Genomic DNA, 264,790 nt, shown 5'->3' with positions numbered 1-264,790 from the left:
TGTTTTAAAATTCTTTCCTATTTTAGATAAAATAAAAAACCTCTTATGTGTTCTTTACCAGATAATACTCCTATAAAAGTGTTAACAGCTTTGCCCTGTTTATAAACTGCCTACAGTTTTCCTTTCAAAAGCCTGTTTTTTAGGGTCAGTGCCCCTTATGCTGCCATGAATGGTTCCACTTGCCTTTTGAAAGTCATTTTCACATATCCTAACATTCTTGACAGCAAGGTGCACCTCATCTCTAATCTAAACTTAATTTTCCTGACCTGTTCTTCTTCAGAACCTCTCTCACTCACTCTCATTCCATCACAACTGCAGTCCTCACACTTTATACATACCTACAAACAATTTTCCAAATCCACATCTCATTCTTTAATACACAACAGTGAGTTCTTATTCCAGAGGGGCCACAGGTCAGGCTCAGCTTAGGAGACACACACACACTAGTTCTTTTATTATACAGGATAGGTGAACCACCAGAGGTGTCAGTAATAAGCTGGAAATTAGCCCAGTTGGACTTGTAGTCCCTTAGGCTCTGGAACAGCGATCCCACAGTGGTTGTGCTATAATGGAGAGAACTGATATAGTAAGTAGCAGCACTAGTATATGCAGAGTTCAGGATTAGAGCCTCGTTGGTAATGTACTCACGCAGCGGTCTCTCAAGATGGAGCACAGGAGCTAGAGTAATGTCAGGCCCTCGAGGAGCGAGTACCTGGTTCCGGGGAATAGCTCTGAGAGATAAAGATGGTAACTCACAGATGTTATAGGCAGCGATGTCTTCCGTGCAGAAGTGAAGTCCAAGTAGCAAGTCCGGAACATGGGCACTCGAGGAGCGAGTACCGGTTCCAGACAGCGACCTGAAAGATAAGAAAGAGAGCGAGGCCCCCCGAGGAGCGGGTACCCCAAATAGAGTAGGTCCAAAGGAGGCAGAGTTGCAAGGTATGGAGAGCGAATCCCATCTGTTAGGAAACCTTTGCTAACTCGACGGCTAGCAATCGCGTATGCCTTTTGTATCCTGGATGCGTGACGTCATCACAGGGAGACACCCCTGAGGTTCACGCCACTGAAGGTACTTGAAGCAGGGCCGCGCGGTGCGTGCGCCCTAAGGCAGCTGAACAGCATGGCAGGAGGCAGCACCCAAGCTGGTCTGGGGATGCCGGAGAGGACGGCAGGCAGACGCCGCGGCAGCCAAACATCCGTCAACCGCAGGAGGAGTCGCCAAAGAGGTAAGGAGGGCGGAGTGAAGACGTCGGGCAGCGTCAGTTGTAACACTGACTACAACCTTTATCATTCACAGTCTTTCTCATTCCCAACTGTTCTATGGTTCTGCTTCAACTGTTATGTAAGTATCTCATCTTTGTTTTCAGTAACTTATCAAGTCCTTCATGCTCATGGTCTCACTTCTTTTTTTTTCTTGTATTTAGGACTTTTTCAGATCACCTACCCCTCAGCAGCTAGTTCTACACACATTACCATGTGTACAAATGGTAAGTATGCTTTCTGGTTTCTCCTTTGTCTGAATCATACCCTGGAGGAAAGGAGGAGCAGGGGTGATATGATACAGACTTTCAGATACTTGAAAGGTTTTAATGATCCAAAGTCAACGACAAACCTTTTCCATCAGAAAAAAATCAGCAGAACCAGGGGTCACGATTTAAAACACCAGGGAGGAAGACTCAGAACCAATGTCAGGAAGTATTTCTTCACGGAGAGGGTGGTAGACGCCTGGAACGCCCTTCCGGAGGAAGTGGTGAACACCAAAACTGTGAAGGATTTCAAAGGGGCGTGGGATAAACAGTGTGGATCCATAAAATCTAGTGGATATGAATGAGGAGAAGAGGCATGGGGGTGGCTTGCGGGAATAACGGCTACTACCTGGTGATTTTATTCAATAAACACACACACAGTTAATGCAACTCCAACATTACTCTATGCTTCAACGGCAAGAGAAAATGTGGAAAAAAGGATTAGCATTCACAAATAAGAGGGGGAGTAGCTTGCTTGTTGCGGCGGTTACTACCCCAAACCAAATAAGCCTGATACTTCACTTGGAATACATATCCAGTGCAGCTCACTGCTTCAACGGCAGGGGGGAATGAAGAAAAGAGGATTTATATTCAGACAACAAGCAACAAGGACTGAATTGCACAAGCTGGGTAAACAAATAAGAATGGGAGTAGCTTGCTTATTGTGGCAATTACTACCTATAACCAATTAAGTTTGATATTTTACTTTGATGCGGCTCCAGCACTGATCTCTGCATCAATGACAGGGGGGAAGGAAATTGGAACCAAAAATTACCAATAAGGGCCAAGAGTAACAGATAAGTATGAGAAAAATAAGTGTGAATGCTTGCTGGGCAGACTGGATGGGTCATTTGGTCTTCTGCCGTCATTTCTATGTTTCTATGTTTCAAAAGCTATGACATGTCTTGCTCTAATTTGTTTTTATTCTACACTATTTCGCCCCCTATAGCCTCCTATTGGAATGTTTTGATGTACATGGTATAATCACAATTGGCATCTATTTTTGGTATGTATTTAATTTTCCTCTGCTTTTTGCCATTTTGGATGGTCATATATATATATATATATATACATACACATTCATTGCCATGGTTTGCTTTTTAGAATTCCTATTCAACAACCATTTATATGGACTTCTCATCATATGTATGCTGTCCCTTCTGATGCAGCCCGTGGGAAACACAGTTCTGAGTCGGGGGACTTATTATTCAATAAATATTGCTATGTACACATTTTGAAGGCATATATTGCTTATTTAAAACATTCTCTTTGTGGCTTTTGTACCATCTGTATATATTTGTTTGCAACACACCCTTCTCTTTGCCATTCAGTATTTTGTACTCACCATGTCAACTTGGAGGCCAACTCTGAGATGGTCTGAGTCTGTCTAGCATCATTGTGGTTGCAATCCTCTGCCCATTGTGGCTCTGGTATAATAAGCTTACCCTTAATGTCAAAAAAACTGAGGTAATGATATTAAACAGAACTCCCTTTTTGAATTTTCCTTTAATATTTATTTTTGAGGGATGTAAAATACAGATTGTGGTGCAGAGTTACATTGGCTACCAATTGAACACAGAATTAAATACAAAACCCTATGTATCATTCACAAACTAATTTATGATGAGAAAGCAGATTGGCTAAACACAGCATTACGGGTACACACTCCACACAGGAACCTCCGATCAGCAAATAAAGCACTCCTAACTAGGGATGTGAATCGTTTTTTGACGATTTAAAATATCGTCCGATATATTTTAAATCGTCAAAAATCGTTAGGGCCACGATACAATACCAATTCCCCCGATTTATCGTCAAAAAATCGTAAATCGGGGGAAGGGGGAGGGCAGGAAAACCGGCACACTAAAACCCCCTAAAACCCACCCCCGACCCTTTAAATTAAATCCCCCACCCTCCTGAACCCCCCCCCCAAATGCCTTAAATTACCTGGGGGTCCAGCGGCGGTCCAGAACGGCAGCGGTCCGGAACGGCCTCCTGCAATTGAATCGTGTTGTCTTCAGCCGGCGCCATTTTCAAAATGGCGGCGCAAAATGGCGGCGGCCATAGACCAACACGATTCGACTGCAGGAGGTCGTTCCGGACCCCCGCTGGACTTTTGGCAAGTCTTGTGGGGGTCAGGAGGCCCCCCCAAGCTGGCCAAAAGTCCCTGGGGGTCCAGCGGGGGTCCGGAAAACGATCTCCTGCCGCGAATCGTTTTCCGTACGGAAAATGGCGCCGGCAGGAGATCAACTGCAGGAGGTCGTTCAGCGGGGGTTCCGGACCGCCGCTGAACGACCTCCTGCAGTCGATCTCCTGCCGGCGCCATTTTCCGTACGGAAAACGATTCGCGGCAGGAGATCGTTTTCCAGTGCAAGGGAGAATAAGGTATAAAGTAGCAATGCTCATTTATAAGCTCCTGAGCAGCAAAGTTTACCAACCCCTCCGTTCATTGCATTTAGCCCAACATAGCTTATTGGAGATACCAGCACCTCATTTGTCAGCACCTAGACACTCCAGCACTTCACCCTAAACTCCCAAAAGTTCAATTATACCTTCCACCCAAACATTACAGAGCCATCCCTTTCCTCTCTCAGCCTTCCACAGCACTACCATCACTTTCCTCTGTTTCTTACCCTCTCCCCAGTCATCCAAGCCATTCACACCATCTCTCAACCTCTCCCCAACCATCAGCCTCCTTTTCTTTCCCCATCTCACACCCATACCCACTAATTTCCAAGTCTCTGACACCCCCCAGTCCCCGTTCGGTCTCTACCTTCCCATTCTCCTCAATCCCAGTTCTCTGTAGTCCCCACCCCCATCAGATTCTCTCCAGAATCCCTCCCCCCACAAACACACTAATCTTTGAATCCCTAAATACTTTCTCTCCCCCAATCTCAGTCCCTCCTCTCTTTCCTCACCCTGCCTCCAATCCTCCATTCTTCCTCTGCTCTTCCTCCAAAACCCAAAAGCTTTATTCTTCCTCTGCTGTTTCCCCCATTCCTGGAGTCCCCATTCTTTCTGCACTCAGGTTTTGAGTCTCTGCTTTCTGTAGTTCCTACTCTCCTCTAAATTCCCAATTCCCGAGTCTACCCACTCCATTTCCCTCTCCCTAAGGAGCTTTAGACCTGTTTACAGTTTGCAGATCCTGCCTCATTCTCTCTTTGTGCACTGACCTGGCACCTCTACCCCAGTGGGACAGGGCATGAAGAGGGAGGGCTACAGGGCAGGAGTGAGGAGGGATGAGCGGTGGCTTGGTGATTAGGCTTTGTATGCCTGGCCTAGCCACATCCCTCCCTTTCAGCCCGCGTGAGATGATTCTGATGCGCTATAGCTTCCTTTTCCTTTGGACCCTGGGAGTGACTTTAATTGGTTTGGCAAAGAGGGGGCAAGCCATTTTGGGGGGGGGGGGGTGGCACTTTCCACCTCTTGCTCCGTGTAGCAATGCCACTGCTAATATTCATGCAATTGTAGGGGAAATAGTGCAAACTTTGGTTCAAGTTTTAACATACGAGTCTGAAGGCAAGTGTTCTTGAAAACTGGATAGAACAATAGCCCTCATAAGGGTATTGTCCAAGAGTCTCCTTTTTAAAAATGCTAAAAAGCTTCAAGCATGGAAAACTACAGTTTTTAAAAATTATCCACATATGTTGTAGATATTATTCACCCACTGCAGAGATAGACATTAAGTAATCAAACTATTCCATTTGTACATGCAAAGTTTAACTTTTTTTTAATATTCTGTACTTACTGCCTGTGCCGTAATATTTGCCTTCAAGGTTTCCAAGGTGTTGTCCATTATGCGCCCAGCCACCACAATTTCTGATCCCTTGTAATAGTGTCTAAAGTGATTTTGTGTTAAATCAAAAACAGAGTTGTCCAAGTACTGTAGTTCAGTCTCTAAAAGTATAGGGTTGGCAACTTCATTATAGAAACCCTGTGAGAGATCCACAATATGATAAATTTATAGAAGTTATTCAAAGATAGGCATGAAGAACCTCATTAATAAAAGAGAATATTCAATTTATCTTGTTGTTCTCAAGTTTTAAATGACTATCTCTTGCCCCATTGATATTAAAGCTAACATAGAGTAATAGATTTTGGAAACACAGTAATGACTTTTCTGTACTTATTTCTAGCTATTTCCTACCACTCTTTTGGGACATGCCAGGTGATCATGATAATTTTGCAAAAGTAAATAATAGTCATTCTAAGATTAAAATTAAGAGCTACTACTATATAAATAAACTGCCATATAACTGTTCCATTTATAAATCACATACTGTATAAAAAGCCACATAGTAATATCAACAGTTTGCTATGATTTAATCTCAACAATTAGACACTCTAAGTATTAGATTGGTTATCTATGCTAGAGATCACCATAATTCAGTGCTGATGTAGAAGTTAGCTTCTTAGAGACAGAGTAGGAACGCTGTTATCATTTCCCTTTTCATGTATCACAACAAGATTGTGTACATAATATAGAAAAATAGGACTGACAAAAGGATATTTGTGCATTGGATTCAACCCTCCTTGCCAGTTGTAGATTCTACATGTTCTTCTTGTTTCCCTATCACCGTTCTGTTGGTTAATGGTTATAAGTGAAAGAAGAAGCATTTTGGCACTAAACATCTTCTGAATATCAGGCTCCTTGTGTCTACAAGGGCACACACAAAGAAATCATGCTGAAAGAGAAAAAAAAAGAGAAATTGTTTTCCTTTCCTTTCTCCTTTTCTTGGGACCTAGCTGCAGCAACAGCTGAAAGTTTAATTTTCGGCAGGCTAATGAAGATAGCTCTACCTGGAGTCAAAGTCAAACAGGCAAGTTTAAAAAAAATAAATTTGTGCAAGGAGAAGGAAAGTTTGTTGAGACGGGGGCCTCGAGAGGCCTTGCATTCTGTTGAGAAGGGGGTGTTTAGTGTGCCCTTGGGCCTCAGCCTGAATCCAGACAGATCCAGGACCGAACCGAGGGTTGGCAATGTGTCCCAGGATGGCAGAGACATGGTCTTATCCTCTGCTGGGCCTGCAAGCTCTCAGCACCAACAATATGATGATGTTGGTAGGAGAACGGTCCTCCGACCGTTCCGAGCCCTTTCGGACCTGCCGCTTGGATCGGCATGGAGCAGCAGGCCGGCCTGAGGATGAGGGCAGACGGAGGCCTTGAAACGAAGACATGACACCAAGGTTGATGCGACGGCATCACAGACGAGGGTTGAAGCGAAGACATGACACCAGGGTTGTTGAAGACATGACACCAAGGCTGTTGAAGACATGACACCAAGGTTGATGTGACGGCATCAGAGACAAGACGAAGAACTTGACGAAGTCCAGATGAGACGAGAAGCTGGGCAGGTGGACATTGGCACTGTCTCTCAGGGCGCCCTACTCAGCCCACCTTCACGGGCGGACCCAATGGGCTGGTTGCGGACCACCCTGTCCCACTACGCGCCCTACACAGCCCAAGGAGACTGGTCATGGACCACGAGAAGAGCAGGACAAGCGCAGGGAAGAATCCAGCCGAGGCAGAACTTCTTTTCCTGACTCTCTAAAATGCACCTCTATTCTTTCAATTCCAAAGAAATCCAACAAAGATGCATCTGACCTAAACAACCTGCCTCCTATTGCATCCCTTCCCTCTCTGGCAAAAATCATCAAATCCATGTTTTATACCAACTTTCCGATTATATCACTGATAACACCATTCTTCATTTGAATCAACATGGTTTTAGAAAGCGACATAGCACCGAAACCCTTCTATTCTCTACTTTTGATACCATTATCCATGGCTTTGATACAAATACTGATTATATCCTGGTTCTGCTTGACATTTCAGCAGCTTTCGACACTTTAGATCACCAGATTCTTATTAATGGATTAAAATCAATTGGCATATCTGATACAGTTCTTGATTGGTTCACCTCATTCATTTCTAATTATTCTCAAAGAATTGATATCTCTCAGTTTCATTCTGACTGGTTCACTGTCAATTCAGGCATCCCTCAAGGTTCTGCCTTATCTGCCATTCTTTTCAATATTTATCTGTTACCTTTTTGCCGTCTTTTGGACGGATTAGGTCTTTCAAAATTTATGCAGATGATATTCAGTTTTTTGTTTCTTACAACAACTCTTGGTCTACAACTCTTTCCTTTTGTATCTCTTTGTATCCTGACCATCAAAATTGATGCCGCCATGTCGCTCCATCCCAGCCTTCTCATGAGTGTGCAAGCATGCATATGTGCACATAATATACGTGGAGTGGCGGGAATCCCTGAGTGTTGCCTCCAGATGACATAAGCCTCTTGGACTATTTAAGCCAAAACCCCACAGCAGTTCCTCAAATCAGCAACAGGTCTCCTGCTTTGCAATGCATGTTGCCAGTATTCCCAAGTTTCTGTGTCTTCAGCTTGCCTTCCCCTGCCTTGCCTTATGTTCTCCAGCCTTGCCTTGCCTCTTCCAGCATCTTTCTTGCCATATTCTGCTCTCCTTCTCTTCTCCTGCTTCCTTCATCCAGCCTGTCTCAGCTAGCTTTGTCTCGTCCAGTGTCTTCAGTGTGCCTTCATCCTCCCTTAGCTTGACTTTTCAGATCTTGACCTTTTGCCTAGACCTGACCACGTTTTACTTGCCATCTGGACCTGAACGTCTGCCTGTACCTGACCACATCTGTTTACAGCCTGCTCCGACTTTGGCCTGTCTCTTCCATCTGTCCACTGCTTCTTCTGATCCTGATGTGCTATTGGACTCTTGTTCTTGTCTCTGCCCTAGGGACCTGCCTAAGATCTGCTGGCCATCAGAACCCAAGGGCTCAACTTGCGGGGGAGGCAGCTGGTACAGGTAAAGTTCCAGTCTGTCACACTATAGGGCGCATTCGCCAGCTGCCAGTGTAGATCTCATAGGTTTGCCTACGAGGCTGCGTCAACTACGCCGCAGCACCAAGGGCTCACACCAAACTTTACACTAATATCCTAACCTAGGGCTTAAGCTAGGGGCAAAGGCTTAGTGGAAACCTAGGGATCTCTTCATAACCAACATAAGAAAAAATGAGTAACTTTTTTGAAATCTCTCCAGAACTGTAAGAAGATGATATTTCATGTGTGACATTTTGGACTGTATGCTGATTTTTGGGGGGATTTAAAGTTTTATATTCTTTAATAATTTTTTTTTTCTTGTTTGGAACACCACAAGAATGTTTAATGTGGACTAAGTTTCTGTGATAATCTTAGGCCCCACAGGTATCTTGCTTCCCATGGCATGAATCTGTGCCTACTTTTCCCAAGGCTGCACTAAGTGGATCAGTGCCTCACAGCCTCTGACGTGTGACCCCCTTGCCAAAGGGGCGGGAGGAGGGATGAGTTTACACAAACATTTTCATTCTTTATGGAAACATTGGAACAAACCAAAAATCATTTTTTTCATTCCAAAAACTGCATTCATTTCAAATGAATGCATATCCCTACTAAACTCAATAGAGTACAAAGTGTCTGCAGACTTTAGCAAGAATTTTCAAGGTGAATTTATGCACAGAAGTCTGATTTGAAAATTCCTGGGTTGTGCCAGTAAGTGCATGAACATACAAACATGAGGTTACACCTGCTCCTGCGCAGGTAAATGCTTTTCCCATCCCAATGCCACCCTCAGAACTTCTACTATGAATGTGAAAAAAAGTACATGCAAAATTGTGTTTTACATGTGCTTCTTCATGCAAAGCCCCCCATGGCACAGCGAGTGGTCTTGGGGTAACCAGGGAACAGACTCAGGCTGAACTCTGTCAAATCTCTCATTAACATTTTTTTATTAATGACAAGAAACGAAACAAAAGCAGCTCTGCTGTTCTTTGCAGTTCATAAAACAAAGGCAGAAAAGCTAATTATAATTTAGAAGTATTCTCTTTCTCCAGATGGCCTTCACAACACTCCCAGTATCAGGGGTAGGGCACTGCATGCAGGAAGATCACAACACTCCCGGTATCAGGGATAGGGCACTGCATGCAGGAAGATCACAACACTCCCGGTATCAGGGATAGGGCACTGAGTGCAGGAAGATCACAACACCCCCGGTATCAGGGATAGGGCACTGCATGCAGGAAGATCACAACACTCCCGGTATCAGGGATAGGGCACTGCGTGCAGGAAGATCACAATACTCCCGGGATCAGGGATATGGCACTGAGTGCAGAAAGATCACAACACCCCCGGTATCAGGGATAGGGCACTGCGTGCAGGAGGATCACAACACTCCTGGTATCAGGGATACGGCACTGCAAGCAGGAAGATCACAACACTCCTGGTATCAGGGATAGGGCACAAGTTCTTGTCACATTGACTGATCACATTTCTTTTTTTTCAAGCTACCAACCATTTCCATTTGCCATCTCCCATATATTGTCAGTGGGAACCTTGGTAACATCAATAAATAAGAGGGCAGCCAATAGGAATACATATTCATTCCTAAACTGACCTTAACTGCCCTGAAAAGTGTCAAATTGTATAATTTTCTGTTAGTGCGCATAACTTCCTGTTAGTGCGCACTAACTCCCGTTAGTGCGCACTAATCGGAAAAACCGATTTTTTTTTTTTACTAAAAAATCATGCCAAACACGATTTTCTTCTCCTGCCAGACGATTTCCATCGTTAAGACGATCGAGCACACGATTCACATCCCTAGTTGTTTTGGTTGGTCAGTTGTTGGCCTCATTATGATATGTTTTTTGTTTTGTACCTTTGGAATTGCACATATTCACAATAAAGATGATTTTGCAAAAAAAGAAAAAAAAAAAAGATAACAGATGGTCCTGTAAAGTGGTATACAAACTCCAGGTTAGTTTAGAGAAGGTTGCAGTTTCCTGCATTTCAAATAAGGGAGCATAATGAAACATAAACCTGTATATTTGGGGCAGATATATGTAACATTTTATAAACTGTGTGGTTACTGCTATGTGGTTTATAAAGTATTGCTATGACTTTAGATGTAACAATTTATGCACACTATTGAAAACTACTCTTACTGGGCTTAGGATACTTTATCTTACCTTTTATTTACAGTATATTCTACTTTTTGGCAATTCAATGTGGATTACATTCAGGTACTGTTTTTGGTGTTTTTCTGTCCCCAGGGGGCTCATAATCTAAGTTTGTACCTGAGGTACTCAAGGATAAAGTGACTTGCCCAAGGTTGCAAGAAGTGGCAGTGGGATTTGAATCCTGACAGATTATAATTATTTTTAAGATTTGTAATAGCATTTTTTCAGTTTATCTCAAAGGACAGTAGTAGATAAGAACATAAGACAATGAGTTTTCCATGCTGGGTCAGACCAAAGGTCCATCAAGCCCACCATCCTGTTTCCAGTAGTGGCCTATCACCTAATAACTTCATTGTATATCCCCTAGTCGTTGTACTTTTTGAAAGCGTAAACAATTGATTTGCATTTACCCATTCCAATGCCCTAACCTCTTTGGCCTCTCTTCGTAGGGAAATCATTCCATCCCCTTTAACAATTTGGTTGCTCTTCTCTGTACTTTTTCTATTTCTGTTATATCTTTTTAAGATGCGGCAACCAGAATTACACACAATGGGGGTCGATTTTAAAACCCACCCGCATGTGTCCATGTGTGTGCGGTTCCCGGCACGCACATGGATGCGCCAATTTTATAACATGCGCGCATCACCACATGCATGCTATAAAATATGATATCTGCATGCATATGCATGCCCAATTTTATAATCGACGCGTGCATGTGCAGGTGGGTTGCAATTCGTGCGCACAGGAGGGGAATTTTGTAAAGTGTGTGCAGCGACGCGATCGGGTCTTTGTCCAGTTCCCTCCCAGTCCGCTCCAATTAAGGAGAGGACTGGGAGGGAACTTGGCTATACCCCTCCCTACCCTCCCTCCCTTTTCCCCTCTCCTCCATGACCCCATAAACTAGCCCTATCTACCCTATTTTATTTTTGTTTCAGTACTTCTTCTTTGGAGGAGAAGTAAGTACTGTGTGCCAGCCGGCTGCCAGTGTGCACTTATCTGGGACAGGGCCTAATGGCTGTTGTCCCAGTCAGCCCTCACCCTGCCCCTCCCCACCCAGACCCCAGGCCGCCCCTTTTTGTTGGCCTGGCACTTCTGCACGTACCAGGAGATATGCGCGTGTCTGGGTCTTTTCTAAAATGCACTCGGCGCGTGCAGGGCCCGGCCACATGCGTATCTCCTGGTATTTGCATGAGCAGGCCATTGAAAATTCGGGCAAGTATTCAAGGTACGGTCAAACCATGGAGTGATACAGAGGCATTATGATATCTTCTTTTTTATTCTCTATTCCTTTCCTAATAATTCCTAGCATTAAGGTTTAGGTTTAAGGTTTATTTGTGCTTATATACCGTTGTCTCGGCATGGCCTTCACAGCGGTTAACATAGCAATAAAATACAATAAAAGAAAATTACAAACAAGAATAATAATAGAAGATAAAATTTAACAAGTTAGAATAAAAGATATCTTAATAAAATAATGTCTGAAGCCATAAATATTAAACCAATAAATACTAAAAAACATAAACATGCTTTAAGTATTGAGGTTAATAAAAGTCAGAGCCACCTGTGATTGTGCAGTTACATTGATGCCTATTTCTTATCTTCATTATATGCCGCATAGAATAGCCAAGTTTTAAGTTCTGCTTTAAACTTATTTTTTTCTTGCTGCATTCTTAGTTGTGTTGGTAGTGAATTCCATAGCTTTGATCCCGCGATAGACAGTGCCCTTTCTCGAATCTGGCTAAGGTGTGCTGTTTTAATGGAAGGAATAGACAATAGACCTTTGTTAGCGGATCTGAGGTCTCTTTGTGGTACATGTAGTCGTAACGTGGCGTTAAGCCATTCTGTTCTCTCTCCATAAATAATGGTATGTATTATGCATGCTGCCTTATATTGTATTCTGAAATGCACAGGTATTTGCTTTCTTGGTTGCTGCTGCACAATGGGCAGAGGATTGCAACCACAATGATGCCTAGATCTTTTTCCTAGGTGGTGAGAGCCAGTGTGGAATCTTGCATTGTGTAACCATAATTTGGGTTCCTCTTCCCTAGGTGCATCACTTTGCACTTGTCCACATTAAATGCCATCTGACATTTGGATACCCAGTCTCCCAGTCTTGCAAGGTCCTCTTGCAATTTCTCATAGACCTCTTGTGATTTACCAACTTGGAATATTTGTGTTTCATCAGTAAATATGATCAGCTCATTCTTTATTCCCATCTAGAGATCATTTACAAATATGTAAAATAGTAGCAGTCCCAGCATAAATCTCAGAAGCACTCTGTTAGTTACCATTCTCCAATGAGAAAATTGACCATTTAGCCCTACTCTCTGTTTTCTATTAACCAGTTCTCAATGCACAATAGAATATTGCCTCCTATCCAATGACTTTTTAATTTCAAGAGTCCTCATGAGGTACTTCCTAATGCTTTCTGAAAGTCCAGATACACTATATCAACTGGATCACCTTTATCTACATGTTTATTCACACCTTAAAAAAAAAGTGGTATATTAGTGAGGCAAAACTTCCCTTGGCTAAACCCACATTGTGCTTGTACCATTAAACTATGACAATCCATATGCTCAGCAATTTTGTTCTTTATAATAATTTCAATCATTTTTTCTGGCACTGACATCAAGCTCACCAGTCTGTAGTTTCCTGGATCATTTCTGGAACCCTTTTTGAAAACTGGCGTTATATTGTCCTCCCACCAATCTTCAACTACCATAGCAGATTTTAATGATAGATTACAGATTAACAATATTTGATCTGCAATTTTATTTTTCAGTTCTTTCAGTTCTCTGGGATGTATATCATTCAGCCCAGGTGATTTGCTACTCTTTAATTTATCAATTTGCCATATTATATTTTTCAGGTTTATTAGGATTTGTTTCATTTCCTCTGAATCATCATCTTTAAATATCACTTCTGGCATGGGTATCTCCCTTACAACCTCCTCAGTAACAACTACAGCAAAGAAATCATTTAATCTCTCTGCTATGGCTTTGTCCTATGTTAGTGCACCTTTTATCTTTCAATCATCTAATGGTCCAATTGATTCCCTCACAGACTTTTCGCTTCAAATGCACCTGAAAATGTTTTTATTTTTCATTTTTGCCTCTTCAGCATGCTTCTTTTCAAATTATGTCTTAGCCTTCCTTATGAATGGTTTGCATCTAACTTGCTAATGGTTCATGCTGTTTCCTATTTTCTTCATTTGGATTCCTTTTTCATTTTTTGAAAGATGTTGTTTTTGATATAATAGCCTCTCTCACATCACCTTTAAACCATGCTGCCTGCAGTCATTTGGCCTTCCTTTTACCTTTTCTATGCATGGAATGCATCTGGTCTGGCTTCCAAGATGGTATTTTTGAACGGCATCCATGCCTGATGTAAAGTCTTAACCTTTGCAGTTGCTCCTTTTAGTTTTTTCCTAACCATTTTTCTCATTTTCTCATAATTTTCCTTTTCAAAATTAAATGCTATTGCAATAGATTTCCTTAATGTCCTTCCTCCAGTTATCAAGTCAAATTTGACCATGTTATGGTCACTATTGCCAACGTTATTACATCTTGCACCAAATAATGTGTTCCACTAAGGATTAGATCTAAAATAGCTCCATAAAGCAGTCTTTTATTTCATCTAGAAACATTACGTCCTTGGCATGTCCTGATGTGACATCTACCCAGTCTTTGCCAGAGTAATTGAAATCACCTATTATTACTGTGTTGCTAATTTTGTTAGCTTCCCTAATTTCTGTTAGCATTTCATTGTCTGTCTATTCATTCTGCTCAAGTAGACGATATTTGTAAAGTATTTCTCTTGCAATAGCATTAACATTGTAACAGGGCTGAGTTCTAAGTACTGCTTTGAGAATAAAATTCTGAAATATTTACCTTTGTTAAGCATTAACTTTTAGCAGGGGTTTGTTGTGTGTTATCATGTTCCTTCCATTATACAAACATTTGAAACTGAAATGCTGACAGAATTAGATAGCAAACTATTATATATATTTTTTTGTTTTTCTCTGTGATCAATAAATATTATTTCAGCACAGAGTACTTGGTGTGTAGAATATCATACTCTCTCTACTGGGAACTTAGCATCATAAGGAATAGCTTAATATTGGCCCACTGCTGAATTCCTCTTTCTCTCTGTGTAACACTCAACTAAGTCTCTGACATAATAGGCTCATATGGAGCAAATCAGGGTGAAGATGAACTCTCGATGTGACATTATTCAGAAACCGGTCAGTACTAACTGGGGAGTGAATGCATCAACTGTGCTGACTGATAGTTAGTAATAGAGTATGTAAGTATGTTCTGGATGGGAGAGCTCCAACCATGCAAAAAAGACTGAGACATTGTTTTCCTGTAGATCACCAGTTCCTTAATCCAGTCCATCAATTTCCAGCAGTTCATTTTGGGGAGTTTCCAAGGAAACCAAAATACTGAAATTAACCAAGACCTTCAACCAAATGTTTGAAAATATATTTCCTAAGCATTGATGGCAGATATTTGGAAAAACAGATGTGCTGGTCAGTCTCAAGGGCAGGATTTTGGTATTCATTGCTTCAGGCAGAACTTGTCCAGAAAAGTCGGATAGGAAGAAAGTTCTATTATTGGAATCTGTAGATTCTTAAAGTGGTAAGTCACTGCAAGGGAGTGCAGAGCTCAGAAGCAGATGTGAGACCACCCACTTAAGAACTATTCCTATAAACTGTGCTCAATGATATATTTTATGTATTTGTATTGTAATCTGCTGAGAATGACTATTTGTGGATTGGTGGAATATAAGTGATTTTAAATATGCAGTAACTATAAATTTCAGTTATATAAACATGGCAATAAATCGGGGAAACTAATGGCCAACTTGATTCGGACTTCCCATAGATCCCATCATATAGCAGCTATTAAAAATCCTGTGGGTCAGGTGATCACAGATACAGCAGGCATATTAACTAATTTTAGGAAATACTTTCAGACCCTTTACACGACTGAGGGGTGGCAACCCGACGCTTGCGAGCGATTTTGTGCCTCAGTGGCATTGCCACAGTTATCGCCAGACCAACGGGAATGTTTAAATAGACCACTGACAGAGGAGGAAGTTTGAGGGGCCATTCATCAAGCCAAAAGTTTTAAAGCTCCCGGACCCGACGGCTTTACGTCTGACTTTTATAAATATTTGGTGGACCAGTTGGGACCGGTGCTGGCCCGAACTTTTTCCTCTTTGATTGGGGCGGGGGAATACCCGGTACATGCTAATATGGCCCACATCACATTAATTCCCAAGCCGGGTAAAGACCCAAGTTCCCTGGAAGCCTACCGCCCGATTTCACTGCTTAACGCAGATCAAAAGCTGTTAGCGCGGATTATGGCTGAGCGATTGGCGCTTGTGCTTCCTCATTTAATTGGACACGGACAGGTGGGCTTTGTTCGGGGCAGACATGCTATTTCCAATGTTCGGAAACTAGTGGCGGCCATGACCATGGGGCAACATATGGAATTTCCCTACCTAATGGTTAGTTTTGACGCTGAAAAAGCGTTCGATAGGGTGGAGTGGGACTATCTATTTCACGTTTTAAATACCATGGGATTTACTGGTTTTTTCTTAGACACTCTACACCTACTGTATCGGAATCCCATGGCCTTGATACTTGGGAATGGTTCCCAGTCCGAGCCCTTTTCGGTTTCGAGGGGCACGAGGCAGGGCTGTCCGCTCTCCCCATTATTGTTTCTGTTACAGTTGGAACCTTTGTTATTAGCCATTCAGAGCACACCTGAAATTAGGGCATCCGGATGCAAACGGACATATTTAAATATGTTGCATTTGCTGATGACATAGCGGTGTTCCTGACTTCCCCTACTCGTTCCCTTCCCGCTCTTCTACGCTTGGTAGAGACTTTTGGAACATTTGCTGGGCTGCGGCTCAATGGCGGGAAGTCGATGGCTGTGGCTTTCCCAGACCAGACTAGAGTGTCCTGGGAGGGCGTTTTTCCATTGTAATGGGCGACGGGACCGATACGATATCTGGGGGTGTACCTGCCATTGACCCCTACCCGGCTTTATGAGGTTAATATACCGCCCTTACTGTCCTCCACTTTGGAGAGGTTGCGGGTCTGGCAGGGACTTCCCTTGACTTTAAGTGGACGCATTAATTTGTTCAAAATGGTCCTGCTACCCAGGTGGCTATACGTGCTTTCTACTTTACCAGTATGTCTCAAACACAAAGATTTGGCCTCTTTGGATAAAGGGATGCGGAAATTTATTTGGAAGGGGGGTAAATCCCGAATCTCATTGATTACCCTAAGGGCGCCTTGGGGGAGGGGGGGACTTGGAGTTCCCGATATTGGGCTTTATAATCTGGCGGGGAATCTACGTCTGGTCAGGGACTGGCTCTTAGATCGGCCCGCCTTTGTTCCTGCAGCGGCTGAGCAAGCCTTGGTAGCCCCCTTAGCTTTAAATTATGTTTTACAGGCCCCTGCTTCTTCCCTGCCTTCATTGATAACTAATTCTCCTTCCCTGAGGCCGATTCGCCAAGCTTGGTTGAGGGTAACCACATTACTTGGGATTTCGCGGGTGTGTGCCTATCTTTTACCTTTACAGGGTAATTTAGAGTTTGCCCCTGGCTCTCAAACCCCAGGGTTTCAGGCCTGGAGAGGTCGGGGGATAACGCGTCTCGGGCACTTATTTGATATGGAGGGGAACTTCTTAACGTTTCAGGAATTGCAGGGAATGTATCATCTAGGTGGTGCGCATGTCTTCCCCTACTTGCAGGCAAAGCATTGTATTCGGTCTTTCGCGCCTGATATGATTAGCGTGCCTGCCCTACACTCCTTAGTAGATCTATTTCAGTTAGACGGTGATAAGATACCGTCGTTATCCAGCTATTATAAAGCCTTGGTCCAACGCTCACGGGTTGCTGACCTTCAGAGTTTGCTGGGGCGTTGGAATAAGGATGGACTGGTTGTGTTGACACTGAGTACACTTAGAACTTGCTTCCGGAGTATATCTAATGTTATACAGAGCATGTATTATAGGGAGATGCAGTATAAGTTTCTCTATAGAGCATATGTGACTGAACAAGTTGCCTATCATTCCCGGATTGCTATCTCAGACCTTTGTGTGCGCTGTGGGGGTGCGGTGGGCACGCTCTCCCATGCGTTCTGGGCCTGTCCCCCAGTGAGGAGGTTCTGGGGTCGTATTGCGCAGTATCTCATGTATTTACTGGATTATAAATTGCCTATAACACCTTTGATCTTTTTGTTTGGTTGTTTGCCCAAACTTCCTGTAAAGAGACGTGGGATGGGACTGTTTATTTTAAAGTCTTGCTTGGTGGGGAAGAAGGTAATCTTATTGCAATGGCGCAGTGCGGAACCCCCTCTGTTCTGGTCATGGCGGAATCATTTACACCAGCTGATGCGTATGGAAGATCTGGACTCTCGCACCACACCTCAGAAGCGTCGGCGCTTTTTGGAAATCTGGGATGCTTATTTGCAGATGTTGCCACATCGCTCCAGGAGTTTAATTCTAAATGATTGACTGGGACCTACATATAGGGGTAGATTTTAAAAGAAGCGCGATCAGCCTACTTTTGCTTGCGCATCAGACTCAAGCAAAAGTACGCTGGATTTTAGTAGATACGCGCGGAGCCGCACGTATCCACTAAAATCCTGGATCGGCGCGCGCAAGGCTATCGATTTTGTATAGCCTGCGCGCGCCGAGCCGCGCTGCCTCCCCCCGTTCCCTCCAAGGCCGCTCCGAAATCGGAGCGGCCTTGGAGGGAACTTTCCTTTGCCCTCCCCTCACCTTCCCCTCCCTTCCCCTACCTAACCCACCCGCCCGGCCCTGTCTACACCCCCCCCTTACCTTTGTCGGGGGATTTACGCCTCCCGGAGGGAGACGTAAATCCCCGCGCGCCAGCGGGCCTGCTGCGCGCCGGGCCGCGACCTGGGGGCGGGTACGGAGGGCGCGGCCACGCCCCGGGCCGTAGCCACGCCCCGTACCCGCCCCCAAAACGCTGCCGACACGCCCCCGGAACGCCGCGACGACCGGGCCCGCCCCCCGACACGCCCCCGACACGCCCCCCTCCGAGAACCCCGGGACTTACGCGAGTCCCGGGGCTCTGCGCGCGCCGGGAGGCCTATGTAAAATAGGCTTCCCGGCGCGCAGGGCCCTGCTCGCCTAAATCCGCCCGGTTTTGGGCGGATTTAGGCGAGCAGGGCTCTGAAAATCTACCCCATAACTGATGGACATTGTGACCTGTACCGCCAGGGCCACTGGCTTGTTACTGGGGGAAGAGGGGGGGGTGGGAATTTATAAGACCCAGTGTGCGATATTGTACTGTTGTTGAGGCAGTGCGGGTGCAGAAAACAACTTTCACTGCCGTACTTGTTGTATTTTTTCTTGAAAAATAAAAAATTTTCTACATTAAATATGCAGTAACTAAATGGATGTCTGTGGAGGGTGATAGGAATTATATGCAATAAATTAAGTTGAATTCACTTAGAAATGGTAAAATAGACACAAAGGGGTAGATTTTTAAAAAATATGCGCGCGCCTCCATGTATGCATGCTACCCGGCGTGCACACATGGATGCGCGATTTTATAACAAGCGTGCGCCTGCACACGCAGAGGGGGTAGATTTGCCCAGTTTATGTGCAGTGACAAGATCAGGCCTCCCCCAGTTCCCTCCCAGTCCGCTCCAATTAAGGAGCGGACTGGGAGGGAATTTTCCTTCCCCTCTACCTACCCTCCCTCCCTCTTCCCCTCTCTTCCCCAACCCCTTTGAAGGCCCTACCTTTATGGTTTTTGGCGTAAGTTGCCAGCGCGTGATCCCCCGGAACAGCAGCAAATGGCCGCTGTACCGGCGGCCTCCAGCTCCATCCCGCCCCCACCCCTTGGAAGAGGCCTGGCTCTTGTACGCGTAATGGGGGTTACGCGCGTGACTGGGCCTTTTCTAAAATGCGCGCAGTGGGGTAGATTTTCAGAGCCCTGCTCGCCTAAATCCGCCCAAAACCGGGCGGATTTAGGCGAGCAGGGCCCTGCGCGCCGGGAAGCCTATTTTACATAGGCCTCCCGGCGCGCGCAGAGCCCCGGGACTCGCGTAAGTCCCGGGGTTCTCGGAGGGGGGCGTGTCGGGGGCGTGTCGGGGGGGCGGGCCCGGTCGTCGCGGCGTTCCGGGGGCGTGTCGGCAGCGTTTTGGGGGCGGGTACGGGGCGTGGCTACGGCCCGGGGGCGTGGCCGCACCCTCCGTACCCGCCCCCAGGTCGCGGCCCGGCGCGCAGCAGGCCCGCTGGCGCGCGGGGATTTACGTCTCCCTCCGGGAGGCGTAAATCCCCCGACAAAGGTAAGGGGGGGATGTAGACAGGGCCGGGCGGGTGGGTTAGGTAGGGGAAGGGAGGGGAAGGTGAGGGGAGGGCAAAGGAAAGTTCCCTCCAAGGCCGCTCCGATTTCGGAGCGGCCTTGGAGGGAACGGGGGGAGGTAGCGCGGCTCGGCGCGCGCAGGCTATACAAAATCGATAGCCTTGCGCGCGCCGATCCAGGATTTTAGTGGATACGCGCGGCTCCGCGCGTATCTACTAAAATCCAGCGTACTTTTGTTTGCGCCTGGAGCGCAAACAAAAGTAGGCTGTTCGCGCTCGTCTGAAAATCTACCCCAGTGCGCACAAGGCCCAGTCACACACGTAACCCCCGTTTTCTCAGCGCACAGGGGATTAAAAATCAGGCCTAAAAAGACTAAGTTGTATGCATCATGTATTGACCGTAGTTTTACTGATGTATTATATTACAATGTTTTTATTATATTATTGTTTTTTTTGCTTTGAGCAAACTTTGTTCAAGGAAAGCGGTCTATAAGTATAACACAGCACAAGATAAGTGAGTGCTGTAGAAATATTAGTGGATGTCTTACACCAATTAATAAACACATACTTTGTATGGGAGTTTTCCACTGTGCTTACAGGTCCACGGATGCTCTATAAACTGCACGAAGAGATGTAAAATTGCCCCCATTATCACCCAGTTTGCCTGCAGTGAGAACTAATGACCTAGTATCAAATATTCTTTTTCCCCTTGGGAATCATTAGGGAACCAATGGCATTCCGTTCAGCAGCAGCAGCCCAAGACAGCACCAGTAGTCAACATGTACCAGAAACACCATAAAGTGAAGATACCACTGAATCTAGGGATGGCCATATGCATTTCTAGAAAAGATACCACTGCTTCCTGTTTCAGACAACAGATCCTCCCTCCTCTACCTTTGTCCAGTCGTGCTGATTTTGTAGAGGAGGCTGGAGCCAGTCTTTATAACTTAGCAGGTGCCATGGCAATGAGATGAAGGTGAAAGAACCTGAGAATGAAGCAGCAAAATCCTATGGCACTGTAAAAGCAAGTGCAGCTGGATTAAAGGCCATGAAGTAAAACATTGGGAGAAACTATATTTCTTGTGCTATGACTGCACATGGTATTGTTAGGATGGCTTACCTCTGAGCAGGTGCTGATCTGACAAGTTGGAGTGACTGATCTGGAAATAATTTACAGAAGGTGCCTGGCATAGGGTGATAAGTCTCTACAGATTTGGTCCCAAGTGTTTGTTTGGCACAGTAACGAGCTAGACTGTAGAAATACTCAAAACTTGAAAACCTGCTGTGACCTGTCGGATATAACGTTGGACGTTGGATATAACGTTGGACTGTGTCCAGAAGCACATTTTTTTCCCAAAGATGGCACAACTTTCTGATCTGTAAATATGCACAGCATCACATTATTTCCACTATTACATTTTGTAGGGATATGCAGCATTTGTTTTTGCTTTTTTGAAGGGCTTTTTTCATTTTTTTTTTTTTTAATTTTGTTGACTGCCAGCCTTGCTAACTAAACACACTGGGAGAGTAAAAAAAACAAAGCTCCCTGGTCTTTACAAAATATATTTCATTCCGGGCTCACTTGGAGCACTCTCTAACTCTTGACTTACCCATATGAGGCATTCATATGGATCAGGAACAATTCCCAGTTGCTCCTGCCCTGCCAGTGCCATAGTTTAAAGTAGCACCAACTGACCCGAGGCTGTAGATATTTTGGAATATGGCTGTACTTCCAAAATAGATTAGGGTTCACTCTTACCCCATGTAGATGTCTCGGAAGCGATAAGTTAAGGGATGGGGGGACTGAAGGGGTCCAGCAGGGTCTGGGGGTGGGGCTTTTAAAAAAATTATTATTATTTGCTATTTCAGCATGGCGCAGAGTTTTTGTAAACAAACAAAATTTTGTTCCTTTTTCCTTTCGTTTACATAATGAAACAAGAAATGTCATTAAGCACATCCTTAATATTCTGTGAGGGCATTTTACTGACATGTATTTTCCTTTGAGCAACAATGCTACAGTATGCCAGTGATTTTTAAAAAATAAGTTTTCCAGTTTTTCTGAGCACAATCTTTAATTGGTTGATTTCATCCAACAATATTTTCATGACATAGTATTGAAAGTTATTGGAATACTGACTCACTGTCTTCCCTATGGTAAGGAAGGATGGGCAGGCAGTTCTCAATGGGATTAGAATTGTACAGAGTAGAATGCAAAGCTTAGATATATCTTCCATTTACTATACCATACAAGCATGCGAGCGGTGATGTTCCTTCTAGATGGAACATGACTCAATATGTCATTTTTTGAATAAACAATGCACGTTGTCCGTTGTTTAAAAATAGCCAGTTATATTGTTTTCTTGGAGTGTGACACACCAAACCATGGTGAGTCATACTCGGGGAAAGTGAATGCTACTACCATTGTACAGACCAATCTGACCCTGAGTTCCTGCAGAAGTGTCCCTGTTCACAATGAGCCTTAGGCATCATGTTGTCTTGCATGGAGAGATGGGATCCAGTTTGAGTTGTGACTTAAGTTTGATTCCACAGCCTTCTGGTCATTCTTAGTTTCAACTTCCTTTTCAGTTCACTTGTAAGCTGACTGACCAACAGGAAATCTTAGCACCCAGGATTGTTGCTTGACTTAGATTTCTGGAAGAGACCAACAGAATAGAAGACAAGGTACATATTTTGGTATAGTGGTAACAGAGGGTGCACTGACTCCTCCTTAACACAAATGGATAGGATGTCACAGAACAATGGGTAGTATGTCAGATTAGCTTTCAGATTCACACACATCTCTGCCAGCAAGCATCATCTAGCAGTACTTTGCTGAGTCATAACAGCCTGCGAGCATTAGTGCCATGATGCTGACCATGAGGCAAAACATTATGGAGTGGATTTTCAAAAACCTACAGGGCAGGTAAAATAACCAGGTACGGTAATTAGTTGTTTTCTTTAGCTGGATTTTCAGATGAATCTGATTAGGTTTGTGACAGAAAAGCAGCCTAGATTTAGCTGGACATATTTTACCTGGCTAGATTTAGACCTACTGCGGTATGGCTGGGTTTAGTCACTTAAACTTATCAGGTCAATGCTATAAATCAGAACTAACCAGAACCAGTTAAATTTAATTTTAAAGCACTCTCCCAATGTTTCATTAAAAAAGTGTCCCACCTAGCCTTGGTGTTGCTCCCTGTGTTTCATTAGGAAATCTCGCTTTCTACCACTACTGGCATCCTCCAACCCACCCCCTCCCCACTCCTCGGAGCCCCCTAAATGCTTCCAAAGCCAGGCCAGAAGGAGGACACAGACAATGATGGATTTAGGGTTTTGCTGCTGTTATGTGCTGTCAAACCTCCTTCCACCATAAGGTTGAATAATAGGGAGCAAATGTTCTAAGCTAAGCTACAGCCCTCCCCCCCCCCAGTTTCCTGCAGCACCTCAGGGGAAGATTATGTGGCAAAAATTAGAAAATTCTGTAACACATCGACAACCATTTCCATTTTCTATTTTACATTATGTAGAGATCTCTGGGATCCCTACTAGGAACCAGTGTAGGATTCAACCACTTTTTGTTTTGGAGAAAACATAATAACCATAGTGTGGGTGTAGAGCTCCCCCATGTAGAACAGAGAATTTGGTAAGTTGCTCTTATATAAATACTCAGACCACCATCCTAGGGTGTGGAATTTTCTGTTTCCCTTCTTAGGGGCAGCATGTTTGGGGCTGTCCGCTGTTTTCTAATTGATTTAAATTGTTGAACCTCCATGGAGATTTTCAGTTACTTTTAGATATGGGAATTTTTTCCCACCCTCCTTATTTAATCAACTTCTTAAATTCTTGAACATTAAAGGGTAGAGGTTGCTTCAGTCAGAAGGAACATGGAAGATCATCAGTATTCAGAGGAGGGATGACTTACATCCATTCAACAAAGAAGAAGGAGAGAAGGGAGAAAGGAGTTGGGATGGACCCCCTATAGGGCCCATGAATATCTGCTGGAGTTTTGGAGATGAGGAATAACAAGTGTATCATTCTGATACTGGAAGGGAGAAGAGAGGTATACTTGGTGCCATTCAGGTACTATGAGCAAACTAAGGGTTCAGAGGAGAAAACTACATGGAGAAGTAGGAGATAAATGTCTGTAAAATGGGTTTCACCTTTAATACTTCAACAACACTGGAAGGGAAGCAATAATTTGCCCTATGCCAAAAGGACGGGAGAAACATCAGATTAAAGACTGAATCAATTGGCTTTAACATCTTAACCCATTATGTCCCAAATTTTTTAAGAAACTATCCTCTAAATAGGACATTGGGACATAACACTGGGCAACACATTTTCACAAAAGTCATGTTACGGAAATGAAATTAGTCAATTCTTATACATTTCCATGTGCTAAACATGAATGTGACTGTGAAAATGCAAAATTGGCTCTAGTTTTTTTGTAATATGCAATAATATAATTACATCTTGAACTGTATGCCAATAGCTCACTGGGCAACAAATTTTCACAAAAGTCATGTTACTGAAATGAAATTAGTCAATTCTTATAAATTTCCATTTGCTAAACATGAATGTGACTGTGAAAATGCAAAATTGGCTCTAGTTTTTTTGTAATATGCAATAATATAATTACATCTTGAATTGTATGCCAATAGTAGGAGACCTACGGTTAATACCATTTGAAAAATGAAGTCATAGACTACGTCTTAGATTTCTTTGCTTGTCTCTTGTACACCTGTTCGGGAGCATCTCTGCGGAGTGTCCAGCAGTAGTCAGCCAGCATGAATATTTCAAATGCTTGCCCTTTCTGACTGGGCTTCATATAGTACACTGCTGATGTCAGCTTACTCAGCAGCAGCATGGCAGTAGAACTGCATTGCATCAGAAAATGATGTAATAAACTCTGGATGATGTGTGCATGATGGTATTATGCAATATGATGCAATATTACATCATTCTAGGCTTATTTACAGTCCTACTGGATAAATTTACATGACTAAACATAGAAAGTGAACTATATTAAATATCTTCAAAACGAGAGCCAATAAAAACTTTTCATGGTCATATTCGTGTTCAGCACGTCAAGATACTACAGAGTAGGACCTTTTTAGGTCAGTAACAGGCGAAGAGGCAAGGATTCCTACTATGCTTGGGTTCTGCTTTCCCTTGCATCCCCTCTCTAACCTCCCACCCAATCTGCCTTAGACACACATACATAAACACACAAACCGCCAATGCCTTCTCCCTCACACACAGTCACAGATGCAGTTTATTAAGTTAGTCCAATAAATAGGCATCGCTTATAACTTGCTTGTTGACTTTTATGTTAGATTTTGTAGGTTTCGTGGACCCTTGGCCCGAGGTGGAGGTTGATGCTACCTGAGGGGCAGGACCCCACAGGTCCCCACTGTCGGGAGGCGAGGCCAGCTGGAACAGGGGCAGCAGGGACATGACTGCAGTTCAGATGAGAGGGATACATCCTGCGTCACTACCACATGATCGCAGGTGCCTGTGCTGAAGTTATACTGCAAGGCGCCCTGAGGAGCGGGGATGGAGTGACACAGTTCAGAGGAGTTGCAGTACTTAGCAAGCCTGGAGATAGAATATACCAGAGGAAGGATCTCCAATGTAGAGGTGCGCCGGGCAGGCCCCGAGGAACGGGGAGCGTGGAGACAGAATCTCAGGCACAGTAATGCAGAGACTACCCCGAGGATCAGGGAAGGCGTAGCCACTGAGTCTCTGGTAGTGACGTAGAGACTGCCCCGAGGAGCGGGAAAGCGTAGGAACAGAGTCTCTGGTATAGTAGCGTAGTGGCTGCCGCGAGGACCGGGGAAGCGCAGAATCAGAGTCTCTAGCGCAGTGACATAGAGACTGCTCCGAGGAGCGGGGAAACGCAGAGTCAGGATCTCTAGTGCAGTGACGTAGAGGCTGCCCTGAGGAGCGGGGAAGCGTAGAAACAGGATCTCTGATGAAGTAATGCTGAGGCTGTCTCGAGGAGCGGGGAAGCGAGTAGGCAGGATCTCTGGTAAGGAGCACAGGGGCTACCCTGAGGAGTGGGGAAGCGTGGAGACGGGGTCTCAGGGAAGTGCAAGCAGGTCCCCGAGGAGCGGGTACCCGAGCCAGAGTCCAAAGTAGAGAGTAGAGATCCAAGGCAGGAACCGCGGGTCTGGAGAAAAGGAACAAGCACCAGAAAGCTCAAGGAACTCGTTGCCAAGTCAGTTTGCGTAGGCCAAAAGAGGTGCTTAAATATCTCAGAGTAATGATGTCATCAGTCTGGGACGGCCCAGGAGTTCCTTGGTCCTTTAAAAGGAGAACCGATGGCGCGTGCGCACGCCTAGGGAGGTCCGGCGTTGGAGCGTGGGTCGGCAGCATCCCAGCCACCACGTGGAGCAAGGAGGACCAGGGACAACACGGCGACAGTGGCTGGCCAGGGACGCGAGCTCACCCGGAGTAGAAGGTCAGGCATGGCACGTGAGTTGGGTCGAAATGGACCAACAGGCAACCACAATTCTTTGGTCTCTCACACACAAACACTGCCTCTTCCAAACCCGGACAGCAGCTTACCTCCTTTGGCCTCAGCATCCAACATTGCGCTGGTTATGCTTAGTGTCAGAGCAAGTAGCATGCTGAGGCAGGAGGAAGTAAATGTAAACTCATTAGGATTTCACCTTAGGTTTAACTCCCTTGAGGAATGGAGAGGCAGAAAAGAGACTGCTCTCTGGAGAGCTTTCTCCAGCTTCTCACTCTTCCAGGGGGAAGGAAGGCCACTTGTCTTTCCACAGAGCCAGAGTGGGCATCTTTCCTATATTTACTTCTATTTTGTAGGAGTGGACGCATTTTCCACCAAGGCAGGAAAGCTCAGCCCTCTGCAAATCTTTTTGTGTCCAATGTTCTCTAGTGAGGTTCTATATTCTATTTTGTACAAGAGAATGAGACGGGATTTAAGGAAGCTGGAAGAGTGGTCGAAGATATGGCAGCTGAGATTCAATGCCAAGAAGTGCAGAGTCATGCATATGGGGAGTGGAAATCCGAATGAACTGTATTCAACGGGGGGAGAAGGGCTGATGTGCACGGAGCAGGAGAGAGACTTTGGGGTGATAGTGTCTAATGATCTGAAGTCGGTGAAACAATGTGACAAGGTGATAGCTAAAGCCAGAAGAATGCTGGGCTGCATAGAGAGAGGAATATCAAGAAAGAAAAGAGAAGTGATTATCCCCTTGTACAGGTCCTTGGTGAGACCTCACCTGGAGTACTGTGTTCAGTTCTGGAGACCATATCTCCGAAGAGACAGAGACAAGATGGAGGCGGTCCAGAGAAGGGCGACCAAAAAGGTGGATGGTCTTCATCGAATGACTTATGAGGAGAGATTGAAGAATCTAAATATGTACACCCTGGAGGAAAGGAGGAGCAGAGGTTTAATGATCCAAAGACAACGACAAACCTTTTCTGTTGGAAAAAAATCAGCAGAACCAGGGGGTCACGATTTGAAGCTCCAGGGAGGAAGACTCAGAACCAATGTCAGGAAGTATTTCTTCACGGAGAGGGTGGTGGATGCCTAGAACACCCTTCCGGAGGAAATGGTGAAGACCAAAACTGTGAAGGATTTCAAAGGGGCGTGGGATAAACACTGTGGATCCATAAAGTCTAGAGGATGTGAATGAAGAGAAGAGGCATGGGGGTGGCTTGCAGGAATGACAGCTACTACCTGGAGATTAATATCCTTATTCAATAAACATACACACGGTTAATGCGACACCAACATTGCTCTATGCTTCAACAGCAAGAGGAAATGTGGAAAAAAGGATTTGCATCCACAAAAAAGCAGAGGAGTAGCTTGCTTGTTACAGCGGTTACTACCCCAAACCAAATAAGCCTGATACTTCACTTTCAGTGCATATCAAGTATAGCTCTCTGCTTCAACGGCAGGGGGAATGAAGAAAAGATTTATATTCAGACAACAACCAAGGACTGAATTACATAATCTGGGTAAATAAATAAGCATGGGTGTAGATTGCTTGTTACGGCGGTTACTACCCAGAATCAATTAAGCCTGATACTTCACTTGGAATACATATCCAGCACAGCTCACTGCTTCAACGGCAGGGGGGAATGAAGAAAAGAGGATTTATATTCAGACAACAACCAACAAGGACTGAATTGCACAGGCTGGGTAAACAAGTGTGGGAGTAGCTTGCTTATTACGGTGGTTACTACCCCTAAACAATTAGCTAGATACTTCACTTAGATGCAGCACCAGCACTGCTATCTATATCGATGGCGGGGGTGAAAGGGAAATAGAACCAAAAAGTTACTTATAAGGGCCAAGAGTAACAGCTAAATATGAAAAACATAAGTGTGAAAGCTTGCTGGGCAGACTGGATGGGCCGTTTGGTCTTCTTCTGCCGTCATTTCTATGTTTCTATAGAAGCTGGCGAGGATTCTGAGGGTGCAACTTCTGGAGGGCATCCAGCTCAAAGGATTGAGAATGGTGCCATTGCTGAAGGACTGCCACACTTACTTTTACAATTGTTGCAGGTACCTGTAACAGTGGACCCAACACCGGTTCTTGGTAAAGGTACAAGGAAAAGTCATAAAGAGCTTCTGGAATCTGTTTTCTGTGCTCTGTATTTTTACAATTTCTTGTTTGGACTGTGAACAGTAACTATTAAGAGAATACAAAGTCTGACCTGGATTCTTTTTGTATTTTTCTGCCCTTTTATTCTTCTTCAGTAAACTATTTCCAGGGGTGGCTCAAGGCAATCTGCTGCCTGAGGCAAGGGATGAATTCCCCTACCCCACAAGACCCAGCACAGGTCAAATTTTGGAGAGGGCCAAAGGGATGGGAGTCCTCTTGGAGTTTGGCTCTTTCAGTGATTTGAAATGCTGAAGAAGGGAGATGCAGAGTCCGAGGTCCCAGAGAAGTGGCAGATATAGTGTCAAGGATAATATTTCTAGTAAGCTTGCAACAGGGGCAGTTCTATAATGAGGCAGGGTGAGGTGGCCGCTTCAGGTGGCAGAATTTTGAGGCGGCTGCCTCAGCTCAGCTGTGGCATCCGCCTCACCCTGCCTGCCCCTGGCACGGCTGCCTCAGCTCAGGATGGCAGCGGCTGAAGAGCAGGGAGAGGCTTGGGGCTACCACCGGAGCTCAGGCCGGTGGCAGTGAAAGAATGGAGAGAGGCTGGGCTCAGGGCCGCTGCTGGAGCTCAGGCTGGTGGCAGCCAAAGACTGGAGAGAGGCCCCATGTGAGAGAGAGGCAGCTTGTGTGAATGTGCACGTGTGTGTGCTTCTGCATATGTGTGCGAGGGTGTGCTTGTGTGTGTGTGAGTTTGAGATGAAGCTTGTGTGAGTTTGAGAGGCAACTTGTGTGTTTGTGCGCATGTGTGAGGCAGCTTGCTTGTGTGTTTGAGTGGCAGCTTATATGTGAATGTATGTGTGTGTGAGAGAGAGAGGGAGAGAGAGAGATTGCGAGCCTGGGGGTGGGAGTGAGAGAGCATGTGTGAGGGTGCTTTCGTGTGGGTGCCAGGGAGAGGGAACCTATGGGGCAATAGAGGGGGGAAAGGGTGGCAGGTTGGCGGGTGGGGGCACAATCTCATCCTTCGCCTCAGGCAGCAGATTGCCTTGAGCCACCCCTGGCTGGCAACCCTGCCATACTCTCAAAAACCCTACTACTTGCCTTCCATGTTTCCCTAGCATTTGGCCCCATGGAGAAGACAGAGATCGGTGAATGGTGAAAGTCTGTGTATGGGGTATGGTGCACTCTCTCCAGGTCGGTGCAAGGGTATTAACAATCTAGGCAAACTTTATAGATTTGTCACCTTCTTTTTCCCAGCCCTCACCACACACAATTAAGAATTATGCATTTAAAATAACAGATTTAATATAAAAAAAGGACATTCATAGTCTTTTGAGGTAAAAATATTACAAAATGTATATTGTTTTTACATGCACTGCTGTGAAGCAAACCAGAAAGCCTTGTAAAAAGACACTGGGAACCCATATGCTATTAGACATATTTAAGGACCTTTGTTTTCAGTTTTTATTTTCTTTTGCCTGGGAATTTCATTGTGATAAAAAAAAATTTGTGGAAAAATTACTTTGATATAGCACTTAGAAAAAAACATCACCGATGTATCACATTGAAAGCCCCAGGAAAAATAAAATACAAACTGAAAAGGAAGGTACCTAGGCATATTGTAAAGTTCATTTGATGTGGGCATGGCCTCAGAAAGCAATGCGTAAACTGAATTACAATTACAATATAGTAAACCAACCATACCAAAACAGCACTAACTGTCAGCACTCAAACAGTAACTACCCTACCTAAAAAAGGAAACACTACAAATATTACACCAGGCCTTAAAACACCAATACACCTCCTATTAGAAAACAGAACCAGCAAGACTGCTATAGACCCCCTAGGAGAAACTACATGCCAGCAGAATACCTCACCTCGGTGACACAAGCAGAACACAAACGGATTCTCACCAAATGCAGAATAAAGTGACCATAAAGTCTAATCAGAAATGTGCAGACAAAAACTGAACTGGAAACTGCAACAAGCCAGACTCTGCATGCAGTGCAATAAAAGAAAAAAAATAATAAAATCAAGAAATATTAAACATAAATCATAATAGAAAAACTATTATAATAGAAAGAACAAATATTTCAAAACAGCAAACAGAATATCATTCAATAATTAAACTCAGGAACATTTTTAAATAGTTCTCAAAAACCAATAAAATATTTCAAAACAATTAACACATCAAATAACACCCAACAATTAAACTAATAAGAATAAAAAAAAATTCTGTGCTCTCTGTACCTGGGATCTTTTGATGTCCAGTCACCCTGAGACTGGTGTAGATTGGGAAAAGGGCACCGCCCAAACTTTATCTTCTCTTTTACACACACACAAACTTACACACACACACTCTCTCTCTCTCTCTGTAACGTTTGGCAGCTTATGGGGTGGTCCTGCAAGCAGCCTCTCTTACCCGGACCCCAGTACACCACATGGTTTCCTCTGGCAGTGTGGACACTGCCTTGCTGGGCCCCCTGACTCTGGTCTCCTTAGGCACACATGCACACCGCTCACCAGATTAAGAAAGCTCTGTGGCAGGAACGCACAAGCCAGCGCCTCCTGTTGATGTCAGCACGGCTGGGCATTTAAACCCCAATCATGTTTCAGTCTGGTGCCTCCACAACTGGTTTCCTGCCTTGCAGTGCATGTTGCTTCTTCAGATCCTGTTGTGCTCCTGTCCGGTTCCTGTTCCAGCCTGCCTTGCCTCATCCAGACTGCCTTGCCTTGCTTTTGCCTCCTACCTTACCTCCCTTCGGTCCCACGTTCACCTGCTCTCCTGTTATTGGCCTCTGCTTCAGACCTGAACCTCTCTCTTGCTTGCCACCTGCCACTGACCTCTGTTATGGACCTGGACTTCTCTCTTGCCTGCCGCCTACCACGGAACACAGCTATGGACACCGGCTATGCCTTGATCTCTGCCTACCCTGATCCTCAGCCTGTACCTGGTAACTGTCTGATCACTGCCTGTCCTGATCCGACCCTGGACTCCCTCATTCCAACTGCATCTTGGGACATTCACCTAAGTCCTGCTGGCCCATGGAACCCATGCTGGCCCATGGAACCCAAGAGCTCAATCTGCGGGGAACGGGGCTGGTATAGGTGAAGATCCAGCTTGGTTGCAGCCTAGGGCTTGTGTGACAGCATGGGCCTAGTGGGTTCGCCCAGCTAGTCTGTGTCAACCATGCCACAGCACAAGGGATCACAACCACGGCACTCTGATACACCCCCCCATGCTCTCATACACACTCCCTCTCTCACACAGGCTTTCTGACTCTCATACATACACACTCACATAAGCTATTTCTCACACACACATTCACATGCAGGCTCTCTCAAACATCCTCTCTCTCTCTCTCTCTCTCTCACACACACACACACACACACACACACATATACATGCATTAATGCAGGTACATACCCTCATCCTCTCTCTCAAACACACACACATGGGCACAGGCTCTTACACCCTTTCTCTCTCTTACACACAAACACATATAGGCTCTTTCATGCACTCTTTCTTTCACAGATGCATACAGGCTCTCTGACACACATACACACACTCACACACATGTATACAGGTTATCTCATAACACTCACACACATACATACAGGCTCTCTCACAGCACACACACTCACACCTATCTCACATGCATAAGGTCTATTCACAACACACACACACACTCCCTCTCTTTTTGGGCTGTGGCAGGATGGGATCCACTGTGGTCCCACTGGGCCTCACCCTTTGGGCCACAGTGAGATGTGGTTTGCATAGCTCCACTGACCCTTACTCTTCAGGCCACGATAGGATGGACTCCGCCATGGCTCCGCTGGGTCTTGATATTCGGGACGCAGCAGGATTGGCTCCACTACAGCCCCACTGGGCTGCACTCCTTGGGCCACGGCAGGATGGGGTCCACTACAATCCCACTGGGTCTTGCTCTTTGGGCCGCGGCAGGATGGGGGTCTACCCTGGCCCTTCTCTTTGGGCTGTGCTATTCAGGCCATGGTGGGATGGGATCCGCCACAGCCCCATTCTTCAGGCCACATGCTTCGAGCTGTAGCAGGATGGGTTCTGACACGGCCCTGCTCTTCAGGCTGTGGTGGGATGGGGGTTTGCTGCGGCCCTGCTGGACCTTGACCTTCGGCAAGGTGTGGCAGATGCCACAGGAGTGTTTTGGGTGAGGGGGGAGACACTTTTTGCTGCTTCCAAAATTTTGCTGCCTGAGGCAACTGCCTCACCTTTCTCATGATACCACCACCTCTGACTGTTTTGTTTTGGATCAAAACATTGTTGTGAAGAGTCTTCCTTTATTCACTATATGATCCTCTTGGATCTTACATCATTGAGCTGCCTCTCACTAGAAGAATCCTGATCTGGGCCTGTAGTTTTTCTCTGTAGTACTCAAAGGTTTCCCCTTGTCTTCTACAGGGAGTGCCCAAAGAAAACCTCTCTCTTCCTTGCTTGAACTGGAAGCATTTGGGAATTTTGGGAGGAGAGGCATCAAAGGATGCCACCCTGGATGGGGACCTTTTTTTTTTTTTTTTTTTTTAAATGAAGTATTAGGCAAGAGGGAGTGAGGGTCACCGGGACTGTGCAGGAAATTTTTTGAAAATGGAGTAGTAGATGGGCAGATTGGGACAGGAGGATGGGAGTGATATGAAACATCTAGGGGGGGGAGGGAGGCAGTTCTGAGGGAAGGAAGAGTTTTAATCTATCAGCTAAATTCAGTTGCGCAATTCATGCGACTAGTGTTAAGCAGCTAAACTTAGCTGGTTACCTCTGAAAATCAAAGCTAACAGGAATCGTCCCTTTTTTTAGATTAGTTATTGTTTGCCTTGTGATTTTAGGGGGGGACAAATTTAGCCAATCAGGAGTGGGAAAAATTTTTAACTGATTAGATTTCACTGGCCTCAGACCAAAGTTAGCTGTTTTAATCTTTTTAAAACCCCACCCTTATGAGGGCAATTTTCATTCTGCTGGCACATCACAGGTACTTTTTACCTATGAACTTTGAATCAATCCTCAAAGTAAAAGCACACACGTAGTTTTAATTTGATCACTGCCCTAAGGAAAAGAGTCTCAAATTCACTTGCACCTCCTTTCTGTGCAGGTTCTTTTTTCACTTAAAATAAGGCACGCATTTTTTAAAATACATAGGGACTTTTGTTTTCAGTTTTGATTGCATTTTCCCCAGGAGTGTATCGGGATTTATTTCAACAAAAACAGAAACGGGAAAAATCAGTGGAAAAAAAAAGTGACTCATCATTTTTCTAGGCAAATATCCTTGTTCTTATAATAAACACTGATAAATTCATTGGAAAATAAAAATAAAAACTGAACACAAAAATCTCTAAAAATACATAAATATGCATACTGTTTTAATTCCTCTCTCAACTTCACCCCTGGGAATGACTCCCAGAAACGCAGATCAAAGTATGCGCAAACCGGACCTAAGCATATACTTTACCTGCATACAAGGAGAGCATTTCTACGGGTAAAGCACCGTTTTACCACCAGTGAGATGGATTTGAAAATTGCCCTCTGTGTCCTAATACACTAACAGGCTGATGCAATACCATGCGCTACGAACAGCGCATGGCTCAACATGCAATTGGACGCATGTCCATAAATACCAATGCAAAACAGGGGTTAGCGCATCCAAACTGCGGGTCCAATTGAGTGTGTGGCTACAGTGCTCATCAAATATAAAGTACATGTAGATGAGGCTATTAGCTAATCCTTGCCATGAAAAAAGTTTCCCACACGCTTAGTGCGCCCTTGCAATGCGGCAAATTTTACTCCAGCCTGGGACTGGTATAAAGGTCTGCTGCACTCAAAGGCGCATTGTAAAAACTCCAAATTCCTGCATTCTGTGATCTCTCCTATTAGTCTCGTTGTAATACTAAATAGGAGGGACCACAGAAAGTGGAATCATTTAAAAAAAAACAAAAAAAAACAAACCGGTTTGTGAAAAAAAAAATATTTCTGGGCGCCCAATATAACCCACAATATACACGGTCCAGGCCCAGTATATTGTGGTTGTATATTGTGCCGATAGCGGGAGAAAATGGACACTCGTAATGAGCACCTCCTTTTTACAGTGGCACCTAATTTTAATATAAAATTGGGCACCCAAGAGAGGTGGATCGGTGGGCACTCAATCATAAGTGCCCGTTTTACGCGCGCCAATATTACATCAGCCTGTATTAGCATTAAAATATTGTTCTTGCAGCAAGGGTGCATCATACTAGCTTTTAACACAGGCCTTACCTGGTAACTGTAAGGTGTTGTCCTTGCACACTAAGAACAGCTTCTTGCACACTTGGATCTGGTTGTTGGTTAGATTCAAACTGTGTGTCAGAGTAGAACTGGCCTTAAAAAGAGACAAACAAAACAATTGTTAAAAAACCATCAATATTTTGTCACAAAGATTATTTGGTGCTGTACTCTGGGAGGTAAAAGAAATGTATACCTGGGAAAGAGAAAGGACTGGCAATTTATATGAATAATGCATCGCCTGGATTATTTGGGTAGGGCTGGGACATGGGACTCTACAGGTAAGGATGGGTGATTCTGGAGTTGGAACCTATAGTTAGCATAGAACAGAGACTGGCAGGTTGAAGAGTGTTCTGCCTTGTTGTAGGTGAACTCTCTATGGTATAGTTCAACCCAATTGTCCTGTTGGCAACTCAAGAAGAAACAAAGGTACTGTTCTGCTACGTGATTCACTGGTTCTATCTGTCCATCTGTCTGGCGGTGATGGGCGGTCAAGGTACAAGGCTTGATTTCCAATAATTGACACATGGTTCTCCAGAATTTTGAGATAAACTGCGTTCCTGATCACAGATAATATGGTCTGGGAATCCATATTGCTTGAATACCTGGTGAAAAATGGTCTCGCCTGTTTCGTCTCCCAAGAATAAAGTTGGATGGGTATTAAAATGGGCCACTTTTGTAAACTGGCCAAAAACCACCATGATCACTGTATTTCCCTATGAAAGGGGTAGGTTAGTAATGAAGTCCAAGTTGATCACTATCCAGGGATTAGAGGAGATTTCTGCAACTTGGTGTAGGACTTTGTCATAAGAATATAAGAACATAAGAAATTGCCATACTGGGTCAGACCAAGGGTCCATCAAGCCCAGCATCCTGTTTCCAACAGTGGCCAATCCAGGCTTCAAGTACTTGGTAAGAATCCAAACACTAAGTAGATCCAATGCTACTGATGCCAATAATAGCAGTGGCTATTCTGTAAGTCAACTTGATTAATGACAGTTAATGGACTTCTCCAAGAACTTATCCAAACCTTTTTTAAACCCATCTATACTAACTGCACTAACCATATCCTCTGGCAACAAATTCCAGAGATTAATTGTGCGTTGAGTGAAAAAGAATTTTCTCTGATTAGTTTTAAATGTGCTACTTGCTAACTTCATGGAGTGCCCCCTAGTCCTTCTATATTATCTGAAAGAGTAAATAACCAATTCACATTTACCCATTCTACACCTCTCATGATTTTAAAGACCTCTATTATATCCTCCCTCAGCCGTCTCTTCTGCAAGCTGAACAGCCTTAACCTCTTTAGCCTTTCCTCATAGGGGAGCTGTTCCACACCCTTTATCATTTTGGTTGCCCTTCTCTGTATCTTCGCCATTGCAACTAAATCTTTTTTGAGATGCGATGACCAGAATTGTACACAGTACTCAAGGTGCGGTCTCACCATGGAATGATACAGAGGCATTATGACATTTTCCATTTTATTCACCATTTCCTTCCTAATAATTCCTAACATTCTGTTTGTTTTTTTGACTGCTCAGAACACTGAGCTGATGATTTCATTATGATGCCTAGATCTTTTTCCTGGGGTGGTAGCTCCTAATATGTCCAAGTACATAGCTCACAGGATCAAAGATACTGCACTATATACATGAGGCTAGTTTGGACCAACAAACTTTTCAAGCCAACAGGCAGATGATCTTAGTCTGGCCTGAGAGCCCAACCAAATGGAAGTAATGGTAGTGACAATGGCTCTCCAATGTAGTAGGATCAATGGGCACATATACATATTGCTAAAAGTAGAATTATTCTTCATGAAGATCTTGGCAATGATTGGTATTCTTTCAGCTCAGTTTGGACCATGAGATCTTTGCTTCCTGTGACATGAATTAGGGCCAGAAAATTGTGATATTATGTAGCTTTGACAATTTGGCTGAAATCAATGATACCTGTAGAGAGGGCTTCCTTTGCTGCAAGGAATCCCAGGTAGTGCTTTCCTTTCTGGGGCAGTGCATTGGTCTTCCATACTGAGCTCTGAGGTGATAGGAGAGATGGAAGTCAAATCATGAGAAGAAGGCCCAGTGCTTTTGCTGAGGGTTCAAGATCTTTGCTAATCACAGGTATTCTACACGGCACTGGTCAGTTAACATGTACAGGTTGCAGTGTTCCCTCCAGATAATGCCTCCATTCCTGGAAGGCTAATTTTATGACCAGGAATTCCCTATCCAGAGTGGCATAGTTTGGTTTGGCAGGTGAAAATTTATGGGAGAAGAATGTACAAGAGTGTAATTCTTGGCAAGGCCCTTGCTGCCAGGACAGTACTGACTAGGGCCATCTCAGAGGTATCAGTTTCCAAGACAAACTGCAGGGTCAGATTAACCAAACTGCAGGGTCAGATTAACCAAAAGGGGAGCAGAAGTGAAAGCTAGCTTTAAGTGGTCAAAAACATGTTGAGCTTCTGGGGGTCCACTAGAACAGGATAGTTTTCTTCAATAGGCACACTGGTGGTGGGAGGATGGCACAATTTTGGAGAAATCCCAAATAAATATGTGAGAAAAGTTTGCAAATCCAAAAAAAAAAAACATATCACAGATACTCCTCAGAGTTTCCCAGTACTAATCTGCCTGCATTTTTCCTAGGTTCATTTGCACTCCCTTTGCTGAAAGCATATAGCACAAGAATTCCATGGATGCCAAGTAATACAAGCATTTTTCTGCTTTTGCATAGATCCCATGTTCCTGCAACTGCTTCAAAACTGAGGTCACATGATCATGAATTTCCATTTTTTTCTGAATACACTAGGACAGGGGTGGCCAACTCTGGTACTCAAAACAAACAGGCCAGATTTTCAGAATATTCACAATGAAGATGCATGAAATAGATCTGCATACAATATAGGCAATTCATGCAAATCTACCTCATGCATATTCATTGTGGATATCTTGAAAATGTGGCCTGTTTGTGGCTCTCAAGGACCGGAGTTGGTCACCCCTGCACTAGAATGCCATCCAGATAGACCATAACATAGAGATTTGACACATCATGGAAGATGACATTTATCAGCATCTGGAATGTGGTTGGTGAATTGGTGAGTCCAAAAGATATCAACATGTTCATAATAAGTTTAAAATTTGGTCTTCAACTCATTCCCAGCCCCGAATCAAACTAGTTGTAAGTACTTCTCAGAAAAAAACTTGGAAAAGAAATAGGCTCCCTGAACAATGAGCACTGAATTTGAAGCAAAGGGTATCAGTTGTGGACTGTTATTCAATTCAAGATCCAGTAATCTACACACAGATGGAGAATACCATCTTTCTTATTCACAAACAGACTGGGGCTCCCACCAGTGAAGTAGATCAATGGATAAAATCCTTCTGGAGATTTCTTGAAGGTAAAATCATGAGTGAGGTGGAACGGGTAAATAAAGGACAGTTATTTACCCTTTCAAATAATACTAAAACAAGGGGATACTCCACGACATTAACAACCAGCAAACTGTGGATCCTGTTGCCAGAGGACTAGCCTAGCTGAGGGTAAAAGAGGTTTGGTCAAGTTCCTAGAGGAAAAGTTCATAAAACATTCTTAACCAGGTAGACTAAAGAAAGCTATTGCTATCCCGGAGAACTAGTAACAGGAAGTAAGTTTACTTCATGGGATCTGCCAGTACTTGTGACCTGGACTGGCCACTATTGGAAACAGGATGCTGGGCTTGATGGTCTGACCCAGCATGGCATTTCTTATGTTTTTATGGTAGTTAGTCGGTGATTTAGTTATTGGAATGGATAATACATACCAATGAGTCCACTGACTTTGCTGGAGAAATGATGACCATCTATTATGGATAATTTAAGAAGGCGCTTAGGAAGCTTTATATATGAAATAATTATTGTTGCTCTGTCTTCAGCAGTGATTGTGAGACTTCCTTCCTCTTCAACCGAAACCTTCAGGCTAAGAAGGAAAATAATTTCTTAAATACTTTACAAATCCCATTGACATTGATGACATGATGGCTGGTAAGATTTGTGTCTATTTGGTTCTTTTTTTTAAAGAGGAGTTGTGAGTTGATCATCAGTTCTTTATAATCTTTCTCTTATACTCTGCAGCAGTCATGAACTGTGGGTACACATGCTCATGAATATAATTGACATCAGTAGCTTTAAACTAGAAGTTACATCATAGTACTTCCTGTCCCTGCTCTGCCTCCCATTGCAGTGGTCCTTCCCTCTCAGTATAAGTATTCAAGATCTATAGTATACGACCAATAGTTTCTGTACATGAAAACAGCAGTTAGTGAGCTTGCTAAGGCCATTTAGCATGCATGTGGAATAGCTTACTATGCACTACAACCCTAGTATGCATGCTAAACTGGTGCAGGAAAGCATTAGTGTGTATGCACTAAAATTAGCACATACAGGCATGTAAATTAAAGAATATAAGATGCAAATTAGGCTTTAGTGTGTGCCCACTAAATAGTATGGTATGCTCTCCTCCATTTGTAATGTAGTGTGGGCTAGGTGAGGTCTAAAATTTAACACCTGCTCCAAGATTAAATGTTAGTTTGTCTGTAGGGTCAGCAGATTAATATTTAAAATTGGGGGGAGACCCTGCCCTTGGAGCCTCCCTCAACTCACTGGTTCACTGATCACATACACTCATCATATCATGATGCAATGACCAAGGGGCCTCAGTGGCCTAAACACCCCCTCCCATTCCCCAACACAAGTAGCAGGCGGTCTTGGTGGACCATGGTACCCCTGGATATAAGCAATAAAGAGACTCACTGACTTGATTTCTCTCTGGTCCCCCTCCTTTCTCCTTCTATATTCCCCTTGCCTACCCCTTCAATGAAAGCATCTAGAAGATGGAGCAGCAAGACTACCACTCCATTGGCACAAGCCGACCTCTCACACTCATGGATAGAGCAAAGGAGAATATGAGAGGTCATCCAGCACCATTTTGGAGTCAGAGGCAACAGGACAGGAAGGAGTCTTGTTCTCGCCTCTCCTCATCTTCTAAATGCCCTCATCGGAAGGGGTAGGAAGGAGGAGGAGCAGGTGAGGGAAGGAGAGAGCCAGGATGAGGGATCAGACTAATGAGGGCCCTTGCTACTTGTGTCTAGGAAGGGGAGGCAGGACTTATCTTGGGCTACTGAGATCTAGGAACACCACCACAGAGTGTGCAAGCTGTACATTCTGCTGGGACAGTAAGAATCTCATGCTGATTGACTTCAGCAGGCAGAGCAGGTTTCTACTTATCAATTGAATGGTTTCATTCTGCTCATCAAAACCAATCAGATAGAAAGGCAGTAAGGAAGAAGAAAAGGTGAGATCCAGGTGTCAGTGGATACAGAGAGTGGTGATGTAAGAGAGATTTAAAGGCAAAGAAGAGAGAAATTGTAAAAAAGATAAAAGGAAAAGATCAATATCGGAGACAGATGTAGGAGAAGAAGTGATCATGATAAAAGAAATAGAAGAAATGTAAAATGGAAAGTAGACGCTGGTAAAGTAGTTAGGAAAAGACAGACAAGAAGAAAGCAGAAAAATGCAGTGGCCTGATCTGTGTCTGAGACAGAAACAGCTATGGTCTGCACAGAAGGCAGTAGAGGCCCTTAATATAGAATAGAAAAAAGTACAGGAGCATTTGGAGGGACACAAGATTAAGAAAGATGGGAGAAAAGTGGTGAGGAGGGAAAGAAAATGAAAGGTGTGGGGAAAATGTGGTGAGGGGGTAAGAAGATTTCAATACCTTTTATTTTCTCACTGAAGTAGGGTCTTAAAAATTATTTCGAACAGGGGAATGGTTGGCCAACCCTGACTCTTGGACTTTTCCCTCCTATTGTTCCCCCTGTAGACCACCATCAACCCCACTACTCCTCTCTCCATGCCTGGAAAGAACGATAGGGTCAATGCAGGGGATCTGTGAGCCAGCGCCCATTCACAGATCCTTCGGTGGTCCCCCGCCCTCTTTAAATACAGGTCCTTCGATCCATGAGTGGAACACAATTGTCTATGGGTGCCATGCTAGTGGAAGTAAATTCCAGTGGTGATACTGCATCATAGCAGGGGGGTCCCTTCCCGGGGCCAGCCATGAATTTGAAGGGGATCCCTGTCCCCTCCAGTCCAGGGTGGAGTGAGTTGTCCGCTGTTTATGGCTACAGGCAGCCAAGAGGGTAAATTCACTATTGTGGATTGGCCAGGTATTATAAAGCATTTCATTGAGCTGTCTCTGCTTACTAGGGTCATAGGATAGATTGGTAGTTCAGTTTTCTATCAATTATAATCTCAATCTTCTATGTGAACATTTCAACAATGGTGGATTTCTTACCTGTTCAGTTCAACTGAGTCAGTGCGGCTCCAAAAGAGGAGGACTGCATTAGTCTGATTCTGCAAGATGATTTCATCCCTTGTTACTGACAAATTCATCTCTGGATTCTTGTATGTAATTCCAAATGATTTAAAGCGTTTGCCAGTTCTTTCAAGCTTACCAGTCACCCAGATTCCTGAAAAAAATCAAACTATATGCAGTAACATAAGCAGCAAATGAGACTGAAGGATATAGACCCCAGAGGAGAAGAAAGATGGAGGGATAGTGAAGACATGGTTAAAAACATTCAAGTATTTCAAAAGTATACACAATGCATAAGAAGCAAGCACTTTTCAGTAGAAAAGAAAGCATACAAGAAGAGGAGGTAGACTCAGGAGGAATATTAGGAAAGATTTCCCCACAGAAAGGGCAGTGGATAGGGTTGAACCATTGTCTCAGGGCCAATTCTGTGTGCTGTTATGCAGAAGACCTGGGTTTGATTCCCGGGTCAGATCTTCCACTCCCTAAGCCGTAGAAGGGTAGAGATGCTGTGGGAGTTCACAGCTCCTGGGGTTAGGCAGTCCTGGGCATCATCTACATTTAGGACTGAGAATTTCAGATGTAGCCCTGGGGCATGGCCCCAGCTCAAGACTGTAGCTGCGATATGACTGGGCTGAGATTGACATGGGGGTGGGGATAGAATACAGGAGAATAATGACCCCCACGTCCTTGTGAATGAAGATTCATGTGCTGGAATTCAACCCCGGTTCCGATTGAGTGGGAATTCCAAAGGAGTTAAGAGGAAGCTGGGCTCAAAAAAAGAAAAGGGTGGATGGTGGATGCATGGACAAATACCCAGTGGAGGTGATGGGAGGCAAAAACAATAGAATTCAAGAAAGCCTGGGGGAAGCACAGAGTATCTGCAAAGGAGTAAAAGCAACACCAGAGATTAAGTGAGGCCTACAGTATTACAACAAGAAGGAAATGGAGTAGATTATGTGGGCCTTATCTGTCAACATATTCTCTGTTTTTGTGCTTCCTTAGGTTCATTTAGCAGTTCTGCTTTATAGCTAAACAGGGATTTTTGTCATCGTCTGAATCAATGTTTCTCAAGCCAGTCCTGGTTTGATTTTTAGATATCCACGATGCACATGCATGACAGCCTCCACTGAATGCAAATCTCTCTCATCCATATTCATTGTGGATATTCTGAAAATCAGACTGGCTTGAGAAACACTGCTCTGAATCATAGCTACAAAATTCCCCAGACTTGGTTTATGGGAAGAAGACCTATATCGATGGACATCTTATATAGATGCCAAATCAACCAGTATGGGATCAAGGTGAACCAATGGCTTCATTCAAGCTGTAAGAAAGATTTTCAAAGAGCCAGTGAGCAATGAAGTTAACCGGTTAATTTTTATCTGAATATTCAGTTGATACTAAATGGCTAAATTTGCCACTGAATATCTGCACAGTTTTTGCATGCATAAATCTTATTTTTCCCGTGATAGCAGGACTGAATTAGCCATGGGATCTGCCAATCAGATCCGGGAGGTGGAGCTTTGTTAAGCAGAGGTTTAGCCTTTTGTCTCTGTGGCTGCTCGTGTTCCCGCGCAGGAAAATAATAGATTCTCTTTAGTCTGTGATTAAGCTGTAGTTGATTCGAAGAAGCGGTGACTGCCAGGGAGGAGGGCGGGTCAGCATGGCTAATTCATTCTGCTATCTACGGAAACAGCATTTACGGTAAGCAAACTTGCTTTTTCCCGTTGATAGCAGGGCTGAATTAGCCATGCTGTCATGGGAGTCCCAAGCTCCCGATAACATTAATTGTGATACATATAGATGGACTTGATCTGAAGAAGTGTGGTAATCACCTTGGACAGGAGGATAGAGATTGCAGGATTGCTTGCCCTATCTTCACATCTGTGGTCGCTTGCTGATCAAGGCAGTAGTGCGATGTGAAGGTATGGACTGATGACCATGTAGCTGCCTTACAAATGTCTATGGGTTGTACATTTCGATGGTGTGCCCATGAAGTTGCTAGTGCTCTCACTTGGTGAGCTTTGGGTATAGAAGACAGATGTAACTTCTGCTTGTCATAGCAAAATTGAATGCATTGTACTATCCAGCTGGAAATGGTATGTTTTGACACTGGTAGTCCCGGTGCTTTTGAATCAAATGATACAAATAGTTGAGAAGCTCGGGATTCCAATTTTGTTCTCTCTTTGTAGTAAGCTAACACTCTTTTACAATTCAGCATATGGAGTAACTTTTCCCTTTCATTGGCTTGAGGTTTAGGAAAAAAGATTGGTAGTTCTATGCTTTGGTTAAGATGGAACTGCGAAACTACTTTTGGTAAGAAGGATGGGTGAGTTCTGAGAACCACTTTTTGGTGAAAAAACTGCAAGTATGGTGAATAATGGACTAGTGCTTGTAGCTCGCTGGCTCGACTTGCCAAAGTTACTGCTATTAGAAACACTACCTTCCAAGTAAGGTACTTTATATGTGCTGATTCCATAGGTTCAAAGGGGGAAAGCATGAGTTGTTCCAGGACTGTGTTGATATTGTAATCACAGGTCAGATTAGACAACTCTGAACATATAGCCATTATTGTGAAACTATGTTACCGAGCTTATCAGGCACCTCCATTACTAATAATAAGAACAGATGCATGTACAATTTACTATATGTGCCTCTATGTAAACCGCTGTGTTGGTAATATACTGAACGATGGTATAGAAAAGATTTTAAATAAATACATAAATAAATACATAAATACATAAATAAATTCCATGGAACTGGAGGTTTTGAAACTGGAGGACGAAGATGAGAGAGTCCTCTAATGAAACAGGATAGTAATGGATGATTGGATATCGGTGTATCATTTAATGGTCTATGGTATGCGCCTATGGCACTGAGATGAACTCTAATGGAAGATGTGGCTAGTCCAGTGTCGTACAATGTATGAAGGTAATCCATGAGTTTTTCTGGTGGACAGTCTATTGGTGATACGTTATTGGATATGCACCAAGTTGAGTAACGTTTCCATTTGTAGTTGTAGTTCTTCCTTGTTGAGAGTTTCCTGGATTCTAATAAAATGAATTGTGCAGACCGAGAGACTCCCTGTTCTGTTAACAGGAGCTGTTCAACCTCCATGCTGTCAAGTGGAGAGATGCGTGTAACGGGTGTAGAAGAGTCCCCTGATCCTGAAGCAGGAGATCTGGACGATTCGGTAGACATATTGGTTCTTCTAGAGATAGTCGAAGAACGAAACTGTACCATGGTTGTCGCGGCCAGGCTGGGGCAATGAGTATCAATTGAGCCCTGTCCGCTATGCACTTTTGAATCGTTCTTGCTATCAGAGGTATGGGAGGAAAGGCGTATAGGAGGCCTGTCGTCCAAGGGATGAGGAAAGCATCTTGAGCTATCCAGAGTTTGCTGGGTCTTATCGAGCAGAATTTGGGACCTTGAGCATTGATCTCCATTGCGAAGAGATCTATCGAAGATGTTCCCCATTGCTTGAAGACGGTTTGGGCTATGTCTGTATTGAGTGTCCATTCGTGAGGATGAAAGATTCGACTTAACCTGTCCGCTCATGTATTCACCACTCCTGGAAGGTAAGTGGCTTGCAGATGTATGCAATGCTGATGAGCATGTTGGAAGATAATCAATGTCTCTTTGCAGAGGAACCATGAACCGGACCCTCCTTATTTGTTGATGTAAAACATTGCTACTTGATTGTCCTTGTAGATCATGACTCTACGGCCCTTTAGGTAGTCTTGAAAAACTTGTAGAGCCCTTCGGATCACTCTGAGTTCCAACAAATTTATATGTAGGGTTTGTTCTGCGCTCCCCAACCCTTCCGCAATACATGAGGGGTTGTTATAAATTTGCCCTCTTAAGAATTACAGTGTGGTGTTAGCCAGTATTAATTCCCAGACTCAGTATTCTGTTTTTATCTCTGTGCTTCTTTCTGTGCCACTAAATTTATTGTTGCTGACTTTTGGATACAGATTGGAGAGTCCAGGAAGTTTATTCCTACCAAATTATTGTTGTCTTCACTCGGAGAGTCAATGGAAAAAGCTGAGCGCTAAAATTGTGCACTGAAATTCAAAGCACAGTTTCTTAATGCACAAGTTAATTTTATTTTAACTCCTGATGCAGGAAGCTAATGTTATGCTAATGCATCGAGAGTTGAAAAATGTGTCAAACCAGATAATATATGCACAGAAAAGTCTTAGCACACAGAAAAGCAAGGTAATGCACAGAAAACATGGTTTATGTGGAGAAAACATGTTTTCCATGCATAAAAGCAAGTTTGCTTACCATAAACGGTGTTTCCGTAGATAGCAGGATGAATTAGCCATGCACAGTGCGGCGCCAAAAATGATGGAGCGTAGCGCGACGCCGACAGCGTCGAAGATAATTATGGCACCAAGGAAGTCAGCGCATACCACGGCCCCGACAATGGCAGCACAGACAATCATGGTGCCGAAGAGGTTGAAGCATACGGCGCCGGGGACATCGGCGCAGACTACGACGCTGAAAACATCGACACAGACTATGGCGCCGGAAACATTGACACAGACTACGGCGCTGGAAACATTGACGCAGACTACGGCGCTGGAAACATCGATGCCCCATCCTGGACCTTCGGGAACTCAACAAATTGCTGGCCAAAGAGAAATTCAAAATGGTATCCTTAAAGTCAATTCTTCCTCTAATGCAACCCAATGACTGGATGTGCTCCATCTACCTGAAGGATGCATACACTCACATTCCAATCCATCCATCCTCTTGGCGTTACCTATGTTTTCGGTACAAACATCAGCACTACCAATACAAGGTACTCCCCTTTGGATAATCGGCTGCACCCACGGTGCTCACCAAATGCATGGTAGTGGTGGGGGCTCATCTCAGACAACAGGGTATGACAATCTTTCCATATCTGGATGATTGGCTCATAATAGCCTTGACTCGGGAAATATTGATCAATCATCTCCAAAGAATAATACAATGCTTACAAGCATTAGGAACAGTGATCAATTTTCAGAAATTACATCTGCAACCAGTACAGCAGCTGCAGTTTATAGGAGCATATCTGGACACCACTCGGAGCAGATCATACCTCCCATCGGAAAGAAAGGTACAACTACGTCAGCTTCTGCATCACTTGAACAACACTCAAAAACCTTCAGACAGACAAGTGTTAGTAGTCTTAGGTCACTTGGCGGCAGCCAATTTCACAGTTCCCAATACCAGACTACATATGAGACATCTGCAGTGGGGACTGAAACGTCAGTGGAGACAACACACATAACCATTAACACAGAAAATAAGATTAATGTCCGAGATGAGGAAGGACATAGCATGGTGGCTTTTCCACCCTCTCCAAGGGAGCACTGTTCCGTCTTCCCACGCACAATGCAGCCCTAACCACAGATGCATTGCGGAAGGGTTGGGGAGCGTAGAACAAACCCTACAGATAAATTTGTTGGAACTTAGAGTGATCCGAAGGGCTCTACAAGTTTTTCAAGACTACCTAAAGGGCCGTAGAGTCATGATCTACAAGGACAATCAAGTAGCAATGTTTTACATCAACAAACAAGGAGGGTCCGGTTCATGTCAGTTGTATGCAAATCTATGTCATGCATATTCATTAGGATATCCTAAAACCTCGACAGGTTTGTGGCCCTCGAGGATTGGAATTGCTCACCCCTGCCATAGACCATTAAATGATACACCGATATCCAATCATCCGTGACTATCCCGTTTCATTAGAGAACTCTCTCATCTTCGTCCTCCAGTTTCAAAACCTCCAATTCCATGGAATTTAATTATTTATTTATTTAAAATCTTTTCTATACCATCGTTCAGTATATTACCGTCACAACGGTTTACATAGAGGCACGTATAGTAAATTGTACATGCATCTGTTCTTATTATTAGTAATGGAGGTGCCTGATAAGCTCGGTAACATAGTTTCACAATAATGGCTATATGTTCAGTGTTGTCTAATCTGACCTGTGATTACAATATCAACACAGTCCTGGAACAACTCATGCTTTCCCCCTTTGAACCTATGGAATCAGCACATATAAAGTACCTTACTTGGAAGATAGTGTTTCTAATAGCAGTAACTTTGGCAAGTCGAGTCAGCGAGCTACAAGCACTAGTCCATTATTCACCATACTTGCAGTTTTTTCACCAAAAAGAGGTTCTCAGAACTCACCCATCCTTCTTACCAAAAGTAGTTTCGCAGTTCCATCTTAACCAAAGCATAGAACTACCAATCTTTTTTCCTAAACCTCATGCCAATGAAAGGGAAAAGTTACTCCATAAGCTGAATTGTGAAAGAGCGTTAGCTTACTACAAAAAGAGAATAAAATTGGAATCCCGAGCTTCTCAACTATTTGTATCATTTGATTCAAAAGCACCGGGACTACCAGTGTCAAAACATACCATTTCCAGCTGGATAGTACAATGCATTCAATTTTGCTATGACAAGCAGAAGTTACATCTGTCTTCTATACCCAAAGCTCACCAAGTGAGAGCACTAGCAACTTCATGGGCACACCATCGAAATGTACAACCCATAGACATTTGTAAGGCAGCTACATGGTCATCACTCCATACCTTCACATCGCACTACTGCCTTGATCAGCAAGCGACCAGGGATGCGAAGATAGGGCAAGCAATCCTGCAATCTCTATCCTCCTGTCCAAGGTGACTACCACACTTCTTCAGATCACGTCCAGCTATATGTATCACAATGTGATCGGGAGCTTGGGACTCCCATGACAGCATGGCTAATTCAGCCCTGCTATCAACGGGAAAAAGCAAGTTTGCTTACCGTAAACGGTGTTTCTGTAGATAGCAGAATGAATTAGCCAAGCTGACCCGCCCTCCTACCTGGCAGTCACCGCTTCTTCGAATCAACTACAGCTTAATCACAGACTAAGGAGAATCTATTACTTTCCTGTGCGGGAACACACGCACAGCTGCAAAGACAAAAAGCTAAACCTCTGCTTAACAAAGCTCCACCTCCCGGACCTGATTGGCAGATCCCATGACAGCATGGCTAATTCATCCTGCTATCTACGGAAACACCGTTTATGGTAAGCAAACTTGCTTTTATGCATGGAAAACATGTTTTCTCCACATAAACCATGTTTTCCCTGCATTACCTTGCTTTTCTGTGTGCTAAGACTTTTTTCTGTGCCTATATTACCTGGTTTGACACATTTTTCAACTCTCGATGCATTAACATAACATTAGCTTCCTGCATCAGGAGTTAAAATAAAATGAACTTGTGCATTAAGAAACTGTGCTTTGAATTTCAGTGCACAATTTTAGCGCTCAGCTTTTTCCATTGACTCTCCGAGTGAAGACAACAATAATTTGGTAGGAATAAACTTCCTGGACTCTCCAATCTGTATCCAAAAGTCAGCAACAATAAATTTAGTGGCACAGAAAGAAGCACAGAGATAAAAACAGAATACTGAGTCTGGGAATTAATACTGGCTAACACCACACTGTAATTCTTAAGAGGGTAATATTATAACAACCCTCATAGGGCTGAATCCCACGTGTATAAAATACATACAGACCTCTGCTCCAATTTTCAAAGAGGACCTCTGCGCATAAGTCCGCTATGATAATTGGTGTGGGATACTCCTGCTTGGGAGCCGGTGTAAATGTGTACATGTAGACTTATGCACATATTTCCTATAATCAAAAATATACACTTAAATGGTTTTCCCATCTCACCTCTACATATGTTTAAAATACGCAGAGAAGTACACATAAAATCACTTCCATGTGTACTTCTACACATACAATCGCCAGGATAATTTTCAAAAAGCCCATGTATGCGCATGAAACCATGTTTTACATGGGTAAATGCTTTTGAAAATTACCCTTGAAATGTATAGAAAGTAGGGATGTGAATCGTTTTTTGACGATTTAAAACAATCGTCAGATATATTTTAAATCGTCAAAAATCGTTAGAGCCGTGATACAGTAGCAATTCCCCCGATTTATCGTCAAAAAATCATAAATCGTAAATCGGGGGAGGGTGGGAAAACCGGCACACCAAAACAACCCTAAAACCCACCCCGACCCTTTAAAACAAATCCCCCACCCTCCCAAACCCCCCAAAATGTTTTAAATTACCTGGGGTCCAGTGGGGGGGGGGTCCCGACGCGATCTCCCACTCTCGAGCCACGGCTGCGTTGAGAAATGGCGCCGGTGGCCCTTTGCCCTTATCATGTGACAGGGCAAAGGTAGCGCCGGCGCCATTTTGGTTCCTGTCACCCGACGTCACGAGTGCAGGAGATCGCTCCAGGACCCCCGCTGGACCCCCAGGGACTTTTGGCCAGCTTGGGGGGGGGCCTCCTGACCCCCACAAGACTTGCCAAAAGTCCAGCGGGTGTCCGGGAGCGACCTCCTGCACTCGGGCCATATTGCCAATATTCAAAATGGCGCCGGCGCTACCTTTGCCCTGACTATCGATTTTTAACGATTTTTTAACAAAAAAAACCATGACGATCAGATTTCCCTCCCCGCCCAGCCAAAATCGATCGTTAAGACGATCGATCACACGATTCACATCCCTGATAGAAAGTAAGATTGCAGATAACACCATATCATGAGAGACAGGCTGAGCCAGTCCTGGTTTTATTCTATTGCGCGCATGAAGATGTGTTTCTGATTTCCATAATAGAAGCAGAATTATCTCTCTCTGCATGCCAACAGATTAACGCCAGGACTGGCGCTGCCTGTCCCTTATCACATACAGCTATCTGGACTCCTTGGTTGCATATGCAACTGGATTCTCCAATTTAACAAGCAGAGCTGCACAGAAGGTCATACTTGCTAACCTTTAAAATTTGTGTAAGGTAAGGCAATCTGGTACCTTTCCCAATTAATTTACAACAGGTAATAGAATTAGAATATGAAATGTGTAACCCCTACCTCCAGGAATGGGCTATGCTCCAGTGGGGCCATAAAAGAATTTGTATTCTTTCTTTGGGGCAAGAACCCTGGCTAGCTGGACACAGTCTCTTTCCTTCCCCACGGAGTGGGTTCTTTATTGGGCGGGGGGAGAGTTTCCTTTCAGGGCCCTGAGTGCTAGGAGTGTTTTGCAGATCTGAGTATCCCTGGGAGAGGAGTACACAGTAGTAGAGTTCTACTGCAGGCTATCTACACCAAAACAAACCACTCTAGACTCTGTGGTGGTGTAAAAAATAAAGTTTACTGGCAGATAAGCAGTTGGATATGGCACAAATGATTCAGTTCTCAGCCTCACAGTTAAGCATTTCAAGTTTCAGTTCTTTCTCTCAATCTGTGCAGAAGTGTCCCTCACAGGGTTCCAGGGTACATCCACTTTTGAGGGAGTGGAGGAGTGAAGGCCCCGGGTGGGAAACATGCCTGCTTTTGATATGTGGCAGGGATTCCCCTCCAACCCTGGATAAAAATGGACTAACCAATATTGGCACACAGAGTTTACAAGTCCCTCTCTCCCCAGGGGCGAAGACTCCGGGTGGGTTTCCCTGATGATGTCAGAAAAATTCTTACTCACAGCTTGGTTAAGTCCCTAGGTTTTGTTTCCTTGTACCTGGTTTCCCGATGGGAGGAATCCTTCTAGAAAAGCAGCTCCTGATGTTCCCTTCAGGTAAGAAGGGGCAGCTAAACACTTCCTCCTGAGCCTCAAAACAAAGACTCTTTCCTTGTAAATCAAATTACCACCGGAGGGTCCTGGCACCAGGTCACCACCACCTCCATCCTCAACAAGGGGCAGCTCCAAACCTGAGCAGCCCCCAAAACAGGGTTCCCAAATCCCTAAGTCCAGGTAGTGCACAGGGTCTCACCAGGCCTCCTACCAAGAAAATTGTAAAAACCCCAAAAATATACCCAGAGGGATAGCCCAACCAGCTAAAGAGTAGACTGGAAGGAAACCCTCTCGAACATCATCAGATTCCACAGGCTGGGTTAGTCATATTCCCCTGACTGGGCCTGAAAAATACAACTCAGATTAAGCTCAACTACCTCTTACCTTCATAAAACCCATAAAGGACAGCCCACAGACTTCCTCTATGCAGGACTGGCGGAAGCACTAGGCGAACTAGGCATGGGCTTAGGATGCCGAACATTAGGGGACACGAGCCACGTGGATCCGCGAGCAGCGATCTCCACTCCTCTTTGCCGCTGCGGTGCCGTCGCTTGCGGCCCCACATAGCCCACACCCCTTAATGCGGGGTGGCGGTGCGACGGGGGGGGGGGTTGACACTCCTTTTTGCCGCTGCGGTGCCACCGCTCGTGGCCCCATATGGCTCATGCCCCCTAATGGGGATGGCGGCATGACTGGGGGGGGGGGGGGTGGCATGACCGGGGGGGGGCAGTGAGATAAGGGGGGGGGGGCGCAAGGCAGAAGGTGCTTAGGGTGCCTAACCCCCTTGCACCAGCCCTGCCTCTATGGTACTGCTTAAAAAAACCCTCAGGGGGATGGCCATTCCAGACCCCACAAAGGGAGGGGCTGTATTTGATTGGGATCCTCCCCCTTACCCACTTGCACTGCTCTAGCTAGAAAATAGGTCTTAACCTGGGCTTACTGTAGTACAATCGTGGGATCCGCTGCACTATACTGACAGCCCTTATTATTTGAATTTTGGCCCTTTATTTCTTTATAGAAGAAAAATTTGTGGCAGACTTGTCCTTCTGAATCAGACTAGGCAAGGTGTGGATTCCACTATCTTCGTGGTTCTCTGCTCCATTCTGGTGAACAACTCACAAACCTTTCAACTGAATTCAAGGTTTAGAGGTCAAATGATTGAGCAGTTGGGGAATTTGGCTAATTTTATAAGAAAAAAAATAATCTTGTTTTAGAAAGTAAATCCTCCTTACCATGGTAAGTACTGTACAACACTAGGGACTGAACAATTGTGTGACTAAAAGCCACAGATTACAAGAACCCATAAATAAGTAATATGAAACTTAGCCAATGGTTTCTTGACTAAGTTGAAAAACTGCTTGAAGGTATAAATTAGTCCCTGGCATAAGCCTTACCTGTGTCAGGATCAGAAACCAGGTTTAGAGATGTCTGCAGCTGTCCTTTGATGTTTATGCAAAATGAATCATTTTGGCTTGGTAATTGCAAGATAAAATGTGGATCTTTGTCGCCTATGGGAAAAAGAGAGAGTTATTTTTGCTCAGTCCAGTATTTAGCATTGTGTTGTTTAGAGAGTGCAACTATTAAAGTTAGGGATGGGTAGCAGAAAACATTTTGTTTCATTTCACAGTTATTTTTGTGTGGACCCCAAATTGTTCCTTTAGTTTCAAAACAAAAAATAAATTTTTAGTTTGATTGTTTTTTTTTTTTTGTTTGCCATTAAAGTCAATGGGGGAAGCATTACAGCCTATATTGGGTTTCAGAACTGGGTTTTATAATCAATTGTCTTAAAACTTGTGGGAAGAAATCAACAGAAGGGGGGGGGGGGGGGAAGAACTCCAAGGTATCTAGAAAGACTGTGGATTCTGGACAGTGGCACCAAAAGTGTACAAGGACTGTGTACAAGGGCAAAGGGGTACCAGCATTAGCAGGATTTCACCAAATCACTGTGAGAGGAGCAAAGAAGCAGAAAAGATGGAAAGAACAGCCCAAGGCTCCAAAACAGGGCACCAGCAATAGTGATATAAATCCTTCATGGCATCTCAAGTGGGAAACTGGCACCCAAAAGTGGCATTAGCATCTTAAAGCAGCATGCAGAGGGAACACAGCAGAAAAGATGTCATAAAAACCCCAAGGCAGGCACTGGTAAAGGGGCCAAGCAGCATAAAGAGTAACTTCAAGACTCCAAAGCAACATGAGAGGCGCAAAGCTAACCCCCCCCCCCCCCCCCCGCTCAACCTGCGGGGAATGAGGGCTGATATTGGCGAAGCTCCAGTCAGCCTCCGCTTCCTGCTTGGCCTCGCCTCCCGATGGTGGGGACCTGTGGGCTTCCCCCACGGTGGTGCCAACAACACCTCAGGTCAGGGGTCCACCTCCACAACAGGTTACCAAGGCCATGGACCCATCAGCTCTCCAAGCCATTCCGGGCCTGACTCTGAAGATCCAGGAACAGCAGCGGTTTCTTGAGGTGTTGGCTACATCCATAGAGCACCTCAATGCTCATCTGAACTTTCATCCAGGCTCAGCGGGTTCCACACCTGTCTGGTCCAGTTCTCCGGCACGGGCTACTTTGGGCAGGGCTTCACTCTCCCTGCCTGCTCCGCCCTGTTTTAATGGGGACCCGAAGCTTTGTAGGGGCTTCATAAACCACTGTTATATGCAGTTTGCCTTGCAACCGTCCATGTTCCAGGATGACATCATGAAGGTGACGTTCATCTTCTCTCGCCTAGAAGGCAAGGCACTGGCTTGGGCTTCTCCCTTATGGGAACAAGAGGACTCTGTTCTTCAAGAGTTACCATGTTTTGTCACCACCTTCCATCAGACTTTTGATGATCCAGGAAGGCAGGCAACAGCGAGTTCGGATCTTCTGCACCTACGGCAAGGCCGTCGAGCACTCAACGAGTATACTATTGAATTTCGTACCCTAGCGACTGAGCTGGGCTGGCAAGAAGATTGCCTCCGATCCATTTACCTAGATGGCCTGTTGCCTCAGCTCAAGGATGAGCTTGCAGCCTGCGAACTACTGATCTCTCTCGAGAGCCTCATTGACCTCATGGGTCGCATAGACCATTGCCTTCAGGAGTGGCACCGGGAAGTCCAAACGCCTCATCGCCCAGCTGCGGAATGTTCTCGTTCTCCTCCTGCTGAAGGGCTCATTGCCAGCAGAGTGCCACCTTCTAACAAGCTTGAGCAGCCCATGCAGCTAGGGCATGGACGTCTTACCCCAGAAGGGTGCCTCAGGAGGAAGCATTCAGGCCTGTGCTATATAGAGGGGCTGCAGGACTTCGTCTGTCTTCTTGTCTCATTCATCCGGGAAACTTGCTGGCCTGAGTTCAGTAGGGGTCCTGAACTTGGGCGCCACCTCTCCGGCCCCCCAGCTGACATTCCCAGTTACTCTGACCTAGAATTCCTGTTCCTTTCCTACTCTGGCTTTGGTCGATTCAGGAGCTGGTGGAAACATCCTTGTGAGGGATCTGGCCTAACACCTGGGCATCCCTACTCGTACCATTGAGAAACCATTGCTTATCACCTCTATCCATGGCGACCCGTTACCTGGGAGGATTACCCAAGTCACCGTCCCTGTTCGCCTTCAGACTGGAACCTTGCATGAGAAGGAAGCAGAATTGTTCGTGCTAGATAAATCCATCCACCCAGTAGTGCTAGGTTTACCCTGGCTTCAGTGACATTCCCCGCGGTTCAATTGGGAGAATCTGCAACTTCTTCTGCCTGCCACCACTCTTGTTTAAGAAAAGTGGAATCACCCTCCATGCTCCTGCTGGCGGCCACTGTCTCAGGCCTTCCCGTGCCATATGCTGACTTTGAGGATGTTTTCTCCAAACAGAAGGCTGACATCCTTCCGCCACACCAAGAATTCGACTGCCCTATTGACCTCTTGCCTGGAACATCGCCTCCCAGGGGTAGAACCTACCTGCTGTCTGTACAAGACACCAAAGCTATGTCGGACTACATTCATCAAACCTGGCTATGGGGTTTATTCGACTCTCCATGTTGCCTCTTTTTCAATACCAAAAAGGATGGGTCTTTATGAACGTGTATTGATTACTGTGGCCTAAATGCCATCACTTGCAAGGACAAGAACCCTCTGCCCTTGATCAACGAACTATTTGATCACCTCCAAGAGGCCACCATTTTTACTAAATTAGACCTGTGAGGAGCCTACAATCTGATCCGTATATGCCCAGAAGATGTTTAGAAATCCTCTTTCAATACCAGAGATGAGCATTACGAATACCTCATAATTACGTTTTGCCTTTGTAATGCCCCTGCGGTATTTCAACGCATGATACTTGAAATATTCCACTACTTGCTGTATACAAAAGTCATTGCCTATCTGGACGACATACTTGTCTTCTCAAAGGACCTCCTGCTCATCTTCAGGATGTCCGCTCTGTGCTTCAGCGCCTGCGCGACAATCATCTTTATGCCAAGTTAGACAAGTGTCCGTTCGAGAGGCAGCCTACCCTTTCTAGGGTACATAGAATCTAGACATGGTTTCTCCATGGACCTTAGTAAACAGCAGAGCATCCAAGATTGGCCCCGGCCCAGGGGCCTACGGACATTATAGCGATTTCTATGTTTTGCAAATTATTATCGACACTTTATAGCCAACTACTCTCTAGTTGCAGCCCCTTTTATGCTCTCACTTGTAAGGGAAGTGACACCAAGACTTGGACTCCAGAGGCTATTGCAGCCTTCCAGGCCCTAAAAGAGGCCTTTGTACGTGGACCATGTTTATGCCATCTGGACCCAAATTGTCCGTTTATCATCGAAGTGGATGCTTCTGCCATTGGAGAAGGGGCAGTCTTGAGTCAACATTCCAATAAGAGCACCTTGCATCTATGTTCCTTTTACTTGCACAAATTTTCCTCCACGGAGCGGAATTACAGTATCGGGGATTGCAAGCTCCTCACAATTAAGCTCGCCCTAGAAGAATGGCGCCCCTGGCTGGAGGGCGCCCAACACCGCTTTAAGATATTTACAGATCATAAAAGCCTAGAGCACCTCCGACATGCCCAGCGTCTGAATTCCTGCCAGGCCCGCTGGGCGTTGTTCTTCATCTGGTTTAACTTTGATTTACGTTTCTGTCCTGCAGAAAATAATTTATGTGCTGATGCCTTATCTTGTTCCTTTGAGCCCGAAGATTCCCAGGAAAAGCCTCAGCATATTATTGACCCGACTTGTATCTACCTGTCTGCTGCCATGACTATGCTTGCGGGGAAGATGGTGGTGCCCCGCAGGCTTCGTGAAAAGGTACTACAGTGGGCACATGACTCCCGAGTCGCTGGACACCCTGGGCGAGCACGGATGTTGTCCCTCCTTCAACGTTACTATTGGTGGCCAACCATGTCCTTGCATACTCGAGCCTAGGTGGATTCCTGCCCCACGTGTGTACAACAAAAGACACCCATCGGCCAACCCTGGGGGCTATTGCAACCATTGTCAGCTCCCAGAGGGCTCTGGACTCACCTGTCCACCGATTTTGACATGGACTTTCCTGTATCTAATGGGAAAATCATTATCTGGGTGGTTATGGACAGGTTCTCCAAGATGGCTCACTTTATCCCGCTTCCTAGCTTGCCCTCTTCAACTGAACTAGCACGCCTGTTCTTCTTGCACATATTCTGTCTCCATGGATTACCTGAACACATCACCTCAGACAAAGGACCTCAATTTGTTACCTGTTATTGGCGCTCCCTGTGCAAGAAATTTGGGATATCGGTTGGATTGACCTCAGCCTACCATCCTCAGGCCAACATTCAAGCTGAACGTATGAACCACTTTCTCAAATTGTTTCTGCGCTCATACTCCAATGACCAGAAGACAATTGGGCCCAACTGGTCCCATGGGCTGAGTTTTCTCATAACTCTCACATCAATTGGGCCCAACTGGTCCCATGGGCTGAGTTTTCTCATAACTCTCGCAGCCACGGGAGCCTCCCCTTTCTCCTTAGTATATGGAAGACAACCACAGCCTCCTCTGTCGATACCCCTCACAGTTCCTTTTCCAGCAGCCCAAGCGACTGCAAATGTTGTTCAGGCCTTGTGGACCCGCACGAATCAAAGGCTACAACAAGCAGCTGCGCATGCCAAAAGATACTCAGATGCTCTCTGAAGGCCAGCCCCAGAGTTCCAGCCTGGTGACAGGGTATGGCTGAGTACACAACATATTCGTCTGAAGCTTCGTTCCTAGCATTTTGCTCCAGATATATTGGCCCATTTCCAGTCATTCGACGCATTGGCCCAGTCAGCTCCGTCTTCCGCCCACGCTGGGAATACACAACTTGTTCCATGTGTCCCTACTTAAACCCTTTGTGCTTTCATGACCGTCTCGTAGAACTCCTGAACCCTCGCAACTTGTTTCTGAAACTGACACCCTTTACAGGGTGCAAGACGTCAGCATCTGCAAGAGAGATTGCCGTTGGGAGTATCCCCTCTCTTGGGAGGGGTACAACCCCGAAGAAAACTCCTGGGAACCTGCTACCAACAACCTTGATAAAGATCTCCTCCAGCAATTCCATTTGACCCATCCGGGTAAGCCCAGATCTCCAGGAAGGGGACATAAGGGGGAGTACTGTTGCACTTCCCGGCCATGGCAGGCCTGTGGCCGGGCTCACTCACCCCCGACACTGGGTCCTCGGAGCTGGCCTGACCTCCTTGGTGGTGGTAGGCAACTGTCTACGTGCCCGCATTCCCTCCGTGTTCCCGGGACCCTCCTGTGCAGCTGCGGCCTCCTCCGGGTTGATTCGGCCTCCCCATGTATGCTGCAGGGAGATGCCGCCACTTTTTCTTCCCTGGTTCATCAGCCTTAGGCGCGCACGTGCCTCTCTGGACTTTAAAGGGGCTGCGGCGGGAAAGCCACCTGCGGACCCGGATGATGAAGTCAACTAGCTCCACTATATAAGGCAGGCTCAGACGTTCAAAGCCTGCCTTGGCAACAGATCTCCACACTTCCCTGTCATGCACTTTGTTGCTACTCCTGTTCCAGTTCCTGTTCCAGCTCCTGTCCTTGTTCCTGCTTAACTTCTGACGGACTTGCCTCTTGCTGCCTGCCTCGACCTTCTGCTTGGACCTGACCTTGTCTTTAGCTGCCTGCCTCGACCTTTGCTCAAACCTGGCCTTGTCTCTAGCCGCCTGCTTTGACCCTCTGCTTGGACCTGACCTTGTCTCTTGCCGCCTACCCCGACTCTCGTCTGGACCCGACCCCGACTAATGTGGCAGAGTTAGTGCGCACTAACGGGGAGTAGCGCATGCTAATGGGAGTTAGCGCACACTAACCCAAAAATGAATTTTTTTCAGAAATTTCAGAAAAATTCAATCGTTTTTCGGTTCTCCCAAACCATTCCGAATTAGGCAATCTTGTTGAAATTGCCTAATTCGGGAAAAACGATTGCACATCCTTAATGTAGGCAGGAATGAATAAGAATTTAAAGTGAAGGCATAATCACCCTTCTTCTTTGTTTTATGGTGAGAAAATAGTCTTTTCCTTAAAACCAGTAAATATGCTTTAAACTTATTTTTGTTTTTAGAAAGTTACTTACCACTTGTCAGAGGAGGTGTAAATGTCGATGTTCTTACTGTAAGAAAATAAAATAAGCTTTACTTAAGTTTCATGTTGAAAATGTATTGAAATCCACAAGATGGGAAGAGAGTATTAATCCAAAAGGAGTCTCGCTGGCTAGGGCTTTTCAGTAATTGATGTTGCTAAGTCAGAGGTTCTCTTGGAGTAGTGCCTCTAAAAGGGTTATGTTTGCATATGCCATAACAAAAAGGAGCCTCACTAATATGCCAGGCACCATAAAGGGGCAAAGTGGTACCAGCAGTGCCAGCAGTTCTCAAGGCACTGTCAGAGGAGCAAGGCAGCAGCAGAAGTAGGAAGAAAACCCAATGCTTCAAAAGAGGGCATCAAAAACAGTGGCATGAACCCTCAAAAGCAGCACGAGAGGCAAAGTGGCGCCAAGACTGGCATCAACATCCTGAGGTACCATGCAGGGGGAATGAAGCAGAAAAGGTGGCAGGAAAACCCCAAGGCACGAAAATGGGATAAGCAGACACCATGTGGCCGATGTAATATGGTGCGCTGAAGCTGCCATGGGTTTGCGCTTGGATGTATGCGCATTTGTACACGCATTTTCCCACGCAAAGCCTATACAGGGATGTAACAGCCAGCTAACTCAACTCCTTCCAGTTATACCCCAAATATTTATCTAGCTGGCTAACTCAGAAGTTAAATATTGATCAACTGAACAGCAACTACAGCTGTTCTGTTCACTGCATGTTTTTACTATTTTTTCAAAATATTCTTTTTAAAACGTTTGTTTTTTTATCAATTATGCTGTGAATTTTCCATTGTAATCTCACTGCCTACACAACAAGTGGAATACATTTTTTTTTCTTCAATTTTAAAATATACTGGTTTTTAAAAAAAAAAAAATTAGATTTAGGAGTAAGAGGAAAGTTTCATACATTGTGTAGGCGTCCCTGTGCCATTCTTGCATAATAATCATTAACTTCCCTCCGCCTCCGTGCTCTACTTTATAATTATTTTTCCATATGTTTAAATATATTAAAGTCCCGTCATTTCGTAACATCCATGATGCGATGACACTGCATGTAACTATTATCTTTTTATATTGAAACGATTCTACCTTCTTTCCAAATGAATACCTGACAAGTCCTGCTTGTTGTGAATCTTAAACTCGATCCCCGACACGTGTTTCAGACTAATGCGTCTTTCCTCAGGGGAATATTGCTATAAAGTAAAAGTCCAACAGTCAGGGTTAACCACGATGGTAATTTTGTGGTCCTACTGCCGTTTACGATGTCTCTCCTTCTGTGCCTCCCATTCGATCTGGCGCCATGGATGTCACGTACCCCTGTTCAATCCTCATCCCTTAATTTGTGCTCAGCCTGGATATGTTGATTTACCAATCACCAAACTTAAAAATGAACCAAACCAATCCCCTACTTCGTAGGCGTGCTTCCTCATTCCATTGCTGATGAACTTCCGTTCCGCCTGCATCTTTTTCCGTCCCTGTTGCGCTCCGTCTAGCTCTCCTAAGTTTACTTTGAGGCGGACCTGACAGAGGACCAATCCTCTTACGCTGCGTCTGGGTGTCCTGTATGTATTTGCTTTTGAGCAAACCTGACAGGGAACCTAGCATCCCTGCTGCAATAAAAATGGACCTATTAGAAAACTATCTATATACCAAAAAGCTTGGAGTCCGTATATCGGTGTTAAATTATCTCCATAATGTATTCTGTATTTTACAATACTAAATTTAAATTGAGCTCATCATTCATGCCTTTCGGCTCCGATGCTTTAAAAGTATAAATCCAAAATGCTTCTCGGTAGTTCAACCTTGCTCCTATGTCACCACCCCATGCTGGCATATGAACTTGTTCTAATTTAGTCCATCCGCAATTGTGTGACCTGCATCCTTAAGATGCTGAACCATAGGAGCTGTCATTTTTCCAGTATTAAACTCAGAAGTTAGCCAGTTAAATGCTTTTGAATATAGACCTCCCATTTAAAATAATTAGAGGTCAATATTCAAAAGACATTAAGGAGCCGATGCAATAAATATGCGCAGAAAGTGGGCACTGAACAGTCAATGCCCACTTTTTTTTAATGTGCCCCCAGGCGCCCCCCTTGGGGGAACCATGCAATATTTAAATTAGGGGGTCGCATTAGCAAGGAGGTGCCTCCTTGCTAATGAGAACCTGATTGGCGTTGGCAGTCCGAGTTTATTGACATCGGATTTCCTAAACGCCGCACAGCTGGGGGGTTCAGAAAATGGACGCTTGTCAGTTGAACGACCATTTCCTGCACCCGACTGTCAGTGGGGTTTGTTTGGGGTTTTTTTTACTTTTTTTCACTTTATTTAATTTTGTTTTACCTATTTAATACTGCAACATTATTAAGTAGAAGGCAGTACAGAAAAGCAGTTTTGTTCTGCTTTTCTGTACTGGTTTAAGGAACGCTCAGCTATTAACGCCTGGCAGGCGTTAATTTCTGATTGCCACATGTGTGTCGTAGACGCACATTTTTGTTTTTGCATTGGTAGTGAATGCCTAATAGCCTCATTCACATGCATTTCATTGTAATGAGCGCTATTACATTCACTCTGCGTTGGACGCGGGTTGTAGAGGCGCTATTTAATCCCCTTAATATTGGACACTCTTACAATGAACTTCTGGGGAAATTCTGCTCAAAATATTTAAAACTCTGCATCTTTAAGTAATAACTTTTTTTGTATTACATTTTAAATTAATTACTTAAAGACTGTCATGTATATTGTGTTATTCTGACCAATATAAAATATAGCCAATATTATCTGGCTAGCTCAGCCAATTTTCATCTATAACTGGCTAAGTTAGCCAGATAACTTCAGACCTGCTTCATAGCAGGTCTGAAATTATCTGGCCAGATAACCTGCCACTTAACCGGATATCTTCAAAAGATTTTATTTATTTATTTATTTGAGTTTTTTTCTATACCGGCATTCGCAATGGGAATCACATCATGTCGGTTTACAATTAAAAAGGTGTGACAAGAGGAAAAATAATAAGAACATTAACAGGTGCTAACAGAAAAAAATAGCAGCTACAATAAAACAGGGACATAATACCACTTGGAATGGTGAAGAGGCGATAATAATTTAACAGTGAAAAAGAAAAAAGAAAAAACCTGCCAATTTAAAAGAGAATGTAAAAATAAGGAATTGGCCAAGTTGTTGATTACCCTATTGGGTGGTCAGAGTTAATTAAGGTAAATTAAGGTTCAGTTGGTGTCTGGAAAGGCTTTCATAAATAACCAGGTTTTAAGTCTTTTTCTAAATGTTGGAAGGCAGGGTTCCTGTCTCAGGTCTGGAGGGATGGAGTTCCACAAAGTCGGTCCTGCTGTGGAGAATGCCCTGTCTCTGAGAGTCATATGCTGAAAGGTTTTGGAAGGAGGAACCTGTAGAGAATCTCTGTAGGACTCTCTGATCGGTCTGGCGGAGGTATGTTTTTTAAATGGGATTTGAAGGATAAGCGGAGAGAGTTGATGGATAGCTTTGTAGATGGTGGTAATGGATTTATATAAGATTCTATAGTGAACTGGCAGCTGATATCTGGTTAAGATATCCGGTTAAGTGGCGATCCAATAAAAAAAAAAGCAAATAAAAAACTTCATTGTGGGCATCCCTGTCCTGACTCCATAGGTGCTTTCATGTTTATTCACTGTTGTCCTGGTTCTCAGCAGCTTGTCTGTTTATGTTACTAATTACTCCTGGGGGAATTCTGCACAAAAACATTTAAAATTCTGAACACAAAAACTTAAAATTCTGCATATTTTATATTGGTCAATATAACACAACATACATGACAGTCTTTAAGTAATTCATTTAAAATGTAATACAAAAAAAAGTTATTACTTAAAGATGCAGAGTTTTAAATATTTTGAGCAGAATTTCCCCAGAAGTTTATTGTAAGGGTGTCCATTGTAAGAGTGTTCATTGTAAAAGTGTCTCTTCTACCCTCTCTCCCTTTTCCCCTGGTCAATCTCCTTTCACTTTGCCCACTCAGGCCCCCCCTATCTCTCCCTCCCCCCCCTCCCCCCCACAGGCCTCAACCCTTTCCACTCTATCTCCACTCCAGAGTTTGACCCTCTCTCAGTACTGCCCCTCATATAGGCTCCCTCTCTCTCTTGCACACACTCTCACACAGTCTCCCTCTCTCACAAACAAACAAGCACCCCTCACAATCAGACAATTCCTTTTTCACGCACACCAGCTCTCAATCTCTCATACATATATACACACACTCCTTCACAATCTCTTCACACAGCCTCCCTCTCTCTGGCACCCACAATCACGAACCCTCACACATGCTCTATCTCTCTCACCCCCCGCCCCCCAGGCTCACAGTCTTACACACACACAGACTCACTCTCACCGAGGCTTGTTCCATCTTTGCCATTGGTGGGATGGCCTCCACTCGTGGCGCACCGGGGCCTGCTCCTTCTTTGCCATGAGCAGGATGGGCTCCCTCTCTCTCTTGCACACACTCTCACACAGTCTCCCTCTCTCACAAACAAACAAGCACCCCTCACAATCAGACAATTCCTTTTTCACGCACACCAGCTCTCAATCTCTCATACATTTATTTATTTATTTATTTATTTAAAAGCTTTTAAAATATACCGACATTCATAGGACATATCATGCCGGTTCACAATCAACATTGTAAAGGAGGAAGAGGAAATTACAAATAACAGGGAGGGGGGAGGTGGAGCAGTGAAGGAAAAAGGAGAGGATGGGGGTCAGGTGACAGTAAGCGCAGAAGTTGCGGGAAGGAGAAAGGTAGTGAAGTGCTAGGGGAGAGAGAAATTGATAGGAACTGTGTTAAAAAAACTGAGAATAAAAAATTAACAAAAATTAACAAAAATTAACAAAATTAACATATATACACACACTCCTTCACAATCTCTTCACACAGCCTCCCTCTCTCTGGCACCCACAATCACGAACCCTCACACATGCTCTATCTCTCTCACCCCCCGCCCCCCAGGCTCACAGTCTTACACACACACAGACTCACTCTCACCGAGGCTTGTTCCATCTTTGCCATTGGTGGGATGGCCTCCACTCGTGACGCACCGGGGCCTGCTCCTTCTTTGCCATGAGCAGGATAGGCTCTGCTGGTGGCATGCTGGGGTCTGCCAAATTCTGCACAGCTGCGCAGGAGGGGAATTCTGCTCCGTAGTAACGCAGAATTCCCCCAGGACTAACTAATGCTGTGTGCATGATTTACTTTGCATAGTTTCCATGTTTACTATTATATTGCCAACCGGTGGTCAGCCTGCACATTCACAGCCTCTGTTATATTTACTGCAACTGGCTCTAAAGGGTTAACTCTGACTGAAAGCAGGAGGTGTCTGAGAGTTTTCTTACCTTGTGGCTCTCTCTCATTTCTGGTCAGGTCTGGTCAGGCCTACATGAATCAGCAGCTAACTTGGTCAACCCTGCATAATTACTTTCATTTTACCTGTCCATATTTCTGTGGCCCAGACTATGCTGGTCACTGTAATCTGCAATTTATGCACAGTTTAAGACTCTGGGATTTGTTTTGCCTGCATATAGAGTCTGGAGTTGAAGAAGAGACTTCCTCTGTCTGTGAGTAAGAACTGAGTTAAGCTCTCTGTTAAAGATGTGCATAGGAAATGCGTAAGTGGAGAGAAAATACTTCTGGCAAGATTCCCATCCCACCACCACACAAATATCACAACCCCTGCTGGGCATGATTCCCCTCAAAACCTTCTAAAGTAAAAAAAAAAAAAAAAAAAAAAAAAGCTTTTATGTGCAAGGGCCTTCCAGACCTCCTGCCCTCCCTATTTGGTAAATGCTTTACAAAAATATTGCCTCCTCGCTTCCCCCACATCCTTCCCCTTCCCCGATGCTACCACTCTGACGCCAGAGCCCTCCCACCCACCTAGTACCTGAGCGTTAGGCCCATTTTAAAATCCAGGATCACTTTTCAGAGCAATCCCGGGCGCTTCTGTGTTTCTTTCTCAGTAGCGCTAGAAGAGTACGCCGTCAGGGTAAAATGTTCAGCGTCAGCTTTAATCCTGGGTTTTAAAATGGTCCCAATAAGGCCAAATAACTTAAAAACCTAATCAGTTATATTCTCACATAGCCGGTTAGGTTCTTTAGTTATCCGGCTATATGTATATACTTAAGACAAGTACGGTATATTGCACAGGACTAGGGTTGCCACTTTCCACTGTGAAAATTCCAAACACTTGGTTGCTTTCAGTAACATTTTCACCGATGGTGACAAACCATTTCCACACATGACTTTTACTGTGGAGGGCACCACTGGGATCCCTACTAAGGAGTGTGGCCTAGTATCTAGTTTATGTAGTACAGCAGAGGTGACCAACCATTCATACATCGAGAACCACAAAACCAGAATTACAGCCATAGGGAGCCGCTATTACTTTTACCGGGAGAGATGGGTGGGTGGGGAGTGTCACCTCATGGGGATGTCCCCTCACCTGAAAGAAAAAGCCCAGTTTCTCTCTTCCCCCACCAGACCTAAAGACTCACAGATACACCCACTCACCCTCTTAGTGTCTGTGTCTTTGTGCCTCACACACACCCCCTCTCAGACACAAAGACATTCACACAGCTTCTCAGCTCTCAGACACACACATACCCTTTCAGACACAAAGACTCACACACACACACACACACACACACCTTCTCAGAAACAAAGACATACCCCCTCTCAGACACAGACTCACACACACACATACATCCTCTCGGATACAAAGACTCACACACACATGCGCGCCATCACAGTCATACACACTCACCCTCTCATAAACTAACATTCACACACACACCATCTCAGACACAAAGACTCACACACACACACACACACCCTTTCAGAAACAAAGACATACCCCCTCTCAGACACAGACTCACACACACACATACATCCTCTCAGATACAAAGACTCACACACACATGCGCGCCATCACAGTCATACAGACTCACCCTCTCATAAACTAACATTCACACACACACCATCTCAGACACAAAGACTCACACACACAGACACACACCCTTTCAGAAACAAAGACATACCCCCTCTCAGACACAGACTCACACACACACATACATCCTCTCAGATACAAAGACTCACACACACATGCGCGCCATCACAGTCATATACACTCACCCTCTCATAAACTAACATTCACACACTCACCATCTCAGACACAAAGATTCACACACACACACACACATGTTCTCAGACAAAAAGATTTGCATTCACACCCCCTCAAAGACACACACACATCCTCTCAGACACAAAGACTCACATATACACAGCCTCTCAGAACAAAGACTCATACACACACACCCCCTCTCAGGCACAAAGACTTACATACACATTCATACACTCCATTCTCTGTTATGCTGCTGCTCATGTGCTCTCTCTGTGAGTTCCCCTATGCCCTGGCACTGCTGTATCATTTTGTAAAGTTCTTGCTTGCTGTCAGCCCTTCCCACAACCTACAGCAGCCCTCTTCCTTTCCCATTCCCACCCCTTCCACCCCTTCTCAGCACTCCTGCTCTTCAGGAGACTCACCGGTTCCATAGCCATTGTATGCAATTTGCAAGATAGTGGTTGGCCACATCTCACACATGCAGAACACAAACAGACACTCGTCAAATTCAGAATAAAGAGACCATAACTATAAATAGAAATGTACAAACAGAAACTGAACTAGAAACCACAACCTGCCAAGCTTGTTATACAGTGCAATAATGGAAAAACAGAAATCTGTCTGTTCTTCATAAAGCAACAAACAACGTATAAGAAATCATAATAGTAAAACCTTACTAAGGAAAATGTTAAAAGATAGCTTAGTCTACTGTTAGCTTGCATTTCAATGTTCAAGCAGCCTTCAGGAGATGGTTTTATTATTGATTAATCATTCACAAGGGTCAGGGCTATGCTCTCCCAAGGTGGTGAAGGCTCCTCGTCACTCCCAAGGTCCCTTCTTAATGGTGGGAGAACCAAACAAAAAAGCCCATTAGGAAGAGTTGTGAGCACAGGGAAGGCTGATTCCAGCCTGCACATGAAAACCATCCCCAGAGATGCCATGGGTGGTCCATTCCAACGAGTGAGATTGAAGGCCAGAGTGATATTTTTCAGGTGTTGGACCTAGGATATAAATCTGGACTCTCTTGGACCCCTCTGTAAGTTGCTCCCTGTACCATGGGAGGTAGATGGTGTTTTCCTTGTAATAAGACAGTAAACACAGTCAGACTGCTAGGCTCATCAATTTGGGGAATATATCTCTGATGTCCCTCCCAGCTCCATCCCCTGCTGTCTCAGTTTCCTCTCTCTGCCTGTGTGTGGCTCCGGGTGCTGTTATGGTCTCCTCTTTCTGTCCATATGCACTTTTGTGTGTGTGGCTCCCGATCAGGAATGGTGCAAGGTATTAGGCATCCTAGGTGAAACTTGCAGCCTTGAGCCACCTGGCTCCCACCCATGGCCCTCTCCACACAGAATTAAAAATGATGCATTTATAACAGATTATACTTCAAAAAGGACATTCAAAGTACATTCTTCTGAGGTAAAAATAACACTTAAAATAACATGGGTATTATATTTACATACACAGCTGTGGTGCCAACCAGAAAACTCTTAAAGAAAAAAATAAAAAGACACTTGGAACCCATATGGCATGTAACATTATTGTAACATGTGCTGGGTGTGAGCTTGGCCCTCAGAAAACCATGAGAAACAATTTCGGTTACAATGTAATAAACCTCCCATAGCAAAACAGCATTGATTGATAGCACTCAAACTCAAACCTTACCTATGAAAAGGCAACACTGCACATATAACAGTAGTCCTTAAACACTAATATATCTCCTATCATGAAAACGGAACAAACCAAGCTGCTATAGATCTCTACATAGAAACTACACGCTAGCAGAACACAGTAAGACAGACAGAGCACAGACAGACCCTCATCAAATACAGGATAAAGACAGCATAAATAGAAATGTATAGACAAAAACTGAACTGGAAACCAAAAGCCAAAACCTGTATACAGAGTAAATACAGAAAAATCAACCACCACCATACCTCATAAAATATCAAACAATAAAATAAAGAAATATAAAACATCAATCATAATTAGAAAACCACATAAATCAAAACAGCTGACAAATAGAATAACATCCAATAATTAAGAATTCATATAATTTTTTTTTTAATTATCCAAATGCAAATAAAGTATTTCAAACCAGCAGACAACCCACAATAATTAAAACTAATAAGGCTTTTAAAAATCCCCCACTCTCCATATCAGGTAGCTTTTGATTTCCACTCACCCTGAGATTTTTGTAGATTGGCAGAGGAGAAGGAAGAGCACACAGACTCTTGTCATAAAACACACAGTCGCTCACAGATTACCCAGCCACACATGTACTCACTCTCTTTCTCACAGACACGCAAACCCACTCATGCCCTCTTTCTCTCTCTCAGGCGCATACCCGTGTACTCTCTCTCTCACATTCACAAACTCAGTCTGGGCTCCTCCTTTTCTTTGGACTGCTGGCAGGATGGGGTTCACCAATGCTTCAGCAGGGCCTTTTCTTTCTTCCAGCTGTTAGCCCTGCCAGTGCCAAGCTTCTTTTCTTCTTAGGTCGCCAACAGGATGGAGTGTGTCGACGGCTCGGCGGGGCCTTTGTCTTTCTTCTAGCTGATAGCCCTGCAGGCTCCAGGCATCGTTTTCTTAGGTCGCCAGCAGGATGTGGCCTTTCCTCCTCTTCATGTTATTGGTGAGATGGGGGTCCGCCAACGGGTCTGCAAGGCCTTTTTCTTTCTTCTGACCAACAACGTCAGCAGGTCTCTTTTCTTCTTCAGGCAGCTGGTGGGACAGGGGTTGCCTGCGGGGCTTCTTTTCTTTGGCCAACTGCCTTGTCAGCGCTAGGCCTGGGTTTTTTTGGCTTCATTCCGATGGTGCTGAGGGGGCCTCTCCTTTTTCTTTGGCTGATGGTGGGCAGCTGAATACACCACCAACCAGAGCGTGTCTGCAGCAGCAAAAAGAAGCCCTGGGCACAGAAACAAGGAGAGCATGGGAATGGACTACCCTGCAACCCGCCCCCCACCAGTCTCGACTTGAAGCTCCTTCTACAGCCAGAGAAGACCAGACAGCGCCTTCACCACCTCTCCCACCAACTGGGGGGAGAAAAACCTACAGCAGATAACAAAAATTAAGAAATCTCAGAGGACTAAAATCCAGGCTATTTCCAGACATTTTAGCCCTCCTTTAGGCTTCCGAACTTGAAAGCAAAACTCTGTACGATCCGGAAAAACTCCATACAGTTGGCAAACCCTACACGGGACAAGTTTTCTGGTTAACTGTAACCGGATAACTTATCACAAACTGGCTTACTGAACATGGACCTCTTAAAGATTAAAGAAAGACAAAACATGATATTTAAATCAACATTTGAAATCAACACAAATCAAAACTGCATACGACATGCACTTGTTTTATATTGATCGACTTAAAACATTCTGAACTTACATCATAGAAGAATTTGCACCTTGTTTCAGACTTCTAATGCCAGTTTCGCATTCTGATGTACTGAATGTGTCACTGAGCCCTGATGTCAGCACGTCTAATGCCAGCAGGATTTGGTGGGCATTCATGTCAGTGCTGTCCATCCCGGGCCCTACTGCAGAACAGATCTCGCAGGTAATAGGATGATGGGGCCACCTCGACCCCTGGACTCCTTGGTGGTCAGGACTTGAACTGTAATCCTAGTCCAGATGTTCTTGGCATTGTAGAAGCCACAGGGCAAATTGGTAACACAGGCCCAAAGGATAAGCCAGCTGAACACAGAGGAAAGGCGGCGATGCAGGGAGTAGCGGGATAAGGAAAAAAGAATGGTGCAAAGAATGGTGGTCAGAGAATGAAGGAAGCCATGATGAGAAGCCTGAGCAGTGAAAGAAGAGAGAGAGAGGAATTTCCAAGGGAAAAAAAGGGAAAGAAAAACCAGGGAGAAAGAGGGAGGAATGCTAGAGAATAGCAAAAGGAAGACAAAGTCAAGAGCTGAAAGAGAAAAGGATGAAATAAAAAAAACAAACAGAATATACTAGCAAACAAGAGAAAGTACAGAGGGAGAGAAAAGAAAATGCCAGACAGAATTTTGGAATTCTTCTGTTTTCCAGTCTCCCTGTCTCCTGTGAAAATTCTTCTGTGCAGGCAAGCCTCTCTGTTGAATGCCAGCACTTTGGTGACAGACAGGTTATGTTATAAAATCTCAGGCTTTTAATTTAGATTGAGTAATAATATTCAAGGATGCCAATATTCAGTAATATGTTTAGTAGACAAGTTATACGGCTAAAGGTAGCCGGATAACTTGTCCCACATATTTAGCGGGTTAAATGGCTTAAATGGCTTAAAGTTTTTCTGCTACATGTAGCCAGATAACTTAAAACTGGTGTCAACCAGTCTGGAGTTAAGGGGTGCTCCCAGCCACTGCTAAACTACCAATGATTCTTCTATGATGTAGTGGAGGCTACGGAGTTGGGGTGGGGCCTCCTCGACCACAAGGTCCTTTTGGGAGTTAAGGAGGGGATAGGGTTAGGCCCACTCGGCACCAGGAATTGTGTTCTATTTTTGGAAAGGGGTCGGGGGTGTCTGTTGGGGGGTCTTTGAAGTGGAGATTGATGTGAATGGAGGGGTTTTATTAATTAAAGGGGAGGGCTATGGGAAAGGGGGCAGTGTGTTGTCACGTAGTGCTAAGGACACATTTTTTTACATTTTGGGGGGGGAGGTCTTGGAAGACTCCTGGTGGGGATTAACTTTGTGAGAGGGTGTTGTATCAGGCCTCTGAGCACTTTCAATTCTACCGCAGGAGCTCCAGAACATTCTTTATCATTCCAATGCCTCTGTGGTAAAATAGCTAAATCTCCTTCAAATGCGATAAAATAATGGGGTTGATATTTTCAAAGTCATTATTTTTTTTGCACAGAATTAGGTATGTATTAGCTGCTTTGTATGAATTTGCAAAATTCACACATGCAAATCACATGCAAAACAGGTAATTGTAATAGGGGCATGTTTGGGGCCTAAATACCACACAATATCATGAATATTGTGCAATATCACCACAATATGGCTATATAGTGTGAAAAATAGCATTTGTCATGCATTAAATACTGTTTAACATGCATTATAGCCTTATCGCAGCTAAGTATATCCCCTTTTTGCCGGTTACAATTGAAAATCGGCTAAGTTAGCTAGATAAATGAATCACGCCCCTGAAGTGACCCGGAATGCCTCTTTTTATATGGCTAAATTATAGCCAGATAATGATTTATCTGGCTATAATTTAGCTGGATAAGCGATCAAATATTTTAAAAAATTGCCATTTAGACAGATAGCTTATGAGTTCAATTTAAATGGCTTTGAATATTGATTTCTGGTTGTTGTTGTTGTTTTTTTTTTAATGTACTGCTCCCTCCCTTGCTTTTTGTGCCTGTCACAAAATAATAGCCAAGTCACTAATGATTAGTGATGCTGAGATGCCAACCATAACATGGCTGCCAATGATTAATGATGCTGAGTCTTTGAAGACAACTGTAACATGGCTGCTTCAGTTGTGTCACTGCACCATGTGACTGCATTGTGCTTCAGAACATATGACTCTAAGAGCCAATGGGTGAAAGAGTAGGATTTTTCAAGTCAACCAGAGTTTTTGATAAGAAGTCATTGAGAGAGAGAGAGAGAGAGAGAGAGAGAATGGCAGACAGGCTGGCTCTGTCTCACCTGAAAGAAATCTTCTGACCTCAGCAGGAATTCTAGCAGTGGGTCTCCTGATTAGGTTGGGAGCTCATCACTACACAGACCACACCCCTGGGTGGGGCTACATAAGCAAAAGCAGGGTTATGGCTTTGGTGATTGAACCAGTCCCCATGTAAAACAATCTTTCCTATGGGAAAATTAGTTTTGACTTAAGACATGGTTTCAGAAACTAAGTCTGATTTAAGTCCGAGGACTTCCTCTACTTCTGTAACATTCTTCATGGTACAAGATAGCAATTACCTCATGTGTCAACTTCATTGCTGATTACCTGTTTGTGTAGGAGCAGTCTCTGTAGCACGTAGCCTAGGAAGTGGATAATCTGAAGTATAAAAACAGAACTTGTTTCACATGTGATCAACATCTTCCACTTCTTAATTTCAACAGTGAGAAGCTGATCTTCTTTAAATCAGAGCAAGAGTTTAAATGAGAGCTTTTATTTTAGCCAATGATATTATATGATCCTGTACTTCTCCTTTGAAGACTTTTTTTGTCCTACAGATTCATTATTTACAGACTTTCTGCTAAAATAACTGCTGAGAAAACGGGATCTATAACACTATGTTTCTGATAAATCTGAAACTAACAATCTTTCAAAATTTATGAGGTTAAAATCAGCTTTTAACTGCATAAAGTGAATCAGTTAAAATCCCTACCCCCTGTTTAAAATCCATCTCCACAAAATCGTGATGTGCACAGATTTACCCAAACAACTAAAGGGCTGGGTTGAGCAGATTTTTCACATTTAGCCTGAAAATCCAACATTCAGTGCTAACTGGCAAAATTTGTTTCCTTAAGTCAGCCACACAAATTGAGAAATTACTTACCTGATAATTTCGTTTTCCTTAGTGTAGACAGATGGACTCAGGACCAATGGATATAGTGTACTTGTGCTAGCAGTTGGAGACGGATCAGATTTCAATCTGACGTCAGCACCTAGTACATATACCCCTGCAGGAAGTGCAGATGCTCAGTATTCTTCCTTGCAAAGCATTATGGATATATGTGTGACTGACCGATTGATTAACTTAATGTGTTTAACTCTGATAACTTTGTTGTAACGTTAAAATTTTGATTAACTTGAACTGGTTGATTGACTATAGCTGGAGACCGCCAGTGTCCTCAACCGGAAAGCGTCGACACCCGGCAGGGTGGACGCCCTATGTAAAGGAAAACATGGCTTACCTTGATTCGATGAACAACCATGTATGACGGCAGCCGAGGGTGGGCTGCTGAGTCCATCTGTCTACACTAAGGAAAACGAAATTATCAGGTAAGTAATTTCTCCATTTCCTAGCGTGTAGCAGATGGACTCAGGACCAATGGGATGTATAAAAGCTACTCCCGAACTGGGTGGGAGGCTGCCCGAGGTCCGCTTAGGATTGCTCTTGCAAATGCTGTGTCCTCCCGAGCCTGAACATCCAGACGGTAGAATCTGGAGAAGGTATGGATGGAGGACCATGTTGCCGCCCTGCAGATCTCGGCAGGTGACAGCATTCTAGTTTCTGCCCAGGAGGCCGCCTGCGCTCTGGTAGAATGGGCCTTGACCTGTAGAGGTGGTGATTTTCCCGCTTCTACGTAGGCCTCCTTGTTGACTTCTTTGATCCAGCAAGCAATGGTTGCCCGTGAGGCTGCTTCCCCTTGCTTCTTCCCGCTGTGAAGGACGAACAGGTGGTCCATATTTCGTACTGGTTCTGACATTTCCAGGTATCTGGATAGTAGTCTGCCAATGTCGAGATGGCGTAGAGACCGGCCTTCTTCCGACTTCTTCAAACCTTCCATCGTTGGTAATGAGATGGTTTGATTGAGGTGGAAGTGTGAGACCACTTTGAGGAGGAAGGAGGGAACCGTGCGTAGATGGATGGTCCCCGGTGTGATTCTGAGAAATGGATCACGGCAGGACAGTGCTTGTAGCTCTGAAATGCGGCGGGCCGAGCATACGGCCAGCAAGAACACCAACTTTAGGGTTAGTAGACAGAGAGACAGGCCTCGGAGGGGGTCTGAAGGCGGGTCCCGCTAGGAATTCCAGGACGAGGTTGAGGTTCCACAGGGGCACTGGCCACTTTAGTGGTGGGCGAATGTGTTTGACCCCTTTCAGGAATCGTGATATATCTGGGTGCGCGGCTATGCTGTCGCCCTCGCTCTTGGGGCTGTAGCATGCCAGCGCTGCCACCTGTACCTTGATTGAGATGAGGGACAGTCCCTTCTGAAGCCCATTCTGTAAGAATTCCAAAATTATGGGGACTTTAGAGGCGTGTGGTTTGATGTTGTGATCTTCGCACCAGGCTTCAAATACTCTCCAGATCCTTATGTATGTTAGCGGTGTGGAGAACTTGCGTGCTCGGAGGAGGGTATCTATTACTGCCCCCGAGTATCCCCTCTTCCTCAGTCGGGCCCTCTCAATGGCCAGACCGTAAGAGAGAATTGAACTGGATCCTCGTGGAGGATGGGCCCCTGTTGTAGTAGGTCCCTGTGTGGGGGCAGGGGTAGTGGGTTCCCTGCCAGTAGTCTTCTCATGTCTGCGTACCAGGGTCTTCTTGGCCAGTCCGGGGCCACCAGAAGAACTAGACCTCTGTGTCGCTGAACCTTGTGAATGATTGCGCCCAGCAGGGGCCATGAGGAAAGGCGTTTAGAAGGGTCCCCGGTGGCCAGGTCTGTACCAGGGCGTCGATCCCTTGTGACCGTGGATCTCGCCTGCGACTGAAGTATCTGGGTACTTGAGCGTTGGATCTGTTTGCTAGAAAATCCATGTCTGGAGTCCCCCACCGGTCCACTATCATCTTGAAGGCTGTGGTTGACAGCTTCCATTCTCCCGGGTTTAGACTTTCTCTGCTGAGGAAGTCTGCCGTGGTGTTGTCCTTCCTGGCGATGTGGACTGCGGAGATGTCCTGGAGATTTGCTTCCGCCCAGGTCATCAGGGGGGCTATTTCTAAGGATACCTGTTGGCTTCTGGTTCCGCCCTGCCTGTTGATGTAGGCCACCGTGGTGGCGTTGTCCGACATCACTCTGACCACTTTGTTTCGAAGTCTGTGGGCAAATCGCAGGCTGGCTAACCTGACTGCCCATGCCTCTAGGCGGTTGATGTTCCACCCCGACTCGTCTTTGTTCCACCGCCCTTGGGCAGTTAGCTCTTTGCAGTGTGCTCCCCATCCGTGTAGGCTGGCATCTGTGGTGAGCAGGGTTCAGGTTGGGGAGGATAATCTTGATCCCCGGCTCATGAGATTGGTCTGTAGCCACCACCGTAGCTGAGTCCGGACTCTGGTCAGAAGAGGTAGATGTACGGTGTAGTTCTGGGATTGTGGATTCCACCGTGATAGAAGTGAGAGCTGCAAGGGTCTCATGTGGGCTCGCGCCCATGGTACCACTTCCAATGTGGATGCCATTAGACCGAGGACTTGTAGGTAATCCCATGCTTTGGGACGGGTGGTGCTCAGCAGGGTCTGGAGTCGGTTCCGCAGCTTTGATCTCCTCATGGGGGTCAGGCTGACCTTGTCCTCCTAGGTGTCGAATCGGACTCCTAGGTATTCCAGCAACTGCGATGGCTGTAGGGAGCTCTTGTTTGTGTTGATTACCCATCCTAGGCTTTCCAGTAGAGTTATGACTCTGTTGGTTGCTCGGTGGCTCTCCTCCGGTGATTTTGCTCTGATCAGCCAATCGTCCAGGTAGGGATGGACGAGGATTCCTTCCTTCCTGAGTGTCGCCGCTACCACTACTATTACCTTGGTGAAGGTCCGCGGTGCAGTGGCTAACCCGAAGGGTAGTGCCCGGAATTGATAGTGATGATTCAGGACCTTGAAGCGTAAGTAGCGCTGGTGTTCCTGATGGATTGGGATGTGTAAGGAGGCTTCCGATAGATCCAGAGATGTGAGGTACTCTCCTGGCTGTAATGCACGTATGACTGACCACAGGGTTTCCATGCGAAATCTTGGGATCCTTAGGTGTTGGTTGACCGACTTGAGGTCCAGGATGGTCCTGAATGTACCCTCTTTCTTGGGTTCGATGAAGTAAATGGAGTAATGCCCAGTATTTATTTCCCATGCAGGCACTGGGGTTATGGCCTTTAGGGTCAGGAGCCTGGTCAGGGTAGCTTCCACTGCTGCCCTCTTGAGGGGGTCGTGGCAGGGAGATTCCACGAACTTGTCCGGAGGGGTTCGAAGGAAGTCCAGGTAGTACCCTTCTCGGATGATGGCTAGGACCCACTTGTCCGAAGTTATCTCGACCCATCTGCGGTAGAATAGGGTTAGCCTGCCCCCTATGGCTTCTTCCCTTGGATGGGTCGGCTGAATCTCATTGTGGGGTGCGGCTGGGGCCTGGACCCGAGCTGGTTCCCCTCTTGCTGTGTTTGTTCCGAAAGGACTGGTTCCTGCCCATAGGGCGGGGCGCTTGGTAGTTATTCCTGTAAGGGTTGAAGCGCTGAGAGCTTCTGCCTCTGGTGGGCCTGGGAAAGGGACGCTGGATTCTCTTCGTCCTGTCTTCTGGCAGACGAGGTAATGGAGAGTCACCCCATTTGTTAGCCAGTTTCTCTAGTTCGCTGCCGAACAGGAGGGATCCCTTGAAAGGCATTCTTGTGAGGCATGTCTTGGAGGAGGCGTCAGCCGACCAATTTCGAAGCCAGAGTTGTCTCCTGGCTGCCACTGTGGACAACACTCCTCTGGCTGCTGTGCGTACCAGATCGGAAGCCGCGTCAGTGAGGAATGATAGTGCTGGTTCCATGTCTTCCCCCGGGGTGTTGTTCCTGGCTTGGGATAAACAGGAACGTGTCACCACGGTGCAGCAGCTCGCAATTTGTAGAGACATGGCTGCCACCTCAAAGGCTTGTTTTAGTATGGCTTCCAGGCGCCGGTCGTGTGCATCCTTGAGCGCCGCTCCTCCTTCCACTGGTATGGTGGTGCACTTAGCGACCGCGCAAACTATGGCGTCCACCTTGGGGCACGCCAGAAGCTCCTTGGTTGCTGGGTCCAGGGGGTACATGGCCGATAAGGCTCGACCCCCTTTGAATGAGGACTCCGGCGCATTCCACTCCAGGGCAATTAGCTGTTGTGCCGCCTGTAGGAGGGGGAAATGGCGGGACGTCTGTCACAGGCCCTCCAGCAGGGGGTTCATTCTAGGTTCCCCCGGGGTGCCTTGGTCCGGGATAGTCAGTTCTGTTAGGCATTGAGATACCAGGTCCGGAAGCTCATCCTTTGAGAAGAAGCATCTCATGGTACGAATCGGCTCTGTCCCAGAGGGGAGTTCACCCTCCTCGAGGGGCTCGACTTCCTCCTCAGAGAAGTCCGTGACCCCGTAGGTGGGGCTTCTGGGTGGCGGGAGTCTGTGCCTAGGCCTCGAGGGTCCTGGGGCATGGGTGTCTTCCGGTGCCGCCCGGGTTTCAGACTGCATCTTGACAAAGACGTGAATCCCTTTAAATAACTCCACCCAGGAGATCGATGCTGGGTCTAAGTTGAGGGGCGCCGGATCCATAGGGGTCCCCGTCTGTGGGATGGAAGCGCTGGGGCCTGCTAGGTCTGGGGTGCCTCCTGAGTAGCTAGCACTGGGCCCTGGCTGGGACTGGCCCTGGCCTGGATCTCCCAGGGCCTCCTCACAGTGTGTGCATAGGGCGTCTGCTTCCTCGCTCTGTGCGGCTCTGATGTGGCATGCTGGGCAGAGGCCTTGAGCTCTTATGCCTATTTCTGGAGGTGCCGCTTCTGTGGATGCGTAAGCTCTTATGCACTCCATTGCGTCTGATATATGCGCGCCAATGTGCTCTAAGCCGTAGATATGCGCCTTGTGCTGTGCGCGTAACTTATTCGCAGAAATTTTTAATGTGCGCCTAAGGATGTGCGCCCAAATATTGGCGCCTATAATATGCGCCCAATTATCGGGCGCCTAGCCCAAAATATGCGCTCAACTATTTTTGGGCGCCTGTAATATGCGCTCAATTAACCTTGAGCGCTTAGCTTAAATTGTGCGCTCGATCGGGCGGCTGGTGGCGAACAATGCCAAGATGGCGACGGCGAGTGTGCGGGCAATATGGCGACCTCCTTGGAGGGTCTCCACGTGGGCAGACCCTGCGCTCCTCCTCGATCTTCGGAGACCGGCTAAGTAAAAGATGTACGCCTTACCTTGTCTTCGGCGCTTCCCAGTTTTGTCCCGAGCGGTCTCCGGCTGCGGGGGGGGAGAGTAAATACCTTCACTGCCACGCTCGAGGGGATGCACCCACTGCCTCTCAGCCGCGCCCGAACTCCTCTCGCTCGGGGGCTAGGTCCCTGCCGTGATTCGGCCACCGGACCGGGGCTCTTACTTCCGAGGGACCACGGAAATCATCTTGGGAAACTCAACTGGGGGAGGGACCCGAGGGTATCACCGCAGGAGTGCGGGGCTCGTCTTCAGGTAGGATTTGTTCTTTAAATTTGGTCTAACGCTCGGGGAGCGTGCAGATAGCTCCTAACTGCTTTGGAGACGGAAAATACTGAGCATCTGCACTTCCTGCAGGGGTATATGTACTAGGTGCTGACTTCAGATTGAAATCTGATCCGTCTCCAACTGCTAGCACGAGTACACCATACCCATTGGTCCTGAGTCCATCTGCTACACGCTAGGAAATGGCTACCTTAAATCTAACCATACAAAATGAAATCTAACTGCCCATGTTTTATGTGGTTAGATTTAACTGGATATTCAGCCACAAATTTAGCCAGTTAGCTGCCTCTGAGTGTTAACACATGGGCCTCTCACTCCAGCAGATGAAACACACATCAAGCCAGTTACCTAGTAACATAGTAATGGCAGCAGATAAAGACCAAAATGGCTCATCCAGCTTCCCCAAGAAAGGTGTTTAGGGTAAGGGTTATAATTGCTGCTCCTTGCAGGCTACCCCATGCTTTCCATTTAGGATAGTATCCACTGCACCTTGCAGGTTACCCTCATGCCATTGTTTAGGGTTTTAACTGTGCATTGTGCTTCTTGGAAGCACAATGCAGTCATTGTAATGCTGTTTTGGACTGAACTGAATGCCATGCAGGTTACTCCTTTGCTTCATTGCAATCTTCTTGCTACAAGGGGATCCTCTGTTTTTATTGCACATTTTTTTGAATTGCATTACTGGTTTTGTCTCCACCACCTATTCCAAGAGGGCATTCTAGGCATCTACCACCCTTTTCATGAAAAATTATTTCCTGATATAGATCCTGAATCTACTCCCTTGGAGCTTCATATCATGACCCCTACTTCTATAGCTTCCTTTCCAATGTAAAAGGTTTGCTTCTTGTGCATTATTAATACCTTTCAGGTATTTAAAAGTCTATATTATATCCCTCTGTTTATTCTCTCCTCTTGGGTATACATAGTCAGGTCCTTTAGCTTTTCAGTCTCATCTCTTATGGCTTTCGGTGCATACCCCACACCATTTTGGTTACTATTCACTAGACTGCCTCTAGCCTCTCTCAACCCTTTCTGATATATTGCCTCCAGAACCAAACACAGAGTATTCTATGTGAGGCCTCATCAACAACCTGCACAAGGGCACCACCACCTCCTTTTCTTCTGCTGGTGATGTCTCTTCCCATGTCCCTAAGAATCCTTCTAGCTCTTGCTGTGTCTGAACTTCTTTATGTATAGGCTGCAGCATCCATGGTGCTCTTATAGTCTTCTCTGCTTATTTACTTGTAAGCCTGCCCACAGGATGCTCATTCAAGGAACAACCTTTCAGAAACTGTCCACTTCCTCAAACTATTTCCTAGAACAAATTGGCACAGCGAGTAGGGTATTAGATAGGGATGAGCAGGCAAAAAGTTTTCGTTGCGTACGTGATCCGTATTCGTGGGGGTCAATTCAGTTTCATGCGGAAGTATGGAGAATTCAATAAGTTGTCGATCTGTAAATACGTTACTACTAAATTAACTACAACCCCCCACCCTGCTGACCCCCCCCCCCAAGACTTACCAAAACTCCCTGGTGGTCCAGTGTTGGGGTCGGGGAACTCACTCAGACCCTCGGTGCTAGTTTCATCATGGCGCCGATAGCCTTTGTCACAGGGGCTACCGGTGCCATTGGTCAGCCCCTGTCACATGGCCATCGGCGCCATCTTGTGCTCCTACCATGTGACAGGGGCTGACCAATAGCACCGGTAGCCCCTGTGACATAGGATGGGCAAAGGCTATCGGCGCCATTTTGAGTCCTGGCGACGGCGCCATTTTGAGTATTGGCGGGACGGCGATTTTGAGTCTCAAAATGGCGCCGATCGCCGTCATAGTGTGGGCAAAGGCGATCGGCACCATTTTGAGTATTGGGATTGGACGGCCAGCGTACAAGGAGGTCGCTCCCGGACCCCCGCTGGACTTTTGGCAAGTCTTGTGGGGGTCAGGAGGCCCCCCCAAGCTGGCCAAAAGTCCCTGTGGGTCCAACGGGGGTCCCGGAGCAACCTGCCGTCCGATGCCAGGACTCAAAATGGCGCCGATAGCCTTTGCCCATACTATGTCACAGGGGCTACCGGTGCCATTGGTCAGCCCCTGTCACATGGTAGGAGCACAAGATGGCGCCGATGGCCATGTGACAGGGGCTGACCAATGGCACCGGTAGCCCCTGTGACAAAGGCTATTGGCGCCATGATGAAACTAGCACCGAGGGTCTGAGTGAGTTCCCGGACCCCACTGCTGGACCACCAGGGAGTTTTGGTAAGTCTTGGGGGGGTCAGGAGGGTGGGGGGGGGTTAAATTTTTATTTAGGCCGAATAAAACAGAAATCTGTTTAATACGTGGGGAGTCGCGATGCGTTTCGCCTCCCCACGTATTTAACAGATAGCAAAAAATAAGTTGCGGATTACAAATACGTGGAAAACGGATGCACACCTCTAGTATTAGAGACATATTTGGGAAATTGTATGGGTACAGGCTGTGCGTGATGAGGGAGTAACAACTTGCAGCTTGCTCCTTGACAGTGTGTGATAAAAGAAAATGTTACATGTGCCGGCCACGGCAGGCCCATGGCCAGGCCCTCTTACCCCCGTCTGCCTGCTCCAGCACCTGGTTCTGCTGCTCTTGCGGCAGGTGGCCGCCACCTCCGGGGCTGCTCCTCATGCTCCCATCTCCGCTGTGGATGTCTCTGCTCTGCGGGGAGATGCTGCTGTCTCGCGCCGTGCCCATCCCTAGGCATGTAAGCATCAGCTATACTTTTAAAGGGGCCGCGGCGGGAAGCTCACCCTCGGCCCCGGATGATGACATCACTGGGTCCCGGTATATAAGGCTTCCTTGCCTTGGCAACAGGTCTCCACGCTGGTCGTGTCCTGAGTTGCTTGTTCCTGCATCTCCTCTGTGTTCCTGATTCGTCTGTGTTCCTGTTCTTGATCCTGGTACCCGTTTCTGCTCCTGTGTTCAGTGTCTACCTTGCTTGCTCCTACTGACTGACTTCCTGGCATTGACCATTGCTTCATCTGACTACACTTCTGTTTGTCTCCTGGCACTGACCACTGCTTCGTCTGACCTCACTTCTGCTTGTCTCCTGGCATTGACCACTGCTTCATCTGACCACACTACTGCTTGTCTCCTGGCATTGACCACTGCTTCATCTGACCATGCTACCTACTTGTCTCCTGGTTTTGACCTCTGCTTCACCTGACTATGATTCTGCCCAACTCCTGGTTTGACCTTTGCCTTGCTTGACCATCCTACTGCTGACTTCTGGTATTGACCTACGCTTGCCCTGCTACTCTTCCTTGCCTGTCACCTGCCCTGACTTCAGCCTGCTCTATGATGCTCCTCTTGTCTCTATTCTGGATTTGGCCATTCAGGCTTCGGCCTGTTCTTACTTGGGTGCCCTCTGCCTGCCTCCTGTACTCATTGCTGCCAATATTCAAAATGGCGCCGATCGCTTTTGCCCTCACTATGTCACAGGGGCCGACCGTCGGTACCTGTGACATAGTGAGGGCAAAGGTGATCAGCGCCATTTTGAGTACTGGCATCAGACTGCCAGCGTGCAGGAGGTCGCTCCGGGACCCCCGCTGGACTTTTGGCAAGTCTTGTGGGGGTCAGGAGGCCCCCCCAAGCTGGCCAAAAGTCCCTGGGGGTCCAACGGGGGTCCCGGAGTGACCTCCTGCACTCCGGCCGTCCGATGCCAGTACTCAAAATGGCGCCGATAGCCTTTGCCCATACTATGTCACAGGGGCTACCGATGCCATTGGTCATCCCCTGTCACATGGTAGGAGCACAAGATGGCGCCGGTGACCATGTGACAGGGGCTGACCAATGGCACTGGTAGCCCCTGTGACACAGGCTATTGGCGCCATGATGAAACTGGCACTGAGGGCGTGAGAGTGCAGGGGATGGCTTCCAGATTCCCCGCTGGACCACCAGGGAATTTTGGTAAGTCTTGGGGGGATCAGGAGGTGGGGGGTTGTAGTTAATTTTAATTTTAGTCGGGACACGAATAGAATCCGCCGTATTAACACATCGGGGCGCCATACGGCCGAATGCAACACATGTAAACCGGCATGATGTGCTGCACGAATGTCGGTAAATAAAAGTTAATAAATAAAATAAATAAATAAAATAAATTTGCTCCCCGACGAATCCGAATCATGAATGCAACGTATGGCATCCCACTGCACATCCCTATTGTCCAGTAGGGATGTGAATCGGTACCGGACTCATTTCCGGTATTGAGTTCGGATAAAAACTGCGGGAAATCTTCGTGCCTGCGATTCTTACCCTTTTAATCGGCTGTGTTGTGCCAAAAAACCCAAACACCCCAACCCTTTAAATTTAATTCTTTCGCATCCCCCACCCTCCCGACCCCCCCCCCCCCCCCCAAAGTTTTAAAGTACCTGGTGGTCCAGCAGGGGTCCCAGGAGCGATCTCCCACTCTCGGGCTGTCAGCTGCCACTAATCATGGACCTTTGCCCTTAGCATGTGACAGGGTATCCATGCCATTGGCCGGCCCTTGTCACATGGTAGGAGCAATGGCAAGGCGTGGGCCATCCAGTGCAAAAGAATTAAATTTAAAGGCTCGGGGTGGGTTTGGGGTTTATTTTTAAGTGCCCTTTCTTCCCGCCCCCCCAAAACGATAAGAGAACCCCATGAAAAATGTCATGGGATCTTCCTATTGGGTTCAGGGGCCCCTCGAATTCTGACGAGTTTGAAAATATCTTCCGATATTTTCAATCGTCAGAAAAACGATTCATATCCCTATTGTCCAGCCTGTCTGGGAAACTTCTGGGCCTAAGTTCTGTAGGGGTCCTGAACTTGGGCGCTACCTCACCAGCCCTCCATTTGTCTCTACCTGTTATCTTAACCTGGGACTGTTCCTTCCCTGTCCTTGCTCTCATAGACTCTGTAGCAGGGGGGAACTTTATTCTTAAGGACCTAGTACAACTCCTTTGTATTTCTACCCATGCCCTGGAGACTTCCTTGTGTATTGCCTCCATTTACAGTGAGCTGTTGCCCGGCCGAATTTCTTTGATAACTGAGCCAGTTAGCCTTCTCACCGGTACCCTCAATGAAGAGGAGGTGGAACTCCTCATCTTAGAAAAATCTATTCACCCGGTGTTTCTAGGACTACCTTGGCCCCAGCGTCACTCCCCCCAGTTTGATTGGGGAACAATCCAGCTCACAGAATGGAGCCCAACTTGCCATTGGACTTGTCTGAAAAAGGTGGTACCACCTCCTACAGTTTCTCTTGCGACCACTACCTCTGGCATCCCGACTCCATACACAGATTTTGAGGACGTCTTCTCAAAACAGAAGGCTGATATCCTTCCACCTCTCTGCAAGTTCGATTGCCCAATCAAACTTCTACCTGGTACTACTCCTTCTTGAGGCCGGACCTACTCACTGTCACAGCCTGAGACACATGCCATGATGGATTATATCCGAGAAAACCTTGACCTTCGACTTCTCCCGCTGGAGCGGGTTTTTTCTTTGTCACGAAGAAGGGCGGGTCCTTGAGGCCGTGTATTGACTACTGCGGCCTGAACACCATAACTCATAAAGACAAATATCATCTGCCTCTGATTTCCGAGTTGTGCGATCGCCTTCAAGGGGCTTCCATCTTTACTAAACTAGACTTACGAGGAGCCTATAACCTGGTGTGCATACGCCCTGAGGACATCTGGAAAACGGCTTTTAATACCAGGGATGGGCATTACGAATACCTGGTAATGCCTTTCGGCCTCTGTAATGCCCCTGCTGTATTTCAGCGATTGATTAATGAGATTTTCCGGGACCTCCTGTATGTCAAAATTGTCGCATACTTTGACGACTTCCTTATCTTTTCCAAGGACTTAGCCACCCACCATGCTGATGTTCCCATGGTCCTCCAATGTCTTTGTGAGAACCATCTCTTTGCCAAGTTGGACAAATGTCTCTTCGAGCAATCCAGTCTACCCTTCCTAGGATATATCATTTCACAATAAGGGTTTTCTATGCACCCAGAGAAACTTAAATACAAGTTTGGCACCAGCCAGTGGGCCTACAGGCTCTAAAACGTGTCCTAGGATTTACAAATTATTACCCCCATTTCATTGCTAATTACTCGACTCTGGCAACTCCCCTCACGGCTATGACCTGCAAGGGCCGAGACACCCGGAATTTGTCCCTGAGGCCCATGCTGCATTTCAATGCCTCAAAGATGCCTTCCTACCTGGACCTTGTTTACGACACCCGGACCCAAACCATCCCTTCATTGTTAAAGTAGACGCCTCTGCTATAGGGGCTGGGGCGGTCCTGAGCCAGCACTCAACATCGGGAACTTTAACTCCATCTTCCTTCTTCTCGCAAGTTCTCCCCTGAAGAACAGAATTACAGTATCGGCGACCGGGAGTTTCTTGCAGTCAAGCTTGCCTCAGAGGAATGGCACCCTTGGCTAGAGGGCGCTCAACACAGGTTCAAAATTTTCAGTGACCACAAGAACCTAGAACACCTGAGTCATGCCCAGTGCCTGTTAAGTTCTGTTAGGTTTTGCTCCACTAGTGGGGAGGAATTAGCAATCTGTTGTAATCTGCTGCTGGATACTCCTGTAGTGGGAGGAGTTAGCAATCTGTTATGAGTCACTGTGCGGAGATAGCAATCTGTTAGTATCTGGCTCCCGTGGAGGGAGGAGTTTAGCAATCTGATATGCTCCGTAGGCGGAACTAGCAATCTTGTTTTGATATAGACTACTGAGTTGGCAACCTGTACCAGCGGAGTGTTTGAGAGGGTACTCAGCTGGAAAGGAATGTAAATAGGTGAATCCTTGGGCCGATGGCAGATGGCAGCGCCCCCACGAGGATATCCTGAGAGAGACCACTGGCTAGGCTTGGGTATGGAGACAGACACAGATAGTTCTTTTATTAGACAGGTTAGTAGAACCACCAGAGGTGGCAGTAGTGAGCTGATATGCCCAACAGGGCTGAAGTCCCTCAGATACTGGAACTGCGATCCCAGGGTTGCTGAGCTGTAAAAAGACTATAGATAGTAAGTAGACAGAGTATGCTGTATACATAGCCAGTAGTAGATGACAATCTCACATATGTTCTTAAGGAGGCTCAGTAGCTGGAAAGAGTTAGGCCCTCGAGGAGCGAGTACCTGGTTCCAGGGAAAGCTCTGAGAGAGCGGTGGTAACTCATGAATGTCTGTATCTGCGATAGCTTCTAGGCAGTAGAGAATCTTCAGAGTATTCAGGAACATGGGCCCTCGAGGAGCGAGTACCGGTTCCTATCTGCAATCTGAAATAGAGAAAAGAGAGCGAGGCCCCCGAGGAGCGGGTACCCCTGGTAAGTCCGAGGAAGCAGAAGAGCTTGGACGAATCCATATTCATATCCGAGTCCGTGTCTGTATCCTTGAAGTGATTGATAACATTGTTACCAGAACCTCGGTATATAAAAAATGTTAAATAAATAAATAACTCAAATCGTAAGCGAAAGTGAAGACCTTATATGTTGGAAGCGGATGACGTCAGTACAGGGGGATGCCCCTGAGGTTCGCGCCCTTGCTGGTACAAACTTCGGAGTGCGCGCACGCCGTACGTCATCAGGAACATGGTGGATCCGCAGCATCGAGCTGGTCCGGGGACTCCAGAGCGAAGCAGCATGGAGATGCCGCGGCAGCAAACCATTCATCAGACCCGGAGGGAGTCGCTACAGAGATAGAGAGGGTGGAGTGAGGGCGTATAGCAGCCACAGACGCAACAGTGCCTTAATGCTCACCAGGCTCACTGGGCATTATTCTTTTCCAGTTCAACTTCGAACTCCGGTATCACCCTGCAGAAAAGAACCTCCAGGCGAATGCCCTGTCTTGCTTCTTTGAACCCGAAGATGTTCCTGAAGAGCCTAGCCACATCATAGATCTGTTTATCAGCAACCATTCCAGTACCATCCAGGAAAACCGTTGTACCCCGCCGGCTGCATGAGAGAGTACTCCGTTGGGCACATGATTCAAAGTTCGCTAGCCACCCAGGATGGGCACAAACTCTTGCTCTTCTCCAGCGCTTTTTCTGGTGGCCCACCATGATCACGGAAACCAGAGCCTACGTCGATTCCTGCAACACATGTGCCCAGCAGAAGGCCCCAGTTGGTCAACCCTGGGGCTTTCTCCACTTCCTGTTCTGGAGGAGCTGTCGATGCACCTCTCCATGGATTTCGTTGTGGATTTGCCTCCATCAAAAAGAAACATGGTCATTTGGGTCATCATTGATAAGTTCTCCAAAATGGCCTATTTTGTTCCACTGCCTGGCCTACCTTCAGCTCCAGAACTAGCACGTCTCTTTTTTCTTAACGTGTTCCATCTACATGGCCTACCCAAGGATATAGCTTCGGACAGAGGTCCCCAGTTTGTCGCCTGTTACTGGCGCTCCCTGTGCAGTAAGTTCGGCATTAACATCAGCCTCACCACAGCTTATCACCCGGAGGCCAACTGTCAAGTCGAACGCATGAACCATTCCTTGAAAGCCTTCCTACGCGCCTACATCAGTGATCGGCAGGACAACTGGGCAGAACTTCTCCCATGGGCAGAGTTTTCCCACAACTCCCACATCACCGCTGCTACTGGGGTATGCCATTCTCCATTGTTTATGGTAGGCAGCCATGGCCTCCGTTACCTATCCCACTGATTGTGCCCTCGCCAGCCGCTCAGACCACTGCTGATACCCTTAAAGCCCTGTGGAATCAGACAAACTTCCATTTGCATCAGGCAGTGGCTCGGGCTAAGAAGTCCACGGATGCCCATCGATGCCCTGCTCCTGAATTTCAACCTGGGCAGAAGGTCTGGCTGAGTACGTGATACATTCGCCTCAAAGTACCTTCCTAAAAATTTGCACCAAGATTCATTGGACCTTTTCCGGTCACCCGTCATATTGGACCTGTCACTTATCAGCTCCGGTTGCCACCAACCCTTGGCATCCACAACACGTTCATATGTCCTTGTTGAAACTGGTGATTCTCTCATGGCCTTCCCGTAAGGCACCCGAACAATCTCATCTGGTCGCTAAGTCCGATACTACCTACAAGGTCTGAGAAGTCCTTGACGTCCGCCGTAGGGGCCGTCTGTGGGAGTACCTCCTCTCATGGGAGGGTTACGGCCCAGAAGAAAACTCTTGGGAGCCAGTCACAACATCTTGGACAAAAGCCTCCTTCTACAATTTCATCGTGCCCATCTGAACAAACCCAGACCTCCAAGAGGGGGGCATATGGGGAGGTACTGTTGCATGTGCCGGCCGCGGAAGGCCCGCAGCCAGGCCCCCTTACCTCCATCTGCCAGCTCCAGTGCTTGGTTATGCTGCTCTTGCGGCCGGTGGCCACCGCCTCTGACCCCGGGCCACTCCTCATACTCCCAGCTCCACTGTGGATGTCACTGCTCTGAGGGGAGATGCCGCCATCTCGCACCGCGCTCCTCCCTAGGCGCGCACGCGGTCATCAACTGTACTTTTAAAGGGGCTGCAGCGGGAAGCTCACCCATGGCCCAGGATGATGATGTCACTGGGTCCTGATATATAAAGCTGGGCCAGTCAGTGCTTCCTTGCCTTGGCAACAGGTCGCCACACTGGTCGCGTCCTGAGTTGCTTGTTCCTGCATCTCCTCTGTGATCCTGGTTCCTGATTCGTCTGTGTTCCTGTTCTTGTTCCTGGTACCCGTTCCTGCTCCTGTGTTCCATGTCTACCTTGCTTATTCCTACTGACTGACTTCCTGGCATTGACTACTGCTTCGTCTGACCACGCTACTGCTTGTCTCCTGGAATTGACCACTGTTTCATCTGACTACACTTCTGCTTGTCTCCTGGCATTGACCACTGCTTCGTCTGACCATGCTTCTGCTTGTCTCCTGGCATTGACCACTGCTTCGTCTGACCACGCTACTGCTTGTCTCCTGGTTTTGACCTCTACTTCGCCTGACTATGATTCTGCCCATCTCCTGGTTTGACCTTTGCCTTGCTTGACCATCCTACTGCTGACTTCTGGTATTGACCTACGCTTGCCCTGCTACTCTTCCTTGCCTGCCACCTGCCCTGACTTCAGCCTGCTCTATGACACTCCTCTTGTCTCTATTTTGAACTTGGCCATTCAGGCTTCAACTTGTTCTTACTCAAGCACCCTCTGCCTGCCTCTTGTACTCATTGTCACCCAGGTCTCCGCCTCGTCCAGATCAGACCACCTATTCCTACTACCGCTGCTGGCCCCTGGCTGACCTCCTCATCGTCCCAGAGAAGACCTTTGAAGGAGGACCTCCTAAGTCCAACCAGCCCCGCTACCCAAGGGCTCAACCTGTGGGGAACGAGGACTGGTATTGGTGAAGCTCCAGCCGGGGAGGAGTTGGAGGAAGAACAACCACCTACCCAAAATATCTTATCTGGCCCATTTTGAATAGGAAAATGAGGGTGACCCGGAGAGTTTTGGTGGGCCCAGTGGAGGATGAATCTTTTAAGTGGGCCCAGGAGCATATACAAAGGGTGGACAGAAAGATAGTCTCTGGAGCACAGCTTACTGATCCTGTCCTTCCCTATTTTGTGATGAAAGGAGCTTTACTTTACCGACTCACAAAGAGAAGTATGGAAGGGGAAGTGATAGAACAAATCCTGGTCCCCAAACCCTATCATCAGAAGGTCATGCAGTTAGCACATAGCCACCTTCTGGGGGGGGGGGGGTGATCTGGGGGAGGAAAAGAACAGGAAAATATACTGGCACAATTCTATTGATGTACCTACATATATTCACATCCAATTGTATTGCTGGTCCTGCCTTACCTGCCAACTCACAAAGCCTGCCAGAGTACAGGCGGCACCTCTCATACCTATGCCCATAATTGTGATTCCTTTTGAAAAAGTGGGCATGCATCTTTGGGGTCACTAGAGAGATCAATTCCAGAAAATAAATACATTCTTATCATACTGGTCTATGCCACAAGATATCCAGAGGCAGTGCTACTACGGAATATGAAAATCCCCACTATGGCGACTGCCCTAATGGAGATTTATTTTCACAACTTGGACTGCTCAAAGAGATCCTGACAAATCAAGATACCCCTTTCATCTCCAAGGTAATGAAAAACTCTGCACCTTCCTCAAGGTAAAAACTCTGTGGACCTCAGTGTATCACCCACAGACCGATGGCCTTGTCGAGTACTTCAATCAGACACTTAAACAAATGTTGAGGAAATTTGTGGATGAAGACGATTCCAAATCTGTGAGGTACCACAGAGCTCAATCGGGTTGTCCCCTTTTGAGTTACTATATGGAAGGAGATTGAGAGGAATCTTAGACATGGCTCATGAGACCTGGGATGATGAAGTGAACCCCAGGAAGAATCTTGTTGACTATGTGCTCAGAGCGCAGGATCATCTAAAAAAGGCTGCGGAGGTGGCCCGCCTATGTCTGAAAAAGACTCAGAACTCCCAAGCCTGAGCTTACAATTGTCCCATGGTCGAATGAGTATTCCACCCGGGGGACTGTGTCCCTGTTCTCCTCCCATCTTCGGAATGCAAGCCGATAGCCCATTGGCAAGGAACATATGAAGTTTTGGAGAAAACAGGGCCCATGGACTACAAAATAGCTCAGCCAGATAAACGAAAGAAAACTCAAATCTACCACATGAACCTCCTGAAGAAGTGGGTTGCACCGAGTCCGGAGTGGTACGGGAGGGAGAGTTTGGTGCAGAGGTCGGACTGGACATGGACCATACCCTAGAAGTTTTTGTTTTACACATCATCCATAGCAGAAGTAAAATTATGCATCAGGGGACCCTGGTCCGCGCCAATATTTAAGCACAAATTTTAAATTTGAACCCAGGAACGCCCATGCCCCACCCAGACCATGCCTACACCCCACCCCCTTTTTAAAATTTTAATTTATGCACGAAGCAGCAGGTATGCACATATCAGGGGCAGCTTTTAAAATCCTTTAAGCATGATAATGCTTTTTAAAATCAAGCCTGTAGTGACTAAATCACTAATGGAAGGTGCAGTCTACAATCTTTTTAAAAAAGCAACGGTGAGGCTGCTGCAAACAAATAGAAGCCTCCCCTCAGATGATTTGACAACTATCATCCCATTTCAAATTTACTGGCATTAGCAAAAGTCTCGGAGAAATTTGTTCTAGTCCAGTTGTCGGTGTTCCTGGAGGAATTAAAGCCCCGATTTTAAAAGCCTGGCAAATGTAAATTTCAGTGTTTACGCACGCGGCAGGGCCTTGCGAGTGCCGCGCGCATTTTCTAAAGGGCCCGGCCTTGCACGTAAACACTAATATGGGGTCTGGGCGGGGTGGGGTGAAGCATGACAGAGCGGCCGGGACAGCGCATGCCAGCAGTCGGCCAACATGAGTAACTTACTTCTGCTCCAAAGGAGCAGTTATGTTATGAAACAAACAAAAAAAAACCTACTTAGAGTTAGTATAGGGGTCAGGGAGGAGAGGGCAAGGGGAAAGAAGGTTAGGCAGGGGGTTAGGGAAGTTACCCCCAGTCCGCTCCTTAATTGGAGAGGTCTGGGAGGGAACAGGGGAAGACCCAATTGCATCGCTGCACGTTATTTGCAAAAATTCACCCCCCTGCGTGCGCCACCTGCAAATACGCACGCGGCAACCTGATTTTATAGCATGCGCATGTTATAAAATCGGCACATCTTTTAAAATATACCCCTTAACTAGATAGCTTTTACTTCAGACTTTGAAGGGTACTGTTTTTTTGTTTTACTTCATTTTTTGGTTTCATTATATTTTTATTTAGTGTGTATTATATGCAAATACTGCACACTAAATACATGTAGTACTTGCTATTTGCACATAGCATGTACTAAAAACCAAAATCAAAAGAAAAAGAAAAATAAATTTTGTTAGCAATTCCTTTTTATTGAAATGACACAAAACAAAACAGTTGCTTTCATTGGTGTTTTCATTTTGTTTGATAACAAAAGCCCATTCCTAAGCCCCTGGGCCAATCCCATCCCCTTTTATTCATTATGGGGTAGATTTTAAAAGCAGCGCATGCGGGTAGATGTGCGTGCGCTACCCGGCACGCACACATGTACGCTCGATTTTATAACATGCACGCGCATGTTATAAAATCCAGGGTCGGCGCGTACAAGGGAGTGCACAATTGTGCACCTTGCAAGCATCTACCCCGCTCCAAGCCGTGCTGCCTTCTCCTGTTCCCTACACTCCCACCCCACCTTCCCTTCCCTTCCCCTACCTCCCCCGCCCTTTCCCCCCTACCTTGTTTTTCTGCTTTTTTGTCTTTCAAAACTTACTTCAGCCCTGGGGCTGAAGTAAGTTGCACGTGCCGGCCGACTACCGGCGCATGATCCTCGGCACAGCGGCAAATGGTTGCTGTGCCAGGAGCTGCTGACCCTGCCCCCACCCTACCCCCAGACCGCCCACGCCCCGCCCCTTTTGTAAAGCCCCGGGACTTACACAAGTCCCGGGGCTTTACGTGCATCGCCGGGCCTTTTAAAAATAGGCCCGTGTGCATAAACTTTTGAAAATCCGGCCCTATTGTTTTACTTTCTACCACCTAAAAGGGGAGGGCATTCCATACATATACCTCCCTTTGTGGGAAAAAAATATTTCCTGATGTTGCTTCTTATATCTTGATCCCTTGTTCTTGAACATCCCTTCCAGTTAAAAAGACTTAACCTCCTGTGCATCCTTAATACTTTCAGATATGAGAATGTCTCTATCATATCTCCCCTGTCTCTCCTCTCCTCAAAGGGAACTTTTTCCCTTTGAAAACTGGCATAAAGTCAGAGAGTAAAAACTACCAAAATTACACTTCTCAGAATTTAAAATTTGCCTCTCAGGGTGGCTCTCCACAAAAAGACAGGGAATATTTCTTTTCATTTTGGACATCTTTGTAAAGAAAGGTTCAGTAAACAATATGGAAAGGGAGAGTGCTGGCTGCCACATCCTCTCAGTGTGCAGTCAATCAGCCATCTCAGATCTCCTCTACAGCTCTTTTTAGTTGAGCTCATTGCTTTTCAATCTCATCTACCTCCTCCTGTCCTGCCAGCACCTCCATAAGCTACAGTTTCACTTTTTGTTTCGATGGTGTGGCAGGTGAGTATTGATGAAGGGTTGGGGAGTAGCAGTCATTTCTAAATAATTCCCTTTTACAACTAGTGCTCTGCAATAGCTCAAGAAACATCAGTCACAGCAACTAATAAAAGAAAGCTGAGTCCTTTGTTGGCAATATCCATCCTAGATCAATTACAAATCTTGCTGCTGAGTCATTAGTTTTGATTTTTTTTTCTTTACAATGACCCTGCAATTGCTCTCTTCTTCTGGGAGCTGATGCCACTAATGACCTCGTATATACTGGATCCACTGGGTATCCTTGCTGTGCTCATAATGTTAGAAATGTTAATGTATACAGCATAAACCAATCTGATTGCATTCAGACTAAGGTAACCGGTAGCACAGTTCCAAACATGGCTGCCCTAAGGGTCTCAGGGACTTTTAAGAGGATAACTTCATGCATTTCATAAACAATGATTTGGCAGTAGAATTTATAACTGACACTGTGTGAGCGTTGCCACATATTGCAGACTACACTGTAACTTACAGACTGTGAGTTCTGATTGCTGTAGGGTTTGAACCAGGGATTATTCAGGTCAGGATGCAGATTCCCTGGCTGGTGGGCTAACATGAGGACACAGAAAAAGGTCCAAAGTCACAGGGGAACTAGCCCAAATATATCCTCCAAAACTACTCCCCAGAGGAACCAGAATAGTTGCATGAACCGTGATTAGGGGGTTACTGGGAAAAAGAAAATGTTCTCAGCAATATGAATGCTTCCCAGCTTCTTGCCACTGAACTTTGATTCTCTGTTTTGACTCTGTATTTTACTTTCTGGCTGGTGACCTGGACCTGCCCTGCCCTGGACACTGGGCCTACTCGTCAGCATTCTTTATTGAACCTAGGTCCAGGAATGAAACTATTGGTTCCCAAGATCCAACCTGACTGGTTATCTGATATAAAATGGAAGTGAATAATTAGACCTATACCTGACCTATATGTCTGTCTGTTCTTCAGGAACTATAAGTACAACCTCCAGGGGACTGGAGACAAATAATGAAATAAAGGTCAGCAGAGAAACTGTGGACGATGTTCACTCGATACTCATGTGGCTGAGTTATGCTGATCTTTTTTCTTTGATTTCTAGCTGTGTTTACGCTGCCAGTTTGTCTCATTCTATTAGTGATTTGTAGCTAGGATCAGTAGATTATTTTCATTATATTAAACCATCATTAGTCATTGATATCAAAGGGTAGAGCTACCATTTAGGAGTGCATAATTTATCTGGCAAATTCTGCATTTTAGAAAGTGTAGTGAAGCAGGTAAGTGCTGTATAACTTACTTGCAAGTTTAGTCAGACGTCGTATGGTAGAACCAGATGACCCTGAAACAACTGCAGAAAAGAAGACAGCAATGTTAAGATGGTAGAAGCTTCTGATGTACTATCCAGTACTGTATTTCCAATGTGGCAATACTATGTACCCTGCACTGCAAAACAGAACCATGCCACCTTACAATAAGTCAGGATTTGATACTAAGCCCAGTCGTATGCAGGCAAAGTTAACCAGACAATTTTGTCCAGATATTCACCCAAATAAGGTTGGGCTGAATATTTTAATGACGTAAACTGTATACAAAGAATCCCATCCTGGGGCTTCCACTGGATGTTTCTAGTTCAGGCTTTGTGTAGGGAGTAAGGAGGGAGCAAACCATTTCTAACCAGCATCTCCTCTGAGGATAAGGAGAGTGCTGCTTCCCACCTGCATAACTGCAGGAGGGTTAGAGAGTAATCTGCCATTTTTAGCTGGATTTTGAGGAAGGAGGAGTGTTAAGTTTTGTGGAGTTCTTCAGCCTTCCTATCTAGGCCCCATGGTCAGATACATCGGAGAAGGGAAGAGAACATCCCTGTTCAGTACCCAACCAGTCAGGAAGAGGTTGTCTCAGTTTTGTGTAAGCAGTTGTTTTGGAGAATTATATTTGGATTGTGTCTCTGTTCCTGACTCTGGGAAGATTTTTTTCTTCTGTCTGAAGGATGTCAGAGAAGAGAAGTTCTGTGTTTCCCATCCTGCAGCATAAAGAGGGACAGCAGTGACTTACTACCGAAGTAGTATTTCTGTTTTGTTTTGTTTTTTTTGTGAGAAGATTTTTGTCTCTCCCTGGGGCGGGTCACATCCTTTTACTTGCTCCCAGGGGCACATAGGAAAATAAAGAAGAGATGGACCCTTTCTTTCCAACTTCATTCGCTGTGTCTCAGTCTCCCTCCCCCCTCAGAGAGTTTTACTTTCTGATTCCAAGGATTCAAGATGTGCGGGGATGAAGAATAGTTCTTATACCCTGCTTTTTGCAATGTCAGCCCTTCCTCTATCCTTGGTATACAGCATTTCTAATTAACACTGTCTCTGCATCCAATAGACACACGGTGAGAAGAAAGGTGGTTTCTGTTTAGATGACTGAATGATATTTATGGTAAATCTGTTTTTATTTTTTAAAAAGCATAAAATAATGAACATTACAAAGTATATATCTGATTACATACAGCATATTTTTTGTAAAACTCTTATGTTCTTTTTTCTATTCGTAGTCCATTTAACTTTTATCCCTCCTCCCAAAACCACCCCTCCATTCCATTCCTCCCTCCCTCCCTCCCTGCACCAATGGGGTTCTTAAATTTATTCAGTCCTTATTGAAGTACATTAAAGATCTTATCCAGACCTTATTAAAGTATATTAAAGATCATCTATTAGATATCTATTCGATTAAGAAAAAGACTTTTTGAGTCATGTGGTAATGTTAGTATAAAAGGGAGCCAAATTGCATTTATTGCTCTTCTGGTTCTGATTGGCAGAGTGCTATTGGTCAGAGTTTCCATGGTTAATAGATTTATTATAGAACGCCAATATATTATAGAAGGTCCAGCCGATGTTATCCAATTTGTCAATATAGCTTTACAAGCCAATAAAAAAACTTTTATAATCAGAGAAAGTTCGTTTTTACTCAATGCACAATTAAACTCTGGAATTTGTTACCAGAGGATGTGGTTAGTGCAGTTAGTATAGCTGTGTTTAAAAAAGGATTGGATAAGTTCTTGGAGGAGAAGTCCATTACCTGCTATTAAGTTCACTTAGAGAATAGCCACTGACATTAGCAATGGTAACATGGAATAGACTTAGTGTTTGGGTACTTGCCAGGTTCTTTTGGCCTGGATTGGCCACTGTTGGAAACAGGATGCTGGCCTTGATGGACCCTTGGTCTGACCCAGTATGGCATTTTCTTATGTTCTTATGTTCACAGCTATATTGGAGGTGTCCACCTCCACTACAAACGTGCAAAGAGGGTCTGGGTGACATAAGAAGATATCCCACAGAAAGGCTTTTTTGAGATCTTCGAAGGCAAGGCAGGCCACCTCTGGCCATTCCACGGCATCAGCCCCTTGTGAGAGCAGTGAGTGGTGCTACTAAGAGAGAGTAATATGGAATGAAATGTCTGTAAAAATTTGCAAAACCGAGAAAACGCTGAAAAGCTTTTAATCCTCTAGGGCGGGGCCAATCTCTAATAGCAGACACTTTCTCTGGGTCCATCTGAAATCCAGTTGCTGACACAATATAACCCAGAAAAGGGAGAGTTTCTTGTTCAAACATTCATTTCTCCAGTTTTGCATATAGATGATTATCTCTAAGGATCTGCAAAACTTGACTTACAAGCTGGCGATGCGACTCCAGATCCTTGGAGTAAATTAACACGTCATCCAAATATACGATAACTGATGAATGTAATAATTCACAAAGAACCTCATTCATCAGATGCTGGAAGACAGCTGGAGCATTGCATAGTCCAAAACGGCATGATGAGGTATTCATAATGTCCATCCCTGGTGTTAAAGGCTGTCTTCCACTCGTCACCGGGGCGAATTCGGACCAAATTATAAGCACCTCACAAGTCCAACTTGGTGAAAATCTTGGCTCCTTGCAATCTGTCTAGGAGTTCAGGAATCAAAGGAAGGGGGTAACGATCCCTTTTAGTGATAGCATTAAGGCCTCTATAATCGATGCATGGCCTCAGAGACCCATCCTTTTTCCCCACAAAGAAGAAACCAGCCCCAGCGGGTGTCTTAGAGGGTCTAATGAATCCTCTGGCTAAGTTTTCAGCAATGCATTCTGACATAGCTCGCGTTTCAGGCAGAGATAGTGGATACACCCTTCCAGGAGGTGGCGTGGTTCCACGTAATAGTTCTATGGCACAATCAAATGGTTGATGTTGCGGGAAAATCTCCATCTTTTTCTTAGAAAATGCATCTGCAAAATCGGCATAGGGCACTGGAGGGGCAATGGACATATGTTAGGTGCACTTGGAACCTTAAGGCAATTAGTAAAACAGAAGGGACTCCACTTTGCAATCTGTAAAGAGTCCCAGTGAATAACAGGAGCATGAAGAGTGAGAGGCGGAAATACTCCCTTGGAGAAGTGTTCCTTGAATAGATGTAATACGTAAAGGAGACTTACATGTGAGAATGGGAATTCGTAGTTGTTGAACAAGATCTGCCAGGATAAAATTCCCACCTGCCCCGAAGTCAATGAAGGCAAGAGTCTCAAACGAACCACCAGGATATTCCAAAGTAATAGGTACTGTACATTGAGGAGCAGAGTTGACACAGCCTAGGAGCAGGTCCCCTCGACCTCCTAGGCTTGGGTGTTTCCGGACGTTCTTTACATTGGGCTAAAAAGTGACCCTTAGTACCGCAGTAGAGACATAGACCAAAGGTTCGGCGGCGTCATCTCTCCTCTGCAGACAGTGGAGTGCACCTCAACTGCATAGGCTCTTCTGTGGAGACTTCAGAGCGTGTTGTTCCTTGATTGGACACTGAAGTCATGGGTCTAGAGAACACGGGAGCTAGCGGCACGGGGCGTCGAAACGGACGACTCTCCTTAGCTCTCTGTTGCAACCGGCGATCAATTCGCCCAGCCAAATCTATGAGCCCATTGATATCATCTGGAATGTCGCGGGCTGCTAGTTCATCCTTGAGTCGTGCTGACAAACCTTCAAGGAATACACCATGAAGACTATACTCTCGCCACCCATCTTCAAGAGTGAGAGTATGAAATTCAATGGCATAATCCGCTAAGGAGCGAGACCCTTGTCTTAATTGTAACAGCTCCGAAGTAGCGGTAGATAAACGTGCAGGTTCATCAAAAGCCAATTTAAAATTAGCCACGAACTGTGACAAATTGTTCAGCAGAGGATCATTTCGTTCCCACATGGGTGAGGCCCAAGTCAATGTTTTCCCATCAAGCAAAGACTTGATATAGGCTATCTTCACAGAGTCTGTGGGGAACTGATTAGGTAGAAGAGAAAACCTGATGTAACATTGATTCAAGAAACCCCGACAAGTCTTGGCCTCTCCGGAGTAGCAAGAAGACGCAGGCAGCTGAGTAGGCATACTGACACTCACCACCGGAGCGGGTAGAGGAACCTGAGGAGCTTCAGGAGGCATGGCATCCAATCGATTGGCCAGATGATCCGCAGTAGCCACAAGTACATCCAGGCAACGTTGCTGTTGCTGTAAACATTGAGCCATTCCAGGGATGGCCTGTAGACCAGAAATTTCCACCGGGTCCATGGCTTGGTAAACTGTTGCGAGCGTAGTGGTGGACCCTTGGGCCGGCCTAACGGAGTGAGATGGTGTGAGAAGAAGTACACTCCGCTGAAGAGACGTAGGCCGGGAGGCGGTGCCAAGTTGAATGTAGAACTGAAGACTTCACCCTGGAAGTCCGAGGACCCCCCCCCCCCCCCCCCGGGAGGAGCCCTTGACATCCTGGACCACTGGGACTTAGGCAATCAAGGGAACTGAAGAGACGTCTTCAACCTGGAAGTTCAAGAAACCCCAGGAGGAGCCCTTGAGGTCCCGGACCGCTGGGACTTAGGCGATCAGAAAGAACTGAAGAGATGTCTTCACCCTGGAAGCCCAAGGACCCTACAGGAGGGGCCTGTGAGATCCCGGACCGCTGGGACTTAGGAGATCAATGAGAGGAAGATGGAAGAATGTGACTAACCTTGGTCGAGACAAGCAGCAAGTGTGAAGAAACAAAAACAGGCCAGCGTCAGAACCCAAAAAACAAGCTGAAGACCCTGAGCTGTAACTAAAGCTAAAAATCTAAACTGGAGTGGAACAAGAACAAGAAAAAATCCTAACTGAAGATCCTGACAAGCAGAGTCAAAAAGCTGCAGCCAGTACCGGCAGAATCCTTGTTGCCAAGCAACAAGACTGTTATGCTCAGGTTGTGAACCCTTGGGCCGACAGGAGGATGGTGTACCTTTGGAAGTGAATCCGTAGGTTGTTCCGTCGGGTGGCGAGGCAGGACAGAAGATGCAGCCAGCTGACTCTCGGCACTGGAGACGAGGCGACCGTGGAGGCAGACAAAGAGTCGTGATGTTGAGGAGCGGAACTGTGTCTTCGCCACTGGAAGTCCGTGGTCCCCCCAGGAGGAGCCCATAGGGACCCGGACCGCTGGGATTTAGATGGACATTTGAGAAGTCAAGGAGTCGAGAGTTTGGTGCAAGGGCTAACTGGAGCTTCACCCCTGGAAGCCCGTGGTCCCCCCGGGAGGAGCCCGTAGGGACCCGGGCTGCTGGAACTTAGGTGGGCCCTTGGAGACGGTGGTCCAGAAGAAGTCCAAGGTCAAGTGCCAGAGGGTCATCGCTTACCAGTCCGAGATCACACACCAAGGGATCGCCGCTAGCCAATCCGAAGTCACACAACAGGAATCACCGCTAGCCAATCCAAAGTCAGGAACCAGGAACACCAAGACGAGATAGGAACCAGGAACAAGGATCCGAAGTACAAGAACTCACCGAAGCAAGCAGACCTGACTACGAAGGACGTTGCCAAGTCAAAAAATGACCAGAGGAAGCCTCCTTTTATACTTCCTCTGCTCTGGCTCATAGGGAACAGCTGTGGGTAGTTAAAGGGATCAGGTCCCTTTAAATCTAATGAAGCGGCGCGGCCATCTTGGATTTCCTCCGCGGAGGAAACACTGCTGGACGCCGCGAGGGAGGAGCAGGGACGGCTCCCCACCCGGCGACCATCTCTGGGACCCGTGCCGGAGTGACGGGCACAGGATCAGGGACTTCCCCCGGAGCTCCCGTGGTGGGTCGCCGTCACGGGTAAAGTAGGGGGCCGCAGTCGTGGCCTTCCACGGCTGTGGAACACAACAGTACCCCCCTCTTTAGGGCGCCTCCCCGGAGGCCTGGGCTTAGACAGATGGTCTCTGTGAAATTGCTCAAGCAAGCCCCGGTCTAAGATGTTTGCCAACAGCTCCCAGGTGTTTTCTTCTGGGCCGAACCCCTCCCACGCTAACAGGTACTCCCATTTCTTCCTATGCTTTCTCACATCCAAGACTTCTCAGACTTGATAGGTGAGGTCATCTTCAGAGGCTATAGGTTGGGGAGTCGGAGGCATGCTGGAAGGCCATGATAACATCAGAGGCTTCAAGAGGGAAACATGGAACATGTTGTGTATCTTGATGGAAGGCGGAAGACGAAGCTGATATGAAACGTCACCAACCTGTCGAATGATGGGAAACGGCCCAATAAATCGCGGGGCCAGTCGCACTGATGGCAGCTTCAGGCGGATGAACTGTGTGTTCAGCCATACCTTTTGGCCCAGCCTGAGAGGCGGGTATGGTCTTCTTCGCTGATCGTCATACCTTTTTGCCGCCTGACTGGCTTTGATCAGTGTGCACCGTGTGGAGATCCAGAGGCGGTGTAACTCGTCTGCAGAGAGTTGGGCTACCGGGGATGTAACTGAAATGGGAACTGGCAGCGGCGAGCGTGACTGCTTCCCATACACTATCTGAAATGGCGAGGATCCGGTAGCCGTGGAAAGATGAGAATTGAGTGCAAACTCTGCCCATGGTAGCAGACTTGCCCAGTCATCCCGTTTCTCGTTGATGTAAATACAGAGGAACTGCTTTAAAGTTTGGTTCGTTCTCTCCGCAAGACCATTGGTCTGTGGGTGGTAAGCAGACGTATAGTCTAAGGTGACGTCGAACTTCTGGCAGAGGGCCCTCCAAAGCTTAGCAGTAAATTGAGTCCCTCGATCTGAAAGGATACTTCTTGGTAGGCCATGTAGTCTGAAGATGTGCTGGACGAACAGCTGGGCCAGCTGTGGTGCGGTCGGCAATCCTGGAAGTGGCACAAAGTGTGCCATTTTACTAAACCGGTCGACGACCACCCATATTTATTTATTTATTTATTTATTTAAGGTTTTTTTATACCGGCATTCATGAAATCGTTCACATCATGTCGGTTTACAAAAAACAGGGGTGCGAAGAATACAACCAAAAACATAAATAAACGTGATGAAGAGATGCAGTTACAATTAACAGGGGCTAATGAACTGGGGTTGTAAGAAATAAAGAGAGATAGAGGAGGTAATTATATACAAGTGTACAATATAAATATGACTGTGTTGCCACTGGATAATGGCAGATCAACTACGAAGTTGGTCGCCAAATGGGTCCATGGTTCCGAAGGCTCTGGTAAAGGATGAAACAAGCCTGGGGTCGAACCGGGGATCCTCTTGTGGTGAGTACATGACTGGCAGGACTCTACGTAAGCCCAGACATCTTTGTTGACCTTCGGCCACCAGTAGTATCAGCGCAGGGCCTCTAAGGTCCAGGATTGTCCTGGATGACCGGAGCAGCGAGAATCGTGAGCCCATGCCAGGACTTGTTTCTGCAAGTGCGGTGGGACCAGAGTTTTCCCGGGAGGGATGGTCATGGTGGCAGACAGTAGGATGCATGACGGCTCGATGATGAACTGTGGTTCATCAGAATTCTCCGTAGACTCAAATACACATGATAGGGCGTCGGCCTTAATATTCTTCCCAGCAGGTCTGTAACGGAGAATAAAATTGAATCGGGTGAAGAATAGGGCCCAACATGCCTGTCGCGGGTTGACTCGTTGTGCCCGATGTAGGTAATCTAGGTTTTTATGGTCTGTGTAGACCGTAAACTGGTGTTGTGCCCCCTCTAGCCAAGGGCGCCACTCTTCTAAGACTACCTTTATAGCTAAGAGCTCCTTGTCACCTATGGAGTAGTTCCGCTCTGCCGGAAAGAACTGGTGGGAGAGGAAGGCACACGGGCGTAACTTATGACTTTCAGAAGTCTGGCTCAGAACGGCCCCTGCTCCTTCTGAGGACGCGTTCACTTCGATGACAAACGGCCACTGCGGATCCGGATGCTGAAGGTACGGTTGTTGCAGGAACGCCTCTTTGAGGCGACGAAAGGTGGCCTCCTCTCCCGGAGGCCAATTCTTGGGGCCACGCCTTTCCGGATCAGGGCTATCATCGGGGCAATGATGGACGCATAATGCGGTATGAATGATCGGTAATATTTGACGAAACCCAAGAACCGTTGGAGTGCCTTTAGTCCGGATGGCTGCGGCCATTCCCGAATGGCTTTCAGCTTCTGGGGGTCCATACGGAATCCCTCACTGGACACGATGCACCCCAGGAAGGGAAGGGACTCCTGCTCAAAAAGGCACTTTTCAAGCTTCGCATACAGCCTATGTTCTCGGAGGCGTTGCAGTACTTGGACGACGTGCTGGCGGTGAGCGGTCAGAGAGTCCGAGAATATCAAAATGTCATCCAGGTACACGACCACGCACTGATACAAGAGATCGCGGAGTATCTCGTTCATGGTATTCTGGAACACCGCTAGAGCATTACAGAGCCCGAACGGCATCACTAAATACTCATAGTGGCCGTCTCGGGTGTTGAAGGCTGTCTTCCATTCATCACCCTTCTTGATGCAGATCAGGTTGTAGGCCCCTCAGAGATCCAACTTAGAGAAGATCCTCGCACCTTGCAGCCGATTGAAGAGCTCGGAGATGAGGGGCAAGGGGTAATTGTTCTTGACCATTATAGCATTCAGGCCCCGGTAGTCAATGCAAGGCGAAGGCTTCCGTCCTTCTTTCCGATGAAGAAGAACCCAGCTCCTGCTGGGGATGTTGACTTTCAAATGAAGCCCCTCTCCAGGTTCTCTTTGATGTACTCTGTCATGGCCTGCGTCTCCGCAGGCGAGAGGGCATAGGTGCGCCCCCGAGGAGACTCAGTGCCAGGGAGGAGGTTGATGGCGCAATCGAATGATCAATGAGGTGGAAGTATCTCAGCCTTTTGCTTTGAGAAGACATCCACGCATAGGAGGCCGGCAGGCCTGGAAGACTGGTGGAGGCGATGGAGCTCTGCATAATAAAATTGCCGCCGGCGCCAGAGTCTACCAGGGCTAACGTGTGGAATTCACTCGCTGCAGACGTTAGCGCCACTGGTAGTGTTAGTGGAGGTGCAGGTGAGGTTAGGCCCAGGAAGAGACCTCCTTCAGGTCCTAGGCCCGGGAGTTTCCCAGTCGCACCAGGCATGCGGCTATCTGATGGTCCACTGCGCCGTAGTAGAAGCAAAGCCTCTCCTTCATTCGTCGCCGGCGCTCTTGGGTGGAAAGTCTCCCACGACCCAAATCCATGGGCTCATCAACTGGTGTTAGGGGGTTTCCCGACTCACCCTTGGGAGGCGGTGAATGGCGAGGACATCTCGAAGGAGTAGAAGTCTTTGTTGTAGTTTGGGCCTCTTGGTGGCATTCTTGGTAGCGCCTATCGATTCGCCCTGCCAGGTCGATCAGGGCGTTCAAGGATCTAGGTAGATCCCGGCCTGCGAGCTCGTCTTTGATTCTGCGACTAAGCCCCTGAAGAAAGATGGTATGCAGACAATCGGGGCCCCAGCCGAGCTCCGAAGAAAGGGTCCAGAAATCTGTGGCGTATTCAGCCAATGTCCTTGAACCTTGGCGAAACTGAAGCAGCTTCGGTCCGACGGAAACTTCCTGAGTAGGATCACCGAAGTTCATCCGGAATAGCTCCCAGAAGTCTCTTAAGTTACTTAGGCTGGGGTCATCCCGGTCCCACAGGGGGGAAGCCCATTCTAGGGCCTTCCCTTCGAGGAGAGCAAGAATAAAGGTGGTCTTGGTAGTGTCGTCGGGAAAGAAGGCCGACTACAGGCAGAAGTGAATATTGCACTGGTTAATGAAAGCCCTGCAGGCCCGAGGTTCCCCAGAGAAATGTGGCGGTGTAGGCAGGCGAATTACAGAACGGCCCCCGGAAGCCACAGGCAGAGACGGTAGCGTGGGGTTCATGGGCCCCAACGCCTCGAAGCGTTGGTTCATGCCCTCCACTGCAGAAACAAGGGCATCCAGGGTCTTTTGCTGGTCCATCAGGCACTGGGCCATTCCCGGAATGGACTGGTGGGTGGATGCCTCCACCGGGTCCATGGACTTGGCAATCTGTTATGCTCAGGTTGTGAACCCTTGGACCGATGGGAGCATGGTGTACCTTTGGAAGTGAATCCGTAGGTTCTTCCATCAGGTGACGAGGCAGGACAGAAGATGCGGCCAGCTGACCCTCGGCACTGGAGACGAGGCGACCATGGAGGCAGACAAAGAGTTGTGACGTCGAGGAGCGGAACTGTGTCTTCGCCACTGGAAGTCCGCGGTCCCCCCAGGAGGAGCCCGTAGGGACCCGGACTGCTGGGACTTAGGTGGAGGACCTTTCAGAGGTCAAGGTGTTGAGAGTTTGGTGCAAGGGCTAACTGAAGCTTCACCACTGGAAGCCCGCGGTTTCCCCGGGAGGAGCCCGTAGGGACCCGGACCGCTGGGACTTAGGTGGGCCCTTGGAGACGGTGGTCCAGAAGAAGTCCAAGGTCAAGTGCCAGAGGGTCGTCGCTTACCAGTCCGAGGTCACACATCAAGGGATCGCCGCTTGCCAGTCCGAACTCACATACCAGGAATCACCGCTTGCCAGTCTGAAGTCACACTCCAGGAATCACCGCTAGCCAATCCGAAGTCACACACCAGGAATCACCACTAGCCAATCCGAAGTCAGGAACCAGGAACACCAAGATGAGACAGGAACCAGGAACAAGGATCCGAAGTACAAGAACTCACCGAAGCAAGCAGACCTGACTACGAAGGACGTTGCCAAGTCAAGGAATGAGCAGAGGAAGCCTTCTTTTATACTTCCTCTGCTCTGGCTCATAGGAAACAGCTGTGGGTAGTTAAAGGGATCAGGTCCCTTTAAATCTAATGAGGAGGCGCGGCCTCGCGCCTAAAGATGGTGGCGGCCATCTTGGATTTCCTCCATGGAGGAAACACTGCCGGACGCTGTGAGGGAGGAGCAGGGACGGCTCCCCCCCCGGGTGACCATCTCTGGGACCCGTGCTGGAGCGACGGGCACAGGATCAGGGACTTCCCCCAGAGCTCCCGCAGTGGGTCACCGTTGCGGGCAAGGTAGGGGGCCACGGTTGTGGCCTTCCACGGCCGCGGAACAGAACAAAGCCTCAGTCAGACGCCGGTTTTAAACATTGCCGGCGTCTGACGTCCCTCTCAAAGGACGGCCTACAGTCAAACAATAAAGGCCATTTAAACCACCCCTCCCCACGTGCGCACACGTTCAAAAAGGGAGGAGCCAAGCCTCGAGACTTGGCAGCGTCTCCCTCACGGAGACGCCGCCGCGAGGCAGCCTGAGCAGGCCCGACCAGCAGCGGGTCTCTTTGTTTTGGACAGGAGGAGCAGGCCCGAGCACCAGCGCCCGACGTCAGCGCCCCGGGGACGAAGGTAAGGACTCGCTCGCAAGTCTTGCGACTGAGACCGCAACAGGAAGGGTGGAACAAATCTTACTTGCCTCCAAATAGAGGAGATAGTGCTAAAAGACAGAAAATCCAAAATTATACTTCCTCTGCACCAGGTCTCTGTCAGGTCTATACTCTGGAGGAGGTATAGCACACTGCAGGTCTTCCTTACCCCAAATCCAGCCTCAGATATAGAGGTGCCCCAGTCCACTGCAACCAGGGGGGATTGACTCTCAAAAGGAATTCTCAAAACTTGGTTTAAAATAATTCAAAATTAAGCTTAAAGATTGGATAGACAAGTCAATGGGAGGCTGACTCCTAAATGGGAAAACTTCCTTATTCCTTTCCCATAAATTAGGAAAAATTAGCAAGCAGGAGGCAGAGAGCTTCTGCTTTAATGAAATCCAAACCAAAAATCCATGAGGCTAGATAGTTCTTTGAAGGGGGGGGGGGGGTTTATAAACAGTTAGGACTCACCATCTGCAGTTCCCACATGGGGGAGCACAACCCAAACCTCTCTTACTAATCTCTACACAAAACTTCTTCAATCAATTGGTATACTCCTTTTAGTTAGGGAAACCAAAGATTCCCTACATGTCCTTTTCATTCAGATAGTTAAGAGATAGATTCAAAACAATAAATTCCTTTTTAACATTAACAAGACCAAAGTAATTTTGCTAACAATGTGAAAAACTCTTTCCCCTGATGCCCCCTCAGAAATAATTATCAAAGGCCACATTTCAAGAATGTGGGGATTGTCATTGATACAAATTTGTCGATAAATACTAAATATTGTTTAAAGTTATTTCTTCAAGTCACACATGCTAAGGCAATTGCAACCATTGCTGTTATCACAGGAATTTTGCTCCATGCTATAAGCCTTAATCCTGGCTGCTCTTTATTACAGCAACAACACCTTATATTTGGGTCTGCCAGCCAGTTCCATCAGGGCCCTACTGATTGTCCAGAATTTGGCTACCCGGCTATTGACTGGTACAGGGATGCAGGACCATATTAATCCTGTCTTGGCTTCCTTGCACTGGTTACCAGGTGAGCAGGGCATTCAATACAAAGCCTTGATTTTCCCATGGTTTAACACTATTTTGCAATCAACCCAAAAGCAGAAACCTTTGATTAACCAATTCAACAAAACAAAACAAGGGCAAAACAAAAGTTAGAATTCTAATATTAATAAATTTGTTTTAACCATTTATCGCGAACATGGCATCAGATAAATGATGTATGAAAATTTTCAGTTTTCTGATGTTAGGATGTAGGTGTTGTTTGATAATGTTTGTTTTTGTTGTATTTGATTTTTCTAGATACACGGTCATTGGACAATCGACGGATCATTTTTGAATGTGAGAAACATTACCTCTGAGACAGGTGACTTTGGTCTTCGAAACATGAGCTCAAGTTGTTTTCGAGAAATGGTCAAATGGTTGTTGTATATGAGATGAGTGGTCAATGATGCTCATAGAGAAGATACATTTGGATGACTTTAGTGGGGGATTATTGAAGAGAGTGAGGGTGGTTTCTATGTTCCATGAATAATAGGAGATAATGTCAAGAGTTTTTGGAAAGGTATAAAGCAAAATAACGAACTGGCAGATGAATGATAATACCATTGTATATTGCTGATAGTGCCTTAGGCCCATTGTCTGGTGAGTGGCGGTGTTGTGGTTACGTGTGTTTTGGTGGATCCTTGGGTCCTGTGGAGATGACCACGCCCACGGGAAGGAGCCCCGTGAGGAGCCACAGCACTGGGCTAGACTCATACTACACAAAACACAAGATAGTTCTTTATTAGACAACTTGAAGAGAGCCACCAGAGGTGGCAGTAGTGAGGCAGTCTGTAGTTGCAGTCTCAGGGACCTCGGCAGAGGGAGCCCTTCTCTCCTTGATGACGTCAGGAGGTTCTGCAGCAGGTCTCCCAGCGAGGAGATACTATGGATGAGATAGACTGAGAGTTAGAGTACTCACTAGGTGTTTGCTGTTGATATGCGATTCCACCAGGTATGTTGTAGAAGGTACAGGCACCGAGGCAGGGAGAGCAGGCCCTCAAGGAGCAAGTACCTGTTCCCTGTAAGGCACCTGAAATAAAGCAGAGGGCCCCCGAGGAGCGGGTACCCAGTTTAGCAGTTACCCCGAAGGGCAGAGAGAAAGCTTCCTGCGGCAGCACGGAAGCGGCAGAGTAGCGTAGACAGGAACGGATTCGAGTCCTTGCTAACTCAACAAGCTAGCAAATTAGGGAAGGTAATATACCCGAATGGCGTGATGTCAGCATGAGGGAATGCCCTCGAGGTTCGTTCCAAGGGTGATACAAAGACGTGAGTTGCGCACGTGCGCGTACCCTAGTAGGTACCTGGGAGGAGCAATGATTGGAGGCTGCACCATAGCTGTTCCGGGGACGCCAGAGAGGTTGGCTAGTAGACGCGGCAGTAGCCATCTTTCCCAGGTAAGCGGGAGGAGCCGTGAATAAGGTGAGGCAAATGGGGCGAAGCCGTCTAGGACTGACGGACGCAACAAGCGGTGGTTACAAATTTTCATACATCTTTTATCTGATGCCATGTTCACGATAAATGGTTAAAACAATTTAACTATATTAGAATTCTAATTTTTGTTTTGCTTTTTTTTTTTGTTTGAATTAACACTATTTTGTGCATTTATCACTCACCCCGTAAAATTAAGCCTGCAAATAAAAATCTTCTAGACGTCCCATCATCAAGGTTCATACATATTTGTGTGTTAGGGAACGAGCTTTTTCAGTGACCAGTCTATCTGGAATGCTTTACCTGAGCAGCTGCGAACAATGATTTGTACAAAAACTTTTAAGAAGGCTTTAAATACCTACCTCTTTTCCCAAGTCTTTAGGTAAATTAATGTAGGATCAACAAGATTGAACCACGAGCAACCTTTACATGTTGTAATGTAATAGATGTAATAATTTTTATTTTTAATTTTATTGCTGTGATATCTTTTGTTATCCTTTGCATTTATGTATGTCTATTTTATTATGAACCACCTCAAGCACATTTGTAGGCATGAGGGTTATAAATTTTGAAAACAGATAAATAAAATACGTTTTGGCCACCCTTCCTGTTGTGCTTCCCGGCCGCATCCGCTCCGCGGTGAGTCCTGCTCACCTCTCCCTTCCATCTACAAGCTCCAGGCTTACCTCCTCTGCTGCTGCAGCCAGTGCGCAGCATCCCCGGCTCCCCTGCTCACCGTCTCCGATGCCGGCCTCACAGTGGAGCTCCCGTAGGGGCTCTGCGTTTTCCTGCTCCTTGGCGTGCAGCCAATGTTGCCCTATTTAAAGGGCCAAACGTGGGATACCCGAACACGGCGCTCCCTGATGACATCATTTAGTCCCACTATATAAGGCAAGGTCCGTTCCCCTGAACGCTGCCTCCCCTTGATCGCCGCCTGGAACTTGACCCTTGTTCGTGGTGGGCATTCCTCTGAACTTTCTCTCTAGGAGACCCTGCGAGGCCCACCTAAGACCAGGTGGCCTGGGTAACCAAGGGCTCAACCTGAGGGGACCCCGGGTTGCTATTGGCGAAGATCCAGCTAGCCTCTGTCTTCTCCTGTGCTCTGCCTCCTGGTGGCAGGTGCTCTCCGGGTCCGACTGGAGGGCCGTACCAATCTTGTACCCGGCCAAGGGTCCACCTCCAGCGCAACACTTCCTGCTGGGAGAGGAGATCGAGGATTTTAAATCGTTGTGGCATTTGGGATTTTCAAACTCAGAGATGCATTTGTAACATCTGAGAGGAGAGTGAGGATAGAAAAAAAGAGTTTAGCTGGAGACCCCCACTGGAGTCTACACTCAGCAGAGAACTGAGAGGTTAGGACTGTGGGAGAGAATCTGTGACCTTATATATTTCTTCCTTCATCTTGGGAATGGAGACCCTTTCTAGACAGGGGACCTCCCTGCTAAGAGTCTATCTTCCAAACCATGTGAGCAATGGTCATCTTAGTGCCAGTCTCCCTGACGGATATTTACCCAAGGAAACAGGTGGGAGACTGTGGAGGGAGACTCAACATAACATCAAGAACATGTACTAATGCCTGATGTCAACCCCTGCAGATCTGTTATGGTAAACTCTATTTTTGAGAACATTTCACTCAAGTGTCCAGCGTGATTATCAGCCATTCAACAAAATGCAAGTATACCCAGGGAGAGCGCAGGTGAGAGAGATTTCCCTTCTGCAGACTTGGGAACTGGAGTTTCAGTCTTCTTCCATTCAGAGAATCTACACCCCAGAACTGAATGGAGTTGTGACTGTATTCAATGACTTAACCCCAGGACAGAGTGTGACCCCTGCATATTTTAGACAGAAACCCTCAAGTTGGAGCTTGTGGTAACTCAAGCAGTAGCAGCTTGGGAACAGCCAGAAGAAAAAAGGAGGCAGTCTCTGGCTGTTCCTTAAGTGAACAAACAAAAGTGCAGTGCACAGCAAAACCTTGGCTTCATGTATCTCACAAATCACAAAGGATAGTGCAAAGCAAAAATAATTGCTCGGAGTGAGCTCATCTTGACTTCATGCAAGTCCCAAACTTAAACATGGGAGATGTTACCAATGCCAGTCTCAAACCAGTGGAACTATGTCTCTTGTCCAGGGCCTGCTTAACCCTTCTAGGCCCTGAGGTCTTATATTCTGGTTAAGTACTCCTCCCTTCATCCAGGATTCTCTGTGGGTCTCAATCTTATGGCGGACCAGGCAAGACAGCTGTTCTTAGTCCTCTAAGTTAGTCTTGGGGAGTTTTTTTGTACATTCCCTCACAGCGCTATAAAGATAAAGTTGTCCATTTAATTATAAGCCTGATATTTAGCTGACCAGAGTTAATTGTTTGCTTAGGACAGCTAGCGCTGACTGGCCAAAGTTTAACTGCACACTGGAAAAATCTCAAGTCGTCCTTTTTTGTCCAGCTAAATTTTATGCAAACTGTGATTTAGCCCAACAAAATTTAGCTGGTCAGCAATGGGGAGAGGGGGCTGCAGGAACTGAAACAACAAGGTTTGTCTAGCTAACTCCTGAAGTCAGCTGGACAAAAACCTTTTAATATCAGTATTTATACATTTATTTAAATGTAGGGATCCTTTCAGTCCCCTATTAATACTTGGACAGGAATATGCCATTTGGATATATGGGAAGAGACAGGTTGTAGTAAGTTGGGTTTGCAGCTCACCATGTGGCAGCCAGCGATGGTAGTGTCCCCAATGTTTTTCTACAGAGATTACCATGTTACTCTTATGGATACTTTTTGCTTTCAAGGAAGCAACATCTCTTAAGCTGTGCTCTTATTTTTGTAATTATCAACTTTAAGCTGCATAGAGACTTCTGTTTTGGATGAGAGTCTCTTTCTACCCTCTCATGCCACCTTTAACTTATTTCCTTTAGGAGTGCCAAATCCTTTTGGACTCAACTAAACTGCTTTGAGTTTTCTTTTCTAATAAATGGAGGAGGTTCTCTTCATGTAAGTGGAACCTGAGATCATAAGAATCCAAGGAGAGGATGACTTTCAGACATCCTGAGAGAAAGAGGAAGGAGATAAGGGAAAGAAGAAGAGATGGAGCACATCACTGGCACATGTGAAACCCAACTCTCAAGAGAGACGGAGGCTAAAGAGATGCTACCAGTTAAATGAACTGCAGCAGAGATAAAAAGAGGACAATACAGCCTTGTAACATGATATGGCAGCCCAGGAAACCTAGACTGAGATTGAAAAGATTGTCAGATCCCTTACTGTGAAGAAGCTTAAATGACCATTGAATAGATGAGTCAGAGACTCAGGTAGGGGATTTGCATGTCACAGCCCCCTGAACTACTGTTAACTCTCAGTGAAATATTACTTTAAATCAAAGGATAGCAAAATCCTAAATTACAGAACTATGACTTGAGAGTCCTACATTGGAGAATTCTGAATGAGAGAGATTTGTGAGAAAATGTACTGAAAAACAGTCCTAGGAAGCAAACAGATTCTCACCTTCAATAAAAAGGGAAGTCAGACCCTTGGGTACCCAGTTCTCAGACAACAGAAAAAAAAGGCCAGGCAGGATGGAAGGGTGTGCACACTTTCTCTTTCCATGGTGCTGCCTGGGTCTTGGCCTTTTGTCTGAGAGAAGATAACCCATCCAGGCTGGGTAACAGCGACTGACAGGCCATGAGCTTAGCGGAGTGAAAATAACTGAAAGCTGAGACTGTACAGGACCCAAATCACTGAACACTAAACAAGCCATGAGCCTAATGGAGCTGTAAACCCAAGCCAGAAAAATATTCTTCTACCAAGGGAGAAGAACTGGCAGATCTGGAGGTAAAGCAGTTCCCCAGAAGGAAGGGGACCCCAGCAGCAGATCTAGATGTCCCCCAGGAGAGTGTGGACCCCAGCAACAGATCAAGCAGGCCCCCAGGAGGAAGGGAACCTCAGTGGCAGATCAAGCAGTTCCCCAGGAAAAAGAGGACACAGTTGAGTTACCCAGGAGGGCATGGACCCCAGCAGCATTCCAGGAGGTGGAGTCGGGTTTCTAGGAGTGTGTGGACCCCAGTATTGGTATGGACCCTTCAGCAGAGCGGAAGCAGCATTGAGAAGATGGCAGCAGTTTAGATATATTGGACCCCCAGGCCAACACTGCCTACCAGCCCAGTTGCATCTTTTCACATGGGTGAGACTTGGGGGGAAAAGGGGTAGGATAATAATAACACTTGATTAAGCAGGAATTCAAGAGGTCCCTTCTATTCTATATGATGGCATAATGTGGGGACCAGCAACCCCAAACTGCCAACTACTAAATGTTCTTGCTACCTTGTAGAAGTGTATATAGTTGTGTGGCCTGAGACCATTAACCAGAAGTAGATAAGTATTGTACCATCTTTAAAGTGCAGTGTACAGCTGTAAAAACTTTACACACATCATTGCACCTTATCAGTAAATGAAAAATGTTGGAAACCACCAAACAACTCTCATGTGTCTTATTGAGCAGTGACCTATGTATTCTCTACAGGACTTGATTTATGGGGGAACAGCCTGGAATGCAGGTTCCCCCGCTTCTTTCAGACTTGAGAGGCAGAGCAACAGGGGTGTTCTGCTCCATTCCCTCTCCTCCAAACATCCCATCAAGCATTTCAAAAACAATGATTTAGCAGTAGAATTTATAACTGACAGCAAGAGAACATTACTGCATGCTGTCCCTGCTTTTCAAAATATTGCAACTATACTGTAACTTAAAACTGTGAGGTCTGATTGTGGTAGGATTTGAACCAGGGATGCTTCAGGTCAGGATGCAGATGCCCTGGCTGAGAACACAGGAAAAGGCCAAAGCCCCAGGATGATTGGCCCAAGTATATATCCTCCAAAGGTACACCCCATAGGAACCAGAATCGTTGGATGACCAGTACTTAGGGGTTACTGGAAAAAAAAAGTGTTCCCAGCAATTTGAATGCTTCCCAGCTTCTTGCCACTGAACTTTGATCCTCCGTTTTGACTCTGTGTTTTACTTGCTGGCTGGTGAGCAGGACCTGCCCTGCTCTGGACACTGGGCCTACTCATCTGCAGATTTTATTGAGCCCTGGTCCAGGAATGAAAGTATTGGTTCCCAATTCCAAACCTGACCGGTTACCTGATAAAATGGAAGTCAATGCTTGGACCTATACCTGATCTATATGTCTGTCTGTTCTACAGGAACCTGTAAGTACAGCCTGCTGGGGAATGGAGACAAAGAAATAAAGGTCAGCATAGAAACTGTGGATGATCTTCACCCAATACTCATGTGACTGAGGTATTCTGATCTTGCTTGACTGATTTCTATCTGATCTTACCCTGACTGTTTGTCTTATTCTATTAGTGATTTATAACTAAGGTTAGTAGATTATTTTCATATTTAGCCATCATTAGAAATTGCAATCGAAGGGTAGAGATACCATTTATGAATGCATAATTAATCTGCAAATTCTGCATTTTAGAAAGTGCGGTGAAGCAGGTTAGAGTTGTATAACTTACTTCGATCTCTTCCCGGATAATTTTCGACATAGTCATATGAAACTGGAAAATCTGCAGAAAAGAAGACAGCAAGTTGAAGATGGTAGAAGCTACTGAAGTATTTCCAATGTGGCAGTACTATGTACCCTGCTAATCTGCTGATATAGTGCTGCAAAAAAGAACCCTGCCATTTTACAATAAGTAAGGATTTGATATTAAGCCCAATCGTATGCAGGCAAAGTTAACCAGACAATTTTGTATGGATATTCATCCCAAATAAAGTTAGGTTGAATATCTTGTCTAATGTAAACTGTAGGTAGACATCCCCACTAAATGTCTGTAGCTCAGGCTTTGCTAAGGGAGTGAGGAGGGAGCAAACTATTCCTAACTAGGAAATACTCTAAGCATGCGGAGAGTGCTGCTTCCCACATGCATAACTGCAGGAGGGTTAGAGAGTAATCTGCCAATTTGAGTAGGTTTTTGAGGAAGGAGGGGTGTTATGTTTTGTGGAGATCTTCAGCCTTCCTATCTAGGCCCCATGGTCAGATACATCGGAAAAGGGGAGAGAACATCCCTGTTCAGTACCCAACCAGTGAGGAAGAGGTTGTCTCAGTTTTGTGTAAGCATTTGTTTTAGAGAATTATATTTGGATTGTGTCTCTGTTCCTGTCTCTGGGAAGATTTGTTTCTTCTGCCTGGAGGATGTCAGAGAAGAGAAGTTCTGTGTTTCCCACCCTGCAGCATAAAGAGGGACAGCAGTGATTTACTACCGAAGTAGTATTTCTGTTTTGTTTTGTTTTTTGTGAGAAGATTTTTGTGTCTCTAACCCCTGGGGCGGGTCACCTCCTTTTACTTGCTCCCAGGGGCACATAGGAAAATAAAGAAGAGATGGACCCTTTCTTTCCAACTTCATTCACTGGGTCTCAGTCTCCCTCCCCCCTCAGAGAGTTTTACTTTCTGATTCCAAGGATTCAAAATGTGGGGGGATGAAGAATAGTTCTTATACCCTGCTTTTTGCAATGTCAGCCCTTCCTCTATCCTTGGTATACAGCATTTCTAATTAACACTGTCTCTGGATCCAATAGACACACGGTGAGAAGAAAGGTGGTTTCTGTTTAGATGACTGAATGATATTTATACTCCAATTTGTTTCTTAATTTAAGCCCCATAATTTATAAGACAGAAGAAAGTTATAATAAAGTTGTGACTCCCTTCTTTACTAAAGTTTCTACTCTTACTGGAAGCACTCTAGTTCCTATTGTAGCACTTGGTGGGCACTTCTCACTCCCTTTAAGTAATGGGATGAATCCGTCCCTGCTGCACATCCCTAATACAGGTGCCCCATTCCACTGCAACCAGGCGGGGAATTGGCTCTCACAAGGAATTCTCAAAACTTGGTTTAAAAGAGTTCAAAATTAAGCTTAAAGATGGGATAGACAAGTCAAAAGGAGGCTGACTCCTAAATGGGAAAACTTCCTTATTCCTTTCCCATAAATTAGGAAAAATTATCAAGCAGGAGGCAGAGAGCTTCTGCTTCAATTAAATCCAAACCAAAAATCCATGAGGCTAGATAGTTCTTTGGGGGGTTATAAACAGTTACGATCACCATCTGCAGTTCCCACATGGGGGAGCACAACCCAAACCTCTCTTACTAATCTCTACACAAAACCTCTTCAATCAATTGCTATACTCCTTTTAGTTAGGGAAACCAAAGATTCCCTACATGTCCTTTTCATTCAGATAGTTAAGAGATAGATTCAAAACAATAAATTCATTTTTAAAGTTAACAAGACCAAAGTAATTTTGCTTACAATGTGAAAAACTCTTTCCCCTGATGCCCCCTCAGAAATAATTATCAAAGGCCACATTTCAAGAATGTGGGGATTGTCACTGATACAAATTTGTCGATAAAACCACAAATACTAAATATTGTTTAAAGTTCTTTCTTCAAATCACACATGCTAAGGCAATTGCAACCATTGCTGTTATCACAGGAATTTTGCTCCATGCTATAAGCCTTAATCCTGGCTGCTCTTTATTACAGCAACAACACCTTATATTTGGGTCTGCCAGCCAGTTCCATCAGGGCCCTACTGATTGTCCAGAATTTGGCTACCCGGCTATTGACTGGTACAGGGATGCAGGACCATATTAATCCTGTCTTGGCTTCCCTGCACTGGTTACCAGTTGAGCAGCGCAGCAGCCTTGATTTTCCCATGGTTTAACACTATTTTGCAATCAACCCAAAAGCAGAAACCTTTGATTAACCAATTCAACAAAACAAAACAAGGGCAAACAAAAATTAGAATTCTAATATAAATAGTTTTAACCATTTATCACAAACATGGCATCAGATAAAAGATGTATGAACATTTTCAGTTTTCTCATGTTAGGATGTAGGTGTTGTTTGATAATGTTCGTTTTTGTTGTGTTTGATTTTTCCAGATATATGATCATTGGACAATCGACAGAGCATTTTTGAATGTGAGAAACATTACCTCTGAGGCAGGTGACTTTGGTCTTCGAAACATGAGCTCAAGTCGTTTTCAAGAAATGGTCAAACAGTTGTTGTATATGAGATGAGTGGTCAATGATGCTCATAGAGAAGATATGTTTGGATTATTTTAGTGTGGGACTATTGAAGAGAGTGAGGGTGGTTTCTATGTTCCATGAATAATAGGAGATAATGTCAAGAGTTTTCGGAAAGGTATAAAGTAAAATAACGAACTGGCAGATGAATGATAATACCATTGCATATTTCTGATATCGCCTTAGGCCCGTTGTGTGGTGAGAGGCGGTGGTTACAAATTTTCATATATCTTTTATCTGCTGCCATGTTCACGATAAATGGTTAAAACAATTTATTTATATTAGAATTCTATTTTTGTTTTGCTTTTTTTTTGTTTGAAATAACACTATTTTGTGCATTTATCACTCACCCCGTAAAATCAAGCCTGCAAATAAAAATCTCCTAGAGGTCCCATCATCAAGGTTCATACATAGGGAACAAGCTTTTTCAGTGGCCAGTCTGACTATCTGGAATACTTTACCTGAGCAGCTGCGAACAATGATTTGTACAAAAACTTTTAAGAAGGCTTTAAAGACCTACCTCTTTCCCAAGTCTTTGGGTAAATTAATGTAGGCTCAACAAGATTAAACCACGAGCAACCTTTACATGTTGTAATGTAATAGATGTAATCATTTTTATTTTAAATTTTATTGCTGTGATATCTTTTATTATCCTTTGCATTTTATGTATGTCTATTTTATTATGAACCACCTCAAGCACATTTGTAGGAGCGAGGATTATAAATTTTGAAAACAGATAAATAAAATAAGGTTTGGCCACCCTTCCTGTTGTGCTTCCTCGGCCAGTCCTGCTCAACTCTCCCTTCCATCTACAAGCTCCAGGCTTATCTCCTCTGCTGCCGCAGCCAGTGTGCAGCGTCCCCAGCTCTCCCATTCACCATCTCCGATGCCGGCCTCACAGCGCAGCTCCCGTAGGGGCTCCGCATCTTTCTTCTCCTCGGCACGCAGCTGATGCCGCCCTATTTAAAGGGCCAAGCACGGGAAACCCAAACCCGGCACTCCATGATGACATCATTTAGTCCCACTATATAAGGCAGGCCCATTCCCCTGAACAGTGCCTTGGCAATTGGGTTGTACACTCCGGTGTTGCTAGTTTGCCCTCCAGTGTCTCTTGCTCTAGTGTCTTTTGTTTCAGTGTATACTGGTCCAGCATCTCCTGTTCCTTCGTCTCTCCATTCCTGGTAGTACCCGTTGGACTGATTTCATGACCATTGCCTGACCTGACTACACGCGGATTGACTCCTATTTATTTATTTATTTATTTATTTATTTATTTAAATGCTTTTAAAATATACCGACATTCATAGGACATATCATGCCGGTTCACAATCAACATTGAAAGGCGTGAAGGAGAAATTACAAATAACAGGGAGGGGGAGAGGGAGCAGGAGTGGAAAAAGAAAGGATGGGGGCCAGGTGACAGCAAGCGCATAAGTTGTGGGAAGGAAAAAGGTAGTAAAGTGTAAAGGGAGAGAGAAAAAAATAGGAAATTTTTTTTCTAAATTTACAAAATCAACATTTCCATACGATGCATAAACGGATTAGCAGGAGTGGGGGGATGGGGAAGCGGCAGTAGAAGGGGGTTTAGGTCAGATTGGAGTCAGGGTATGCTTGTAGGAAAAGCCAGGTTTTGATGCCTTTTTTGAAGTTGGGTAAAAAGGGTTCAAGGCGAAGAGGCATGGGTAGAGAATTCCATAGGGAGGGGCCGGCTATGGTAAAGGCTCTCTCTCTAGTGGTGGAGTGGTGTGCTATTTTGAGGGGAGGGATGTGTAAGGTGCCCGCCGTGGTGGCTCTGGATGGGCGATTGGAGGTGCGGAAACGTGGTGTTTCCTTGAGCCATTCGGGTTCGTTTTTGTGAAGCACGTTATGGAGTATTGTGAGGGTTTTGTATTTTATACGGAAAGGGATGGGGAGCCAATGTAGATCTTTTAAAATAGGTGTGATGTGTTCTCTCTTACGAATGTCTGTGATGATTCGTGCCATGGAATTCTGCAGGATTTGTAGGGGTTTAATTGTGGCGTAGGGCAGGCCTAGGAGAAGTGAATTGCAGTAGTCCAATTTTGATAGGATTGTGGACTGCAAAACCAGGCGAAAATCTTGAAGGTGCAGAAGGGGTTTGAGTTTTTTGAGGATGTGGAGTTTATAGAAGCCGGCTTTTAGAAGGGATTTGATGTGTGGTTGGAAATTAAGGTGTTTATCTAATACAACACCTAGGTCTCTTACAGAAGGCAGGAGGGGGAGGGTTGTGGAGGGTGTTTTGGGAGTGACCTGTGAGGTAAACTCGGGTTTGTTGGAGATGAGGATGATTTCTGTTTTAGTTGTGTTAAGAGCGAGTTGGAGGCTGTCTAAGAGTGTGTTAATGGAGGCAAGACAGGATTCCCAAAGGTCCAGGGTTTCTTGGAGGGTTTTTTGTATGGGGATGAGGATCTGGACATCATCCGCATACATGAAAAAATTAAGACCAAGGTTAGAGAGTAGATAGCAGAGGGGGAGGAGATATATGTTAAAGAGGGTGGAGGATAAGGAGGATCCTTGGGGGACACCCTGGAGGAGGGGTATGCGTGGGGATTCGGAGTTGTCAATGTTGACCAGGTATTCTCTATAGGTGAGATATGAAGTAAACCATGATAGTACAGTGCCAGAGATGCCAATTTCTGATAGTCGGGATAGAAGGATTTGGTGGTTGACAGTGTCGAAAGCAGCAGAGATATCTAGAATAGAGAGTAAGTATGAGGTTCCTTGGTCCATGCCAATATGCATGGTGTTGGTGACTGCCAGAAGGAGGTTTTCCGTATTGCGACCTTTATGGAAGCCAAATTGGGAGGGGTGCTTTGGCTGACCATTCTGGACTGATACTCTGTCCTTGATCCTCGCTATATACTCGGACACTCTCTTCTGGCCTCCTGCAACCTCTGGACTTCCCTGTTTGGGCACCGACCACGCACCCATGTTCATGGTGGGCACCCCTCTGAACTTTCTCTCTAGGAGACCCTGCGAGGCCCACCTAAGACCAGGCAGGCCGGGTAACCAAGGGTTCAACCTGAGGGAACCCCGGGTTGCAATTGGTGAAGTCCAGCTAGCTTCTGTCTCCTCCTGTGATCCGCCTCCTGGTGGCAGGTGCTCTCCGGGTCCGACCAGAGGGCCGTAGCAATCCTGTACCAGGCCAAGGGTCCACCTTCAGCGAAACACTTCCTGCTGGGATAGGTGATTGAGGATTTTAAATCTTTGCAGCATTTGGGACTTACAAACTCAGAGATGCATTTGTAACATCTGAGAGGAGAGTGAGGATAGAAAAAAAAGAGTTGAGCTGTTCACCCCCACTGGAGTCTACACACAGGAACAGAGAGGACTGAGTGGATAGGACTCTGGGAGAGAATCTGTGACCTTATATATTTTTTCCTTCATCTTGGAAATTGAGCCCATTTCTAGATGGGACCTCGCTGCTAAGAGTCTATCTTCCAAATCCTGGGAAGAGAGGTCATGTTAGTGCCAGTCTCCCTGATGTATATTTACCCAGAGAAACAGGCGGGAGACTGTGGATGGAGACTCAACATAACATCAAGAACATGTACTAATGCCTGATGTCAACCCCTGCAGATTTTTTATGGTAAACTCTTTTTTTTTTTTAGAACACTTCACTCAAGTGTCCAGCGTGATTATCATCCATTCAACAAAATGCAAGTATACCCAGGGAGAGCGCAGGAGAGAGAGATTTCCCTTCTGCATCCTTGGGAACTGGAGTTTCATTCTTCTTCCATTCAGAGAATCTACACCCCAGAACTGAATGGAGTTGTGACTGTATACAATGACTTAACCCCAGGACAGAGTGTGACCCCTGCATATTTTAGACAGAAACCCTGAAGTAGGGGCTTGTGGTAACTTGAGCAGTAGCAGCTTGGGAACAGCCAGAAGGAAAAAGGAGGCAGACTCTGGCTGTTCCTTAAGTGTCATTTATGTACAGTGAAAACAAACAAAAGTGAGTGCACAGCAAAACCAAACAACTTAAGCAGCTCACCTTGGCTTCAGGAATCTCACAACTCACAAAGGATAGTACAAAGCAAAACATTCACTTGGACTCAGCTCACCTTGACTTCAGGCAAGTCCTGAACATAAACATAGCAGATCTTAACAATGTCAGTCTGAAACCTTAAATGTAGCAGATCTTCTCACATGTTGGGACTATGTCTCTTGTCCAGGGCCTGCTTAACCCTTCTAGGCCCTGAGGTCTTATATTCTGGTTAAGGACTCTTCCCTTCATCCAGGATTCCCTGTGAGTCTCAATCTTAAGGAGGACCAGGAAAGACAGCTGTTCTCAGTCCTCTAAGTTAGTCTCAGGGAGTTTTCTGTATACTCCCTCACAGCGCTATACAGATAAAGTTGTCCATCGAATTATGCACCAGATATTTAGCTGACCATAGTTAATTGTTTGCTTAGGACAGCTAGCACTGACTGGCCAAAGTTTAACTGCACACTGGGAAAGTCTCAAGTCCTCCTTTTTTGTCCAGCTAAATTTTATGCAAGCTGTGATTTAGCCCAACAAAATATAGTTGGTCAGCAGTGGGGATAAGGGGCTGCAAGAATTAAAACAACAAGGATTGTTTATTTATATTTATTTAAAATAATTTATATACCGGAGGTTCCTGTATAATATACATATCACCCCGGTTCACAAAGAACAGTAACTATCGCTACATTTAGCGGTTTACATAGAACAGAATAAAAAGAAGTTTTTACATTGAACAAATTAATCAAAGTAAGCAAATAGTGTATGATATTGAACCGTTAATAAACATGCAGTTAATAAATCAATAAATAACATGGAAAATATGAAGTCAATATGAGTATATGTATGTAGTATGTATGAAGTCAGCATGTGTAAATTTCTGATTGAAAAAAGGAAGAAAATAATAGATCTGAATAAATCGTTGTGGGCTTGAAAAGACTTTTCTTCGTGTTCTTGGCTCTAGGGGAAAGCTTGTTTGAACAGCCAAGTCTTAAGTTTCTTTTTAAATGTAGAGTGGCATGGTTCCAGACGGAGGTCTGGAGGGAGCGAGTTCCAAAGTGAAGGGCCCACTGTGGATAATGCACGTTTCCTCAGAACGGATTTTGCCGGTTGTGTGATTAGTCTGTTCTGATAGGCGCTTCTGGTTGGTTTCACGGATGTGTGTAATTGAATTTGAAATGTTAGGTTGAGAGGTGCGATGTTGTGTAAGGCCTTATGTATCATCATTAAAGACTTGAACTGGATCCTGTATTTAATCGGAAGCCAGTGGAGATGGTGGAGGATTGGGGTGATATGATCTCTTTTTTTGGCATTTGATAGAATTCTTGCACTGGCGTTCAGGACCATCTGAAGTGGTTTGATGGTGCATGCTGGTAGGCCTAGGAGGAGAGAGTTACAGTAATCCAGCTTTGGGAGTATGATGGCTTGTAAAACCATGCGGAAGTCTCTGTATAGGAGGAGTGGTTTGAGTTTCTTTAATGTTTGAAGTTTAAAGAAACATTCTTTTGTTGTGTTGTTGACGAATTTGTTGAGACTGAATCTGCTGTCTATGATGACTCCCAGGTCTCTAACTTGTTGCGTGGTGGAGAGCCCTGCGGTGTCCGGATGTTGGTTAGTGTTAGAATGTGAGGAGGGGGTATAGTTTTCCGGTGCTATAATGAGGATTTCAGTTTTGTTTTTGTTTAGAACCAAGTTGAGGCTGGTGAGTAGATTGTTGATAGCTGACAGACATTTATTCCAGTATGATATGGCTTTGTGTAGGGAATCTTCTATAGGGATGAGGATTTGAATATCATCCGCGTATAGGTAATGTCTTAGCTTAAGGTTAGTGAGAAGTTGACAGAGTGGGAGCAGATAAATATTGAAAAGAGTCGGGGAGAGGGATGATCCTTGTGGAACCCTCCTCTTGGATTCGATGGTGGGACACTTTGTTATTTATCTTGACCTTGTATGATCTGTTCTCCAAAAACGATTTGAACCAGTTAAAAGCTACTCCTGTAATGCCGATGTCTATTAGGCGTTGCAGGAGGCATGAGTGGTTAACGGTATCAAACGCTGATGAGAGATCCAGGAGAGCGATGAGGCAAGGTTGGCCCTTTTCTAGGTTGAAAATGGTAGTGTCTGATAATGATGTTAATAATGATTCGGTATTCATAGTCTTACGAAAGCCAAATTGGTTTGAGGTGAGGATATTGTTTTCGTCAAGATATTCTGTAAGTTGTTTGTTTACAACTTTCTCCATAACTTTGGCAATCAAAGGGAGGTTTGCTATGGGTCTAAAGTTAGCTGGGTCTGAGGTGGGTAAGTTGGGTTTTTTGAGGAGTGGCTTGAGCATGGCTAACTTGAGTTGGTTCGGGACATGTCCTTGGGTGAAGGAGCAGTTAATAATGTCTGCTAAAGGTTTGGCTATGGTGTTGGTGATCAGACTCAGTTTGTTGGATGGAATATGGTTTGATGGATGGGAGGATGGTTTTATCTTCTTGAGAATATTCTCTATTTCTAGAGTGGATGTGAGCTCAAAAGTGTTGAGCACTGTTAGTGAAGTGTTGGGTTGTTTGACATTTGGGTGCGATGGTTGTTGATCTGTTGGGAGTGGTGGTTGTTGAGCGGTTGAGTGTGGTGTTTGTTGAGCGGGTGATCGTGATGATTGGGGGCTGAGGTTGATTACTTGTTTTGGATGTGTAGATGTAGGTAGGAGTGAGGTAATTTTGTTGTCGAAGAAGTCTGCCAGTTCGTTCGCTTTATTGAGTGCTTGATCGTCTGGAATGGTAGGTGCCGGGGGTTTTGTGAGGGTTGATACATAGGAGAAAAGAGCTCTTGAATCAAAAATGAGGTGGTGGATTTTTTTGGAGAAGAATATTCTCTTTGTTGTGTTGATGTTGTTTCTGTATGAGTTAAGGCATGATTTGTAGATGAGGAGGGTGGTTGAAGATGGGTTTTTTCGCCAATTTTGTTCCTTGCATCTCAACTCGTGTTTATGATTTTTTAGCTCCGGTGTGAACCAGGGTCTCCTGTTGTCTTTGTTTGGATTGATAGATTTAGTTGTCATGGGGCAAATTTGATCTGCAACCTTTTTAGTGATGTTGGTCCATGATGAAGTTGCTGAGTTTACGTCGGATAGGTCTAGGTGCTCAAGTTCCTTGGCCAGGTGTTCACTGAGTTGGTCTCCTGAGCACTGTTTCCTAAGCGCTATAGTTATTGGTTGTGTGGATTGTGGTGGAAGATCTTTAATTTTTAAAACCGATGATATAATTCGATGGTCTGACCAAGGTATTGGATTGGATTGTCTATTGTATTGTCTATTGTATTGGATTGTCTAGCTAACTCCTGAAGTCAGTTGGACAAAAACCTTTTAATATCAGTATTTATACATTTATTTAAATGTAGGGATCCTGTTAGTCCCCTACTAATACTTGGACAGGAATATGCCATTTGGATATATGGGGAGACAGGTTGTAGTAAGTTGGGTTTGCAGCTCACTATGTGGCAGCCAGCAATGGTAGTGTCCCCAATGTTTTTCTACAGAGATTACCATGTTACTCTTGTGGATACTTTTTGCTTTCAAGGAAGCAACAACTCTTAAGCTGTGCTCTTATTTTTCTAATTATCAACTTTAAGCTGCATAGAGACTTCTATTTTGAATGAGAGTCTCTTTCTACCCTCTCATACCACCTTTAACTTATTTCCTTTAGGAGTGCCAAATCCTTTTGGACTCAACTAAACTGCTTGAGTTTTCTCTTCTAATAAATGGAGGAGGTTCTCTTCATGTAAGTGGAACCTGAGAACATAAGAATCCAAGGAGAGGATGACTTTCAGACATCCTGAGAGAATGAGGAAGGAGATAAGGGAAAGAAGAAGAGATGGAGCACATCACTGGCACATGTGAAACCCAACTTTCAAGGGAAATGGAGGCTAAAGAGATGCTACCATTTAAATGAACTGCAGAAGAGAAAAGAGAAAAGAGGACCAGCCTTGTAACATAATATGGCAGCCCAGGAAACCTAGACTGAGATTGAAAAGATTGTCAGATCCCTTACTGTGAAGAAGCTTAAATGACCATTGAATAGATGAGTCAGAGACTCAGGTAGAGGATTTGCATGTCACAGCCCCCTGAACTACTGTTGTTAACTTGTAGTCAAATATTACTTTAAATCAAAGGATAGCAAAATCCTAAATTAAAGAACTATGACTGGAGAGTCCTACATTGGAGAATTCTGAATGAGAGAGATTTGAGAAAAAATGTACTGAAAAACAGTCCTAGGAAACAAACAGATTCTCACCTTCAATAAAAAGGGAAGTCAGACCCTTGGGTACCCAGTTCTCACACAACAGAAAAAAAAGGCATGGCAGGATGGAAGGGTGTGCACACATTCTCTTTCCATAGTGCTGCCTGGGACTTGGCCTTTTAGCTGAGAGAAGATAACCCATCCAGGCTGGGTAACAGTGACTGACAGGCCATGAGCTTAGCGGAGCAAAAATAACTGAAAGCTGAGACTGTACAGGACCCAAATCACTGAACAGTAAACAAGCCATGAGCCTAATAGAGCTGTAAACCCAAGCCAGAAAAAACTCACCTACAAAGGGATAAGAACTGGCAGATCTGGAGGTAAAGCAGCCCCCAGAAGGAAGGGGACCCCAGCAGTAGATCTGGAGATGATTTTGGGTCTCCCTTGAGCAAGGGGACCCCAGCAGCAGATCTAGATGTCCCCCAGGAGAGTGTGGACCCCAGCAGCAGATCGAGTAGGCCCCCAAGAGGAAGGGGACACCAGTGGCAGATCGGGAGTTGACCCTGGGTCCCCCTTGAGCAAGGCAACCTCAGCGGGGGATCAAGCAGTTCCCCAGGAAAAAGAGGACCCAGGAGGGCGTGGACTCCAGCAGCATTCCAGGAGGCAGAGTCAGATCCCCCCCAGAAGGGAGTGGACCCCAGCAATAGACCAGGAGGTGGAGTCGGGTTTCTAGGAGGGTGTGGACCCCTAGTGTTGGTATGGACTCTTCAGCAGAGTAGAAGAAGCAATAAGGAGATGGCAGCAGTTTAGATATATTGGACCCCCAGGCCAACACTGCCTACCAGCCCGGTTGCATTTTTTCACATGGGTGAGACTTGGGGAAAAAAGGGGTAGGATAATAATAACACTTGATTAAGCAGGAATTCAAGAGATCTGTCTATTCGATATGATGGCATACTGTGGGGACCAGCAACCCCAAACTGCCAACTACTAAAATTTCTTGCTACCTTGTAGAAGTGTATATAGTTGTGTGGCCTGAGACCATTAACCAGAAGTAGATAAGTATTGTACCATCTTTAAAGTGAAGTATACAGCTGTAATGACTTTACACACATCATTGCACCTTATCAGTAAATGAAAAATGTTGGAAACCACCAAACAACTCTCATGTGTCTTATTGAGCAGTGACCTTTGTATTCTCTACAGGACTTGATTTATTGGGTAACAGCCAGGAATGCAGGTTTCCCCGCTTCTTTCAGACTTGAGAGGCAAAGCAACAGGGGTGTTCTGCTCCATTCCCTCTCCTCCAGTCAGCCCATCAAGCATTTCAAAAACAATGATTTGGCAGTAGAATTTATAACTGACAGCAAGTGAGCATTACTGCATGCTGTCCCTGCTTTTCAAAATATTGCAACTAAAAACTGTGAGGTCTGATTGTGGTAGGATTTGAACCAGGGATGCTGCAGGTCAGGATGCAGATGCCCTGGCTGAGAACACAGGAAAAGGCCAAAGCCCCAGGAGGATTGGCCCAAGTATGTCCTCCAAAACTACACCCCATAGGAACCAGAATCGTTGGATTACCAGTAATTAGGGGTTACTGGAAAAAAAAAGTGTTCCCAGCAATATGAAAGCTTCCCAGCTTCTTGCCACTGAAGTTTGATTCTCTGTTTTGACTCTGTGTTTTACTTGCTGGCTGGTGAGCAGGACCTGCCCTGCCCTGGACACTGCGCCTACTCATCTGCAGATTTTATTGAGCCCTGGTCCAGGAATGAAACTATTGGTTCCCAAAATCAAACCTGACTGGTTACCTGATAAAATGGAAGTCAGTGCTTGGATCTATACCTGATCTATATGTCTGTCTGTTCTACAGGAACCTGTAAGTACAGCCTGCTTGGGAGTGGAGACAAATAAAGAAATAAAGGTCAGCATAGAAACTGTGGATGATCTTCACCCGATACTCATGTGACTGAGGTATTCTGATCTTGCTTGATTGATTTCTATCTGATCTTACCCTGTCAGTTTGTCTTATTCTATTAGTGATTTATAACTAAGGTCAGTAGATTATTTTCATTATATTTAGCTATCATTAGAAATTGCAATCGAAGGGTGGAGATACTATTTATGAATGCATAATTAATCTGGCAAATTCTGCATTTTAGAAAGTGCGGTTAAGCAGGTAAGAACTGTATAACTTACCATAATATCTTCCCGGATGATTTTCGACAGGGTGATGAAACACTGGAAAACATGCAGAAAAGAAGACAGGAAGTTGAAGATGGTAGAAGCTACTGAAGTATTTCCAATGTGGCAATACTATGTACCCTGCTAATCTGCTGATATAGTGCTGCAAAAAAGAACCCTGCCATTTTACAATAAGTAAGGATTTGATATTAAGCCCAATCGTATGCAAAGCTAACCAGACAATTTTGTATGGATATTCATCCCAAATAAAGTTAGGTTGAATATCTTGTCTAATGTAAACTGTAGGGCGAGATCCCCATCCTGGGGTCCCCACTAAATGTCTCTAGCTCAGGCTTTGCTAAGGGAGTGAGGAGGGAGCAAACTATTCCTAACTAGGAAATCCTCTAAGCATGCGGAGAGTGCTGCTTCCCACATGCATAACTGCAGGAGGGTTAGAGAGTAATCTGTCATTTTTAGTTGGATTTTGAGGAAGGAGGGGTGTTAAGTTTTGTGGAGATCTTCAGCCTTCCTATCTAGGCCCCATGGTCAGATACATCGGAGAAGTGGAGAGAACATCCCTGTTCAGTACCCAAGCAGTCAGGAAGAGGTTGTCTCAGCTTTGTTGTTTTGGAGAATTATATTTGGATTGTGTATCTGTTCCTGTCTCTGTGAAGATTTGTTTCTTCTGCCTGGAGGATGTCAGAGAAGAGAAGTTCTGTGTTTCCCACCCTGTAGCATAAAGAGGGACAGCAGTGACTTACTACCGAAGTAGTATTTCTGTTTTGGGTTTTTTTTTGTGAGAAGATTTTTGTGTCTCTAACCCCTGGGGCAGGTCACATCCTTTTACTTGCTGCGAGGGGCACATAGGAAAATAAAGAAGAGATGGACCCTTTCTTTCCAACTTCATTCACTGGGTCTCAGTCTCCCTCCCCCCTCAGAGAGTTTTACTTTCTGATTCCAAAGATTCAAGATGTGGGGGAGATGAAGAATAGTTCTTATACCCTGCTTTTTGCAATGTCAGCCCTTCCTCTATCCTTGGTATACAGCATTTCTTATTAACACTGTCTCTTAGGGATGTGAATCGTTTTTTGACGATTTAAAATATCGTCCGATATATTTTAAATCATAAAAAATCGTTAGAGGCACGATAAAATAGGAATTCCCCTGATTTATCGTCAAAAATCGTAAATCGGGGGAGGGGGGAGGGGAAGGGGGAGGGCGGGAAAACCGGCACACTAAAACAACCCTGAAACCCACCCCGACCCTTTAAAATAAATCCTCCACCCTTCCAAACCCCCCCAAAATGTTTTAAATTACCTGGGGTCCAGTGGGGGGGTCCCGGTGTGATCTTCCACTCTCGGGCCACAGCTGCGTTGATAGAAATGGCGCCGGCGCTACCTTTGCCCTCTCATATGACAGGGCAAACGTAGCGCCGGCGCCATTTTGGTTCCTGTCCCCCGACGTCACGAGCACAGGAGATTACTCCCGGACCCCCGCTGGACCACCAGGGACTTTTGGCCAGCTTGGGGGGGTCTCCTGACCCCCCCAAGACTTGCCAAAAGTCCAGCGGGGGTCCGGGAGCGACCTCTTGCACTTGTTGCCGTATTGCAAAATGGCGCTGGCCGTATGGCTGTATTGCCATATTGCAAAATGGCGCCGGCCATATGGCCATATTTTGGGGGGGTTCGGGAGGGTGGGGGATTTATTTTAAAGGGTCGGGTGGGTTTTAGGGTTGTTTTAGTGTGCCGGTTTTCCCGCCCTCCCCTGATTTACGATTTAAACGATTTAAAACAAAAACGCGACGATCAGATTCCCTCCCCCCCCAGCCAAAATCGATCGTTAAGACGATCGATCACACGATTCACATCTCTACTGTCTCTGCATCCAATAGACACACGGTGAGAAGAAAGGTGGTTTCTGTTTAGATGACTGAATGATATTTATACTCCAATTTGTTTCTTAATTTAAGCCCCATAAATTATAAGACAGAAGAAAGTTATAATAAACTTGTGACTCCCTTTTTTACTAAAGTTTCTACTCTTACTGGAAGCACTCTAGTTCCTATTGTAGCACTTGGTGGGCACTTCTCACTCCCTTTATGTAATGGGATGAATCCGTCCCTGCTGCACATCCCTAATACAGGTGCCCCATTCCACTGCAACCAGGCGGGGAATTGGCTCTCACAAGGAATTCTCAAAACTTGGTTTAAAAGAGTTCAAAATTAAGCTTAAAGATTAGATAGACAAGTCAATGGGAGGGTGAGTCCTAAATGGGAAAACTTCCTTATTCCTTTCCCATAAATTAGGAAAAATTAGCAAGCAGGAGGCAGAGAGCTTCTGCTTCAATTAAATCCAAACCAAAAATGCATGAGGCTAGATAGTTCTTTGGGGGGTTATAAACAGTTAGGATCACCATCTGCAGTTCCCACATGGGGGAGCACAACCCAAACCTCTCTTACTAATCTCTACACAAAACCTCTTCAATCAATTGCTATACTCTTTTAGTTAGGGAAACCAAAGAATCCCTACATGTCCTTTTCATTCAGAAAGTTAAGAGATAGATTCAAAACAATAAATTCCTTTTTAACGTTAACAAGACCAAAGTAATTTTGCTAACAATGTGAAAAACTCTTTCCCCTGATGCGCCCTCAGAAATAATTATCAAAGGCCACATTTCAAGAATGTGGGGATTGTCACTGATAAAACCACAAATACTAAATATTGTTTAAAGTTATTTCTTCAAGTCACACATGCTAAGGCAATTGCAACCATTGCTGTTATCACAGGAATCTTGTTCCATGCTACAAGCCTTAATCCTGGCTGCTCTTTATTACAGCAACACCACCTTATATTTGGGTCTGCCAGCCAGTTCCAGCAGGGCCCTACTGATTGTCCAGAATTTGGCTACCCGGCTATTGACTGGTACAGGGATGCAGGACCATATTAATCCTGTCTTGGCTTCCCTGCACTGGTTACCAGTTGAGCAGCGCATTCAATACAAAGCCTTGATTTTCCCATGGTTTAACACTATTTTGCAATCAACCCAAAAGCAGAAACCTTTGATTAACCAATTCAACAAAACAAAACAAGGGCAAACAAAAGTCAGAATTCTAATATAAATAAATTGTTTTAACCATTTATCGCAAACATGGCATCAGATAAAAGATGTATGAACATTTTCAGTTTTCTTATGTTAGGAAGTAGGTGTTGTTTGATAATGTTCGTTTTTGTTGTGTTTGATTTTTCCAGATATATGGTCAATGGACAATCGACAGAGCATTTTTGAATGTGAGAAACATTACCTCTGAGGCAGGTGACTTTGGTCTTCGAAACATGAGCTCAAGTCGTTTTCAAGAAATGGTCAAACAGTTGTTGTATATGAGATGAGTGGTCAATGATGCTCATAGAGAAGATATGTTTGGATTATTTTAGTGTGGGACTATTGAAGAGAGTGAGGGTGGTTTCTATGTTCCATGAATAATAGGAGATAATGTCAAGAGTTTTTGGAAAGTTATAAATTAAAATAACGAACTGGCAGATGAATGATAATACCATTGCATATTTCTGATATCGCCTTAGGCCCGTTGTGTGGTGAGAGGCAGTGGTTACAAATTTTCATGCATCTTATCTGCTGCCATGTTCACGATAAATGGTTAAAACAATTTATTTATATTAGAATTCTATTTTTGTTTTGCTTTTTTTTGTTTGAAATAACACTATTTTGTGCATTTATCACTCACCCCGTAAAATCAAGCTTGCAAATAAAAATCTCCTAGAGGTCCCATCATCAAGGTTCATACATATTTGTGTGTTAGGGATCGAGCTTTTTCAGTGGCCAGTCTGACTATCTGGAATACTTTACCTGAGCAGCTGCGAACAATGATTTGTACAAAAACTTTTAAGAAGGCTTTAAAGACCTACCTCTTTTCCCAAGTCTTTGGGTAAATTAATGTAGGCTCAACAAGATTAAACCACGAGCAACCTTTACATGTTGTAATGTAATAGATGTAATTTTTATTTTAAATTTTATTGCTGTGATATCTTTTATTATCCTTTGCATTTATGTATGTCTATTTTATTATGAACCACCTCAAGCACATTTGTAGGAGCGAGGATTATAAATTTTGAAAACAGATAAATAAAATAAGTTTTGGCCACCCTTCCTGTTGTGCTTCCTCGGCCAGTCCTGCTCAACTCTCCCTTCCATCTACAAGCTCCGGGCTTATCTCCTCTGCTGCCGCAGCCAGTGTGCAGCGTCCCCAGCTCCCCCATTCACCATTTCCGATGCCGGCCTCACAGCGGAGCTCCAGTAAGGGCTCCGCATCTTCCTTCTCCTCGGCACGCAGCTGATGTCACCTTATTTAAAGGGCCAAGCACGGGAAACCGAAACCCAGCACTCCATGATGACACCATTTAGTCCCACTATATAAGGCAGGCCCGTTCCCCTGAACAGTGCCTTGGCAATCGGGTTGTACACTCCGGTGTTGCTAGTTCGCCCTCCAGTGTCTCTTGCTCTAGTGTCTTTTGTTTCAGTGTCTCCTGGTCCAGCATCTCCTGTTCCTTCGTCTCTCCATTCCTGGTAGTACCCTTTGGACTGATCTCATGGAACATGACCTCTGCCTGACCTGACATCACACGGATTGACTCCTAATACTACCCCTACTTTGGCTGACCATTCTGGACTGATACTCTGGCCTTGATCATCGCTATATACTTGGACACCCTCTTCTGGCCTCCTGCGACCTCTGGACTTCCCTGTTTGGGCACCGACTGCGCACCCGTGTTCATGGTGGGCACCCCTCTGAACTTTCTCTCTAGGAGACCCTGTGAGGCCCACCTAAGACCAGGCAGGCCGGGTAACCAAGGGCTCAACCTGAGGGAACCCCGGGTTGCTATTGGTGAAGTCCAGCTAGCTTCTGTCTCCTCCTGTGATCCGCCTCCTGGTGGCAGGTGCTCTCCGGGTCCGACCAGAGGGCCGTAGCAATCCTGCACCAGGCCAAGGGTCCACTTTCAGCGAAACACTTCCTGCTGGGAGAGGTGATTGAGGATTTTAAATCTTTGCAGCATTTGGGACTTTCAAACTCATAGATGCATTTGTAACATCTGAGAGGAGAGTGAGGATAGAAAAAAGAGTTGAGCTGGAGACCCCCACTGGAGTCTACACTTAGGAACAGAGAGGACTGAGTGGATAGGACTCTGGGAGAGAATCTGTGACCTTATATATTTTTTCTTTCATCTTGGGAATGGAGCCCATTTCTAGATGGGCCCTCGCTGCTAAGAGTCTATCTTCCAAATCCTGGGAAGAGAGGTCATGTTAGTGCCAGTCTCCCTGATGGATATTTACCCAGAGAAACAGGCGGGAGACTGTGGATGGAGACTCAACATAACATCAAGAACATGTACTAATGCCTGATGTCAACCCCTGCAGATTTTTTATGGTAAACTCTTTTTTTTTTTTAGAACACTTCACTCAAGTGTCCAGCGTGATTATCATCCATTCAACAAAATGCAAGTATACCCAGGAGGAGAGAGAGAGAGAAAGAGATAGTTCCCTTCTGCATCCTTGGGAACTGGAGTTTCATTCTTCTTCCATTCAGAGAATCTACACCCCAGAACTGAATGGAGTTGTGGCTGTATACAATGACTTAACCCCATGACAGAGTGTGACCCCTGTATATTTTAGACAGAAACCCTGAAGTAGGGGCTTGTGGTAACTTGAGCAGTAGCAGTTTGGGAACAGCCAGAAGGAAAAAGGAGGCAGACTCTGGCTGTTCCTTAAGTGTCATTTATGTACAGTGAAAACAAACAAAAGTGTAGTGCACAGCAAAACCAAACAACTTAAGCAGCTCACCTTGGCTTCAGGAATCTCACAACTCACAAAGGAAAGTACAAACTAGCAAAACATTCACTTGGACTCAGCTCACCTTGACTTCAGGCAAGTCCTGAACATAAACATAGCAGATCTTAACAATGTCAGTCTGAAACCTTAAATGTAGCAGATCTTCTCACATGTTGGGACTATGTCTCTTGTCCAGGGCCTGCTTAACCCTTCTAGGCCCTGAGGTCTTATATTCTGGTTAAGGACTCTTCCCTTCATCCAGGATTCCCTGTGAGTCTCAATCTTAAGGAGGACCAGGAAAGACAGCTGTTCTCAGTCCTCTAAGTTAGTCTCAGGGAGTTTTCTGTATACTCCCTCACAGCGCTATACAGATAAAGTTGTCCATCGAATTATGCACCAGATATTTAGCTGACCAGAGTTAATTGTTTGCTTAGGACAGCTAGCACTGACTGGCCAAAGCTTAACTGCACACTGGGAAAGTCTCAAGTCCTCCTTTTTTGTCCAGCTAAATTTTATGCAAGCTCTGATTTGGCCCAACAAAATATAGCTGGTCAGCAGTGGGGATAAGGAGCTGCAAGAATTAAAACAACAAGGATTGTCTAGCTAACTCCTGAAGTCAGTTGGACAAAAACCTTTTAATATCAGTATTTATACATTTATTTAAATGTAGGGATCCTGTCAGTCCCCTACTAATACTCGGACAGGAATATGCCATTTGGATATATGGGGAGACAGGTTGTAGTAAGTTGGGTTTGCAGCTCGCCATGTGGCAGCCAGCAATGGTAGTGTCCCCAATGTTTTTCTACAGAGATTACCATGTTACTCTTGTGGATACATTTTGCTTTCAAGGAAGCAACAACTCTTAAGCTGTGCTCTTATTTTTCTAATTATCAACTTTAAGCTGCATAGAATGAGCTTTTGAATGAGAGTCTCTTTCTACCCTCTCATACCACCTTTAACTTATTTCCTTTAGGAGTGCCAAATCCTTTTGGACTCAACTAAACTGCTTGAGTTTTCTCTTCTAATAAATGGAGAAGGTTCTCTTCATGTAAGTGGAACCTGAGATCATAAGAATCTAAGGAGAGGATGACTTTCAGACATCCTGAGAGAAAGAGGAAGGAGATAAGGGAAAGAAGAAGAGATGGAGCACATCACTGGCACATGTGAAACCCAACTTTCAAGGGAAATTGAGGCTAAAGCGATGCTACCAGTTAAATGAACTGCAGAAGAGGAAAAAAAAGAGGACAACACAGCCTTGTAACATGATATGGCAGCCCAGGAAACCTAGACTGAGATTGAAAAGATTGTCAGATCCCTTACTGTGAAGAAGCTTAAATGACCATTGAATAGATGAGTCAGAGACTCAGGTGGGGGATTTGCATGTCACAGCCCCCTGAACTACTGTTGTTAACGTGCAGTCAAATATTACTTTAAATCAAAGGATAGCAAAATCCTAAATTAAAGAACTATGACTGGAGAGTCCTACATTGGAGAATTCTGAATGAGAGAGATTTGAGAGAAAATGTACTGAAAAACAGTCCTAGGAAGCAAACAGATTCTCACCTTCAATAAAAAGGGAAGTCAGAGCCTTGGGTACCCAGTTCTCAGACAACAGAAAAAAAAGGCAAGGCAGGATGGAAGGGTGTGCACACATTCTCTTTCCATAGTGCTGCCTGGGTCTTGGCCTTTTGGCTGAGAGAAGAAAACCCATCCAGGCTGGGTAACAGCGACTGACAGGCCATGAGCTTAGCGGAGCAAAAATAACTGAAAGCTGAGACTGTACAGGACCCAAATCACTGAACAGTAAACAAGCCATGAGCCTAATAGAGCTGTAAACCCAAGCCAGAAAAAACTCACCTACCAAGGGATAAGAACTGGCAGATCTGGAGGTAAAGCAGCCCCCAGAAGGAAGGGGACCACAGCAGCAGATCTAGATGTCCCCCAGGAGAGTGTGGACCCAAGCAGCAGATCGAGTAGGCCCCCAAGACGAAGGGGACACCAGTGGCAGATCGGGAGTTGACCCTGAGTCCCCCTTGAGCAAGACAACCTCAGCGGGGGATCAAGCAGTTCCCCAGGAAAAAGAGGACACAGTTGGGTTACCCAGGAGGGCGTGGACTCCAGCAGCATTCCAGGAGGCAGAGTCAGATCTCCCCAGAAGGGTGTGGACCCCAGCAACAGACCAGGAGGTGGAGTCGGGTTTCTAGGAGGGTGTGGACCCCTAGTGTTGGTATGGACTCTTCAGCAGAGTAGAAGAAGCAATGAGGAGATGGCAGCAGTTTAGATATATTTTACCCCCAGGACAACACTGCCTACCAGTCCGGTTGCATCTTTTCACATGGGTGAGACTTGGCGAAAAAAGGGGTAGGATAATAATAACACTTGATTAAGCAGGAATTCAAGAGATCCTGTCTATTCTATATGATGGTATACTGTGGGGACCAGCAACCACAAAGTGCCAACTACTAAATGTTCTTGCTACCTTGTAGAAGTGTATATAGTTGTGTGGCCTGAGACCATTAACCAGAAGTAGATAAGTATTGTACCATCTTTAAAGTGAAGTATACAGCTGTAAAGACTTTACACACATCACTGCACCTAACAGTAAATGAAAAATGTTGGAAACCACCAAACAACTCTCATGTGTCTTATTGAGCAGTGAGTTTTTCATTCTCTACAGGACTTGTTTTGTGGGGGAACAGCCTGGAATGCAGGTTCCCCCGCTTCTTTCAGACTTGAGAGGCAGAGCAACAAGAGTGTTCTGCTCCATTCCCTCTCCTCCAGTCAGCCCATCAAGCATTTCAAAAACAATGATTTGGCAGTAGAATTTATAACTATATTTATACTTTGTTTAATTGGTACTTTGTTCTATTGTTCTATGTAAAGCCCCTCCCCTTTTTTGGGAATTTCACTGTTTTATGTAAACCGGAGTGATTTGTATTTCATACAAGAACATCGGTATATAAAAATTAAAAATAAATAAATAAATAATTAAATAACTGAGAGCAAGAGAGCATTACGGCATGCTGTCCTGCTTTTCAAAATATTGCAACTATACTGTTACTTAAAACTGTGAGGTCCGATTGTGGTAGGATTTGAACCAGAGATGCTACCGGTCAGGATGCAGATGCCCTGGCTGAGAACATGGGAAAAGGCCAAAGCCCCAGGAGGATTGGCCCAAGTATATATCCTCCAAAACTATACCCCATAGGAACCAGAATAGTTGGATGACCAGTACTTAGGGGTTACTGGAAAAAAAAAAAGTGCTGCCAGCAATATGAATGCTTCCCAGCTTCTTGCCATTGAACTTTCATCCTCCGTTTTGACTCTGTATTTTACTTGCTGGCTGGTGAGCAGGACCTGCCCTGCCCTGGACACTGGGCCTACTCATCTGCAGATTTTATTGAGCTCTGGTCCAGGAATGAAACTATTGGTTCCCAATACCAAACCTGACCGGTTACCTGATAAAAAGGAAGTCAATGCTTGGACCTATACCTCATCTATATGTCTGTCTGTTCTACAGGAACCTGTAAGTACAGCCTGCTGGGGAGTGGAGACAAATAAAGAAATAAAGGTCAGCATAGAAACTGTGGATGACTTTCACCCGATACTCATGTGACCTAGTATTCTGATCTTGCTTGACTGATTTCTATCTGTACTTACCCTGACTGTTTGTCTTATTCTATTAGTGATTTGTAACTAAGGTCAATAAATTATTTTCATTATATTTAGCCATCATTAGAAATTGCAATCGAAGGGTAGAGATACCATTTATGAATGCATAATTAATCTGGCAAATTCTGCATTTTAGAAAGTGCGGTGAAGCAGGTAAGAGCTGTATAACTTACCTCGATCTCTTGCCGGAGGACTGTAGAGAAAGTCACGTGACACTGGAAAATCTGCAGAAAAGAAGACAGAAAGTTGAAGATGGTAGAAGCTACTGAAGTATTTCCAATGTGGCAGTACTATGTACCCTGCTAATCTGCTGATATAGTGCTGCAAAAAAGAACCCTGCCATTTTACAATAAGTAAGGATTTGATATTAAGCCCAATCGTATGCAGGCAAAGTTAACCAGACAATTTTGTATGGATATTCATCCCAAATAAAGTTAGGTTGAATATCTTGTCTAATGTAAACTGTAGGTAGAGATCCCCATCCTGGGGCCCCCACTAAATGTCTCTAGCTCAGGCTTTGCTAAGGGAGTGAGGAGGGAGCAAACTATTCCTAGCTAGGAAATCCTCTAAGCATGCGGAGAGTGCTGCTTCCCACATGCATAACTGCAGGAGGGTTAGAGAGTAATCTGCCATTTTGAGTTGGATTTTGAGGAAGGAGGGGTGTTAAGTTTTGTGGAGATCTTCAGCCTTCCTATCTAGGCCCCATGGTCAGATACATTGGAAAAGGGGAGAGAACATCCCTGTTCAGTACCCAACCAGTCAGGAAGAGGTTGTCTCAGTTTTATGTAAGCAGTTGTTTTGGAGAATTATATTTCGATTGTGTATCTGTTCCTGTCTCTGGGAAGATTTGTTTCTTCTGCCTGGAGGATGTCAGAGAAGAGAAGTTCTGTGTTTCCCACCCTGCAGCACAAAGAGGGACAGCAGTGACTTACTACCGAAGTAGTATTTCTGTTTTGGGTTTTTTTTTGTGAGAAGATTTTTGTGTCTCTAACCCCTGGGGCGGGTCACATCCTTTTACTTGCTCCCAGGGGCACATAGGTAAATAAAGAAGAGATGGACCCTTTCTTTCCAACTTCATTCACTGTGTCTCAGTCTCCCTCCCCCCTCAGAGAGTTTTATTTTCTGATTCCAAGGATTCAAGATGTGGGGGGATGAAGAATAGTTCTTATACCCTGCTTTTTGCAATGTCAGTCCTTCCTCCATCCTTGGTATACAGCATTTCTAATTAACACTGTCTCTGCATCCAATAGACACATGGTGAGAAGAAAGGTGGTTTCTGTTTAGATGACTGAATGATATTTATACTCCAATTTGTTTCTTAATTTAAGCCCCATAATTTATAAGACAGAAGAAAGTTATAATAAACTTGTGACTCCCTTTTTTACTAAAGTTTCTACTCTTACTGGAAGCACTCTAGTTCCTATTGTAGCACTTGGTGGGCACTTCTCACTCCCTTTATGTAATGGGATGAATCCGTCCCTGCTGCATATCCCTAATACAGGTGCCCCATTCCACTGCAACCAGGCAGGGAATTGGCTCTCACAAGGAATTCTCAAAACTTGGTTTAAAAGAGTTCAAAATTAAGCTTAAAGATTGGATAGACAAGTCAATGGGAGGCTGACTCCTAAATGGGAAAACTTCCTTATTCCTTTCCCATAAATTAGGAAAAATTAGCAAGCAGGAGGCAGAGAGCTTCTGCTTCAATTAAATCCAAACTAAAAATGCATGAGGCTAGATAGTTCTTTGGGGGGTTATAAACAGTTACGATCACCATCTGCAGTTCCCACATGGGGGAGCACAACCCAAACCTCTCTTACTAATCTCTACACAAAACCTCTTCAATCAATTGGTATACTCCTTTTAGTTAGGGAAACCAAAGATTCCCTACATGTCCTTTTCATTCAGATAGTTAAGAGATAGATTCAAAACAATAAATTCCTTTTTAACGTTAACAAGACCAAAGTAATTTTGCTGACAATGTGAAAACCCCTTTCCCCTGATGCCCCCTCAGAAATAATTATCAAAGGCCACATTTCAAGAATGTGGGGATTGTCACTGATACAAATTTGTCAATAAAACCACAAATACTAAATATTGTTTAAAGTTCTTTCTTCAGATCACACATGCTAAGGCAATTGCAACCATTGCTGTTATCACAGGAATCTTGTTCCATGCTACAAGCCTTAATCCTGGCTGCTCTTTATTACAGCAACAACACCTTATATTTGGGTCTGCCAGCCAGTTCCATCAGGGCCCTACTGATTGTCCAGAATTTGGCTACCCGGCTATTGACTGGTACAGGGATGCAGAACCATATTAATCCTGTATTGGCTTCCCTGTACTGGTTACCAGTTGAGCAGCGCAGCAGCCTTGATTTTCCCATGGTTTAACACTATTTTGCAATCAACCCAAAAGTAGAAACCTTTCATTAACCAATTCAACAAAACAAAACAAGGGGAAACAAAAGTTAGAATTCTAATATAAATAAATTGTTTTAACCATTTATTGCAAACATGGCATCACATAAAAGATGTATGAACATTTTCAGTTTTCTCATGTTAGGATGTAGGTGTTGTTTGATAATGTTCGTTTTTGTTGTGTTTGATTTTTCCAGATATATGATCATTGGACAATCGACTAGGTATGTGAATCGTTTTTCAACGATTAAAATTATCGTCCGATAATTTTAATATCGTCTTAAATCATTATAGAACACAATACAATAGAAATTCTAACGATTTATCGTTAAAAATCGTTAAATCGTGTTAGTGCGCACTAACAGAAAATGATACAAATTGACACTTTCCAGGTCAGTAAAGGTCAGTTAGGAATGAATATATATTCCTATTGGCTGGCTGCCCTCTTATCTATTGATGTTACCAAGGTTCCCACTGAGGTGATGGTTGGGGGGATGGGAAATGGAAATGGAAACTCAGGAACACTAACAGAAAATGATACAAATTATTGACACTTTCCAGGTCACTAAAGGTCAGTTAGGAATGAATATGTATTCCTATTGGCTGGCTGCCCTCTTATCTATTGATGTTACCAAGGTTCCAACTGAGGTGATGGTTGGGGGGATGGGAAATGGAAACTGTTGGTAGTTGACAAAAAAAGTAATGTGATCAGTCAATATGACTAGAACTTGTGCCCTATTCCTGATACCAGGGGTGTTGTGATCTTCCTGCACTCAGTGCCCTAACCCTGATACCAGGGGTGTTGTGATCTTCCTGCACACAGTCCCTAACCCTGATACCAGGGGTGTTGGGATCTTCCTGCATGCAGTGCCCTATCCCGCCTGCATTACTAGTGAGAGGCTGGCTTCACAGACAGGGGGGAGCTGCCTGACCCTCACTCCTCCCCTCCCCCATGTCCCAGCCAGTGAATGGTGTGTGGGGGAGGGGGGGGGAGGATGGTGAGGCTGAAACAGCTCTCTCCCTGCATTATTAGTGAGAGGCTGGCTTCACAGACAGGGGGGAGCTGCCTGACCCTCACTCCTCCCTTACCCAAGTCCCAGCAAGTGAATGGTGTGTGGGTGAGGGAGGGAGGAGGATGGTGAAGGGTGAGACAGCTCCCTCCCTGCATTACTAGTGATAGGCAGGATTCACAGACAGGAGGGAGCTGCCTGACCCTCACACCTCCCTTCCCCCATGTCCCAGCCAGTGAATGGTGTGTGGGTGAGGGGGGGGGGGGAGGATGGTGAAGGCTGAGACAGCTCCCTCCCTGCATTACTAGTGAGAGGCTGGCTTCACAGACAGGGGGGAGCTGCCTGACCCTCACTCCTCCAGGATGTTGTGATCTTCCTGCACACAGTGCCCTATCCCTAATACCAGGGGTGTTGTCATCTTCCTGCACACAGTGCTCTATTCCTGATACCAGGAGTGTTGTGATCTTCCTGCACGCAGTGCCCTATCCCTGATACCAGGATGTGTGCAAGAAGATCACAACACCCCCGGTAACCAGGATAGGGCACTGCATGCAGGAAGATCACAACACCCCCGGTATCGGGAATACGGCACTGTGTGCAGGAAGATCACAACACTCCTGGTATTAATAGGGATAGGGCACTGCATGCAGGAAGATCACAACACCCCGGAGGAGTGAGGGTCAGGCAGCTCCCCCCTGTCTGTGAAGCCAGCCTCTCACTAGTAATGCAGGGAGGGAGCTGTCTCACCCTTCACCATCCTCCTCCCCCCCCCTCACCCACACACCATTCACTTGCTGGGTCTTGGGGGAAGGAGGAGTGAGGGTCAGGCAGCTCCCCCCTGTCTGTGAAGCCAGCCTCTCACTAGTAATGCAGGCGAGATAGGGCACTGCATGCAGGAAGATCCCAACACCCCTGGAATCAGGGTTAGGGCACTGTGTGCAGAAAGATCACAACACTCCTGGTATTAATAGGGAAAGGACACTGTGTGCAGGAAGATCACAACACCCCTGGTGTCAGGGTTAGGGCACTGTGTGCAGGAAGATCACAACACCCCTGGTATCAGGGTTCGGGCACTGTGTGCAGGAAGATCTCAACACCCCTGGTATCAGGGTTAGGGCACAAGTTCTAGTCACATTGACTGATCACATTACTTTTTTTGTCAAGCTACCAACTGTTTCCATTTCCCATCCCCCATATATTGTCAGTGGGAACCTTGGTAACATGAATAAATAAGAGGGCAGCCAATAGGAATACATATTCATTCCTAAACTGACCTTAACTGACCTGAAAAGTGTCAAATTGTATCATTTTCTGTTAGTGCGCACTAACTCCCGTTAGTGCGCACTAATCGGAAAAAATGATTTTTTAGCTAAAAAATCGTGCCAAACACGATTTTCTTCCTCTGCCAGACGATTTCGATCGTTAAGACGATAGGGCACATGATTCACATCCCTACAATCGACAGAGCATTTTTGAATGTGAGAAACATTACCTCTGAGGCAGGTGACTTTGGTCTTCGAAACATGAGCTCAAGTCATTTTGAAGAAATGGTCAAACAGTTGTTGTATATGAGATGAGTGGTCAATGATGCTCATAGAGAAGATATGTTTGGATTATTTTAGTGTGGGACTATTGAAGAGAGTGAGGGTGGTTTCTATGTTCCATGAATAATAGGAGATAATGTCAAGAGTTTTTGGAAAGGTATAAAGTAAAATAACGAACTGGCAGATGAATGATAATACCATTGTATATTTCTGATATCGCCTTAGGCCCGTTGTGTGGTGAGAGGCGGTGGTTACAAATTTTCATACATCTTTTATATGCTGCCATGTTGACGATAAATGGTTAAAACAATGTATTTATATTAGAATTCTATTTTTGTTTTGCTTTTTTTTTGTTTGAAATAACACTATTTTGTGCATTTATCACTCACCCCGTAAAATCAAGCCTGCAATTAAAAATCTCCTAGAGGTCCCATCATCAAGGTACATACATATCCGCATCTTCCTTCTCCTCGGCATGCAGCTGATGTCGCCCTATTTAAAGGGCCAAGCGTGGGAAACCCAAACCCGGCACTCCATGATGACATCATTTAGTCCCACTATATAAGGCAGGCCCGTTCCCCTGAACAGTGCCTTGGCAATCGGGTTGTATACTCCGGTGTTGCTAGTTTGCCCTCCAGTGTTTGAGCTTGTAGATGGAAGGGAGAGTTGAGCAGGACTGGCCGAGGAAGCACAACAGGAAGGGTGGCCAAAACTTATTTTATTTATCTGTTTTCAAAATTTATAATCCTCGCTCCTACAAATGTGCTTGAGGTGGTTCATAATAAAATAGACATACATAAATGCAAAGGATAATGAAAGATATCATAGCAATAAAATTTAAAATAAAAATGATTTTTTATTCTCCTGGTCCAGCATCTCCTGTTCCTTCGTCTCTCCATTCCTGGTAGTACCCTTTGGACTGATCTCATGGAACATGACCTCTGCCTGACCTGACTACAAGCGGATTGACTCCTAATACTGACCCTGCTTTGGCTGACCATTCTGGACTGATACTCTGGCCTTGAACCACGCTATATACTCGGACACTCTCTTCTGGCCTCCTGCGATCTCTGGACTTCCCTGTTTGGACACCGACTGCGCACCCGTGTTCATGGTGGGCACCCCTCTGAACTTTCTCTCTAGGAGACCCTGTGAGGCCCACCTAAGACCAGGCAGGCCGGGTAACCAAGGGCTCAACCTGAGGGAACCCCGGGTTGCTATTGGTGAAGTCCAGCTAGCTTCTGTCTCCTCCTGTGATCCGCCTCCTGGTGGCAGGCGCTCTCCGGGTCCGACCAGAGGGCCGTAGCAATCCTGCACCAGGCCAAGGGTCCACTTCCAGCGAAACACTTCCTGCTGGGAGATTGAGGTGATTGAGGATTTTAAATCTTTGCAGCATTTGGGACTTTCAAACTCAGAGATGCATTTGTAACATCTGAGAGGAGAGTGAGGATAGAAAAAAAGAGTTGAGCTGGAGACCCCCACTGGAGTCTACACTCAGGAACAGAGAGGACTGAGTGGATAGGACTCTGGGAAAGAATCTGTGACCTTATATATTTTTTCCTTCATCTTGTGAATGGAGCCCATTTCTAGATGGGACCTCGCTGCTAAGAGTCTATCTTCCAAATCCTGGGAAGAGAGGTCATGTTAGTGCCAGTCTCCCTGATGGATATTTACCCAGAGAAACAGGACCATAGTTAATTGTTTGCTTAGGACAGCTAGCACTGACTGGCCAAAGTTTAACTGCACACTGGGAAAGTCTCAAGTCCTCCTTTTTTGTCCAGCTAAATTTTATGCAAGCTCTGATTTGGCCCAACAAAATATAGCTGGTCAGCAGTGGGGATAAGGGGCTGCAAGAATTAAAACAACAAGGATTGTCTAGCTAACTCCTGAAGTCAGTTGGACAAAAACCTTTTAATATCAGTAATTATACATTTATTTAAATGTAGGGATCCTGTCAGTCCCCTACTAATACTTGGACAGGAATATGCCATTTGGATATATGGGGAGACAGGTTGTAGTAGGTTGGGTTTGCAGCTCACCATGTGGCAGCCAGCAATGGTAGTGTCCCCAATGTTTTTCTACAGAGATTACCATGTTACTCTTGTGGATACATTTTGCTTTCAAGGAAGCAACAACTCTTAAACTGTGCTCTTATTTTTCTAATTATCAACTGTAAGCTGCATAGAGACTTCTGTTTTGGATGAGAGTCTCTTTCTACCCTCTCATGCCACCTTTAACTTATTTCCTTTAGGAGTGCCAAATCCTTTTGGACTCAACTAAACTGCTTGTGTTTTCTCTTCTAATAAATGGAGGAGGTTCTCTTCATGTAAGTGGAACCTGAGATGATAAGAATCTAAGGAGAGGATGACTTTCAGACATCCTGAGAGAAAGAGGAAGGAGATAAGGGAAAGAAGAAGAGATGGAGCACATCACTGGCACATGTGAAACCCAACTTTCAAGGGAAATGGAGGCTAAAGATATGCTACCAGTTAGATGAACTGCAGAAGAGGAAAAAAAAGAGGACAACACAGCCTTGTAACATGATATGGCAGCCCAGGAAACCTAGACTGAGATTGAAAAGATTGTCAGATCCCTTACTGTGAAGAAGCTTAAATGACCATTGAATAGATGAGTCAGAGACTCAGGTAGGGGATTTGCATGCCACAGCCCCCTGAACTACTGTTGTTAACTTGCAGTCAAATATTACTTTAAATCAAAGGATAGCAAAATCCTAAATTAAAGAACTATGACTGGAGAGTCCTACATTGGAGAATTCTGAACAAGAGAGATTTGAGAGAAAATGTACTGAAAAACAGTCCTAGGAAGCAAACAGATTCTCACCTTCAATAAAAAGGGAAGTCAGACCCTTGGGTACCTAGTTCTCAGACAACAGAAAAAAAAAGGCAAGGCAGGATGGAAGGGTGTGCACACATTCTCTTTCCATGGTGCTGCCTGGGTCTTAGCCTTTTGGCTGAGAGAAAATTACCCATCCAGGCTGGGTAACAGCGACTGACAGGCCATGAGCTTAGCGGAGCGAAAATAACTGAAAGCTAAGACTGTACAGGACCCAAATCACTGAACAGTAAACAAGCCATGAGCCTAATAGAGCTGTAAACCCAAGCCAGAAAAAACTCTCCTACCAAGGGATAAGAACTGGCAGATGTGGAGGTAAAGCAGTCCCCCAGAAGGAAGGGGACCCCAGCAGCAGATCTAGATGTCCCCCAGGAGAGTGTGGACCCCAGCAGCAGATCGAGTAGGCCCCAAGAGGAAGGGGACACCAGTGGCAGATCGGGAGTTGTCCCTGGGTCCCCCTTGAGCAAGGCAACCTCAGCGGGGAATCAAGCAGTTCCCCAGGAAAAAGAGGACACAGTTGGGTTACCCAGGAGGGCGTGGACTCCAGCAACAGACCAGGAGATGGAGTCGGGTTTCTAGGAGGGTGTGGACCCCTAGTGTTGGTATGGACTCTTCAGCAGAGTAGAAGAAGCAATGAGGAGATGGGAGCAGTTTAGATATATTGGACCCCCAGGCCAACACTGCCTACCAGCCCGGTTGCATCTTTTCACATGGGTGAGACTTGGGGAAAAAAGGAGTAGGATAATAATAACACTTGATTAAGCAGGAATTGAAGAGGTCCTGTCTATTCTATATGATGGTATACTGTGGGGACCAGCAACCCCAGAGTGCCAACTACTAAATGTTCTTGCTACCTTGTAGAAGTGGATATAGTTGTGTGGCCTGAGACCATTAACCAGAAGTAGATAAGTAGTGTACTTATCTAGCTGTAAAGACTTTACACACATCATTGCACCTTATCAGTAAATGAAAAATGTTGGAAACCACCAAACAACTCTCATGGGTCTTATTGAGCAGTGACTTTTTCATTCTCTACAGGACTTGTTTTGTTGGGGAACAGCCTGGAATGCAGGTTCCCCCGCTTCTTTCAGACTTGAGAGGCAGAGCAACAAGAGTGTTCTGCTCCATTCCCTCTCCTCCAGTCAGCCCATCAAGCATTTCAAAAACAATGATTTGGCAGTAGAATTTATAACTGATAGCAAGAGAGCATTACTGCATGCTGTCCCTGCTTTTCAAAATATTGCAACTATAATGTAACTTAAAACTGTGAGGTCTGATTGTGGTAGGATTTGAACCAGAGATGCTGCAGGTCAGGATGCAGATGCCCTGGCTGAGAACACGGGAAAAGGCCAAAGCCCCAGGAGGATTGGCCCAAGTATATATCCTCCAAAACTACACCCCATAGGAACCAGAATAGTTGGATGACCAGTACTTAGGGGTTACAGGAAAAAAAAAGTGTTCCCAGCAATATGAATGATTCCCAGCTTCTTGCCACTGAACTTTGATCCTCTGTTTTGACTCTGTATTTTACTTGCTGGCTGGTGAGCAGGACCTGCCCTGCTCTGGACACTGGGCCTACTCATCTGCAGATTTTATTGAGCCCAGGTCCAGGAATGAAACTATTAGTTCCCAATTCCAAACCTGACCGGTTACCTGATAAAATGGAAGTCAATGCTTGGACCTATACCTCATCTATATGTCTGTCTGTTCTACAGGAACCTGTAAGTACAGCCTGCTGGGGAGTGGAGACAAATAAAGAAATAAAGGTCAGCATAGAAACTGTGGATGATCTTCACCCGATACTCATGTGACTGAGGTATTCTGATCTTGCTTGATTGATTTCTATCTGTACTTACCTTGTCAGTTTGTCTTATTCTATTACTGATTTATAACTAAGGTCAGTAGATTATTTTCATATTTAGCTATCATTAGAAATAGCAATCGAAGGGTAGAGATACCATTTATGAATGCATAATTAATCTGGCAAATTCTGCATTTTAGAGAGTGCGGTGAAGCAGGTTAGAGCTGTATAACTTACCTCGAACTCTTCCCGGATGATTTTTGACACGGTCACGTGACACTGGAGAATCTGCAGAAAAGAAGACAGCAAGTTGAAGATGGTAGAAGCTAGTGAAGTATTTCCAATGTGGCAATACTATGTACCCTGCTAATCTGCTGATATAGTGCTGCAAAAAAGAACCCTGCCATTTTACAATAAGTAAGGATTTGATATTAAGCCCAATCATATGCAGGCAAAGTTAACCAGACAATTTTGTATGGATATTCATCCCAAATAAAGTTAGGTTGAATATCTTGTCTAATGTAAACTGTAGGTAGAGATCCCCATCCTGGGGTCCCCACTAAATCTCTATAGCTCAGGCTTTGCTAAGGGAGTGAGGAGGGAGCAAACTATTCCTAACTAGGAAAACCTCTAAGCATGCGGAGAGTGGTGCTTCCCACATGCATAACTGCAGGAGGGCTAGAGAGTTATCTGCCATTTTGAGTTGGATTTTGAGGACGGAGGGGTGTTAAGTTTTGTGGAGTTCTTCAGCCTTCCAATCTAAGCCCCATGGTCAGATACATCGGAAAAGGGGAGAGAACATCCCTGTTCAGTACCCAACCAGTCAGGAAGAGGTCTCAGTTTTGTGTAAGCAGTTGGTTTGGAGAATTATATTTGGATTGTGTCTCTGTTCCTGACTCTGGGAAGATTTTTTCTTCTGCCTGGAGGAAGACAGAGAAAAGAAGCTCTGTGTTTCCCATCCTGCAGCACATAGAGGGACTGCAGTGATTTACTACCGAAGTAGTATTTCTGTTTTGGTTTTTTTTTGTGAGAAGATTTTTGTGTCTCTAACCCCTGGGACGGGTCAGATGCTTTTACTTGTTCCCAGGGACATATAGGAAAATAAAGAAGGGATGGAGCCTTTCTTTCCAACTTCATTTACTGTGTTTCAGTCTCCCTCACCCTTTAGGGAGTTTTACTTTCTGAGTCCAAGGTTTCCAGTAGTGGTGATGAACCATAGTTCGTATACCCTGTTTTTTGCAATGTCAGCCCTCCCTCCATCCTTGGTATACAGAACTTCTAATTAACACTGTCCCTGCATCCAATAAGCACACGGTGAGAAGAATGGTGGTGTTGTGTTTGAGGCATTGTGGACCCTTGTTCGCAATGGAGATGATCATGCCCATGGGGAGGAGCCCTGTGGGGATTCACTGCGATTGGCTGACACTGTAACAGACACAGAATGGATAGTGACGGCATTTTAAACCTACTGTTTTGGCGCCAATTATGTCATTCATCCTAGTCAGGTGTCATTCTTAGATGTTCAAATACCATACCGAGACATGCAGTTTCAGACATTCATTTATCGTAAGGCCACAGACCGCAACACACTGTTAGCATATGACATTTTTCACCCACGATGTCTTAAGAACAATATCCCAATGGGTCAATTTCTAAGACTCAGGCAGCTATGTACCACGAAGCATGAATATATAAAACAAGCTAAGTAGATGATGTCACAGTTTCAACAAAGAGGGTATCCCAGAACATTTTTGAAAAGGGCTTATAAATGAGCCCTATATGTAAATAGGGATTCACTATTTCTGCAGCAAACTCAGGACACGAGTCCCTATGTGAATTGTATTTTACCCTTTTCAACATTAAGTAACACCATTTCCAACATTATTCGAAAATATTGGACAGCTTTAGCTGTGGACGAACATCTCCATAGTGGCCTTATGTTCACTTTTCGCAGAGGTAAAAACATACGTGACACACTAGTACACTCTGTTCACTCATATTTGCACACTAGGTCCCACATAGGGACACAAACCATGTGGCCATTGTTCAGTCTGTGAACACACTTCCACTGTTACTGAATTTATACACCCTATAACTAAAAGAATTTTCAAATTGTATGGTGACACGGATTGTGACTCTTCTGGGGTGGTATACATAATTAGCTGCCCATGTGAAAAACTGTAGGTGGGTAAGACATCCCGAAAGATTAAAACCCGTATCATCGAACACAAGTCTAGTATTAAAACAGATAAAGAGAAGGCTCCCCTGGTATCTCATTGGATGCAGTTTTCCCATATACTGTCAGATTTACAATGTATTATTATCAATGTTGTTACACCCCCTGTGAGAGAAGGAGATCTTTCTACCACTCTTATTAGAAGGGAGCAAAAATGGATTTATACTCTCGACACCGACTCTCCAGCCGGGTTGAATGCTGAACTTGAGTGGAGTTATTTTCTCTGACAACTTGTACGTCATCGTTCTTTACTGATCTGTGATTGGTTGAGGAGTCCCCGTCAGTCTTTGGGGCACATTTTGGCGCCAAAACAGTAGGTTTAAAATGCCGTCACTGACGTGAATCTGAGGCGCTCCTGTATAAAATTTGAGATGGTCTATGACACAGGTATGTTCGTTGTATTTTTACTTCATGTATTAAGTTGGCATTTGCTTTGTTTCCCTGTGATATCCTGGTCAATGTGTATGTTCTTTTGCATTTACAGATGGTTTTGTTGTAAAAAATTGCCCCCCCCCCCCGAAGCAGCCAGACGGGCGAAACACAGTCCGTGTTGGGGGAATTGCTATGTAACCTTGCGTTTTACTAAGAGGAGTTGCCGAATTGAAAATAAAAATTACATTTGTGAAATTTGACCAGCAAAGACTTATTTGCACTTATATTTGATATACACTTTGTATCATTACCAGGATTACCCTCTGCTACTGAATTAGCTAAACTCTTCATTAAACACATCTTCTGTCTTCATGGGATGCCCAAACATATCCTATCCGACAGAGGAGTGCAATTTACTGCAAAGTTTTGGAGAGCATTATGTCAGAAGTTTGACATCGCTTTAGATCTAACCTCTGCCTACCATCCTCAGTCTAACGGTCAGACTGAGAGGATGAATAGGACGCTGAAACAATTCCTGCGATCCTACGTCAACTCTAGACAGAACGACTGGGCTGAACTACTGCCTTGGGCAGAATTTGCCATCAATTCACATCCTGCTTCTTCAATGGGGTCTTCCCCTTTCAACTTGTCTATGGGAGACAACCTTTACCTCCGCTGGCCAGGCTACCGCAGCCGAATTATCCCAGCTTTGGAGACAGACGAAGGAACTCCTTCTTAAAGCAGGACAAAAGGCAAAGAGGACCTATGATGCCCATCATCAAAAGGCACCCCAGTTCCAGCCAGGTGACAAGGTCTGGTTAAGACAAAATACCTCCGACTGAAGCTTCCATCTGCAAGATTTGCTCCTCTCTTCATGGGACCTTTCGCCATCCTTCGGCGATTAGGAAATTTAACTTACAATCTCAAACTGCCTCCATCAATGAAGATACACAATGCATTTCATGTATCTCTACTGAAGCCAGTGATACTCTCCGAGTTCACCAGAAAAGAACCAGAGCTCACCAGCCTGGTCACAGAAGATGACATTGAATATGCCGTAGATGACATCCTTGAAGTGCGTAAAAAAGGCAAGACATGGGAGTACCTCATTTCGTGGAAGAACTATGGCCCAGAGGAAAACTCCTGGGAACAACTGGCCAATATTACAGACAAGGAGATACTCCGCCAGTTCCACTTCGCACACCCTCGCAAGCCCAGACCACCTGTAAGAGGTCTTGGAGGGGGCCCTTTGAAGGGGGGTATTGTTGCATCCATCAGTCACAGATGGCTGCGACCGCTCTGCCTTACCTCTTTTTCTCCCCTTTCTCTCTCTCTGGGCAAGATGGTTGTCTCTGGTGCTGAGTGCCGTAGGCCTCGGCGTTCTCAGATCAGCATGGGCATCCCCATCCTCCATGCTCACTCCTATGGCCTCCTAGGGCGTGAGCACGCATATCTCTGAAGCTCAAATACACGTCATGGCGGGAACCTCAGGGGCGGCCCCACCGCATGACGTCAGTACCTCTGGATATAACTAGCCTTCGCTTCCGCTACCTAAACGAGTTAGCGAAGACTTCGCTTCACTACTCTGCCTGCTCTAAGCTGTCAGCTTAGACAATTCACTATCGCTAAGGGCCTCACTCCAGCAGAAGCTCTAGACACCCGCTCCTCGGGGGTCTCACACTTCCTACTACCCTTCGGGGCCTCACTAACCTAGACAACCACTCCTCGGTGGTCTTGTGTCTTATTCTTCCAGGATATTGGACCATTGGGTACTCACTCCTCGAGGGCCTATCCGCTTCATATCCTGCACCATGGACCTTCAGTCCCACCATGCTACCATCAGGAAAAACGCCTGCTCTCCGTGAGTACCTCTACGAGCCGGCGCTCCAACTCCACCCACCAGCCACGGCATTACCCGCTCTGTGGAGACCTGCCTATCGTGAACATCTGGGTGAGACTACGCTACTGAGCCTGTGGAGCATATTGGCACCTCGTGGATTAGTGCCTTACCTTCCTGCTTTATCATCTATTACAGCAGTACAATAAAGACTATCCATTCTGTATCTGCTACTGTGTCAGCCAATCACAGTGATTCCCCATGGGGCTCCTCCCCATGGGTGTGGTCATCTCCATTGCGACCAAGGGTCCACAATGCCTCAAACACAACAGATTGCTAAGTCCATGGACTCGGCTCAGCTTGCAGCCCTGCAGGCCATTCCTGGCCTAGCCCAGCGGATTACAGAACAACAAAAGTCTTTGGAGAACCTTGCTACTGCCTTCAGTCCATTACACGCTCAACTGAACTTCTCAGCTCCTCCTGTAAAGGGTTTCCAGGCACCAGTGGTAACCCTTAAGACCACTGTGCCTCTATCTACACCTACCCGCTTCACAGGTGAAGCCAAAACGTGCAGAGGATTCCTCAATCAGTGCAGAATGCATTTTGCTTTACAGCCTAACTTCTTTCCCACTGAGGCTTCAAAGACCACCTACATCCTGTCGTTCCTTGAAGGATGAGCCCTGTCCTGGGTTTCACCGCTATGGGAACGTATGGACCCTATCCTGAATGACCTATCAGGATTTCTACAACTATTTAAGTCTGTGTTTGATGACCTGGCTCGCCAGACCATCGCTGAATCCGCCTTGCTTCAACTTCAGCCAGGTAACAAGCTACTTACAGACTTTGCCATTGAATTTAAGACTCTAGCATCTGAACTGCATTGGGACACTGGATGCTTATGTGCCATATTTATGGAGGGTCTCAGCTCTCGCATAAAGGACGAACTAGTGGCTTATGATTTGCCTGAATCCCTTGAAGCCCTGATGGAACTAGCAGGGAGAATTGACCTCCGTATCCGCGATCGTACTTAAGAGGCTAAGAGTCCACGAAAATCTACAGTGGGGGCTAACCATCCAAAACCTGTGCCTACTGCTTCCAGCTTACCATCTACACTCCTAGAGGAGGAAAAGCCTATGCAACTAGGCCGAAGCCACTTGACCGCTAAGGAAAGACGTTACCGCAAGTGTATGAGCCTATGCATGTACTGTGGCCAAACGGATCACGCAGTCCAAACCTGTCCCATTTGTCCGGGAAACTGACGGGCTTGGATCTGCAGGAGGCTTCTCCTGGGCCTTACCTCTCCTACTCCTCCATTATGCTTACCTGTATCCCTGCTTTGCAGAGGTCTTGAGTTCCAGACACTCGCTTTCATTGACTCCGGTGCCGGAGGTAATTTTATTCTGAAGCGCTTGGTCGAACATCTGAGGATTCCTACCACACCTATAGACAAGCCTTCCATTCATGGAGAACCACTTCCTGGAGAAGTTTCATTGATCACCCAGGCCATTGGCCTGTGTACTGGAGCCCTCCACTCAAAATCAATTCCCTTTCTAGTGTTGGACAAAGCCATGCATCCGGTGGTGTTGGGTCTGCCGTGGGTTCAAGACCATATGCCACAATTTAATTGGGCCACTTTGGAACTATCCTGGTGGGGACCAGACTGTCATGGTCGGTGTCTTGCTGAAGTTTCACCACTCATTTGCATGCCTACCACTCCATCATTACCTGGCTTACCTCCATAATACGCCTCCTTCCAGGATGTTTTCTCTAAGCAAGCAGCTGATGAGCTTCCTCCACACAGAGAGTTCGATTGTGCCATAAATATGAAGCCAAACTCAGAACCTCCCAAAGGAAAAGTCTACTCTCTTTCTGTAGCTAAAACCAAATCTATGTCTACCTACATACAGGAAAATCTACAAAAGGGCTTTATCAGGCCTTCTAAGTCCCCTGCTGGTACAGGTTTCTTTTTTGTAGGGAAAAAGGATGGCATCTTACACCCCTGCATCGACTACAGGAGTCTGAATGAAATTACCATCAAGGACAGGTAGCCCCTGCCCTTAATATCTGAACTGTTTGATAGACTCCAAGGGGCCAAAATATTTTCCAAATTGGACCTAAAAGGCGCATACAACTTGGTGCGTATTCGAGAAGGAGACGAATGGAAGACTGCTTTTAACACCCGTGATGGTCACTTTGAATACCTCATCATGCCCTTCGGTTTAAGTAACGCACCTGCAGTCTTTCAAAATATGATGAACGACATCTTATTCACTTCCGAAAACCCTGTAAAACGGATGACCTCATCTCAGCCCTCACTGATGAACTTTCCAAACTTGACCTGACCAATGCCAAGTCCGCAATCTCTTCTTGGTCTCATCTAACCAATACAGTTGCCAACAATGTATGCCCTACACAAACCCGAGTACTCAACACAGCAAATCACAAAAAGAAGCCCTGGTACACAGCAGAGCTCAAAACCATGAAACACTATCTATGCAAATTAGAAAAAAGCTGGCATAAGGATCCCACACCAGCCCAACAAGCAAAATTCAGAACATATATTCACACTTACCGTGATGCTATAGACAAAACCAAAAGAAATTTTTATTCCCAAAGAATCCATCAATTCCAATTTAATGCTCGTGCCCGCTTTGAATTTGTATCAAATCTAACTAAAACTCCCTCCACCACCACTTCTAACTCGGATGACAAGAACAACTGCAAAAACCTGGCACAATATTTTCACAATAAGATACGTAAAATCATGACATGCTTCCCTGCTCTGTCTCCTCCACCTAATACCCAAGCAACCAACAACAAGGATGATGCCCCTTCCATACTCTCCAATTCCCAACTGTCCAACACCATTGCCAAACTTAAGTCCTTCAAGGAAACCACTGCAATAGAAATAGAATCCATCCTTAAGAAAATCAAGCTCTCAAAGCACCCTTCAGACATCATTCCCACAAAAACCCTCCTCACCATCCCTAATATCATATCTAAATCAATTTCCAATATTATCAACAGATCCATATCCCTTGGTACAGTCCCAATCCAACTCAAACAAGCCACCATAAAACCCATTCTAAAAAAACCCTCCCTTGACTCTGCTGATCCTGCCAATTATCGCCCCATCTCCAATCTCCCCTTCATATCCAAAATCCTTGAGAAAACAAACAAGCAACTCACAGAATACCTAGATGAAAACAACCTCCTCCTCCCCTCCCAATTTGGCTTCCGTAAACACCATAGCACTGAAACGCTCCTCATCTCCCTTTCAGACTACATGCTAAAAGCCCTTGACAAAGGCCAATCACATATCCTTGCCTTCCTGGATATATCTTCGGCATTCGACACAGTTAACCACAACATCTTATTAAAATTCCTCCAAGAAATCAGCATATCTGGCATTTCCCTCCGCTGGTTCCAATCATATCTCTGCAACAGACAATACAGAGTAAATATTGGAAACTGTGAATCTAAACCATTTAACCTGACGCAAGGCGTCCCCCAAGGCTCTTCACTTTCTTCCTCCCTGTTCAATATTTACCTACTCCCCCTTTGCCACCTCCTATCAGATCTTGGTCTTCCACACTTCGTATATGCAGATCCTCATACCTATTACTGACACGCTGTCCAATGCCCTGAAAACCTGGGAATCAGCCCTTGCTTCAATTAGCTCCCTGCTCTCTGATAACTACCTTGCACTCAACACCTCTAAAACTGAGCTCTTAGCCATCTCACCATGCAACATCCTCTCCAACCTCCCCTCACACAACACACCACCATCATATATCACCTTCGCCCCTCAGGTTAAAAGCCTCAGCATCACTCTAATCAACTTAACTTAAAAAAGTTCATCAATGCTACTCTTAAAGATGTTTTTTTCAAACTTCATACCCTAAAAAAACTTAAACCCCTTCTTCATTTCAACGACTTCTGCACTATTCTCCAAGCTACTATCCTGTTTAAACTTGACGATTGCAATGCCCTCCTCCTAGGCCTCCCTAAAAATGCTATCCAGCCCCTACAGATGCTCCAAAATGCTGCCACCCATATCCTTACTAATGCCCACTGAAATGACCATATTACCCCTGTTCTCAAACATCTGCACTGATTGGTCTGAGAATGCCGAGGCCCACGGCACTCGGCACCAGAGACAGCCATCTTGCCCAGAGAGAGAGAGAAAGGGGAGAAAAAGAGGTATGGCAGAGCAGTCACAGCCGTCTGCGACCGTCGGAAGCAACAGGTGGTTTCCAACTTCTTTACTGATAGTTGATTAGATGACTGAATGATATTTGTACTACAATGTGTTTCTTAAACTTGTGACTCCCTTCTTTACTGAGAAGCACTCTATTTACACTGAATTTCTTCTGTTCTCCAGTTCCTTCACTACTCTGATTCTTTAGAGTTAAATTATTTCAATCCATCTTCCATCCTGAATCACTGAATGCTAAACAAGGCATGAGCCTAATGGAGCTGTAAACCCAAGCCAGAAGAAACACTCCTACCAAGGAAGAAGAACTGAAGGACAGCAGCAAAACTGGAGGTGGAGTGTTCCTCCAGAAGGAAGGGGACCCCAACGGCAGATCAGGAGGTGACCCTGAGTCTCCCTTGAGTAAGAGGACCTCAGTGGTAGATCGAGCAGTTCCCCAGGAGGTAGTGGACCCCAGCAGCAGATTGAATGGTCCCCCAGGAATAAGGTGACCCCAGTAGCAGGTCCAGAGGCACAGTTGGGTTCCTCAGGAGAGTGTGGATCCCAGTGACAGACCAGGAGGTGGAGTCAGGTCCCCAAGAGAGAGTGGACCCCAGTTCTTGCATGGACCTTTCAGCAGAGCTAATTGGCACTGAGGAGATGGCAGCGGTTTAGATACAATGGACCCCCAGGCCAACATTGCCTACCAGCCCAGTTGCATCTTTTCATCTTGATGAGACTTGGGAAAAAAAGGGGGATGACAATAATAACACTTGATTAAGCAGGAACTCAAGAGGTCCCTTCCATTCTATATGGTGGTATACTGTGGGGACCAACAACCCCAAATTGCCAGCTATTAAATGTTCTTGCTACCTTGTAGAAATGTATATCATTGTGTGGCCTGAGACTACTAAACATGAGTAGACAAGTGTGCTGTTTGACATCCTATTAGCGATGTAGATAGTCATGTAGATATGTATATTCTTACAATCTATTAAACCTATATATATATTGGTACAAACTGCCAGCCTTGGTCACAGTCCCATTTGGTTTCCGGAGGTGAAGGGAAGGAAATCCACAGGTGGAGGCACCAGGCACTAATGATAGGAGGGCTGATGGAATCTGCCCTGCGGGGGCTCCCAATAGGTTGTTCCCAGACCCAGGAATGGCCCGTGAGATAAGCGGTCAAGGGGTGTGTTACACATGGATATCTACTGACGATGGGAGAAACAAGAGAAAAGGGCAATACCCTTGATACTACAAGAGGAGGTAGGAGATAAAAGACTAAATGCTTTAAAAGTACATACAATTGCGTTTAATATGTTTGATGTATTACTAATCCTTATTATGTACGCCTTGTTCTATGTATCCCATATGTTTGATGTAATTTCTAACATTAGTTCTCTGTAAACCGACGTGATATGTACTATTACATGAACATCGGTATATAAAAGCCTTCAAATAAATAAATAAATAAATAAATAAATGTACATTTTGATACTTCGTCTATATTGGGTGGGAAGTACCCTGCTTGCCTTGAATTCTAATAGTAGGGAAGAAATCAAGTAACTAAAAGAACTAATTAAATTGGCAAGAAATCTGACTTGGGAAAGGCTTTAAGAAGTCACAAATTCAAACATATTCTGTACCATCTTAAAAGTGAAGTATACTGCTGTTAAGACTTTGCATACATCATTGCACCTTACCGGTAAATGAAAAATGTTGGAAACCACCAAATAACTCATGTATATTATTGAATAGTGACTTTTGTATTCTCTACAGGGCTTAATTTGTGGGGGAACAGCCTGGAATGCAGGTTCCACCGCTTCTTTTCAAACTTGAGAGACAGAGTAACTGGGGTGTTCTGCTCCATTCCCTCTCCTCCAGGAACCCTGCAGTCAAGAAGGGGGAGAGCCTGGAATAGACAGCAGAGAGCAGCCAATGTGCCCCTTTTATGACCCCCCCCCCCCCCCCCCCCGTTTCCTGCAGAACAGTGTGATGCTGAAGCAGTCGCTGCAGCACGTAGAACAGACATAAAATCTGTGCACGTTTTACACTTGTGAGCAGGAATGATAATCATCAAGGCATCAATCCTGGATGCTATGCAACCACTCACCAGTTTCAAACTTTGCTAATTCAACCCCTTTTTGTGTCTGTTTCCCAGGATTTAATTTCTGGTGGAACCACCTAGAACAGTTTTCTGTCATGATTTTTTCCTGGGGTCTGAGGAAGTGGAGCATAGCCAGTGGTGTAAATCAGTTCTGTTGGGAGAAGGATGGCTGGAGGATGAACACTGCAGGGGCCTGGGGATGGAGGATCACTGAGGTAAGGAGGAGGAAGTGTTTGAGACAGAGTTCCTGGACCCTTGCAGAAGTCACACTTGGCCATGACCCTGCTCTTTACCCGCTCCCTCCCCGTTCCACTTCATTTTTGTATTGAAATTAAGCCCTGACTCTCTATACAGAGATTATCAGTGCTGTGTGCAAGAATCATAATGATGGAAAAAATAAAGAGCAATGTGAGGGCCTTGAAAGGAAACTTTTCCCCTGTGCAGGAAACCCTGGAAAATAATTTTAATGGAAAAGCTACAATGTCAAACTAAATAGAAGTGTGAGATTTTGCTTCTTGAACTGTAATCTGGGTTCTAGCATCACATGGGTTACATAAAGTAAATATTGTATTTTTTTTACTTAAATAAGAACAATAATTTGCCATCCCATCCTGCAATTTGTGAATCAGTTCGGGAAAAGTTAAAAGACTATTTGTTACAGCATTTAGAAGGTAAATGCTACTATCCAAGAAGCAAAGACTACTAAACAGAATCTCTTTAACTTAGTAAATTAAATGCATGGAGGAAATGGATGATAATAATATGGGACCCAGGACCGCTCTTCACAGAAACCAGATTCAGGATTAAAGGATTTGAGAAGGCCAACCAGTAACTGTGTGTTATAAAAGGTGAAAAAGATTAACAGTAATGCTAAGTAAACAAAGCTGTCAGAATGTTGGGGGAACTTGAATACTTTAGCACTGGCTGAATTAGGCTGCATTGAATCCTAGGCTACAGCATGGGAATAATGACAGGTTTGACAAGAAGCAAGATAACTGGATGAGATTTAGCCTGAAAGGACACTGCTGATAAACTGAACAAAATGACCTCTGAATAAATACTGATAGCTGCATGACCATTGTCTGAACATCCATTCTGCTAGATCCCCTGCGTTTCCTGCCAGAGAGACTTGGCTATGTGAGCATCTGTAGTGATTGGATGCTCACATAGCATCAGAACATAAATGCTCACATAGCAGCAGAACATAAATCTTTGATTTCATCCTCTGTGCGTTCCTTTCTACGTGAACAATCCCCCTCCTACAACGACTGCCCTGACTCACAGAAACCTTTTTCGCTTTTGTTACGGTATCAACCGTCCCCCTACAAGATTTTTTATACAGTCATATTTCTAATATTTAATGTATTTACTGACCACTACTAAGTTATTGTTCTGATTCAATTTTTTACTGTTATACTGTTATGGATTTAAATGTAACTGGTTTGTTATAATGTAAACCGGAGTGAAGGCAATGTCTGCTATACCTCGGTATATAAACGAATGCTAAATAAATACATAAATAAATAAATTACTGTACTTTCAACCTGCTGAACACAGCTTGCTGCCAGTTAATTCTTCCATTGCAGCCTGTCAGACCGAAACATCGGCATTCTTACCTGTGTTTCAGTTAGAACTTCCAACTTAGGTGACCATCCATCAATCATTATTTAATTTGTCTGATCATATGATGTCACGTTTAAATAAAGGGTTGTCATTTATACCAACAGAGAAGTATGACACATTTACGAAGCAGTAGAACGTAAAAGATTTTTCAGACTTGTAAAACCTATTGATTTCTTTGGACCTAGGTCCCAAGAAGTTGAGAAATCTATGAAATCATATAGACCTTCATCGTGGATGTCTCCAGAAACCCCCCCCCCCCCCCATCCACTCTTCGTTGCAGGATTTACAAACATTGGAAGCAAGAGATGAAAGTGTTACATTTAATTTGACCAGAGATGATTTTCGAGCTAATAAACAGTTGAACGATGATGATACCTTATTTATTTATTTATTTATTTATTTAAAGGTTTTTATATACCGATAACCGTTTGCACATCGTATCGGTTTACATTGAACATATAATAATGATAGAGAAATTACATGGAACGATTAGATTGCATGGCATGGTAAGAGAAAGTACATAACATTAAGAAGAGAGTACATAACTGATGAAATAAATATATATATTAGTAACTATATACAAGTTGTCAATTTAAAGTAAGGGGATAACTTTGTACAAGGTGAAGAATAGGCGTGAAGGGGATTGTGTCATCTTGAGCAGATGCTAGCAGATGTTTTGGGGGCAGCGGGGGTGGTAAATTAATGAAAATGGGGATGAGGGGCGGGGCGGACAGTGAAAGGCGACAAGGGGTGAAGGTGGGGATTAGGGGTAGGCTAGCTTGAAGAGCCACGTTTTTAATTTTTTTTTTTAATTTCTGTGTGCAGGGTTCAATGCGTAGGTCAGGCGGCATTGAGTTCCAGTTGATGGGTCCTGCTATTGAAAGTGCTCTGTGCCTAGTGGAGGATCGTTGTGTAGTTTTAGGAGAGGGAATGTGAAGGGTTCCTTTATAGGCAGATCTGGTTGGTCTGTTGGAGGTGTTGAAGTGGATTGAGTCATTTAGCCAGGTGATGTTCTGGTTGTGTAAAGTCTTGTGTATAAGGGAAAGGGTTTTGTAGAGAATTCTAGAGGAGATCGGGAGCCAGTGGCGTGATGTGATCTTTTCTACGGGTGTTGGTTAGTATTCTGGCAGTAATATCTTAGTAATAAGGCCCACCTATGAAGGCAGAGCCATTTTGGTATTGGAGAGAGTTCATATATGAAGTAGGCCATGTCACAGTTGAGTGATTCAAACACATATGTGGTATTAGAGCATGATCCTACTTTACATATTCAGTAACATTTTAAGGAGATATTAGACCAAATTTTGGCATCCCATATCATTACCATTAAGGAATACTGGTTCCTTTATCGGGTACATCCCGCTGCACCATACCTTTATACAGTACCTAAGATCCACAAATCTATGATTGTGCCACCTGTGAGACCTATAGTTTCGGGTATAGGTTCGGTTTTTGAGCCTATTGCCAAATTTATGGATTTTTTGTTGCAGCCTTTGGTAGTTAAGTCCTTATCTTATATTAGGGATTCGACAAACTTTATTGTGGCTTTAGATTCTCTTGATGACATTCAACCTCAGGGGTGGTTAGTTACCACAGATATTTCATCTTTATACACAAGTATTCCACAGGATGAAGCCATCGAAATAGTATGAGTCACTATTGGAATTGGACATAACCACTAGTCGTCATGAGGTTATCATGCAGCTTGTTAGTATTGTCATTAGGCATAGTTGTTTCACATTTAAGTCCATTTTTTACCATCAAGTTAGAGGTATCCCCATGGGGGTCACCATTGGCCCCATCTGTGGCAGGATTATGTTACACATTTTGAAATGAAATGTATTTATTCATCCCATTTTTTTCATTTCATTACATTTTGGTGGTGTTATATAGATGATCTATTTTTTCTTTGGATTGATGATGTAGACACTTTGTCTGATTTAATGATGTGGATGAACCAATTGGATGTTAATTTTCATTTTCATTTCAGTATCATGAGTCCCAAATAGTTTTTTTGGACATGGTGGTCCATCAAGAAGATCAGTTATTAAGCATATCTGCACATAGAAAACCAACAGATAAGAATACCTTACTACATTTCCAAAGTTTTCACCCACGCCATATTAAGGAGAACATCCCATATAGCCAGTTTCTGAGATACGGACATCTGTGTTCTTCAGTCTCGATTTATAAACATTGCTCTCAGGAATTAATGGAGAGATTTGTTTCCCGAGGTTATTCATACAATAATGTCAAGAAGGCATTTAAGCAAAGGTTATACGAGAATTGGGATAATCTTTTGATAAAGAATCTGAAAGAAGCTATTTCTAGGGTAGTTTGTACTTTGCCTTATTTGACTAGAATGAGTGAGATCAAACATATAGTACTCAAATATTGGCCCATTTTGAGATCTTTGCCAGGGTTGGAAGAAAAACCTATTTTCACAGTCAAAAAATGACAGAATTTGAGGAATAAGTTAGTTAAGAGTCATTTTTTTAGCATGCGGGACATAGAACAACATGGACAGGATTGTTGTGGAGAGTGTTCAGTTTGCCACAATGTGTTAAGGATACAACAGTTTATTCACAAGAAGTTGCAGTATCCATATGTCCTACCTGGATATTTTTCTTGCTTTTCTCAGTGTGTTGTATATACTATCATGTATCCTTGCTCTTTATTGTATATAGGACAGACAAAAAGACAAATAAGACAGAGCATTATAGAATATTAAAAGTAGTGTTCGAACTGCCAAAGAAAATGCACCCTTGGTATCGCATTGGAAAACAGAGAAACATACTGTGGAGGATATTACATTTTTTGTAATAAAACAATTGTACGATTCCCGGGGGGGGGGGGGGGGGGGGTGAAGTGAAATGGGCAGCATTTATGTGAAAAGTGAGAAGTATGGATCAGGAGATTTTTGGGATATATTGTATAGAAGTAGAGATTGTTAAAAGATTTTACCCAATGATAGGTTTGAATATTTCAAGCTTCTTTGAGATGCCTATAATTTGATTTAAGGGATTGATTGGTAGGTATTTACTGTTTCTTTGTTTGAATGTGTGGTTGTTTTTGTTTCTTTGTGAGTCTGGGGGTGTGTGTGTGCTTTTAGTAGGATTGGTATCCATTAGAGAGAGATATATGCCTCGTGTGGCAGTTCCTCTTTTTTTTTTTATGGGCGGTGCTGATGTGGGTTTAAAGAAGACTCGCTTTTGGACAATTTCGGGTTAGAGTTGTACATAATTGTTATGCTGGGTGAGTGGAACCAATGTCGATGACCGCTTACCTTGAGTAGATGAGACACCAAAAGGACTGGAAACTTGCAACGGAATGCTAGGTAGGATGTCCAAGTTATGCAGAGAACCAGTAGCAGCGGCAGGCGACAGACAGAGTATCCAGAGACAGTCTAGGTCAGGGCAGGCAGCAGACAACAGGAACCAAAGCGACAATCCAAAGGCAGGCGGCAGGCAGGGTAATCCAGAGACAGCCCAGGTCAGGGCAGGCAGCAGACAACAGGAACCCAAGCGATAATCCAAAGGCAGGCGGCAGGCAGGGTAATCCAGGGGCGGTCCAGGTCAAGCAGGCAGCAAGCGGCAGAGAAAAACACCAGCAGAAAGACTCCCAATGCACTTGTGGCCGAAGCAGGAAACAAGCAAAAAGGCTCTCCATAAAAAGGCAAATCTCCTGCGCAAACCTGAATCCCGTCGGTGTCTGATGTCACAGGGGGCGTGGCCAACCCCGATTCGCGCGGGACCGCGCTGCCAGCATCAGGAAGAGACGCCAACGCCAGCGGAGGAGGTAACAGTACCCCCCCTGCAAGCCCCTCCTCTCCTCTCTTTAGGCCTGGGCTTGTGAGGGAAGTGGTGATGAAACTTCTTAAGTAAACAAGGTGCCTGTATATTATGAGCGGGTTCCCAGGTATTCTCTTCTGGCCCAAAGTTTTTCCAGGAGATCAAATATTGCAGTTGTCCCCTGACCCTTCTGGAATCCAAGATCTCCTTCACTTCAAATTGGTTATTTTGTTTTATGCGTGTAATGGGCCTCCTCCTTCTGGATGGCCAAGACATAATGGCAGGTTTGAGTAAAGATACATGGAAGGCGTTGTGAATCCGCAAGGAGGATGGTAAACACAGTCTATAAGTGACAGCATTAATCTGTTTCTCGATATGGAAGGGTCCAATGAAGCGAGGAGCAAATTTTAATGAGGGCATGCGCAATCGAAGATTGCGCGTGCTCAACCATACGAGATCCCCAGCTTGGAGTTGAGGAGCAGGACATCTTCTCTTATCTGCTTGAGCTTTCATTCTGGAAGCATTCTTTAACAGTAAAGCCCATGTCTCAGCCCACAACCTGGTCATAGAAGCAACGGTTGTGTTGACAGCGGGATAATTTGAAGAGGCGTTAATAGGCAAAGGGAGATGTGGGTGTCTTCCGAATACTACAAAAAATGGAGACTTCCCCGTAGCTTGAGTCAAATGATTATTATGACAAATCTCTGCCCAGACCAACAGGGAAGCCCAGTTATCTTGTCGTTGATTGACGTATGATCGAAGAAAGGCTTTTAGGGATTGATTCATTCATTCCGTGAGTCCATTGGACTGGGGATGATAGGCTGAGGAAAATTCAAGTTTAATTCGTAGAAGTTTGCAGAGCTCCGTCCAGAATTGAGCTGTAAATTGCACCCCTCTATCTGAAACAATGCTGAGCGGTAGTCCGTGAAGACGAAAAATATGAAGAAAGAGGTGGGCTAATTCTGATGCAGAGGGTAATCCCGGCAGAGGAACAAAATGAGCCATTCTGGAGAAATGGTCCACTACCACCCAGATGACAATATTATTGTCCGAAGTCGGGAGGTCCGTGATGAAGTCGGTGGCAATATGATTCCACGGTGAAGTGGGAATAGGTAGTAGTTGTAATAACCCAAAGGGTTTCCGTTGGGGAGTCTTCTGAGCTGCACAGACTGAACAGGAGTCCACATAATCCTTAACGTCTTTTTCTCACCGGGGCCACCAATAATGTCTGGAAACTATCTCCTTGGTACAAGAAATTCCGGCGTGTCCCGCTAATTGCGCGTCATGTGCCCAGCGAAGAACTTTTAGCCTTAATCGTTTGGGAACCACCATTTTCCCAATAGGAACCGTGAAGGTGGCAGCCAGCTGTATTTGAGCCGGATCTATTATATATCGTGGAAGGTCCGGTATGTCGTCAAGGTCAAAACTTCTCGAGAGAGCATCCGCCCGAACGTTCTTCTGAGCAGGCCGGAAATGTAGAACAAAATTGAACCTGCTAAAAAAGAGTGCCCTGAATAGGTTGGACCTCTTCTACCCCCTGGGAACCATTGGAAAGTACTTCCATATTCCAAGATGGAGTACTGGTCACTTGTTGTAATTCCTGACAGGGTGGAGGTGGAGGTGGAGGTGGAGGTGGAGGTGGAGTTATCGGGGCTCCCGGGCTTAATGATATTGGTGAAGCAAGCATGTCATTTCCAGGCTCCTCTGGTTGACTTGCAGCGCTTCCCTCAGGAGCTGTTCCAGGAGCAATTTTGAAAAAGCTCTCTATTTTTTCTTGAGTTAAGGATATCGAGGGAGTTGGTGTTGCCATCTCCCTCAATCTTCCTTTCCTCTTGGTATGAGGCATTAATTATATCAAATAATAAGTTAAGTTGAGAGACCATTCAATTCCTTCAAAAAATTCCAGTTGGATACTGTCCCCAGGTGAAGGAGAAGGAGAGCTCGAATTTAAATTAATACATATATAAGCTGAATAATTCAAAGGAACAGAAGACTTATTTTACTTACATAAAGATCCAAAAGTCCAGCTTACTGAGACAAAGCCGCGCGCCCCTTAGGCGCGCGCGGCTTGGGCGACGCGCGCCTCGTTGACTGCGCGCCGTAGGTGGGGCGATCTTATAGTCCCCGACTGATGACGTCAGACCAAGAAAATTAATTCGGTAGGGCTCCGAATCTCCTACCCTCACCGAAGACAAAGATTCCAGGTGAATTCAGGTAATGCTGGCGTCTCTCTAGTCCCCAAACAAGCTGTTTCGCTCTCCTTCTCCTCGAACACAGCTGTGGGTGGGGCGATCTTATAGTCCCCGACTGATGACGTCAGACCAAGAAAATTAATTCGGTAGGGCTCCGACTCCAACCTATTCAGGGGAGTTCGGATGGACAGCCCAGCTTACACTTGGGTGTATTGGAAGCTGGGTTGAAAGACTCTACTACATTTTCCCCTATAAAGAAGATTGAGAAACCTACTGTTATAACCCTGGATTCAGTTTGGACGGCAATTGTGACTCTTGAAAGTGCTATTTCGAAATTAACAAACATTACTTTGCAGATGAACAATCGAATATTAGTTAATGAGGAAGTTGCAAAGAAGCATGATGAGAAATTGTTAGAGATGGAACAGAAAGTAACTCAGATGCAAAAAATTCAAACAAATTTGATTCAGGGGGATAAGGTACAAAACAGGAATTTAGAGAAGTTGGAGAATGAGGCGAGGTATTTAAATTTAAGGGTGATTAATTTCCCCTTGAATAGATTTACCACTCTTCATGATCAGTTTAAAAAATATATGATGGATATTTTAAAAATACCTAAAGAGGCCTCTCCCCCTATTTCAAAGATTTATTTTACAAAGTCCACCAATTTATTGGAGGGACAAGCATCTTTGATAGATGTATCTCAGTTATTAGAGACCTCAAGTGATGATGTTATAGAAAAAAAAGGAACTGTTCTCGTCAAATTTGTTTTCCCCTCAGACAGGGATACAGTTTTGAGACTGTTTCTCAGAAATAGAATGAAAAAATTTCTTGAATATCAAATCTGGATTTTTCCAGATGTCACTAGGGTAACTCAGGTTAGACGGAAGCAGTTCCTTGAAATGAAAGCTCAGGCCGATCAATTGGGTGTCCAAATGCTGATAAAGTACCCATGTAAATGTTTAATTCGTTATGAAAATAATACCTATATATATTTTGAACCAGAAGATTTGAAAACTTTTTTGGAAGCGAAAAAAATGTTGGGGAATAAGTAGAGAGTTTTGGTTATCGATTTAGAAAGTAAGGAAGCAAACCTTCAGTTATTTGAAAATTTTCTTTGATTGCTCCTTTTCAAGATTGGTTGGATATCTGTTAGATTTCTTTGTATTTAGGATACCTACTATAGTAAAAGTAAATTTATAGTGTAAACAATTAGTGATTGTAAAATGTATGATTACTATGATTGTAGATATCCGATTTGTTAATGACAGTGCTTGTCATAATATTCTATAAATCAATAAAAAATAAAAAAAAAAAAAAAAAAAAGAGTGCCCATCTTGCTTGCCGAGGATTTAATCGCTGAGCTTTCGCCAGATATTCCAGATTTTTATGATCCATGTAAACTGTAACCGTATGTCAGGCACCTTCTAAGAGATGACACCACTCCTCAAAGGCCAATTTTATGGCCAACAGTTCCCGATCTCCAATGGTGTAATTTTTCTCCGCAGAAGAAAATTTCCTCAAAAAGAAGGCGCATGCCACTAAATTGTTCTCATCTGCCATTTGTAGGAGAACTGCACCCACACCTACAGCAGAGACGTCCACCTCAAGAATGAAAGGTTTAGTAGGGTCGGGGCGTCTAAGACATAAGTCCTTGGTGTATTCCTCTTTTAATCGCCGAAAAGCCTCAACGGCCTCCACCAGCCACTTCTGTATAGAGGCTCCTTTTTTTGTGAGAACAGTAAGGGGAGCCACTAATGAGGAGAAGTTCGGAATGAATTGTCTATAATAACTGGAGAACCCCAGGAATCTTTGTAAGGCTTTCAACCCTACGGGTTGGCACCAGTTCAGAATGGCTTTGAGTTTGTTCGGATCCATGAATAATCCTCTGTTGGAAATGATATAACCAAGGAATGATAACTTGTCCTTGTGAAATACACATTTTTCTAATTTGGCGAACAGTCTGTTCTCTCTGAGATGCTGTAGGACTTGTCGTACATGAGCCTGGTGCTGTTGCAGATTATTGGAAAAAATTAATATGTCATCCAAATATACAATGACATGAGAGTAGAGGATATCGTGGAAAATGTTACTGATCATATTTTGAAACACCGTAGGGGCATTACAAAGACCAAACGGCATTACCCTGTATTCATAATGTCCATCATGTGTGTTGAACGCCGTTTTCCATTCATCTCCCTCTCGGATTCTTATCAAGTTGTAGGCCTCTCTTAAATCTAATTTAGTGAAGATTTGAGCTCCTTTAATCCGATCAAACAATTCTGAGATGAAGGGAATCGGATACCTGTATTTTCTGGTGACGCTGTTAAGCCCTCGGTAGTCGATACAGGGTCTTAAGGACCCATCTTTTTTTTTAACAAAAAAAAAACCAGCCCCTGCTGGAGACGTGGAGGGTCTGATAAAACCCCGAGCTAGGTTCTCCTCGATGTATTGTTTCAAGGCTGCCGATTCTGGCTCCGATAGCGTGTAAATCCTACCTCTGGGCGGAATTTTCCCTGGGAGGAATTCAGTGGCATAGTCGTACTGTCGGTGGGGTGGTAAAGATTCTGCTTGTTGTTTGCTGAAGACATCCTCAAAGTCTTGATAAGGAGCAGGAATGCCAGTGGAGAGTTGTGTAGTCTGGATTAAGCATCTCCGAACAGTTCTTAGGCAATTTTGAAAACAGTATGGGCTCCAAGTGGTAAGTTGTAAAGAGAGCCAATCTAAACGAGGTTGATGTATCCTTAACCAGGGTAATCCCAGAATTATTTGGTTGACTGAGGATGGAAGAACGTATAACTGAATGCTTTCTTGGTGAAGAATTCCAGTGTTTAGAAGAATGGGTTTGGTAATGTATGATATTCGCATTCCCACAGATTGTCCAGATACCGAGGTAACTGAAAGAGAAATAGGTAACAGTTCCACAGGAATGTGATAACTCTTCACTAGACTTTCCTGAATGAAATTGCCAGCCGCCCCTGAATCTATGAAGGCTTGAAGTTGAACTGAATCATCCTTAAGCATAATGGTTACTGGAATCAATAGTTGAGGAGAGGGAATGGTGGGACCCAGGGAGGCCTCTCCTACCCGTCCTAGGTCCAGGAATTTCCCAACTTGTTGGGACATTTGTTAATAAAATGACCTGCCCCAGCACAATACAAGCAGAGATTTCTTAGTCTTCTCCGTTGTGTTGAGTATTATTTACAGTTGCCGTTCCTCAGGAGTCAATCAAAATCTGTCAATTTGCATAGGTTCCTCGGCATTTGCAGATGCCTCAGCTAGTCGCGGAGTGGAAATGGGTTGCTGAAAGGTAGGAGCCAGACGAAAAGTTCTTCGAGTGGTGGTTCGCTCCCGAGCCCTTTCCTGGAAACGTAAGTCCAGTCGAATGGCTAAGCGGATTAGTTCCTCTAAGGATTCTGGAGGATCTCTGCCAGCCAGTTCATCCTTAATGTTTTCGGCTAAGCCTTGTTGAAAGATGGCAAGGAGACTCTCCTCACCCCAGGCGAGCTCTGCGGCCAAGGTTCGGAATTGGATGGCGTACTCTCCCACTGAGCGTGAACCTTGCTTAATTTGTAGCAAATCATTCACTGCTGAAGTAGAATGCCCTGGTTCATCAAAGATGAGATGAAATTCCTTTAGAAACTGGTCCAAATTAGTCAGAATAGGGTCATCTCTCTCCCACAAAGGAGAGGCCCAAGCCAGAGCAGGACCTTCTAGTAAAGACAAAATAAAGGTAATCTTAGTTTTATCCGATGGGAAGGAAGCAGGTTGCAAGGAGAAATGCATTCGGCATTGGTTAATAAAACCTCGGCATAGGGTAGCAGTTCCATTAAATCGAGGTGGAGGAGGTTCCCGGATAGGGTTGGGAGGAGCAGCGGTATTAGCTACTGGTACTGCGGGAGCATGAGCTAGCGCATCCATACGGGCAACTAAACGATCAAGGACCCCTGTCACCTGATCAAGAATCCCTTGTTGTTGTTGAAGCCGGGAGGCCAAACCGGGAATGGCCTGCAGAGCGGTCAGATCGACTGGTTCCATGGCTTCGGCCAACTGTTATGCTGGGTGAGTGGAACCAATGTCAGTGACCGCTTACCTTGAGTAGATGAGACACCAAAAGGACTGTACACTTGCAGCGAAACGCTAGGTAGGATGTCCAAGTTACGCAGAGAACCAGTAGCAGAGGCAGGCGACAGACAGGGTATCCAGAGACAGTCCAGGTCAGGGTAGGCAGCAGACAACAGGAACCAAAGCGACAATCCAAAGGCAGGCGGCAGGCAGGTTAATCCAGAGACAGTCCAGGTCAGGGCAGGCAGCAGACAACAGGAACCAAAGCGATAATCCAAGGCAGGCAGCAGGCAGGGTAATCCAGAGACAGTCCAGGTCAGGACAGGCAGCAGACAACAGGAACCAAAGCGATAATCCAAAGGCAGGCAGCAGGCAGGGTAATCCAGAGACAGTCCAGGTCAGGGCAGGCAGCAGACAACAGGAACTCAAGTGATAATCCAAAGGCAGGCGGCAGGCAGGGTAATCCAGGGGCGGTCCAGGTCAAGCAGGCAGCAAGCGGCAGAGAAAAACACCAGCAGAAAGACTCCCAACGCACTTGTGGCCGAAGCAGGAAACAAGCGAAAAGGCTCTCCATAAAAAAGCGAATCTCCCGCGCAAACCCGAATCCCGTCGGCGTCTGACATCACAGGGGGCGTGGCCAATCCCGATTCACGCGGGACCACGCTGCCAGCATCAGGAAGAGACGCCAACGCCAGCGGAGGAGGTAATGATGTTACACTTTGTACGTGACAGCGTTGCTGCAAACATCACATGTAGTGAAGGCTTGAATTTCATTGGAGGGGTCCAGTATAATTAGGCATGGTGTTTTGGGGCATTTCCTGTAGCGCTGGAGAGTTTGGATGGCATCATTTGTTTTGGAATGCTGAAAGCGAACAACTTCCATGTGAAGGGTAAACGCAATTCCGGTTGACTGAGTTTTTGGTGTCTGGGGTTTTATTTATTTTTGACACATTATAAAGAAAGTGGTTAAGCTAATGCTTTTTTTTTTTTTTTTTTTTTTTTGCATTATTGTATTTTTGCATTCATGAACTTTTGCACTGTTATGTGGAAATTCTTGATATGGATGTCTATCTCTCTTGATGCCAGTTCTTGATATGGACGTCTATCTCTCTTGAGGCCAATTGCGAGAACATAACCTCATATTTGGATTGATTCACTATAAGGTAATTATATTAATAAAATTGAGTCTATGGTATATGGTGGTTAATGATTTATAGCATATCGAATTTGGATATATATGATACAGAAGTAATTAGAATATGATAACGACTATTATTATACTTGTTTTAATTTCTTAGAGATTCATGTTTCCCCTGATGAAGCCCGAGCAGGCGAAACAAGGGTCCTTTGTAGGGTAATTGGGAATGTGAACAACATTGGTAAAGGCGAATGTCATCGTGAGTGTGAACATCAGAGTACATGGGAATGTGAACAGTACTGAGAACATGAATATCATTGTGAATGTGAACAATGCTTTAACTATGAAATCCTTAGTAAGAACAGATGATTTACTTGAATGGGAATTGACAGTGCCTAAAGGGCGAAAAAAGAAAATAAAACTTTACTTTCAATTTTATTTTTCCAGCAATAGCCCAGAGCAATCATAATGTATACAGAAGCCATGTCTAACTCACATATTCAGATGCACAGAAATAATCATATAGCATAAGAACATAAGAAAATGCCATACTGGGTCAGACCAAGGGTCCATCAAGCCCAGCATCCTGTTTCCAACAGTGGCCAATCCAGGCCATAAGAACCGGGCAAGTACCCAAAAACTAAATCTATTCCATGTTACCATTGCTAATGTCAGTGGCCATTCTCTAAGTGAACTTAATAGCAGGTAATGGACTTCTCCTCCAAGAACTTATCCAATCCTTTTTTAAACACAGCTATACTAACTAACTAGCGAGTGGAGTATCACTCTTTAGCGTAACAATGCACATGTAATATTGAATATTGAATATTGAAACCATTATCAGTGTCCAAAATGTGATGTATGCGCAATCTCTGAGACAGTGTATCTCACTGCCCCAGATAGCCCTTTCACTTCCCTTCCCATCTCATCCCTCGCCACAGGCTGCAGCCTGCCTTGAGTCGCCCCTGGCTGTAAGAGGTAGGGACTGTCCAATTATGTTTCTCTGTACAGCACTGCATACATCTGGCATGAGCTATGCATACGATTAATAACAATCTACTTTACAACATGACCTTCTCTCCCTGAGACTGCAGCTTTTCACCCAAAGACATATTCATGTATGTGCTCTGTTCACAGGCACTCCTGTATCTGCTCTTGAATATAACCCCCACCTCTCTGAGACTGTATACCTCTCACTAAAGAAGAATGCCCCCAATGTCCTTTCCTATGCATTGCTGTATGTGCTCCAGAGCGGAGTCCCCGGAGATCACAAGTCCTTTCCTGAGGAGAATTCCCTTCAGGCCTCCCACCAGATGCCTCCGTACTTTACAGCCACTCGAGGACCAAGGGGAATACATGAGAGGCTGATAATCAGAATGGGCTGGGAAACCCGGTTGCTTTTCAGTGCTTGACACTGGACTTTGGTTCTCAACAGAAAAACTAAGCGCTGATGAAGCCAGTGAGATCACTTACTTTGTGTTCTTCTGCTGGTTGTTTCTGGTTTGGCTGGAAAGAAAAACATGCATAAGAAAAGTAACTGGTAAAGCTGCTTAATGTATGTCATGTTCTGCTTTAGATATGTACACTCTTTATCAATCCAAAAAGAGAAACCAATCTCTATTCCACATAATGTAATACAAACATTCTAACAAGGAACAGAATATCCAAAACTACTTACAGCATTTCCTCTTGTAAATGCAAATGATCTAATTCCAATTAAATTTAAAACTGGTATCATGCAGGGTACATGCATGCCCAGAATTGTGGCTAAATAGCACCGATTTTAATCATATACCAGTGTGTTGAATAAACAATGTCCACTGTTATTTTTTAGAAATGTGAATAAAACACTTGTTTTGCATGTTCTTGGGAAATTAAATAGTTAGATTCTGACTTTCATCTAACAGGTGCAAAAACGCCAAGAAGACCTCGGGAAAATTCTGGATTTAAATCCATGCCAAATGTCCACTGTTTAAAGACAGTGCTTTTTATTTAAAGCTCATCATTTATCTTGCATAGCACTGAAGAATGGAGTTGTCCTGCTAGAAAGTAAGCCACAGCTGGTATCCTAACCACTGCACAAGATATCTTGTTCCTAATAGGTGTAGAAACACCAGACTGGTGTTCGTAAAATACTGGCTTTAAATCCCTGGCCCGACACTGCACTGTTTCCTCATTCTCCACCTGCAGCAAGAGCAAATTTACCCTGCTGTAATGTCTTCCCTGAGACTATACTTTTCAGCCAAAGACAAATTCATGTTTTCGGGTCCCAGGGAAGGTAGCTAACCGAGATCTCTTGTTATAACCTTTTTACAAAATTTACAAAATTATACAGTTAAACTGAGGTAAACAATCTTACTTTAGTTGCAACTATTGTAAATAGATCCTTCTGTAAATAAGTTCCTTCTATCTTAACGGTTGTTCTTTTATTCTCCATTCCATGCTACCTATCTTTTCCCTCCTCTCCTGTCTCCCTCACCCCTCTCCTCTTTCTCGCCTGCTCCCACCCCCCTCCCCCTGTTCATTGTAATTTCCTCCTTATTTTGAGTTACTTGTAAACCGGCGTGATGTGCCATACGAACGTCGGTATATTAAAAGTTGTTAAATAAATAAATAAATAAATAACCTCAGATCCACACATGGGTGGTGTGGGAATATTGCCATATAAGGAATATACTTGGAGAGTACAATGCAGTCTTAGGCATCATTGGGAGAATCTTCCCCTACATTCCATTTTACAAGATATGCTGACTTTTGCCATTAAACGGGCATGTTATATTAAAGATCATGTTGTGAATTTAGCCTTTTATTCACAATGTGTAACATAGTGCTGGGTAAAGGGGACCAGGGCTGGTGGAAGCACTAGGTGACCTCCTAGGGTGCCAGAGGTTGGGGGGGGGCGGCAGCTTGGTGCTTCCACTTGCCCTGCTTAGATGTGGTTTTCGAGCAGCAGTAGAGAAGATTTCTGACTCTTTCTGGAGTCACCCTCCAGTATGCAACACAGTTGCCCTCCCAGGCGTGTAAGCGCTCTCATTCTCTGCTCCCAGCCACACACTGCTCCAGATCACTTCATCGCCAATGTTGCTCCGCCTCCCGAAGCTTCTTTCTTCTGGCCCCATGGAGCCAATCACTGATACTGCTTTGCCCCCCAAAGCTTCTTTCTTTTGGTTTATGTGGGGCCAACTGCCGTCACCGGAAGGTGCAGGAGGCATCAGTGGAGAAATGAAGCAGGTGTTACAGGCATGTGCATCCTAAAGGACAGAAGTAGGAGTGCTTTTGGCTAGGTCCCCATGGCTGAAGAGAGGTGGAGCACAACATCTGTCCTACAAACCGGAGAGAGAGGAAGTGGGCCTGAAGAGGATACTACTGCTGTTGAGAGAGAAAGAGAGCACTGCATTGTGTATGTGTGAGAGACAGCATGTTTGAAAGAGCATGTGGTTGTATATGTCTGTAAGGGTATGTGAGAGACATGTGAGAGAAAGCGCATATGAACACAAGCATGTGTTTGTGTGTGGAAGAGAGAGAGCGAGTATGTCTGTGTGTGTATATGGAAGAGAGAGACAGAGTGTGTGTGTGTAAGCTGCCATGATGTTTAGCAGTGTGCGGTTGATAAATAATTTGAAATAATTAAATAAGTGGGAGGCAGAGTGGGCATGAGTATGAGTATGTATATATGGGAAAGAGAGAGGGCAGGCCTGAGTGTGTATATGTGGGGGGAGAGAGAGCAGGCATGTGTGTGTGTGTGTGTGTGTGTATGTGGGGTGAGAGTGAGAAATGGTGTGTATGTGGGGGAAAGAGCGGGCATATGTGTATATATGCGGAGAGAGAAAGAGAGCAGGCATGTATCTGTATATGGGAGAGAGAGATCAGATGTGTGTATTTATGGGAGAGAGAGTGGGCATGTGTTTGTATATGTGGGAGAGTGTATGTGAGTGGGGGAGAGAGAGTGGACATGTGCAAGTATATGTGGGAGGGAGAGAAGTTTATGTGAGGGGAAGAGAAAAAGAGTGTGTGCGTATGTGGGCAAGAGAGAGACAGTGTTTGTATGTGATTGTGTTGGGGGGAGAGAGAGTATATATACATGTGTGTGTTGGAGAGAGTATATAGGTGAGAGAGAATGGAGAAAGTTTGTATGTCCCTCCCCCGAACTCATTAATCCATGACAATCGCAGGGGGACTGGAAATCAAAAGTTCCCAGGTATGGAGAACAAAAGATATATTTTTTTATCCTTATTATTTTTAATTAATGGATCTTTAGCATGACTGCTGGGAAGGGGGGGGGGGCAAGGCTGTAAGGCTCACCTAGGGCACCTAATACCCTTGCACCATCCTGAAGGGGGAAATTTCACATATGGCTGTTGCAACGTTTGCCCACGATCATTCAGTAGTGATGTTCTTACCTTTCTGAATCGTCGTCCATACATTTTAAAGGAATATACATCTTGTTTTACTAAAGAGGTGATATATGTAGTCTGGTGCCCTTGCAAATTATAATATATTGGGAAAACCATATTGGTGATTAAGACTTGGATTCAAGAAAATGTAAGCGGTATTCACTGGAGGGAGGGGGAAGGAACTGAAGCATCTCTAGAAGTAGTATACCAGATAGCAGCACAACATGCTGCAGAAGATGTGACTTGCAGTGCTAGAAAGACCACGATTCGATCACCACTGGTGAGTTTTTGCACTGGCTTTTACAAAAAAGAGCAGATGCATATCTTTGATCGGTACCATGACACTATCTGGCTTAAATAAAGAACTAGAATGGGCTGCATTTTACTGAATTTTGTTTTGTTTATCTTTGTTATGTGTGACGTGTTTCATGTAGGCAACAAATGATTGGTTAAAATTTATTTAAATTGAGATGGAGCAACAATGACATATGGGATTGCCATTTTTGAATTACAAAGTAAGATGGAAGTCTGTTTTGCAGTAAGTGAGCTAATTCTTACATGAATCTTATGTTCTCTTTCTTAACTAAAATGGTAATTAGAGATTTTGTTTTGCAGAGATTACAACAGTGTAAATTTGCCCCTGAGGCAGGCAGAGAATGACGAAACTCTGCAGTGTCGGGGCAGGGATTTAAAGCCAATATTTTACTGACATCATTTTGGCATTTCTACACCTATTAGGAACAAGATATCTTGTGCAGTGGTTAGGATACCAGCTGTGGCTTATTCCCTACCAGGACAACTGCATTCTTCAATGCTATGCAAGATAAGGACTGTTTGCATTTACAAGAACTGATGAGATTTAAATAGAAAGCACTGTCTTTAAACAGTGGACATTGGGCAGGGATTTAAAGCCAGAATTGGTGTATTTGTATCTATTAAACAGAAGTCAGAGACTATTTTGTTTTCCCAATGCCTTGCAAGACATTCACTACCCTCTCTGCAAAGAAATATTTCATGGATTATCCCTGAATGTACCCCCTTTCACTCTTAGCCCATGACCCCTTGTTCTAGAGCCTCCTTTCCTTTCAAAGAAGCCCACTTCTGTGCATGGAAACCTTGAAGATATTTAAATGTCTCTGTCATATCTCCCCTAACCTGCCCTTCCTTCAGGGTACAAATGTTTAGATCTGAAGCATGTGGGAACAGAATTAAAGGATAAAGACAATTGTTCATTTTAGTAACCACCCTTTGGATGGACAATATCCTTTTGAAGGTGTGGCCTTATCTACCTGTTTGGTCACCTTAAGATCATCAGATATGATCAGCCCCAGATCCTGCTCTTCTTTCATGCTTAGAAGAATTTCTCTTCCTACACTGTACCTTTTCCTTGGGGTTTTGCAGCCTGAATGTATAACACTGCATTTTGTTAGCATTAAATCTTATCTGCCATACCCTAGCCCTTTCCTCAAACATTGCTAAATCCTTCCTTGTGTTCTCCACACCTTCCTGGCTGTCTACTCTGTTGCAGAGTTTGATGTCATCAGTAAAACGACAAAGCTTTCCCAACAATCCTTTCTCAGCGTTGCTCACGAAAATGTTGAAAAGAACCAGTCCAAAGACCAATCCCTGCTGTACACCACAAGTAAAGCCTGTCTCCATTCAGTGAACCTCATTTACTTGTTGCCTTCCATTCAACCAGTTTCTAACCCAGTCATTTATTTTAGGGCCCATATATTTTCCCTGAATAGGTCCCTGGTGAGACCTCATTTGGGAAACTGTGTACAATTCTGGAGACCAAACAGGATGGAGTCAGTCCAGAGGGTGGCTACTAAAATGGTCAGTGGTCTTCATTCTAAAGCACATGTGAGACAGACTTAAAGATCTAAAGACATTTACCACAAAGGATAAGCAGCGAGTTAGGGGAGATATGATAGAGACATTCAAATATCTCAAAGGTTTCCATGCACAGGAGGTGAGCCTTTTTCAATGGAAAGGAGGCTCTAGAAAGAGACATCATGGGATGAGGGTGAAAGGGGGTAGACTCAGAAGTAATCCAAGGAAATATTTCTTTACAGAGAGGGTAGTGGATGCATGGAACAGCCTTCCTGTGGTGGTGGTGGAGACAGTATTTGAATTAAGAAAGCATGGGATAAATACAGAAGACCTCTGAGGGAGTGATGAGAACTGTAAAGCTAAATTAGGTGGATGGGCAGAATAGAAATGGTATTTTTCTATGTCATGTTTCTATATTTCTAATGTTCTTATACTTTCATTATTGCCCCCTTGAAAATTACTGCTGCCAAAATGCAAGTAGTTTTTGAATAACCAAAACTGCATGTGTTTAGATTAATACACCACTTCCTGGACTGCCTCTACAGCCTTTGTTCAAACACATGTGCACTTTTACCTGTAGACAGCTGAGGCAATTTTTAAATCCTCAGTTTCCACTGGTAAAGTGCTTTTTTTTTTTTTTACCTGTGGGAAGGATATTGACCTCATTGTCTTCTCCCCGGTTTAGTTTGCATATATCATTTACCTTGAAAACAAAATATGCCATCAGAGGTAGTCTGAGGCTCAGGCTGTGTTAAATCACAACTCCTGTGCTCATCCCATTATTCAGTCACAAAGGATGTGTGGGGAAGTGAATGCTAGTCTGGAATACAGATTGTCAGTAGTAGTTTTTAAGGTTACCGTCTTCCGCTGGCTTGTTTACCAAAAACCTTTTCTCTTGATCATCGGGTTTGGTGACAACCATTGATGTGAGAGGGGTGACAAAGCCGTACTTTAAGGACAGATGCAGAATTTGAGCTTGCATATTTTTCTTCTCCTCCTCTTGTGCTGAAACACTAAAGAAGGAAAGATCTGTGCTGCAGCCTCTGAACGCACATTTCATGCTTCCAACATTCTTTGACTATCATGGGTTGTCTTAAATGTATTCAGTGTGCCAAGTTTTCCATCCAAGCAGAACTTCAGTTGCAAACTGGGACTTTTTTTTATTTCTAAAAAATATGCAAAATGTGCCAAAATAATGGAGGGTGGAAGTGACATTCAAAATGTTTTCCCTTTTTTTTTTTTTAAACAGAATACCAAAACACATTTATGTAATAGTATGTAATAGTATTAAGGCATGAAGCTGCATTAACAAGTGCTATGTACTGTACCACAGGAAAAATACAATTGTGACTTTTCTAATATTGCACATCAGTTATGTAGAAAACCCTCCCGGTCTGGCCACTAGTATACACTTTCAGGCCGAGACTGTACAGTGCGCTCCAGAGCGCACTGTTAGCCTGCATTTGACCGTGCGTTTTCGACGCGCTATTTTTACCCATTATAGAGTAAGGGGCAATACGCATCGAAAACACACGGCCAACCCCCCCCCCCCCAAAAAAAAACTAATAGCGCCCGCAACATGCAAATGCATGTTGATGGCCCTATTAGTTATTCCCGCGCGATACAGAAAGTAAAATGTGTAGCCAAGCTGCACATTTTACTTTCAAAAATTAACGCCTACCCAAAGGCTGGCGTTAATTTCTGCCAGCACCGGGAAAGTGCACAGAAAAGCAGATAAAACTGCTTTTCTGTACACCTTCCGACTTAATATCATAGCGATATTAAGTTGGAGGCCCCAAAATTTTAAAAAATTCCAAAATTAAAAAAAAAATGTTAAATTGGCTGGTGGCCCGCAGGTTGGAAGATGGATGCTCAATTATGCCGGGTCCGTTTTCTGAACCCATGGCTGTCAGCGGGTTTGAGAACCGACGCCGGTAAAATTGAGCGTCAGCTGTCAAACCCGCTAACAGCTGCCGCTCCTGTCAAAAAGGAGGTGCTAGGGATGTGCTAGTGTCCCTAGTGCCTCCTTTTACTGCTGGCCCTCATTTGCCCAGGAGAGTGGCCTGGGCGCGCGTTGGGAGAGTGGGCGCTCGCCTCGGAGCACCTGCTCTCCCGCGAATTTTACTGTATCAGCCCGTTTGTAAGGAGCCATCCATACCCCTCAGACCTTCCCACCTGGAGAGTCTGAATTGAATACCTAAAGACTATTTAGCCCAGCCATTTTAATACACTTGGGGTTCAGTTTGAGGAAGCGGTCAAGGAGTAAAAATGTATATTTTTTACACTCTATTGAGGCCTCCCAGCTTCACCCAAAAAGAAGTTTCTTTGGAACTGCTACCTCTCAAAGACCCTGCCAGAGGGTCTTTCTCCTATTAATTTACAGAGAAATAGATTTTTAAACCTGATATCCTTTAGGGGCAAAAAGATTCTCACCAGCGGATCTAAGACCTGTGAGCCTACTCCAAACCCTAGGTGGGCCAGCACCAATGATGGATCCTGCTGTGAGAGACAGTGAAAGGCAGAAGATGAAGGCCGCCAATGAAGAGTGGGTGACTCGCCAGAATGTCAAGAGGCCGCCAATGAAGAGTGGGTGACTCGCCAGAATGATGGCTACTGCCTGGAGACAATACCCTTATTCAATAAACGTACACATGCTTACTGTGACTCCAACATCATTCTAGCTTCAACAGCAAGAGGAAATGTGGAATAAAGGATCTGCACTCACAAAGGGGGAGTAGCTGGCTTGTTACGGCGGTTACTACCCCAAACCAAATAAGCCTGTTACTTCAATTTCTATGCAAATACAGCAGAGCTCTCTGCTTCAACGGCAGGGGAGAAGAAAAAAGGGTTCACACTCACAAAGCGGGGAGTAGCTGGCTTGTTACGGTGGTTACTACCCCAAACCAAATGTGCCTGATACTTCACTTTCGATGCATATCCAGCATAGCTCCCTGCTTCAACGGCAGGGGAGAAGAAAAACAACCAATAAGGGCTGTATAACATAGTCTGGGTCAAACAAATAAGCATGGGTGTAGCTTGCTTATTGCGGCGGTTACTACCCCTACTACCCCTAACTTATCAGCTAGATATTCACTTGGATGCAGCTCCATCACTGCTCTCTACATTAATGGTGGGGGTGGAAGGGAAATAGAACCAAGAGCTAAGAGAAACAGATAAGTATGAGAGAAAAAAGTGTGTGAAGCTTGCTGGGCAGACTGGAAGGGCCATTTGGTCTTCTTCTGCCGTCATTTCTATGTTTCTATGTTTCTATGTATCCAGTTTAACTTTTAACACATTTTTTGGACTAAAGAAGAGCGGGCAGGCTTTTGGATCCCCCTTCACCCCTGGGATTGTAGAGCTGATAACTTGCCTGATCCCACTGACTTTTCCCTAAGAAAAGTCCCCCGAGAAATATTAGTAAATACAATATGAAAGAACCAGTAAGGAAGGAAGACCAAGAGCAGGAGACCCTAATCTGATCTCCATACACCAAGTAACCAGGACAGGCCTGAAAAAAGGACACCTACCTACCCAGAATTATAGCTGTGCCATCAGTCAGATGTAAATTCACACTTCTGGACAATGGACTTTAATTTATGAGTATTAATCAGTAAACCTTTTATGTAACACCCAGACCTGGTCCTGTCTGAGTTATTGCAGCCTCTCACCCTTTGAGAAGCACCTTAAGTTCATTCACACATTGGCAACCTTTTAACATCGTCTGGGCCATAAGCTAGAGCTGCCCCCCATAAAATGAGTTCTTCCCCAGGGATTAAGCATCAAGCATGGGAATTGTTAGCCGGAGCAGCCCCAGAAGATATAAATTAGTTATGTGCCCTAGGAGCAACTATCCTCCAAAAAAGGGATTACAGTTATAAGAGATTTTTATTTAACATCGCCTCTGAATTCTGATAAACAAAAATTTCTTCTGAGTTGTTTTAGACCAAGAGCTAGGTTAGGTTTTGGATTCTTTTAGTAATTGGATGCTAATAGAAAAACTTAGTGCAGTAAAGTTACTGTGAGGTCAATATTCAAAGGCCTTTAGCCAGATAACTCACAAGTTAGCCAGCTAAATGGCAAGTTTTTGAATACTGGGTTACTTATCTGGCTAGATTTTATCCAAATAACTCTTTCTCTGGCAAAAAAATGTAGCCAGATAAATGAGTTGTTCCAGGGCAGGCCTAAGTTATCCAGCTAGCTTAGCTGATTTTCATTTGTATCAGATTAAGGGGGTCATTTTCTAAAGCTATCGCACGCTTGCGCTACCAGCTAGAAAGCTTAGCGCACACATGCACTAGCTACATCGGGGCGGAGTCGGCCCCGGAAGAGGAGGAGTCGGGGCGTCATTGGGGCCGACTCTGTGAAGACGGCGCAGACAGCGAAACGCTATGGCGCCATATCGCTGCCGGCGTCGCGCCGAATAACTACACCATAAAAGGCGTAGTTATGCCGGCTAGCGCAGGACTGCCCTCTGCTTCGCCCCCTGCCCCCCGTTAGTGCCGGGATTCACTAAGCCTTGCGGCATTAGTGAATCCAGGCTTAAGTTAGCTGGATAACTTTAGGCCTGCCTGAGAGTAGGCTTAAAGTTAGCCGGAAAACTTAAGGCATAACTGGTTATATTCAAAGAATATAGCCAATTAAAGTGGCAGCTTGAAAAAAGAAAATAGCCGCACTGCGGGCCTGCGGCCTGATAACCACCCTAACTGCAATATTTCAACTTTGGTCCTACTGGGCCAAGTACCCAAATTTAAAGAGCAAATGTTGCAAGGTCCATGTATTGGCCCCTCCTCCCTCCTTTCCCTTTTTTGTTTATTTAGTACTAAGACTCCCTCCTGCCCCCCTCCCAACCCTCCACCCACCCACAACATCAGGTACAGGACACTCCCCACCCCCCTGAAAACCCTAGGCGGGAGCAAGAGATTCTCTTATTTGCTCCTGGCGCTTCCAGTGCTGCTCTGACACTGTTCCACGTGAATCAGTAGTTTAGCATACATGCATTTAAGAGAACAGAATACATTTACAATGATTGAAAGGGGAATAGTTATACGGTAATCTTACAGCTTTTCCAACTGCTGTTGAATGGTTAAGCAAGCCCACAGTCTTTCAATGAAGTTTCCAAAAATGTATTTTTGTTCTTTGAACGTGTCTTCTCTTTCTGTTACGTTAGCTTCAACTTGAAGAACCAAGTCACTGGCATGCTAAAAAAAATGGAGAATGGACAAATAAAATCTTCAAGGTTAAATTTAAGGATGGGCAAACTCAGCCTGCTGTTACTTGGTTTGCATCCTCTAGCTCTCTGCTGATCTTGCTTGGTGAATTTGGATGAATCTGACCAGCGCATTGTGGATTTGCACTGGCCCTTTCATGTTTGCTTACTATAAGATCTAGTCAAAAGTAAAAGGGTAATTTTCAAAGGCCTTTCATGGGTAAAACAGTGTTTCAGTGGCAGAAATGGTCTTTTATAAAACTGCCCTCTTGATATGCAGAGAAACATAAGCACGTACTGCCTGTTTATGCATACGTTTACCATGACTGAGTAGAGCGTTCCTGGGGACAGAGTTGGGGTTTGGATTTACGTACCTACTTCTGAATTTTCAAAAGTATGTACATACATTTTCCCGAAAGGTTTCTGCACACATAGCAGGTATAATTGTGTGCAGGTGAATTTGGTGGGATAATTTTTAAAGTGGACTTATGTATATGTTTAAGTCCACTCTGAAAACTGGTATAACTTACACAGGTATTTGTTGCACAATTTAGGCGGGCTGATATAAGATTACTTCCTAAATGATCACATTTCAGCTACCTTCCCTGTGAGCTTCATCAAACTTCCCAAAATATTTGTGTTCTTTGATTAGACACATGGAACAATTTGGTCAAGACTTGACCGTGAATCCTTATCACGATTACATCTGTGAGCATGGCCAGACTGATTGGTAAAGAATCAGCTCTTTCAAATCAAACCAAACCAACTCGAGGAAAGGAAGAGGCTTTTTTTTCAGTAAGAAGGGCAATCTTCAGAATCCATTTACATGGTTAAAATTGGCCATCTGAAAATTGCCACCTCGTACCCAGGAAAAAGTATGCAGAGAGATTAAGAACACCCATACTTTGAACCGGGTAAGCAGCGGGCATTCCTGGGGGTGTTTTTAGGTTGGGGTAAGAAAATAACACATGTAGATTACATTTTCAATTCTATGTACATTATTTCTCAGGGAAACAGTCCCCATGGCAAAAGCAGATGGGAATCTCTGCGGGTACTTTTCCCCGGGGCAATTTTCCCCAGACTAAATAAGCAAACTACCTACGGATTTTGCATCAGCATAGGCAGTTCTGCATATTGCTCCCATAATCTGAACCCTACTTTATTTAAGAATGGAGCAGCTATCTTATTTAAGAACATAGCAGCTTTTTTAGGCAGCTTTCATAGTCATTCTGAAGGGAAAATACTTAGGATATCTGTGTTGTCTGTCTCTGATCCATGTATCATGGGCATCAGTGGAGAGCGCAAGGAAATGCTACAGCTCTGCAACCTGTCCCTGTGACATCATCAATTAATACCAGGTATCTTCTTAATTTCTATCTGCATATTCAAAAGGAGGAGCAGGACAGATAAAAAGCTGTTGAAGGCCATAGTTTGCCTCCCCTTGGCTTTGGAATGCTGCCGCTTGTGAGGTTGAATGTTGTTTCAGCATCTTGACAAATACTAATGGTTCAGGTTATGGAATTTTGTCTTATTTCCACAACTGTGCTAGTTTCACAGTCCTGAAAAGTACTGGCTTTACAACGTTTACAAAGTAGCTCATTTAAAACAAATCAAAGAAAATTCTTTTTCACTCAGCGCATAGTTAAGCTCTGGAATTCAATGCCAGAGGATGTGGTTACAGCAGTTAGTATAACTGGGTTTAAAAAAGGTTTGGATAAGTTCCTTGAAGAAAAATCCATAAACCGCTATTAATTCATAAGCAATAGTAGCTTGAGATTTATTTAATGTTTGGGTACTTGCCAGGTACTTGTGACTTGGATTGGCCACTGTTGGAAACAGGATACTGGGCTTGATGGACCCTTGGTCTGACCCAGTATGGCAAATGTTATGTTCTTACATTCTAAGTTTACCAGCACTCACTCAAAAATAACTTTGCTGTAACAAGGAGTACAATTGCATAATACTGCCATCTTTTGTTTCACAACTATTATGCAAGCCTCTAGAAAACCGTTAAAATATTTAAAATTGTGAGCTCCATGGGTAACTTTTGAGTTACCTGGAAAAATCACTGAGGTTTAAATTTCTGGCCCCTCTAATCAGATACATTTTACCCAGGTAACTTTGAAACAGCCGCACAGGCATATATGTACTCGTGCATGCCAGCTCGTGTCCAGAGACGTGCTCGCATGTTATAAAATCGGCAGGGCATGCATACATCTATGCCCATGTGTGTGCGCAAATACTGGCTCTACCACATAAGGGGGAGGGATTTAATTAGATATGCCCGCTGACGCAATTACCAATTTCTCCAATCCATTCCCAGTTCACCTCGGTAAATGCTAGGACTTCCTAAACCCCCAAATTAAGCTGCCTTGCTTTTACCCTTTTAGCCCCAATCCTTCAAACCTCACTAACTAGCCTTGTTTTTTTTTTTTTATTATACTAGTTACATACCATCCATAGTAGAAGTAAAGATACGCTGACAAGGACCCTGGTGCACGCTTGTGCATGTAAATAGTTATGCTCTGTTTTAATGCTAAAATGTGGGGACACTCATGCCCCACCCAGATCACGCTCTCACCCTGCCCATGTTTCCCCAAAACGTTTTTGTGCGCATGCCAGGAGATACACGCATACATGTATGCTTTTTAAAATTCGTGCAGTGCACACTGGCACAAGAGACGCGCGTGAATTTCCCGGCTTTGGCTTAGGGGTAAATTTTAAAATTTTCCCCTAAGCTATTATCCAGATAAAATGTATCCAGATAATGTTGAGGTATTCTAGGGTGGAGTTAAATTAGCCAGAAAATGTATCCAGCTAATTCTGGACTTCCCTAAGAGCAGAGCAGATCAGTCCTAAATTTATCCAGGTACATGTATCCGGTTAACTTTAACCTTAACCAGATATATTCAAAATATAGCCGATTAAGTAGTAAAAATTCCCCAAACTTCTGGGCCAGCAGGACTGAACCCAGGACTGAACCCCTCCTCCCAAAAAAAACCCAAAACAAATGACAGTGACATTAGGCATAGCACTGGATCCTCCCCCAAGCTGCCCAAATGATGCCAAATATGTTGTGGACCCTGGCAGCCTTTGGAGCTTCCGCACTACCTTCCCCCCCCCGGTAGCATCCAGCGGTAGTATAAACTACCAGCATTGTTATCAGAGAACTATTTGGCAGCTTATGCTACCAGCATGATTGTCAAAGCAACACTGGACACTGCCCGGAGCAGTAGGAACATACCTTGCTCTCGGGGGCCCTGGAGCTTTTGGAGGGTTCTGAGTGGGGTGGGAGTGTTGAGTAGGGGTTGCAGGTGGGAGGGGGGCAGAGTAGAGGTTATGAGGGGGCCCAGAGCTCACCTGTTTGTTCTAAATCTTTGGGGGGGGGGGGGAGACAGGAAGCTCTTCGGGCTGCTATGTCCTACAGTGGATTTGACTTTGCTTGGGAGCTTGGAGGGTGGGTGGGTCGAGTATTAATGCCTGACATCATTGTCAATTATTTGGGGGAGGAGAGATAAGCTCTACTTGCCCAAAAAAGGTTTTGGTGGGTTTTTTTGCTACTTAACTGGCTGTATTTTAAATATTGCTGGTTATGGTTTAAATTATCTGTGCACCCGAATAATTTTAAGCCTATTACCCAGATAACCTTTGCTGAGTATATTCTGCAGCAGACTTGTCCCACTGAGTGTTCATGACAAGTTAGCCTGCTAAATTTAACCGGATAATTTGTCCACTCTCTGGCTTACTGAATATGGACCTCTGTGTTGGTGAAACAAAGGGAACTGTGCACTTTCCTCCAGGTAATTCTAAGGCTACAGTCTTCCTTATTATGTTAAATGATACTTACCAGTCGAGCTTTAATTTCTCCTGTGAAAATGTCAAGTTTATCTTCAGTAATGTGTCCAGCCACAACAATTTCAGAGCCATCAAAAAACTGTTTGAAGTTGTTCTTTGTTAATTCTGCAACGGTATTTTCAGGATACTGTAGTTCAATGTTCAGTAGTGTAGGATTTGCCACCTCTTGATAGAAGCCCTGAAAAAAATGAAGACCTGTGAGTGACATCATACCAGGCTGATGTGGTCTTCAATTTAGACCCCCACCAGCCGATGAGATGGCATACTGGACTTTTAACTTGGACTCTTGTAAACCGTATCATGCAGAACGGCAAGAAACATTCTGGTTGCAGGAATCTGAGAAACTGTATTTCCAATAATTAATTATACAGGACATGTACTGCTTATCACTATGTTGTCGTTGATGTTACATAGAAACATAATAGATCAGGAGTGGCCGACGTCCATCCTCAAATGGCACAAACAGGCCAGGTTTTCAGGGTATCCACAATGAATATGCATGAGATAGATTTGCATACAATGGAGGCAGTGAATGCAAATCTATCTCTTGCATATTCATCGTGGATATCCTGAAAACTTGGCCTATTTGTGGGTCTTGAGGTCCAGAGCTGGCCATCCCTATAATAGATGATGGTAGAAAAAGATCAAGTGGCCCATCCAGTCTGACCAGGTTCTCTGATCCACATTGCTAAGGATGTATCCCAGTCAAAATCTTCACTGCTTGTAGGATATTGCACCTTACCCAAGACAATTGTTGTTGTCTCCTGTTTGGTTCAGGATGGATGGATGGATTTCAGCCTTTGCTGCCCTTAGGCACTGTTGATGTCCTGGTTCGATGCTGCTCTCCCCCACCCCAACCTCTGACTCCCCGCCATAACAAAGGACTTTCAATATCCCACCTGTTCATCAGTGAACTTATGAATCCCCTTCAATCCCTGGACTTCCACCTCTAATGAACCTCCAATTCCCCTCTCCTTCCACCGCAGATCTAACACTAGATTCCCACCCTGGCCTAGACCCTGCCACCTCTCTGCAGACCTAAGGGCTAGGGATCCAGCTCTGGTGCCACTGCTTTAAAAAGGCAGTGAGTGCAGGGACTGAGTCAGGCCAGGCCATGCACTCTCATGCACCATGCCTTTCATGGAAGCTCAGAGGTTAAGGGTCATGGCCTGACTCAGTTCCCACACTCATTGCCTTTTTATAACAAAGAAGTCTGTGGAGGGCCAGTGGGAGGAAAGAGATTGTGGGTCTGGGCAGGAATTGGGTTGCATTGGGAGGGGGAGGAAGGATGGTGAGATTAGAAGCCTGTGCAGCAGGAACTTTGCCACCCCAGGCATAGACCTACTGTGCCTATTTGGGAAATCCAAGCCTAACTCCAGGCAGTTCTATACAAATTTCTACATCTAATCCAGCACCCATCAGCCTCCCCCCTCCAATCTCACACCTAAGCTTTTCAACAATCCAAGCATCCACCAAAACCAGTGATGCCACTGGCCAGACTTTCAGCCACTTAGGTCCCTGTGATCTTACTGGAACGTACCTGGCCTCCACTAACCTGCTGGCATTGAGTCATTTAGTTTCTGGGTCTGCTGGTATGCACCTGGCAATCCCATGGCCTAGTGTGTCATCAGGTTTACATGACCTCTCAACCTTGTTCCCACCACAGACTTCCATATCTGACCAAAGCATGTCCAGATTCCAATACAAGTGGTGGTATATCCCACCTCAGCGGGCAGGTTGTTCCAGGCTTTATTCTCTTACTCTTTGAGTCTTACAGTCCCATACTTAATTCATCATTTAAGCACTCTTCCATTTTTTACCATCATGTTTTGTAAGATACATACAGCTAAGACAAGGTCTCAATTTTTGCTCAAAAATGCAACAATACTCCTTTGATTCTTACAACTCTTCTTTTATTAATTTATCTATTTCTTCAACCATATAAATACCACATTAAACGATAATCATCAAATTTTCAAATATTTCAAAACTACCAACCATTCATTCATCCCGATTCATACTATCACCAATCACACACACCCCAGCCCTGTAAACCTTAAACATATAAGATCAATATTGCAAATCTATCCTTTTAAATAAACAGTTCAATCAATTTCTCAAACTGTATTTTCTCATCACTGTCAATCTCTTGCATTAGTCGAGAAGTACTCTGAGACATAGAACCACATAATCATTTATTGCCGTCGTGTCTGCACTTGCACAAAGTTATTGTCATTTCTGATGTTCACTCTGTTCGTATCACCTACATCAGCAATACCCCACTTTCTTGTAGATTATACACCAAGGTCCATTTCTTCCTCCTGTGCAGGGATTATAATCCTTCTTTTGTAAAAATCACATTTATTCTCATCGAAACATTTATCCTTGTCAAACCATACCCGACGCCATGGCATTTCGGTGGCTCTTTGCCACCTGCATCAGGGGACAGTTCATAAATGGGCTCACAACATTCCCAATAAATCCAAATTTCAAAGTGCCTCTCAGTTAAGCATTCAGTTCAATCTTATGGACGCTTGTTTTCATAGAAATCTGAAAACAAATCATCATCACATTACCTCTAATAAACAAATATTGCAAATATTCATTTACCTCCCCCTTAAAAGCTTCACCCTACAAACAATACACACAAATACCACATTCACGTCTTCACCCAACCACATTCAAATATTGCCTCTTCACTTTGCTATTCACAGCGACTTTGAAACCTCCCCGCCATACCTCGACTTGCAAAACATCCACCCCACCCCCCCTCCCTTCCCCTAAACTACACCTTCTCCACCTCCACCTCCAAATTTGTAACAATACTCTTCAGAATAAGATTAAACCCCACTCTCCTGTTCTTCAAGAGTTTAAGAGATTTTTATCCTTCGCTGATTCCCACAGCCAGACTTATTGCCCGTTTCAAATTTAAGCGTTCTGAATCATAAACATATAACTTCTATCGAACCAGTATTACTCCCCCATAACATCACACCACATGAAACCAAGATATATATCCCACACACTCACACTTACCCAATTGCATTCAGTTCTCATCTCCAAATCTCAAATGCTCTCTGTTAACAGCGGCTGTGAGCTTCACCGCCAAACCTTGATTTTAAAGAGCCAAATTCCATCCCCCTCCCTCCCCCTATGTAGTGACTTCACGGACGCCACATTCTCTTATCCCACCTTTAAAGTTTACCTTTAAATTTCAACATGACAAATAAAGGGCGTCTCCATGGGGGCGTCGATGGCATGTATGCCTCGATGCCCTTTAAATTGAATGTGAGATTATGGAACGCTTCATGGATGACATTTTGATCATATGGGAGGGATCCCTGGAAAGTCTAGAGGAATTTATTAAATGGTTGAATTTACAAAATGTCCATTTATAGTTTTCTGCGGATATTAACGATAGGGTGATACATTTCCTAGATATTGAGATTAAGAGGGAAGGAGATGGTTTTGGGTTTTCTATATATAGGAAGGACACAGACAGGAACACTATACTCCATTTTCAAAGTTGCCATCCGTTGAAACTTAGAGAAAATATCCCCATGGGTCAATTCCTTTGGTTAAGGAAATTGTGTTACTCTAACTCAGAATACCTTTCCAAAGCACAGGAGATGTATCAGAGATTTAGGGAAAGGGGATACCCGAATAGGGTGTTGAAAAGGGCCATGAAAAGGGGTAGGTGGGCAAATAGGGATTTATTATTGGCTCCAAAACAAAAAGAAAAACAATTTAATTTGATTTGGGTGCTTCCCTTTACTCCAGATCCCTGGAGAGTACGTAAGAGTATCATACAACATTGGGACATTTTGAGATTACATCACATATTTGAGGAAAAGCCATTGTTTGCTTTTTCCAGGGCATCCAATCTCAGGGACAATTTGGTACATGCCGAGGTTGTCAGTGATGAAAGAAGGGATAATGCATCAAATGGGCATAACCCATGTGGTCATTGTAAGGTCTGTCCACAGCCCTTTAGGGGAAATGAGATTGCATTAGTAAATAATAAGGTGTTTAAGTTACGAGCTTCCACCCCATGTAAATCGGAAAGGGTAATATATATGATTTGATGCCCCTGTGGGATGAAATATAATTATATAGGAAAATCAAAGAGGACATTAAAAGTCTGGATCTAGGAACATATGAGCTGATTACGCTGCAATCATTGGAGGCCCCCGCTGGTTGACCATTGGAGGGTGGCATAACATGAAATAGAAGATTTGAGATTCACTGTCCTTAAACAGGTGAAACTGAGAAAGAGAGGTGGGGACATCAATAAGATTCTTCTGATTAAAGAACAGATATATATTTACCAATGGGACACGGTAGTACCGAGGGGTCTCAATAAAGAAGCAGAGTGGCATGTTCTGTTTTGAGTGCAGACTTTTGGGATTTAGAGTGTTTTATATCTTTGAGATAATAAGAGGAGACTCTAGATATAAATAGGAGGAAATTTGATTGTAAAAAATAGGAGGATAAAAGCTCTTTGAGATGAGTTATTTGGAAATGTCATGTTGAAATTTAAAGGTAAAATTTAAAGGTGGTATAAGAGAATGCGGCGTCTGTGAAGTCACTACATAGGGGGAGGGAGGGGGTGGGGTTTGGTGGTGAAGCTCACAGCCATTGTTAACAGAGAGCATTTGAGTTGTGGAGATGAGAATTGAATGCAATTGGGTAAGTGTGAGTGTGTGGGATATATATCTTGGTTTCATGTGGTGTGATGTTATCGGGGAGTAATACTGGTTCGATAGGAGTTATATGTTTATGATTCAGAACGATTAAATTTGAAACAGGCGATAAGTCTGGCTGTGGGAATTAGCAGAGGATACAAATCTCTTAAAAACTCTTGAAGAAACAGGAGAGTGGGGTTTAATCTTATTCTGAAGAGTATTGTTACAAATTTGGAGGTGGAGAAGGGAGGGGGTGGGGTGGATGTTTTGGAAGTCGAGGTATGGCGGGGGATGTGCAGACCAAAAGTTTATGTTCATAAGTCCATAAGTCGAAAGGGGGGGGTCAATTTAATACAATTTAATTGTATATCCAAGTTCTGTATTTCCTGTTCCTTGTAAGACTCAAGTCAGTCATTTCAATAGTTACATGTAAACCGAAGTGCTTAGTGATTCTGTCTCTAGAACCTCGGTATATAAAAATGTTAAATAAATAAATAAATAAATAAATAAATAACTAAATAAATTTCGGTCAATATGGACATATGGAGAATTCCATAAGTTGAGTCTATGTCCATACGTGCACCGGTTCCCTAAATAAAAATTTAAACCCCTCACCCTCCTTAATCCCCCCCCCAAGACTTACCAAAGTTCCTTTTGGGTCCAACGAGGGTCCCGGAGCGAATGCGCGGGGAATCACGTGACGTCCGCGTCACTCCGACGTGACGCCGACGTCACGTGCTCCTCGCAAAGGAGTACAGAAATGGTGTCCTGACTCCTCGCTGGACCACCAGGGAGTTTTGGTAAGTCTTGGGGGGGGGGATTAAGGAGGGTGAGGGGTTTAAATTTTTATTTAGGATCAACAATCGCGATTTCCAACGTATTCAACATAGCTATGTGAATAAGTTGGAAATCCGATCGTTTTCACCTCATCACTTTTTAAGTTTAAAAAAAAAAAAGTTGCGTTTTACATATAAGTTCAAAACGAATGCACACCCCTAATGGCGGGGAGGTTTCAAAGTCGCTGTGAATAGCAAAGTGAAGAGGCAATATTTGAATGTGGTTGGGTGAAGACGTGAATATGGTATTTGTGTGTATTGTTTGTAGGGTGAAGTTTTTAAGGGGGAGGTAAATGAATATTTGCAATATTTGTTTATTAGAGGTAATGTGATGATGATTTGTTTTCAGATTTCTATGAAAACAAGCGTCCATAAGATTGAACTGAATGCTTAACTGAGAGGCACTTTAAAATTTGGATTTATAGGGAATGTTGTGAGCTAGGGATGTGCAGCCAAAATATTTTCATTGCATCCATGATACGTATTCGTCGGGGGTCATTTCCGTTGCATTCGGACGTATGGCGCCCCCCGATACATTGATATGTGAATTTGTTTTCCGGTTCCCATTAAAGTCAATGGGGGAAGGATTTCCAGCCTATTTTTGGCTGCAGAATTGGGGTTTTATTATCAATTTTGATGAAACTTCTGGGGAGCAATCACCACAACAACAAAAGAGTTGCAAGGTACTTAGACTGTGGCAAAGTGGCACCAAAATGTCAATAATAGCCTAAGGCACTGTAAAGGTGCAAAGGGGTACCAGAAGTGGCAAGAGTGCAGCAAGAGTGTCAAAAACACACCACAGCTTCAATAAAGAGCACCGATAACAGATGCATGAACCCTTGAAGGCAGCATGACAGGCAAAGCGGTAAAACAAGTGGCATTGACATCCTACAGCACAATGAAGGGGGAACATAGCAAGCAGAAAGACTAGCACCAACACACTGAGGAACCATGATAGTGGCAATAACACCACAAGGAGGTGAGTGAGTCATCTGGTGACTGGCAGCAAGGCAGAGTGGCAGAAAGTTGATAGGGGCAAGACAGGCTGACAGAGCAGAGGTAGTCAGTTCCCTGTGGTTTGATAAGGGAAAGACAAGGAGGCAAGACAAGACGAGGCTTAGCATGTGGTGGGACTGTCAACTGTGCATACTGTGCACCCAACCCATCTTGAAACAGGGACCAGGGAGTCTAACACGAGTGCTAGGACCTGAAACATGATGAACTATGCCTGGGTGGAGTGGAGCATCTGTGGGTGCCGATTTTGGTGGTAGTAGCAAATATTCAAACAAGAGCCCTGGGGAGAGTTCCCTTTCCTATGAGCAGGAAAGGGCTCCCTAGAATGGGTTCGCCCCTAGAGTGGGGTGTTTCCATTGGCGTCCAGTGAGCTCTCGCTGGTCTTTTAAAATCCAGTGGATGTAGCTGATATACAAACGAGAGTTTAAGGCCGAGACAGAGGAGGGTGAATGTGAACAGCGGTGCAACATGGGTCAGAGGGTAGAAACAGACAGGCTACACCCGGGGAGAGTTCCCTTTCCTATGAGCAGGAAAGGGCTCCCCCCCTAAAGTGGGGGGTTTCCATTGGGGTCTAGTGGGCTCTTGCTGGTCTTTTAAAATCAGGCTGGCTGCACCCGGCATTCCCAGGGACTCTAGTGTGAGAATATCCTTGACAAAAGACAGGTAAGAACATAAGAAAATGCCATACTGGGTCAGACCAAGGGTCCATCAAGCCCAGCATCCTGTTTCCAACAGTGGCCAATCCAGGCCATAAGAACCTGGCAAGTACCCAAAAACTAAGTCTATTCCATGTTACCATTGCTAATGTCAGTGGCTATTCTCTAAGTGAACTTAATAGCAGGTAATGGACTTCTATTAGTTTTAAATGTGCCCCATGCTAACTTCATGGAGTGCCCCCTAGTCTTTCTACTATCCGAAAGAGTAAATAACCGATTCACATCTACCCATTCTAGACCTCTCATGATTTTAAACACCTCTATCATATCCCCCCCTCAGTCGTCTCTTCTCCAAGCTGAAAAGTCCTAACCTCTTTAGTCTTTCCTCGTAGGGAAGTTGTTCCATTCCCCTTATCATTTTGGTAGCCCTTCTCTGTACCTTCTCCATCGCAATTATATCTTTTTTGAGATGCGGCGACTGTTGTGAACCCCGATCGCGTTTGCATGCGACCGGGCTCCCCTACCTTCTCCAGCCAGGCCGGCTCGGGTCCCCTTCCCCGCGGTCTGCGGCGCACGGGCCACGGCAGCAAGATGGCCACCATCCGGGGAGCAGCGTCGTCAAGCCCGCGATCAGCCCCGCCCCTTAAAGGGGCCGGAACACGGAAGAGGGGCCGGCCCCGGAAGAGGACGTCAGCAGGGAGGGATATTTAAGTCCCTTGCAGTGAAGGGCTGATTGCCTTTGCAATAGGTCTGGTGGTTTTGTTCCTGTGTGCGGTTCCCAGCTGTTTGACTCCTGCCTGCTTGACTTTGCCTTGCCCGCTGCCTGCCTGGACCTCGGATTGGACTCTGACCTTGCTTTGCCTGCTGCCTGCCTGGACCTTGGATTGGACTCTGACCTCACCTTGCCTGCTGCCCGCCTAGACCCGGATTGGACCTGACTTTGCCTTGCCCGCTGCCTGCCTGGACCTCAGATTGGACTCTGACCTTGCTTTGCCTGCTGCCTGCCTGGACCTCGGATTGGACTCTGACCTCACCTTGCCTGCTGCCCGCCTAGACCCGGATCGGACCTGACTTTGCCTTGCCGCTGCCTGCCTGGACCTCGGATTGGACTCTGACCTCACCTCGCATGCTGCCTGCCTGGACCTCGGATTGGACGTTGACCTTGCTTTGCCTGCTGCCTGCCTGGACCTCGGATTGGACTTTGACCTTGCTTTGCCTGCTGCCTGCCTGGACCTCAGATTGGACTTGACCTTGCCTTGCCTGCGGCCTACCCGGACCTTCGGATTGGACACTGACCCCTGCCTGGAACCAGGACGCTGTATCTGGTTGTCGTTGGCCTGTACCCAGTTCATGCTGAGGCCCAGCGTAGGGTACTGAGGGGTTCTAGTACCGGGACTTCCACCTTCCAGAGACGAAAGGCACCTAGATTCCTCAGGTGGGTGACTTTTACTCTGGGTCAAGGATCCACCTACATAACAGATTGCAAAGGCCATGGACCCGGTGGACCTGTCCGGTCTTCAGGCAATCCCAGGCCTCGCCCAGCAGCTGATGCAGCAACGTCAGCAGCAACAACAACAACTAAGCTTGGAAGCACTAACAGCCACGGTGGACCGGTTAGCTCGGCATCTGGAAAGACCCCATGGAGCCGAGGCCGCTGTTCCAGCACCACCTCCACCAACTATTCATGCTTCAGTATCTCACTTGCCCGCTCCTCCTCGCTTTTCCGGGGAGGCCAAGTTATGTCGAGGATTTCTTAACCAGTGTTTTATAAGGTTTTCGTTACAAGGACAACAATTCCCCAATGACCAGACGAAAACCTCCTTTATCATCTCTTTGCTCGACGGGAAGGCCATGGCCTGGGCATCCCCTCTCTGGGAAAAGACAGACCCCATATTGAATGACTTGTCTCGGTTCGTGACTACATTCCGCCAGGTGTTTGATGAACCCGGAAGACTGGCTACCGCTTCATCGGAACTACTAAATCTACGCCAAGGTTCCCGTACGTTGGCAGATTTTGCTATCGAATTTCGGACACTGGCCTCCGAGTTAGGATGGCAATCGGACTGTCTGAGGGGCATTTTTCTTGAAGGCTTATCTCCCCGCATCAAGGACGAACTTGCGGGTAGAGATCTTCCGGAGGATCTAGATTCCTTGATCGACTTGGCGGGCCGTATTGATCGACGAATCCAACAGAGGGCCAGAGAAACAAGATCATCTCGCCGACTATTTTCCTTGGCTCCCAATTTCTCCCGTCCATTGGTAACTCCCGGCACAGCAGTTAAACATGGGTCAACAGGTCCTAAGAGATAGGCTGCAACACTAGGGAGAGTTCCCTTTCCTAAGAGCAGGAAAGGGCTTCCTTGGAATGGATTGGCCACTAGAGTGTATAATGGTACAAATTGTTTGGATTAAATCATTTGCAAACAGATCATGACTTCATAAGCAAGACGAAGGAAGTCCTCTTCTCTGCCCTGAAACCAAAGAAAACTCTTTGTTTTATTTAAGGATCAATGCTGTGAAGGAGTACTAGTTTTAATTGCCAGAGACTGAGGTTTCCCTTTGCAACAAGGGTTCAGCCATTAGGACTGGACGGACAGGCAGAGCAATCGAGGTCAAACACTTGTAGGAACATAAGGCCTCGACTGACAGGCACAGCAATCGAGGTCAAACACTTGTAGGAACATAAGACCTGGACTAACATGCAAAGCAGTCGAGGACAGAAGTCAATCCCACCTAGGGACATAAGGCCTGGACTGACAGGCAGAGCAATCGAGGTCAAACACATGTAGGAACATAAGGCCTGGACAGTTGATGGTCAGGCACAGCGTTTGAGGTCAGGCCCTTGTAGGGATGTATGGACTGGGCAGTGTACGGTCAGGCAAAGCATTCGAGGTCAGGAACATGTGCTGAAGTGCTTATATTATCTGGAGCATAGGAGGCAGTTGGAGCTGCTGCAAGGCTTTGAATTGCTTTTATTCATCTTGCCATTCACAGGGAAAATTTGGAAACCCAAGCAAAGGCAGGTTTACTTTAAAAAACACTAGCATTTCCATCAACTCTGGTGCCAGCCTTGAGCGGTGAGGGCTCATGATATCCCCTGTCATTGAAAAGACACATTCACTGGGCACACTGGTTGGTGGACATGACAGATATCGCTGAGCCACTTTGGCTAGGTGTGGCCAGACAGTGGACTTGTGTGCCCAATATGCCAGTGGATCTGTCTGCATGTTCTCTATTGACTCTGAGAGATACCGTGTCACTGACAGCTGTGCTGGTGTCTCCTTTGCTTGGGCGGGCTTAGAGTCACTCATGCCAGCTGCTTTCTCTCTCGCCCGTTGCACAATTGATGAATTTTTATGGGCAACATGCCTTGGGCGTTCTGACGTGGAGGAAGAGGTACTATCTGTCGCTGACACAGTGCTGCTCCTGCTTGGGCTAGCAGCACAACTCTCTGAAGTGCCTGCTGTTTCCACCTCTGCTTCAAGCCTAATCTGTCTCTGCCTATGGCGCTCCTGTTCACGGACTTTTGCTAACAGCAGCTCCTTCAGAAATGACAGACAATTGGACTGTAGGGCGAGTTTCCCTTTCACATGGGGATCACAGACTGAGGCGAGCATGTATGTGCGGTCGTCTGTTAAAGGCCTTAATCTGTCTTTCACCTGCTGCTGCAAAACGTCCAGACACTGCAGCACCTCAACTGTCATTCCCTCTTCCCGTTTAAAGGCCTCCAAATGTTCATCCCTATAGTTAATTTCCTGGATGATGTCAGCCAAGGTGGCACTTCTGGAACTCAGCTCCTCCGTGACATCCTTGAAGGGCTGCAGGATTTTTACCAGCTGACTCATGACTAACCAATCATGATGCCCTAGGGGATTCTGCACACCTATGTCCATTGTACCAGAAAGTTCATGAAGGGGTGTCTGCAGCTCCAGTAACCTCTCCAGCATCATAAAGGTGGAATTCCACCGGGTGGCAACGTCTTGAATGAGACGCTTGTGAGGCATATCCAAATGGATTAGCATGTCAAAATGCAAATTATTATGACATGCTAATGGGCGAAAAACATAGAATTAACTATTCAGGTGCTATTCACCTGTGGTAAGCAGGTAAAGCACCACCACAGAAAAAAACACCAGCATCAGCCTAGTGTTTAAGGCCAGGAAGATCTTCATTTTTATGGAAAAGTATGCATTTTCTAGTCTTTAGTAGACTATACTTCTTTACTGTTTTTTTTCAGATTTTACGCAAAAATATACATTTTATTACTTGTTTATGTGGTGATCTTTTACATTATTCATTATGGGCTGGATTTTAAAGGCCCTGCGACGCGTGTAAAGCCCTGGGATGCATCTAAGTCCCAGGGCTTTACAAAAGGGGCAGTCCAGGGGCGGGGCAGTCCAGGGGCCTCCAGCACAGCGGCCATTTGCCGCTGTGTCAGAGGATCACGTGCTAGCAGGCTGCCGGCGCGTGCAACTTGTACCTGCCTGGAGGCAGTCACAAAAGGTAAGACAGAGGTCAGGGGGGGTTAGAGTAGGGCTAGGCAGAGGAAAGGTTAGGGGAAGGGGTGGGAAGGTTAAAATAGGGGAAAGGGAATGGGGGAAGGCCGCAGATGTCGACACGTGCAAGATGCACTAGTGTGCACCCCCTTGCATGCGCTGGGTAGCCCGTGTACATGTAGGCCCGTGCATATGTTTTAAAATGTACCCCTATGGTTCTAAACCCAAATTGCTAAATTATATTACTCTCGTGATAATCTATTGTTGATTCAATACGAAAGAAGCTAAACTCATTGAGCATGCTATTCTATTTTACATGTGTAAGAAAACATTTTGATCAAAATCATATGCTCATACAGTATTTCTCTGTATATAGGACTTCAATGCAGGTTTCACAAAATGTTACATCCTGTACTGGATAGCCTCCTCAAAGTGTTTGCAAATGAAATAGTTAAGAAATACTGTTCCTGAGGAGCTAATCCAGGGTGCATACTTTTACCCCGTTTCTCCATTATAGCTGTGCACCTTTACCTCGTTTCTCCATAATAGCTGTGCACCTTTACCCCGTTTCTCCATCATGGCATGTGCACTTTTACCCTTTTTCTCTTTGACAGGGCACGTACCCTTGCCCCATTTTCTATTACAGTGCAGCTCTTTCAGACCATTTGTTCATACCAGCGTGCATATGTTTACCTCGTTTCTCCATAAGAGCACATGCATTTTCACTCTGCAGACCCATGGCAAACATACAAAATGGCAAAATCTGGTTTAAAAGGATTTTTCCCTTAATTCAAATTCCTGAGGGACAATTTTGGGTGGGATACCGAGAGAAAAGTAGAGAAACCTGAAATCAGTTACCACGTGCCCCAAATTTTGATGGCAAATATGCAATTTTGAGTGTGACACTCAAAGTGACCCTCACTCATCCAGTCAGGGACAGCTCCAGAGGTTAGGCAGTAGGGTGGGGGCAAGAGCCACCCCAGACAGGAAGCTTGCCCTCCACCTGCTCCCCCAGTTTGGCTAGATCACTTTGATTGATTGGAGACAAAGGCACTTGCCTATCCTGAAATTCATTATGCCCTCTCTATGCCCGCTCGCATGCAAACATTTCTGGAACCACCATTGAATCTAGCAAATGATATAGATGGAGATAGCACAAATGTCAGGAATAGACTCAAAGCGTTGCAAAATAAAGCACATAATTACAGTCTGTCTATTCCAGAGAGCTTGCTGTGTGAGGTTAATTGGCCAGGGCTGGCTTTAGGGTTGTGTGACTAGTAATGGCTGCACAGAGGTGCTGCTGTGGTAGGGGCTCCTCAAAGATGTTCCAGGGGGCTCCTTCCCTAGATCTCTGGATCTTCTGAACCCCCACCCCACACACACACACCTCATCCCCTGGTACACGAGATGCCATTCCTCCCACCTGCACAGGACACCACAAGGTCTATGGCTGGCCCTGTAAGTAACTTGCTCAAAGCACCATCACTGCAGATGTATACATTATTGCATACCTGAAGTTGTAAGGCTGAATCAGAATCTTCATATATACGCCTTGCCACACCTCCATTTTCCAAAGCCATCTTCTCCAAGAATTTGTAGTCCACATCAAAGCCAAAGCCCAGGCAGTACAGTGTATACTTCTCCTTAATTGCTTTTTTTATATTTTGCTGTATAGATTTAACATCTGTAATACCTGTTTATTAAAATATAATCTACTTATTACATATTACAAGTGGGACATCCTAAGCACATTATATCCAGTACATTACAATATATGGAAGGAATTATCACATGGTAACACAGTAACATAGCAGATGATGGCAGAAAAAGACCAATTGGCCCATTCAGTCTGCCCAATTATTTCTGTCCACACTGCCAAGGAAATATTTCAGCTGCTAGACACAGAGTGTGACAGCTTATAAGATATCACTCCTTATCAGAAATAGTTTGGGGGCAGATTAGCATGCAAGATAAACTATTTAATTCACACCTAGCACTCCTCCCTTCCATGTTTAACCACAAGCCTCCACAATAAACCAAAATCGCCACCAACACAAGCATGGCTATTGCCCTAACCTCTGGCTTTCGAAGTCTCAATGGATTTTTCTGACAGTGCCCCACCATTACCAACTTGCTGCACTGACTCACTCAACACAAGGCATGCCTGGCCTGTCAGGCAGACCCAGTTCCATGAGGCCCTGTGATTCTGCTGGGACTCCTAGTTATTACTGTATTTTCAACCTGTTAGATACAACCATCTGCAAGCTGGTTTTGTTGGTACTGTCAGTCTACCTCTTTACTATAAAACAAAAGCAGACAAATTCATGGCAGATAGGTCTTGCCATTTTATCTAATCTGCTCATTTCTATACCTGGGAATTTTTTTATTTTTAGTCACTCTAACATGTCACCCGCCTAGCATGATCTCATTATAGGTGAGCTACAAATCTGGAAATAAATAAACATTCTCATAAAAACATAAAAATACGCAATGCTGGGTCAGACCAAGGTTCACCGAGTCCAGCAATCCTATCTCCAATAGTGCCAGCCCCAGTCACAAGTACCCAGCAGATCCCCAATAGCTGATCTATGTCTTGCATCTCACTCCCAGGGATAAGCGCTGACTATCCCAAAGTCTACCTGGCTAACAACTGTTTACAGACTTTTCTTTCAGAAACTTGCCCAGTCCTCTTTTGAACCCCACTGTGTTAGTGGCCTTGACCATGTCCTCTGCAACAGATTCCATAACTTGCTTGTGCGCTGAGTGAAAAAAAATACTTCCTATGATTTGTTTTAAATCTGCCAGTTACTAGTTTCTTGGAGTGTTCCCTAGTCCTAAGTTGCTTGAAATGGTAAATAACTATTCTTATTTAACTGTTCCACCCCACTCATGATTTTATAAATTTCAATTATATCCTCTCTCACTCATCTTTTTGCCAAGCTAAAGTGCCCTAATCTGTTTAGCCTTTCTCCATAAGGGAACTTTCCCACCCCCTTTATCAGTTTGGTTACCCTTCTCGGTACCTTTTCTGTCTGCTCTGTCTTTTTTGAGATGGGGTGACAAGGGCGGCACATAATACTCAGTCGTACCATACAAAGGCATTATGAAATTCTCACTTTTGTTCTCTATTCCTTTCCAACATTCTATTTGCCTTTTTGACCACCACCACCACCACAAACTGAGCCATAGATTTCAAGGTCAAGTCCACAAAGACTCTGAGGACCTTTTCCCGGGTGGTGACTGCTACATGGAAATAATCCAAAAAGCAAAGAAGGAGCGCTACTGCACGCAATCAATCAAATCAAACAAACGAATGTGCAGAAGAATTCAATGTCCACACATGATTTGAAATAAGAAGAATTATTATTTTAAAATGGCAAACTCCAGTGTTGTACAATGCAAAGGGGGACCCCTTCTTGAACCTTTCCATTGTACAACACTGTGGAGTTTGCCATTTTAAAATAATTCTTCTTATTTCAAATCATGTGTGGACATTGAATTCTTCTGCACATTCGTTTGTTTGATTTAACTGCTACATGGAACCAGCATCATATACCTGTACGTGGGATCATTTTTCCCTATGTGAATTACTTTGAACTAGTCCTCATTAAATTGCACTGCCATTTAAATACTCAGTCATAGTCTCACAAGGTCCCTCTGCAGTTCCTCATAATCTGCTGCTGTTTTAATTACTTGAAACAATTTTGTGTCATCTGCAAATCTGTTCACTTCACTCATTGTTCTTTTCTCCAGATCATTTATGAATATGGTAAATAATAGCACACATCCCAGTACAGACTCCTGGGGCGCTCCACTCACAACTTGTTTCCATTTAGTCCTACTCTGTGTTTCTTGTCCTTTATCCAGTTACCAATCTACAATAGGACATTACTTCTGATCCCATGACCTTCCAATTTCCTGAAGAGCGTCTCATGAGGGACTTTGTCAAATGCCTTCTGAAAAATCCAAATGCACTATAGTAACCCCTTTGCAAAAACCGTGCTGACTGTCCCCTGTTAAACCATGTCTATCTATGTACCATTCTGCCTGGCACCAATGTCAAGCTCACCAGTCTATAGTTTCCCGGATCACCCATGGGATCCTTTTTAAAAATTGACATCACATTAGCCACACTCCAGTCTTCAGGTAAAGTAACTGTTTTAAATGACATGGTGCAAATCACCAGATACAGGTCTACAATTTCAGGTTTGAGTTCTTTCTGAATTCTGGGGTGAGTACCATCCAGTCCCAGTGATTTGATGTTCTTTAGTCTGTCAGTCTAATTTATTATTTTTCCACCAATGATTTCATTTAGTCACTCAGAGTCGTCACCATCAAAAAATGTTTCCAATGTGGGTATGACCCTGACATCCTCCTCGGTAAAGGCAGAAGCAAAGATTTCATGTAGTTTTTCTGTTATTTCCTTGTATTCCTTGACCATGTCTTTTACCCCTTGGTCATCTAGTGGCCCGATTAATTCCCTCATATGCTTTTCACTTCAAATGTACTTGAAAAATATTTAATTACTTGTGTTTACCTCTGTGACAAGCTTCATTTCAAATTCTCTGAGCCTGCTTAATTACTTTTTTATTTCTAACTTACCAGTGCTTATGCTCTTCTCTATTATCCTCATTTGGGTCTGCTTTCCATTTTCTTTGGCTTTAATTGTCTTTCACCTCATTATTAAACCATGCAGGCTGTTTGGTTTTCCTTCAACTGTCTTAATGCATGAAATATATTTCTTCTGGGCCTCAAAGATTTATTTATTTATTTTTATTTAGCATTTTTTATATACCGAGGTATAGCAGGGTTGCCTTCACTCCGGTTTACATACAAAACAACTTGTTACATTGAACAATATTTGAAATTTAAAAATTAACAATAATGAGAGATGGCATAAACTAGGAGAATGAACAGAACAAGATAAACACAGGGTAAGTACACTGAATAGATGAACAGAGATATCTGAGTACATCGTAAAAAGGAGGCATCTGGTAATTTTAAACAATGTACATGTTTTCTGAACGTTTTTAAACTTGTGTGAATGGCTCATTTTCCTGGATGAAAAGTCCATAATTCATTATTAAGGTAGAGTTGCAGAAATCCACTGCTTATTCCTGGGATAAGCAGCTTGGAATCTATCTACCCCTTGGGATCCTGCCAGGTACTTGTGACCTGGCTTGGCCACTGTTGGAAACAGGATACTGGGCTTAATGGACCTTTGCTCTGACCAGTATGGTAAGTTTTATGTTTTTATGTTCTTAAATTTCCTCATTTTATAATAGTCTTCCTTTTTATAGTTAAATACTACTGCAGTAGTTTTCCTTAGTATTTAGCCTCCATTGATTATGTCTAATTTAATTACATTATGATCACTACTGCCAAGAGGATCCACCACCTTTATCTCTTGTACCAGGTCCTCTGTTATACTGAAAACTAGATTTAATAGAGTTCCCTTTGTCTTTGGCTCCTTGACCAATTACTGTGTGAACAGTCGTTGATGGCATCTAGGAACTTTACCTCCCTTGCAATCCTGATGTGACATTTACCCAATCAATATGCAGATAATTGAAGTCTCCTATTATTATTGCATTGTCCATTTTACTAGCCAGTCTGATCTAATAGCATTTTACAATTTGTTTCCTCATTCTGGACAGACGGGAGGTAAAATATCTCCACTGCTACAATCTTCCCTTTTATCCTTGGAATTTCTATCCTATCCATAATGATTCCAGAGTACAGTTTATTTCTTTTATCATGCTTGACTCTGCTGTCCTTAACATATAGAGCCACCCCCTCTACCAGTTTTATCTGTTCTGTCACATTGATATACTTTGTACCCTGGAATCACAGTATCACACTGCTTATCCTTCTTCCTCGAGGCTCTGAGATGATTATTATGTCTATATCTTCCTTTAGTGCCATATATTCTAACTCTTCTGTCTTATTTTACCTGCATTTCTAATTCTTCAGTCTTATTTTTCTGGCATTTGCATACAGACATTTTAAAGTAGGTTTGTTTGTGTTTGTTTATTTATGTACCCACAAACTGCTTATCAGATAACACAGGAAATTTGAAGTCATTGTTATCTGTGTTCTCTGTATTTAAATATATCTGGGCTTTTTCAATTTTTACAACCACTTTTCTGTTGGGACATTCTTACTTGGTTTGCCAGTATCCTTTGAAGATACCTCCCTCTGAACCGTGGGATGCTGAGTGACTTTTGATTTTCTCCATGTTCTAGTTTAATTTCCCCATGCTCTCCTTAAGAACATAAGAACATGCCATGCTGGGTCAGACCAAGGGTCCATCAAGCCCAGCATCCTGTTTCCAACAGTGGCCAATCCAGGCCATGAGAACCTGGCAAGTACCTTTTTTTTAAAAGCTAATGCCAGCAGCCAGGTTCCACTCTGGTTAAGGTTAAGGTGGAGCCCATCATGTCTTTATAGGCTCCCCCTTCCTCAGGATTTTCCCCCATTGCTAATAAATCTAATCATATGTTCACTGTCACACAGATACAGCCTTATTCTCCTACATACACTCTTGTTCACTCACACACCTGCTCACTTACACTCCTTTCATTCTTTCACACACACACACACACACACACACAATTGCACTCTCACAGACATGCTTATTCACTTCTCTCCCTCTTCCACACACACACACACACACACACACACACTCACTCACCACTCCCATACACATTCATGCCTGCTAAATTCTTTAAAATTTCCAGAGTCTCCAGCCTAGATTCAGAGAGTTCTCAGTTATGTCCATTTCTTTGCCAGCTCATTTGCCAGCTTTACTTTCCTGTTCCCACTAATAAGGATCTTTTGTGCTTGTCCCAGGCCATCTGAATTCCAACAGTTTTATACCTCTTAAGCTCTCGCTGGATTCAAAGCTACCTATAGATCGATATTCAAAGTTTTGTTTTTTGTTTTTTTTTGTGTGAAGCATGTGGCAGCATTTGGCAGTTTCAGTTTATTTGGGCAGTGCTGATGTTTTCAGCACTTCCTGGACAAAGTTAACCAGGGAAATATAGTCAGAAAAATACTCAGATAACTTTATCTGGATAATTTTACCAGGGTATATTCAGTGGAATGCTTATCTGGCTATGTTCTACTGAATATCCAGATAAAGTAATCCAGGTATCTTCATCTGGGTAACTTTCCTGCTCAGTGGCCTGCTGAATATTGAGCTTTTTGTCAATTGCTGAAGAACTCAGAGGCTAATACTCAAATGCCTGCTGAGAGGTAGGGAACCTGCTAATTTTAGGAAAACGTTCACCTGAAACTAACCAACTAGGATTCAGCTGAGCATTTGCATAAATCTAACTGGTCAAAAATTGCCAGCAATCTCAGGGTGATTGCAACACAAATGTTCCCAGGTATGAATTCTGCCCCCTTTTTATTTTTTAAAGAACTTTCCTGAGCTCCATGATCATGTTCATTAGTGATGGCAGAGCTTCTTTTTTAAAATCCACTAGTGAATTTAGGGCTTTTGGAAGATGCTGGGCTGACAAAGCTGGAAACTGACTTCCTCCATTTATTCATGCAACAGATGCAGAGAGGATTTGGACAGCCCCATTTTCTTGCTTTTGGGAATGCAGAATTTGAATGCTTCATGATAGTTGTCTGACAAGAGCTGCTGTACTGAAGCGATGTGACATAGGCTGGGTCGGGAATAAAAATGGCTCTTCTCTGTACAGCTTCATTTTTCTAAGGCTTGAGTGTGCAGTTAGAGAGGAAGGCAGTTCCCTCGCTTCAAGCAGAATTTCTAGTTCTACAGAACAGAAAACTGGTGCATTCCGCAGTAAAGGTTTACGAATATTCTGAGACATGAGGTAGGACTCCAGAATCCCCTTGAAATGTATCTGCTCACATCCCTCTTCTAAAATGTTGCAGGACTGCACTCAACACTGTCGGTCCCAAGAAAATGAGCAGATGTATTGCTATATATAGTTTTTTTTGTCCATCTGTCTATATATGTTGACCAGAAAATCCAGAAGAGACCAGCTCAGTTTCATACAAAGGTGCTCCATAAATCAAAATGACGTTGGCTGATGGATATTATGACATTGCCCAAAGGTTTAAAGTCATAGGTAAGTTTCAGACTTACTAAATAAGAATCTGAAATATTGAACTAAAATGTAGGATATCAGTAAAATGAATGCTAAGAAACTTACCACTGGTAGGCTGACCATCTGTTAACAAAATAATCATGGACACACTTCTTTCCGGTAGCTTTTCATCCTGATTGGCTTGATTTAGCATGCTTACTGCCATCTGTAATGCTTCATTGATATCTGTTCCTGCAAAAAACATTACAATATGGAGGGTAAATATTACAGTATACTGCAGTTATATAGTTTTACAGTGAAGATTGATGAAATTATTTCTGTGGGCAGCGTGGAAGCATCTCTATGTAAAGTAATGACGTTGCCTTAACCTGTTCACAGATTATCTCAACATATTAATAGCGACTGGCCTCTTGAATTCTGCTCACCCTGAAATTAGCAAAGGGAATGGGGAAAGGGAAGCCAGGGCTTGCAGACTTTCTCTCTTCTTCCTCCACCTCCTCTCCCCAGTAACCAGGCCTGGATTTGCCAATAGGCACACTAGGCCTGTGCCTAGGATGGAAAAAATCTTAGGGGGCAGCGGGCCAGCGGAAGATTTGCTGCCTCCTAGGTGTACCGAATCAGCAGAAAAAAAGTTCTTTTGTTTCCTGCTCCAGCCCCTTTCCTGGCCCTGCAGAGAGCAGGAGGGAGGGGGTGTGGCTGGAAGGGACAGAAGAAAGAAACTGCTGTACTCCCCCATTCCAACCCTGTCATTCAGGCCACATGAAGGAAGCCCCATGTGAGCCTGGAGCAGGCAGAGCACAGCAAAGAAGGCTATGCCTTAGACCTTTTGCTCTGTTGTCCTTGTCCCAGTAGTGGGCGCAAGGGGAGGGGGGAAGGTGAAGCATAACACCAATAGAGCCTAGGGGTGGTGAATCCTAAATCCGTCACTGCCAGTAACAACTTTCTTTTGCTGTCTCTGGTTGGATTATCTGGCTCACCGTCTTTCTGCCCTTGTCTCTGGTTCTTTTTTTGTTTTCTGCCTCTTTGATGTCTTCCTTCCTTTTTTATTTTGTTTCATTTCTCTCTTTTCCTTCTTTGTCTCTTTCCTTCAGCAGAAGATTCTTTAATACTATCTCTTTCTTCTTTTTCTGTTCCTTTCTCCTGTCTTTTTCTTTTTTTTGTCTCCTCTACCGATTCATCCTACCTCCCTCCTTTCACCGTTACTCCTCTTCTTTCTCCTGCACGCTTTCCTCCATTCCTCATCTCCTTCCTCCTACATTAGCTGCCTGGAATCCCCCCACCCAAAACCAAGGGTCCTCTGTTTCTCTATCTCCTGCTATCCCTTGACCTTGCTCTCTTACCCTTTTCTCTTTCTCCTCTCCATTCCCCCACCTTTTCAATCTTCTCCCTCTTGCTCTCATCTTCACCTAATTCAATCCTATCCCCTCCTTTCTCCCTCCCTCATTTTGATCTCCCATCTCTCTTCCAATTCTTGCCCCCATCTCTTCACATTTTTACTCTCGGCCAATGGTTAGACACAGGTTTTGGACTCGTATCCGCACCCCTTATTCTATGAGGCTTAGCGCATCCAAAACACGCATCCAACCCCCCAGAGCAGGCATTAATTTCTGAGAAGCCCAAAAACTGTACAGAAAAGCAGTACAGAAAAGCAGAAAATATTGATTTTCTGTACTTCCTCAGACTTAATATCATGGTGATATTAAGTCAGAGGAACAAAAAGGAGGACATCCTTTAAAAAAAACAAAACAAAACATTAAAATAAAGAAATATGTCGGTGGTCAGGCTAGGAAAATGGATGTTCAATTTTATGAGCGTCCCTTTTCCTAACCTGTGCACTCTTTAATTGAGCGTCCCTTTTCCTAACTGGCTGACAGCCGACCTCTCCTGGGTGCCCACTGCCGAGGAGGCACTAGGGGCGCACAATTTCCCCTAGCTCCTCCTTTTTATCGCGGCACCCAATTTAAATATTAAATTGGACACCCCGGAGAGGTTGATCGGCACGTGTTGGGAGAGCAGGCACTCAATCTTGAGCACCAGTTTTCCCCACCCTGATATTGCACCAGCCTAAACACACACTCTCTTACTCTCTCCTCTTACTATCCCTCCAAGCACTAATTCTGCTGTCTCCACTGACTGCCTCCCCACACTCACTCCTGCTTACTTCTCTTATTACCCCCACACAATCTCTTGCTTTCTCCTCTTTCTCATGCTCTTGATCTCTCTCACTCAAAGTCATGCACAACTTCTCTTGTTCTCTCCTCTCTATGCTTCCCTTCTCTCTCCTCACTTACACTCTTGCCGTCTCTTCTCCCTCTCCTTTACCCTGGTCCATTCAGGAGATGAGAAAGAACATCCCCATCTCTTGCTGCTGATTAGGTTTTAGCCATCAGAATCAACCAATAAGAGATGGGAGATGGAGACTTGGCTGCAGCAGCAAGCCGAGAACTTCTCTGTGGCTCCTGCCTTGGCCTCCATCTTTAGTGCCTGCCTCCTGCTCATCCTACATAGAGGCAGATGCTCCTAGGGTGAGAAGGGGAGATGATCTCTAGGACCCAGAGATCATGGCTGCTCTCCTGGAAACCCGGAGTCAGGTTTGTAAACCCAAAGTTTCCAAGTCATGCCTGGAGAGCTCCTAGTATGGGTATTAGCAGCATTTAAGCAACTTCAGTCATCTGCCACCCTCTTTGTCCCATCTTTTATGTTTTTCTCTTTTCCTTTTTGTGTGTCTCTTCTCTTCTACAGCTCTCTCCCCTTTTCCTAATAGAGACTGGAGTAGGGTGACGGGTGAGAGGCTGGTGACTACTGAAAGACTGATTGACTACTGAGAGAGATTGGTGTGGAGGGAGAGAGAGTGATTGGGGCATGACTGGTGAGAGAGAGAAACACATACACACAGGTTGGGGGTGACTGGTGAGATAGAGTCAGAGACTGGAGTGGGGGTGACTAGTGAGAGAGAGACTTGGGTTGTGTAACTGGGGAGAGAGAGAGAGAGAGAGAGTGAGAGCTGTATGATGGGGGACTGACCATACTGGTGAGAGAGAGAGGTGTAGGGATGACTGATGGTGAGAGAGGGTTACTGATGTAGGGGTGACGAGTGACAGGCTGGAGTGGGGGCTGAATGGTAAGCGAGAAAGATTGACTAGTTTGGGGATGACTAAAACAATTTACTCAATTTAACAAAAGGCTGAAGGGAGGTAGTGCTTCACTGTTTATTATAAGTATCAATGTATATGATCATAGTTAGTGTGCACTAAGTTCTGTTAGTGAGCATTAATGCAATTTAGTGCATACTGTATTACTAACCCCAAAATTAGGGAAAAAGCAAAAAGAACCTAAAGAATCATTTTAAAAATGAAATTGAGCAAAAACTGACACTAAACAAAAACACAAAAATAACCCACTGCACACCCTAGTTATCGAGATACGTTTGGTCATGCCACAAGGCAGTCTTGAAGTAATACAGATAAACTTATCTGGATAACTTTGATTTAGCCAGGTATATTCAGCAGCACAACCTTGCCATTGAAAATCATATCTAAGTTATCCAGTTAAGTTTATCTGTAATACTTAGCTTAGCCGGGTTGTCTGCCCCTAAATGTAGGAAAATTTCAGCTGAAAACATAGGGACCAAGCTCAGTTCAAAATATTCCTAAATTTAGGTATCTAAACTTAGGTTCCTAAATGAAGCACTGAACATTTTTTGGGAAATTCACCTCCTAAGTGTTTGTTTTTTTAAACAGACTACAGTATAAATAATGCTACAAACTGACACCATACAAGATTTGGACAAATTCCTAGAGGAGAGGTCCATTAATGATTGCTAAGCAGATAGGTTTGAGTGTCTCTTCCTCAGGTCTGGTGCCACCGGGTGTGCAAACCATGGAATTGCACAGGGTGGCACACCCGTGGGGTGGCATTGGAAGCAGGGAGAGGCCCATATTGCCACTAGTGGACCCGATCACACCAGTGGTGCAAGAATTGGAGGCCTGTGATTCTACCGGTGGGATCGTCTCCACCGGCAGCAGAAGAAGCAGGAGGCCCATAGTGCTACCGGTAGACACAATCCCACCAGCGGCGAAAAAGCAGGAGGCTCGTGGTGCTGCCAGTGGACTCAATCCCACCGTGGCAGAAGAAGCAGAAGGCCACAGTAGAAGAGGAAGCCCGTCCAGCAACTCCTCCTCATATGCTCACTCCACGGTATTCAACACTCGCGGTGCTACCACTTCCTGTATTCTCATCTTGCGATGCATGAGATGAGAATACAAGAAGTGCTAGCACCGCGAGTATTAAATAACCTCAGGGCCAGCACATGAAGAGGAGCAGCAGAATGGCTGCTCTCCACAAAGAAGAATGTACAGGCTAGCAGCAGCAGCAGCAGCAGCAGAGGAGGAATGACCCATGGACCCTGACTTCCTGGGTTGCACATATGTGTGTTTGTGAATGGGAGCCTGCCTGGGATCGGTGTGTGTGTGTGTGTGACTGGGAGCCTGCCTGGGATCGGTGTGTGTGTGACTGGGAGCATGCCTGGGATGGGTGGTGGTGTAAACGTTTGTGCGCACATGCATGCATGGGAGCCTTCTTGGGATGGGCAGGGAGTGTGTATGTGAGAATGGGAGCCTGAATGGGATTTGGGTGGATGTGAATGGGAGCCTGTCTAGGATGTGTGTGTATAAATGGGAGCTTGTCTGAGGTGTGGGTGTGTGAGAGAATTGGAGCATGCCTGGGTTGTGAGTGTGTGTGTGTGTGTGTGTTTGTGTGTATAAGAGAGAGAGAATGGGTGCTGCTGGTGGATTTCAACCTGCCAGCAGCTGAAATGAATATGAGGCCTGTCGCTGCTGGTAGATCCCAACCAAAGAAGAGCTGGAGATGCCTGCGGGTTTGTTTGAGAGGGAGCATATGTGTGTATGAACTTGTGTGTGTGTGTGTGTGTATATAGGAAAGAGAGGAGAAAATGTGTGCATTCCACTCCCATTAATCCATGACAATCTCAGGGTGACTGGAAATCAAACGTTCCCAGATATGGAGAGCATCAATTTTAAAATCCTTTTTAGTTTTATTTTTCAGGTGTTATTTGATGTGTCTGCTGTTTGAAATATTTTATTGGTCTGAAATATTTTATTGGTCTGGAACATTTGAAAAAAATTGTATATGAATTTTTAATTATTGATCTTTTATTCATCAGCTTTTTAAAAAAATAATATTATTACTATGTTTTTAGTATTATGATTATGTATTTATTTTCTTTCTTGAATTTATTGTTTGATGTTTGAAGAATGGTGTTGGTTCTGTTTTTTCATTGTTGCACTGCATAGAGTGTCTGGCTTCTTGCAGTTTCCAGTTCAATTTTTGTCTGCACGTTTATATTTCTACTTTATGGTTGCTCTAGTCTGTGTTTGGTGAGGGTCTGTTTATGTTCTGCATGTGTGAAGTGAGGCATTTTCCTAATTGGATGTGTATTACCGTGTTTCCCCGAAAATAAGACATCCCCCAAAAATAAGACCTAGTAGGGATTTAGCCGAATTCTTAAATATAAGACCTCCCCCGAAAGTAAGACATCCCTTGTAAACAGGGGCGGATTGACCTATCGGGGGATCAGGCTTCCCCCGGTGGGCCGGTCAATCCTGTGACGTCATTTTTTATTTATTTATTTATTTTTTTAAAATAAAGTTTCCAAAGTATTAGGGGCAGATGCGAGCAGTGGTATCCGGAGGGGAGCCGATGCGCCCGGGCGCAAGGAGGCTCATGCGGCCGCTGAGCCTCCTTGCCCGAAGAAAAAGATCGCGTTCAAATGCACTGATGCTCTTTCTCCTTCCTGCCTGTGCGGCCCCGGAAGTAAACGTTGCCAGAGCCGCATGGGCAGGAAGGAGAAAGAGCATCAGCGCGTGAAGAAGAGGAGCCGCCGCGGGCTGCTGCGAATCCCAAGTCGCAGCGGCCCAAGAAGAGGAAGAGGCCCGGTAGCGAGGAAGAGGCCCGAGAAGTTCAGGGCCGCTGCAGAGCCCATCCTGCAGCGACCCGCGAAGAGGAGGCCTGCAGTGGTATCCGGAGGGGAGCCGATGCGCCCGGGCGCAAGGAGGCTCATGCGGCCACTGAGCCTCCTTGCCTGAAGAAAAAGATTGCGTGCAAACGCACTGATGCTCTTCCTCCTTTCTGCCTGTGCGGCCCGGAAGTAAACGTTGCCGGAGCCGCATGGGCAGGAAGCAGAAAGAGCATCAGCGCGTGAAGAAGAGGAGCCGCCGCGGGCTGCTGCGAATCCCAAGTCGCAGCGGCCCAAGAAGAGGAAGAGGCCCGAGAAGTTCAGGGCCGCTGCAGAGCCGATCCTGCGGCGACCCGCGAAGAGGAGGCCCAGAGGTGAGAGAGAGGCTGAGGGTCTGTAGAGGGTGCGTGCGTGTATGAGATGAGTTGAGAGATTGTGTGTGAGAGTGAGGATCTGAATGTTTGCAGAGGCAGCATGTGAGAGCCTCTGTGTGTGTGTGTGAGAGAGACAGCGTGTGACGGTGAGAGCCTATGCTTGAGCAAGACAGCATGTGGGAGTGAGAGAGAGCCTGTGTGTGTGAGCGTCAGACAGCATGAGCCAGTGAGAGACTGTGTGTGTGTGAGAGAAATGCATGTGAGAATGAGAACCTGACTGTGTTTGAGGGAAGAAGACGGAGAGAAAAGAAATACGGAAGAAAAAAGGACAATATAAAAGGAATTGGCAAAAAAATAAGAAAGGGAAGGTGGAAAAAAAAAAAGCCTGTGACCAACCGATTAGAAAACTAACATCAGCCAGCAAAGGTAAAAAAAAAAATAAAAATTACTTTTTAGTGATTGGCACATGTGATCTTTGGGAATGTGCAAGAATAGCACTTTCTCTATGCAGATCTCACAATGTACGAGATCAGCATGGAGGAAGTGGAAGCCCACGGGGCCTGCACAGAGGAGGCAGCAGAATGGGCTTCAGTGTCAGTAGCAGCAATCGGCGCCTCCCCAATAGCCAAGTGGCAGCAGTGACAGTGGCAGCAAGATTACAGACATCTGGGGATGGTGGCAGTACCAGTCGGGGGACCCCTTCCAAGCAGTGTGCAGAGGTTCAAAAGCAGCAGAGTCAGCCCAAGCTGACTACCATGAATGCTGCACACTCTTACCTCTCTCTGACAGCACACTGGTGAGGCATGGCTGACGCAGGGGCAGCCAGCAGCTCAACGGTATTAGACATCCCCTGAAAATAAGGCCTAGTGCATCTTTGGTACCAAAAATTAATATAAGACACTGTCTTATTTTCGGGGAAACAGGGTAGTATATTTGGGCTTTCAGAGGGTCAAGCCCAAACCCAACACACATCACAATAGGCCTAATACCAAGTGTCTTTTTTGCAGGGATATCTGGTTGGCATCATAGCAGTGCATATCAATATAATGGAGGTGATATTTTTACTTCAGAATACTGTACTTTGATATTTTTAATGTAAAATATAAATGCATAAATCTTAACTGGGTGTTGGAATGGGGCGGGGGCGTTCTGCAAGGATATAAGTTTCGCCTAGGGCATCTAATACCCTTGCACCAGCCATGGGTTTGGTGGAGGGGGATGTGTGTCAGTTTTTAAAGTTTGCATCTCTGAAGGGAGCTGGGCATTTTTTTTGGGTGGGCCTGGGACAGAGAATGAATGAATGAGGGAGGGGGGCAGCACAGTAACTGTTCATACAGGGCAACAAAAATGCTAGCAACGGCCCTGCTCTTCCTTGTACTTCTAGGAGTGAGCAGCATGGAATGGCCTTTCCTATTAGGATCTGAAAGGCACTTCCTTGAGATCCAGACTGGCCACTGTCAGAGAAAGGACTCTGGGTTTGATGGACTGATTGGTCTGACCCAGCATGGCACTTCTTATGTTCTTAATTATGAGAATGCATTTCAAAACAATAGACTCTTCATCCAGCTAATATTAAAATGCTGCTTTAAAAGGCTAGAAGAGGCTAACTAAGCTTTCCTGCCCATCCCTTCTCTAGATGTCCTAAATGCATGCAATGCAGTTACGTAATATTTTGTTTTACCTCCCTGAGCAGGAATCGTTGCGACATAACCTTTTGCACTGTTCACATTTTCTTCAGTTGCTGGAAGCAACGATTCCTTCCATGCAGATGTTGAAGAACTAAAGATGACAAAATTGAACTGATCTTCTGGATTTATATCATCTAAAATCTTGATAAGGGCCTCTCTTGTCTGTTTGAAGAAAAAAAAAAAGTTAAGTTTCCCTCTTGTGCTTTAATGGTTGAATTAAAAAAAAAACACAAACAGTACTGTAGTCCATCTGGACATATCAAGGCAAATTGGGATAGGAATGGAAGTGAGGTGTGGTAAAAAAAAAAAAAACAACAGAAAAAAAAAACCCCTAAACTGGACTTGTATGTGAGACACAATAAAATGGGCACATACAGTAAGATGACAGCCTTGCTTTTGCTGTTTCCTCATTGGCAGCAGGGATGAGTTCCTGCCATGGTCTAGCAACAGAAGGATCTTTTATCATGGCCTGGAACAGTGGTCCCCAAACCTGTCCTGGAGGGCCACCAGCCAGTCGGGTTTTTTGGGATATCCTCAATAATATGTATGAGAGAAAATTTACATGTCATGGAGGCAGTGCAGGCAAATTTTCTCTCATGCATATTCATTGAGGATATCCCAAAAACCCGACTGGCTGGTGGCCCTCCAGGACAGGTTTGGGGACCACTGGCCTGGAAAATTGCATCTCTCGCTCTTTGACCGCCTGGCTCCCAAGTCTTCTTCCTGGGTAAGAACTGAAGCCCAGGACCAGTAAAATAATTACTAGGGATGTGCATCCATTTGAAATGAATGGGTAAAATGCAATGAATAAGAGCAGTTTTGTTTCATTTGTGGACCCCAAAGTGAATGGAGGAAGCCCATGAACTTAAAAAAAATTGTTTTCCTTCATTTGTTTCCCATTCAAGTATACGGCACATTGGAAACAGCCGCAGTGAGAACGCTGCAGTGAGACTGGCAAATATAGCAACCAACCATTGCCTGCATGAGGCATCTCCCGCCAAGCTAGAGCCGAGGCGGGAGATGTAAGCAAGAAGACAGGATGTGGTAGAGGGAGCAGAACCAAGTTCCACCCCAACTCCACGTCAAGCTCCACCCACATTCCCATTGCCAATTTTTTTTCTTTAAATTTAGGGGTCGACATTCAAAACTGGCCAGTTAAATAACTTGGCTGGCTAGAACTTATCCAGCAAAGTGATGATGTATGTTCAGAGGCACAGCTATGTCGCTGTCTATTCGCGTATAACTGAGTGCTTAGCTGGATAAGTCTGACAGGCTAAGGTTAGACCTGCACTGTGGCACGTCTAGCTTAGCTGTACAACTTTATGTGGCTAAGTTCGAATATCAGCAGCTAGCTGCATAAGTTGTACGGCTAACTTGCTCTGCCCACTGCCCGCCCACGACTTATGCGGCTTAACTTATAGGGTTTAAGTGGCGGCCATTGAACATGGGCGCACATTCAGCGACCGCTTCTTAACTGCATAAGTCCAGTTTATCTGGGCTGCATGTGCTTTGAAATTGACCTCTTATTTATTTATTTATTTATGTATTTATTTAGCCGTGCTTGTAACCCACTTCCTCCATACAGTTTTTTTACATTCATAATACATAGAACACCACACCATTAAATTATTTGATTTATATTCCACTGTTCAGTAATATTCTACCTTACATACATTCTTTGCATAATTCAGAGTATAACACATTCCCAGAACAATTAAATGCATGATGCTAGAAAAATCAGACCTAGTGGTAAAGGCGAAAATGACATAAACAGCATTCCTTGTAGCATTCCTAAATCAACTAGCCTGTATTGCATGGAGAGAAGATCATCAAGTACCAAGAGTGAGGGCGGTTACATTACAAGGCACCCTCCCCCGCAAGAAAAATGACAAAGGCTTGGCCGTTGAGCCTTTATCTTTTTTATTGTGGAAGGTGGGTAGGTGTGGAAGCAGAAGGGAGAGAGAACAACAGGAGGAGGCGTGGAAGCAAGGAGAAGAGAGCTAGAGGAGGGGTTAGCGGCAGGGAGAAGAGAGGAGGGAGGCCAAAGGAAAAGGAGGGGTGATGGGGCAAGAGGTGAGAGCAAAAGAGAATGGAGGTGGAGGAGAGCTACGGGATGCTGAAGGGGGAAGAGGGGATAAGAGGGTGATAGGGAGAGAGAAGGAGTGGGGCTAGGGAGAGAGGTGGCATACTGAAGGAGAAGGGACCTGAGGATATAGGTGGGATGCTGAAGAGGAGGCAGGAGAGAGAAGAGAGGTCTGCCTCCAAGAAGAAGAGAGGCTCTGGGGTCCCAACATAATACAATACTTTGTTGGGCCTGCCGAGCCTTTGCTGTTTTGTTTTGTTTTTTTTTGTGGGAGGTAAGGGTTGTAATCTGGGTACGGGTACAGGTGGGGCAGAGATAAGAGTGGGGGCAGGAGAGAGAAAAAGAGCAAGAGGAGGGGTGAGAACAGGAAAAGGAGAAGAAGGGAGGCTGAAGGGAGAAGATTGATAATGAGGCAGGCCAAAGCGAGCAAGGGTGGAGAGAGAGACAAGGGCTGATGGGAGGGGCTGAAGGGAGAAGTGGATGGAGGACAGAGGTGGGATGCTGGGGGTTGGGAGGGAGAGGTGGAATGGGAGAGGGAGAGAGAGGTGGAATGCTGGGTGGGGGGAGAGAGAGACCTGACCCTCTCTCCCCTTGGTTCTTTCTCCCCCCCCCCCAAACCCCAGTTTCTTCCCTCCCTCCCCTCCGAATAAATCCTAGGTTCTTCCTTCCCCACAAAACCTTCAATTTCCCCAGATCACTTCCTCTCCTTCCACAAACACCCTCACTATCCCCAGTTCACAACCTCCCCTCCCAGGGGCAGCTCAAGGCAATCTGCTGCCTGAGATGAGGGATGAGATGGTGTTCCTCCCCACCTGCCCCACCCAGTGTAAATATTACACTGGGTCCCAGAATACCAATACACCACCTATCGGGGAAACAAAACAAACCCAATTCCTCTAGATCCCTACACAGACACTACAAGCTAGCAGAATCTCTCATCTTGGTCACATGCACAGAGCAGAGACAGATTCTCACCAAATACAGAATAAAGGATCACAAATTAGACAAAAACTGAAATGGAAACCCTAAGAAGCCAGACTCTGTGTGTAACAATGGAGAAACAGAACCACTATTCCTCATAAAAGAAATAAAATCAAGAAACACAAAGCATTAATTATAATAATAAAGCCATACTAATAAAAGAATATTTTAAAACTATTGATAATATAATAACTTCTATTAATTAAAATCATATACCGGTACATTTTTTTTAAATTACCCAAGCACCAATAAAATATTTCAGAACAGCACATATATCAAATAACACCCAATAATTAAAACTAATAAGAATAAAAAAAACAAAACCCTGCTGTCCATACCTGGGAACTCTTGATTTCCAGTCACCCTGAAATTTTTGTGGATTGGGGGGAGCCGCACACACTTCATTCTCTCTCACACACACTTATCCATTTCATTCTTCCATACACTCCCTCACATGCTCTCAGACATGCACTCCCACTCTCTCCCTCATACACATAGTCTCACTCACACTAGCTCTGTCTTATACACATGCAAGCTCTCTCTCTCATATACACATACGGGCTCTCACACACACACACACACACACTCGTTCGCGCTCTCATATATAAATGCAGACTTTCACACAAACAGGTAGGCTTCGCTTTCGCTCATATACATATGCAGGCTCTCTATCTCTTTCTCTTACCAGTGAAGAAACCAGAACTGATTTTTTTTTGGTTGGCTCAAGATTAACATGGGTGGGCAGTACTAGTTGTGCTCTTATCGATAAAAATGCCTGTGCACCTGACAATGGATTTCTAAGTAGTCTGAAACAGCTGTTATGTATCATGAGTGAACTTAAAAATGTTTAACTCACTTACTTCAAGCCCTTACCAACAGTAAAAAATCCTTATTAACATATAAACTTATTTTATATTTATTGCAGTTTAAAAATACACAAGTAGAATATCATATAAAAAGCAAAGAACATATAACAGAAACATCAGATCTAATCATTTAATAAAACACATAACCATATATTCTTTCATGAATCCTCTCTCCAGAAAGGCAGAGATCATCATAACTACAATAAAACAGCCATAATTATAATCATAATCATAAGACTAGGTGCAGAGCAAAATTAGGATGGTTCACATTACAACTGAACATGCAATTGTTTTTTCAAATTCTGGTGTCATCTCAGCAAAACAAACTCCCTCCACTGCCAAATATTTTGTGAAGTAACACAAACACCTGCAAAAAAAAGATATCTAAAACCTTGCCATACCATACAATCACAGCAATATTTCTGTTATGAACTGGAGTAGTTGTCAACCCCTGGTCAAGGTGAGAGCTGACTCCGCCCACAGGGAGGAGCCCTGTGGGCCTCACCGTAGGCAGGCTCGGTTTGATCACACAGCACACCCTAGTGGACAGACTTTATTATGGAGAAAAGGCAGAACCCGCAGAGCGGGAAATAGAGAGACACAGGTCTGGGCAGTAAGGGAATACCCCAATGATGCTGTAGAAGATGGTATCCTGGTTGTTTTGGGATTCCGTGGAGGCGAAAGATGTGGCAAATGAACAATTTGGCTAGTTCTGGGGCTGAAGGAAGGCCAGGTAATGCCACAAAGTTAGCCATCTTTGAAAATATGTCCACGGTGACCCAAATGGTGTTGTTGCCACTGGAGGAAGGAAGATCCACAATGAAATCTATGGCTATGTGTGTCCACGGCTCACTGAGTGCAGGGAGCGGTTGTAGGTGACCCCAAAGGTGGCCCATTGACAGCTTATGACAAGAGCAAGTGGGGCATGATTTTACATATGCTTGAGCGTCCTTCTTCATGGTTGGCCACCAATAGAATTGCCTGAGAGAAGCAAAGGTTCTAGATTGTCCTTGGTGGGCTGCTAGTAAAGAATCGTGCGCCCAGCAGGCGATTTTCCTTCAGAGTTGTTGAGAAACTACCGACTTTCCTGAAGGCACAGTGGCCATGGTGGACAGAAGAACCTTAGTCGGATCTATGATGTGCCGAGGGGCATCTGGAACATCTTCGGTATTGAAGGATTGGGAGAGCGCGTCGGCTCGAGCATTCTTGTTGACTGGATGGTATTTTACCACAAAATTGAACCGAGTAAAAAAGAGGGACCAGCAGGCCTGTTGATGGTTAAACAATTGCGCCTGGTGCAAGTACTCAAGGTTCTTGTGATCAGTATATACTATGATTTGGAGTTGTGCCCCCTCGAGCCAGGGACGCCACTCTTCAAAAGCCAGCTTGATTGCCAGTAATTCCTTCTCCCCGATTGCAAAGTTATGCTCAGCAGGGGAGACGCGTCGGGAAAAGAACAAGCAGGGATACAAGGTGTGATTGGCTGAATGCTGGCTGAGTACTGCTCCAACACTGACGTCAGAGTCGTCAACTTCGACGATGAAGGGTCGTCAAGGATCAAGGTGGCATAAGCATGGTTCACGTAGAAATGCAGCCTTGAGATCCTGGAAGGTGGTCACGGCCTCGGGTGACCACTGAGAGGGGTTGGTTCCCTTACGGGTCATGGCCGTGAGTGGCACCATCAGCGTTGAGTGGTGGTGGATGAATGACCTGTAGTAATTAGTAAAGCCAAGGAATCTGCGAAGGACCTTGAGGCCAGTCGATTGAGGCCAATCATGGATACTTTTAGTTTTTTGTGGATCCATCTGGAACCTCAGCTTGAAAAGAACATTTCTCCAGCTTGGCGTATAACTGGTTCTCTCTAAGGCATTGTGGACGTCCTGGTGGTGACTCTGGAGGTCCTGCGAGAAAACCAGGATATCGTCTAAGTAGACAATGATGCAGTTATAGATCATGTCTCTGAAGACCTCATTCATCATATTCCGAAACACCGCTGGGGCATTGCAGAGGCCAAACGGCATTACCATATACTCAAAGTGGCCGTCACGTGTGTTAAATGCGGTTTTCCATTCGTCGCCCTGACGTTGTTGTGTTTGTGGCATTGTGGACCCTTGGTTGCAATGGAGATGACTCCGCCCATGGGGAGGAGCCCCATGGGGAACCACTCCGATAGGAGACACAGATAGCAGACACAGTATGGATAGAGTCTTTATTGTACTGTTGTGGATAGATGGTGAAGGCAGGAAGGTAAGGCACTGATCCACGAAGTGCCAGTACATTCAACAGGCTCAGATGTATAGTCTCACCCAGATGTTCACGATAGGCGGGAACCCGCAGTGCGGGTAACGCCGCGGCTGGTGGGTGGAGTTGGAGTGCCGGATCGTAGAGGTACTCACAGAATGAAGGCATCTTCCTGGTGGTAGAATGGTGGGACCGAAGGTCCGTGGTGCAGGATATAAAGGTAGATTGGGTACTCATTCCTCGAGGGCCTAAGTCCAAAATGCTGAAAGTAGAATAGAGAGAAAAGACTCCCGAGGAGCAGGTGTCTTAGTTAGTAGGGATGTGAATCGTTTTCTGACGATTTAAAATATCGTCCGATATATTTTAAATCATCAAAAATCGTTAGAGGCGATATACACTAGGAATTCCCCCGATTTATCATCAAAAATCGAAAACCGGGGGAAGGGGGAGGGGAAGGGGGAGGGCGGGAAAACCGGCACACTAAAACAACCCTAAAACCCACCCCGACCCTTTAAAATAAATCCCCACCCTCCCGAACCCCCCCCCCAAATGTCTTAAATTACCTGGGGTCCAGTGGGGGGGGGTCCCGCTGTGATCTTCCACTCTCGGGCCACGGGTGCGTTAAAAGAAATGGCGCCGGCGCTACCTTTGCCCTGTCATATGACAGGCGCCATTTTGGTTCCTGTCCCCCGACGTCACGAGCACAGGAGATCGCTCCCGGACCCCCGCTTGACCCCCAGGGACTTTTGGCCAGCTTGGGGGGGCCTCCTGACCCCCACAAGACTTGCCAAAAGTCCAGCGGGGGTCCGGAAGCGACCTCCTGCACTCGAATTGTATTTGCCGTATTGCAAAATGGCGCTGGCCGTACGGCCATACGGCCAGCGCCATTTTGCAATACGGCAATATGGCCATACGGCCGGCGCCATTTTGCATTTTGCAATACAAAATGGCGCCGGCCGTATGGCCATATTGCCGTATTGCAAAATGGCGCTGGCCGTATGGCCGTAGCCATTTTGCAATACGGCAAATACGATTCGAGTGCAGGAGGTCACTTCTGGACCCCCGCTGTGGCAGCGGAGGAGGAGGCTAGGTATACCTGGAGGTACTGACGTCATGTGGTGGGGCCGCCCCCGAGGTTCCCGCCATGACGTGTATTTGAGTGTAGGAGATGTGCGCGCTCGCGCCCTAGGAGGCCACGGGAGTGAGCATGGCAGATGGGGATGCAGCCGTCTGCAACCGATGGACGCAACAGACGTATCCTGATTAAATTGTAAGCTCCCCTGAGGTGCAATTTGGTAAATAACTTGGCCCCTTGAAGTCTGTCAAAAAGTTTGGCAATTAAAGGCAAAGGATAATGGTCCTTCTGGGTGATCTCATTGAGACCACGGTAATCAATGCACGGTTGGAGGGAGCCGTCCTTTTTCCCCCACAAAGAAGAATCCCGCTCCAGCGGGCGATTTGGAAGGGCAAATGAAGCCTTTTGGCACATTTTCTTGTATGTATTCTGACATAGTTTTAGTTTCAGTTAATGCGAGTGGGTAGACCCTTACTCAAGGAGGCTCTGTGTTAGGCAGCAAGTTTATTGCACAATCAAAAGAGCGATGAGGAGGAAGGGTGTCTGCAGCCTTCTTAGAAAACACATCCGCGTAGGAGTACTGTGGTGGAAGGAACATTGTAGTAGCAAGCAAGGTATGGGAGATACAATCTCAAAACATTTATTATGGCAGGAGCTGCCCCATTGAGTCAGTTGTAAGGTACTCCAATCAAATTGTGGGGAGTGTTGTTTTAACCAAGGTAGTCCAAGGACCACCGGATGCATAGCCTTGTCCAGTACCAGAAATGATATAGTCTCTGTGTGCAAAGATCCAGTACGGAGTCGAATGGGAACTGTGGAGTAAGTCACTGTTATGTTTTGTAAGGTTTGGGTGGACCCTTGGACACTGTGGCAGCTGACCACGCCCACGGGGGGAAGTCCCGTGAGGGGTCACAGGTCAGGCTCAGCTCTGGACACACAAAACATAAGAACATAAGAACATAAAAACATGCCATGCTGGGTCAGACCAAGGGTCCATCAAGCCCAGCATCCTGTTTCCAACAGTGGCCAATCCAGGCCACAAGAACCTGGCAAGTACCCAAAAACCAAGTCTATCCCATGTTACTGTTGCTAATAATAGCAGTGGCTATGCTCTAAGTCAACTTAATTAATAGCAGGTAATGGACGTCTCCTCTAAGAACTTATCCAATCCTTTTTTAAACACAGCTACACTAACTGAATTAACCTCATCCTCTGGCAACAAATTCCAGAGTTTAATTATGCGTTGAGTGAAAAAGAACTTACTCCAATTAGTTTTAAATGTGCTACATGTTAACTTCATGGTGTGCCCCCTAGTCCTTCTATTATCCAAAAGAGTAAATAACTGATTCACATTTACCCATTCCAGACTTCTCATGATTTTAAACACCTCTGTCATATCCCCCCTCAGCCATCTCTTATCCAAGCTGAACAGTCCTAATCTCTTTAGTTTTCCTCATAGGGGAGCTGTTTCATCCCCTTTATCATTTTGGTCGCCCTTCACTGTACATTCTCCATCGCAACTATATTTTTTTGAGATGCGGCGACCAGAATTGTACACAATATTCAAGATGTGGTCTCACCATGGAGCAATACAAAGGCATTATGACATTTTCCGTTTTACTCACCATTCCCTTTCTAATAATTCCCAACATTCTGTTTGCTTTTATGACTGCCGCAGCACACTGAACCGACAATTTCAATGTGTTATCCACTATGACGCCTAGATCTCTTTCTTGGTTTCTCTTTCAGATTATATCTTTATTTAGACAGTTTGTGAAGCCACCAGAGGTGGCGGTAGTGAGTAGAAGATGGAGCCTGGCTGGGCCAGTATTCCTCAGGGCGCTGGAACAGCGGTTCCTCTGGTAGCAGTGCTGTAGTGAAAAGAACTGAGAGAATGAGTACAATAAGACATTCACAGAGTCCCCAGTATGGAGAAGCCCCGAGAAGGGAAGAGCTGGCTGTTCAGTTCGGAGTTAACAGTCTCGAGGAGCGAGTACCTGGTTCCAGGGAAAGCTCTGAGAGAGCGATGGTAACCCACTGATGTAGTTGGCAGTGATGACTTCCAGGCAGAAGAGAGTACCGAGTAAGTCTGGGAATGAGGGCCCTCGAGGAGCGAGTACCGGTTCCAGACTGTCACCTGAAAAACAAAGGAGAGAGCGAGGCCCCCGAGAAGCGGGTACACCTGGTAAGTCCGAGGAGGCAGAGTAGCTTAGATAGAGTAACCCTTTCCCTTGCTAACTCGATGTGTTAGCAAATTCTAAGACCATATATATCCGTCACGGGTGACGTCATATTCGGGGGACCCCCCCGAGATTCGTGCCATCGCCGGTACTTCAGTTGGGGCCGCGCCGCGCGCGCGCTCCTAGCCCTCCAGGAAACATGGTGGTTTGCAGCATCCAGCCAGTCCGGGGACGCTGGAGGACTTCAGCAGAAAAACACCGCGGCAGCCAATCTTCCCGTGGACAAAGAGGGAGGCGCCAAAGAGGTAAGGAGGGCGGAGAGAAGGCGTTGAGAACCGCCGGACACAACACTGGCTCTCGAGGAGTGAGTTCCAGATCCCTAGGAGCAGAGACTTGTTGGCATGTACTCACGCAGCAGTTCCACATAGGAGATGGTACTGGTGCTGGAACAGAGGCAGGCACTCGAGGAGCGAGTACTTGGTTACAGGGAAACAGCTCTGACAAGTAGATGGTAGTAGTACTCACAGATGGTGTCTGTAGCGAATTCTTCCAAGTAGAAGAGGAGATGGACACGGGCAGCGAGTCAGGGAACATAGGCCCTCGAGGAGCGAATACTGGTTCCTGATAGCGACTTGAAAGAAGCAGAGAGGGCAGCGTGACGTCATCACAGGGGGATGCCCCTGAGGTTCGCGGCATAGAGGAAATAAGAATGAGGGCCACGCAGTGCATGCGCCCTAAGGTACCTGAGGAGCATGACGGGAGGCAGCGCCCAAGCCGGTACGGGGACGCCGGAGAGGACGGCGGGAAAGCGCCACGACACCCAGACGTCCACAAGGAGCAGGAGGAGTCACAGAAAAAGAAAGGTAGGTAGAGTGAAGCCGTCGGGCAGAGACGGTTGCAACAGTCACTTCACCTGGTAAAGGTTTGCCTTGAATGGTTGAGAGCAGCAATGGTGATGGGGTGCTGACGGTGGGGACCCGAAGGTGTTCCACTAGTTGTCTTAAAATGAAGTTTCCCCCAGCCCCAGAGTCCACCAATGCTAATGTATGAAATTCCTGATTGTCCGAAATAATGGAGGCAGGCAGAGTTAACGTAGGAGATGGTGAAGTCAGGCCTAGGAGTAGTCCTCCGGCAGAACCTAGGCCTGGGAGTTTCCGGGACAGAGCGGACAAGAGTTTACCGCATGTCCCAGTTGGCCACAATACATGCAAAGGCTGGACCGTTTGCGACGATGCCTCTCCTTTGAGGATAAATGGCTACAGCCCAATTGCATAGGTTCTTCTTCCTCGATGCGTTGCGTAGAAGCGCTCTGGGTTGATGGCATGGAACGACTGCCTAGTGTTCCTGGTGCCTTCTTCTTGGATCCTTTGGCCTCTTGCGAGCGTTCACGAAGACGGCAGTCAATGCAGCCAGTGAGGTCTATGAGAAAGTCCAGAACCTCCGGAAGTTCTCATGCTGCTAATTCGTCTTTGATACGCGGGCTTAATCCTTCAAGGATGATGGCCCGTAGGCAGCCCGAGTCCCAGTGCAGCTCGGATGACAAGAGTCCTAAATGATGACGTAGATGAAGAAGTGTAGCCCCAGAGATGGCCTTTCGCCCAGGATTGTCAAAGACGGAGCGGAAAAGGGCGAGGAAGCTGGACAGATCTTGGAGGATCGGGTCTACTCGTTCCCAGGCCAGCGCCCTCCCATCTAGAAGGGATAGAATATACATAGTCTTGGATACTACATCAGGGGAATATGAAGGTTGTAAGGAAAAGTGCATGTTGCACTGGTTCAAGAAACCCCTGCATTGCAAGGGATCACCTGCGAAGCGAAGAGGTACCGGGAAGGACACTGTAGGCAGGATTGGTGACTTGAGCGAAGTAGGACCTGGCTTGGCAGATGTCAAAGCAGAGTCCAACCGGCTGTTCAGTTGATTTATGACATTAGCCAAACTCTCCAGAATCTTTTGCTGTTCAGAAATTTGTTGGGCCTGGCCAGGGATGGCATGGAGAGCTGAGACCTGTGCAGGGTCATTGACTTTGCAATATGTTAGGTTTTGTGTGTGTTTGTGGGCCGTTGGCCCGAGGTGAGAGATGATACCGCCCACGGGGTGGAGCCCCATTGAGCCTCACCATTGGGAGGCAAGGTCTGGTAGCTGGATACGTAGCACAGCAGTAGCTGGAGAGAGAGAGAGAGAAGCAAGGCCCGGATGTAGCTGGTATGAAATCCCGGAGGGTGGAGCCACGGGAGCATCGGCAGGTAGCTGACATCAGTATTCCAGCACAGAGGGCCCTAGAGTCTCTTAAAGTACAAGTAGGTGCAGCCTGCAGAGCGGGGGTACACTGGCAAATCACACAGTCACAAAATGGTGCCAAGGCCAAAGAGCGGAGTGCACCAAGAAGGGTCCTCTGTAGAATTAACACAGCAATGGTCTGCAGAGTGGGGTACACCGTTGAGACGTTCTCTGTAGAATTATCATGGCAATGGTCCGCAGAGCAGGGTACACCCTTCCCCTGTTGTGACCATTGGGATGTTCTCTGTAGAGTTATCACGGCAATGGTCCGCAGAGCGGGGTACACTGACAAAGTCCTCTGTAGAATTATCACGGCAAAGATCTGCAGAGCGGGGTACTTCACTGCAGAAGAGTCTCCGACAGAACAGCTGATGTCCAAGGCGTAGGCCCTCCGAGGAGCGGATAGCTAGAGATGATGGAAGGGCCCCCGAGGAGTCTCACGCCAGTGAAGCAGGAACCGGAGGAGAAGTCCGAAGTGGTAGTAGCGGATTCAGCAATGAGGGAACTCGTTGCCAAGTCATTGAAGGTCAGGGCCAGTGGGCTTAAGAGGCTGAGATAGATGGCTTCATCCGAGGGGGACGTCCCCGAGGTTCCCGCCATGACGTGCTTAAGGCTGGCCCAGGAGCACACACACGCGCGCCTAAGGGACTCTGAGGGTAAGATGGCGATCGGCAGCGTCCTCGCTGCACAGGGAGGTCCGAGAACGGAGGCAGGAGGGTCGGAGGTAACTGGCGGATGCCCCAATTCTCTCCAAATGAGACAGAGCAGTGAAACAGGAGGTGAGCAACAGTTGTCGCAGCCGTCTGCGACCGACAGGCGTAGCAGGAAAATTGTGCAAAGTCTTATTACATAAGAACATAAGAACATGCCATACTGGGTCAGACCAAGGGTCCATCAAGCCAAGCATCCTGTTTCCAACAGTGGCCAATCCAGGCCATAAGAACCTGGCAAGTACCCAAAAACTAAGTCTATTCCATGTTACCGTTGCTAGTAATAGCAGTGGCTATTTTCTAAGTCAACTCAATTAATAGCAGGTAATGGACTTCTCCTCCAAGAACTTATCCAATCCTTTTTTAAATACAGCTATACTACTGCACTAACCACATCCTCTGGCAACACATTCCAGAGTTTAATTGTGCGTTAAGTGAAAAAGAACTTTCTCCGATTAGTTTTAAATGTGCCACATGCTAACTTCATGGAGTGCCCCTTAGTCTTTCTATTATCCGAAAGAGTAAATAACTGATTCACATCTACCCGTTCTAGACTTCTCATTATTTTATTTATTTATTTATTTATTTTAAATTTTTATTTATAAATCTTTACAATAATTAAACAAAGAATACACTTTGTATTAAGCATGGTTAAAGTAACAATAAGAAATTGTTTTTAAATACATTTTAAAACGTATTAAACAAAAAGTCCAATACAATCATACTTCAACATTGCTCTTTAACCTCAAAAAGAAAATTAGAGGGGAGAGTACTTTCTATCATTTAGAGAAGATTACAAATAATATTTTCAAGAATCAAAAGATGGGAATGCCGGTACATTTTTAACTTTAAATCCCAGCTATATTAACCTATGGCTGTGTTCTGTCTTCTACTACTCAGGAACTGTTTCAGATGTTCCGGAATAAATAAAATAAAAGTATTATTAGACAACTTTATTATACAATGACATGGGTAGCGGAACTGAAATTCCGCCCCAATTGCTGTTACTTCAGATTTAATAATAAAAAATTTTTTAGTCTTAACTGTGTAGGTCTTGCGAGATCCGGATACAGTCGTATAGTCTGACCATGAAACAGAACATTCATATTTTTAAAGTATGCCTTCATTATAAAGGAAAAATCTTGTTCTGAATAACAAGATATAAATAGTACAGCTCTGTCTACTATTTCCAGATCTGAATTTTCATGATATTGAGTCAGATTAAGGAAGTCTGGTTTTATCTCTCCCACTTTTTGCACATTCGTTGCTCTCTGTGCCAGAAAGCTTATCTTCTTAAGAGAAGGAATTTTTTCTTCTGGGAATTTTAAAACCTCTTTAAAGTATCTTTTCAAAGTTATCCAAGGTAATTCACCCAATATCTTAGGAAAGTTCAGAATTCTTATATTAAGATGTCTCAAGTAATTTTCAACTGCTTCCAGTCTGCGTGATATGATAGCATTTTCACGAGCAAGTCCTCCAGTGGACTCCTGTATATTTTTTATGTCCAGTTTGATTGATTCAGTGGTTTGTGTCTGCTGCTGCAGAACAAAACCATTATCTTGTATTACCAAGTCCATTTTTTTCCTCCAAACTACCCACCCGATTCGTTTGTTCCCTCAGCAGAGAATGTTCAAGATGGCGGCTGTTATGGATGAGAATGTGGACCCCTGTTCCGAGGTAGAGTCAGCGCTACCTAAAAGGGGACAATCCCCTTAGGTCTCTACCGTCGAAGGGCGAGGCCGAATACTGTAGCTGTTGAACGAGGACTTCACCCTGGAAGCTCGAGATCCCCCCAGGAGGAGCCTGTAGGGATCTGGCCGCTGGGAATTAGGAGACTCCTTTGAAAACTGAAGAAAGTCTGGATGCAGGCACCTCCTGCAGGTGGTGGGATCCAGACGGCTGGCGCCTCCAGCAGGTCGTAGTAGTCTAGGGAACGGAGTCACGAGTAGTCCAAAGCCGGTCCGAGGATTCGGTACACAAGAAGGGTCGAAGTCCAGTCCAAGGTCACAACAGGGGAAGGGTCCGAAGCCAGTCCAAGATCACAACAGGGGAAGGGTCCGAAACCAGTCCAGAGTCAAGCCAGGAAACCACGAATGCCGGTCCAGAGGTCAGGAACCAAGAAGCAATCCACGGAGCAGGGAAGCAGGGATGAAGAACCAAGAACACAAGCACAGGATCCAATCCAGCCAGGAACCTTGATACCAAGGCAAGGTCTGAGGACCAGACCTTGCCTTAAGTACAGGATGACGGGGGAGGAGTCTCAGTAGGAGCCATGACCATTTCCTGTCATGGCTCCTTTAAGAATAATCTTCAACCGCGCGCGCGGCCCTAGAAAAGACAGCGAGGGAGGAGCCAAACCCTCGAGGAGCCATGTTGCTGAGCCTGGACGCAGCAGCGGCTGCAGGAGATGGCAGAAGGGGCTGCCTGCAACCGCAGGAGCCCTCGACAGCTCCCGATGCCCGGGTAACTATTTTCTTCGCGACCACCGGCCCGGCCCTGCTTGCGGTCCGCGCGGCCGGCGGCCATGACACCTGGCCCCGGTTGCGGCTTGCTGCGGCCGGCGGTGCTAACAGCAGCTTGAACGGTGTGCTGCTCACTGCTCTTGTGGAGATTTCTTAGTAATACCCGGTTTTCTTGTTAGACCAGGCTATTTCCTCTACCAAAATGCCACATAAACGCAAAGGGAGAGTTCGAGTTTACCCAGCGGAACAGACTACTTTCCCTGAGCAGAGGTTGATATCGCATTACACTGTGCCGATACAGACAAGGACGGGGATAACCCCCTTGGACGGAGCGAGCAGAGGAGACTCACTGTCATCGGGGGATGTCATACTGTCCCCGCCCACCCCCAGACCACCTCTGAAGGCTTCCTCACCGAGTACCTCCATGGATGCAGAGGTGGGGGATGGTATTGCCGTCCCCATACGCCCTGAGTTAGCTGGGATCTATGGAACTAGCCCGGATGTGCTTGCTGTCTCAGGAGCCTTGGTATCTCAGTATCCTGGAAGTGAAGGGGCAGTAGGTGGTGTCAGATCACTTGCCGGAGAGGAGAGAGCTGCGAGAGGAGATCCTGGAACATTAAACCTGCAGCCGGAGGATTTATCCAAACCAGAGGTGGTTACAATGGACTCCTTATGGGAGATAATGGCAGGTATGTCGAAGCTGCTGAGGGAACAAACGAATCGGGTGGGTAGTTTGAGAAAAAAATGGACTCGGTAATTCATGATTTTAAACACCTCTATCATATCCCCCCCTCAGCCGTCTCTTCTCCAAGCTGAAAAGTCCTAACCTCTTTATTCTTTCCTCACAGGGGAGCTGTTCCATTCCCTTTATCATTTTGGTCGCCCTTCTCTGTACCTTCTCCATCGCAATTATATCTTTTTTGAGATTCGGCAACCAGAATTGTACACAGTATTCAAGGTGCGTTCTCACCATGGAGCGATACAGAGGCATTATGACATTTTCCATTTTATTCACCATTCCCAACATTCTGTTTGCTTTTTTGACTGCCACAGCACACTGAATCCACGATTTCAATGTGTTATCCACTATGACGCCTAGATCTCTTTTTTGGGTTGTAGCACCTATTATGGAACCTAACATTGTGTAACCATTAAATTTCATCTGCCATTTTGATGCCCAATTTTCCAGTCTCACAAGGTCTTCCTGCAATTTATCACAATCTATCACCGGGGTAAGGCCTAGCATTTATTTGCTCTCCTACCCCAAGCAGGTCCTCCCGCCGAACACGAGGCCAGCTGTACCGTCCCCCTTGAATCACCCCTGGTACCTAGCCTCTAATTCCTGCTCCCCTTTCCTACCCCTCCCTCTCCAAACACAATATCCCAACCTAACCCACTTCTCACTCTACCCCTCACCCACAATGGCCACCTCACGCCACATCCCCAAGATCCCGCATCGCCACCAACAACTCCCCTCCACACAACAAGCACGTCCTTTCAGACGCCTTTCCAACATCTCCCTCAACCCCAACATCATCTGGTCTGCTATCACAATGATCACACTTTTCCTACTGAACGCCCAATCCATCACCAAAAAAATCCCCATCATACACGACCTGCTCCTAGACTCCATACCCGACATCTTCTGCATTACTGAATCCTGGCTAAAAAACACCGATTCAGTACTCCTAAACCAACTACCCAGAAGTAACTACAACATCTTCTCAATACCCAGACCTAAGAAAAAAGGAGGCGGTCTCCTCTTCTTAGCACACAAAAAACATAAATTCACTTCACACGCTTTGAACCTACCACCCCCGTTTGAGACCAACCTATTCAAATCAAAAACCCTCCAAATACTCCTTCTCTACGCACCCCTCGGTCTACTCCAACACAACCTCTCCCCCTTAATCGAAGCCATAACCTCCCACATCAACCTACAGGAACCGGCCATTATACTGGGGGATTTCAATCTCCACATAGACACCACCCCCCTCTCCCACACCTGCAATCTCCTCCTCTCCACCATGTCAGCCATTGGATTCTCCCAAATCATCAACACCCCCACCCAAAAATACGGTCACACACTTGACCTACTATTCATTAACAGCAAAATAACCACAATAGGCACACCATCTACCACCCCAACCCCATGGTCTGACCACCACCTCATCAAAGCCAAGCTCCAGATTCAAGCACGCCCCACCAAAATGGAAAAGCAAATCATCGAATTTTCTAAGCCCTGCTCTAGCGACGATCTCGCCGAACAGCTACCTGAAGCCCTAAAGAACCTCAACAAAGATGACGCCAACACTGCCACAAACTCCTGGATATCCATCAACGACAACTTAGCCAAAACCCTATGCCCCACAGTAAGAAAAGAAATTAATACCTCTACAAAAAACAAATACCCATGGTATACACCAGACCTAAAAAAACTGAAACAAAACCTAAGACAAATCGAAAAAAAATGGAGAAGATCCCCAACACCAGAACTGAAAAACAAATATAGATCACACCTGCACAAATATACCACAGAGCTCAACACGGCAATGCGAAATTACTATGCAACAAAGATACACGAATACCAATTCAACCCCAGGACCCTCTTCTCCTACGTCAAAGACCTAACCAATTCAACACCAAATGACTCAGCCACCGACATCCCCTCCATCTCCAGTGAAGAGCTAGCACAATTCTTCAAAGACAAAGTAAACAACATCATATCCAAGATTCCACCAACCACCACAACTCACCCGGCAACAACGGAAACACCCCCACTCAACTCAACATGGTCACATTTTGCCCCAGTGGCCTCAACAGAAATAGAATCCATCATAAAAAGAACCAACCCCGCCTCTCACCCATTAGACCCCATCCCTATCAAAACCTTAAAACTTATCAGCAACATCATCACCAAACCCATAACAGAAATCATCAATCTGTCACTCGAACAAGGAATATTCCCAGACAAACTCAAAAACGCAGTAGTGAAACCCATCCTCAAGAAACCTCAACTCAGCAAATCTGACCCAGCCAATTACAGACCAGTCTCCAACCTTCCATTTATAGCAAAGATCCTGGAAAAAACTGTCAATAATCAACTCACGGAGCACCTTGACAACCATAACATCCTACTACCTGCACAGCACGGTTTCAGAAAACTATTTAGCACCGAAACCCTCCTCCTCACTCTCACAGACACCATCATCAGAGGACTAGACGGCGGTCAGTCATACCTTCTGATTCTCCTCGACGTATCCGCCGCCTTCGACACCATCAATCACAAAACACTCCTCTTAAGACTAACAGAGATAGGGCTACGAGATAACACAATCAAATGGTTCGAGTCATATCTTCAGAACAGAACATGCAACGTCAAGATAAAGGTATCCGAATCCCACAGAATAATGCTTACACATGGTGTACCACAAGGCTCATCACTCTTCTCCACCCTATTTAACATCTACCTCCTCCCCCTCTGCAAGCTCCTCTCAAATTTAGATGTCACCTATCTAGTATACGCCGACGATATACAAATCTTACTACCCATAAATAAATCCATCGAAGAATGCCTAAAGAAATGGCACCAACTCAGCATAGAGATCACTCAAATGCTATCCCACCTATCACTATGCCTCAACCAAAGCAAGACAGAAATCCTGCGTATCTCCAATGACTTCATCTCAGCCCCCATCAACCTCGGCACCTATACCAACGCAGAGGCACATCTCACACCAGCCACAAGAAACCTAGGAGTAACTATAGACGATGAACTCAACCTCAAACATCACATCTCTAACATCATCAAAGATGGATTCTTTAAACTGCAAACCCTAAAAAAGCTCAAACCCCTACTACACACACAAGATTTTCGGGCAGTACTTCAATCAATTATATTTGCCAAGCTGGATTACTGCAATGCCATACTCATTGGACTACCCGAAACTACAATCCGACCCCTCCAATTACTGCAAAACGCAGCTGCCAGGTCCATCACCAACTTAAAAAAATGCAACCACATCACACCCACACTAAAAGAACTCCACTGGCTGCCTATCGCCCAAAGGATACAATATAAAACCCTAACCCTCATACACAAAAAAATTAACAAAGAGATGAACTGGCTAAACACCGCCATCCGCCCATACTCCTCCCATAGAAACCTTAGATCCTCTGACACTGGCCTACTCATCGTTCCCAGCGCAAAAAATGCACACCTCTCCTCCACCCGAAAACGAGCCATATCTGTAGCCGGCCCCTCCCTCTGGAACTCCCTCCCACCCCTCCTCAGAAACGAACCCTCCACCCAAGCCTTCAAAAAACAACTCAAAACCTGGCTCTTCAGAAAAGCATTCCCCCCTGACACATAACCCTCATGGATCCACCTGGTCTCCTTCCCGATACCCTTCACTCGTCCTAACTATTATGATCTTCAACCGAAATGTTCCTGATACATCCGTTTGATAAAGTGCCTCATTTTAATTATTACTGTTTTTTACTAAATTGTCTCATCACGAACAAATGCATCTTCTCATGTATTTCCCGTAATGTATAATTTCTACCTACAACGTTTCCTCTCGTTATACACCCTATTCCCCAATCATTATGTAAGTCACCATGTACAATGTAAATTACCTAGATACCTAGTAAGTTACCTAGTTACCATGTAAGTTGCCATGTTATAATGTTGCCATGTTATAATGTACCATGTAAGTTGCCATGTTATAATGTAAGTTACCGAGTTTCAATGTAAAATAAGCAGTCCTCCTGCCTTATTAGTTTATTGTTCCATGTGAACCGATATGATATTTCGATCGAATGTCGGTATATAAAAACAGTTAAATAAATAAATAAATAAATAAATAAATAAATAAATAAATCTGCTTGTGATTTAACTACTCTGAACAATTTTGTATCATCTGCAAATTGTTGTTCCATATATTTACTGTATCTCAGCTGTTCCTCTCTCCTTACTCCGTTCCAACCTCCAAGTTCCTGTAACCCTCGTTCTTTGTAACTTACTACTTACCACTTCCCTTAACTCTATCAGTAGCTCTCTAGCTATGATTATTGTTAAGTTAAACTCCCATGTTTGATGTGAACCGATGTGATATGACATGTGTCATGAATGTCGGTATAGAAAATAAATAAATAAATAAATAAATACCAGAAGTGCAAAATTGTATTTAAATTAGCAGTTAGAGTCATGGCAATGCAAAATTATGCAAAGCAATTCATTTATAATGGCTGCATAATATACCTATGCATGAAATTAGTTTTACCTATGTGATTTCACAAAAACTTTAGCTACACATCAATGAGAAGTAGTTAAAGTTTTTGTGAAATGTTTCATGCAAAAGCTAACTGTGCTGTTTTTATCCAACTCATTTGAATGCCAGTCCCTGTAGAAAAATATTATGCATTATTTAGTAAAGTCTGCATGAAGTTTGGTGCACTTTAATACATTAGCCTCAAAATTAAAACACGAAAGATCAACAGCTATCTTGGTAAGACCCTGGATCTGGTCTGGCTATATAGTCAAGGCAAATCCTATTCATGTCATAATTCCATTATGCAACTATTGCTACAGGACAGAGTGCAACACAAGCAAAACATATTAATATCTACAATGAAAAGTTTATTACCTGCTCAATTTTTCTGCCACTCATAGAACCACTTTTATCAATAACAAAGATGACATTTTTGGGGAGTTTTGGCAAGTTGGGAGGTGCAAAGTAGTGCACAAAATATCCATTTACAATCTGAAAAAGACAGACAAATATGCTGTAAAAATTTCATATACTGTTTTATTTATTCATTTATTTAATTTGGCGAGTGTATAGGTTGCTTAATTTGTAAAACACCCTAAGTGGGATAGAAAGATAAACATAATCAATTAAAATACAAAACATACAATCATTATAATACATACAAAAAAAACCCCATAATACAACACAAAAGTTAAAAATAAAATACCAAAAACAAGTTCAAAAAATTAATTCATAAAATAAAAACCAGTAAATAACTAATAAATTCTAAAGCCCAATTCTTATAAAGGAAAAAAAGTTGTCCATCGTTACATATAGAGAGGCCAATATACTAAACTGTGCAATCTTTCACGCAAAATGACATTTTGTGTGAAAAATTTCTCAAAATGAAAAATGTGTGAAAATACAAAAAACTGGTTATTTTGTGCAGAATTTTTCACAAAAATCCCTTGTGCAAAAAATGTTACAAAAGTTATCTTCACAGTGGTCAACATTCATGAGTAGTCTGCTACGCACAAAAGTTTATTTAAATCCCTCCCTGAGCTGCTACAATGTAAAATCAGCTCATTGGGGGCAACTTTCCAAAAATGATCATGCAAATAGGGCTTCATGGCACTTCCATGAAGAGCTGCATGATCTTAAATGGTTTGCATGACCAAGATGAGAGCCTCCCAAAAGTGAATTAAAGTCCATGGTGAACCAGTAGCACTACCTCCTCCTTCTGAGGCCTGAGCCTGAAACCCCTAAACCCTCATGGAGCAAAAACATGCCTTAGCAATGGGGTTGGTTAAATCCCTCCCCAAGCCCCACCTCTTATCCCTTTAATACATCCAGAAAGTAAAAAGGGGCCCCCCACATCCCCCCCCCTTTTCTATGCACTTTACATCTTCTACATCTTCCAGAGGCAGGATTGATGCCCACTAGCTGCTATTTTCCAAAATAGGATTGCCAACTGGCTCTAGATTCTCATTGAAAACTATAATAAGCCAAAGCCTCTGTAGTGAATCCCCCTATAATAAACACAAAATAACAGAATGGGGAATCAATAATACTTCGCCAAACTCTGGTGTCCATTACCTCTTCTCCAGGTGATAACCACTCTTAGGTTATAACTCAAATTGTGAACAAGTACCGTTTTGCTTTATGAAACTACTAAATTTTTAATAATTTTTGTTGAAATTTTTTTTATGCAAATAAAATCTTGTTGAATAATCATTCAAATTACTTGTTAGGTAAACGTTCAGGTTCTGCAAATCTCCTGCGCGGGCATGAGTCTCAACTATAAATTAAGAAATCTGTGATTAAAACAGTAGCAACTTACAGCATTAAGCAAGATAAGTCTTATGAGTTTCCGCATTTTTATAAATTGAACAGATTCACATTGGGAGAGTTGCATAACCCAAACATTTACCTAATTTGAATGATTATTCAACAAGATTTTATTTGCATTAAAAAATGTCAACAAAAATTATTAAAAATTTAGTAGTTGCATAGAAAGCAAAATGGTACATGTTCACAATTTGAGTTATAACCTAAGGGGTAGATTTTAAAAGGTTGCGCGTGGGCGTATATGTGTGCACGCTAACCGGTGCACGCACATGTACGTCCAATTTTATAACATGCACGCACATGTTATAAAATCCTGGGTCGGCGCACGCAAGGGGGTGCCTTCCCCCGTTCCCTCCCCCCCTAACCTGACCTTCCCACCCCTTCCCCTAACCTTTCCCCCCTAGCCCTACTCTAACCCCCACCATGATTTGTATCTTACCTTTTGCGCCTGCAGGCATGCGATCCTCCAACACAGCAGCAATGGCTGCTGTGTCGGAGGCCTCTGGCCCCGCCCACGCCCCACCCCCGGACCTCCCCTTTAGTAAAGTCCCAGGACTTTCATGCGTCCCGGGGCTTTATGCTCCTCACCAGGCCTTTTTAAAATAGGCCCAGCGTGCGTAACCTTTTGAAAATCCAGCCCTAAGTGTGGTTATCACCAGGAGAAGAGGTACTGGACACCAGAGTTTGACAAAGTATTATTGATTCCCTGTTCTGTTGTTTTGTGTCTAGATTCTCAAGACAGATTGCTCTATTGCATGCATGGATGTTTAGTTCTACTTTCCCTATTGACTTCCCTAAGAAAGGCAAGACTACAAGTCCCTGCATGCAGTGCGGTAAAACCAGAACTGGATCAGCCTGTTCTGAAAATACGGAGTGGGTTGGCAATCCTATTCCAAAATGGCACCAGCTGATCCCATTCATTCCCTTGCATTTGTATGATGCTTTTCATGTACTTAAGGAAAGGACTAGTGATGTGCCTTCATTTGAAACGAATGGGTAATCCAGAACAAAACAGGACATGTTTTGTTTTGTTTCATTTAAACTAATGGACAGTGCCCCTGAAAATAATTGTTGGCGTTCATTTTCAGATCCAATTCAGGTCTTTATGGCAAATAAAACTACAGTTTATTTTCTACTCAAGGCAAGCCACTGAAGCCAGACAGAACATATCCAGGGTAGGTAGGAAGAAGGAAGGAACAGGCAGGGCCAGTGGAAACACTAGGTGGACTAGGCAGCCTGCTTAGAGCACCACAGGTTTGATGCGACCGTCTAATGCTTGAACTGGCCGTGCTCAGATGTGGCCTTCAAGCAGCAGAGCAACACTCCATGGACTCTCCCTGTTATCAGGACCAAGGCAATTGCACCTCCTTTTTCACAATCATGCAGATAAAATTTGCATTGAATCCTATGGATAGTTTGTGATATAACTCCAAGTTTATAGTTTTGATTTGTTTGTTCTTGTATTGCATTATCACTGATACCCCAGGACATTCTAATCCTAAAGATCAGCCTTTTATGGAAGTGCTGAAAAAGAGCAAAAAGCAGAATATAAATCTAAATAAATAAATAAAAACCTGCTTGTTTTTCCAAAGCAACAAAATATACCCATGGGACTTTCATACACTTCTATCGATACAACTCAGATTATTAATGCTGTCAGTTGTACTCATGGTATAATATCACTGGCATCCCTATGTACAAAATATGCCCTCAAGTCAAACAGCTCCCTAAACAAATTTCTTTCTATGGATGACAGTCTGCTTGTTATTCCATACAGAAAATTGTAGGTTGACTAGATACTCCATGATACCACATGGAGATGATAATGGATGATATGAGGGTTAAAAGACGTGCATATTTTAAACTAAATACATCTTTTGATAAAAATAAATCCACACAAAGTACATTAATGATGTATGCCTGAATTATACAGTCTGTTAGTATTTGTACAGTATGTGGAAGTGCAGAAATACAGTATACTTATGATAAATGCCCCGGAAAAAATCCCAGCTCACATTCCAGCACAGAAAGTGTTGTTTTTTTGTTAATAGCAGACCCAATAAAACAACATAACACAAATTAGACCTCAAATATTTCTGCTATTTACAGAGCCTACTGTAACACTTACTGTATAAATCTAAATAACTAAGTAAGAATTCTATTATAATTGTGGAATTCAATTATAGTGCGATGATTGCTTCTGATGGATATTAAAAAAAAAAAAAAAGCAAAGGCCAGAGAGTTAAAAGGAGTCTTTAAAACAGTGCTTCATAAATTTTGGATATGTAATCCGCTTTGAGTGATCTTTTTGAACTGGGAAAGCAAATGAAAATATACATACCTGTATATAACATTAAAATGCAAATACCTGTATGTCACTGGTTGACGTGCCACTTCTTTTCACATCATAGCTAACAATCAAGTCTCCATCAATAAGGGTATCTTCCTTATCAGGGCTTTTACGCTGCTGATCTATTGTTGGTTTAAATAAAACGTGAGCCTAAAAAAAGTAAATGAAATAAACCAAATTGTAATCTCAAGGTAACCTGGAGGAGACCAGCCCAATGCCTCGGTGCTATGCAGGGGAGCAGGGTCCGATTCCTGAGCCTAGCAGCTGCTCTCTGGGCCAGTCGTGGCCGGAGCTTCTGCAAGACAACGTTCACAGTCCTGGCAGGAAAAGAGAATCTCAGCCATCTTGCAGTGACAGCACTTAGTGGCCAGACTCTGGGTATACCAAGTTCCAAAGGGAGGCGTGATTTGCGGCCTTGGGCAGAAGGCTGTTGTAATAGCCTGTGATATGACAGGGAAAGAGATATAATAGTGAAAAACTCTGGATAGCCATGAATAAGGATGCGTGGTGCGACTGCCCTAGTGGAGGCCCAGTTCCAATTCAGCTGAAAACCCAAATGAGCAGGAGGAAATATTTGGACCAACCAAATGTAATCATGAAAAACTTCCTAGGTGTGAAAACGTGGGTTTGCTAGAAACACACACGGTACCTTGTCTTCTTTCACTGTCTTCGTGACAACTTCAGATAATTCGTTTGTCATGAATGTACTGCTAGTATCCACAAAGCTGATGCCCTGTGGCTCAAAAATATGTACGTCGATCTGAAACAAATAAAGAAATAGAAGGCAGAAGCTATAGCAATAGTAATAATAATTAATCCTAAAAGTATACGGTAAGGAAAAGTAGAAAAACTTCAATTAGGTGCTGAACTGGGGGATGAGTCGGGAAACTATTTTGGCTATTGATGACCAAAATTTGTCTGAACTTGTTTGCTACTTCCACTACATAGAGTTAGGATTTTACTAAAATTGAGGGGGGTTGGAGAGTTTAAGTTAAGCTGGGTGTTTCTGGTTTTGGAAAAGAGAAGGAATTTAGGTCCCAGTTTGTTTAAAACAAAGTGCCAGCAAGATTTTCTTTGTCCTATGACAGTTTAAGAACATTGGGGATCTATTTGTTTCACCGCATTAAAATCGAGAGTGTATGCGGGTTAACACATCCATTGTAAAGCACATGTTAGCAGCATATCCAACACCCAATTGATTAAAGGGAGTAATGCTTTTAGTAAATCATGTGTTAAATTCGGGTTTCTGGGATAGTGATCAAATGGCCTGATTTTCTAAGGCTTTTCTCCCATTCTGTCTCTATGGGAAAAATGCTTAGTCACAGGACGATGCAATAAATTGCATTCAGCTGAACACAGTTTTATCTGCATTTGAATGCACATTTTGCAAATGTAAATATGACTAGCGATGCAGGCAAGAGTTTCACTTGCACAAAATATGCATTTAAAGCTCTGCGTCTGCTTAGTGTCCTCGCATGGAAATTCCATGCAAATGAAGGTATTAAGCAGCACTCCTCGATGCAGAGAGGTCCGCTTGGCCTATCCCAGGTTTTCTGAGCACTCAAAAATGTATCCCTGGTCAGAGATGGAGTTAGGTTTCCATTGCTGATCCTGCCTGAAGGAGAGTGAAGGACTGCCATGAGCAGTGATTGCACAATAGCCGGGCCAGGGATAATGAGAGATGTGTCATGCACAAATTAGTCAAATCTGCACATCCAGGATGCGCCGTGTCTCCCTTAGCAAGATTTAAGGTCAGGGGATGCTGACACTTCTGATGGACAGATATGCTACTTCTCCTCAACATGGAAGGGGGCTCTGTACAGAAAGACAGCAGAGCACTCTCATGGAGAGGCACTTTTAGCCACAGTATGCTATGACTCTGTTTTGCAAGACATGCCACGAATCCATGGGAATGTCTCGATCTTATGACGTGCATTCAAAGCTTCCCTTGCTTCTAGATAAGATGGCTGCCCCTTCCAGGCACTTCCACATTTACCCCACCTCCACCCTGTCCGAACCGAGTCACTTGTCCGCCATGCATCACTCAGCGTCAAGCTGCTTTAGGCATTTGCCACACAATAAGTTCCTTGCAATAGGAATAACATGCTGTATTTTAAATACTATACCTTATTTTCCCCCCAATAACATCAAAACGGTAATGAGCTGCTTTGCATGCAAATGCTTTCCAAATCCATGCAAAGCAGCTCATTACTAGGCAATTTCATGGTTATAAAATAACACCAAACGATTGAAAACCATATTATCTTCATGAAAGTTAGCTACAACTCTGGAGTTGTAGCTAACTTTCCCCAGGAGCATAAAGATGCTAGCACACATCCCAATGCTTCTGGTACAGTGTGTTAAAGGGCTGGAAGTTCCCTGTCCCAAAGTGTAAAAAACCCTGATGGTCTTGTAAGACCCCCCTCACCCCCACTATCCTATCTCCCTGCTGCCTCTGGAGGTGGCCCCAATGCAATACATTTTTTAAAAAAGCTTCAGTTGCATGACGTAGGCCTCTCCGTTCCTTTCTGAACATCGCCTCTATGTCCAAATTTCCCCCCATGCCTCCTGACTCCTCCCCAGGCCTTCGGACCCCCTCCCCTCACCCTAACCATCCCCAAACCATCCCCTAACCTCCCAGCATTTCTGTTAAGCCCTGGTGGCCTAGCGGGACCAAGAGTTCCCCCTAGGCTCTGGACCCTGCACCATCTCTGAAAAAATGGCACAGGCTGGTTATTATCTTACACCTCTATCACATGGTTTCAGCCACTTCTTGTATTTTTATTTTTTTCTAAAGATAAGTTTACCTGGAAGTGCTTGACAAGCTGTTTGGGTTTGACCTTGATCTGCAGTTCATACTTCCCCAGCACTCTCTTTAATAACTCTTCATAGATCAGTACAAATTCAACCTTGCTGGCCGCTGCTATGTTTACTGACACTTCAAACTTTTCCATTTTCCTTCCAGTAGCTCTGAAAATATGTGCAATATTATTTGATTTTTAATTCTTTTATATTTTTTTTTTACTCTAAAAGAAAATGCTTCCAACTGAAGAGAGAAAAAACTGTTTAAATAAAGTGCAATTGTCTTAACAGTGATCATTTTCTGCTGGAAATAGTGAATGGTGAGAATTCACATTGTTCACTGCAATTAATGGGCCATTTAAAGTGAAATCAGGCCATGGGTTAGGAAAATGGACGCTCGTAAACTGAGCGCCCGTTTTCCTAACCTGACCACTGTCAATACTTTTTTTTTTAAGTTGCTGCTTTCTGTGGTTCTTCCAACTTAATATTGTGATGACATTAAGTTAGAAGAACCACAGAAAAGTAGTATTTTCTGCTTTTCTGTTCAGGTTTTGGGGCACCTCAAAACTTAACGCGGGGCTGGCCTTCATTTTTGAGAGTTCAAATGTGCGTGTCAGGAGAACGGTTATTTTTTTCATTGGGGGTAATAGCTAATACCCTCATTAACATGGCATTTACATGGTACTGATGGGTCTTCCTAAAAAGAGTTTACAACGCTTACAGGTGGTACAGAATATTGCAGCAAGTTTGATCTTTGGTCTCCCACATAGGGCGAGTGAAACACCTTTGTTAAGACGTCTTCGTTGGCTACCTATTGAAAAGCGAGTTAATTTTAAACTTGTAACTTTATTGTATAAGGCATTGAATGGAGAGGTGCAGGTTATCTACAAGATAAGATTAAGGTATTGCGCCCATCGGTCACAGGTGGCTGCGACCTCTCCTGCTTACCTCTTTTCTATATGCAGCTCCAAATCTGGGAAAGAGGGTGGCCTGTGCATCCCCACGACGACCCTCATGGCGTGCCCAGGACGGCGTGGGCACTCCCGGCAGCCATCTTACATCCGGGGTTTCCTAGGCACGCGTGCGCGCGCGCCCTGCCCCATTCTTAAAGACGTCATGGCGGGAACCTCAGGGGTGTCCCCCACCACATGACGTCATCCACATACCATATTTAAGCTCAGCTGAATTCTTGCTATTCGAGTTAGCAAGGATTCCCATCCTGCTATTTCCGCCATTCTGGGACTTCACTTCGCTGTCCTTCGGAATGACTCAGGTACCCGCTCCTCGGGGGCCTTTCTGCACTCTAGGCTATCTGCTCCTCGGAGGGCCATTCCACTGCCTCACTTCCTACCAGTGAGTTCCTGCATCGTATTGGAGGACCTTGCCGTTCCTGCCTTGGGCCTCCTTGATGCCGTCTTCTATCTACATTCAGAGTCAGCGTGAGTACAGTACCTGCACCTCTACCTTTGTGGCACAGATCCACGGGTTATCCCGCTTGCGGGCTACCACCGGAACCCACCTGTCTTGTGCTCCTGTTTCTCCATCTTCCAGCCATCCTGCACCATGGGGCACTTCTGGAGCTACCTGCACAAGCCACACCTAGAGAAGGTATCCACTGGTCTACTCCGCTCCGCGGACTCCATCATACGGACCAGACTACGGGTCATACTTGCTGGACTGACTCCTTAACCTATTCCAAGACTCATCATTGGCTGTATAATAAAGTTGTATCCTCTGTTGTCTTTCACTGCTGAGACTTCACCTGTTGTGGCAAGAGCCCACAGGGCTCCTCCCTGTGGGCAGAGCCTATGCTTGCCACGACCCAAGGGCCCACTATAGTTCAAGACCCACAGAACGAAACATAAAGGTTATGCTCCTACCCGCAATCTTCATTCAAAATCAACAGTGTTGGTGTTAGTTCCATCAAGACAAGATGTATATAAAGTTTCATTTAGGAAACGGATGTTCTCAGTTAGTGGCCCAGAGTTGTGGAATTCGTCTCCACTGGGGGTGAGACTGGTGCAGAATTTCCTCAATTTCAGAAAAAAGGTAAAGACGTGGCCTTTTCCATCTTAGCCCAGGGTTGATTTAAATTGCATACAGTACAGATAGCTAGTGTTGAAGTATTTTGTTCTGCCTTATTTGAGTATTATGCATTTTTACTTGTTTTTATTTGTTAGAATTTGTATTCACTGATTGTATTTTTATTGGATTTTGTTGTGAACTGCTCTGGCCAGATTCGGTATCTATTAAGTGGTATATAAGAAATGAGAAACAAATAAATAAATAAACACATTTACATGTGATGAGTGCTATTAGCCTCATGCTGGTTTCAGTGCGCATTTTGGACTCACTGATCCCCTTATTGCATCAGGAGTTAAAATGTGGGTCCAACTGAGGGTTAACCTGTGTGCTAGCCTAAGCACACGATATTGCATCAGAATATACATTTGTTTTGTTTGTTGTGCAATTGAACCATGGCACTTGTTGGATTGGTTATGTTGTAAAAAATCTTTAATAAAAAGTTAAATTTAAAAAAGAAATATATAATCTCACAAACTACATTTGAGTAACTTGTCTAAAGCCCATTATCTTTATGAAGGTCTCAGTAATAAAATCAGGCTCTTTACGTCTACTGAGTGTGATTTTCTTTTTGTGACACGAATTATCTCCACAACTGACAAGGGTTCTATTATTATTTGGTCACTATAATTTGCCACCATTCCTCCCTGTTCATACAAATAATACAGTCACGGAGAGCACGGATCCTTCTCATGTGCGTACCTTGCACTTATTTATTTATTTAATTTATTTAAAATTATTTATATGCCGTTTTTATAAGTAGATGTAATCAAAGTGGTTTACAATAAAACATACATAATAAAATACCAAAATTCAACAAATTAAAAAGGTATAAATCTAAAAGACAATATATAACATATAAGCAGAATAAACAAAATCAAGATAAGGGGTAACAGGCAGAGGGTAAGCTGGGAGGAAGAAGCGTATAGTTAAGCAGTATGGATGGGATTAAAAGCGCATTTAAAAAGAAAAGCTTTCAAATTCTTTTTAAACTCTTCACATTATCAATATGTCTCAAATTTTCTGGGATGGAATTCCAGAGTTGGGGACCAGCAACCGAGAATGCACGATGTCTAATAATATCAAGAAAGACAATTTTGAAGGTAGGCACTTGTAAAAGACTTTTTTGAGCAGAGTGTAGACTTCTGTTAGGTTTGTAAATACGAAGTTGTGAGTTGAGTCAGGTCAATGAATCGTCAAATAATAAGTTTCAAAGAAAACCAATGTGGACAGTTTCTCGTACCAAATTTTCAGAAAAGTATCTGCATCTGCATTGTTTCCAAGTACACGGGCTATTGGAAAACAGCACACATAACATCTCTGAACTAACACAACTAATAGTATTAATCAAAAACTGAAACTTGGTGGCAATAATTATGCATTATTTATCAATAACATTTCCAAACAATGCATTACAATGTGTAGGGGGTATTTACTGCTCACATAAGTGCCAAGTTGAAAGCTACTTTTTCCAGCAGAATTTACACTAATTTTTAAAGTGAAAGTATAAGTCAATGTACAAATAGTTTTCTGGTGAAAAATGTATATCATACTTTTGAAAATGCAGATGTATGCATGTAATTCCATACCTTTCCCCAGCCTCTTCCATGGGAATGCCTCTTCCCACTGCAGGTAAAGTATGCACATACTTTCACCCTCATATAGAGAGGGCAATTTTAAAAAGGCCTTTTCTGTGGATAAAACACTGTTTTTCCTTTGGAGCTGGCTTTTAAATTTTACCCTCCCTAAGTCATGCACTGTTCTAGATGACTCGATACAGTGGTGCATGTTATCATATAGAATCTTTCACATCTAGGCTAATGGCTCACATTTAGCTCAAATGATTGATATTTGGGTCATTACCATCCAGCACTGGCTGTTCAACAGTTCATATGAAATGAGTTTATGAACTCAGTTTAGTCCCCAATGGTAGGTCTATATCCAAAACCTAGGATCTCTTCATTTCCACTCACCCAAAGATTGTCATAGATTAGATGGAGGGCTGACAGCAACCTGCACATAAATGTTCTCTCACACACACACAGTAACATTCATATATTCACTCTCATACGCTTCACACACATGTATCATCATTCTCACACATGCGCTCACTCTTATGACTCAATCACCCACATACACAAACTCATTCACATTTCTCCCTCTTCTACTTGCACACTCACACCATGCCCATTCACACTGGTATGCCAGCATACACTCTCTTCTCTGCCTCTCATATCCATACTCATTCTCTCTCCTTACTTTGAACCCACCTGCCAAACCAGCATCCTCTTTCCCCAGACTAGCGAGACCAACACTTTTTCTCTTCCTCCTTCTGCAATGCAGGTACGATGCTGCCGCTATTTCATCATCTCTAGGCAGTCCATTGCTGCTGCTCTTCCTCCTTCTGCTCGAAGGGCCAATGCTGCTGTTATGCTGGAGATAGACCCTTGGTCCGAGGTAGGGTTGACACTACCCGCTGGGCAAGTCCTATGGGTCCCCACTGTCAGGAGGCGGAGCTGACTAGGAGACGGAGGCCGACTGGAGCTTCGCCAATACCAGCCCTCGTTCCCCGCAGGTTGAGCCCTTGGGTGCCGGAGCCAGCTGATCTTAGGCAGGTCTCCATATGATGACTCCCAGTACAGACATGGAAGGAAGCCAGGAACCAGTGGAAGTATCAAGGGACCGAGGCAGGTCTGGACAAGGCAGGGATCCAGAGACCCAGAAGCCAAAGGAACAGGAGCAGGAACAGGTGGGCGCCCAGGTAGTAGAGGCCGAAACCTAAAGGCCAAGTCCAGGGCGTAGTTCAATGTAGCAAGGGTCAAAGCCAGAGAGGCAATCCAGAGCGAAGTCCAACGAAGCAAGGGTCAAACCAGAGGATCAGTCCAGAGCGTAGTCCAACGAAGCAAGGGTCAAAGCCAGAGAGTCAATCCAGAGCAAAGTCCAACGAAGCAAGGGTCAAAGCTGGAGGATCAGTCCAACGAGACAAGGAAGGGACCAAGGTACAGGTCAGGAACAGGAACCAGGAATAGAGTCAGGATCAGGAACCAGGAACAATGGGCGAGCATACAAGCAATGTGGAAACCTGTTGCCAAGGAGAGCTCTGACTGTCAGAACTCGCCTAATATAGTCCCAGGCCGATGACATTACTGGAAAGGGCTGGCAGCCCTAGCATGTCATGGGCTCTTTAAATAAACTAGAGGGGGCCGGATGCGAGGAGAGGACGGTTGTGGTGTCTCTGCCACGTTTCAAGGCCTGCCAGCAGCAAGCAGAGCCACAAAGAGGAGGGCAGCACTGGAGGCGCTCCCTCTGCATCACCGGGGAGCCAGAGCCTGCCCCAGGCAGGGCGGCAGGACTGGGTAAGGAAGGCCGGTCGCGAGCTCCGCGGCCGGCCGACACAACAGCTGCTCATTTATTATTCCCTGCAAGGGGGGCCAGTGCTCCTGCTCGTCTTGTCCTCCTCCTGCTGCACTTGGCCCAACACTCTTCATCTTTCTCCTCTGGTCATGCGGGCTGATGTTCCTCCTCCTTTGGGCCTGGACTGCTCCAGCAGCTTTTTTGTACAGGGCCTGCTTCTACAGCAGCACCCAGAGTTTTGGGATATTGGCCTGGAGTCCTAGAAATTCATTCAGAATTCTTGAGTCTCCAGGCCAAATTTGTAGAGTTCCCAGGTATATTCTTATCTCTAAAATCACCATCAAAGTTGGCAAATAAATGACTAGGCATAGAAACCTTTTATCCCTTCAGGAAGCTCCTTCAAAGAGTATATCAGTAGAGTGCTATGGGGAAGTTAATGCTCTATGAATAAAGGCCTTCTATTAGCCAGTGATATTAATTTGCCATTTATTTTGATAAAACTAAATCCACTAAATAAATCCTTAAATAGTTTTAGCAATTAAAGTTGTGACATGCCTATACATTCGGGAAACTGAGATTGCCACTTACTTAATTAGACTGGCACTTTGTCCCTGGGAAACTGCAGTGTCGTATTGTTTCTGGGCATCCTCTTTTTCCTTTATTATTCCAGGGTATACAACTCCATCAATGGTCCTGAAATCAGAATATGGGAGTGTAATGACCAGTCATTGATGCTTAAGAGAACTAGGAATCTAGAAGTTACAAAGATTTTACATATGGCCATTGGCCAAGTAATAGCCAACCAACATCCTCTGATTTACCTCAGTTACCCATACCAGAGAGTCTTGAATCATTTTTTCAACTACTGCCAGTGTCTGCAACAACTAAGAATTCCAGTAAAGAGGTTACAAATTTATCAGCTTAGCTGAATTTCTTGTTTAGGTGACTCCTCAGTACTCCTTTGCTCTTCTCATAGCCTTGAATGAAAGGCAGGGTAGAAATAAGGCAACAATTAAAGAAGAACATACAAGAAAATGAAACCAGACTAGAGGAGCAGCTTAGTGGTTAGCACAGCAGGCCGCAAGCCAGGGTTCAAATCCCACTGCTGCTCCTTGTGACTTTGGACACACTTTACTCTCCATTGCCTTAGGGGTAGATTTTCAAAGAAGGCGCGTTGGCGTACTTTTGTTGGCGCTCCAGGCGCAAACAAAAGTACGTGGGATTTTAGTAGATACGCGCGGAGCCGCGCGTATCCGCTAAAATCCTGGATCGGCGCGCGCAAGGCTATCAATTATGTATAGCCGGCGCGCGCCGAGCCGCGCAGCCTACCCCCGTTCCCTCCAAGGCCGCTCCGAAATCGGAGCGGCCTCGGAGGGAATCCTCTAATGCCCTCCCCTCACCTTCCCCTCCCTTCCTCTACCTAACCCACCCCCCCGGCCCTGTCTAAACCCCCCCCTTACCTTTGTCGGGGGATTTACGCCTCCTGGAGGGAGACGTAAATCCCCGCACGCCAGCGGGCCGCTAGCGCACCGGGACACGACCTGGGGGCGGGTACGGAGGGCGTGGCCACGCCCCCGGACCGGCCCGGGCTGTAACCACGCCCCCGGACCCGCCCCCATAACGCTGCTGACACGCCCCCTAAATGCCGCGACGACCGGGCCCGCCCCCGACATGCCCCCCTCGGAGAACCCCGGGACTTACGCGAGTCCCGGGGTCTGCGCGCGCCGGTGAGCCTATGTAAAATAGGTTCACCGGCGCGCAGGGCCCTGCTCGCCTAAATCCGCCCGGATTTGGGCGGATTTAGGCGAGCAGGGCTCTTAAAATCCGCCCCTTAGTATAAACTTGGAAGTGAATTTTAAAAGCCCAGCAAGTGCCCAAATCAGGAAATATGTCAACAAGTCAGGCTCACACCTGCCCATTGAATTTTAAAAGCCGCCCAGATGCACGCGTATCTCCCGCTCTGCGCACATCTCAAAAGTTTTCAAAAAGGGGCGGAGCATGGACGTGGTCTGGCTGGGACATAGGTATTTTGTGTCATGACCAAGAGATGTGCACATAAATACTTATGCGCTTGGCCACGCGCCCAGATCCACTACCGGGTAAGTTTACTTCTGTTAAGGACGAGGTGTAAGTTCAAGAAATAAAAAGAGAGAGAGCCATTTCTCAGGGGTTTAAAAGGTCTAGGGCAACTGGGGGGAGTGCAGACAATCAAACCGGGGAGGTTTGGAGGACCTAGCTGCTAACTGGGCAAACTGATGGATGAACTGGTGAAACTGGCAATGGCTTGCACGTGCGCCCCTCTTAAAATTCCCCAACTTATGTGGTAGAAGCAGGATTTACATGCATCATGGGCGCACATATACATGCGATCAGGCTATTTTATAATGTGTGCAAGTTATAAAATGGCCACGTATCTGGGTGTGCACCGATGCATACACACCAAAGATTGCCAATGCACCGTTTGAAAGTCTCCATCCCTGGGCCTGATTTACTTTTCTTCCATTCTATGTCTAGGGAAAAAATGCTAATAAATGAGTCCCTTAAATTGTAATCCTTTTAGAGAAAAGGAAATACCATTTTGAAATACCTGAAAGTTGGATTATACATCTAATGGTCCATATTTCCATAGCCATTTAGACAGATAACGTAATATTTACCTGTCTAATGGCTTACCCGGCTATATTCAGCCTTTATCCAGCTAAATTCTAGCCCCCTAATAAATTAGGCAGCTAGAATTTAACTGGATAAGTTAGGGGCAGTCCAGGAGCATAAATGGGAGGAGTTGAGTTAGCCAACTAAGTTAACCATCTAACTCGGATATTCAGAGTTAACCGGATAACTTAGCTGACTAAGGCCTGGATTCTCTATGGTCGCAGGCCTTAGAGAATCCGGCGGTAATGGTGGGCGAAGCGGGGGGGGTGGGCCTGCGATAGCCGGCAGCGATCGAACCTCCGCGGTGCTATCGCTGCCGGCTTTCGCACCTAATAGCGCCATCGTAAAAGGTGGTGCTATTGGGCACGAAATTGGCAGCAAAAAGGGTTCTTACCTTTTTGCCGTCCGCAATGTCTTTGCAGTGTCCGCCCCGGTGCCGCCCCAACTCCTCCCCTTCCAGTTGTGACTCCTCCCCGACTCCTCCCGATCTAGCTATCGTGTGCGATAGCTTTAGAGAATGACCCCCTAAGACTGCTCAAGTCAAAGAGCTGTCCTAAAGTTAGCCCGCTATAGTTAGCCATCTAACTAATTAAGATGGCTGGCTATATTCAGTAGTGTGGCTGCACTATTGAATCTGCCTCCAAAGTTATCAGGATAAGTTTATCCGGCTAACTTTGCTATCCAGACTGTGTCTGAATAAAGATCTCCTAATAAATAAAGTGCTAGCCTTAAAGTGTGTCTACTGGGAATTGTCTAGGAGCATGATCACAAGTAAACAAAAGTGAAATCAGAATGAAAAGAAACTGTGATTGTGCTGAAGAGGTGCATGGATTTTGTGAATGCAATGGATATGGCAAATTGTTGCCTCTTTCACCTGTCATCTAAAAAATACCATATTAAATTCTACGAGAAAGAGCTTTGGTGGAAATTAGAAATCTTTTATGGATTTCTTCCACATAGGCGACAAGCTTAGCATCTGCTGCAAATTTGTTTTGCAAGTATCTACAATGATGACAACTTTAAACAAATGTGAATGAGAGAATAAAAGATGGCCTTACATGCTGTAGTTAGTAATGAAGGCTGTCTTTGGCAAGTCAACTTCAAACAGCGCCTCCCTGGATTCATTGGCTCTGTTGACCACTTTGCTGGTTACAACAGTGTGAGCAAAGCGGGAAGAAACATGGCAGTCCACATGCACACTGTAGATATCAATGCTGTTCTGAAAAAAGAAATGAACACATTTAAACTGACTGAGAGATGCATGCATGCATGCATCTTTACATATGCAAGTGGACTAAGAACGCATGCATCTTTACCTATGCACGTGGACTATGAACACATGCATCTTTACCTATGCACGTGGACTATACTACATGAAACGTTTTCAACTATATTAAAATGCTTTGCTATTAATGCATTGCTCATCAGTCTGACTACTAATTATCAGTAGTCAGCATTGAAACAAACCAGCTCAAAATTATTGTAAAGTGACAGGTTTACAAACAGAAATATGTTTTATACAAAGGAGACATCAATCTATAGAACTCAGTCTACTTCACACTAACCTTGTTTGAGCAATTCTATGTGAGGAATGTAAAATCTCAATAAGGGCATCGATGTCTCCACATAGTAACATAGTAAATGAATGCAGATAAAGACCAAAAAGGCCCATCTAGTCTGCTCAGCAGTGACTTTATGCATATATACTCAATGTAGATCACATTCCACATGGAATTCAACCTCCAATCCTATGTGTCCCCCTTTAGGATTGCAACTTCTGCTCTGTGCAGGTTTCTCCATGCCTTCCAGGAAACACAATGCAGCCATATCACTGCTGTCCTGAGCTGCAACTGTTGCTCAGTGAAGGTTGCCCAGGCCACTATGAATCTTCTGTATTTACCCATGCTTTTTTTGAAACCTATCACTGTCTTTGCCATCACCACCTCCTCTGGGAGGGCATTCCAGGCAATCATCCACTCTCTTTATGATAAAATACCGCCTGTCATTGTTCCTGATTCTATCTCCTTGGAGCTTCATATTGTGACCCTAGCTCTAGTGCTTCCTTTCCATTGAAAAAGCTTGGCTTACTGTGCTTGAATACCTTCCAAATATTTAAATGTCTGTATCATATACCCTCCTCCCCCTGTCTCACCTCTCTTCTAGGGTCAACATATTAAGTTCCTTCAGCCTCATCTCATAGGGCTGTTGATACAAACCATACACCTGCAACATTTTCATTGCTCTTTTCTGGATCGTCTCTAGCCTCTCTATAACCTTTGAGAGATACGGCCTCCAGAAATGAACACAGTACTCTAGAGAGGCCTCAGTAAATGACCTAATAAAGAGGCATTATTACCTCTCTTTTTTCTACAGGGTATGTATCTTCCTATGCATTGAGCATACTCCTGGCTCTGGCCATCACCTTATCACACTGTTTTGTTACCTTGAGATAATCCTGATACTATCACACCAAGGTCTCCTCTCCTGATCTGTGCACAACAGCTCATTATCACCTGCTGCATACAGCTCCTATTGATTTCTGCATACAAGTGCATGACTCTGCACTATTTGGTATTGAATCTTAAGTAAAGGCAAACAAAAAATTGGCAGTCAAAGCAATAAAAAAAAGGATCATTCAAAAAATAAATATAAAAACTAAAATGGAATTACCTCTATTCAAGGAAGAACAATTATTATGAAAATTATTCATTCAAAATAAAATGTTAGGAAAAATGAGTAAAAAAGACTCATTCATACCAAAAATTAGTTCCATAACCTATAATCATAACAAGTTAGAAAAGAATACTCCAAACAAGATTTCAAATAATTTTTTTCTTTTCCTCTTTTAGCACCCTTCCCAGTAGATTTGCTTTTTAAAGTCTTCAAAATTTTTTCACCAGAAAGTGCAATTTTATATCCAATAATAATATCCATAGATTCACCAGGGGAAGATCCTGTCAGACAAATCTGATTGACTTTTTTGACTGGGTAACCAAGGAATTGGATCAAGGAAGAGCACTCGATGTCATCTACTTGGATTTCAGCAAAGCTTTTGATACGGTCCCACACAGGAAACTGGTGAATAAAATTGAGAAGCTTAGAAGTGAGTGCCGAGGTGGTGGCCCCTGGATTGCAAACTGGTTGATGGACAGAAGACAATGTGTGATGGTAAATGGAACTCTCTCTGAAGAGAGAGCGGTTTAAGCGGTGTACCACAAGGATCAGTGTTGGGACCGGGTCCTGTTCAATATCTTTGTGAGCGACATTGCGGACCGGGATAGAAGGTTAAGGTTTGTCTTTTTTGCAGATGACACTAAGATCTACAACAGAGTGGACATGCCGAAAGGAGTGGAGAGAATGAGATGGGATTTAAGGAAGCTGGAAGAGTGGTCGAAGATATGGCAGCTGAGATTCAATGCCAAGAAATGCAGAGTCATGCATATGGGGAGTGAAAATCTGAATGAACGTATTCAATGTGGGGAGAAAAGGCTGATGTGCACGGAGCTGGAGGAGAGACCTTGGGGTGATAGTGTCTAATGATCTGAAGTCGGCAAAACAATGTGACAAGGCGATAGCTAAAGTCAGAAGAATGCTGGGCTGCATAGAGAGAGGAATATCAAGTAAGAAAAGGGAAGTGATTATTCCCTTGTACAGGTCCTTGGTGAGGCCTCACCTGGAGTACTGTGTTCAGTTCTGGAGACCGTATCTCCGAAAAGACAGAGACAAGATGGAGGTGGTCCAGAGAAGGGTGACCAAAAAGGTGGATGGTCTTCATCAAATGACTTATGAGGAGAGATTGAAGAATCTAAATATGTACACCCTGGAGGAAAGGAGGAGCAGAGGTGATATGATACAGACTTTCAGATACATGAAAGGTTTTAATGATCCAAAGACAACGACAAACCTTTTTCGTGAGAAAAAAATCAGCAGAATCAGGGGTCACGATTTGAAGCTCCAGGGAGGAAGACTCAGAACCAATATCAGGAAGTATTTCTTCACGGAGACAGTGGTGGATGCCTGGAATGCCCTTCCAAAGGAAGTGGTGAAGACCAGAACTGTGAAAGACTTCAAAGGGGTGTGGGATAAACACTGTGGATCCATAAAGTCTAGAGGACATGAATGAAGAGTGGGTGGCTCGCGGGAATGACGGCTACTACCTGGAGATAATACCCTTATTCAATAAACATACACAAGGTTAATGTGACTCCAACATTGCTCTAAACTTCAACGGCAAGAGGAAATGTGGAAAAAAGGATTTGCATTCACAAAAAAGCGGGGAGTAGCTTGCTTGTTACGGCGGTTACTACTCCAAACCAAATAAGCCTGATACTTCACTTTCAATGCATATCCAGCATAACTCTCTGCTTCAGCAGCAGGGGGAATGAAGTAAAGTGGATCTATATACAGACAACAACCAACAAGGACTGAATTACATAGTCTGGGTAAACAAATAAGCATGGGTGTAGCTTGCTTATTGCGGCGGTTACTACCCCTAACTAATTAAGCTAGATATTTCACTTAGATGCAGTTCCAACACTGCTCTCTACATTAATGGTGGGGGTGGAAGGGAAATAGAACCAAAAGGTTACTAAGAGCCAAGAGTAACAGATAAGTATGAGAAAAAAGAAAAAAAAAGTGTAAAACTTGCTGGGCAGACTGGATGGGCCGTTTGGTCTTCTTCTGCCATCATTTCTATGTTTCTATGTTTCTATAATAATTTCTATCCTCTCTGATCTATGGACTGAGGTACAATATGTAAATAGATGTTTCCAACAGAACAAATACAATAAAATGTTGAATGTCTAATTAATTATTTCCCCAATTACTTTACCCAAGGGAAATAACTATTTACCTTTATCCATTGGGAAATCTGATCATTTAGTCTTAATCTTTGTTTCTTATATTTTAACCAGTTTCCAGTCCACAGTAATGCATTATCTCCTATTCCATGATTTTTTAGTTTTCTGAGGAGGCTCTTATGAGGGACATTATCAAATGCCTTCTAAAAATGCAAATTCACTATATTGATCAGCTCACTATAATCCATATGCTTATTCACACTTTCAAATAATTCTAATAGGTTAGTAAGGAGTGACTCCCTTTTCTAAATCCATTCCAGCTCTTCCCATTAAGTCATATTTATCTATATGACCAGTACATTTGTTCTTAATAATATCTTCTATTATTTTACCTGTATCGATGTCAGGCTCATCGATTTGTAGTTGTTAAGCAAAACTGGCACCCTTTTGGAAAATTTGCATTACATTTGCTACCTTCCAATCCTCAAGTATAGAGGCAGATTTGAATGATAGGTTACAGATTGCCAGTAGCAGGTTGCCATTTCATATTTGAATTCCCTGAAACTCTTGGATGAATATCATCAGGTCCAGATGATTTGCCTACTTTTACGTTTCTCAGTTTTATTCTAGGTTCTCTTCCAGATTCACACTGATATGATTCAGTTCCTCTGAAACATCAACCGCAAAGAATGGTTTCAAGCATAGTTATCTTCCCAATATCCTCCTCAATAAGGAAAGAATTAGTTTTTCTGCTATGGCGTTATCTTCCTGAGCTGTCCTTTTACTTCCCTTCATCTAATGCCGCAGCTGACTCCCTTATAGGATTTCTTGTTTTGAATGTACTTGAAAACGTTTTTATTATTAGCTTTTGTATCTTTGGCAAGTTCACTTTTCAAATTCTCTCTTGTCCTGCTTTATTAATGTTTAACATCTAATTTGGCAGGTGTCTATGGGTCTTCTTACTTTCTTATTAGGTTCTGCTTTCCATTTTTTAAAAGATGCCTTTTTAGGTTTAGATAACCTCTTTCATAGGACTATTAGCCCACACTTGTTCTACTTTTAACCTTTTTTAATTTGTGGAATACATTTTATCTGGAATTCCAATGTGATGCTTTTAAATAGTCTCCATGCCTCATGCAGACTTTTAACCCTTGTAACAGCTCCTTTTTTGTTTTTTTCTAACTAGTTTCCTCATCTTATCGTAGTCTTCCCTTCTTAGAGTTGTATGTTATTTCATTAGATTTATTTATTTTCCCTCCAGTGATTATTTCAAATTTGATGCATTGTGGAAACATAGAAACCTAGATATGTGAGAGCAGAAAAAAATCATATGGCCTATCAAATCTGCACATCCACACCTACTATTCAACTCTATAATCCCTACTTTTTTCTTAGAGATCCCCTGTGTTGGTTCCATGCTTTCTTGAAATACTGTCCTTGTCTCCACCACCTCTACTAGGAAGATGTTCCATACCTCCACCACCTTTTCTGTAATGAAATATTTCCTTATATTACTCCTGACTCTACTATCTTTCACCCTTATCACATACCCCTTTTTCCAGAGCTTCATTTCCATTTGAAAGAGATCTGCCTCCTATGCATTGATACCTTTCAGGTATTTAAATGTCTCTATCATTTCTCCCCATCCTGCCCTTTCTCAGAGAAATACATGTTATGATTTTTAATTCTGCCCCGTATGCTTTATAACAAAGACTATTATGATCACTCTTGCCAAGTGGCTCCACCACCGTCATCTATAACTATTCACTAAGATTGCCCAGTTTCATCTACTGGACTACAAAAGTCTGCAAATTATCAAGATGGGAACATCTCTAAAGACGACACTGTCAGGGAGTTTTGAAGGAAAAGATTCCTTAGTACAAAGAAATTCTACAACTGACTGTGAACTGTGCAGTTTTGTATTTCTGTATGGATTTTAAATGAAAGTGTACAGATGGTCAAATCTTTCATCTGTATCAAATATTTCACTAAAATGATTTTTTTTTTTTTTTTTTTAACAATACCAGGCTATGTTATTCCTACTGGAAGGGAGCAGAGGGACATTCTACAAGGCCAGGGCTCTGAAAGATTTTTTCCCTTCCTCCTCTGTCAGAATAGATCACAAGCTAGTTATGAACTTCTAAAGAAACCCTACATCCAACTAGAGGGTGATGCAAGGGATACACTCAAAGTTAATTTCAAAAGTGTATAGTACCGATACAGACATTCATACAACAACTTCCAGAAGATTTACAGCAGTGATTTAAAGTGCCATCTGCTGTTCCTTTTTGAACTATGGGTTAAGTCCAGATGGGGAGCTGACTGTTTTGAACTTCATGCACAGGATATTCTCTCTTGCAAAATGCTACTTTAGTAGTCTATGTCCTTCACTGTTGGTTTGATAGTTGTATTATTTAAATGGGTTAATGATAGTATGGAAAATATTGGCTTTGTTATGATACTTGCCCAATTATGTATGTGCTGACTATTAAGCCAATAAAAATTGTTAAATCTAAAATTGAAACATCTACTACCATCCTGAGGAAAGTGATGTTAATGAATGTGTCTCTGCTTAAATCATACACACGCACTGTACGGATGTGAATGGATAAAAATGTTGTTTTATGTTTCCATTTTTTTGTGTTTTCAGGGTTTTGTTTTCCATTTTCTGTTTATAGATGTTTCAATTTTTAGTTTTTTCATTCTCATTAGTTTTCAGCAAAATATTGCAAGTAGTGCACATTATTTGCAATGCTTTGCATAACAACAAATGAGATCCAAAATTTTTGGTTTTTGGGGGATCAATTTGATTTAATTTCATATGAAACAAAAATGGACATGTCCCCTTTTCCATTTTTGTTTAAAACAAATGCATATCCCTAATGTGCTGCATCTATTCCATATTGTCTTTGATGCTACAAATGACATTACACAGACGACATGAACCAATCAGATTTCATTGCATATGTTGCAATATGGGCTCAATGATGCTACGAAATTGCAAGGTGCATCTTGCAGATATGTAAAAATAATAACTTATGTTCAACTTGTAATGGAAAAAAGGTGAACATTGCTAGTTTCCATGTGTGCCTTTGGCATCTACATGAAAAATTAATTGTTGCTTTAAATTGTGCTTCTTAACATTTTCTTCTAGTCCATCTGGTAGAAGAATCTCATCCAGACTGAATACATTATAAAACCGCTGATCTCTAGGAACTCATTGAAGTTAATTAAAAAAAAAAAATTAGTGAACTGTCTAGAAAATATTTTTTGGCAATTTCCACAGTGTAACCATAATTTTTTAAAACAAAAATTGACTTTTTAAAAAAGATTAATTTATAATCATTTCATATTCTGTCTTTTCCTAAAGGTAGACTCCAGGCAAATTATATAAAACAACAAGGCACTGAATATATAAGTAAGGCTACATTCAGATATTTTTGACTGTATAAAAAATAAGAGGTGAACTTTTACAAAGGGGTCAGTAAAATGCAGAAGTCAATGTTGCTTAATTAATTCAAAGAGGTATGTTGACCTTATTTGAAAACTAACATAGCAACAACCCACTCTAATGAAGTTGGTAGACTGAAAGAAAAACTACTAGATAAACCAGATTATGAACAATACAGTAATTTAAACTGTAGCACTGCACTCATACAGCAGTCTGCAGTGCAAACATGGGAAATAACAGGTATATTGGCAGAGATTTTTTTTAAACTACACCTTTTTCAATTGTGTTAAGCTATGTGTTATGCCCATAATGCAATTTGCAATTTTTTTGCAAATTTCAATTTGGATGTTTTTAGGGTGGGGAAGGGCCTGAGAGGAGAGGGATGGAGAAAGAAAGAGTGCCTCTGGGGGTGGCACCATAGTAAATAGCTATTTATGCTACTATAGGAGGCCCACCTAGTAACTCAAGGTGAGGTTTAAGTAGTAGTGTAGAGGTTAGGTGCCACTTTTACATGCAGAGTGAGACGTATGAACAGAACAGTACACTCTTGTGAAGATTTGATGTCCTTCGGCGTGAGGAAACTCACACAAAGATGAGACTTGTACAACGTTCTCTCAACCTAGCTTGATGTTACCCAGGTAGAGAGTCCATCAAGCTAGGTTGAAGGAACATTGTAAAAATCTCATCATTGTGTGAGTTTCTTCTTCTTGTGTTGCCACACTACCAGACTGCCGCAAACCGTGATGCTTTCGAATGGTCATCACTCCCAGAAGTGGAGCCAAGTGGGAAGACCAGGTTACAATGAGGCCATCCTGGTTCAGCAATCTGAACTGACCTTCGGTCCAGAAATGGAAACAGGGCCTACCAAGCAATTTACACCTTCTGGCCTCTAGAAGACTGTCCAATATTTAGAAAATTGCTCCTGTTCATTTTAATTTTGGATCCCCTCTTGGTCCCACCTATGCTGCTACTCACTTCAGGTCAATATTCAAAGCTGGCCATTTAAGTAACTTAGCCAGATATAACTTATCTGGCTAAGCTACAAGGTATATTCAATGGCATGGCTAAGCTGATGATATCCACGCTTAGCCCTCATAGCACCACGGGAAAAGATGATGTTATTTCCTGCGGTGCTGCCAGCAATAATGTGGAAAACATTATTGCCCTCAGCGCTGCCAGGAGATAACTCCACCCAAACCCTTCCCACACTCCTCCCCTTCCCCTAATTAGAATAATACCACCACGATACTGGGACATTGCAGAATAAAGAATGACCCTGTAAATTAGACTGCTCTATGATAGGTCTAACTTAGCCACATAAGTTATGCAGCTAAGAATGAATATTGGTAGTTAGCCACAAAACATTATGGCTAACTTGTTCCGTCTTGATTCGCCCGCTACACGCCCACAAGTTATGCAGCTAATTTTTTAGCCACATAAGTTGCACTTATCCAGCTAAATAGTACTGAATGCACTTTATTGGTCTTTGTAAGTACTGATGTAACTCCTTGTCATGTTAAATACTGGATTCCTTTTTTCCGGTGCAGTTACCAATTGTGCCTTATATGCAAATGTAACCCCCAAATGTGCATTCTAAATGTACACAGACCCGTTTGATTAAATGCATGTGCTCTGATATTGATCCTAACCTGCTGTAATATGCTTTGTGCTCTGATAGGGAAGAAAGTGTGAAAAAAATAAATGATGATGATATTTTGTGCGGAATTCCCCTAGAAGCACTGTAAAATTATACCGTAAGATTCGGCCTCACTACGCCAGGCTAAAAATTCCCCCAGGTTCACTCTCTTTCCTCCCTTCCCCAGGCTTGAGAACCATTCCCAGATCACTTTTTTCCTTCTGTTCAGGCTTGATCTCTCCCTCCCTCCTCCCAGACTCAACTCCTACCCCCACAAACTCTCACTCTCCTTCTCCACCCTAGACTCAAATCCTCCCAGCTCTCTCTCTCTCCCTGCCTTTCCTGTGGCTCACCTGTCCTCCGCTCTTTATCTCCCTCTTCCCCTCTCCTAAGCCTCTCTCTCTCTCTCTTCCCCTCTGATCAGGCTCAGCTCCCTTCATCACTCTCTTGGTTAACTCCCCAGCAATCTCCCCAGCCTCCCAGAATTGACCCCCTGCTTCAGCTCTTTTTCCCCCTCCCCCACAGCCCAGGCTTGACTCTACTGCTCCCTGCTCCATCTCATCCCGTGTGGTACAATGCAGCTGCAGCAGCCTGTGCTGGCCACAGCTTTCTCTTCTGGCACCGCAGAGCCATGCAGCTCACCATTTTCTTCTAATTCACATGGGCCAGAAGAGTAAGCCTCCCTCCTCTTTTGGCCACACAGGCCAATTCTACCGCCTCTCTCTCCTCTGCTGGTTCGCTCTAATTTGGGGGCTGATCTCACTGCCTGCTGGGTCCCCGTGCCAGATTCTTCATGGTACGTACAAAATTCTGCACGGGAGGGGAATTCTAGAAGTCCTCCAGGGCTATCTCCTATGTATCTTAATTATTGACAAATGGAAAGGTAATATTGCATAAGTGGCACTTTAGTATTTCTGAATCAAGAGAATGATTTATCATAAATAAAATGACTATAGCTTTTTTTTGCTCCAGTTCAACAAATGAAGCTCATAGAGTTGATTAATTTGGATGCCTTTAAATCTATTTTTCAATGCTACAGTATTATGAAATAGGTGGTATTGTTTCTGAGACTATAATCCCCATTGTATTTTTCAGTATTTTCATTGTTACATATTTTGCTCTTCCTAGAAGAGGCATTGGAAAAACGTGAGACATCTACTAGCATAAAGAGTTATCCAGCAATATTACCATTTCTAGTCTACTCCAGAGGATTCATCCTGTAAAAGTATCTACTGCAGGATACATCTTTTCATAGTGCCTTATTCCTTTTAATAATTCCTTTTATAAAAAACGATTATACGTTCCCAAAATTCCATATATTAAAGAAATCCATTATTTTAACGTCTTTCTATAATTTGGATTTGTACATGAACGTTCTGAAAACCCCACATGTGTTGAGGTGTGCTTTATTAGCTTTTTCAATCTCCGTAAAATGCAACTCAAACTGTTCATGATGGGACAATTCCAAACATCTCGCGTTGTTTGCAACGTACACAGGAACCTTTAGTCCACATACAATGCAGCCACTTTTCAAAGGGAAAGCGCACTCATCGATTCCCTTTCAAAATTTGCAGCCGTAAAATACGTGCACCAAAAGTAACCCCCGGGCTTCGCATCTGCTATTTATATGAGCAGCCGAAAGGGCAGAAAATCATGCACGCCTATGTAAAAGCAACGAGTGCATGCGCTGTTCTCTGCCCCCCCCCCCCCCCCCCCGAGCTCGACATGCCCCTCAGGAAAGCCCCTTTCTAAGCCGGCTAAAAGTCGAAACCCATGCATACTTAAGAGGTCATGTTTTACCGGAACAAATCACTTTTCCCATCAGGGAAATGGTTTGGAGAGCTGTCCTCCCTATCACATAATTTAGCATCTAAAACATAGATAAAAAAAAACCCCCCAAAAAAAGCAAGTACCTTGTGGGGAACAGAATTTGATGGAAGTGCGATTGACAAAATTACCAGAAACAGACTTAACGCTTGTCCATCCATTTTGGAATTGCAGTCTGCCCTGAACTATTTGTTTGGGAAAGGCAGAATATAAATATTTTAGATAAATCAATAAATGCGGGTACTGGAAGGAGAAACCTCTTTCTGGTTCTCATTTCTCAATTAATCAGTAACTAGCCTGTAGGTGGTGTGTAGAAATGTTTAAATATTAAACTTCAGTTTTATAAGCTACTCATTGCACTCTGCACGCCAACTATATTCCTTAAGCTCAGTGCTTTGAAAACAGGTTTTCTTCATTCCCACATTACCTTAAAGTTTCCCCTGTCGCCTCCCACCACCATTGGTTTTATTTCTGTTGGAAATACTGCTCTTTTCTTCTCTAACTGCACCAGAAAGTTTGGCATCCTTCTCTCTCTTTCTTCTCATATTTTGTCATAGGTGTCGGAATGGGGTGGGCCACAGGGGCCATAGTCTGACCAAAATTTGGTGCTTCCCACAGAATCGCTGCAGGAGATCCAGGGCCGGATTGGCCAGGCAGCAGCTAATGGCAGGAGAAGCAAGAGCAGCGGTACGGTCGGCCGCAACCTCTGCAGCTCTAGCCCTGTCTGCTGCTTTTAACTGCACAAGACTCGCGTTACAGCCCTGCAGTCAGGCCAGGTGGCAGTGGAGGAGGAGAACACAGCCTGAGGCACTGCTGCTCTTCCTCCTCCTAGTGCTTATCAGTGAGGGAGGAGGGAATGGGGATGGTAAGGGTAGAAAGGAAGCGAGAGTTAGAGGGGGTGGCTAGAGGAAGAGAGAGGAATAGGGTGGGAGAGAGAGGGAGTGGGGCAGAAGAAAGAGAGAAGTGGAAGAGTGGGAGGGGGAATGGGGAAAGGGAAAAAGAGAGAGCAGGACTGGTGAGAGTTGGGGGGTGCAGTTTGGTTGGTTGTCCCCTTCTTAACCAAAAAGGCATCAGCTGCCACTGTACTTTTGAGTTGTGTTCTCTCAGATTTCAGCTCTGCAGTATTTATAGTATCTATTCCTCTCTGTCTTTTGACTCATACTGTTTACTTCTTCAAGTCTTGTTTACCTCATGAGTGCAGTACCAAATTTTCTCTTCAGCCTCTCCAAATCTTGCAGAACTCTGCAGCTTGTCTATTCTTTCAGTTATCTTGCTGTTCCCGTGCCTCCTCTCTTCATTGGCTCACTGTTGAGTTTTCTTGCAAAATTTAAAATTCGACTGTTTACCTTCATTCAAGGTCTTGCTCCTCTTTATCTCTTGCTATTCTCCTCCTCAGTTACTGTACCCTTCTAATAGTACTCTCCTTGTCTCTCCACACACTCTCAAGCTTTCTTCTGCTTCTAGGTCTTTTACCTCCTTGTTTCTTTCCGTAGGAATAAACTACCCACTGACACATGGGACACCTTGGCACAGTCTACCTTCAAATCCAAACTGAAAACCTACTTCTTCTGATTTGCTTGCTCATAACTCTCCTTTTTAATACTCTACTCTGCTATTTGTCTTTGTGCTGTTCTCTACCTTCTACTGTAGACCATTATTGTAAAATATTCTCCATGGGCAATAGGAAACCCGGCATCTCACATTGCCAAAATAAAACTACTTCAAACCTGCTCTGGATGGCTAAGGGACAGAAGGTAATCAAGTCTCTTGGTACCTTCAACCCTTGGCCTTCTTGCTAAGACTGCTAACAAGGGAGTCAGTACCAGTTAAAATGGTACTTTTTAGTGATGCTGTCCAGTTGGAATGCTTTTTAGATAGGACAGCAGTTGCGGTTCAGATGGTAGTGATTTTTAGATGCTACCAAATGGAACTGTATTTGAATAGGTAGCCTAAAAAAGAAAGGATTTGTATCAATTCCATGAGCCATCCTGTCCTGAAGATCAAGAACTGTGCTGTAAACTGTCCCTTTGCAGATAACTTATTATGTAGATGATGACAGACAAAGACTAGTTGGCCCATCCAGCCTGCCCAGTTATTCCTGTCCACACTACCAAGGATATATCTCATATATCCCAGCTGCTAGCTATAGAGTGTGACCTCTTATAAAATATCTCTTCTTTACATCAAGTCCTCTGTGTAGCCTGACAGAGAGACCCAGCTATGTAAACGCCTGTATTTCTGCAAAGAATTCTAATTATTACTATATTTTCAGCCTGCCAGACAGACTCAGTTGCTGGTTTAATTCTATCATCACAGCCTAAATAGCTAACCACACTAGTGAGGCAGATGCCTGAACATCCAGCCTCCTAGGTCTACTGTGTAGCCTGCCAGACACACCAGGCTGTGTGAACATCTGCGATTCTGCTAGGAGCTCTAAACATTTCATATTTTCTACTTTGCATTTATTCTGGCAACCTCAAAACTAGTTGAATAATTATTTGAACAGACTTAAACGTATGGCATTGTGCTCATCTCATGCCCAATCTTACCATTGTAGGAATGCTTGCAGAGGTCTGAGAAGGTTAACTGTAAATTAAATGTGAAAAATAACTAAAATACAGAAAATGAAATTGCAAGGGTAAATTATGCTGATAGAACAAAATCCTTCAGCAAAGTATAAATACTATATCTTACATGCTAGGGGTGTGCAGAGCAAAGTTTGTCATTTAGTTTCTCATGTCATTTCATGAGAACGCATTTTTTTAAAGTTTCATGTTTTGTTTTTTTTCATTTTGGAAAATAGTGCAAGCTATTGTAAATAGCATGAACTACTATCAAAAACAAGAAATAAAACCAGAGTGTCAAAACCAGGGGTCTCCTAAGACTCCCACCCCAACCAATCCTGGAGGTGGCCAGAGTTCCCTCAAAATGATATTATTAGTGGAAAAAAAAAAACAAACCATACCCATTGTCCTGCCCAACCTCTCCCTTTTCTTTGAAAAATAACCTCCTGGTAGCTATCCCCACATTACCCATGCTAGCCCACCCTCCTAACCCCTCCAAGACTTACCAAAATCATCCTGGTGGTCTAGTGGAGGCCCAGGAGCTACCTTTCCACTCCAGGACATAGTAGCTATCATTTTAAAAAATGGCAGGGAGTAGCCCCTGTCACATGATAATGGACACTATTTGCTACCATTAGTTCAACAGGATGATTTTGGCGAGTCTGAGGGGGTTGGGAGAGTGGGCTAGGGGCTGGCAGTCGAGAGGGATATTTTTTAAACAAAAGGGAGGGGTTGGCGAATGGGAGCAGGACATGGGAACTTTTTTTCCCCCCAATACTACCATTTTAGGGGAACTTTGGCTGCCTCCAAGGGTCGTGGGGGGTGGGACAGAGTATCACCGGATACCCCTAGCTTACTCTGTTTGTCTGGGAAACACAATTTACAAGCAATATGCATAAAAAACCAATAGACATTAAAATATAAATGTTCATACTTGAGAATGTCATTGACATTGGTTGTGTCATTTCAAGCGACAGCACACCCCTATTACTTGTTAGAGGACACTGAGATGTCTCTGGTCACTGTAACATATTCATTTTAGTCCCTGAGACTTGTGACCTGGATTGGCCATGGTTAGAAACAAGATACTGGGCTTGATGGACCCTTGGTTTTACCCAGTATGGCAAGTCTTATGTCCTTATGACAGATAAAGTCGACATCATTGGTCTTAATTAGAGATGCTTTTCTCGCTTGGCACAAAATGGTAGAAAACCCTATATAAATCTGGCCTCAAGCAAAATTTGTTGGTGGAGGCAGTTGGCATTTGGTGATTCTAGATCACAGTTAAGTTAAAAATTGCTAAATGGAGATATTATGTACAGCAAAATAACTGATCTCAGCTAGGTTTTGTATGACTTTGCTTATACTACTTACGGTAGAAACATAGAATAAGACAGCAAATACAAACTTACGATCCATCTATTCTGCCCAGTTTCATTCCTGCTACAGTGCCATAGACCCCAATTGATTTTTTTTTCTTTTCTATTTTCTTTCCCTTCTATTCTTGGCATCCATGAATACTCTGTGCTTATCTCATACTTTCTTGAATTCTGTCATTGCTTCTGTTTCCACCACCATGTCTCCTGGGACACCATGCCCTGTATTCACCACCTTTTCTGTGAAGAAATATTTCCTGTGGTTTCTCCTGAATCAATCTACCCCCATGGATCCTTATACTGTGACCTTTGGTTCTAGAGTAATTTATTTTCCTGAAAAAGTAATGTATTTATTGATATATTTGAGGTATTTGAATGCTCTAGCCCATCTGTCTGTCCTTTCCTCTATGGTATACGTATTTAAAGTCCTTAAGTCTCATTACATAAGACTTTTGGAGTAGACTTTGAACCATTTTGGTAACTTTTCTCTGAACTGCCTCTACCCTTTCTCTATCCAGAATTGGCCACGTCAGGAAGCATTCTATCTACAAACCAAGGGACAAGTCAATGACCAAACCACATGACCAATTTTGTTTGCCTTCCTGTTTGCTTATGACTATGTGTGGGCTTTTGGTAAACTAGTTTATGTGTATTTAGCTAACTATGACAAGTACAAATTGAGGATTCGTGTTTGAATTTTCTCTGTCTCAAGGTTATATCCAGAGTGATGTTCATCACAAACTAGCAATAGAAATTATTTATTTATTCAAAGTTACTTAGTTGCTGCTTATACAAAGCTCTAAGTAGCATGCAGAGTTAACATACATAATCAAATAAAACATAAAACCAAGAACAGACACACATAGAATAAAAAATGTACATCAACGTAAGTCAATTGAAATAAAAATAGCAGAATAAAAACCAACATTCAGTGCTCAAAAGGAGAAAAATCTAACAAATGCCAAACAAAACAGGTGAGTTTTGAGGAGTTTTTAAAATTCCTTAGTGTAGGTGGCTAATCGTAATGCAACAGGGAGAGAGTTCCACAAAGTTGGACCAATCATTGAGAAGACTCTTTCACAAGTGTTTCTGTAAAACATTCAAAAAAAATATTGCCTATGCCCTAATAGGATATAAATTAGGAAGAGGTTTGTCTATTTGTGGATGATACCAAAATCTGCAATAGGATAGACAGCCAGCAAGGTGTGGAAACTATGAGGAGGGATTTAGCGAATCTTGAGGAATAGTCCTGGATATGGTCTACAAAAACCTCTGTCCCCTAGTGCTGGTCAAAAAAGGGAAAAACTCACTAGTAAGGGAGGGATATGTACTGTATATCCCTTACAGAAGAAATCTGGAAGATGTTGACTTGTTGGGCACTGTCTGGTTCAGCTCACATAGCCTTTAGGGATGTACATTCATTTTTAAATAAAATGAAAAATGTAATAAAACACACGCATTTCATTTTGTTTAAAAAAGAAATAAAAATACCCCTCTGATTTTTTTTTTTCATTGACACTTACCCCCTTCCTGGGGTCAGTAAAGTAGAAAGGGGCAGGATTGACACCTAATCACTCTTGTCCCACTGGTTCCCACTTTGAAAATGGCACCAGCTGGTGCCATTTTACTGTACAACCAACCACATACCATATGGCCATACAATAAAACGGCGCTGGTCTTAGGGTCAGCCGGTATCAGTTCAAAGTGGGACCTGGAGGGACAGGAGTAACTGGGGATCACTCCTGCCTCTTTCTACTTTGCAGACCCCAAGAAAGGGATACAAGACCTCTGGAGGGAGCTTATGGGCAAGGCCTAGGTAAGGGAGTACTTTTTTTCTGTTTTTTTTAGGGGGGGTTCTTTTTGGGTTTTTTGTCTTTCAGGTTTTTTTATTTAACATTTATTTCAGTTTAGTAAATTAAATAAACCAAATTAAATATTAAATAATCTGACACATTAATTTAAAAGAACACACCAAAAAAAAAATCTTTTCCCTGCACACCCCTAATATACTTTATTGATAAAAAAAAAAAAAAAAAAAGGATTGGATAACTTCTTGGAGGAGAAGTCCATTACCTGCTATTAAGTTCACTTAGGGGTAGATTTTCAAACTATGCGAATAGGCCTACTTTTGCTGGCGCATCAGGCGCAAGCAAAAGTATGCTGGATTTTAGTAGATACGCGCGGAGCCGTGCGTATCCACTAAAATCCTGGATCAGCGCGCGCAAGGCTATCAATTCTGTATAGCCAGCGCGCGCCGAGCCGCGCAGCCTACCCCCGTTCCCTCCAAGGCCGCTCCGAAATCGGAGCGGCCTTGGAGGGAACGGGGGTAGGCTGCGCGGCTCGGGGGATTTACGCCTCCCGGAGGGAGGCGTAAATCCCCATGCGTCAGCGGGCCTCCTGCGCGCCGGGACGCGACCTGGGGGCGGGTCCGGAGGGCGCGGCCACGCCCCCGGGCCGCCCCGGGCCATAACCACGCCTCCAGGCCCGCCCCCGAAACGCTCCCAGCACGCCCCCTAAATGCCGTGCAGTTCGGGCCCGCCCCCCGACACGCCCCCGACACGCCCCCCTCGGAGAACCCCGGGACTTACGCGAGTCCCGGGGCTCTGCACGCGCCAGTAGGCCTATGTAAAATAGGCTTACCGGCGCGCAGGGCCCTGCTCGCCTAAATCCGCCCGGTTTTGGGCGGATTTAGGCGAGCAGGGCCTACCCAGTATGGGTAGGCCCTGCTCGCCCTGGTCCTACCCAGTATGGCATTTTCTTATGTTCTTATGTTCTTATGATAAATTTACAATTCAGTTTGAAATTGCTTTTTTCTAAGCCCTTCCAGAAATAACAGTGGGTCACCTTCAGCTGCTGCAGAGGTTGAGAAAAGTCGGGTTGCAGCTCCAGATGCAAATGGATATAGTTCCAAA

At 44.6% G+C, this 264,790-nt stretch overlaps 1 protein-coding gene across 1 annotated transcript; it reads right to left on the bottom strand.

Annotated features, from left to right (window-relative positions):
- Positions 1–21,956: 21,956 nt before the first annotated feature.
- Positions 21,957–258,114, bottom strand: LOC115090396 (inter-alpha-trypsin inhibitor heavy chain H4-like). The gene is made up of 26 exons (XM_029599426.1): positions 258,025–258,114; positions 247,284–247,444; positions 244,162–244,266; positions 238,143–238,305; positions 235,985–236,095; positions 235,354–235,485; positions 231,534–231,650; positions 211,003–211,171; positions 203,079–203,204; positions 196,401–196,582; positions 183,195–183,380; positions 179,200–179,339; positions 175,000–175,154; positions 169,388–169,420; positions 144,593–144,643; positions 134,904–134,954; positions 125,236–125,277; positions 112,244–112,294; positions 92,921–92,971; positions 71,415–71,465; positions 58,302–58,337; positions 52,141–52,254; positions 41,092–41,266; positions 38,561–38,715; positions 34,762–34,864; positions 21,957–22,555 (listed from the first exon to the last, which is right to left on the bottom strand). Exons 1-26 carry the CDS (start codon positions 258,097–258,099, stop codon positions 22,486–22,488), a joined length of 2,805 nt encoding a protein of 934 aa, XP_029455286.1. The 5' UTR covers positions 258,100–258,114; the 3' UTR covers positions 21,957–22,485.
- Between the last annotated feature and the right edge of the window lie 6,676 nt (positions 258,115–264,790).

This window comes from Rhinatrema bivittatum, chromosome 4 (assembly GCF_901001135.1).
Source record: "Rhinatrema bivittatum chromosome 4, aRhiBiv1.1, whole genome shotgun sequence".
Taxonomy (NCBI): domain Eukaryota; kingdom Metazoa; phylum Chordata; class Amphibia; order Gymnophiona; family Rhinatrematidae; genus Rhinatrema; species Rhinatrema bivittatum.
The sequence above is the reverse complement of the archived record's forward strand: the minus strand, read 5'-3'. Positions and strand labels throughout refer to the sequence as shown.

Excerpts from the sequence above, each read along its gene's own strand:
- LOC115090396 (XM_029599426.1), bottom strand. The coding sequence starts at position 258,099 with ATGGATGGACAAGCGTTAAGTCTGTTTCTGGTAATTTTGTCAATCGCA. Across the intron at positions 183,381-196,400 it reads ATTCAGCCTTACAACTTCAG|GGCTTCTATCAAGAGGTGGC; the intron begins GTATGCAATAAT and ends CATTTTTTTCAG. Across the intron at positions 41,267-52,140 it reads GGTTTCTGATCCTGACACAG|GAATCTGGGTGACTGGTAAG; the intron begins GTAAGGCTTATG and ends GATTTTTTTCAG.